General features: G+C 44.0%; 1 protein-coding gene across 1 annotated transcript; it reads right to left on the bottom strand.

Moving 5' to 3' along the window:
- Positions 1-29,766: 29,766 nt before the first annotated feature.
- LOC126426921 (sodium/potassium/calcium exchanger 3) lies at positions 29,767-252,806 on the bottom strand. Its single transcript, XM_050089024.1, has 10 exons — positions 252,645-252,806; positions 144,184-144,372; positions 118,657-118,844; positions 110,836-110,983; positions 103,923-104,021; positions 98,091-98,282; positions 90,826-91,053; positions 55,681-55,782; positions 50,633-50,843; positions 29,767-30,186 (listed from the first exon to the last, which is right to left on the bottom strand). Exons 1-10 carry the CDS (start codon positions 252,676-252,678, stop codon positions 30,063-30,065), a joined length of 1,515 nt encoding a protein of 504 aa, XP_049944981.1. The 5' UTR covers positions 252,679-252,806; the 3' UTR covers positions 29,767-30,062.
- Between the last annotated feature and the right edge of the window lie 3,060 nt (positions 252,807-255,866).

The following is a 255,866-nucleotide window of genomic DNA, read 5'->3' as shown; positions in this document are numbered from 1 at the left end:
CCGAGACGATAGTTAGCATAGCCTTCAGCTACGTCATTTGCTACGACCTAGGAAGGCGCCATTACCAGTTACTATTGATACTGAATCATGTACCGTCAAGAGCGACGTTCACCATTTATGGATTAAAGTTAAGTATTCCACCAGCTACGTCCGTTTTTTCTAAAGTCTAATTTCCTTGTCCTGTTCCAGGCCTCACGCCAGCCTATGTGAGCTAAAACTCGTGTCTTTCGGCTTCCTCTAGTAACACGGTGTTGGCTCTCCTGCCAACCACAACACAACTGATAAGGACGTCTGCAAGATAAGAATCATCTGCTCGAACAGTTCGACGACGTTTGCAGCAGCACGGACTGTCATCTCGGAGACCGTGGCTGCGGTTACCCTTGACGCTGCACCACAGACAGGAGCGCCAGAAATGGTGTACTCAACGACGAACCTGGGTGTACGAATGGCAAAACGTCGCTTTTTCTGGTGAATCCAGGTTCTGTTTACAGCATCATGATGGTCGCATCCGTGTTTGGCGACATCGCGGTGAACGCACATTGGAAGCGTGTATTCGTCATCGGCATACTGGCGTATCACCCGGCGTGATAGTGTGGAGTGCCATTGGTTACACGTCTCGGTCACCTCTTGTTCGCATTGACGGCACGTTGAACATAGAACGTTAAATTTAAGATGTGTTACGACCCGTGGCTCTACCCTTCATTTGTTTCCTGCGAAACCCTATATTTCAGCAGGGTAATGCACGACCGCATGTTGCAGGTCCTGTACGGGCCTTTCTGGATACAGAAAATGTTCGACTGCTGCCCTGGCTAGCACATTCTCCAGATCTCTCACCATTTGAAAACGTCTGGTCAATGGTGGCCGAGCAACTGGCTCGTCACAATGCGCCAGTCACTACTCTTCATGAACTGTGGTATCGTGTTGGAAGCTGCACGGGCAGCTGTACGTGTACACGACATCCGAGCTCTGTTTGACTCAATGCCCAGGCATATCGAGGCCATTATTACGGCCAGAAGTGGTTGTTCTGGGTACTGATTCCTCAGGATCTATGCACCCAAATTGCGTGAAAATGTAATCACATGTCAGTTCTAGTATAATACATTTGTCCAATGAATACCCGTTTACCATCTGCATTTCTTCTTGGTGTAGCAATTTTAATGGCCAGTAATGTAGTTGGTTATGAACGGGCTTTACGTTCCCTAGGCTATTTACAATTTGTACAGAAACCAGATGGCAGTTATAAGAGTCGAGGGGCATGAAAGGGAAGCAGTGGTTGGGAAAGGAGTGAGACAGGGTTGTAGCCTCTCCCCGATGTTATTCAATCTGTATATTGAGCAAGCAGTAAAGGAAACAAAAGAAAAATTCGGAGTAGGTATTAAAATCCATGGAGAGGAAATAAAAACTTTGAGGTTCGCCGATGACATTGTAATTCTGTCAGAGACAGCAAAGGACTTGGAAGAGCAGTTGAGCGGAATGGACAGTATCTTGAAAGGAGGATATATGACGAACATCAACAAAAGAAAAACGAGGATAATGGAATGTAGTCAAATTAAATCGGGTGATGCTGAGGGGATTAGATTAGGAAATGAGACACTTAAAGTAGTAAAGGAGTTTTGCTATTTAGGGAGTAAAATAATTGATGATGGTCGAAGTAATGAGGATATAAAATGTAGACTGGCAATGGCAAGGAAATCGTTTCTGAAGAAGAGAAATTTGTTAACATCGAGTATAGATTTGAGTGTCAGGAAGTCGTTTCTGAAAGTATTTGTATGGAGTGTAGCCATGTATGGAAGTGAAACATGGACAAGAAATAGTTTAGACAAGAAGAGAATAGAAGATTTCGAAATATGGTATTACAGAAGAATGCTGAAGATTAGATGGGTAGATCACATAACTAATGAGGAGGTATTGCATAGAGTTGGGGAGAAGAAGAGTTTGTGGCACAACTTGACTAGAAGAAGGGATCAGTTGGTAGAAAATGTTCTGAGGCATCAAGGGATCACCAATTTCGTACTGGAGGGCAGGGTGGAGGGTAAAAATTGTAGAGGAAGACCAAGAGATGGATACACTACAAAGATTCAGAAGGATGTAGGCTGCAGTAAGTACTCGGAGATGAAGCAGCTTCCACAGGATAGAATGGCATGGAGAGCTGCAGCAAACCAGTCTCAGGACTGAAGACCACAACAACAACAACAGGCCGTCGTCAGATAGTAAACAGATAGCCCACTCAACATCAGCGAAAGATGAGCGACATTTCACGGTTGTACATCGATACAAGAACACAAGCATTACGCAATTCTCTGAGGAGCTCTGAACATATAAATTGGGACGGTCTGCCTCGTAAGGCATGAGCAATTCCGTGCAGGTGCTTCTTCATCGTTCTTTACAGACTTCTATTACGCTGTGATGAACTGAGCGGGGACACACCTTTGAGTAGCCTAGCTGGTGGGCGAGTGCGTCAGTACGACCAACCGAGACGCCCAGTTGTGTAGCGAGGTGTTTGACCGTGGTTCGCCGATCACCTACAATGAGAGTGTCCGCATGTACCAGCATTCCACGAGTCATCGCCGTGTGCGTCCGACCAGCACGAGGGAGATCGGAGAGGTTTGCGCGATCTGAGAGGCGCCTCGCCCAACGACTCACCCTGCTTTTGTTCACTTCCGGCTCTCCCTAGACGTTCTGCAAACGCCTGGGAATGTTTATGATGCTCCCATTTTCCGCCTAAATAAACTCAGTGACAGCTGTCTGCTTGGAACGCACCTCACTACAGACGCCATTTTGAAGCTATGTACAACGCTGCCATGTATCGGAACACCAGGAAACTATAGCGGCTGGAGCTGGAATATTCCACTATGCTCCACAACAGATTCTGCATTTCTTTTTTTTCGACAAAAATTGACCGAGAAAAGGAGTTGTAGTGTAACTTTTTAATGAGCAGTATTTATTTTGCTTTTAAAATTATTTCCGACATTTACGAAGTCAGAGATTCCGTATTACATCCTGTCTTATAGTTTCATCTGTGTGTACTTGTCGTTGTATCTGCTGACGTACAACCTCTGTTTAATTTCGTTAGCTGGCTGGAGTGGCCGAGTGGTTAAAGGCGCTACAGTCTGGAACCGCACGACCGCTACGGTCGCAGGTTCGAATCCTGCCTCGGGCATGGATGTGTGTGATGTCCTTAGGTTAGTTAGGTTTAAGTAGTTCTAAGTTCTAGGGGACTGATGACCACAGCAGTTGAGTCCCATAGTGCTCAGAGCCATTTGAACCATTTTTTTAATTTCGTTAGTCATTTTTAATGTCTAATTCTTTTGTCTAGCGTCCGCTGGTTTTGGTTCTGTTCTGTTCCCGCTCTGATTAGGTACGGATGCATTGTCATGACTCTCTGTATGAATCTATGTTATTAATATTTTATGATTTATGTTTTTGAGACGATCACAGCTGGAAAAGAGGCGCCGACCACCCATTGTTAAAATGCGCGTCATTTACGACGGCGGCCGAGTATAGGTTCGTTCTGCGCATCTGACGTCACAAAACACAGTCAGTCAATGAACAGAGAAAGACGTTGCCAGAGCTCGACTGCAGTGGAGAGCACGGACGAGTGTCTTCAGTTTTAGAAACGTTCAGTCATAAATAAAGTAATTGAGCAAAAGCAATGTCTTGATAGCAGACTTTCTTTTATAGACAGTTTGGAAAAAGCATTCTTTATACCAACTGCTTCATATTCTATTAATTAATTAAACCAAACAAGCAATAAGCCTCCTAATTCAGGCGACAGCAAGGAAAGGTGTTTGTATCATTCTCACGAACCGCTTTATAACAATAAAGAACAGCGGTAATTGTTTATTTCCTATTGTACTTCGACGAAACGTGAATAATTCATAGTCATACCAACAGTGTTTGTCGGCAGTTTGCGTAGTGTTTTAAAGTCCTGTGGGAAATACTTTGAATTATGAGCTGCGTTAGCATAATGGTTAAGGTGTTTCACTGCTAAGCGAAATGTTCTTTGTTCGAACCTTGTTTGGTGCTTAATATTTTGATTATTTAAAAGCAATATCGAAGTGTCTTACTTCATGAATTTTATTCGCTTGGAAGCAATTTTTTGAAATTTCTAGTTCTTTTCCTCTTCATTATAATCATAATGAGTTTTCGGTTTTTCTAATTTTGTCCTCCAATGTTTCTTTTAACAGCAATTAAAAAAATGAAAAGGCACACATACAATATTCATGTTATTTCTTTTGTTTGCATGTCTTCTCTTCCGCAGTCGCTGTTTTACTATTCATATTGAAATATATTCTTTCCGATAGTATTAAAAGGTTAGAGCAGAATTTCGGCTCGTACGTTGCCGAGCTACTTGATTGTCTGACGCAATTCTTTGCTTCGCTGCTTTGGCGACATCATATTCAATGTTTTTGTCAACTGATCTATGTTTTGGCACGTATTTGCTGTCTGTTGCGACAAACACAAATTTTTTGCACATTGCGCCTCACTGACAATATGTTTTAGTTTCTATGTTTTATTACGTCCACAATTCAGTTTTGTGTACTTCGCCAATTTTGATCGGAACTTTTTAGAAAAAAAGCGAAATGACTCTGGTATAAATAAAACTTTTATTACAGTCGCGAAAGACGGAATATTTCTCAATATTATATACGACACCTATCTGGTACTTAAATGAGATATTGTTATACAGTAAATTTTATATGAAATTTTGGTATATTGTCCACATTTCATTCTCAACATTGTGACAACTAAAATCGACCATACGGAAAGCATACGCTGTGGACTTTTACCTCTGCAAACTCTTCATAATTTCGTGCAATGGTTTACTACATCTAATGCTGCACAATAGCTGCGTTGGACATCGAAACAAAATTAACTCATTTATGGGGGGAAGGTATCAGTCAAGAAGATGTGTAAAAATCAAATTTTTGGCGCAAATAGTTTTTGTGAAATCGAATGATAAGTGTGTCAAAGCAGCCGGAACACCGTGTGTCTGCACAGGCGAGCAGTGCAGTGATGACAAAATGCGGGGAGCACGTCTCTGTAGCAGCGAAAGGGTTAATGCGGCCGTGGTGGCTTTACTTCATAAACTTCGCGCTCCCCCCTAAACGTAAGTTTGCGAACTATACTATACCATACTATGGCGCTGCTTCTCTTGTCGTGTGCAAGTGGCAACGCAGCAATCTCCCGCGTCTGGGCGGGCATGCGCGAGCCGCCAAGATAAAAGAATTCAACTATAGTAGACGTATATGGCCGAACACTTCTCGTGTTCAGTCATTAATTTCAAACCGCGTATATCGCTCCACGTCCCTGAGATCGGTGCGCCGATCATTTCATTTGCATCCTGCCGCAGTTTTCACGCGAGTGACGCAAAGAATGATTCGGCCCACCGTTCACTAACAATGACGTCGTTGTGTGACTTACAACAGTCGGACACAGTCGCCGCTTCGTTCTAATTATTGATGGCGGCCCATGTTTTATTTTTTAATTTATACTAGCCGCTTCAAGCCGAACTCGGCACGCAGCGTTGCAATGACATCGCGCCGCGCCTTCCGTATTGCGGGCGACAATACGCGCGCGACCGCCATTTTATGGCACTTTCCTTCCTTTTTTTATTAATTTGGAATGCTAATTTACATTTTTGATTCACCTTTAAGAGTAGGAAACGTGTCAAAGTGTTACATTAGTTACTGAACGACCATCGTATTTTTGTGTAAAGCTGTACCTTCACACACACACACACACACACAAACACACACACACACAAAAGTACAGAACCTTACGGGCAAACCTAGTACATCGATAAACTTAGGTACAAGGTTCTATGGATTAGTCGGCCTGCTCAGGTGTGTGCTAACGTGCTTGCTCCCCATAATGTGGACCAGCGTTCGATTCCCGGCCACATTAGAGATTTTCTCCGCTCGCGGACTGGTTGTTGTGATGTCGTCATCATCATTTCATCCTTATCACCGCCTCGAATGTCGCCCAATGTGGTGTCGACTGAAATAAAACTTGCACTTGCACGGACCTGCACCTACCTGTGAACATTGTCTCAGCAGCTTATCAGTAGGGAAGCCGAGTGTAGCCTACTGTACTTCGACGTGAACCAGGCTGCAATTAAAGTCACTAATCTACGTTTCGGGAGAAACACGAAATGAAAGGTTGGAAATTTTGTCCTCAGTTAATATATTCTGGAACTTAGGTGAACAAGTATCTCTGCCAAGCCCCTGCTAGTATAAACACAGTGACTCACAATCCCTTTCACTCACGTTAGCAAGTTTATGGTGTTGCATTTCCCGTAAACGTAATAGCTACAAAAATACTGCTTCTTTTTTATTGTGAATGCCAAATATTAAGTCTGTCGGTACGAAATGCAATCACAGTTTTTTATCCACCGACCTGCTCAATACGCCACGCGGAATGTATGTCTTTTCTCGTCACAAAATTCACTTAAATGTCCGAAATTTCTACATACCCACCGGAATAATTATGCCGTCACTTTACCACACTTTTGATGTATGGAACACTCCTAGATCCGGCGACTTATCGTTTCCATTGGAACTACTACTACTACAAACTTCCGAACTGTTTCAGGGCTAGAGTCCTTTCTCGAATACTCCAAGTCTTCTCTACCAGCAGAGAAAGGCGCGCGAAGAATATTGCTTTACCGTTGGCCAGTTTACTCAACAGCCAATAGCAAAACAACATTCTCCCGCGTCAATCCGCGCTTTTCACCAATAACCAATCGCAAAATAGTAAACCTAACGACTGCACTTTTTACCGACGTAATTATCTAATATGCTGAAGTTTTGCTTATGCATAAAGTTATTAACTATTGTTATTTATACCTGAATTAACTTTCCCTTTACCATAAACCTACTTTACAACTCTATTCTACAAAAATCCCCTTTGTCCATATCCATACTTCTTCGAAATGTTCCCACAGTAAATCCTACTACATAACTCGTTAAACAATTACCTTCATATTAACCTTAAACCACACTCACGCATCTTTCATACTGCTAAAACACATTTATAACATATTACCTGCACAAAAAGACATAACAACACTTTATGAAAATGGTAGAACAGTTTATGCAAAACATTCTATTACTTTAGTGCACTCTAGTGGGCACAATCGAAACTAAAATCACAGTCCCCCTATCCAATATTGCCCTCTATCGGCTGATACATAAACTACGTGCACGTCCAGTCTCGCGTCACCATCTGTCACTCTCCAGCTCTGACAAGGGAACCTCCCCATCGCACCCCCCTCAGATTTAGTTATAAGTTGGCACAGTGGATAGGCCTTGAGAAACTGAACACAGATCAATCGAGAAAACAGGAAGGAGTTGTGTGGAACTATGAAAAAATAAGCAAAATATACAAACTGAGTAGTCCATTCGCAAAATAAACAATATCAAGGAAAATGTGGGCGCAGGAGCATGTTGGTCCTGTGGTTAGCGTGAGCAGATGCGGAGCGAGAGGTCCTTGGTTCAAATCTTCTCTCGACTGGGAATTTTAATCTTTTGTTTTCAGTTTATGTCACAAACTCTTATGTTTTCATCACTTTTTTCGGAGTGATTTTCACATCCACAAGAAAACCTAAATCGGGAAAGGTAGAAGAATGTTTTCACCCATTCGCCAAGTTTACAAGTTAGGTGGGTCGACAACATATTCCTGTCATGTGGCGCACATGCCGTCACCAGTGTCGTATAGAATATACCAGACGAGTTTTCCTGTGCAGGAATCTGTTGACCTATGACCTTGCAATCAAATGTTTTCGGTTCCCATTGCAGAGCCACGTCCTTTCGTCTACTAATCGCACGGTTTTGCGGTGCGGTCGCAAAATACAGACACTAAACTTATTACAGTGAACAGAGACGTCAGTGAACGAACGGAAAGATCATAACTTTGCGAAAATAAAAAATGTAAATATTTCACTCGACGGAGGACTTGAACCAAGGACCTCTCGTTCCGCAGCTGCTCACGCTGACCACGCGACCACGGCGCTCTTGAATTCAGACTATCCTTGATGTTGCTTATCTTGCACATGGACAACTCAGTTTGTATATTTTCCTTATTTTTTCGTAGTTCCACACAACTTCTTCCTGTTTTCTCGATTGATCTGTGTTCAGTTTTTCAAGGCCTATCCACTGTGCCAACTTATAACTAAATCTGATGGGGGTGCGATGGGGAGGTTCCCTTGTGAGAAACATCTCCCACTTAACCGTGTCCAAGGCAGCATCGGTATACGTCGCTACGCCTCACCTTCATTTCATGTTTATTAGAAATAGATATGAACTTGGGTCAACAGAAGGTGCGCGACTTTGAACCCTAAATGCTACTTTAGTTGCGACCCAACACGTGACTTTCATGGTAGTATCGACGCCCTGAAAAAGATGCCAGTCTTGATGTCACTGGATGACAGCCAGATACTGATAACGCGTTATTGCGGAAACTGGGATTTCCCAGTCACTTGTGACTTGTAATAGCTGCATAATTTCCTGATCATCCCTAAATGCTGCAGCAATTGTGCACAAACTATAGTATTATACAGGGTGTCCCAGCTATCTTGTCCACCCAAAATATCTCTGGAACAATAACAGCTATTGGAAAACGACTTCCACCGGTATCAATGTACATATTTGGAAACATTCTAAGACGAAAGCATATGTGTTTTTTAACACAAACTTATGTTTTTTTAAATGCACCTCCTGTATTTTTTCTTCAGCAATCCATAGCATGACAAAGCACATACACAATGGCGTTGATTGCATCGCAATATTCCCATTACATCCCGAGATATTGAGACGCGAAGTTGACGCTTGAAACACCCGACATGCGCTGCTAGCGCACGTCCTGAGGCTCAGGCGTGAACCCCATGCTGCCCGTAATCGCGATGTGATTGACATGCGTGATCACACTTCCATACTTATGAAGAGGTCCGAAACGAATAACACGGTCTGCTGCCATCCTGCTGCGATTACGGGCAGCATGGGGTTCACGCCTGAGCCTCAGGACGTGCGCTAGCAGCGCATGTCGGGTGTTTCAAGCGTCAACTTCACGTCTCAGTATCTCGGGATGTAATGGGGATATTGCGATGCAATGAACGCCATTGTGAATGTGCTTTGCCATGCTATGGATTGCTCAAGAAAAAATACAGGAGGTCCATTTAAAAAAAACATAAGTTTGTGTTAAAAAACACATATGCTTTCGTTTTAGAATGTTTCTAAATATGTACATTCATGGGCCCCAGCCCTACATTGATACCGGTGAAAGTCGTTTTCCAATAGCTGTTATTGTTCCAGAGATATTTTGGGTGTACAAATAGCTGGGACACGCTGTAGGAGACACGTACAGTACGGAAAGGTCCCAGACGCTACGCATCACAGCTGTGCAAGTCGTGTAGCAGTCCCAGCTGCCAACAAGTAGTTGTCGAGAGCAACAGGAGAAGGGAAATCTAGTGACACAAGTGCTTGCAAGTACTCGCCGCAGCTGACCAATTAACCACCGTGCCGCGGTTCTCGGAATCTGCGTCCGTGGAAGTGGTCGCCAGCTAATGGACGAAATCCTACACCACCATGCTACACCGCCGACTGCCCACGAGACAGTCGACCAGCGTCCGAGACAGAAAAGGGTCGCGAAACTTCCACTAGTTTCCTGCAACTTTGCTAGTGCAGCGCTGACAAGCGGCTAGCCTGAATAAACACTCTGTGGATTAGATTAGGTTAGTACTTGCTCTATAGATCATGAATACGACACTTCGTAATGATGTGGAACGTGCCGGGTTAATAAAAGCTGTCTATACAACATATTACATTACACAAAATATTACATGACACTTAATATTTTTAGTTTTTAATTTTTTTGTGGGGGTTGGGGAAATTACCCACTTACTATATCCAAAAATTCATCTAATGAGTAGGAGTTGCCATTAAGAAATTCTTTTCATTTCCCTTTAAATGCTATATGTCTGTCTGTGAGACTTTTGATGCTACGAGGTGCATTCAAGTTCTAAGGCCTCCGATTTTTTTTCTCCGGACTGGAAAGAGATAGAAACATGCACACTGTTTTAAAATGAGGTTGTGTTCATTGTCAATACGTCCCAGAGAGGGCAGCACCGTACAGCAGATGGAATTTTACCGCCAGCGGCGGGAATGAGAACTCTTTTAAATACTTAAAATGGCGACGTTTTCCTTATTTGAACAGCGTGCAATCATTCATTTTCTGAATTTGCGTTGTATGAAACCAATTGAAATTCATTGACAGTTGAAGGAGACACGTGGTGATGGAGTTAGGGATGTGTCGAAAGTGCGTTTGTGGGTGCGACAGTTTAACGAAGGCAGAACATCGTGTGACAACAAACCGAAACAACCTCGGGCTCGCACAAGCCGGTCTGACGACACGATCGAGAAAGTGCAGAGAATTGTTTTGGGGGATCGCCGAATGACTGTCGAACAGATCGCCTCCAGAGTTGGCATGTCTGTGGGTTCTGTGCACACAATCCTGCACGACGACCTGAAAATGCGAAAAGTGTCATCCAGGTGGGTGCCACGAATGCTGACGGACGACCACACGGCTGCCCGTGTGGCATGTTGCCGAGCAATGTTGACGCGCAACGACAGCACGAATGGGACTTTCTTTTCGTCGGTTGTGACAATGGACGAGACGTGGATGCCATTTTTCAATCCAGAAACAAAGCGCCAGTCAGCTCGATGGAAGCACACGGATTCACCGCCACCAAAAAAATTTTGGGTAACCGCCAGTGCTGAAAAAATGATGGTGTCCATGTTCTGCGACAGCGAGGGCGTAATCCTTACCCATTGCGTTCCAAAGGGCACTACGGTAACAGGTGCATCCTACGAAAATGTTTTGAAGAAAAAATTCCTTCCTGCACTGCAACAAAAACGTCCGGGAAGGGCTGCGCGTGTGCTGTTTCACCGAGACAATGCACCCGCACATCGAGCTAACGTTACGCACCAGTTTCTTCGTGATAACAACTTTGAAGTGATTCCTCGTGCTCCCTACTCACCTGACCTGGCTCCTAGTGACTTTTGGCTTTTTCCAACAATGAAAGACACTCTCTGTGGCCGCACATTCACCAGCCGTGCTGCTATTGCCTCAACGATTTTCCAGTGGTCAAAACAGACTCCTAAAGAAGCCTTCGCCGCTGCCATGGGATCATGGCGTCAGCGTTGTGAAAAATGTGTACGTCTGCAGGGCGATTACGTCGAGAAGTAAAGCCAGTATCATCGATTCGGGGTGAGTACTTCATTAGAAAAAAAATTCAGAGGCCTTAGAACTTGAATGCACTTCGTATTAGATAAGTGACCAAAGACTTTTGTGGCAGCATAACTTACCCCCTTCTGAGCGAAAGTTAGATTTAACCTTGAGTAGTGAAGATCATCCTTTCTGCTAGTGAAAAAGGATGTTCACTACTCAAGGCTGCCCGTTCTGACTAGCGTATTACACTGAAGAGCCAAAGAGACTGTTATACCTGCCTAATATCGTGTAGGGCCCCCGCAAGCACGCAGAAGTGCCGCAACACGACGTGGCGTGGACTCGACTAATGTCTGAAGTAGTGCTGGAGGCAACAGACACCATGAAACCTGCAGGGCTGTCCATAAAACCGTAAGAGTACGAGGGGGTGGAGATCTCTTCTGAACAGCACGTTGCGAGGCATCCCAGATACGCTCAATAATGTTCATTGTGGCGGCGTCGCATTGTCATCATGGAGTTGCCCAACTCCATTGGAATGGACAATGTACGCGAATGGATGCGGGTGATCAGACAGGATGCTTACGTACTTGTCACCTGTCCCAAATCGTACCTAGACGTATCAGGGGTCCCATATCACTCCAACTGCACACGTCCGACACCACTACAGAGCCTCCATCAGCTTGAGCAGTCCCCTGCTGACATGTCAGGCCCATGCATTGATGAGGCTGTCTCCATACCAGTACACGTCCATGCTCTCGATACAATTTGAACAGAGACTCGTCCGAGCAGGCAACATGTTTCCATTCGTCAACAGTCCAATGTCGGCGTTGACGGACCCAGGCGAGGCATAAAGCTTTGTCTCGTGCACTCTTGAAGGGTACACGAGTGGGCGTTCGCCTCCGAAAGCCCATATCGATGATGTTTCGTTGAATGGTTCACACGCTGACACTTGTTGACGGCCCAGCATTCAAATCTGCAGCAGTTTGCGGAAGGGTTGCATTTCTCTCACGCTGAACGATTCTCTTAGTCGTCGTTGGTCCTGTTCTTGCAGGATCTTTTTTCTGTCGCAGCGATGTCGGATATCTGACCTTTTACCGGATTCCTGATATTCATGGTACACTAGTGAAATGATACTGCCGGAAGATGCCCACTTCATCGCTGCTTCGGAGATGCTGCGTCCCATCGCTCGTGCGCAGACTGTAACACCATCTACATCTACATCTACATGACTACTCTGCAATTCACATTTAAGTGCTTGGCAGAGGGTTCGTCGAACCACAATCATACTATATCTCTACCATTCCACTCCAGCTCGTTCAAGGTCACCTGCTTTCGAAAGCGTGAGTGAAGACAGCTATGCATGAACACCCATCCACCTCCCCAGAGGTCGGAACCCCTGCAACCCATACAAGATAAAGATGATTGAGTATGTGAATTAGTGTTTTGGTCTTTTTTAAAAAAAATCTCACGAGATAGAACGAACTGATCACACTTAATTAAATAAATAATATAGAATAAAGTGATCTCAAGTACAAAAAGTACACTGAATAGACCCAGAGATTCCCTGATGTTTTAAGCACCTTCTTGCTCCCCTCTGTTGAAGAGAAATTCGGGGATGGCGATTGCATCTTTCAACACGATAGAGCACCTGTTCATAACGCACGGCCTGTGGCGGAGTGGTTACACGACAATAACATCCCTGTAATGGACTGGCCTGCACAGAGTCCTGACCTGAATCCTACAGAACACCTTTGGGATGTTTTGCAACGCCGACTTCGTGCCAGGCCTCACCGACCGACATCGATACCTCTCCTCAGTGCAGCACTCCTTGAAGAATGGGCTGCCATTCCCCACGAAACCTTGCAGCACCTGACTGAAGACGGCCGAAGTGGCCGAACGGTTCTAGGCGCTACAGTCTGGAACCGCGCGACCGCTACGGTCGCAGGTTCGAATCCTGCCTCGGGTATGGATGTGTGTGATGTCCTTAGGTTAGTTAGGTTTAAGTAGTTCTAAGTTCTAGGGGACTGATGACCTCAGCAGTGAAGTCCCATAGTGCTCACAGCCATTTGAACCATTTGAACCTAACTGAACGTATGCCTATGAGAGCTGAAGCTGTTATCACGGTTAAGGGTGGACCAACACCAAATTGAATTCCAGCATTACCGATGGACAGCACCACGAACTTCCAAGTCATTTTTAGCCAGGTTTCTGGATACTTTTGGTGACACGGTGTATGTAACTCTCTCTCTCTCTCTCACTCACACACACACACACACACACACACACACACACACACACACACACACACACACACAATACAAGAGAAATTATTAAGTGGGACATCACAAGAATGTGATTCGGTGACCACTCTCAGAATAAACTGATAAGCCAAAATATTGTCACAGCCTGTTTAAAACCATGGTGGTGCACCTCTGGAACTCAATATAGCGACGACCCAGGGTGGCATGGATCTGGTGAGTCCTCGGTACGTTTCCGGAGATGCGTGATACCACAAGTCCATGCACAGGTCACAGCAATTCCCCCAAGTTATGGGTGGATGGTTTGTGGCCGCGCATCTGGACCCCAATACTGACGGAGTTGTTTTCCATCATATTCACATCAAGAAATTGTTCAACGTCAATAATACATATATGGAAATCAGAATTTCACAAAAGCATCTACCTAGACAGGAACATTCTTTCAAATAATTTACTATATGCTGATGATGCAGTGATCCTAGCAGATAAGGAAGATGACCTATAGAAACTGGCCGGCCGCTGTGGCCGAGCGGTTCTAGCCGCTTCAGTCTGGCGCCGCACTACCGCTACAGTCGCAGGTTCGAATCCTGCCTCGGGCATGGATGTGTGTGTTGTCCTTAGGTTATTTAGGTTTAAGTAGTTCTAAGTTCTAGGGGATGGATGACCTCAGATGTTAAGTCCCATAGTGCTCAGAGCCATTTGAACCTTTAGAAAGGAATCTACTTGCTAAAACAATTAAGTGCAAAATTTAACATGGAAATTTCAAAAGAAAAATCTAAGACGATGGCCTTCATGGGGAAACAACCAATCAGAATCAAAATAGTGATAGATCAGAAGATTGTAGAGTAACTAAACCATTTCAATTACCTCGGATTTAAAATGACTACAGCAGAGATATTGAAATGAAGCTTAGTAAATTCAGCTAGCTATGTGGAACAATTAACAGAAACCTAAAGAACAAAACAAGGAAAGACACTCAAATTAAATTGTACGATGCTGCTCCCACACTGCTCTATGGAAGTGAGGAATGGATGATTATCAAGAAACAAGAAGCCGGATTCAGGCACAAGAAATGAAATTCCTTAGAGGTGTTAAAGGTTGCGCAAGAGACGACAGACTAAGAAATCAAGATATTAGAGAAGAACTGAAAATCTTAAGCCTCAATGATAAAATTCGAGATTACAGAAGAAAACGGAACGAACAAGTACAAAGATTGGAGGGTGAGAGACTGCCCTTAAAGGCAAGAAATTATAAGTTGCATGGGAGCAGAGACAGACGAAGACCTCCAACAGAGGTGGGTACCGTAACAGGCAATTCCTGCCCAATACCTGAACAGAAGATGAAGATGATGGGATTTTGGTGACCAAGAGGTCAACGTCCTCACATGGCTGTAGGATGATTCTGAAAATGTGATATGGGCAGTTATCATGCTGGAAGATGCCACCACCATCAGCAAATACATCGAGCATGAAGGAGCAGTCGTGGTGTCTTCGATAACTACCTAAGCTCCCATGGAAGCCCACCTGAATTCTTGCATAGTACCAGGTGGTTATAATTAAAGTACAGCTACTCACAGACCTACAATAGCGGCTGTAATTATTGTAGGGCACCAAAACTTGGTAGATATGCTAATGCATTAATGCGGAACTGATGTATGCTGGAAAAACTGGAACCACTTTTGGTAACCAGATGCAGATCTGGCACTGTACACTAATTGTATGATGGTATAACATCTACACTGTCAGTCGACAAACCACAACACTTAATAATACAATCACCATTATGTCTTCCTCACTCGTTTGAACTTCTCTACCCGCGTCCCTTCCCTAATCCTTTACATATGGAAAGATTTCTGTATGTCTTTCTTGCATGCTCAGAGTCAGATTTGCATCTGGTGGTCAGAATTGGAACTAATTTATTTTCCGGTATAATTCGCTTCAGCATCAAGGCATTAACATTCTAAACATGCTGCGTGGTGTCTGTTCTATATCGTGTCTCCCTACCACTTTCGCGCAACGGCGCTCTGAGGGTGTTTTTTAGGGAATTGACTAGTTTGAACCTGGGACCTGTTGCTGGTAAGGAGACGCCAGACCACTCATGACATGTAGAGTTCAGAAGAGTTCAGTGAGACTAGCGATGGTATAATCAAATACTTAATGCGTCAGCTCCACTGTACTCCCTGTAAAAGAATCTTAATACTAACTAAATTTTGTGGAAGGGGTTCAAGGCTTTCCTATTTTTAGTTAGCTGGTAAAATAACGTCGAAAAAGCAGTTAAGTTTACCATTGGAAATTTTATTCTACTCACAAAACATTGTTTATAAATTGCACTATTGATAAAAGGAAATGTTTTAATACAGGATGAAAAAAACCAACTGTGTTCAACAAAAATGTGAACAAATATTCCCTGAATGGGTTTCCAAGTTCTACAGTGGATCGAAGGATGACCTATGCCATATCACATCTATAATCTAGGTTTAAATTAAGTTTCACAAAAGAGAAAACTATCAAAATGGTCTACAGTGACCCTCAATTATCTTTAATTATTTATCTAACTTGTAAATTACAGTGGCTGATGTGGCTTCTCAATAACTATATAACAGAAAAATCATCACGTTTCAGATTTTTACTTCAAGTGGCAAATGTGAACACCATGAGCTTTAATTGACGATCGACACTAGTATTATGTAAAGGGGATGTAACAGATGAGACTTCTGCAGTTCTGAGTGAAGCTTTATGCGCTGTTATGTGGCATCGCGTGCGTTCATTACCATGTCGGTGTTCGTCAGGGGGCGGCGGCCGGCGCAGCTCCGCTCACCTCGCTGTCTTGGAAGCAACTCCCTCCTAACTTCTCCTTACTATAATTTACCGAAGTTGGTTTAAAAGAAACTATCTGGCTGTGTTTTCATCTGACCAATCAGGGTCTCGATGTTAACCTTAAGCTCCGCCTACAAAAATTCTGTCTATCCAATGAGAAACGTTATACTTTTCGTGGTGGGGCAATGTTTTTTAAAGTTTGCAACGTAACAGAGACGCGAAAAAGTCTCACGCTAAAACTTGCAGCTGGTGTGGTCCTTTTAGTGTTATCGTAAGACCTATACTGTTCATCTGAAGGGCTCTATCTTTTGACATGGTCTGGGGGGTGGTCCTGACGTAACAGAGACGCGAAAAAGTCTCACGCTAAAACTTGCGGCTGGGGTGTGGTCCTAGCGGTTAGCTGGCGACGTGGGTGTCCGTCCATCCCTTATCGTAGGGCCTTCTCGCTTAACACGGTTCTGCTCTCGGCTTCTGTTCTCGTTTCTCCCCTCGGAACTGCGTCTGTCTCACGGTGGGAAGGTATGACATGCATTTAGGCATTCTTGTGTTAGTCTGTGGTATTCCATTTGCTCACCCGTTACTAGTATTACTTTGGTTAATTTAATGTCACGATTTATTCGGAGCTATGTGACATACTACTGGATTTGCTTATCATGTCAGGGTTTTCATGGAAGGTGTTGGATTTGCCTGACACCTTACAACATTTATACCAAGTTTTGGAGCCTTATGATAATTCCCACCCACACTAGACGTCTGTGAGGGAAAACTCTGCGTCCAAACAGGCCTCAGAAGGCCCAATGCTACCGACCGACCGCCGTGTCATCCTCAGACGATAGGCATCACCAGATTCAGACGCGGAGCAGGACGTGGTCAGCAGACTGTTCTATCAGCCGTTGTTAGTTTTTGTCGCTGGAGTGGCTACTTTTCTGCAAGTAGCTTCTCAGTTGGGCTCACTAGGGTTGAGTGAACCCTACTTGCCGACAGTGCTCATCAGACTCGGACAGCTACCCGTCCGAGTGCTAACCAAGCATGAGGATGCTTAACTTCACTGGTCTGAGGGGAACCGGTAATACCACTGTGGGAAGGCTGTCGGGCCTCTGTAGTAGCAGCACTTCAATTATAACCATTCAGTATAACACTGCCCCCACTGGCCTCTGTCAATGGCACGGGGACGTTTTGTACAGCAGTTTGCCTGCATGGTGGAGTATCCGCACTTGGTCATCGACCGAGTGTAACAAGAAACGTGGTTCATCCTACCAGGTGACACCTTTCCCATGATCCACGGTCCAATTTTGATGATCCTATGCATTATGGAATCGAAACTGATGATGTCATTGGGTCAACACGGGAAAAACTCAGGATTCACCTGCTGTGGAGCACATGTTCAGCAGTATGCTCTGAATGGTGTGCTCAGAAACACTCGTGCCTGCACTAGCGCTGTACTTTACCATCAGGTCTGCTTTAGATGGTCGTCCGTTTTGTACACAGCAGCAAGCCTCCAACCTCCATCTTCTGCCATTCCTGAAACGCTGGTCCCCAGGCACTGGGTCATAACTGTCTGCCCTTTGTCTGAGTGCCTTACATCAGTGAATTTCACCATTTGCGGCCTATACCGTAGCTAGAATGATTCCCCATTCATCTGTACTCCTCTTACATACTACCTTTAACGCCCCACGTGCCTGCAGTGTTTTACCTGGCAGCATTCAGATTGGTGCTGGGCTCTGATCATGATGTTTCGGATCACCAGAGCATTTTCAAAGCTGATGGGGAAGATAAAGTGAAGAACTATTGGCCCATTTCTAAAACCTGCTGTTTTTCTAATGTATTTCAAATCCACTGAGTTGACAAAAGTCGTGGGACAGAGATATGCAGCCATACAGATGGCGGTAGTGTCGCATACACAAGAGTATACAGGGTGTTACAAAAAGGTACGGCCAAACTTTCAGGAAACATTCCTCACACGCAAAGAAAGAAAATATGTAATGTGGACATGTGTCCGGAAACGCTTACTTTCCATGTTAGAGCTCATTTTATTACTTCTCTTCAAATCACATTAATCATGGAATGGAAACACACAGCAACAGAACGTTCCAGCGTGACTTCAAACACTTTGTTACAGGAAATGTTCAAAATGTCCTCCGTTAGCGAGGATACGTGCATCCACCCTCCGTCGCATTGAATCCCTGATACGCTGATGCAGCCCTGGAGAATTGCGTATTGTATCACAGCCGTCCACATTAGGAGCACGAAGAGTCTCTACATTTGGTACCGCGGTTGCGTAGACGCGAGCGTTCAAATGCCCCCATAAATGAAAGTCAAGAGGGTTGAGGTCAGGAGAGCGTGGAGGCCACGGAATTGGTCCGCCTCCACCAATCCATCGGTCACCGAATCTGTTGTTGAGAAGCGTACGAACACTTCGACTGAAATGTGCAGGAGCTCCATCGTGCATGAACCACATGTTGTGTCGTACTTGTAAAGGCACATGTTCTAGCAGCACAGGTAGAGTATCCCGTATGAAATCATGATAACGTGCTCCATTGAGCGTAGGTGGAAGAACGTGGGGCCCAATCGACACATCACCAACAATGCCTGCCCAAACGTTTGCAGAAAATCTGTGTTGATGACGTGATTGCACAACTGCGTCCGGATTCTCGTCAGCCCACACATGTTGATTGTGAAAATTTACAATTTGATCACGTTGGAATGAAGCCTCATCCGTAAAGAGAACATTTACACTGAAATGAGGATAGACTCATTGTCGGATGAACCATTCGCAGAAGTGTACCCGTGGAGGCCAATCAGCTGCTTATAGTGCCTGCACGCGCTGCACACGGTACGGAAACAACTGGTTCTCCCGTAGCACTCTCCGTACAGTGACGTGGTCAACGTTACCTTGTACAGCAGCAACTTCTCTGACGCTGACATTAGGATTATCGTCAACTGCACGAAGAATCGCCTCGTCCATTGCAGGTGTCCTCGTCGTTCTAGGTCTTCCCCAGTCGCGAGTCATAGGCTGGGATGTTCCGTGCTCCCTGAGACGCCGATAAATTGCTTCCTGTCGGGACACCTTCGTTCTGGAAATCTGTCTCGATACAAACGTACCGCGCCACGGCTATTGCCCCGTGCTAATCCATACATCAAATGGGCATCTGCCAACTCCGCATTTGTAAACATTGCACTGCCTGCAAAACCACGTTCCTGATGAACACTAACCTATTGATGCTACGTACTGATGTGCTTGATGCTAGTACTGTAGAGCAATGAGTCGCATGTCAACACAAGCACCGAAGTCAACATTACCTTCCTTCAATTGGGCCAACTGGCGGTGAATCGAGGAAGTACAGTACATACTGACGAAACTAAAATGAGCTCTAACATGGAAATTAAGCGTTTCCGGACGCATGTCCACATAACATATTTTGTTTATTTGCGTGTGAGGAATGTTTCCTGGAAGTTTGGCAGCACCTTTTTGTAACACCCTGAGAAATTCATCAATGCAGTAGAAGGAGTTGGGCACCAATAAATACTTTAGGCTTCTCTTAAACTGAATTCCATTGGTTGTTAGGCTTTTTATGGGTGCTGGCAAGTTATTGAAAATGGTGGAACTGTCATTTGTACTCAGGGAAGGGATCACGGCGGGATTTATCAGACTTTGAATGCAGAATGGTAATTACAGCTACACGCGTGGGACATTCCATCTCGTAAATCGTTGGGAAATTCAATATTCCGAGATTCAAACTGTCAGGTGTGTGCCGAGAACACCAGATTTCAGACGTTACGTCTCACCACAGACAATGCAGTGGCCGATGGCCTTCATTTACCGACCGAGAGCAGCAGCGTTTGCGTAGGGTTGTCGGTGCTAACAGACAAGCAACACTACGTGAAGTAGCAGCAGAAATCAATGTACTGCGAACGTATCCGTTATGATAGCGCCTCGAAATCTGGCGTTAATGGGCTGTGTCTTTGCTAACAGTAGGACATCGCCTGCAGCGCCTCTCCTGGGCTCGGGAAACTGTGACCTGGTCAGATCAGTCCCGATTTCTGTTGGTAAGAGCTCATGGTAGGGGTCGAGTGGGGTGCAGATCCCACGAAGCCACGGACCCAAGTTGTGAACAAAGCACTGTGCAAGATAGAGGTCGCCCCACAATGGTGTGGGCTGTGTTCACATGGAATGGAATGGTCCCTTTGTTCCAACTGAACCTATAGTTGATCGGATGTGGTTATGTGTGGCTACTTGGATACCATTTGCAGCCATTCATCGACTTCATGGTCTGAGACATCGATGGTATTGTCACCAGGCCACAATTGCTCATGTTTGGTTTGAAGAACATTCTGGACAATTCGAGCGAAAGAACTGGCCGCCCATATTGCTCGACATCAGTCCCATCAAACATTTATTGGACGCAATCGAGGTCAGTTCATGGACAAAATCCTGCACCGTCAACACTTTCGCATCGTTTAAGGGGCACCATTGTTCAGTATTTCTACAGGGGCTTCCAACGACTTATTGAGTCTGTGCCATGTCGAGGTGCTTCATCACCCTGGGCAAAAGTAGATCCGACACAATATTAGGAAGTATCCCATGGCTTTTATTCCCTCTTTGTAATAGCGGACAATATGTTAAAAAGACCATAAACAGAAACACGGTCTCTGAAACAAGAAATCATCTACGCCGTCTAGGCCGCAGTGGTTCCCCATCAGGTGGTCCGCGGACCCTCAGGGGTCCGCGAGATATGCCAGATGGGTCCGCAAGATGCTGTTAGAATAAAAAAGTATATTAAATATATTTCGTATGATAACAGATTTTTTTTTGTTTTGGCCGCTTCCTGCATGAGCTGAGCTTTAGCCAACGCTAACTTCTCCGTCTAGCGTCTTCCTAGAACCAACTGACACTAGCACACTGTAGCGCAAAATTAGAATTAGACAGAGGCAAATACACACCTGGAAATTGAAATAAGAACACCGTGAATTCATTGTCCCAGGAAGGGGAAACTTTATTGACACATTCCTGGGGTCAGATACATCACATGATCACACTGACAGAAGCACAGGCACATAGACACAGGCAACAGAGCATGCACAATGTCGGCACTAGTACAGTGTATATCCACCTTTCGCAGCAGTGCAGGCTGCTATTATGCCATGGAGACGATCGTAGAGATGCTGGATGTAGTCCTGTGGAACGGCTTGCCATGCCATTTCCACCTGGCGCCTCAGTTGGACCAGCGTTCGTGCTGGACGTGCAGACCGCGTGAGACGACGCTTCATCCAGTTCCAAACATGCTCAATGGGGGACAGATCCGGAGATCTTGCTGGCCAGGGTAGTTGACTTACACCTTCTAGAGCACGTTGGGTGGCACGGGATACATGCGGACGTGCATTGTCCTGTTGGTACAGCAAGTTCCCTTGCCGGTCTAGGAATGGTAGAACGATGGGTTCGATGACGGTTTGGATGTACCGTGCACTATTCAGTGTCCCCTCGACGATCACCAGTGGTGTACGGCCAGTGTAGGAGATCGCTCCCCACACCATGATGCCGGGTGTTGGCCCTGTGTGCCTCGGTCGTATGCAGTCCTAATTGTGGCGCTCACCTGCACGGCGCCAAACACGCATACGACCATCATTGGCACCGAGGCAGAAGCTACTCTCATCGCTGAAGACGACATGTCTCCATTCGTCCCTCCATTCACGCCTGTCGCGACACCACTGGAGGCGGGCTGCACGATGTTGGGGCGTGAGCGGAAGACGGCCTAACGGTGTGCGGGACCGTAGCCCAGCTTCATGGAGACGGTTGCGAATGGTCCTCGCAGATAACCCAGGAGCAACAGTGTCCCTAATTTGCTGGGAAGTGGCGGTGTGGTCCCCTACGGCACTGCGTAGGATCCTACGGTCTTGGCGTGCATCCGTGCGTCGCTGCGGTCCGGTCCCAGGTCGACGGGCACGTGCACCTTCCGCCGACCACTGGCGACAACATCGATGTACTGTGGAGACCTCACGCCCCACGTGTTGAGCAATTCGGCGGTACGTCCACCCGGCCTCCCGCATGCCCACTATACGCCCTCGCTCAAAGTCCGTCAACTGCACATACGGTTCACGTCCACGCTGTCACGGCATGCTACCAGTGTTAAAGACTGCGCTGGAGCTCCGTATGCCACGGGAAACTGGCTGACACTGACGGCGGCGGTGCACAAATGCTGCGCAGCTAGCGCCATTCGACGGCCAACACCGCGGTTCCTGGTGTGTCCGCTGTGCCGTGCGTGTGATCATTGCTTGTACAGCCCTCTCGCAGTGTCCGGAGCAAGTATGGTGGGTCTGACACACCGGTGTCAATGTGTTCTTTTTTCCGTTTCCAGGAGTGTAGTTCTGCTGTATGCCGATAGACTGCGCACGCTGCCTCTTTGCAGCTGGCAACTGACAGTCACTTTACACAGAAAATCGCATTTCAGACGACAATCGGCCATTGTTAATTTATTGCCAGTGCTTTCACAGACCGTGTTGTTTACACATTCAATATTCTGTACTAAAACAGTAGTGTTTGTAATGTGTTGTTTTTCGCGGAATCTACAGTTTGTGTAGTTAAAAATGGGCCGTTGGTTAAAAAGTGTTTCGTTAAAACGAGAAAGGCCTATAGATGAAGAGGAAGATACTGCATTTGATGTTCAAGCAAGTAAGTCAGTGACTCTCGAACCAAAGTTGTCAGTATCCATTGAACCTAAATCGTCAGTGTCTCTTGAACCCAACGCTTCCGAGATCAGTGTTAAGCTTATTGGAAAAATTAGAAAATATAAGTCTGATTACTTGGAAATCGGTTTTACATTCACTGGACCTGAACAACAGCCTAAACCTCAATGTGTAGTTTGCTATGAAAGCCTTTCGAATGAATGTATGAAACCAGCAAAACTTCGGCGCCATCTTGAAACAAAGGACCCCAAGTACAAAAGTAAGTCATTGGATTTTTTTCAAAAATAAATTAGGAGAGTTGAAAACATCTCGTAAAACAATTACCAAACACTGTGGTGCAAATGTAAATGAAAATGCAGCCCCTGCGTCTTACGAGGTGGCTCAGCGTGTTGCTAAATGTGGGAAAAACCGCACAATTACTGAGGAACTTATACAGGGTTATTACAAATGATTGAAGCGATTTCACAGCTCTACAATAACTTTATTATTTGAGATATTTTCACAATGCTTTGCACACACATACAAAAACTCAAAAAGTTTTTTAGGCATTCACAAATGTTCGATATGTGCCCCTATAGTGATTCGGCAGACATCAAGCCGATAATCAAGTTCCTCCCACACTCGGCGCAGCATGTCCCCATCAATGAGTTCGAAAGCATCGTTGATGCGAGCTCGCAGTTCTGGCACGTTTCTTGGTAGATGAGGTTTAAACACTGAATCTTTCACATAACCCCACAGAAAGAAATCGCATGGGGTTAAGTCGGGAGAGCGTGGAGGCCATGACATGAATTGCTGATCATGATCTCCACCACGACCGATCCTTCGGTTTTCCAATCTCCTGTTTAAGAAATGCCGAACATCACGATGGAAGTGCGGTGGAGCACCATCCTGTTGAAAGATGAAGTCGGCGCTGTCGGTCTCCAGTTGTGGCACGAGCCAATTTTCCAGCATGTCCAGATACATGTGTCCTGTAACGTTTTTTTCGCAGAAGAAAAAGGGACCGTAAACTTTAAACCGTGAGATTGCACAAAACACGTTAACTTTTGGTGAATTGCGAATTTGCTGCACGAATGCGTGAGGATTCTCTACCGCCCAGATTCGCACATTGTGTCTGTTCACTTCACCATTAAGAAAAAATGTTGCTTCATCACTGAAAACAAGTTTCGCACTGAACGCATCCTCTTCCATGAGCTGTTGCAACCACGCCGAAAATTCAAAGCGTTTGACTTTGTCATCGGGTGTCAGGGCTTCTAGTAATTGTAAACGGTAGGGCTTCTGCTTTAGCCTTTCTCGTAAGATTTTCCAAACCGTCGGCTGTGGTACGTTTAGCTCCCTGCTTGCTTTATTCGTCGACTTCCGCGGGCTACGCGTGAAACTTGCCCGCACGCGTTCAACCGTTTCTTCGCTCACTGCAGGCCGACCCGTCGATTTCCCCTTACAGAGGCATCCAGAAGCTTTAAACTGCGCATACCATCGCCGAATGGAATTAGCAGTTGGTGGATCTCTGTTGAACTTCGTCCTGAAGTGTTGTTGCACTGTTATGACTGACTAATGTGAGTGCATTTCAAGCACGACATACGCTTTCTCGGCTCCTGTCGCCATTTTGTCTCACTGCGCTCTCGAGCGCTCTGACGGCAGAAACCTGAAGTGCGGCTTCAGCCGAACAAAACTTTATGAGTTTTTCTACGTATCTGTAGTGTGTCGTGACCATATGTCAATGAATGGAGCTACAGTGAATTTATGAAATCGCTTTAATCATTTGTAATAGCCCTGTACTGCCATCAGCAATAATACTTTGCAAGAGAATGTTAGGTGGTGCAGCTGCTAAGGTAATAATAACTGTCCCTCTCTCAAATAATACTGTTCAAAGACGAATTAGTGATATGGCAGTCAACATCGAAGGAACATTGCTGGCTAGACTTTGCATGAGTGACATGTATGCTCTACAATTGGATGAAAGCACAGACATATCAAAAAAAGCTATAATGTTGGTTTTTGCACGATTCTTATGGGAGGACCAAGTGTTCGAAGATTCTATTTTTTCATGCGAACTACTGCATACAACAGCAGACGATATTTCTACTGCATTAAATAATTATCTCAATGAACACGATGTCACCTGGAAAAAGTGTGTAGGCTTGTCGACGGATGGAACAGAGTCAATGGCTGGCAAGAAAACAGGACTTCTAGCTCATACCAAAGCAGTATGTGAAATGGACTCACTGTTGTGTCCATCGTGAAGCCTTAGTAGCCAAAAGATTGCCTGAACCTTTGCAAAAGATACTCAATGAAGTAGTTCAAATCATCAACTACATTAAAACTCGACATCTACTATCCAGATTATTTTCTCTGTTGTGTAAAGAGATGGGCAGTGAGCATGAGTAGCTTCTTATTCATACGGAAGTAATATGGCTTTCTCGAGGTAGGATCTTGTCAAGATTTTTTGAACTTAGAGACGATGTTCGCGTCTTTCTTCTTGACACAAAGAACGCGGATTTTCTTCACTAACTTCTCTTGGCTTTGCTCAGTTGCGTACTTAGCTGATGTGTTTGAACACTTGAATGTGTTAAACTCGAGTTTAAAAGGAAAAAATGTAGACATGTTCAAAGTTGAGGATAAGATTAATGTAATGGTCAAAAAGTGCCACATATGGGCGTCAGGGATAGAAAACGAATCACTGACTAACTTTCCTACTTTAAAACAATTCTTGGAGTCATCAGAGGAGAGTTTGCCTGACCAGATCAAGATCAATGTTCAAATGGCTCCGAGCACTATGGGACTTAACTTCTGAGGTCATCAGTCCCCTAGAACTTACAACTACTTAAACCTAACTAACCTAAGGACATCACACACATCCATTCCCGAGGCAGGATTCGAACCTGCGACCGTAGCGGTCACGCAGTTCCAGACTGAAGCGCCTAGAACCGCTCGGCCACACCGGCCAGCCTAACATCAATGTAGCCGAGCATCTACGCAGCCTGGCCACCACTTTTAGAGAGTATTTTCCTGAACCTAACCCTACGAAAGATGGATTCGAAATCCCTTCAGCTGTGAAGAAATAGACAAAATCCAAGGCCTCACTGAAGAAGAGCAAGATCAACTTGTGGATCTGTCCAGCTGTGGTACAATGATAAACATTACAGACTTCTGGGCATCAGCATGCAAGGACTATAAGAAGTTTGGATATAAGGCAATGAAAAAGATCCTTCCATTTGCAACCACATATCGATGTGAGCAAGCATTTTCTTCCATGTGTTTCATGAAAAACAAATATAGGAATCGGCTCGACATGTGTTTGGATTTCAGAGTGAAAGTTTCAAGTTTGGAAACTAATATTTCAGAAATAATGGACTCAAAGGTCAGATTGAACTCATCTCATTAAGAATTGAAAATTAAAACTAACTGTATACTGATAGAGTACTCTGGTTGTAACTGTATTTTTTTTTTCAAATAAATAATACCTTGCATGAAATTAATGTTTTCTTATTTTTCACACATGTCTACTCAATGCAATCTCTAGTACACTTAAAAGACGAATACACTCAGTTTTAATTTTTTCCTGTCACTTTCAGTTCACACTCAATTTTTATTTTTTAAAGGAGTTTGTTATACTAAACACCCAGATTTGAAGCCAAAGATTTTGAGCAATAATTAAAAATTTAACAATAACAATGATGGCCAACCTGAAAAAGTTGTAAGTTCAATATTTTTTCAATAATGAATATGTCAATGTTTTTTCTAAGTACCAAAAATAGAAAACTTATAAAAAGACTTAATATGGGTTTTTTAGGTACTTGATACTGTGATATGACAAGGTACCAATCGTGCTTGATTAAGGGGTCCTTGAGAAAATTTTGTTGGGAACCCCTGGTCTAGAGTATAAGAACTCTTTTGAAAGCAGTGGGATGTCATCTTTTTCCAGTTTGTGTCAACAACCTGCAATCGCACCCTGTCTCACGTAAAACAGCTGTGTCCTAAGAGCACATTATTAGTAGAAGCAACAGATAAGAAAGATATCCAACGTGTAATAAACTCTGTTTCAAATCACCTCAGTAAATGGTCAGCCATAACTTGCCTCATAGTTAACAACAGGGGGAACAAGTGTCAATAAATTTTCATAACTCTTGAAATAACATTTTCCTTTATCCTAATGTCACCATCAACAGTAACCATTTGTAAGTAAAGAGACAACAAATTTGCTAGGTATCTGGTTATCTCTTAAGAGTCCTAATGTGATGCATTAATGAGCAGTCACTAATGAGTACTTGCTGCACATATTTTAATCCACATCTTAAATATCGCCTCGTATTCTGGGGAAATTTCCCAACAACTTTACAGACTTTCAGAATCCAAAATGCTGAGCTATCAGCTGAACAGTGTGACTACTGGCACTTGAAACATGCTTTTCAAATACTGATAATGCAATACATCCCAGCAGGACCTAGGAGAGCTAAGATGACTGTCAAAGAAGTTTTGAATTCCTTAAGTTCTCCTTCTTGTGGTGTCTAAGTAACACATTTTCACTTATGGGATATGGATAAGAATTCAGTACACTTACTATAGCACACATATGATTCGTTACCTTTCCAAGGGAATATGAAAAATCACTTTTGTAGCCAAAATATTTAATTAATAAAATACATTTCACATATATTTCGAAATCATGAAACAAAAATATACATATTTATCTCTCATATGTTTCTCTATTCACAGTTATGTACAAGTTCCAGTACAATGATAAAACTTGTAGCACCTATATCTGAGAATACTTGAAACAGCTGGCTTTTGCCTGCTGCTCTTATACCAAACTAAAAATTCTATTGCAATTATAGAGTGAACTATTTAACTAAGAAACAAAACAAAAAATATACAATAACATTAAAATTAGCTTTTAGAACTATACTGGCAGTCGAACCTAAACTACTCTGTTTTGATTCAAGACTGCCTCATACTTATTATATAATAATGGCAAGTTATATTATGAAGTAATTTAAGTAAATTTTCTTTGTATCAATAAATTTATGTTAAAGCATAGATAATGACATCATTTTTATTTACATGTCTCTAGTTGACAGCTGCTTATTATGAGGAATGATGTATGTAGGAGTAAATCATCAAATGAGAATAAGTTGTGGTAGATCACGATATGTTGTATGAAAATAATTGGAAGCAAATGGTTAATATTATCATAATTTTTAGCAATTATTAAAACAAAATGATTGAAAGTGGCTTTTCTAATGAAATCATATGTGGAATGTGATCAATGGTAAATTGTTATAAATTAAAGACCTACAATATCAAAACAGTAGATAGGAATAACACTAATAACATATGTTTTTAATGAAACATTATTTTAACTTCACAGATTAACAATAATTGAATTTAATAAATCAAACACAAACATAGTATGTCAAAGCTGACATGAAATAATTAACTAACAATACCATCATTTTCAGTATTTCACAGTTCATTCATTCGCACTGAAAAATTGGGTGTCATATAACATTCAGTGTCAGTCTCACTCAGTCACACGAATATCTGATGAATGTCTGAGGTTCCTGTCCATTCAACAACTGCAGCAAATTCACATTATTCAATATTATCTGATCTGTTGTGATAAATTTTCAGTTTATACTTACTGAGACAATTAACTTTCATAAGGCCTGGAGCATGTTTGATTTCATTGTTTTTCTTGGTCTTTTGTGTATTCTTTTTTTCAATATAATACTCCTACCTAAATAAAGAAAGTTTAAATAATCTCTACTAGTATAAATATTTCATTACACAAAATCTCAGAGCACGTGATTCACATGGAATGCAGTATCTTTTATAAGTGTCATATGTGTATAGTATTCAAGATTGGAACAGTACATCAAAATACACAAAAACAAATAAATATTTTAACAGTTCCATTTCAAACACTTAAACTACTTTTATTTGAAAATGAGCAAATGATCATTGAACTATTGAATTAAAAATGGATGAAACTATTAAGTGGATGGAAAATGAACAAGTAAATATTCAATACTAGTGTGACTGTAATAAAATGTGACAAATATTTTGTAATAATGTGAAATCACTGCTTCCTACGATAAACAAAAGAATAAATATGGCACAAACTAACACTCATCGTACCTTGACTGTAAACACTGCAATGCCAAATAAACTCTTGTAACAGTAAAGACTTTTTGTAATTGGTATATCTTCTTATAAAAAATAAAGAGTTTAGGAACTCTGCTAGTTAATTTGTTTGTTTACAGAAAAATATAATAAGTGATGATATATAAAGATTTGGAAGGCACTTGTATGACATGCAACAACTTACAAAAATATTGCTTATCTTACACAGTGCTAAGTTACATAAATACTTATTCAAAATAAGAATTTTATTGGTAGTTATTCTTCTTTCCATTGATATGACTATTTTGTGATACTCTAAATAAAGTACAAGAAGAAAGTAGTATGTGAGGAAGTATGAGTGCAGGAGGCAGCAAATATTAAGGTTCTAACAAAGAGTAATCATTATGAGTCTTTGAGATGGATACGAGCAATTGTAGATAACAAATCTCTTTGTTTGGAGAAAATTTTTTTATTTCATTAATGAAAGTTACTTTTTTGTACTCACTTTGATATTAAGTGTGTGCAGGGGGGGAGCAAGTGTACAGGAGAGTACTTTGATTTGTAATTTTTTTAACTTTTGCAGCAGCAGGAAACAATTGAGTCATTATTCTTATGTTTTGATAATGTGTATGTTTAGTATAAAATTAAGTCATGGCAGAATAGATAAAGTGTGTGTGTGTGTGTGTGTGTGTGTGTGTGTGTGTGTGTGTGTGTGTGTGTGTGTGTGCACATGCAGGTGCACATTTTTGTGAAAGAAAGAGGGAAAGAGAGGAGAAATGGAGAGAAGAGTGTATCATTATCTAGGAAATTTAATAAGTAAAAACTAGAGACCTGATGCTCATTGCAAATTAACATATTTCCCATAGATGCTACCAAGGTGTACTTTCGCGATGTGCCTTGCCCCCTTTATGTAGCTTATGTGACTCCATGAGCTTGAAGGAAAGTTGGCATACTGATGGCGAAGTCATCGGCCACATGTGGGCAGGTTGACCATGAAGAAGACATTGAGTTCAATGAGGGTGGCCAGCACGAGAAACATGGCGTACATGAGCAGGCAGGCCCGACCCACCCGCTTGTCCAGTCGAAATCTGAAATAAAAGTAGAAAATGTGGAAAGAGTAAATAATGAGGAGCACTCTCACTAATGTGTTTTACAGCGTGTAATATCGCAGACCGAGAAACACTTTCATGAACTGATCAATGCCGGGACTGATGAATATCTCGATATAAAGTTTGTGGATAGAATTTACATCTCATAAATCACTGAAAAACACTTTCACACTTAATTTCACTGGAATATGAGAGCCATCACACTTAAAAATGTTTTTGACTGGATTTCCAACTCATAATTTTACATAAAATCTACCTTTAAAGAAAAATCTAGAGTATTGTTTTGACTGTAGTGCTTGAAATCAACCGCCTATGATTTTGTTCCAAAAAAAACAGTTGCATAATGTCAGTAATCAAAGTAAGATTGTATAAATATATTAACAGCAAAAACTATTATTTAGTTAAAAAAGTTAGGAAATTTATTATTCCATTGTTTGATAAGGTCACTAAATTTCGTAACAGCTTGATTTGTACAAAACTTGCCAATACTTTTCTGTAAGTCAAAGTTAGTACTCAAATGTTTGTAGATACATTTATTCAGTTGTGTCAATAATATTTTACAGAATTATAACTGCCATTCTCTATATATATATATATATATATATATATATATATATATATATATGCTCATCTAGACCCACATGCGCACACACACACACACACACACACACACATATATATATATATATATATATATATATATATATATATATATAACCTTTCTGGTTGAAGATAAAAAGCCCTACTTATATTGGTTTTGGATTATTCGCCCATAATGTCATGAAAAATTTCAGAAAAAAATTATGTTCAAAGTTTGTTGGTAGTCACCATATGCCCTCATTATCAAGCCCTGTTTATGACATCATATCTGCTGATCTGTGCATAATATGATGATTTGATGATGTATGGGTGCATGAGCCCACATATATCAGATTTTCTGAACCTGACTCTCATGTGTAATGTTATCTAGTCTCAATTATTTTAATTCAAAATATTACATATGGATGTTCAATATGGAATGAAGACTAAAGAAAATGTGATGTATATTTATTTTAATTACTGTGCACTAGGAACTAACTCCAAATTCTTTAAGGAGTCTTCCATATATAAAACAGCTTTATAAATCAATTAATGTGTGAAATATTTGACATTAAGCCTATAAAACTTGTATGGTTGAAGATACAAGACCCTACTTATGTTGGTTTCGTTGGGTTTGGATTATTCGCACATAATATACTGAAAAAGTTTAGAAAAGATTTGAAATTATGTTCAAAGTTTGTTGGAAGTCGTCAAATGCTCTCATTTTCAAATACTGAAGAGAAAAGTGTGACTCACTTGAACTTTGTTTTAAGAAAAACTTATTTTTCACGCATTTCCGTGTTTATGGCATCACACATTATACGAATATTTAATTTCACAGGCACAATCAGTGATATATGTGGACACCATCTGAAAAATGTGTTGCGAATGCAGGTAGTAGTGAAAAGTACTAAATTAACATGTGAGATAATGTGGATGAAGTCAGAAGTATGATCTGAATATAAGAAGAAAGAAAATGCTATTAAGTGCTGTTATATTTCATGACAGGAATATGCAAAAAAAAAAATGGTTCAAATCGCTCTGAGCACTATGGGACTTAACATCTGTGGTCATCAGTCCCCTAGAACTTAGAACTACTTAAACCTAACTAACCTAAGGACATCACGCACATCCATGCCCGAGGCAGGATTCTAACCTGCGACCGTAGCAGTCGCGCAGTTCCGGACTGAGCGCCTAGAACCGCTAGACCACCGCGGCCGGCAGGAATATGCATTTCACCTCATTCAAGTGCAAAACTAAATCATGTATGAAGACAAGTTACAGCTGATTATGGACCCACAGGGTCCGAAATGATCATTTATTTAATGGAACACGAAAATTGGTGGCTGAAGGCGTTTTTTAATTCATACTCCCAGTGTATGGCATACAGTCACGTTAGCAGCTGCAAAATACGGATAAAATTAAATTAATATGTCATACCTAATGCTTGAGTCTTACTGCACGAATAACGGAAATGTAGTAAGCAATATATCTTTTTCCTTTCATTTTTTGTGTTGGGGGGTAAGCGAGAAGCAGTTTCGTAAAGGTTTCACATTATGTGTAAAGCTTGTTGGAAGACACTAAGTCGTCTGGTTCTCAAATACTGCATGAATATATTCTCGGTAATTTGCAACAAGACAAATATACAATTTGCTTCAAGACAAATATGCAATTTCTAACATTAATACTTATCTTGTGTTTCATGTTCGACATAAGATTATTCCTCTTAATGAGTAGATTATGACACCACTTTAATTTTTTAAATTCGATCAATAATTGTGTGAAATATATGAAGTACTGAAAATCCATTTTTTGTTGCCCCTGGAAGGCGTTAAATAGGCAACCTGCAACTGAAGTTCTGTGAGATGAGCCGAATTACCTGTTTAGTAATATAGGTTCCTGACAACCTACATGCTTCAAGAACCTAGAGTTAAATTAATCTGTAGTGAAGCTAGAATTGTTAATATTCACCCCGACCACGACAAAGGACATAAAGATAAGTGACATTCTACTATAAATGAAACCAGTACTTTGTAGGAATGCTTTGTGAATTAATTAGGAGTCACCTGCATGATTGGTTCACTGGATGAATACTACACAGAATCAATTTGTGGGGAAGGCAGCTTCTGCGAATAATTTGGAAAAAAGTAGATTCTTGTTGACGACGGTTTTTGACAGCACACTTAATTTTCACTGCGCGTCCACCAGATCTGACACTTGAAAATTCATATGTCACACCTAGTGGACACATGGGGAAATTTAACTGTGGAGATGATGTTAGTTTAAGTAGTAATTAAGTAAAGTGCAACATTCTTGTACATAGATAAGAAAGACACCTGCCTCATTATGAATACAGACTAGGTAAACATGGTTAAGACAAGAACAAGCGTCCCCTTAATAGGAACAATTATGGATAGAGGCACTGCCAAGTGAGGTGTCATCTGAAAATGACGCGATAGGCAAAAACTGGGATCGTGAATAAACGAGAGCGTGTGTTGAAAAGAAATGCCTCCAAACTTTTATGCGCAAACCCTTAAAGCATTCTAAATAAAACGAACATTATTCTACATCTACATCTACATACATACACCGCAATCCACCATACGGTGCGTGGCGGAGGGTACCTCGTACCACAACTAGCATCTTCTCTACCTGTTCCACTCCCAAACAGAACGAGCGAAAAATGACTGCCTATATGCCTCTGTACGAGCCCTAATCTCTCTTATCTTATCTTTGTGGTGTTTCCGCGAAATGTAAGTTGGCGGCAGTAAAATTGTACTGCAGTCAGCCTCAAATGCTGGTTCTCTAAATATTCTCAGTAGCGATTCACGAAAAGAACGCCTCCTTTCCTCCAGAGACTCCCACCCGAGTTCCTGAAGCATTTCCGTAACACTCGCGTGATGATCAAACCTACCAGTAACAAATCTAGCAGCCCGCCTCTGAATTGCTTCTATGTCCTCCCTCAATCCGACCTGATAGGGATCCCAAAAGCTCGATCAGTACTCAAGAATAGGTCGTATTAGTGTTTTATAAGCGGTCTCCTTTACAGACGAAGTACATCTTCCCAAAATTCTACCAATGAACCGAAGACGACTATCCGCCTTCCCCACAACTGCCATTACATGCTTGTCCCACTTCATATCGCTCTGCAGTGTTACGCCCAAATATTAAATCGACGTGACTGTGTCAAGCGTTACACTACTAATGGAGTATTCAAACATTACGGGATTCTTTTTCCTATTCGGCTGCATTAATTTACATATATCTATATTTAGAGTTAGCTGCTATTCTTTACACCAATCACAAGTCCTGTCCAAGTCATCTCGTATCCTCCTACAGCCACTCAACGACGACACCTTCCCGTACACCACAGCATCATCAGCAAACAGCCGCACATTGCTATCCACCCTATCCAAAAGATCATTTATGTAGATAGAAAACAACAGCGGACCTACCACACTCCCCTGGGGCACTCCAGATGATACCCTCACCTCCGATGAACACTCACCATCGAGGACAACGTACTGGGTTCTATTACTTATCAAGTCTTCGAGCCACTCCCATACTTGGGAACCAATCCCATATGCTCGTACCTTAGTTAGGAGTCTGCAGTGGGGCACCGAGTCAAACGCTTTCCGGAAGTCAAGGAATATGGCATCCGTCTGATACCCTTCATCCATGGTTCGCAAGATATCATGTGAAAAAAGGGCGAGTTGCGTTTCGCAGGAGCGATGCTTTCTAAAGCCGTGCTGATGCATGGACAGCAACTTCTCTGTCTCAAGGAAATTCATTATATTCAAACTGAGAATATGTTCGAGAATCCTGCAACCAACCGATGTTAAGGATATTGGTCTGTAATTTTGAGGATCCATCCTTCTACCCTTCTTATATACAGGCGTCACCTGCGCTTTTTTCCAGTCGCTCGGGACTTTGCGTTGGGTAAGAGATTCGCAATAAACATACATTATTTTTCATGTCTACATATCGTCCGCCCCAATAGTTGAATGGTCAGCATGGCGGACTGCCGTCCTAAGGGGCCCGGGTTCGATTCCCAGCTGGGTCGGGGATTTTTCTCAGCTCAGGGACTGGTCGTTATGTCGTCTTCAGCCGGCCGTGGTGGTCGAGCGGTTCTAGGCGCTACAGTCTGGAAGCGCGCGACCGCTCGGTCGCAGGTTCGAATCCTGCCTCGGGCATGGATGTGTGTGATGTCCTTAGGTTAGTTAGCTTTAAGTAATTCTAAGTTCTAGGGGACTGATGACCTCAGAAATTAAGTCCCATAGTGTTCATAGCCATTTGAACCGTTTTTCTGTTATCTTCCCGGCGCGCAGGTCGCCCAGTGTGGCGTCGAGTGTAATAAGACCGGCCCCGTAAGGGGTCTCCCGGCCAATGACGCCAAACGCTCATTTCCATGTCTACATATTTATTTCCCAACTTAGTCGCCTCGGCAACGAACACATTTCTCCCTGTGGGATACCAGTTTGTTGATACCGTCACTGTAGAATGTTTTACTTTGTTGACAGAGCCACTACCTCACCTCTGCTTGCATCGCATGACCACTATCAAACTGAAGAATTCGAAGGTGTTCTTTAACTTCTGGGAACAGATGTAAATCTGATGCGCCCAAGTGGGGAGTGCATGGAGGACGATGGATGTCAGTGAACCCAAGGCGTCGGTTGTTGCAAGTGCCGCAGCGCTTGTGTGAGGTGTGGTATTGTCATGCTGAAAGAGAGGATACTCCACATGCGGACTGACTGTTCGAATGCGTGCTTTCACTTTTCTGAGGGTCTCACAGTAGCTTGCAGACTTTGTGATGGTCCTTTAGGTTCAAAAATGGCTCTGAGCACTATGGGACTTAACTTCTGAGGTAATCAGTCCCCTAGAACTTAGAACTACTTAAACCTATCTAACCTAAGGACTTCACATACACCCATGCCCGAGGCAGGATTCGAACCTGCGACCGTAGCGGTCGTGCGGCTCCAGACTGTAGTGCCTAGAACTGGCCACTCCGGGTTTCTTTAGGCACTGATTATAAACACACCATGCCATGAACATCCCAGAACACTGTGAACTTGACTTTGCCTGCTGATAGCACGGTCTTGAACTTTTGTGCCGCCGGTGAGTGCTGTCACACGCGTGACATATGTGATCGTTCTCCTCCGGGCCCTGCTTTCTTAATTTCGAACAGAAACAACCCCCATGTAGTGCATTACTGATGCCGACAGAATCATCACCGTACACACAGCTTTCATTCTTCTGCGGATTTCAATTGGAGGCACGTTCTTCTGTGACTAGAAACTCAACTGTAGACTGTAGCGCATTGGTTCTCACACACTGACATAGGTACGTTACGCACCACTGTGTCACACGCTACAATTCTGCGCCCTCTAGCGGCAGAGGGTTGCAAGTTGCGTCAGCGAAGGGGCAAAGCTGATCAAGTAATATGCATGACTCTGTGATACCTCAACAGGTATCGTGAACGGAATAAATGACTCGAAGACATTACTTTTCAGCATGCTCTCGTACGTTTAGTAGCAGTCCATGCAGAAAATTTTGTTAATTTTGAAGTTGTGTAGAATGGAAATAAAAAAAAAAAAGCAGACGAAATAGCTCATGGATGAACTGCCAAATGTCACTGTCCATAAGGCACAATATTCCGGCGAGCCGCCACCTTGCCATCTTCAGACTGATGGGCAGACTGCCAGGCAGCTGTGTACGGCTATCACAACCTCCCAACTCCTTCTGTTCAGTCCACAGACCACGCCCAGGAGCAGGTGTGTGGCAAGCATCTGCCCTACCTCTCCTCCCCCTCTCTTTCTCCCTCTCATCGCAAGTCTGCAGTTCACCTCCAGACTCACCAGCTGGCGGCGTCTCCATTGTTCTTCCACCTGGTCCCAGTCAATGTCGTCCTGAATGGGGAGACCTCAACAGAAACAAGCATAACTTCACGTGTGCCCCAGGGCACTGTAACAGGTCCGCTCCTTTTTACGATTTACATACATCTACAGCTACATGGATACTCTGCAAATCACATTTAAGTGCCTGGCAGAGGGTTCATCGAACCACCTTCACAATTCTCTATTATTCCAATCTCGTATAGCGCGCGGAAAGAACGAACACCTATATCTTGCCCGCATCTCGTGGTCGTGCGGTAGCGTTCTCGCTTCCCACGCCCGGGTTCCCGGGTTCGATTCCCGGCGGGGTCAGGGATTTTCTCTGCCTCGTGATGGCTGGGTGTTGTGTGATGTCCTTAGGTTAGTTAGGTTTAAGTAGTTCTAAGTTCTAGGGGACTGATGACCATAGATGTTAAGTCCCATAGTGCTCAGAGCCATTTGAACCATTTGAACCTATATCTTTCCGCACGAGCTCTGATAATCTCGTATAGCGCGCGGAAAGAACGAACACCTATATCTTTCCGCACAAGGTCTGATTTCCCTTATTTTATCTTGGTGATCGTTGCTCCCTATGTAAGTCGATGTCAACAAAATATTTTCGCATTCGGAGGAGAAAGTTGGTGATTGGAATTTCGTGAGAAGATTCCATCGCAACGAAAAATGCCTTTCTTTTAATGATGTCCAGCCAAAATCCTGTACCATTTCTGCCACACTCTCTCCCATATTTCGAGATAATACAAAACGTGCCGTCTTTCCTTGAACTCTTTCGACGTACTCCGTCAGTCCTATCTGGTAAGGATCCCACACCATGCATCAGTATTCTAAAAGAGGGCGGACAAGCGTAGTGTAGGCAGTCTCCTTAGTAGGTCTGTTACATTTTCTAAGTGTCCTGCCAATAAAACTCAGTCTTTGATTAGCCTTCCCCACGACATTTTCTACGTGTTTCTTCCAATTTAAGTTGTTCGTAATTGTAATACCTAGGTATTTAGATGAATTTACGGCTTTTAGATTAGACTGATTTATCGTGTAACGGAAGTTTAACGACTTCCTTATAGCATTCATGTGGATCACCTCACACTTTTCGTTATTTAGGGTCAACTGCCAATTTTCGCAACATTCAGATATTTTTTGTAAATCGTTTTGCAGTTTGTTTTGATGTTCTGACGACTTTATTAGTCGATAAACGACAGCGTCATCAACAAACAACGTAAGACGGCTGCTCAGATTGTCTCCAAAATCGTGTATATAAATAAGGAACAGCAAAGGGCCTATAACACTACCTTGGGGAACGCCAGAAATCAGTTCCATATTACTTGATCACTTTCCGTCAATTACTACATAAACGATCTGGTTGATGGTATTGACAGCGGCATTAGACTGTTTGCCGATGATGGTGTAGTCTACAGGAAAGTAGTGTCACACAAAAGTTGTGAACAAAGAAATGAGGATTTCCGGAAAATAAATGCGTGGTGTAATGACTGGCAGTTATCTCTCAATATTAGTAAGTGTAACCTACTGTGTATAACAAAGCGAATATCCCCATTAATGTGCGACTACAAAACAAATGCCCAGTCTTTGGAAGCGGTAACATCCGTCAAGTATCTGGGTGTGACTATTCGAAATGGTCTCAAATGGAACGATCAGATTACACAAGTAATGGATAAGGCGAATTCTAGATTGCGGTTTATTGGTAGAATCCTGAAGAGACGCAGTCCTTCAACAAAGGAAATTGCTTACAATACTTTAGTTCGTCCAGTCTTAGACTATTGTTCGTCTGTATGGGAGCCTTACCAGTTGGGACTGATTCAAGAGATTGAGAAGGTCCAGAGAAGAGTGGCAAGATTCGTGACTGGTACATGTAGCCATCGCGAGAGCGTTACAAATCTCATAGAAAGTTTGAAGTCGGACACACTTGCAGATAGACGACGCGCTAAGCGCGGAGAATGTAGAGCATATATTATTGCCACCACCTTTCATATCGCGCAATGATCACCATTCAAAGATGAGGGAAATTAGAGCTCGTACTGAGGCGTTCAGACAGTGGAACAGAGGGGGGAAAATATGGCGCGAATAGTGCCCTCCGCCACACACCGCCTGCTGGCTAGTGGAGTGTATATGTAGATGTAGATGTAGATGTAGAATTGACTGTGCAAAATATCCTTCCTCTTCTTAATCAGACTACATGCAGGTTCACAGGCCCTACAAAGGATGTAGCCACGATAGTAATCGATCAGTTGTTACCTTAGTCGACTGTTGGTATAACTAGAACGGTGATACAATGAAGGCTTTCACGACCGGATGTTTTAGCTGCTGAGAATTTTCTGGGCTGTATGGTCGTGGTCCATGGAACTCTTCAATCCCTGACTTTTCGTCCATGGCTACATTGGACATCTTCGTAGGTGTTCAGCACAGCCAGGAACATCTTTGAAGACGTCCAGCATAGCCCTGGACGAAACGTCAGGGATTGAAGAGTTCCATAGGCCATGGCCATGCAACTGGAAAAATTCTCAGCAACTATAATGGTGGAAGGGGTGAAAATGACCCCTGTCATATGTTTTTCGTTCACTGTCATACCCGATTAATTTACTTTGTTAATGAAATTATATGACTTTTCCTAATTTTTTCTTCTCTTTCTGAAGAGGTCTTAGTATTTACAAAATCTTTTAATTTTCTGCGCCATTTCGTTCACTACAGGGTGTTACAAAAAGGTACGGCCAAACTTTCGGAAAACGTTCCTCACACACAAAGAAAGAAAATATGTTATGCGGACATCTGTCCGGAAACCCTTAATTTCCATGTTAGAGCTCATTTTACTACTTCTCTTCAAATCACATTAATCATGGACTGGAAACACACAGCAACAGAACGTACCAGCGTGACTTCAAACACTTTGTTACAGGAAATGTTCAAAATGTCCTCCGTTAGCGAGGATACGTGCATCCACCCTCCGTCGCATTGAATCCCTGATGCGCTGATGCAGCCCTGGAGAATGGCGTATTGTATCACAGCCGTCCACAATACGAGCACGAAGAGTCTCAACATTTGGTACCGGGGTTGCGTAGACGAGAGCTTTCAAATGCCCCCATAGATGAAAGTCGAGAGGGTTGAGGTCAGGAGAGCGTGGAGTCCACGGAATTGGTCCGCCTCTACCAATCCGTCGGTCACCGAATCTGTTGTTGAGAAGCGTACGAACACTTCGACTGAAATGTGCAGGAGCTCCATCGTGCACGAACCACATGTTGTGTTGTACTTGTAAAGGCACATGTTCTAGCAGCACGGGTAGAGTATCCCGTATGAAATCGTGATAACGAGCTCCATTGAGCGTAGATGGAAGAACATGGAGCCCAATCGAGCCATCACCAACAATGCCTGCCCAAACGTGTACAGAAAATCTGTGTTGATGACGTGATTGCACAATTGCGTCCGGATTCTCGTCAGCCCACACACGTTGATTGTGAAAGTTCACAATTTGATCACGTCGGAATGAAACCTGATCCGTAAAGAGAACATTTGCACTGAAATGAGAATTGACACATTGTCGGATGAACCATTCGCAGAAGTGTACCCGTGGAGGCCAATCGGCTGCTGACAGTGCCTGCACACGCTGTACACGGTACGGAAACAACTGGGTCTCCCGTAGCACTCTCCATACAGTGACGTGGTCAACGTTACCTTGTACAGCAGCAACTTCTCTGACGCTGACATTAGGATTATCGTCAACTGCACGAAGAATCGCCTCGTCCATTGCAGGTGTCCTCGTCGTTCTAGGTCTTCCCCAGTCGCGAGTCATAGGCTGGAATGTTCCGTGCTCCCTGAGACGCCGATCAATTGCTTCGAACGTCTTCCTGTCGGGACACCTTCGTTCTGGAAATCTGTCTCGATACAAACGTACCGCGCCGCGGCTATTGCCCCGTGCTAATCCATACATCAAATGGGCATCTGCCAACTCCGCATTTGTAAACATTGCACTGACTGCAAAACCACGTTCGTGATGAACACTAACTTGTTGATGCTACGTACTGATGTGCTCGATGCTAGTACTGTAGGGCAATGAGTCGCATGTGAACACAAGCACCGAAGTCAACATTACCTTCCTTCAGTTGGGCCAACTGGCGGTGAATCGAGGAAGTACAGTACATACTGACGAAACTAAAATGAGCTCTAACACGGAAATTAAGCGTTTCCGTACACATGTCCACATAACATCTTTTCTTTATTTGTGTGTGAGGAATGTTTCCTGAAAGTTTGGCCGTACCTTTTTGTAACACCCTGTATACTGTAATTTCTCTTATGAGTATAAGTAAATTATCCAACAGTAGAGTGTCAGCAGTGAGCAGTAACGCAGAGCAATTGCTCCTCATTGTTGCAACTTGGCACGCATACTTTCTAGTCTGCCACAGCTTATGTTGTGTCACTCAGGCAATATTTGTGCGTGAAACACGTTTCCGAACATCTGTCGCCAGTGCGGAATTTCTGATGAAGAAGTGTTACATGTCCTAGAATAGTCCGAAGTTGAATTGGAAATTGACTTCACTAGTGAAGATGAAGATGATGATACCTGACACAAGTAAAGATGAAGACATTGTGAAGGAGTAGCGATTAGTGGAAGAGGATTCAGATGCTGATTACGTCAGTCATCACCTCTTTCACCACTGCAGGTACAGCTGGAAGCGTCTAAAAAGATGATTGCAGGTGATGGAACCGTGCGGGAGACTGGAAATTATTCATCTTCTGCAAGGCGGTCAGCTGTGAATGTTCTGAAGGAGACAGGAGGTCCCACTGCTTATGGTTGCCAATGAGTAGACTGCTGTGTCATCAGTGCCTACCGTCTTATTTTTGATGAAGCAATGCTACGTCTCCTGAAGGAATACACAGAATCAAATGCTCGAAAAGTACTAAAAACAATGACTGGACTGTGTCACGGGAGGAACTGGAGAAACTTGTAGCCATCATGCATGTTCGGGGTGTTTGTGCACAAAAGGTATGTCTGTCGGTGATCTCTGGTCGCTTTATTGGGGGCCTACTTTATTAAGGACATTATTCCATGGGACAGGTTTCAGGAGCTTCTCAGATTTCTACGTTTTGATGAAAAATCAACCTGTGGTAAATGCCTGGCAGCCAACAAATTCGCTCTTGTATTTGAAATTTGGGGAAAGTTGATTGAAAACAGTATTCGTGCTTACTGCCCTGGATAAAATATCACCATTGACGAGCAACTGTTACCGAGTAAAGAAAGATGCAGGTTTACTCAGTTCGTGTCCAACAAACCAGACAAATATGGTCTCAAATTCTGGTTGGCTGTTGATGTAACGTTAAAGCATACATGCAATGCTTTCCCATACCTCGGAAAAGAGAACAGGCGTAGAGAGAAACAACCACTTGGAGAGTACGTTGTTCAGCGTCTCATGGAGCCATTTGTAAATCAAGGAAGGAATTTGACCACAGACAACTTCTTTACGTCTCTTCAACTTGCTAAAAAAAACTCAAAGAAAAAAGAAAACTTCATTAGTTGGTATGACGAACAAGGTCCGCTGTGAAACTCGTGATGAAGTAAGGAAGCTGAATGCTGAAATACACTCCACACCAATACTGCACAATAGTGGTAACACAGACTGCACCTTGACCGTGTACCAAGGAAAAAAGAATAAAAATGTCATTCTTCTGAGTGTGCTGCATGCTGAAGAAGCAATAAGCAAGGAAGGAAAGGAAAAACCTGAAACTGTAACATTCTACAATACAAGAAAGTACAGGGTGGATGAAGTTGATCAAATTACCGGTATATATACTACGAAGGTTGGATGTAGGATATGGGGAATGCATGTCTTCTACAACATACTGGACATGGCGGCAATAAATGCATGGGCCATCTGTAACATAGTAACGAACAAGATAATCGAAAGGAATAAGTTCATACTTCATCTAGCAAATGAACTCAAGGGAACGAAAGAGCAAGAACGTCAGACAAAGGATATGGGGCTGAAATCACATAGAAAGCGGAGGAAGTGCCAAATCAGCCTCTGAAAAGACAACAAGAGCAGCAAAAATTGTGTAAAGTGCCACAAAGCTGTGTGCGGAAAATGTGCTCGTAAAACAAATATTACCTGTGCTAAGTGCGTCTAGCAGCTTAAAATGACTTGAGTGAAAAGTAATACAGAGCTGTTCGTAAAACACATGTGAGAGTAAAATGGACCAAGTATACTAAATGTGCGTAGAAGGTTGTATGAATAGTTAATAAAGTAAAATTTATAGTTAAGAAACTTGTTAGCAGTACCTACAATAAATTTGTATGATACATTGTTGTTCAGATAAATTAGTAATGATTATTTATATGTGATCGGAGGCTTTTCCAGCATATGTGTTGTTTCCAGGGCTCTTGGGTGACCAGCTGGATGCAATCGTTGAAGTGCAACGATATTCCAGTGAATAACCTTTCCGCCATCATCAGGTGGTTCTGATGGAACGGTCTGTCTGCTCGTTGTCGGTGTTATTTATGTCCAACAGAACCACCTGATGGTGGAGGAAAGGTTATTCGCCGAAATATCATGGGACTTCAACGATCGCATCCGAATGGACACCTGGATGGACACCCGAGACCCTTGAAACAATTATTATTTATAACTGTAAATAGTTGTTGTGATTACTAGAAATAAAGTATGAATTAACAAAAACTAAAACAAGTACTTTCTTAATTCAAATATGAAAATATTTTATGTGGGGTCAAAATGACACCTTTCCGCCATTTTAGGAATGGCAGAAACTCCTAGTGTTAATGGCACAGTCCCAGCTGCCTGAACTCTGTGTCAGAACCTTAGTATGATCGTAATCCATTCCGCGTGATTCCATTGTGTGACTGCTGAGTTCCTAGGATTCTTCAGTACATTGTGTCTTAGTGTCCACGGCAGAAATTTTCGGTATCACTTACCATCTGACATACGTATGTCATGCCACTTCGTTACTGTATCTGACAGACCACTGATCTGGCACAGTACAAGGTCGTCCTTCACATTACCAAGCACTCCCCGTGTTTTAGGCGGTGGTCGTAAAACAGTCTTCACTCGGTGTTTCTGGAAATTCATTTTATTGTTCTGGAAGGTTCCTCTTCTGGGGTTGGTTGGGTTGTTTTTGGGGTGGAGACCAGACAGCGAGGTTCATCGGATTAGGGAAGCATGGGGATGGAAATTGTCCATGCTCTTTCGAAGGAACCATCCCAGCATTTGCCTGGGGCGATTCAGGGAGATCATGGAAAACCTAAATCAGAATGGCCGGACGCGGGATTGAACCGTCGTCCTCCCGAATGCGAGTCCAGTGTGGTACCCGCTGCGCCACCTCTCCTGGTTCCTCTTCTGTTTCTGCCGGTAGTACAATTGGTGCAAAACACGAGGCTCTCCGAATTTGCCACTCTGTACATCCGTTCTTCCAGAAAACTGTTCTCCAATGCTCAAGTCCGAGAGGGTGTGAGCTCTATGTAGCAATATTTTGAGCATCCCATTCCCCTGCTCTGGGTGGTGGCAGCTGTCTGAATGTAGGTATAGGTTGTTCGCCTTTTGTAAAGTACGCTGTGGCCCAAAGTGCCGTCCACTCTTGTTTTTTACCAAGACGTCTTCTTCCATGTTAAAACTGGTGTTCTAATATAGAGAATTGAGATGTATGGCAAAATAATTCAGTTTATCTCTACCATGTGGCCATATGACGAAGGTATCGTCAACATGCCAGAAAAAAAGAAGAAGACTTCAATTGGGTTGATTCCAGGGCTCCCTCATCGAAATGACCCATAACTTCTGGGAGAGTGTCATTAAAGAATCTATCAAGATTCGAGTACGGTAACGGCTGGTCAGTTGTGATAGTGGCTACTTACGAGAACGGGATTTTCACTCTGCAGCGGAGTGTGCGCTGATATGAAACTTCCTGGCAGATTAAAACTGTGTGCCCGACCGAGACTCGAACTCGGGACCTTTGCCTTTCGTGGGCAAGTGCTCTACCAGCTGAGCAACCCAAGCACGACTCACGCCCGGTCCTCACAGCATTACTTCTGCCAGTATCTCGTCTCCTACCTTCCAAACTTTACAGAAGCTCTCCTGCGAACTGAGATACTGGCAGAAGTAAAGCTGTGAGGACCGGGCGTGAGTCATGCTTGGGTAGCTGAGATGGTAGAGCACTTGCCCGCGAAAGACAAAGGTCCCGAGTTCGAGTCTCGGTCGGGCACACAGTTTTAATCTGCCAGGAAGTTTCAGTGGCTACTTAGTCTGATTAGGGAGAGAAAGGACATGTGCCACAACACTCTGACTTTGAGGCGGGTTGGAGCAACAGTGCAAACTACAGTAGTATATGTCCCGGGGTTTGAACCGTGGACAGAGTAGGAGGGAGGCACAGAGGACAATCTGGCCACACACCCACTCCTGGATGTAGACCGTGGACTTAGCAGCAGCTCGGATTTTGAGGGGGGGGGAGTGGAAATAAAGGCCCTAAGCCAACTCCTAGGTAGCCAGTTCTTCAACACACCTCACGATGGTAATGTTGTTGCTTGCTGAAATATTGCGCCCCTAGGACACAGACATGTGAACAACCTGGTCATGAGCTACACTGGGAGAAGTTCAAGTATCACAAAAAATAAAAAAAATAGTTTGTCAAGACGTCTGGCTGGAGTGTGCTCCCGCATGGCAGAGACCAAAAGGAAGTGCTGAGAAGCTACTAAACTCAGTTACTAACGCTGACCAGGTGAACAGAAAGAAAATAAAATGTACATGTTAAGAAAGGGATCAATGACCAGTGAAACATCATGGCAACCATTCAAAAGAGGAAAACGGTTTTTTTACATTTATTTAGACACTAAGTGCTTAACAGGCATGTTGAAAGGAAAAATTTCAGGACGAAGGGGAGGCACACAAAATAATCGAATACCTATTGGAAGTAGCAATGTGCCAGTATTAATTACAATTGACAAGGACTGCACAAAATAGAAGGGAATGGTTGCAGCAGCAACTGTAAGATAACAGTAATAATGATGATGATGATGATGATGATGATGATGTAAGCAGATCTTCCCACACACTGGCACTGCACTTTGGACACAAACCTTACTTAGTTGGTTACCACAGTAGTCATTTACAAATAAACACACTGGTTTCCAACTAAGAAGGGGTCTTCACAGGCTGGCCCTCTGCGATAATCTTTATAGCTATAGCATATCGACGTCACTGCTCGGATATCAGTTTCCTTAATGACTACTACACGATTCTTAAAAAAAAACTCCAAAATATCGGCATTAAAGATTATAAGGTTTCCATGCACAGTTAAATATAGAAGTTTTGTTGATTTTCAGTTAACTCTTCGGTAGCTTTTTTAAATTCCGTGTTTGTGGACAAATGGAAATGTTAACTAGCAAATATGGTATCAAAATTTTCTTAATGAAAACAACATTTTAAATTTTTAATTACTGGCCATACGAAAATAAATAGAAATGTGATACATACATGTGAACTGCCTTCTTTTTAAATCAAAAACATAAACATTAATTATACTCTCAAGCTCTAGAAATAAAGACAAACTGATTTTCCATTTGAAGATTCACATTTTTGTATCAATTATTAATTTATAGTAAACATTAGCATTTTCATGCGAGTAGTAATTAAAAATAATATGTTGTTTACTACATGAAATAACTATGGCCTTCTTTTCTTTTCTCCTTTTCTTCTTTCTAGTAGTTCTTCATATTTTCCCCATGTTCTTCTCTTCCGTCCTCTGTCCATACTGTGCTTATCCTTTTTTTGTTTCCTCTTGGAAACTCAAGAAATATTGACTCTTTCTCTGAACTTTTCTGTTTTCTGGTTTCTTCCTCCGTTATTTCTATTTCCATCACTTCTGTTCAAACTTTTATGTTCAATGACACTGGTATTTTTGGATTTCTGTCAAAACAGTTATCAATTATAGGTTTTATCCTTTTACTCAGTCTCTTTACGTGTCCATAGAATAAAATTCTCCTCTTCCTGATACCAAACTGAGTAATTTCCATTTGTTAATATGCAATTTAAAGAAGTACAAATGCATGCTACTAGTGGTGACTCAAACCAGTAAATTTATGGCTACAGTCCATTTATCCTACTCAACGAGCTACTAAGAGCTACTTAATTATCAATAAACATTTAAACTTGACTGCACTCAGAAATCTTTTAATCTTCAAAAAAACTTTTGGGTTGTTTCAAGAGTTTGTAGCACTGCTTTAGGAAAGTGATGTCAAGGCAGTTATCTTCATATCCAGTAATCCAGTCGATAAGTTCCCCATGTTCGCTGGAAACTAACAAGCGTCAAAAGGCCCAATGGTACCAACTGGCTACATGTAATCCTCAACTGGTAGGCTTCACTGGATACATTCTTTTTTATTTTTTAGTCATCAGTCTTCTGACTGGTTTGATGCGGCCCACCAAGAATTCCTCTCCTCTGCTAACCTCTTCATCTCAGAGTAGCACTTCCAACCTACATCCTCAATTATTTGATGGATATATTCCAACCTCTGTCTTCCTCTACCGATGTCCTATCACCATGTCCTTTCTTCTTATCAGTGTATTCCACACATTTCCTTCCTCTCCGATCTGCACAGAACCCCTCATTCCTTATCTCATCAGTCCACCTGGGTTTCAACATTCGTATGTAGCGCCACATCTCAAATGCTTCGATTGTTTTCTGTTGCGGTTTTACCACGGTCCATGTTTCACTACCATACAATACAGGCTCCAAACATACACTTTCAGAAATTTCTTCCTCAAATTAAGGCCTACATTTAATACTAGTACACTTCTCTTGGCCAAGAATGCCCTTTTCGCCAGTAGTCTGCTTTTCATGCCCTTTTTCTCCGTCCTTCATTGGCTGTTTTGCTGCCTATGTAGCAGAATTCCTTAACTTTATCTACTTAATTACCATCAATCATGATGTTAAGTTTCTTGCTGTTCTCATTTCTGCTACTTCTCACTTCTTTCGTCTTTCTTCAATTTACTCTCAATCCATACTCTGTACTCATTAGACTGTTCATTCCAGTCAGCAGATCATGTAATTCTTCTTCACTTTCACTCAGGATAGCAATGTCATCAGCGAATCATATCATTGATATCCTTTCACCTTGAATTTTAATTCCACTCTTGAACCTTTCTTTTATTTCTATCTTGTTTCTTCGATGTACAGATTGAACAGTAGGGGCGAAAGACTACATCCCTGTCTTAGACCCTGTTTAACCCGAGCTTCTCGTTCTTGGTCGTCCACTCTTATTATTCGCTCTTGGCTCTTGTATATGTTCCGAATTACCCGTCTCTACCTGTAGCTTACCCCTACTTTTCTCAGAATTTGAAACACCTTGCACCATTCTACATTGTCGAACTCCTTTTTCCAGGTCAACAAATCCTTTGAACGTATCTTGATTTTTCTTTAGTCTTGCTTCCGTTATCAACGTCAGAATTGTCTCTTGGGCGTCTTCACCTTTTCTAAGGCCAAACTGATCGGTATCTAGGATATCCTCAATTTTCTTTTCCATTCTTCTGTACATTATTCTTGTCAGCAACTTAGGTGCATGATTGTGCGGTAATTCTCGCATTTGTCGGCTCTTGTAATCTTCGTAATTGTGTGGATGATATTTTTCCCAAAGGCAGATGGTATGTCGCGTGGCTCATACATTCTACACATCAACGTGAATAGTCGTTTTGTTGCCACTTCCCCTCATGATTTTAGCAATTATGATAGAATTTTATCTATTCCTTCTGCCTTATTTGATAGTAAGTCCTCCAGAGCTCTCATAAATTCTGATTCTAATATTGGATCTCCCACCTCTTCTAAATCGACTCCTGTTTCTTCTTCTATCACACCAGACAAATCCTCCCCCTCACAGAAGCTTTCAATGTGCTCTTTCCACGTATCAGCTCTATCCTCTGCATTTAACAGTGGAATTATCGTTGCACTCTTCATGTTACCACCCCTGCTTTTAATTTCATCGAAGGTTGTTTTGACTTTCCTATATGCTGAGGCAGTCCTTCTGACAATTATTTCTTTTTCGGTTTCTTTACATTCTTCATGCAGCCATTTCGTCTTACCTTCTCTGCACCTCCTATTTTTTTTCATTCCTTAGCGACTTGCATTTCTGTATTTCTCAATTTCCCTGAACATTTTTATACTTCCTTCTTATGTCGATCAACTGAAGTATATCTTCTGTTGCCCATCGTTTCTTCGCAATTACCTTCTTTGTACCTATTTTTTTCTTTTCAACTTCTGAGATTGCCTTTTTTAGAGATGCCCATTCCTTATTGCTGTATCTATAGGCTTAGACAACTTCAAGCAGATCTCGTCATTCCTTAGTACTTCCATATCCCACTTCTTTGCGTATTGATTCTTCCTGACTGAAGTCTTGAACTTCAGCCTACTCTTCATCACTAGTAGATTGTGATCTGAGTCTGTATCTGCTCCTGGCTACATGTTACAATCCATTATATGATTTCGGAATGTCTGTCTGACCACGATGTAATCTAACTGAAATATTCCCGTACCACCCGGCCTTTTCCAAGTACACCTTCTCCTCTTGTGATACTTGAACAGAGTATCCGGTAGTACTAGCTGAAATTTATTATCCTTGTCCCAAGTCCATATTCTCCTGTAACCATTTCTTCTGCTCCTTTCCCTACAACTGCATTCCAGTCCTCCATGGGTATTAGATTTTCATTTCCCTTTATGGATTGTATTACCTTTTCAACATCTTCATGTAATTTCTCTCTCTCTCTTAATCTTCAGCTTGCGACGTCAGAAGGTATACCTGAATGATCGTTTTCAGTGTTGATTTGCTTTTGATTCTGATAAGAACAACCCTGTCACTGAACTGTTCACAGTAACACACTCTCTGCCCTACCTTCCTATTCATAACGAATCCTACTCCCGTTATACCATTTTCTGCTGCTGTTGATATTACTCAGTGAGACCAGAAATCCATTCCACTTCACTGAACTCCACTATATCTAGATTGAGCCTTTAAATTTCCCTTTTCAGATTTGCTAGCTTCGCCACCACGTCCCAACTCATAGAACATTATCCTTTCGTTGTTTATTCAGTCTTTTTCTCATGGTAAGCCCCTCGGTTGTAGGGGCCAATGGCGAGATCATCACGACACTTTTTCAATTACAGGCCACATGTCCTGTGGATACACATGTGTGGGGGGTCGCAGATCGCCATTGGCAATCACCGTGACCAGAGCCGCTATTTCTCATTCAAACAGCTCCTCAACTGGCTTCACGAGGGCTGAGTGCACCCTGGTTACCAACAGCACTCGCCTGGCCTGGGCAGTCATCCATCCCAGTCGTAGTTTACCCTGGCAGTATTTAACTTTGATGGCCTGACAGGAACCGTTGTTAGCACTACAGCAAGGGTGTTGTCCCCTACCGGAAGTTTCCGTCTTTATGTATAACTGATGAATGTGGTATCCAACTGAATAAGATTTGGGGTGCAGTCTTGAGGTTGCTCAAAGCACAACGCCAGTATGTGGAAATATCCACTCACGTCATTCCAACTGAAGAGACAACAGTGATGTCTGGAGTGTGGGGTGCTCAACTGTACACATTCCCAATCTGTACACAGTCTAATCCAGCCACTTTCACGAATGATGATGGAATGATGCGGATAACACAAATACCCAGTCCCTGAGCACAGAAAATCCCCAACCTGGTAGGTAGCAATGCTAGCCCCTGGACCATAAGCTGTGGACAACTGAGAGGAGAGACCACATCATATAGATACTGTTGGCCCATGAACAACAGCAGAAGAGAGGTCATACAAAAAATTGCATGCAACTGAAAACTCTCACGGATACCACAACGATAATGGCAACAAGTAGGCTCGTCGACAAAATTGCACCACACAGATGACACCACCCAGCTTAATACCGAGAAGAACTGAAAATGAAAAAAGAATTATAGTGCGTGACATTTACTTACTTGTTGAGGGAGAAGGCGGCGTAGAGCATGAAGAGCGTGGAGAGCAGCGAGATGGCCGAGTACTCGAGGCCACGCGAATTGATGCCCACGTAGTGCCGGCCCTCAGTGGTGGGCAGGAAGCTCGCCTTGATGAGCCACGGCAGGCCCAGGCACAGCAGGATGTCGAACGTGTTGGAGCCGATCGAGTTGCTGATGCCCATCGAGCCGTGGCCTGCGAACACCACACAGCACACGTCAGAAGGCCACAGAGGCAGTAACTGCTCCCTGTGTGAGGGGATACAGAGAAACCGCAAGCTGCAGAACAGGCCTTCAAACGCTACCCCAAGGAGCAACGGTGCCCCTAGACATCCCTCATCATGGTAATGGGCAGATGCAGCCATGTAGGCTACCTGCCACATCGCCCTACTGCATGCGTCCCACACAATCATAAGCTGAATGGCAAGCATTGGACCAATGGGATCAGCCAGTGCGGTAGGACTTTTTATGCTACAGCCCAGCTGCAGGCCTGTCTGTGCATCAGCTGTTTGACCACCCTTGCCCGATTGTGCCTGTGCCCACACAGCCACTCCCAGGCCAGGCAATCTAGGGTAAGACTGCCCACACATCAGCTGTTCACACACCCTTGCCAAACTGCCTCTGTGCCCACATGGCCACCCTCAGGGGAGACACACTATGGTAAAACTGCCCACACATCAGCTGTTCGGTCATCCTTGCCCAACTGTCCCTTGACGACATGGGCACCCTCATGGCAGACACACTAGTGTAAGACTGCCCACACCGCACACCCTTGCCCCACTGAGCCTGTCCCTTATGTCAACCCCCAGGACATGTACAGTAAGGAACAGCTTACTGTAGGGGACAGCTGTAAAGTCCACCTTCGTCTTTCATTATTACAAGGGATAGTAAAGTAAAGAGGCAGATTTTTATTTTACTTTTATTCTGATTTCGATTTTATGTCATCTATACACAAATGATCCATCAACACCAGATCATGCTACCCATTTCTTGTATACCGATGATCTGGCTGTTACCAGAGAAATAAAGACCTCAGAGGAACTAGGTGGGGAACAACAAAACTCGTTAAACATCACTGTGAGAGGACCCACAAAAACGTTGCTGCTAGGAACAAAATATTGACGAAAGTAGGTAATAGTAAACGGGGAATCAGACCGACTATATTAAGAACAACCACCCAAGTACTCTTCTTTTCGATGGTGGAATATCCATCTGCCGAAACAGTCAATACAAGCTTAAATAATAAATTATTTGGGAAGATGTATAAGGTCGCCTGATTGTCAGATCCTGAAGAACGGCACGTGAACACACAGAAAAGTTTAAGCAGACTTTCGATGAGCACTATGGCCTACAGAGGATGGATGGAGAGGTTTGTATGGGCCCACGACGGCAAGGTCTTCAGTGTCTATGGCCTACATGTTGCTGCATGCCAACCTGGCAGGCTTAAATCCCACAGGAGATTTCTTAGTATCGAGGTAAATGAGCTCCCCAAAGGACTATCCTGCCTTGAAGGAAAGGCCCAGCAGAACACTAAATTGCACGGGAATGGGTGTGGCGGTAGTCAAAACAAATCTACTTAAACGGGGCGTAAATGACGAAACAGACAAGAAATACGACTGTGGTGAACTCCAGGACATGGAACGTCATCTTTAATATCCGAACTGGCCCACCGTGACGACCCATACCTTGCCAAGAACGAAGCACGGGATGTGGCTCGATATTGGGCTGATACAGTTTAATAAGTCACAGCTGCAAAATACTAACGCGAATTCTTTACAGACGAATGGAAAAACTGATAGAAGCCGACCTCGGCGAAAATCAGTTTGGATTCCGTAGAAATGTTGGAACACGTGAGGCAATGCTAACCTTACGACTTATCTTAGAAGAAAGATTAAGAAAAGGCAAACCTACGTTTCTAGCATTTTTAGACTTAGAGAAAGCTTTTGACAACGTTAACTGGAATACTCTCTTTCAAATTCTGAAGGTGGCAGGGGTAAAATACAGGGAGCGAAAGGCTATTTACAATTTGTACAGAAACCAGATGGCAGTTATAAGAGTCGAGGGGCATGAAAGGGAAGCAGTGGTTGGGAAAGGAGTGAGACAGGGTTGTAGCCTGTCCCCGATGTTATTCAATCTGTATATTGAGCAAGCAGTAAAGGAAACAAAAGAAAAATTCGGAGTAGGTATTAAAATTCATGGAGAAGAAGTAAAAACTTTGAGGTTCGCCGATGACATTGTAATTCTGTCAGAGACAGCAAAGGACTTGGAAGAGCAGTTGAACGGAATGGACAGTGTCTTGAAAGGAGGATATAAGATGAACATCAACAAAAACAAAACGAGGATAATGCAATGTAGTCAAATTAAATCGGGTGATGCTGAGGGGATTAGATTAGGACATGAGACACTTAAAGTAGTAAAGGAGTTTTGCTATTTAGGGAGTAAAATAACTGATGATGGTCGAAGTAGAGAGGATATAAAATGTAGACTGGCAATGGCAAGGAAATCGTTTCTGAAGAAGAGAAATTTGTTAATATCAAGTATAGATTTAAGTGTCAGGAAGCCGTTTCTGAAAGTATTTGTATGGAGTGTAGCCATGTATGGAAGTGAAACATGGACGATAACCAGTTTGGACAAGAAGAGAATAGAAGCTTTCGAAATGTGGTGCTACAGAAGAATGCTGAAGAGAAGGTGGGTAGATCACGTAACTAATGAGGAGGTATTGAATAGGATTGGGGAGAAGAGAAGTTTGTGGCACAACTTGACTAGAAGAAGGGATCGGTTGGTAGGACATGTTTTGAGGCATCAAGGGACCACAAATTTAGCATTGGAGGGCAGCGTGGAGGGTAAAAATCGTAGAGGGAGACCAAGAGATCAATACACTAAGCAGATTAAGAAGCATGTAGGTTGCAGTAGGTACTGGGAGATGAAGAAGCTTGCACAGGATAGAGTAGCATGGAGAGCTGCATCAAACCAGTCTCAGGACTGAAGACCACAACAACAACAACAACAACAACAAACTTCAAAAGAAATTTAGCGGACACGAAAATGTAACGAATGATTGCCCGCATCAATATTGTTCACTTCAACAGCTACACTGGAACTGCTTCCAGTTCTCGAACGACTTCTGGAAGGCTCCTCTTGGAATACCGTCCAGTGTCTGTGAGAAGAGCACAGTAGCATTCACTGTTTGCAATGTGAAAAAATTTTAGAGCACCACAATTAAACCCACCCTGCTATTTTGTTGGCTACAATGAGTATAAGAAAACTTAGGAGACATTCCTTTCGTAAGGAGGAATTTTACTGTCTGTACATGGGGATGCAGAATTAGAATCAGAATTTAGACCTTAGGAGGACTTAAGGTCAAATAAGGCGGAAGGATTTGATAACATTCCACCAGAATTTCTAAAATCATAAGGGGAACTGGCAACAAAACGACTATTCACGTTGGTCTGTAGAATGTATGAGTCTGGCGATATACCATCTGACTTTCGGAAAAGCATCATCCATATAATTCCGAAGATGGCAAGAGCTGACAAGTGCGAGAATTATCGCACAATCAGCTTAACAGCTCATGCGTCCAAGTTGCTTACAAGAATAATATACAGAAGAATGGAAAAGAAAATTGAGAATGCGCTAGGTGACGATCAGTTTGGTTTTAGGAAATGTAAAGGCACGACAGAGGCAGTTCTGACATTGCGTTTAATGATGGAAGCAAGACTAAAGAAAAATCAAGACACGTTCACGGGATTTGTCGACCTGGAAAAAGCGTTCGATAATGTAAAAGGGTGCAATATGTTTGATATTCTGAGAAAAGTAGGGGTAAGCTATAGGGAGAGGGGTAATATACAACATTTAGAAGAACCAAGAGGGAATACTAAGAGTGAAGTGCTGGGATTGAAAATGATGTAAGACAGGTATGTAGTCTTTCGCCCCTATTACTCTGTATATCGAAGAACCAATGATCGAAATAAAAGGAAGGTTCAGAATTAAAATTCAAGGTGAAAGGAAATCAATGATATGATTCACTGACAACATTGGTATCCTGAGTGAAAGTGATGAAGAATTCAATGATCTGCTCAACGGAATGAAGGGTCTAATGAGTACAGACTGAGAGTAAAACGAAGAAAGACGAAGGTAATGAGAAGTAGTAGAAATGAGAACAGCGAGAAACTTAACATCAGGATTGATGGTCACGAAGTAGTTGAAGTTAAGGATTTCTGCTACCTAGGCAGTAAAATACCCAATGACGGACGGAGCAAGGAGGACATCAAAAGCAGACTCGCTATGGCAAAAAGGGCATTTCTGGCCAAGAGAAGTCTACTAATATCAAATACCGGCCTTAATTTGAGGAAGAAATTTCTGAGGATGTACGTCTGGGGTACAACATTGTATGGTAGTGAAACAATGGCTGTGGGAAAACCGGAACAGAAGAGAATCGAAGCATTTGAGATGTGGTGTTGAAGACATATGTTGAAAATTAGGTGGACAGATAAGGTAAGGAATGAGGAGATTCTGCGCAGAATAGGAGAGGAAAGGAATATGTGGAAAACACTGATAAGGAGGACAATATGGTAGGACGTATGTTAAGACATGAGGGAATGACTTCCATGGGACTAGAGGAAGCTGTAGAGAGCAAAAATTGTAGAGGAAGACAGAGATTAGAATACATCCAGTAAATAGTTGAGGACGTAGGTTGCAAGTGCTACTCTGAGATGAAGATGGCACAGGAAAGGTATTAGTGGTGGGTTGCGTCAAATCACTCATAAGACCGATGGCGCAAAAAAAGGGGGTGGGGGCTGGTATAAGAAAAGTAAGAAGACAGTCCTTCTGTAGGGATGAATTTCATTGTCTTTACAGGGCAAAAGAAAAATGTGTTATTTATTTTCGCTTTCCACTTCTTCACAACTTGCTAAGAAGGACTTGCGCTATGTGCACTCCTATCTTTGGATACACCACGTGGAGTCCACATTAGTAATAACAGGAAAATGCAAATTGCAAATTAGATTGCTGAGGAGGAAACGAATGACAAGTACCTTGCTTAGCGACGATCACGCTGGAGACCGCCTCTGGAACGCTGGTTCCAGCCGCCAGGAACGTGATGCCCATCACAGAGTCTGGAATCTTGAGCGTGTCTCCTGCAACAAGTATGGAGGTGTCAAAATGAGCGAAAGCCGTATATCTTGCACAGTACACATGGCCCACCAAGCCAAAACGACACACTCACACACACACACGAGAGAGCGCGCTCGCACACTCATGCACACACACTCACACACACACACACATACACACACACACACACACACACACACACACACACACACACACAGTGAACCAGGACTGGACCCAAAAACATTCAGAGGTCGTAATATGGACTACAACAAGAAGAAAATGTGTAGTAAACATGGGTTCTAAAATATATACCTTAAGAGTTGTGAGCAGATGTCCGTAAGAAGAATGTGTTTTGCACTAACGAAGATGCTTATTGTTCTTAAAGTGAGCACTTTACAGCCCCTTTCTATTGGAAATTTTCTTGTTTTGATCCATACTTTCACCTATCAATATGCAGAACCCAAGAAGAAAAGTGGAAGGAAAGTGTCTCACAGCATCTAAGATTAAGAAATATTCATAGATCTTAAGGTATATAATTTAGAGCTCATGATTGCTAGACTTTTTTGTTTCAAATGATCGTTTCAGTCACACCGCTGAATACTGACCATTCCTCCTGGGATACCCTATAGTATGTACAGAGTGTCCCATAACGACTCTGACAAACGTTGAGGCGCTGTAGGGAGTGTCTCGAGGAACAAAATTGAGGATGGGAACCTGTGTTCAGAAACGTCATCCTACGACGCCACAGAGCGTCGAAGTTACAGGCCCCAGCTCCTACGACTAGGCCACCCCTTCGGCAGGAAACGTGACTATGTATGCTGATGGACCATAGGCGGAACGTCTCGAACTGTTGCTTGTTACTCAATGGTGCACAGAAAGGTCTTTTCTCCTATGAATGCAACGCTCTGTTGCCTTGGCGGATGACGGTTTCGGGCATGGGTTTCCATTCACAATTTATTTCCGAAAATGTGAATAAATATATGGGAGACAAATAAACTGCAAATGTCTGAAACTGTCGTCTTCCATGGTAACGGAGCATCTCATTCACAGAAGACAAAACACATCTACATACATACATCAAAACAGTTTTGCATCACCTCGCTTCCGAGACTTCTGGAACCTGTAGAGAAAATTGGAACAGAGATCACCATAAACAGCATTTCCACCCTTTTATTGCTCATGAAAAAGACACACATTGCATGTTGTACCACCTTACAGCGAGACCTTCATAACAGGTGGTCCCGATGGCTGTACACACCGGTACCTCTAACACCCAGTAGCACGTCCTCTTGCATTGACACATGCCTGTTTCCGTCGTGGAATACCATCCACAAGTTCAGCAAGGCACTGTTGGTCCAGACTGTACCACTCCTCAACGGGGATTCGCCGTAGATACCTCAGAGTGGAACCGCAAGACCGCTACGGTCGCAGGTTCGAATCCTGCCTCGGGCATGGATGTTTGTGATGTCCTTAGGTTAGTTAGGTTTAAGTAGTTCTAAATTCTAGGGGACTAATGACCTCAGCAGTTGAGTCCCATAGTGCTCAGACCTATTTGAACCATTTTTGAACCTCAGAGTGGTTGGTGGGTCACGCCGTCCACAAACAGACCTTTTCAATCCATTCCAGGCATGTTCGATAGGGTTCATGTCTGGAGAACATGCCGACCACTCTAGTTGAACGATGTCGTTATTCTGAAGGAAGTCGTCCACAAGATGTGCACCATGGGGGCGCGAATTGTCGTCCATGAAGACGAGTGCCTCACCAATATGCTGCCGATACGGTTACACTATCGGTCGGAGGATGGCCCCTTCCATGGCCACCAGCGGCGTTCGTCGGCCCCACATAATGCCACCCCGAAACAGCAGGGAACCTCCACCTTGCTGCACTCGCTGGACAGTGTGCCTATGGTGTTCAAACTGACTGGGTTGCCTCCAGATATATGACGATTGTCTGGTTGAAGGCGTATGCGACACTCATCGGTGAAGAGAACGTGATGTCAATCCTGAGCGGTCCATTCGGCATGTTGTTGGACCCACCTGTACCGCGCTGCACAGTGTCGTGGTTGCAAAGATGGACCTCAGCATGGACGTCGGGAGTGGAGTTGCGAATCGTGCAGCCTATTGCGCACAGTTTGAGTCGTAACACGACGTCCTGTGGCTGCACGAAAACCATTATTCAACATGGTGGCGTTGCTGTCAGGGTTCCTCCGAGCCATAATCCGTAGGTAGGGGTCATCCACTGCAGTAGTGGCCCTCGGGCGGCCTGAGCGAGGAATGTCATCGACAGTTCCTGTCTCTCTGTATCTCCTCCGTGTCCGAACAACATCGCTTTGGTTCACTCCGAGACGCATGGACACTTCCCTTGTTGAGAGCCCTTCCTGGAACAAAGTAACGGCGGTATTGACCGTCTAGGCACGGTTGAACTACAGACAACACGAGCCGTGTACCTCCTTCCTGGTGGAATGACTGGAACTGATCGGCTGTCGGACCCCCTCCGTCTAATAGGCGCTGCTCATGCATGGTTGTTTACATCTATGGGCGGGTAAGGTGACATCTCTGAACAGTCAAAGGGCAATATCCACAGTCGACGTCCATCTTCTGGAGTTCTGGGAACTGGGGTGATGCAAAACCTTTTTGATGTGTGTAGCAGCTAGCTCCGTCTTGTCCACTGGCGGTCCTGGCTATCACTCGCGATTACTGAAAACCAAACAACATTGCCAGGTGTTCTGGCTACGGTCCGTCAGCGTACGAAGTCGCCTAGTCGAACGCGCCGGCGCCTATAACTTGAAATAAATGGTTCAAATGGCTCCGAGCACTATGAGACTTAACATCTGAGGTCATCAGTCCCCTAGAACTTAGAACTACTTAAACCTAACTAACCTAAGGACATCACACACACCCATGCCCGAGGCAGGATTCGAATCTGCGACCGTAGCGGTCACGCGGACCCCTAACTTCGACACTCTGTAGTGTCGTTGGATGACGTTTCTGGACGTGGGTTCCTGTCCTCAGTTTCTTCCTCAATACACCCTTTATATTCCCTCATGGTTTGTCAAAATCGAATATAAAGTGGGGGATCAAAAAGTTCTCTGTGAGGGGGTTGTTACAGCTTATATACAACCCAATGCAACTCCAGTGCAGGCATACAGGCACTGAATGTAGGCAAGGTGTCAGTGTAGCATCCATGCGTTTCCAATGAGCATAAACGCGCAATATGGCGACGTTATTGCCGAACGCATTCAAACGGGACCAAAGTACTGTTATTCTATTCTTGGCTGCAGAAGGATAAAAAGCAGTAGACTCCCATCAGACCAATGAAGAACGTGTGTGGGGCAGCATGTCCGTCGAAAACCGTGGTCGTGGAATGGTGCACCAAGTTTTGTGCTGGTCGCGATTTGACACGAGACGCCAGTCAATCACGGAGGCCAGCATCAGCCATTATGGACAATGACAAAAGAGCGGTTGGCGATGCATAACCAAGAATCTTAACACCAGCTACAGTAATTGCAACACATTATCCAGCAGGAGTTACGTCTACTGGCAAGTTTGCAGCCAGACGTTGAATGCCCAACAAAAAGGAAACTGGATAGCTGCTTGCATGAATCGCCTAATGCATGTCAATATTTAAGGCAACACTCTCCTGGAACGGATTATTGTAGCCAATGAAAGCTGGTGTCACCACCGCGAAACGGACTCGAAAGTGTCAACGATGTACTGGTATCATCCATCGTCCCCTTGTTCCACGACATTCTGCTGCAAAGGTATGCTCACCCAGTTCTCTGATTACTGTTTCAAGAACACAGCCAACAAATCTTTGGAGTGTGTGGTGATTTGGTAACCTCCGCCCTGGAATTCCTTCTGCATTCAGACACCTAACTGGTCAATTCTTACATCATTTCTCGTAAACTTCACTTCAGATTGCTATCTAATCACAATATAACACAAACAACAATGTAATTGTTTATTCTGGAATCTAGACAATGCTAGCAGTAATGAAAATTTACCCTCCCTCTCAGAAAGATATTCTCTTCTTCCAAAACAGATTCCAGTATCGACGTTTAGCATAGGAAGCAGCCACACCAATTGCGAATGTTGGACTAGGGAAGTCCAACGTCAAATCCATCATAGACGGTGCACCTATGACATTTATGTTATGCATATCTTTGGAGTGTTCCATAAGGAGCGACCGTCCTGAGCGGTTATGAACTATCTGCCAACTGCTCGGCACTTCTGATAAGGGAATGAAGGGGTGTGAAAACCAGCAGGTAGGAAAGCAGATGTTCCTGACCCATTCTATCAATAGTGGATACTATTGCTTCATATTCGTGCTCTAATGGCAATACACAAAACAAAAAACAGACACCGTCTGAACAGGCGTTGAAGGCTCAACAGCACCGCTTGGATACCATGTCATCCTCAGCTCTTAGGCGTCACTGGATGTGGACACAGAGGGTCACGTGGCCAGCACACTGCTCTCCCGGCCATTGTCAGTTTTCATGACTGGTGACGCTACGTCTCAGTCAAGTACCTCCTCAATTTTCCTCACAAGGGCTGAGGGCACTCCACTTGCTAACAGCACTCGGCAGACCCAGACGGTCACCCAACCAAGTGCTAGCACAGTCCGACAGCGCTTAACTTCGGATATCTGACAAGAGCTGGTGTTACCACCGCAGTAAAGCCATTGGCCAAACCACAGTACAGTCTACAATTCTTCATGGAAGGTATGACTATACACTGTATTGCACTTTTGAGTGCGTCGATAAGTAAAGGTTAATTTCATCACGTTCGCTGTTGTAATGGTGCTTGAATTACGTAACCATTACGGCACCTCACCTCAACCTCTCGATACCAGCAATATTCTACTCTGTTTCTGTAAAATAGTTAACATATTTCTGAGACCCGTGGTCTACGTGTAGCGTCTTTGATTCATAATGAAAACGTCTTCGGTCCCGGGTTCGACCCCCGCCACTGCCTAAATTTTGATAAATTATCAGCATTGGCGGCCGAAGACTTCCGGCATAAGAAGTCAGCCTCATTCTGCCAACGGCCTTGTCAAAGAGGGCGGAGGAGCGGATAGAGGTTCAGGGCACTCTCTTGTCCTAGGGGTGGGAAATTGCCCCTAAAGGCGGAAGAATCAGCAATAATCAACGACATGAGGATGCAGAAGGCAATGGAAACCACTGCATTAAAGACACGTAACGTGTATCCACAGGACATGTGGCCTGTAATTGAAGAAGTGTCATGATGATCTCTCCATTGGCAAAAGATTCCGGAATAGTCCCCCATTCGGATCTCCGGGTGGGGACTGCCAAGAGGGAGGTTACCATGAGAAAAAGATTGAATAATCAACGAAAGGTTAACGTTCTACGAGTCGGGGCGTGGAATGTCAGAAGCTTGAAAGTGGTAGGGAAACTAGAAAATCTGAAAAGGGAAATGCAAAGGCTCAATCTAGATATAGTAGGAGTCAGTCAAGTGAAGTGGAAGGAAGACAAGGATTTCTGGTCAGATGAGTATCGGGTAATATCAACAGCAGCAGAAAATGGTATAACAGGTGTAGGATTCGTTATGAATAGGAAGGTAGGGCAGAGGGTGTGTTACTGTGAACAGTTCAGTGACCGGGTTGTTCTAATCAGAATCGACAGCAGACCAACACCGACAACGATAGTTCAGGTATACATGCCGACGTCGCAAGCTGAAGATGAACAGATAGAGAAAGTGTATGAGGATATTGAAAGGGTAATGCAGTATGTAAAGGGGGACGAAAATCTAATAGTCATGGGTGACTGGAATGCAGTTGTAGGCGAAGGAGTAGAAGAAAAGGTTACAGGAGAATATGGGCTTGAGACAAGGAATGAAAGAGGAGAAAGACTAATTGAGTTCTGTAACAAGTTTCAGCTAGTAATAGCGAATACCCTGTTCAAGAATCACAAGAGGAGGAGGTATACTTGGAAAAGGCCGGGAGATACGGGAAGATTTCAATTAGATTACATCATGGTCAGACAGAGATTCCGAAATCAGATACTGGATTGTAAGGCGTACCCAGGAGCAGATATAGACTCAGATCACAATATAGTAGTGCTGAAGAGTAGGCTGAAGTTCAAGACATTAGTCAGGAAGAATCAATACGCAAAGAAGTGGGATACGGAAGTACTAAGGAATGACGAGATACGTTTGAAGTTCTCTAACGCTATAGATACAGCAATAAGGAATAGCGCAGTAGGCAGTACAGTTGAAGAGGAATGGACATCTCTAAAAAGGGCCATCACAGAAGTTGGGAAGGAAAACATAGGTACAATGAAGGTAGCTGCGAAGGAACCATGTGTAACAGAAGAAATACTTCAGTTGATTGACGAAAGGAGGAAGTACAAACATGTTCCGGGAAAATCAGGAATACAGAAATACAAGTCGCTGAGGAATGAAATGAATAGGAAGTGCAGGGAAGCTAAGACGAAATGGCTGCAGGAAAAACGTGAAGACATCGAAAAAGATATGATTGACGGAAGGACAGACTCAGCATACAGGAAAGTCAAGACAACCTTTGGTGACATTAAAAGCAACGGTGGTAACATTAAGAGTGCAACGGGAATTCCACTGTTAAATGCAGAGGAGAGAGCAGATAGGTGGAAAGAATACATTGAAAGCCTCTATGAGGGTGAAGATTTGTCTGATGTGATAGCAGGAGAAACAGGAGTCGATTTAGAAGAGGTAGGGGATCCAGTATTACAATCGGAATTTAAAAGAGCTTTGGAGGACTTACTGTCAAATAAGGCAGAAGGGATAGATAACATTCCATCAGAATTTCTAAAATCATTGGGGGAAGTGGCAACAAAACGACTATTCACGTTGGTGTGTAGAATATATGAGTCTGGCGATATACCATCCGACTTTCGGAAAAGCATTTGCACCCTATGTAAAATTGGAAATTTGTGGTAACGACTATGGGAGCAAACTGCTGAGGTCATAGGTCCCTAGGCTTATGCACTACTTAATCTAACTTAAACTAACTTACGCTAAGGACAACACATACCCCCATGCCCGAGGGAGGACTCGAACCTCCGACGGGGGAAGCCGCGCGAACTGTGACAACACGCCTCAGACCGCATGGCTACCCCACGTGGCTGCACCCTACGTTCTCAATTATTTGCGTACTCCAACCTCTATGTGCTACTGTTTTTCCCTTTAGTACGACCCTATTTATTCTCAGATGTCTTACCATCCAGTGGCTTCTTCTTGTCTATGTTCTGAACATCTTCCTTAATTTTCAATTTCTGAAAAAGTACCTCGTTCTTATCTTACCTGTCCACCTAATTTTCAACATCCCTCTATAGCAGCACATCTCAAACACTTCGATTCTGAAACTTCCTGTCAGATTAAAACTGTGTGCCGGACCGAGACTCGAACTCTGAACCTTTGCCTTTCGCGGGTAAGTGCTCTACCATCTGAGCTACCGAAGCACGACTCACGCCCGGTACTCACAGCTTTACTTCTGCCAGTACCTCGTCTCCTATCTTGGTAGAGCACTTTCCCGCGAAAGGCAAAAAGGTCCCGAGTTCGAGTCTCGGTCGGGCACACAGTTTTAATCTGCCAGGAAGTTTCATATCAGCGCACACTCCGCTGCAAAGTGAAAATCTCATTCTGGAGACTTCGATTCTCTTTCTTCTCTGCTTCCCCCACAGTCCACGAGTCAATTTTGTATAATGCTATACTCCAAATGTACATTCTCAGAAATTTCTTTGCGAAATTAAGGGTGATGTTTGATACTAACATACTTCTTTTCCCAAGTATGCCCCTTTTGCCTGTGCTAACCTGCTTTGCCTGTGCTTCATCAGTCTCTTTCTTGACCTCGTGTACATTGTGGTCCCCAATTTTGATATTAACTTGATGGCTAATCTTATTTTTTTGGCATGCTTCATTATTTTCGACTTTCTATGAACTGTCCTCAACACGCATTCCGTATTCTTTAGACGGTTCACGCCTCACTTTTAGGAACAAAAGCAATGTCATCAGCGTATCTTACCATTGACATCCTTCCAACCTGAATTTTAATCCGACTCCCGAATCTTTCTTTTATTTACATCATTGCACCGTCGATGTGTAGACTGAACAACAGAGGCCTTTATCCCTGTCTTTCACCTTTTTAATCCGAGCACTTCATTATTGGTCTTTCAGTCTTATTTTCCCCTCTTGATTATTGTATATATTTTACACTATCGCTCTTTCCCTATACACTTACTCCAGTTTTCTCAGAATTTAGAACACTGTGCACCATTTTAGATTGTCGAATGCTTTTTGCGGGAGAACAAATCCTACGAAAATATCTCGATTTTTCTTAAATCTCGCTCCGATTATTGATCACAACGGCAGATCGGCCTCTCTGCTGCATTTACCTTTCCGACAGCCGATGTGATCCTCATCTCATAGATCCTCAATTTTATTCACCACTATTCTCTATCTTATTCTTGTCGGGAGCAGAATGATGATAATAACGATCAGGACCATAACCAGTTCTTATTATTGTATTATTATTATTATTATTATTATTATTATTATTATTATAGCAGTCTTCCTCCGTAACTGAGTGGTTAGTGTGGCTAACTGCCATGTGGCAGTCCTGACTGCGATTCCAGACTGTAGCGGCTAGAACCGCTCAGCCACAACGGCCGGCTACCTCCTACAGCTCCCTCTAGTGCTATAGAAGTTATTTCCTGATGTCTCAAATGTTCTACCAACCCATCCCTCCTCCTTGTTATTGTTTTGCATCTGTTCCTTTCCTCACTGATTTTGCGGAGAACCTCCTCATCCCTTACCTTTTCAGTCCACCTAATTTTCAACATCCTTCTGTGGAACCACATCTCAAATGCTTTAATTCTATTCTTTTTCTGTTTTCCAAGAGTCCAAGTTTCACTCCCGTACAATGCTGTGCTCCTAACATCCATTCTCAGAAAATTCTTCCTAAAATTAAGGTCTATGTTCAATACTAGTAGTCTTCTCATGGCCAGGAATCCCTTACTCAACTACAGATAAAATAGGAGATATGCTACTGCGTGAAGAGTTTGACAGGGCACTGAAAGACCTGTGTCGAAACAAGGCCCTGGAAGTAGACAACATTCCATTAGAATTACTGACAGCCATGGGAGAGCCAGGCCTAAGAAAACTGTACTATCTAGTGAGCAAGATGTATGAGATGTGGATACACACTATGTACCTTTAATGCAGTGGTTTCCATTGCCTTCAATATCCTCATGCCGCATTTAGGCGCACTTGCCACCCCAAGGACAGGAGAGTGCCCTGAACCTCTTTCCACTCCTCCACCGTCTTCGACGTTGGCTGAATGTGAAGTCTTCGGCCGCCATGTTGATAAGATTTTAGAGAAAAGAAAGTAGCCAGAGTGGGAGGCAGTAGAGTAGGATCAGACAGAAAACAGACCTGTGGTCTGGCGCCTTAGCTGGTTGCTCTGACCCACTACTCAATGTCTGGCACTATAGTATTGTCTTCAACAGTCTGGTAAACCACTGAACCTCGGAAAAGCTTAGGAGTGTATCGTACTAGAGCAGCATTTGTTACTCTTAAGTATGTAACTGCAACTGTACAAAACATGAACAGACTGTGTCACCTGTCGGGAAAGTGTTTTCTTCACTTGGCCTTTGCTTAAAACCACTTCAATGCTTCCCTTAATGTGTGGCGCTGCTCAAAAGAAGGCAGCGACAAGTGCCTTACCATAAAATTCTATAACAGCACCCACGCACTTGTCCTTAACCAACGGGGACAGTAATGCTTTCCTCGGTACCAGTGTATCCCCACAAGGACATGGCCAAGAGGTGTTACATTCTCCACTGCACTCCCCATAGCCTTACAACTGCGTTTTGTGTAAGGATACAAGAGGGCATCAGATTCTGTGGGGTACAATTAAAGCCAAGCTTTTTGTTTTGTATGATATTAAACCTTGTAATGTTATGTTGTCTGAAAGTGTACTGGACACGGTCCACTTCTGACTGTATGGGAGGATCAGCACACTATATGAGAAACTAGTAACTGCCGCCCCTCAGGAGAAAACACACTAACACCGTGTAACATCGTCTCCAACATTGATAATGGCCTCAATTCGATATGGCGAGAAAGAGAGTCCACAGGTCTCTGCAGATGTGCTGTATCCAGATGAAAGCTACACTATGTGATCAAAAGTATCCAGACACCTGGCTGACAATGACTTACAAGTTGGTCGCGCCCTCCATGCTGCATTTCAATATGGTGTTGGCCCACCCGTACCCTTCATGACAGCTTCCACTCTCGCAGGCATACGTTCAGTCAGGTGCTGGAAGGTTTCTTGGGGAATTGCAGCCCATTCTTCACGGAGTGCTGCACTGAGGAGAGGTGTCGATCTCGGTCGGTGAGGCCTGGCACGAAGTCGGCGTTCCAAAACATCCCAAAGGTGTTCTGTAGGATTCAGGTCAGGACTCTGTGCAGGCCAGTCCATTACATGGATGTTATTGTCGTGTAACCACTCCGCCACAGGCCGTGCGTTATGAACAGGTGCTCTATCGTGTTGAAAGATGCAATCGCCATCCCAGAATTTCTCTTCAACAATGAGAAGCAAGAAGGTTCTTAAAACACCAATGTGAGCCAGTGCTGTGATAGTGCCACGCAAAACAACAAGGGGTGGGAGCCCCCACCATGCAAAACAGTATATAGAGGGTCTATACAAGGGCTATGTTCTTGAGGACAACATTATAGAAATGGAAGAGAATGTAGATGAAGATAAAATAGGAGATATGCTACTGCGTGAAGAGTTTGACAGGGCACTGAAAGACCTGAGTCGAAACAAGGCCCTGGAAGTAGACAACATTCCATTACAATTACTGACAGCCATGGGAGAGCCAGGCCTAAGAAAACTGTACCATCTAGTGAGCAAGATGTATGAGACAGGCGAAATAGACTTCAAGAAGAATATAATAAATCGAATCCCAAAGAAAGCAGGGGTTGACAGATGTGAAAATTACCAAACTATCAGTTTAATAAGTCACGGCTGCAAAATACTAACGCGAATTCTTTACAGACGAATGGAAAAACTGGTAGAAGCTGACCTCGGGGAAGGTCAGTTTGGATACTGTAGAAATCTTGGAACACGTGAGGCAATATTGACCGAACGACTTATCTTAGATTAAGAAAAGGCAAACCTACGTTTCTAGCATTTGTAGACTTAGACAAAGCTTTTGACAATGTTGACTGGAATACTCTCTTTCACATTCTGCAGGTGGCAGGGGTTAAATACAGGGAGGGAAAGGCTATTTGCAATTTGTACAGAAACCGGATGGCAGTTATAAGAGTCGAGGGGCATGAAAGGGAAGCAGTGGTTGGGAAGGGAGTGAGACAGGGTTGTAGCATATGCCAAATGTTATTCAATCTGTATAATGAGCAAGCAATAGAGGAAACAAAAGAAAAGTTCGGAGTAGGTATTAAAATCCATGGAGAAGAAATAAAAACTTTGAGGTTCGCCGATGACATTGTAATTCTGTCAGAGACAGCAAAGGACCTGGAAGAGCAGCTGAACAGAATGGACAGTGTCTTGAAAGGAGGATAAAAGATGAACATCAGCAAAAGCAAAACGAGGATAATGGAATGTAGTCGAATTAAATCGGGTGATGCTGCGCGAATTAGATTAGGAAATGAGACGCTTAAAGTAGTAAATGAGTTTTGCTATTTGGAGAGCAAAATAACTAATGATGGTCGAAGTAGAGAGGATATAAAATTTAGGCTGGCAATGGCAAGCAAAGCGTTTCCGAAGAAGAGAAATTTGTTAACATTGAGTATAGATTTAAGAGTCAGGAAGTCGTTTCTGAAAGTATTTGTATGGAGTGTAGCGATGTATGGAAGTGAAACGTGGACGGTAAATAGTTTAGACAAGAAGAGAATAGAAGCTTTCGACATGTGGTGCTGCAGAAGAATGCTGAAGATTAGATGGGTAGATCACATAACTAATGAGGAGGTATTGAATAGAATTGGGGAGAAGAGAAGTTTGTGGCACAACTTGACTAGAAGAAGGGATCGGTTGGAAGGACATGTTCTGAGGCATCAAGGGATCACAAGTTTAGCATTGGAGGGCAGCGTGGAGGGTAAGAATCGTAGAGGGAGACCAAGAGACGAATACACTAAGCAGATTCAGAAGGATGTAGATTGCAGTAGGTAGTAGGAGATGAAGAAGCTTGCACAGGATAGAGTAGCATGGAGAGCTGCATCAAACCAATCTCTGGACTGAAGACCACAAAAACGTCAAACAGTGTGGTAACTATGCTTTTAATTAACCCTCAACTACTGTGGATCGTCTTTCAGAACGTGACAAACTTTTTCTATTGTGATATATGAAACGAAATGAGCACGTAGCCTCTCAGCTAAGCAGGCGGACTGTGATGTATGACACAAATGCAAATCGAAGGTGGGCTCTTCCTACTGGGTGTGATGCATTGATGCCAGAGCTCTAGACTATGTGCTGCACTTTTTTCCTTATTAAACGGCGACGCAGACAGAGCGGTGTTACAAGTTTAAAGTGTGTTCCTGTGTGTATGCCAGTGGCATCATAACTTCCAAACTAAAGGTCAGATTTTAAGGCAGTCTGTTTATTTGACAGCTGCCCGACCCTGGTAGCTGAGTGGTCAGCGCGACGAAATGTAATACCTAACGGCCCGGGTTCGATTCCCGGCTGGGTCGGAGATTTTCTCCGCTCACGGACTGGGTGTTGTGCTGTCCTTATCATCATCATTTCATCCCCATCGACGCGCAGGTCGCCGAAGTGGCGTCAAACAGAAAGACTTGTGTGGTGTCACCGCCAGACACCACACTTGCTAGGTGGTAGCTTAAATCGGCCGCGGTCCATTTAGTACATGTCGGACCCGCGTGTCGCCACTGTGTGATCGCAGACCGAGCGCCACCACAAGGCAGGTCTCGAGTTACGGGATAGCACTCGCCCCAGTTGTACGACGACTTTGCTAGCGACTACACTGACGAAGCCTTTCTCTCATTTGCCGAGAGACAGTTAGAATAGCTTTCAGCTAAGTCCATGGCTACGACCTAGCAAGGCGCCATTAACCGTATCTGAAGATAGTCTTATTTGTATTATCAAGAGCGATGTACCACAAGGATAGAATAAAGTTAAGTATTCGAGGAGCTGCATACTTTTCTTATTAGAATTCACTACTTATCCTGTTCCAGAATTCACGCCCGTCTGCGTTAGATAGCTTCCATTTCGGCCTCCTCTTTCTACAAGGTGTTGGCACATTTACCAACACATCAACTTGCACCAGGCGAACGGTCTACCCAACGGAAGGCCCTAGTCACACGGTATTTCCATTTGACAGCTGGTTTAATCAGAATGGTTCTTAGCTATGTTCCATGAAAGTTTGTAGGGCAGTTCAAATTTCGCCACCTAAATTTTAAGTAAAAACGTTTTGCGCCAGCTCCCCTGATAATACGCTATATAATACAATTCATAAGAGCTTCATCAAGTTACGTAGTGCCAGGGTGTACAGCTCAACACGTTGCCCTAAGAGTTATCTCGTACGAGCGAACTGGCCACTGGTGCTAACTGCGAGTTAACTCATAGGAAACGAGTCCCTGCATAAAGCCAGATACGAAAACATTCGTAGCAAATACGTGTGATTTACACGTCTTGGGCGTCACGAACAGGTGTAGTAACTCATCTGGACGCGCACAGAATTTTTATTTTCCCACTTTGAATAAAGTAAGCGAAAAGTGCATACAAAATTTCATACAAATATTTTAGTTTCAGATGAAAAGCGTATTATCATAATTATCTGTTTTATTCACGAAGATATGCAAATATTTTAATATGTTATTCTACAAGAAAAACTAAAGAAAAAAGTTCATATAAACATAGATCTTTAAATGTTTAGTTACGGCTAATAAAAGATTTTGCCTGAAATTAAGCAACTTCGCTAATACGAAGCCATCGCAAAACTGTTCGAGGCTAAAGTAAACCACGATTTCCATTTATTTTGTTGTTATTGATCTGGTGAATCTAATAAAACATGTCACAGACGTGTACCTGCAGTAGTTTTCCAGAACATCCAGAGAAGCAAAGATTCTTGTACAAGTATATTTGTTTACTTTCCATTAATAATGTAGAAACGTTTACGTCATTGTTGGTGACCATTAGTGAGTTGTTTCAGTCGTTTCCTAACCGTGAAACGAGTTACTTTTCTGTATTGTTCAGTGAAAGAACGTAATAAAAACAGGGTATTTAAGTAAAACAACATAGCAACTGTTGTAGTTTGGAGATTATTGATGAAACAGGGATACCTTTCAAATTTACGACACAGGAATACGCCGATATGGTGTTTATTTATCGCAAATGTGATGGTAATGCTACGGCCGCAGTTAGCGAATATCGCATTCGTTATCCAACTCGTAGGATTCCGAATACACGAAACATTAGTGAAGTATTTCGAGTGTTACGGGAGACAGGTTCTCTACCTAGCGTTCATGATCATTACGAGCGCTCGATACGTGAAGACGATAATGAGGATATTATGGATGTTGTTCAACGTAGTCCGGGTACGAGCACACGACGTATCTCTCAACGATTAGGCATTTCACAATCTAAGGAATAGCGTAGACCGAAGTACAATAATCTGTATCCTTACCATAAACAAAAAGTGCTTCATTTACATTCGGGACATCCTGCCCTTCGCTTGCAGTCGTGCAACTGGTTAAATACTGATCGGCAGTTACACAAATACATTTTATTTACTGGTGAGGCACATTTTACTCGACGTGCTGTAAACAATTTACATAACGAGCACGTACGGTCTGAAGCAAACTCACACGCAACAGTGCAACACAATTTCCAGGTGCGATTTAGCATAAATGTGTGGTGTGGTGTAATCACCACACACTTTATCGGACCATTCATTTTCCTAGGACGTCTAACTGGCGAGACGTACTTACAATTCCTGTAAGAAGAAATGCCCCGCTTGCTCGAAGATGTTCCACTTCCTACGCGACTGCAAATGCATTTTCAACATGAGAGAGAGCGTCCACATTTCACCAACGCCGCTACTACACATTTAAATGAACATTTTCCGCAGAAATGGATTGGTCGTGATGCTACACTTCTGTGGCCACCCACATCTGCCGATGTAACAGCAATGGGTTTTTGTGTATGGGGATGGATGAATGACATAGTTCGTGAGGACAAAGTCAATGCACGTCAGGCATTACTTGCTCGCACTATGAATGCAATTGACGAAATTAAGAATAACTCAGTGAAACTGAAACTAGCAACAAAGTCTGTTCATACACGTGCAGCTAAATGCATTGAACTCGGTGGAGACATTTTTCAACATTTATTGTGAATGTATGGTGAAATTGTATGTGCATTGTACAACTTCCTCAACACTGAGCTTTGTTGTTTAATATGAATTCACGTGTACTATGGTATTAATGAAAGCAGATTATCTAACACATTCCTACAGTTTCAGGTACCTTATTAGCATCATCTTTCCAAAATTAAATACTCTCCAACTCCTGTTGAAAACTTTGTGCCATTGTCTGGAATTTAAAAAACAAATAGGGCCAAATTGTTAACAAATTAAAAATTATACGAAATTACTTCTTTGCTTCTCTGGCTGTTCTGAAAAAGTACTGGAGATACACGGCTGGGACATGTTCCTTTAGATTCACCAGACCAATAACAACAGTTGTTGTTGTTGTTGTGGTCTTCAGTCCTCAGACTGGTTTGATGCAGCTCTCCATGCTACTCTATCCTATGCAAGCTTCTTCCAGTACCTACTGCAGCCTACATACTTCTGAATCTACTTAGTGTATTCATCTCTTGCTCTCCCTCTACGATTTTTACCCTCCACGCTGCCCTCCAATACTAAATTGGTGATCAAGGATGCCTCAGAACATGTCCTACCAACCGATCCCTTCTTCTAGTCAAGTTGTGCCACAAGTTCCTCTTCTCCCCAATTTTATTCAATACCTCATCATTAGCTATGTCATCTACCCATCTAATCTTCAGCATTCTTCTGTAGGCAGGCCGCGGTGGTCTCGCGGTTCTAGGCGCGCAGTCCGGAACCGTGCGACTGCTACGGTCGCAGGTTCGAATCCTGCCTCGGGCATGGATGTGTGTGATGTCCTTACTTTAGTTAGGTTTAAGTAGTTCTAAGTTCTAGGGGACTGATGACCACAGCAGTTGAGTCCCATAGTGCTCAGAGCCATTTGAACCAAACCATTCTTCTGTAGCACCACATTTCGAAAGCTTCTATTCTCTTCTTGTCCAAACTATTTATCGTCCACGTTTCACTTCCATACATGGCTACACTCCATACAAATACTTTCCGAAAAGTCTTTCCGACAGTTAAATCTATACTCGATTTTAACAAATTTCTCTTCTTAAGAAACGCTTTCCTTGCCATTGCCAGTCTACATTTTATATCCTCTCTACTTCGACCATCATCAGTTATTTTGCTTCCCAAATAGCAAAACTCCTTTACTACTTTCAGTGTCTCATTTCCTAATCTAATTCCCTCAGCATCACCCGACTTAATTCGACTACATTCCATTATCTTCGTTTTGCTTTTGTTGATGTTCATCTTATACCCTCCTTTCAAGACACTGTCCATTCCGTTCAACTGCTCTTCCAAGTCCTTTGCTGCCTCTGACAGAATTACTGTTAAATATTAATCGATCTTTTTCATACTCACTGTACCAAATTCTATGGATAACACAGCGATGCCGTTAAAATTTGAAAGCAATGATTTCGCTACTTTCCGAGATATAAATTTTCACCTAAAGCACGTAATAGCCGCGCTGGCATGGTGAAACTGAGTTAGGAACTGTAATGTACTCATCTAGAGCATCTATTGAGACTACAAACAAGAGGATAGTTTCATATAATCTAATTTTCTTGAGTTTCATTACCACAAATTTCTGGCATAATTAATAATACAGAGTAAAATTATTATTTCATTGTGTTTTGGTAGTTTGATTGTTTTGCAGAGACTGAGAGAGGTCACTGGAGGACATACGCAGAGTGAGAAGATGGTATTTTATCAAAACTATGCAGCAGCGTGTGTGTTTATCCTTAGGATAATTTAGGTTCAAAGTTTCTGAGCACTATGGGACTTAACATCTGAGGTCATCAGTCTCCTAGACTTAGAACTACTTAAACCTAACTAACCTAAGGACATCACACACATCCATGCCCGAGGCAGGATTCGAACCTGCGACCGTAGCGGTCGCGCGGTTCCAGACTGTAGCGCCTAGAACCGCTCGGACACAACGGCCGGCGATAATTTAGGTTCAGTACTGTGTAAGCTTAGGGACTGGTGACCTTAGCAGTTGAGTCCCATAAGATTTCACACACTTTTGATTTTTTTTTTGGCAGGAGCTGTGTGCGTGAGAAAGCTGTTTTGTAATAGGGGAACTCACGGCGGTGGCAAGGGGGGGGGGGAGGACATGGGGGCTATAGCCCCCCCCCCCCCCCCCCCAATGGAGTGTCATATTACACTGAATGAAATGACTTCATAAATCAGTGAATGTATTACTTGAACAGATTCAATCATTTTTTTATAGTTATGTAGCAATATAGGTTGCGCTGTATTTCAAACTCATTTTAACAAAGGAATAATATCGGCGAACAGCTTTCTATCTAAACCAATAAATATCATTTAACTTAAAATGGGCGTCGTATTGACATCTTCAACTTTTGTAGTCCTGTCTTCCTCAGTTATGTGTAATATCACGGTATATTGATAACTTTTACTTATGGACCGTCTGACAGCAACTGAATAAAACACAATTTTAGTGCCATACGCGTTTCGCCTTTATCTTCTGCAAGGCATCATCAGTGGCAGGTTGCGTGGACAATTTCTTACATATTACGCTCCTGTTGCATTTTTGCTGTTGTTCTTCTTCTTACGAATGCGAATTTGCGTTTTTTTCCCACATTCCACAGCACTATGGACTGAACGCTTGTTTGAAGCGTTCAGTTCAGTTCATAGTGCTGTGGAAAGTGGGGGAAAAAACCGCAACTCGTAAAATTTGGTGTGGCTCAAAGTAGTTTTTTGTAACTGTTTTTGAGTTCAGGGTGTCAAGAGCGGCAAGATACCAAAATCTTGGCGGAAAGCAAAAATTATAGCTATACATAAACCAGGGAAAGACCGGGATGCCCCAAAAGCTATAGGCCAATCTCCCTCCTATGCCACCTGTATAAGGTATTGGAAAGGTTGATCCTCCAAAGAATTACAGATATGATAGAGGCATTACTGATCCCTCAACAGGCAGGATTCAAACAAGGGAAGAGCTGCACAGCACAGGTGTTGAATTTGACACATAGCATATAGAGGACGGCTTCCAATGGCGGCAGATAACAGGAGCGGTATTTATAGATCTTTCAGCCGCCTACGACACTGTCAACCACAGACTCTTGTTGCTGAAGCTATACAACCTCACCAAGGACTACAAAGTAACCTGTCTAATTAGAAATCTTCTGCAGAACCGAAGATATTTTGTGGAATATCAAGGAGAAAGAAGCAGATGGAGGCAGCAGAAAAATGGGCTGCCACAGGGCAGTGTACTGGCACCCACCCTCTTCAATATATACACTAATGACCCGCCGTTACCAGAAGGAACACAAAGCTTCATATATGCAGATGACCGAGCAATCACAGCACAAGATCACAGCTTTGAGAGGGTGGAGCGGAAGCTGACTGATGCTCTGAAAGAATTAACTGCCTATTACAGGGACAATCAATTGAAACCAAATCCTTCTAAGACCCAGACCTGTGCTTTCCACCTCCGAAACAGACAGGCTAGTAGAACCTTGCAGATAGAGTGGGAAGGAACCTCTATAGAACACTGCAAGACTCCAAAATACCTCGGAGTCACTCTGGACCGTGCTCTTACATATAAGAAACACTGCTTAAAAACAAAGCAAAAAGTGGCTGCCAGGAACAATGTGGTTAGGAAGCTGACTGGAACAACATGGGGAGCACAGCCAGACACAGTGCGCACATCCGCATTAGCCCTCTGCTACTCTGCACCTGATTACGCTCGCCCAGTATGGTGCAGATCTACACATACAAAGAAAGTTGATGTTGCTCTGAATGAGACATGTCGTATCACTACGGGTTGTCTAAGAGCCACACCTGTGGAAAAACTGTACTTTTTATCCGGCATAGCCCCCCCCCCCCGGACATCCGAAGAGATACAGCAGCACGGAGTGAAATGAAGAAGGCATTAACATCCGAAGCCCACCCACTACATGGCCACCAACCGGCACAGCAAAGACTTGTGCCTAGAAAGAGCTTCCTTCACAGTACAGAACCACTCGCTGACACTCCACATCAACACCGGGAGAAAAGATGGCAGGTCAGATGCCAGCATCTGGAGGAGTGGCTGATCCCGCAAGAAGTTCTTCCCCCAGGCCACACAGAGAAATGGTCCACATGGAAATCACTCAACCGCCTGCGTTCTTCTGTCATAAGATCCGAGAGTAACCTGGAGAGGTGGGGCTTCCAGGTGGACCCTCTCCAGCGTGACTGCGGAGCTGCCGTGCAGACATCAACACATCTACTACAATGCACATTACCTCCAACTGTGTGCACCATGGAGGACCTCGTAAACGCTACGCAAAGTGCACTGGACGTTGCAAATTTTTGGGCATCCACTGTATAGATTAAAATTACCTTATGTTTGACAACACAATCTGTGTCTAATCATTTATTTCATTCTTGACTAGTTTAATTTATAAACCATAATGTATGTATGTAGTAATGTATCTAATATTGTTTTTAGTTTGCTTCTGACACGATAAATAAATAGTTCAGGGTTAGAAAGACTTATTTTAACAAGGAAGATTTTATACACTACATAAACCATAAAAAAGGTCAACTTACAACAAATAAGTGTTCATTAATTTTACATGAATGTAAAAACTTGAAGTTGACATGAATATAAAAAAAAACAAATTGGCATTCATAAGAAGAAGAACAACACCAAAAAATGCAACAGGAGCGTAATATGTAAGAAATTGTGCACGCAACCTGCCACTGATGATGCCTTGCAGAAAATAAAGGCGAAACGCGTATGGCACTAAAAATGTGTTTTATTCAGTTGCTGTCAGACGGGCCATAAGTAAAAATTATCAATATACCGGGCGTCGTATTATTTATTAATATACGAGGGCAGTTCAATAAGTAATGCAGCACATTTTTTTCTGAAACAGGGGTTGTTTCATTCAGCATTGAAATACACCAGGTTATTCCCCAATCTTTTAGCTACACAACACTATTTTTCAACGTAATCTCCATTCAATGCTACGGCCTTATGCCACCTTGAAATGAGGGCCTGTATGCCTGCACGGTACCATTCCACTGGTCGATGTCGGAGCCAACGTCGTACTGCATCAATAACTTCCTCATCATCCGCGTAGTGCCTCCCACGGATTGCGTCCTTCATTGGGCCAAACATATGGAAATCCGACGGTGCGAGATCGGGGCTGTAGGGTGCATGAGGAAGAACAGTCCACTGAAGTTCTGTGAGCTCCTCTCGGGTGTGAAGACTTGTCTGAGGTCTTGCGTTGTCATGAAGAAGGCGAAGTTCGTTCAAATTTTTGTGCCTACGGACACGCTGAAATCGTTTCTTCAATTTCTGAAGAGTAGCACAATACACTTCAGAGTTGATCGTTTGACCACGAGGAAGGACATCGAATAGAATAACCCCTTCAGCGTCCCAGAAGACTGTAACCGTGACTTTACTGGCTGAGGGTATGGCTTTAAACTTTTTCTTGGTAGGGGAGTGGGTGTGGCGCCGTTTTGTTTCAGGTTCAAAGTGATGAACCCATGTTTCATCGCCTGTAACAATCTTTGACAAGAAATTGCCACCCTCAGCCACATGACGAGCAAGCAATTCCGCACAGATGGTTCTCCTTTGCTCTTTATGGTGTTCGGTTAGACAACGAGGGACCCAGCGGGAACAAACCTTTGAATATCCCAACTGGTGAACAATTGTGACAGCACTACCAACAGAGATGTCAAGTTGAGCACTGAGTTGTTTGATGGTGATCCATCGATCATCTCGAACGAGTGTGTTCGCACGCTCCGCCATTGCAGGAGTCACCGTAGACATTCTGCAAGCGCCTATGAATATCTGAGATGCCCTGGTTTTCCGCCAAAAGAAACTCGATCACTGCCCGTTGTTTGCAACGCACATCCGTTACAGACGCCATTTTAACAGCTCCGTACAGCGCTGCCACCTGTCGGAAGTCAATGAAACTATACGAGACGAAGCGGGAATGTTTGAAAATATCCCACAAGAAATTTCCGGTTTTTTCAACCAAAATTGGCCGAGAAAAAAAATGTGTTGCATTACTTATTGAACTGCCCTCATACATTGGATGTATATTAATGTACCACTTAACAATAATCAGGAAAGCTAAATATTCTCTTGCAAATATCCATCATTGACAAAAAAAATGGTTCAAATGGCTCTGAGCACTATGGGACTTAACATCTGAGGTCATCAGTCCCCTAGAACTTAGAACTACTTAAACCTAACTAACCTAAGGACATCACACACATCCATGCCCGAGGCAGGATTCGAACCTGCGACCGTAGCGGTCGCGCGGTTCCAGACTGAAGCGCCTAGAACCATTCAGCCACTGCAGCCGGCTATCATTCACAGATTCAGTAAAAAGAAACAGAGACGATTGAGCATGATAAATTGGGCAGAATCCGGAAATATCTAGTGAATTCTGCGACAGAATTTTTTTGTCTTCATGTCAAGTTCAAGTTTTTACATTCATGTCATCTCCAGTATCCAGAAAATTAATGAAAAATAATTTGTTGTAAGTTGACCTTTTTTATGGTTTATGTAATTTATAAAATCTTCCTTGTTAAAATAAGTCCTTTTATCCCTGAACTCAAAACAGTTATAAAAAACTATTTTGTGCAACACCAAAGTTTACCAATTTGTCGGTGGAGGACCCCAACTCTCCTTTTGTTAAGCGATATTTCATTCCCCCATTCGCCCACCGCCCTTGACTGACTTCTAGAGTCACCCCTGGGGGAACTCGTGACGAATGTCTGAGTGAGCTTGATTTTGTAAAGGGCAGCCAGAAGGGGCGTTGAGAATGAAATTTATTAGTAATCTATTTTGTGGAAAGAAATCATATTTTGTTCCCATGTACTTTTATTTAATTTTGGATTTACGGAATTTCTAGTCTAAATCACTTACGGTAATTTGATTAGCTTCCATTAGAAATACCACAAGTATAGAAAGTGCTCGAGATGATCTAATTCGCTGCCTAACATATTAACCAAAAGGAATTCCGCGGTTCCTCCGCGTTTGAGGTCTTTGTGCCTCAGATCCGTGAGTCGATAGAGTCGTTCAGGAGCCGGGAGCTGGTAAACACGTATCTTTAAATCGCGCTGATCAAATGTGTACCGAAAAGAAGAAATCTGCGCGTTTGATCGGTTGATGAAAAGCGACCACACTGTGGAATATTTTGAGAAGGTTTGAGCTATGTGAGTGGTTTATTTTAGGAAATATTCGCGTGTAAGCATTTCAAGTCACACATACGCTCCGTGTGGGTGCTTCGCGCAAATTACGACACATTATGGCGAGCACTTCCGCAGGGTGAAAAGTATTTAAACCGATAAACTCTGGGAGGTTGTAGGGGACACCAAAACAAATATTTTTCCCTAATCCCATTTCTTCCTATGAGGAGTATTTAAACCGGTGGAGGAATATTTCTCTGGTGGCAAGTTAATTAAACCAACAAACACTTTTCAATTTTTTTATGACCAAGAGACAACACATTAACACAACCCAATTCCAATTACGGTAGATTTTCAAAAATGCCGAACCATCGGCCCAGGAATCGACGCACATGACGACTGAAATGTACTGGCGCCCCGTCAAGTGGGAACCACATGCGTTGTCTTGTAGGGAGCGGGACGTCTTCCAGCAATTCTGGCAATGCTCTGGCGAGAAAATTGTAATAGTGCCTGCCGTTTAATGGCCTAGGTAGCAGATACGGCTCAGTTAAACAGTCCCCAACAACACCGACCCACACATTAAAGAAGAACCGCACTCGATGAGCGCTAGTAACTGTGGCATGTGGGTTATCCTCACTCCAAACATGCAAATTGTGCATGTTGAAGACTCCATCACGCCCGAACATTGCTTCATCGGTAAACAACACAGAGGATGGAAATGTAGGATGCATTTCACACTGTTCCAGGTACCACTGCGAGAACTGTGCTCTGGGTGGATAATCAACTGGTTCCAGGTTGTGGACACGCTGTATGTGGAATGGACGTAACAATTGCTCTCGAAGGACTGCTCTTACATTCGTCTGATTCGTCCCCATGTTACGTGGAATTCCACGAGTGCTGACTGAAGGATCCCGCTCCACATGTTGCAAGACAGCTTCCTCAAATTGCAGCGTTCTTACCATGCGACGGCGTCCCTGTCCAGGTAATCTGCTAAATGACCCGGTCTCACGCAGACTTTGGTACACAGCAGCAAAGGTCGTACGATGCGGGATACGGCGATTAGGATATTGTTGTTGATAAACCTGCTGTGCAGCTCGTCCGTTGTGGTGCGCTACGTAGTACGCACCAACCATATCAGTGCACTCACTCCAGGTGTATCGCTCCATTAGTAAACAGAGACAATGCACTACTACACTGGTGGACAGCAGTTGCCTACAACTGAAGAGCGTAATACAGCCTCTAACAACTGAAGAGCATAATACCGCCTCCACCGGTTTAAATACTCCTCATAGGAAAAAATGACGTAAGGGAAAAATATTTCTTTTGATGTCCCCTAAAACCTCCCAGAGTTTGTCGGTTTAAATACGTTTTACCCTGTATACAAGAAACCTATAGAACGATTCCTTGTGTGAACTCGCGAGTAGTCGTAGGTCAGTCACTCTTTGGGACGTTTAAAATATCGGGTCGCACCATATACACTCCTGGAAATTGAAATAAGAACACTGTGAATTCATTGTCCCAGGAAGGGGAAACTTTATTGACACATTCCTGAGGTCAGATACATCACATGATCACACTGACAGAACCACAGGCACATAGACACAGGCAACAGAGCATGCACAATGTCGGCACTAGTACAGTGTATATCCACCTTTCGCAGCAATGCAGGCTGCTATTCTCCCATGGAGACGATCGTAGAGATGCTGGATGTAGTCCTGTGGAATGGCTTGCCATGCCATTTCCACCTGGCGCCTCAGTTGGACCAGCGTTCGTGCTGGACGTGTAGACCGCGTGAGACGACGCTTCATCCAGTCCCAAACATGCTCAATGGGGGACAGATCCGGAGATCTTGCTGGCCAGGGTAGTTGACTTACACCTTCTAGAGCACGTTGGGTGGCACGGGATACATGCGGACGTGCATTGTCCTGTTGGAACAGCAAGTTCCCTTGCCGGTCTAGGAATGGTAGAACGATGGGTTCGATGACGGTTTGGATGTACCGTGCACTATTCAGTGTCCCCTCGACGATCACCAGTGGTGTAAGGCCAGTGTAGGAGATCGCTCCCCACACCATGATGCCGGGTGTTGGCCCTGTGTGCCTCGGTCGTATGCAGTCCTGATTGTGGCGCTCACCTGCACGGCGCCAAACACACATACGACCATCATTGGCACCAAGGCAGAAGCGACTCTCATCGCTGAAGACGACACGTCTCCATTCGTCCCTCCATTCACGCCTGTCGCGACACCACTGGAGGCGGGCTGCACGATGTTGGGGCGTGAGCGGAAGACGGCCTAACGGTGTGCGGGACCGTAGCCCAGCTTCATGGAGACGGTTGCGAATGGTCCTCGCCGATACCCCGGGAGCAACAGTGTCCCTAATTTGCTGGGAAGTGGCGGTGCGGTCCCCTACGGCACTGCGTAGGATCCTACGGTCTTGGCGTGCATCCGTGCGTCGCTGCGGTCCGGTCCCAGGTCGACGGGCACGTGCACCTTCCGCCGACCACTGGCGACAACATCGATGTACTGTGGAGACCTCACGCCCCACGTGTTGAGCAATTCGGCGGTACGTCCACCCGGCCTCCCGCATGCCCACTATACGCCCTCGCTCAAAGTCCGTCAACTGCACATACAGTTCACGTCCACGCTGTCGCGGCATGCTACCAGTGTTAAAGACTGCGATGGAGCTCCGTATGCCACGGCAAACTGGCTGACACTGACGGCGGCGGTGCACAAATGCTGCGCAGCTAGCGCCATTCGACGGCCAACACCGCGGTTCCTGGTGTGTCCGCTGTGCCGTGCGTGTGATCATTGCTTGTACAGCCCTCTCGCAGTGTCCGGAGCAAGTATGGTGGGTCTGACACACCAGTGTCAATGTGTTCTTTTTTCCATTTCCAGGAGTGTATATTCTGGCTGCTGTCGGGTGTGTTACAGAGAAGTCAATATCATTCTACGATAGTGTCGGGATATTTCTGTGTTTTAAAGGCAATAAACCAGCTTACAGGAAATTTTAGACATTCTTCAAACCAGCCATGCAAGAATCCCGAACGCCCGACAGTTTAACTAACTTTCAGATTCTGCCCACAGACTGGTGTTATGTGGCCTTTGCGTGACAGGTACTTAGCTGACTTTTGTCGACGCTGCGTTTGGCCCCTAAACCAGAATCTGCCATCGCAGAGTGACGGGACAGACAGCCTGAAACCTGTCCAGGTAGGTGGACTGCCTGTTTAAAGGATAGTGAGAGCGCAAACCACCCCGCCTCACTGTTAAGTCAGTATCTCCTTACGACCACTGTTCTTCTGCCATCTTACATAGCTGTGAGCGGTCCACCTCTCCATCAAGACCTGTTGGACAGTCTGCGTTGATAGGCCAAGAACTCGGGCACCTTCATTCATGGTGTGGTCATTGCCATGTCTGACCAAGATAGCTCGTTCCTGCCCTTTACGTCAACACTTCAACCCCTCTTACTGCGCTGATTCCATACAACACAGCACCAATTATTCACCATGAATGTGTGTGTGGGTGTCTGTGCGTGTGTGTGTCTGTGTCTTCCAGCCTAGCTCTGGCATCCCTGGAACAACTTCAACATATGCATTATACTACTGACCATTAAAATTGCTACACCAAGAAGAAATGCAGATGATAAACGGGTATTCATTGGACAAATATATTATAGTAGAACTGACATGTGATTACATTTTCAAGCCATTTGGGTGCATAGATCCTGAGAAACCAGTACCCAGAACAACCACCTCTGGCCGTAATAACGGCCTCGATACGCCTGGGCATTGAGTCAAACAGAGCTTGGATGGCGTGTACAGGTACAGCTGCCCATGCAGCTTCAACACGATACCACAGTTCATCCAGAGTAGTGACTGGCGTATTGTGACGAGCCAGTTGCTCGGCCACCATTGACCAGACGTTTTCAATTGGTGAGAGATCTGGAGAATGTGCTGGCCAGGGCAGCAATCAAACATTTTCTGTATCCAGAAAGGCCCGTACAGGACCTGCAACATGCGGTCGTGCATTATCCTGCTGAAATGTAGGGTTTCGCAGGGATCGAATGAAGGGTAGAGCCACGGGTTGTAACACATCTGAAATGTAACGTCCACTGTTCAAAGTGCCGTCAATGCGAACAAGAAGTGAGCGAGACGTGTAACCAATGGCACCCCATACCACCACGCCGGGTGATACGCCAGTATGGCGATGACGAATACACGCTTCCAATGTGCGTTCACCGTGATGTCGCAAACACGGGTGTGACCATCACGATGCTGTAAACAGAACCTGGATTCATCGGAAAAAATGACGCTGTACCATTCGTGCACCCAGGTTCGTCGTCGAGTACACCATCGCAGGCGCTCCTGTCTGTGATGCAGCGTCAAGGGTAGCCGCAGCCACGGTCTCCGAGCTGATAGTCAGTGCTGCTGCACACGTCGTCGAACTGTTCGTGCAGATGGTTGTTGTCTTGCAAACGTCCCCATCTGTTGACTCAGGGATCGAGACGTGGCTGCACGATCCGTTACAGCCGTGAGAGTAAAATGCCTGACATCTCGACTGCTAGTGATACGAGGCCGTCGGGATCCAGCACGGCGTTCCGTATTACCCTCCTGAACCCACCGATTCTATATTGTGCTAACAGTCATTGGATCTTGACCAACGCGAGCAGCAATGTCGCGACACGATAAACCGCAATCGCGATAGGCTACAATCCGACCTTTATCAAAGTCGGAAACGTGATGGTACGCATTTCTCCTCCTTAGACGAGGCATCACAACAACGTTTCACCAAGCAACGCCGGTCAACTGCTGTTTGTGTATGAGAAATCGGTTGGAAGCTTTCCTCACGTCAGCACGTTGTAGGTGCCGCCACCGGCGCCAACCTTGTGTGAATGCTGTGAAAAGCTAATCATTTGCATATCACAGCATCTTCTTCCTGTCGGTTGAATTTCACGTCTGTAGCACGTCATCTTCGTGGTGTAGCAATTTTAATGGCCAGTAGTGTAGTACCAGGTGCTAACCCAGCACCTCGATTCACTGATGTGGAAAGGTGCTGACATGTGAGAATAACATCGCAGGAGAGCTTGTGTAAAGTTTGGAAGGTAGGAGACGAGATACTGGCAGAAGTAAAGCTGTGCGGACGGGGCATGAGTCGTGCTCGGATAGCTCAGCTGGTAGAGCACTTACCCGCGAAAGTCAAAGGTCCCAACATCGACCAACAGTTTTAACCTGCCAGGGAGTTCCATATCAGTACACACTCCGCTGCAGAGTGAAAATTTCATTGTGGAAACACCAAAATATCTGGAGAAATTTCATTCTAACTTAGTACACATAGGAGCCTACAGTAAAATACTGGGCAGGTGGAAGTCATTTCTAGCATTGTTAACAATAAGATTTTGGGTCATAAGGTTGTGGCACCTAAGAATAAGGAAGGTGTTGGATATTAGCCTATTGTAGCATCCGCAATTCAGCAGTAGCCAGACTGGCTGATGAGACTAACGATGTGGGGATTTATGTGGGAGAGGTACGAGGAAAGAATAACCGAAAAAATCAAGTATTAGTTGCAAATGTGTGGTATTTGGGTGCCTAGGTTGACTGGTTGCGGACAGCCTTGCCGCAGTGGTAACACCAGTTCCCGTCAGATTACCAAAGTTAAGCGCTCTCGGGCTGGGCTAGTACTTGGATGGGTGACCATCCGGTCTGCCGAGCGCAGTTGGCAAGCGGGGTGCACTCAGCCCTTGTGAGGTAAACTGAGCAGCTACTCGACTGAGGAGTAGCGGCTCCGGTCTCGTAAACTGACACACGGCCTGGACGGCGGTATGCTGACCACATACCTGCATCTGGTGGCGCCTGTGGGCTGAGGATGGCACGGCGGCCGGTCGGTACCGTTCGGCCTTCATGGCCTGTTCGGGGGGAGTTCAGTTTCTTAGGCTGACTAGTGACAGTTCTGATATAACTGAACACTACATGTGGATATAAGGGTGTGACAGGCGCGACGAGAAAATAACCGAAAATATCAAATATCAGTTGCTAATCCACGGTAATTGGGTTGCTAGGTGGATTGGTGACAGCTCTCAGGACAAGTGAATCTTAGAGGCGGGTGTATGGATGGCGCAGGTACGACGACAAATAACCTAAAATACCAAGTATTTGTTGCAGATGCACAGTATTTGGGTTCCTAGGTTGACTGGTGACGATTTTCATGGTAACTGAACGCTATGGGTGGGTGCATGGATGCGAACAGAAATATACGAGATTACATGTAAAACGTAATTATGTATTGAGCAATGAGTGTATCAGTTTCAATAAAAATCATTTTCTATCTGGAAAACACTATGGGTGGGACATGTCTAACACCCCTAGGCAGCGCCATAGATTGGTAAGACTGTGCCCATGGAAAGTAATCAAAAATAACTAATATTATATCTACAGTCTTCAACCTTATTGGTGGTGAGACTTATGTCGAAGTCCAATCGATTCCAACAAAATTCTTTATACGAGGGTCACGCAATAATTAAAGAGACAAAGTAGTATGGAGAATAAAGCATTTATTTTTACAAAACAACACTTTTTCTACTTTTCAACAGAATTCACTTGAACATTTATGCTCTTGTTCCAACAAACTACGAGCTTTTTTATTCCGGCTGCATAGAATCTTCATCTTTATGTTTGAACTAGTTTCCCACAAACTTTTTCACATACTAGTTGTCCTGGAATCTGTTCCCATGTATTGTTACCTTCAGTGCAACAAAGAAATGCAAATCACTGGGTGCTACATCAGGACTGCAGGCACGATGAGGCAGTACTTCCCAGCCCATTTTGTGGATGGTTTCGTGGGTTAGTATTGGTCTCACGTTAAATCAGTAAGTGGCTCGAAACAGCACATCCAGACACTACGGGAGGATGATGGCATTGAAACAGAGAATGACACGCGTAAAGCTGAAATACAAAACACCTTTTCCCAAAGCTGTTTCACAGAGGAAGACCGCACTGCAGTTCCTTCTCTGAATCCTCGCACAAACGAAAACATGACTGACATCGAAATAAGTGTCCAAGGAATAGAAAAGCAACTGGAATCACTCAACAGAGGAAAGTCCACTGGACCTGACGGGATACCAATTCGATTCTACACAGAGCACGCGAAAGAACTTGCCCCCCTTCTAACAGTCGTGTACCTCAAGTCTCTAGAGGAACGGAAGGTACCAAATGATTGGAAAAGAGCACAGGTAGTCCCAGTCTTCAAGAATGGTCGTCGAGCAGATGCGCAAAACTACAGACCTATATCTCTGACGTCGATCTGTTGTCGAATTTTAGAACATGTTTTTTGCTCGCGTATCATGTCGTTTGTGGAAACCCAGAATCTAATCTGTAGGAATCAACATGGATTCCGGAAACAGCGATCGTGTGAGACCCAACTCGCTTTATTTGTTCATGAGGCCCAGAAAATATTAGATACAGGGTCCCAGGTAGATGCTATATTTCTTGACTTCCGGAAGGCGTTCGATACAGTTCCGCACTGTCGCCTGATAAACAAAGTAAGAGCCTACAGAATATCAGACCAGCTGTGTGACTGGATTGAAGAGTTTTTAGCAAACAGAACACAGCATGTTGTTATCAATGGAGAGACGTCTACAGACGTTAAAGTAACCTCTGGCGTGCCACAGGGGAGTGTTATGGGACCATTGCTTTTGACAATATATATAAATGACCTAGTAGATAGTGTCGGAAGTCCCATGCGGCTTTTCGCGGATGATGCTGTAGTATACAGAGAAGTTGCAGCATTAGAAAATTGTAGCGAAATGCAGGAAGATCTGCAGCGGATAGGCACTTGGTGCAGGGAGTGGCAACTGACCCTTAACACAGACAAATGTAATGTATTGCGAATACATAGAAAGAAGGATCCTTTATTGTATGATTATATGATAGCGGAACAAACACTGGTAGCAGTTACTTCTGTAAAATATCTGGGAGTATGCGTACGGAACGATTTGAAGTGGAATGATCATATAAAATTAATAGTTGGTAAGGCGGGTACCAGGTTGAGATTCATTGGGAGAGTGCTTAGAAAATGTAGTCCATCAACAAAGGAGGTGGCTTACAAAACACTCGTTCGACCTATACTTGAGTATTGCTCACCAGTGTGGGATCCGTACCAGGTCGGGTTGACGGAGGAGATAGAGAAGATCCAAAGAAGAGCGGCGCGTTTCGTCACAGGGTTATTTGGTAACCGTGATAGCGTTACGGAGATGTTTAGAAAACTCGAGTGGCAGACTCTGCAACAGAGGCGCTCTGCATCGCGGTGTAGCTTGCTCGCCAGGTTTCGAGAGGGTGCGTTTCTGGATGAGGTATCCAATATATTGCTTCCCCCTACTTATACCTCGGGAGGAGATCTCGAGTGTAAAATTAGAGAGATTCGAGCGCGCACGGAGGCTTTCCGACAGTCCTTCTCCTTGCGAACCATACGCGACTGGAACAGGAAAGGGAGGTGGCTTGCGGAATATAAATGTAGATGTAGATGTAGAGTATGAGGACGTACGTTGTCTTGCTGGACAATCACACCTCTCCTCTGAGATCCACAAAGTCTGCCTTCACCTTGTTTAAAAGCAATTCCGAGTAGTACTGGTTGTTCACTGTACGCTGCTCTTCGAGATAATCACAAAAAACTGGACCTTCAGCATCCCAAAACACCGTCAACAAGACTTCCTACTTTTGCTTGACTTTAGAATTTTTTCTTCACAAGTGAATTGTTGTGCTTCCACTCTGGGCTTTGTATTTTTGATTCTGTTTCATAATAGTGAACTCAGTTTAATCGATACTTAAAATTTTGTTGACAATGTTCTCACCTTCTCTTTCGTAACGCTCCTTTAGCTCTGTGCACAATCTCAACCTGGTTTCCTTGTGTAGCCGTCTCAGCTCCAATGTGACCGACCTTTCACATGTTTTGCTGTACTTCAGCATGTTACAGATAATGTTACGACCTGTACCAGTACTAACTTGAACCTTATCAGCTATCATTTCCACAGTCACACGTCGGTCGCACGAATAATGTCATCAATGCGACTTTCAAGCGAGTGAGTTGAAACTGGAACTGGTCGGCCAGAACGGTGTTCGTCAGTCACTGAGTCGCGACCATTTTTGAACTGCTCTGCCCACTTGTAAAAAATTGCACGATTCATACAACCTTCACCATAAACTTTAGATATTCTACAGAACAGTATACAGGCTGAAAAGTATTTAAACCGACAAACTCTGGGAGGTTGTAGGGGACATCAAAACAAAAATTTTTCCCTAATGTCGTTTTTTCCTATGAGGATTATTTAAACCGGTGGAGGCCGTATTACGCTCTTCAGTTGCAGGCAACTGCTGTCCACCAGTGTAGTAGTGCATTGTCTCTGTTTACTAATGGAGCGATACACCTGGAGCGAGTACACTGATATGGTTGGTGCGTACTACGTAGCGCACCACAACGGACGAGCTGCACAGCGGGTTTATCAACAACAACATCCTAATCGCCGTATCCCGCATCGTACGACCTTTACTGCTGTGTACCAACGTCTGCGTGAGACCGGGGCATTTAGCAGATTACCTGGACAGGGACGCCGTCGCACGGTAAGGACGCTGCAATTTGAGGAAGCTGTCTTGCAGCATTTGGAGCGGGATCCTTCAGTCAGCACTCGTACAATTGCACGTAACGTGGGGACTAATCAGACGAATGTAAGAACTGTCCTTCGAGAGCAGTTTTTACGTCCATTTCACTTACAGCGTGTCCACAACTTGGAACCAGTTGATTATCCACCCAGAGCACAGTTTTCGCAGTGGTACCTGGAACAGTGTGAAATGCATCCTAAATTTCTATCCTTTGTGTTGTTTACCGATGAAGCAACGTTCTGGCGTGATGGAGTCTTCAACATGCACAATTCGCATGTTTGGAGTGAGGATAACCCACATGCCACAGTTACTAGCGCTCATCAAATGCGGTTCTTCGTTAATGTGTGGGTCGGTGTTGTTGGGGACTGTTTAATTGGACCGTATCTGCTACCTAGGCCATTAAATGGCAGCCACTATTACAAATTTCTCGCCAGAGCATTGCCAGAATTGCTGGAAAACCTCCCGCTCCCTACAAGACAACGCATGTGGTTCCAACATGACGGGGCGCCGGCACATTTCAGCCGTCGTGTGCGTATATTCCTGGACCGGCGGTTTCCAGAAACGTGGATTGGCAGAGGTGGTCCTGTACCGTGGCCTGCTTGGTCCCCAGATATGTCCCCTCTGGACTTCATTTTGTGGGGAGAGATGCGCAACCTTGTTTACACAACTCCTGTTGCATCAGAAGAGGATCTGGTTGTCCGGATAGTAGCAGCAGCAGGAACAATTCACGATACTCCTGGGGTTTTTCCCGTGTCAGACAGAATGTGATCCGACGGTGTAACCTTTGTTTACGTGTCAATGGAAGCTTTTTTGAAAATCTACTGTAATTCAAAGTGGGTTGTGTTAATGTGTTGTCTCTTGGTCGTAAATAATGGAAAAGCGTTTGTTGGTTTAATTAATTTGCCGCCAAAGAAATCTTCCTCTACCGGTTTAAATACACCTCATAGTAAAAAAATGGCATTAGGGAAAAAGATTTGATTTGATGTCCCCTACAACCTTCCAGGGCTTGTCGGTTTAAAAACTTTTCACCCTGTATATACACTGGTTTCTCGCGTTCAGCAAGTAAAAAACGAACCACAGAACGTTATTCAACTAATGTGGACGTCTCAAGTGGACTCGCCATCCTGAAATGTATTTTTGAGGTTATAGACAAAACAATATTGATACGTCAGCTGATCAGGGCTCATCCCAGTGACGCCAACTTAAAGTCATAAAAGTACCATACTAACAGCTTTTTCCCCAGACCAGTCTGACGGAATGACCCTTGTAGACATCTGGTAAAATCTTGGAATGAGTATAACTGAGTAGATTCTTCTGGAAATATGCATGCACGTTCTAAATAAAACAAGACTGAAGTAAATAAGAAACTGATAGATGGTAAATGGTCATCTTGCAGCTTCATACACTACTGGCCATTAAAACTGCTACACCACGAAGATGACGTACTACAGACGCGACATTTAACCAACAAGAAGAAGATGCTGTGATATGCTGATTATCAGCTTTGTCAGAGCATTCACACAAGGTTGGCGCCGGTGGTGAAACCTACAACGTGCTGACATGAGGAAAGTTTCCAACCGATTTCTCATACACAAACAGCAGTTCACCGGCGTTGCCCTGTGAAACGTTGTTGTTTTGATGCCTCGTGTATGGAGGAGAAATGCCTTTCATCATGTTTTCGACTTTGATAAAGGTCGGATTGTAGCCTATCGCGATTGCGGTTTATCGTATCGCGACATTGCTGCTCGCGTCGGTCGAGATCCGATGACTGTTAGCAGAACATGGAATCGGTGGGTTCAGGAGGGTAATACGGAACGCCGTGCTGGATCCCAACGGCCTCGTATCACTAGCATTCGAGATGACAGACATCTTATCCGCACGGCTGTAACGGATCGTGCAGCCACGTCTCGATCCCTGAGTCAACAGATGGGGACGTTTGCAAGACGACAACAATCAGTACGAACAGTTCGACGACATTTGCAGCAGCACGGACTATCAGCTCGGTGACCGTAGCTGCGGTTACCCTTGACGCTGCATCACAGACAGGAGCGCCTGCGATGGTGTACTCGACGACGAACCTGGGTGCACGAATGGCAAAACGTGATTTTTCCGGATGAATCCAGGTTCTGTTTACAGCATCACGATGGTCGCATCCGTGTTTGGTGACATCGCGGTGAACGCACATTGGAAGCGTGTATTCGTCATCGCCATACTGGCGTATCACCCGGCGTGATGTTATGGGGTGCCATTGGTTACACGTCTCGGTCACCTCTCGTCCGAATTCGCGGCACTTTGAACAGTGGACGCTACATTTCAGATCTGTTACGACCCGTGGGTGTACCCTTCATTAGATCCCTGCGCAGCACTACATTTCAGCAGGATAATGCACGACCGCATGTTACAGGTCATGTACGGGCCTTTCTGGATACAGAAAATGTTCGACTGCTGCCCTGGCCACATTCTCCACATCTCTCACCAATTGAAAACTTTAATGGTGGCTGAGCAACTGGCTCGTCACAATACGGCAGTCACTACTCTTGATGAACTGTGGTATCGTGTTGAAGCTGCATGGGCAGCTGTACCTGTACACGCCATCCGAGCTCTGTTTGATTCAATGCCGAGGCGTATCGAGGCCGTTATTATGGCCAGAGGTGGTTGTTCTGGGTACTGCTTCCTCAGGATCTATGCACCCAAACTGCGTGAACATGTAATCACATGTCAGTTCTAGTATAATGTATTCGTCCAATGAATACCCGTTTATCACCTGCATTTCTTCTTGGTGTAGCAATTTTAGCGGCCAGTAGTGTGTGTCTGGATACAGACGGCATATTCGTGTGATTCTGTTGAAACCGTGTAGTTTTGTACTGTATCCAACAGGAGTCTGGGTCGGCAAGGCGGTGCGCCTACTCACCTATGATGGTGATCATCCACGCGACGACGTAGGAGAGGCTGCCGATCCAGATGATGCACATGAGAAAGGTGAGCGGGAACCAGCGCTTGAAGCGCGGCTTCTCGCAGTCCGGGATGGTGGCGGTGAAGACCAGGTGGATGGGCCAGACGAGCACCCAGGCCAGCCGGCGGTACCACGTGTGCGGGGGCGAGCCCGGCCAGCGCAGCGCGTCCTCCACCGCCGCCGCCACTGCAACACGTGTCCGCAGCACACACACGTGTGTCACACACCCGGCCAGGCAGCTGTGTCGTGTTGATCGGACTGAAGCAACTACGCCTACCAATCAGGTCTACAGGGCTGCGATTCCGCAGGCAACTTTACTGAGCGCCGTACGGTCTGCCGAGGCGATTCACCGTAGTCCCAAATGGAGCATGTGGCGGTACGTCACACAAATATTGACATTTTTAGCGGTTGTAAATGATAGTTTACGTATTTTATGGATATAATTAGTGTAAAAGATATAGTTAATGTTCTTGAAACACCTGATGTGCAGCGACAGCATCTTTATTTAATGTCTATGAAAATAAAAAAGGACCGAAAGAGACGCGATTGTACGGCCGAGGAGGAAGGACGTATTTTGTGGTACACGCACACTGTTTTGTTTCGCTATACGGAAGGCAGCCATTGAGCGGCTACACATATTTTATGTAACTTATTCCGATAAAAGCAAGAGTACGAGTGAAAGGAAAAAGCATTGAAATCATCCAAGCATGTGCCCCACAGGTGGGGTGTACAAAAAAGTAGAAGGAGGAATTTGAAGATGACATGCAAAAGCAGCTAAATGGAGGTAATCAGATTATAATAGGGGACCTCAATGCACATGTTGGCACAGACAGGAAAGGATTCGAGGAGACAATGGGACCAGAGGGCTGGGGTAACCGAAATAGAGAAGGAAAATTGTTGCTGGAATTCTGCAAGAGGAATGGGCTGGCGATCGCAAATTCCTGGTACAAAAAGAGAAGTAGCCACAAAATAACTTGGTACAGTGGAGACTGGTCCCAAACTTCAGTAGTAGACTATGTACTAGTGGATAGGCAGACGATGAGCAGCCTCACAGATGTTAAGGTCATTCCATCTGAGGCCTTAGACAGTGACCATCGGCTGTTGGTAGCCACCCTGAGAGAGAAAAAAGATAGGAGGGCAACAGACATACAGGAGAAAAGGTTGAAGACATGGATGCTGAAAGAGGATGAACGGAGGACCCAGTACCAGACACTGATCAGGAAGAAGCTGCCAAAGGAAGATCAGAGAACAGTGGAAGAAGAATGGGGAGATTTTAAGAGGGCTCTAGTTGAGGCAGCTGAGACTGTGTGCGGAAGAACTAGCACAAAGAGGAGAAGTAAGGAAACCCCATGGTGGAACAACATATGTAAAGAGGCAGTACTTCGAAAGAACAAAGCCTTCAGAGAATGGTTCCAGACCCGAACAGAGGAAGCTAGGGTAAAATATAAGGAAAGCAAGAAAGCGGCACAGACCGTAGTAAGGGCGGAGAAGAAGAAGTGGATGGAAAAATGGACAAGAATGTTAGAAGAGGACAGTGAAGGGAACAAAAAAGTAGTTTACACCATGGTAAGAAATAAGAGGAACGACAGAAGCGAGTGCCTGAGGATCATGGATAATAATGGAAGAGTTGTGGAGGAAATGCATGAGCTCAAAAAGATTTGGAAGGAGTACTTTGAAGATCTGTTGAATGCCGTCAAGCGGGTAACTAACAGTGATGGAGAGCCTAGGGCAGCAGACGATGATAATAGTGGGGAAATTGATGATCTAACTTGGAATGAAGTGGAAGAAGCCATAAAGAGGATGAAAGGGGGCAAGGCACCAGGTTGGGACGAAGTAACAGTGGATATGATACGAGCAGCAGGAGAAGTAGGAACCCAGTGGCTATACAGAGTGCTGAGGGTGATGTGGAAGGAGAACAGAATTCCTAAGGATTGGAAGAAAGGAATTATAGTCCCGATCTTCAAGAAAGGGGATAAAAGGAGATGTGAGAACTACAGAGGAATCACCCTGCTACGCCACTGTGGAAAAATCTATGAAAAGATCCTGGAGAAGAGAATAAGAAGCAGTGTTGAAAGTAGACTGCAAGAGGGGCAGTATGGTTTCAGACCGGGAAGATCAACAACGGACCTCATATTTGCGGTAAGGCAACTGCAGGAAAGGCACTATGAGCACGGGAAGGACTTAATCATGGCCTTTTTGGATATTGAGAAGGCGTATGACAGTATCTGTAGGGACAAGCTCTGGGATGTGCTGAACGCAAAAGGGATAGATGAAGAGATAACACGAAAAGTCAGAAAAATGTATGAGGGAAGTGAGAGTTGTGTGAAAGTGGGGAGGGAACATACTGCATGGTTCAAGCTGGAAAATGGGCTGCGACAGGGAAGTGCACTTTCGCCTTTATTGTTTATTATTGTTATGGATGAAATCCTACAGCAAGTATCAGATGCAATTGGAGATCATAAAATGAAAGCAGTGCTTTTTGCCGATGACCTGATGTTATGGGGAAATTGCGAGAAGGAGGTGCAAGAGCAGTCAGATGTATGGGAGGCAACGGCAGCACAATATGGAATGCAATTCTCTGCAAAGAAAAGTGAAATAATTGTCACAACAAGGAAGAAGAATAGGCCAAATGTGGATATAACTTGTGGAGGGGAAAAACTACAAGTGGTAGAGAACTTCAAGTACCTGGGAAGCATGATTGAAAGTAAGGGGGGAAACGCAATGGAAATAAATGAAAGGTGCAGAAAAGCAGGGCAGTTCTACAAATGCATTAGGGGGCTTATTTGGAGCAAGGAGGTGCCACAGAAATCCAAGGGAATTATATACCGAACCTACTTTGTCCCCATATTGGCATACGGAAGTGAGACATGGGTAATGCACAAAAGCGACAAAAGTAGAATACAAGCTAGTGAAATGAAGTTCCAGAGGAGCAGGTTGAGTGTAACAAGACGAGACAGATTGCGAAATGTGTATGTGAGGGAAAGACTAAAGGAGGAACCAGTACAGGACAGGATAGAAAAATCAAGACTGCAGTGGTATGGACACATGAAGAGAATGGATGAGGGAAGAATTCCAAAGAGGATGTTTGATCTGCAACTGGAGGGGAAGAGACCCAGGCGAAGACCAAGAGATAGATGGGTGAAGACAGTGAAGGAATGTGTGACGAGAAGAGGAGAGAACTGGACGACGGTGGAAGAGGGGGAATGGTGGAAAGACAGAACACGATGGAGAGGCTTGTGTTCCCGACAGACCCAGCCAGTGGCTGGAAACTGTCCAAGATGATGATGATGATATTGATTCCGATTTCTGCTTAAATAAACTTGTTATTATTATTAGAGGAGGGAGGAGGAGATTAGTGTTTTAACGTCCCGTCGACAACGAGGTCATTAGAGACGGAGCGCAAGCTCGGGTTAGGGAAGGATTGGGAAGGAAATCGGCCGTGCCCTTTCAAAGGAACCATCCCGGCATTTGCCTGAAGCGATTTAGGGAAATCACGGAAAACCTAAATCAGGATGGCCGGAGACTGGACTCAACCGTCGTCCTCCCGAATATTATTATTAGAAAATGAATTTCTTTGTAATAGTTGTCACCTCAAATGCTCGCAGTGGCTAGTGATTTTTAATAAGCATTTTTTCGGAAATTTGCGCTGCCGGAAGCTCATCTTCCGATGCAGCCTCTGGGCGGCCATTACGCGCCGAAGTGTTAATTTATTTATCAAAGTGTTAACAGTAACTGTAAATGCGAGAGATTTCGTTGTACGAACTTTTTAAAATTGCAACAGACAATTAATTTACGTTAAAGTTCATGTTTTTAAACTATACAGACTCCATGAGTTCAGTAACTTTCATCTTGGCCGCAACAACCGAAATTCTCTCAAGCCTTGGAAATTAACAAAATTACATTCAATTCAGTTAATGGCAACTATATATTAGTCATCACGTTCAAAATCTAAAGTTGGTACATGAATAACAGCGGCTCTTCAAGAACCCGTCTCATATTTACTTATGCACGTAAGTAAAAGTGATAAGACAAGACAGTATTCCTGAGAGAAAGAATCATGTTGATAAATAAATAAATAAATAAATAAATATATATATATATATATATATATATATATAAAATATATATGTAATTTCCTTTGTTTGTGACGTAACTTATGCCAACGGACGTCACAAGCATCAGATTTGTCTTGCACCTCTAACCTCAGCTCCAATACTTGTCGATGACCACATTGTATTGCTTGACATACACTATGTGATCGAAAGTATCCACACCCCCACACCCCAAAAAACATACGTTTCTCACATTAGCTGCATTGAGCTGCCACCTACTGCCAGATACTCCATAACAGCGACCCCAGTAGTCATTAGACATCGTGAGAGAGCAGAATGGGGCGCTCTGTGGAACTCATTAACTTCGAACGCGGCCAGGTGATTGGGTGTCACTTGTGTCATACGTCTGAACGCCAGATTTCCACACTACTAAACATTCCTAGGTCCACTGTTTCCGATGTGATAGTGAAGTGGAAACGTGAAGGGACACGTACAGCACAAAAGCGTACAGGCCGACCTCGTCTGTTGATTGACAGAGACCGCCGACAGTTGAAGAGGGTCGTAATGTGTAATAGGCAGACATCTATCCAGACCATCACACAAGAATTCCAAATTGCAAGTACTATGACAGTTAGGCGGGAGGTGAGAAAACTTGGATTTCATGGTCGAGCGGCTGCTCGTAAGCCAAACGACGCTTCGCTTGGTGTAAGGAGCGTAAACATCGAATGATTGAACAGTGCAAAAACGTTGTCTGGAGTGACGAATCACGGTACACAATGTGGCGATCCCATGGCAGGGTGTGGGTATGGCGAATGCCCAGTGAACGTCATCTGCTAGTGTGTGTAGTGCCAACAGAAAAATTCGGAGGCGGTGGTGTTATGGTGTGGTCGTGTTTTTCATGGAGGGGGCTCACACCCCTTGTTGTTTTAAGTGGTACTATCACAGCACAGGTCTACATTGTTGTTTTAAGCACCTTCTTGTATCCCACTTTCGAAGAGCAATTCCTCGATGGCGACTGCATCTTTCAACATGATCGAGCCCCTGTTCATAAGGCACGGCTTGTGACCGAGTAGTTACACGACGATAACACTTCTGTGATATACTGACTTGCACAAAGCCGTGACCTGAATCAAATGGTTCAAATGACTCTGAGCACTATGGGTCTTGACTGCTGAGGTCATCAGTCCCCTAGAACTTAGAACTACTTAAACCTAACCAACCTAAGGACATCACACAGATCCATGCCCGAGGCAGGATTCGAACCTGTGACCGTAGCGTGACCTGAATCCTATAGAACACCTTTGGGATGTTTTGAAACGCAGACTTCGTGCCAGGCCTTACCGACCAATATTGATACCTCTCCTCAGTGCAGCACTCCGTGAAGAACGGGCTGCCATTCCCCAAGAAACCTTCCAGCACCTCATTGAACATATGGCTGGGAGAGTGGAAGCTGACATCAAGGCCAAGGGTGGGCCAACACCACATTGAAGTCCAGCATTACCGACGGAGGGCGCCATGAACTTTAAGTCATTTTCAACCAGGTGTCCAGATACTTTTGATCACATAGTGTATGTCTTTCCTGTATTGACTAGTCGCTGCTGATGGGTATTATGTATTTTTGATACTATAAATTTTTGCTGTGTATCTGCACATGTTACCATCATATAAGAGATTGTGTAATCTACACATAACCTTAGAGATAATAAGGAATCAGGGGTGGACACAATCGCAGATAAGTACCAGCTAACATATATCTGCTCCAATAATTATCAACAACTCAATGTTAGGGGGAGTGCCCTCCGAAAAAAAAAAAAAAAACGCAAATCGCCACCAAGGGGGTCTGAGCACTATAACCCCACTCATTACCACTGCTTATTCTCATACAAGTGATTAGGTAGTCCACAGGTGATTACACCCTGTCGTATATCAAAAGCTTCATCACACCCCAGAAGAATATTGAATTATACAACCTGTTTAGCCCAATACCTGAAACGAATACAGTGGACAGTATAGCACTGGAGAGTAATGATCTAATTCATTGTTGTAGTTGTGGTCTTCAGTCCTGAGACTGTTTTGATGCAGTTCTCCATGCTACTCTATCCTGTGCAAGCTTCTTCATCTCCCAGTACTTACTGCAACCTACATCCTTCTGAAACTGCTTAGTGTGTTCATCTCTTAGTCTTCCTCTACGATTTTTACCCTCCACGCTGCCCTCCAATGCTAAATTTCTGATCCGTTGATGCCTGAGAACATGCCCTACCAACCGGTCCCTTCTTCTAGTCAAGTTGTGCCACAAACTCCTCTTCTCCCCAATTCTATTCAATACCTCCTCATTGGTTATGTGATCTACCCATCTAATCTTCAGCATTCTTCTGTAGCACCACATTTCGAAAGCTTCTATTCTCTTCTTGTCCAAACTATTTACTGCTCATGTTTCACTTCCATACATGGCTACACTCCATACAAGTACTTTCATAAACGACTTCCTGACACTTAAATCTATACTCGATGTTAACAATTTTTTCTTCTTGAGAAACGCTTTCCTTGCCACTGCCAGTCTACATTTCATATCCTCTCTACTTCGACCATCATCAGTTATTTTGCTGCCCAAATAGCAAAAGTCCTTTACTACTTTAAGTGTCTCATTTCCTAATCCAATTCCCTCAGCATCACCCGACTTAATTCGACTACATTTCATTATCCTCGTTTTTCCTTTGTTGATGTTCATCTTATATCCTCCTTTCAAGAGACTGTCCATTCCGTTCAACTGCTCTTCCAAGTCTAATTCATATGATATTGAATTTGGATCTGCTGACAGTGTATACATTTGTGGTACGCTGAGAACTTCGTCCTGTCCCAAAAAGTCTCTTGGATGCTTCAGACCCTACAACTCGTTTAGTCCAACACTTATTAATAGCTACAGCCTAGGCATCACAAGACAAATTGTTTGCTAAAGGCACTTAATGTGGATATTACCAGATCGTCGCAGCAATACAACTCGCGTGATGCACAGTTGAAATTAGCGATCAGATGAACCGTTTATGAACATAGCACAGATGGTCAGGCACAATGACACAAGAAACCTGTAAAAAAATTGATTCTGAAACAGTGCCTCAGTGCCGATTGAGTTCTGAAACACTTTACGTGCGGCAGACGCAGAGCCCGGCTGACCTTCGTTCTCGGTGCAGTCGTTGTCCTGCAGGTCCCCTGGGACATCAGGGTTTCCCTGGCCATCCGCTCCCGCCCCCGCAGCCAGCTTGATGCTGCCGTTGAGCTGTTGCGCAGCCGTCTCGGGCCCCACAGTGGAGGCGTTGGCGTCCGCTGCCGAGGCGTCCTGGAGTGGTAGCCTCGTCTCTCCAGCCTCTGAAAGCACAGGCGCTGCCAAACAATGCCGACGAAACCTCGGATAGCTCAACTGTTAAACATAACCCTCCAGTAGTGCAGCTGCAGTCATAAAGTTTTGATTCCATCCATCCATTATGGTGACCTTTACGGGCCCAATGCCGGATCATGACTGGTATGTCCCTTCTCCAGTTCTGTGGAGAACCTTACCTGCATACAGGGTGAAAAGTATTTCAACCGACAAACTCTGGGAGGTTGTTGGGGACATCAAAACAAATATTTTTCCCGGACGTCATTTTTTCCTATGAGGAGTATTTAAACCAGTGGAGGCGGTATTACGCTCTTCAGGTGTTAGAGGCTGTATTACGATCTTCAGTTGTTATAGGGCGTATTACGCCCTTCAGTTGTAGGCAACTGCCGTCCACCAGTGTAGTAGTGCATTGTCTCTGCTTACTAATGGAGCGATACACCTGCAGTGAGTACACTGATATGGTTGGTGCGTACTACGTAGCGCACCACAACGGACGAGCTGCACAGCGGGTTTATCAACAACAATATCCTAATCGCCGTATCCCGCATCGTACGACCTTTGCTGCTGTGTACCAACGTCTGCGTGAGACCGGGTCATTTAGCAGATTACCTGGACAGGGACGCCGTCGCACGGTAAGAACGCTGCAATTTGAGGAAGCTGTCTTGCAGCATGTGGAGCGGGATCCTTCACTCGTGCAATTTCACGTAACATGGGGACGAATCAGACGAATGTAAGAACAGTCCTTCGAGAGCCGTTGTTACGTCCATTTCACTTACAGCGTGTCCACAACCTGGAACCAGTTGATTATCCACCCAGAGCACAGTTTTCACAGTGGTACCTGGAACAGTGTGAAATGCATCCTACATTTCCATCCTCTGTGTTGTTTACCGATGAAGCAACGTTCGGGCGTGATGGAGTCTTCAACATGGAGTGAGGATAACACAAATGCGACAGTTCCTAGCGCTGATCAAATGTGGTTCTTCGTCAATGTGTGGGTCGGTGCTGTTGGCGACCGTTTAATTGGGCCGTATCTGCTACCTAGGCCATTAAATGGCAGGCACTATTACAATTTTGTCGCCAGAGCATTGCCAGAATTGCTGGAAGACGTCCCGCTCCCTACAAGACAACGCATGTGGTTCCAACATGACGGCACGTTTCAGTCGTCGCGTGCGTCGATTCCTCGACCGACGGTTCCCAGAAATGTGCATTGGCAGAGGTGGTCCTGTACCACGGCCTGCTCGATCCCCAGATATGTCCCCTCTGAATTTTTTGTGTGAGGAGAGATGCCTAACCTAGTTTATGCAACTGCTGTTACATCAGAAGAGGATCTGGTTGCCCAGATAGTAGCAGCAGCAGAAATAATTCACGATACTCCTGGAGTTTTTACTGTAATTGAAATTGGATTGTGTTTACGTGTTGTCTCTTGGTCATAAAAAAGTGGAAAAGTGTTTGTTCGTTTAATTAATTTGCCGCCAGAGAAATCTTCCTCTCCCAGTTTAAACACTCCTCATAGGAAAAAATGGTAGTAGGGAAAAATATTTGTTTTGATGTCGCCTACAACCTCCCAGAGTTTGTCGGTTTAAATACTTTTCACCATGTATGAGCTACTGTTACGATGGGTCACCACTTCCAAAGCCATTTTAAAGCTACTGACAGCTACTGACAGGAATGCACATACCTGCTCTGCGTTTAGTGTACGTTACACAGTCAAATGTCGTATTTCAAAGCGTCTGTGCATCATTGAGGTGGAACCTGAGAACTAGGTCAGTATTTACATACATGTATGTGGAAAATCACCTAAAATCTACGTCTGCGCTGGCTCGCAAACCATCGCCCATTATTAACCCATTAGGGGACAGTGGGCCCCCCTGTCTCCCAGAAATGCGAGGTTTAATGTACTTTGCCATTGGGGTGGGTATAAAGTTTTAATTATCAGGCTAAAATACTTGCATTACATATTGAAGACCCCATGCTACAGTACCAAATCATCCCACTGGGAGAGCTATAAAAATGGCACAGCATATTGATAAGGAAGAGAACTGTGTGATGATTCTCTTTTTGGGTTTCATGGGGAACAACACTGCGTTAGGCCTTGCTGAGTTGCTTCAACTGTGTCAGTGGCTATGCTGAGGTGAATGCACTGGTTCCTATCAGAGTACTGAGGTTGAGCACCGCTGGTCACAGCCAGTAGTTGGATGGGTGAACATCTGTGATTTATTTTTTTTCTTTATTGATTTTCAATTCCCCCCGAAGGGGGCGGGCTGGCAGCAGCTTACTACGCTGCTCTACAGCCTACAGACTTTTTTTTAAAAAAAGGAAGAAGAAAGAAACAAGAAAAAACCGGTGATAAAATGGTGATTTAAAGTGGAAAATGGCGTAAAATGCGGAAAGTTAAAACAGAAAGCAAAAGGGGATGGCAATGTTGATAAAATACACAGGAATCAGACAAGTAACATAGTAGACACACAATTAAAAAACATGGCGACAGTCTGGTTTCTGTTTGCAAGAGATAAAAAGCACACCCAGCGACAGTATGATGGCTGTTTGCTACACTGCCGAAGAGACACAACACGGAGCACGCACTGGAAAAACACACTGTAAAACACTGCACGAAAAAGGCGGCACAAAGATGGCACTCCCGACCCAAGGCAGATGGGGGGGGGGGAACCTGGAGTAGGGGCAAAAACAAGGAGGGAGGAGAGGAAAAAACGAAAAGAGGGGGGAACCAAGGAGGGAGAGAACTTATAAAGATGGGAGAAGGGCAGACGCGAGAGGGAATGAGAGGAGGCAGAGGAGGGAAATGTAAGAGGACGCAGGGGAGAGAAGGGGACAAAGAGAGGGGAGGTGGGGAAGAAAGAGGATGGAAGGGGGGGAGAGGGAGCCCGGGAAAAGGACAGAGGAAAGGAGGGGGAGTGAGGATCAGAGTTGATAGGAGGGATAAATGGAGGGAGGGAGGGCATCATCCGGGAGGGGGAGTTGATGGAAGCCACCTTGGGAAAGGAGATGTAGGGTGTAGAGATGGAGGATAGGGGGGACACAACGGTGAAGACGGGGCAGGGGGCGGGGATTGGAGAGGAGAGGAGCAACCAGGGGCTGAGGGGGTTCAAGACGGCGGGAGGTGTAGAGGATGCGGATATGTTCGAGGAATAGGAGCAGATGGGGGAAAGGAATGAGATCATAGAGGATCTGCGTGGGGGACGGGAGGCGTGTACGGAAGGCGAGGCGGAGTGCATGACGCTCAAGGATGTGGAGGGTAACATCTGTGAGTACCACACACTATTGATAATTTTCTCTTTGCCTTTGCAGCAGAGGGAGTAGTATGGGTGGCAGTGTAAAAATCCCTGATCACCAGTCTTATCGCCAATGCCCTGGATTAAATTCCAAACCTCTCTGCAGTGTTCCATGGCGTGAAGAAATACGACACTGTTGATGGTGATATGTCTGTCAGATGGCGATGTTAAGCTTTGTGGGCTCCTTGTTGCTCTCCAAGAAGAGGAACTATGGTTGGCCCGCTAGATGGCGCTGCCATACGTCAAACGGATATGAACTGCGTTTTGTTTTTAAAATAGGAACCCCCATTTTTATTACATATTCGTGTAGTACGTAAAGAAATATGAATGTTTTAGTTGGACCACTTTTTTCGCTTTCTGATAGATGGCGCTGTAATAGTCGCAAATGTATAAGTACGTGGTATCACGTAACATTCCGCCAGTGCGGACGGTATTTGCTTCGTAATGTATATTACCCCTGTTAAAATGGACCCTTTACCAATCGCGGAAAAGGTCGATATCGTGTTGATGTATGGCTATTGTGATCAAAATGCCCAACGGGCGTGTGCTATGTATGCTGCTCGGTATCCTGGACGACATCATCCAAGTGTCCGGACCGTTCGCCGGATAGTTACGTTATTTAAGGAAACAGGAAGTGTTGTACCACGTGTGAAACGTCAACCACGACCTGCAACAAATGATGCTGCCCAAGTAGGTGTTTTAGCTGCTGTCGCGGTTAATCCGCACATCAGTAGCAGACAAACTGCGCGAGAATCGGGAATCTAAAAACCGCGGTGTTGAGAATGCTACATCAACATCGATTGCACCCGTACAATATTCCTATGCAACAGCAATTGCATGGTGACGACTTTGAACGTCGTGTACAGTTCTGCCACTGGGTACAAGAGAAATTACGGGACGATGAAAGATTTTTTGCACGAGTTCTATTTAGTGATGAAGCGTCATTCACCAACAGCGGTAACGTAAACCGGCATAATATGTACTATTGGGCAACGGAAAACCCCCGATGGCTGCGACAAGTGGAACATCAGCGACCATGGCGGGTTAATGTATGGTGCGGCATTATGGGAGGAAGGATAATTGGCGACCATTTTATCGATTGCCATCACACGGTAAGAACGCTGCAATTTGAGGAAGCTGTCTTGCAGCATGTGAAGGATCCAAATGGTGCAATTTATGCTGATTTACCGATGTTACTACAAGATGTTTCACTGCATGACGGAATGTCGATGTACTTCCAACATAATGGATGTCCGGCACATAGCTCGCGTGCGGTTGAAGCGGTATTGAACAGCATATTTGATGACTGGTGGATTGGCTGTCGAAGCACCATACCGTGGCCCGTACGTTCACCGGATCTGACGTCCCCGATTTCTTTCTGTGGGGAAAGTTGAAGGATATTTGCTATCGTGATCCACCGACAACGCCTGACAACATGCGTCAGCGCATTGTCAGTGCATGTGCGAACATTACGGAAGGCGAACTACTCGCTGTTGAGAGGAATGTTGTTACACGTTTTGCCAAATGCATTGAGGTTAACGGACATCATTTTGAGCATTTATTGCATTAATGTGGTATTTACAGGTAATCACGCTGTAACAGCATGCGTTCTCAGAAATGATAAGTTCACAAAGGTACCTGTATGACATTGGAACAACCGAAATAAAATGTTCAAAAGTACCTACGTTCTGTAATTTAATATAAAAAACCTACCTGTTACCAACTGTTCGTCAAAAATTGTGAGCCATATGTTTGTGGCTATTACAGTGCCATCTATTACAAAGCGAAAAAAATGGTCCAACTAAAACATTCATATTTCTTTACGTACGACATGAATATGTAATATAAAATTGGGGTCCCCATTTTAAAAAATTTAGTTGATATCCGCTTGACCTATGGCAGCGCCATCTAGCGGGCCAACCATAGCGCCATCTGGTTTCCCCCCTCAAGCTAGACAAGTTTCGTTCTTTGCAGTTTTTTCGTTTGATGGTCATTTCGTGAGATATTTGGCCCGGTCAAAATCAACGGACCACCCTGTATATTCACGAAAATATGGTACCGGTATTCAGAATTTCATTAACGCTGCTATCAACTAATTGCTTTGTTACAGACTCACTGTCCATGTCAGTATTACCGACTGACTCACTGTCCACATCCAGTGATATGTCGGCAGGAGCTATTTTGATGCATTTGCTGTGAAAAATCAACTCCATAAGTTGGTCCCCTTACTTAATGTTCTCCTTGCATGTGTCCGTGTACACAGTTGTTGCTCACATTCAACGAATAATGGCTCATACTGCAAACAGTACGTGGTTCATGTAGCTGAAGTGGCTGACTTACCCACATTGTCCACAGAGGCCTTGCGGTTGGAGTTGGCCCGCGATGCCATCCTCTTCTTGCCCCGGGTGCACCGCTGTATCGACTTGTCCCAGTACATCACTGCAGCACCACAGACAAAATCTCATTTAGCGAGCAAATGAAAATGATCCGAATTTCTGTACACATTACATCTAGTTCAATTTCCGACTACTCATGACATGTTGACATGTTCTGCATACTCCCACATATGCCGACAATTTTTAGTAACTGTCCCTCAAATATTAGAAACATACACTACTGGCCATTACAATTGCTACACCACGAAGGAATGCAGATGATAAACGGATATTCAGTGGACAAATGTATTAAACTAGAACTGACATGTGATTACATTTTCACGCAACTTGGGTGCAAAGATCCTGAGAAATCAGTACCCAGAACAAGCACCTCTGGCCGTAATAACGGCCACGATACGCCTGGGCATTGAGTCAAACAGAGCTCGGATGGCGTGTACAGGTACAGCTGCCCATGCAGCTTCAACACGATACCACAGTTCATCAAGAGTAGTGACTGGCTTATTGTGACGAGCCAGTTGCTCGGCCACCATTGACCAGACGTTTTCAGTTGTCGAGAGATCTGGAGAATGTGCTGGCCAGAGCAGCAGTCGAACATTTTCTGTGTCCAGAAAGGTCAGTACAGGACCTGCAACGTGCGGTCGTGCATTATCCTGCTGAAATGTAGGGTTCCACAGGGATTGAATGAAGGTTAGAGCCACGGGTCGTAACACATCTGAAATGTAACGTCCACTGTTCAAAGTGGCGTCAGTCCGAACAAGAGGTGACCGAGACGTGTAACCAATGGCACCCCATACCATCACACCTGATGATACGCCAGTATGGCGATGACGAATACACGCTTCCAATGTGCGTTCACCGCGATGTAGCAAAACACGGGTGCTACCATCATGATGCTGTAAACAGAACCTGGATTCATCCGAAAAAGTGACTTTTTACCATTCGTGCACCCAGGTTCGTCGTTGAGTACACCATCGGAGGCGCTCCTGTCTGTGATGCAGCGTCAAGAGTAACCGCAGCCACGGTCTCCGAGCTGCTGCAAATGCCGTAGAACTGTTCGTGCAGATGGTTGTTGTCTTGCAGACGTCCCCATCTGTTGACTCAGGGATCGAGACGTGGCTGCACGATCCGTTAGAACCATGCGGATAAGATGCCTGTCATCTCGACTGCTAGTGATACGAGATCCAGCACGGCGTTCCGTATTACGCTCCTGAACCCACCGATTCCATATTCTGCTAACAGTCATTGGATCTCGACCAACCGAGCAGCAATGTCGCGATACCATAAACCGAAATCGCGATAGGCTACAATCCGACCTTTATCAAAGTCGGAAGCATGATGGTACGCATTTCTCCTCCTTACGCAAGACATCACAACAACGTTTCACTTGGCAACGCCGGTCAACTGCTGTTTGTGTATGAGAAATCGGTTGGAAACTTTCCTCATGTCAGCACGTAGTAGGTGTCGCCACCGACGCCAACCTTTCCCGTCGATTAAATTTCGCGTCTGTAGCACGTCATCTTCGTGGTGTAGCAATTTTAATGGCCAGTAGTGTACTTTGTGGCCAGTTTCGAAATGCTGTCAACAGTATCAAACTTGTTTATGATCACTGACAAGACTATAGGTCCAAGCATATTACCCTGTGAGACACTGATTGTTATATGCACTTCTAATGATTTTGTATGATCTTCAAAGCCGCACAATAGTCTGCAACTCCAGACTTGTGAAGTAATCTCTCTATAATCAGAGTAATCCTTGCATGTTATAAAAGCAGAGGAATGTACGCGTGCATGTCCCGCATGTCCTCCTAAACCACTGGACAATTTCAACAAAACTTGGTACACAGATCCCTTACTGTCAGGCAACAATCGCTGTAGCGATAATAACCAGCTATCGATCATAGTACAGGAGATGTGACGTCATAAACAATGAAATGCCTGAAAACTACCGCATGATGCTTGGCATTTCAATTTATTGTTGCTTTGCTACTAATTATATTCACAGCACATTTCGCAGAGAGTATGCACATATGCCGCTGAATGTACTTACATAATTACCTCATTTTATAACACACAATACAACAGATGTAAAAAAAATTGCGTACAGTGTCAAATATACCATTGATACAGATGAGAGAAGGTAGTGATGTTGGACACTGGGATTCTGAGTGAAGTCGACTTTCTCACTCATCCGAAAGGAGCTTGTTTAGCTTGGGGCTAGGAATTTGGGCAGGCTAGTCCATTTCAGGAATGTTGTTGTCGACAGACAAGGTGCACTTGTCATGCCGATACAAAACAACTGTCGAAGACACTGAGCCCTCCTTATCGACCCATTCTAGGGTTCCTGCTTCTGAGCTGACAAGACAACGATCCCCTCCAACCACCTACTGTTATACTGATGGGTCCGACCATCGTGACAAGTAGTTGTGGCTTCCCCATTACATAGATATGTCTGCATACTTTTGAACACATAGTGATGTGAAAGAATTTCAATACGTAGCTGAAACATCGTTCCATTTCACTGCACTCACTCTACCTGTTGCAGTTTCCACGACAATAAATGCGATGCAGTAGCTTCGGACTGACATTTGTAGCATACCTTTGAACAAGCTTATCCTTGGGATATAAAAATGGAAATGAGCATACGGCATTGTGGGCCTGGAGTCCCCCATACGGGGAAGTTCGGCCGCCGAGGGCAAGTACTTATATCATTCGACGCCACATTGGGCGACTTGCGCGTCGGAGATGGGGATGAAATGACGATGAGGACAACACACAGCCCCTGAGCGCAGGAAATCTCCTGACCCAGCCGGGAATCGAACCCGGGCCCCTTGGCGTGGCATTCCGCCGCGCTTACCACTCGGCCAACTGGGGCGGACTTGGGAGATACAGAAATGTAGATTACAGAAGCGAAACGGCGTGAATAAGTGTTAATTTTGGTACTGGAAGTTCGTTCTGCATAATATTAGGATTCCAAAAATGTACTGCACCTAACTCAAACCAGTTGAACGCTTGAAACATAAACGCTACCACAGTCATGGACTTCAGGACTTAAGAAGTAAAAAGCTGTGAGGAGTGTGTGCTGGAGAAATGGAATGTTTTCATACTAGTGAGAAAATAAATTAAAAGTACAGGAGGGAGGAGGGGATGGAAAAATCCTGAGTCAAATTATACATAATTCTGATAGTGAGCATTGTCGGTAACGTTGTCGAGAATTAGCTATTTGTTAGAAGGGATATCCAGTTTAAAAGAATGAGTAACAGCTTCTCTTTAACAAAATGTTGACTAAACAGATGAGTAATATTTCAGTTTAGGTAGCACTGGTGATTACGTTTGTCTTGCCACTCAATTCTGAAAGATATTTAATAACTGGACAGATAGGCAGATGGCTTTTGAAGCATGCTGGTTTGGAGTTTGACTGTGAGACCACCCAATAATGTAACGTCATTTGAGCAGAAAAATAACTGGTGAGGACCGAAGTGGAAGGGATGTAAAAAACAGACTGGTAATAGTAAGAAAAGCATTCCTGAAAAAGAAGGATTGTTAACACTGACCGTAAACGTAAGCCTCAGCAAGTCTTTTCTGAAGGCATTTGCCTGGAGTGTAGCCATGTGCGAAACTGGAACGTGAACGATAAGCACTACAGATGTGAAAAGAACTGAAGCTTGCCAAATGTAGTGCTACAGAAGAACGGTGAGACTTAGATTGACAGATGGAACAATTATTGATGAAGTAATATTGTTGCTGTTGTGGTCTTCAGTCTGAAGACTGGTTTGACACAGCTCTCCACGCTATTCTATCCGAGCCTGTTCATCTCCAAATGACTGCTGCAACCTACATCCTTCTGAATCTGCTTAATGTATTCATGTCTTGGTCTCCCTCTACGATCCCCCCCCCCCCCCCCCCCCGCCACTCCTACCCCCCTCACACACAGTTTCCTCCCAGACTATATTGGTCACCCCTTGATATCTAAGAATGTGCCCTATCAATCAATCCCTTCCTTTAGTCAAGTTGTGTCACAAATTTCTTTCCTCCGCAGTTCTATTCAGTATCTCGCGAGTTACGTCATTTACCCACCTACTCTTCCACATTTTTCTGTAATACCACATTTCAAAAGCTTCTATTCACTTCTTGTATGAACTGCTTATCATCCACATGTCTCTTCTGTAGAACTCAAAACTCCATACGAATACCTTCAGAAGAGATTTCTCAGCGATTGAATCTAAATTTAGTGTTAACAAACCAGTTTATTGGTCAAATGGTTCAAATAGCTCTGAGCACTGTGGGACTTAACATCTGAGGTCATCAGTCCCCTAGATCTGAGAACTACTTAAATCTGACTAACCTAAGGACATCACACACATCCATGCCCGAGGCAGGGTTCGAACCTGCGACCGTAGTTTATAGGATCACAAACGTTTTTCATACTTTTGCGTGTCCGCATTTTATGTGATCTCGGCTATGGCCACCATCAGTTACTTTGCTGCCAAAATAGCAGAACTCATCTACTACTTCTAGAGTCTTATTTCCTAATCTAATTCCGTCATCGTCAGTTGACTTTTTCCGACTACATGCCACCAGCCTTGTTTTACTATTGACGACGTTCACCTTACAAGTTCTTTCGAAGACGCTATCCATTCTGCCCAACAGATCTTCCAAGTCCTTTGCTGTTTCAGACAGAATCACAGTGTCATCCACAATCGCTAATTATGAGGTACGAGGTCCGATGAAGAGGTATTGCAACACATTTTTGTCTTGGCCAATTTCGGTTGAATTAATGCGGAATTTGTTGTGGGATATCGTGGAATATTCCTGCTTTAGATCCTATGGTTTCATGAAGCTCCGGTACGCGGCAGCGCTATAGGTAGCCTTCAACATGGCGTCTGTAGGAAGTTGCGTTACAACAAGAGAGCTGTCATTGAGTTCCTTTGTCGGAAAACCACAGTATCGCAGATATTCATAGACACTTGCAGAATGTCTATGCAGACCTGGCAGTGAACAAAAGCACGGTGAGTCGTTGGGCGAGGCGTCTATCATCATGGCAACAGGGTCGCGCAATCCTGTCTGATCTCCCGCATGTGACTCCTGGAATACTGGAATGTGCGGACACTCTCATTCGAGGTGATCGACAGATCACGATAAAACACCTTGATGCTCAACTGGGCTTCTCTGATGGTAGTGCTGACACATTCGTCCACCAGTTGGGTTACCCAAAAGTGTGTCTCTACAGGGTCCCTCGATGCCTCGAGTTGGAATGATCAATGCTGAAGTGCATTGTGCTATCCGCAGGAACCTAAAGAAACGACTTCAGTGTGCTAGTCGTGGCAAAAAGTGAGTCAGTCAGTCAGTCGGAGGCAGTTGGTCAGCCAGGTCAGTCTGTCAGTCTGAGTCGCCGAGTCTGGTTAGCTGGTCAGCCAAGTTAGTCTGGGTCTGTCTCTCGTACGCATTGGTGAGGCGGTTAGTGTCTGTCTGTTGTCCGGAGTGATAGTACGTGTTAGGCCGCCAGTCCGCTCGAGATAGCTCAGGCGATGGGTATTGGTGGTTCGATCGATCGGTTGGTCGGTCGCGCACTGGAACACGAGATGACTTGTGCGGCTGGAGCGTCGGCGCATGTGAGGTCGCCACGTGAGTCCAGTGGGCCGCGCCGTATAGCGAGGGGTAGTGGCTTCGCGGTCGGCACGAAAGCCTCTCCTTCTCGACGACAACGCAATGCCTCACGCAGGCCTGTGCACCTGAGAGGAGCTCACAAAACTACACTGGACCATTCTTCTTCATCCACCATACAGCCCAGATCTCGTACCTTCCAACATCCACCTGTTTGGCCCAGTGAAGAATTCACTATGCAGGAACCAGCATACGGATGATGGAGAGGTTACTGATGCAGCAAGACATTGGCTCTGAGGTCGACCAGTGGAGCGGTACCATGCGGGTGTACTGTCCTTCCCAGTACAGAAGGCATAAGGCCGTCCCATTGAATGGATATTACTTTGAAAAATAGGGTTTTGCAAGCAAAATAATGGGGAATAATAGTGTCTCGGAATCCTGTATAAAGCCAACTTGCTTTCAGAAAGAAAGTATTGCATTATTTAATGGCCCACGTACTTAACCCAACTGGTGAAAAAAGGAATCCTGTAAAACGTAACTAAATGAAGTGATAAGGCGATTGGAAACATCCTCAGATAGCTGGGAAACATCGATACGGTGTCGGAGAGAAGTTCAACTTGTTCAAATGGCTCTGAGCACTATGGAACTTAACATCTATGGTCATCAGTCCCCTAGAACGTAGAACTACTTAAACCTAACTAACCTAAGGACATCACACAAGACCCAGTCATCACGAGGCAGAGAAAATCCCTGACCCCGCCGGGAATCGAACCCGGGCGTGGGAAGCGAGGGTGCTACCGCACGACCACGAGGTGCGGACTCGGAGAGAAGTGCTGAGGGTGAAAACTGTAGAAGGAGACCAAGAGGTGAGTACAGTAAACAGGTTCAAAGGGTCAGGGCTGCAGTAGTTATGCAGAGGTGGGGAGGGCTTACACAGGGTAGAGTAGTGTGGAGAGCTGCATGAAACTGGTCTTCAGACGGGAGACGACAACAACACAAACTCTTGCTCCCAGGGTAATGATTACTGCGTACAACCTGGTGGCGTACTTTATCTGACTTCAAATCACAACATACATTGCTCATCTAACCACCTCATGCCCGAGTTTAATAAATGAGCAAGTCTGTTGGATGTGGCACTTGCTGAGGGAAGTACCAGACAGCTGGTCTGAGGACAGAACCAAATGGAACTCTGGGCCGGAGCTACTGTGAGGGGTACAGGGGAAGGGAGTGGCGATGTCGGATGCCGGATGTGCCGACCTGCGATGTAGACGATGTACAGCAGCACCAGGGTGAGCGCCTCGTACCACTCGACACGCTCGTCGTGGATGATGCAGATCATCAGCGACACGGTCACGCCGTACGCCAGGCAGTCCCTCGTCAGGGGCCACCAGTCCAGAGGCACCACCTGCAACATGAGCCAGCACCAGTACTGTAACCACCAGAACTCTGGCGACCTCAAAACCAATATTTGAGAGGTACGCGCTGTATTTTTCTATTACTATCTTTATGAAATACATATAACAAAAAAGTTTTGCATTATCTCAGTTCAAAGAGTTATGGAACCTGCACAGCAAGTTGGAATAGAGATCAACATAAACATCATTTCCATCCTTTTTATTGCTCACGAAAATCACGCATTGCATGCTGTACCACCATATAGCGAGACCTTCACAGGTGGTGGTCCAGATTGCTGCACACACCAGTACTTCTAATACCCAGTAGCACTTCCTCCTGCATTGACACATGCCTGTATTCGTCGTGCCATGCTATCTACATGTTGATCAAGGCACTGTTGCTCCAGATTGTCACACTCCCCAATGGCGATTCGGCATAGACACCTCGGAGTGGTTGGTGGGTCACATCGTCCAGAAACAGCCCTTATCAATCTATCCCAGGCATCTTCGATAGTGTTCATGTCTGGAGAACATGCTGGCCACTCTAGTCGAGCGATGTAGTTATCCTGAAGGTGCAGATGTGCACGATGGGGGCGCGAATGGTTGTCGTCCATCAAGGTGAATGCTTCGCCAATATGCTGCCAATATGATTGCACTACTGGTCGGAGGATCACATTCACGTATGGAACAGCCATTACGGCGCCTTCCCTGACCACCAGCAGCGTACGTCGACCCTACATAATGCCACCCCTAAACGGCAGGGAACCTCCACCTTGCTACACTCGCTGGACAGTGTGTCTAGGGCATTCAGCCTGACCGGGTTGCCTCCAAACATGTCTCCGACGATTGTCTGGTTGAAGGCATATGCGACACTCATCGGTGAAGAGAACGTGATGCCAGTCCTGTGCAGTCCATTCGGCATGTTGTTGAGCTCATCTGTATCGCACTGCCCAGTGTCGTGGTTGTAAAGATGGACCTCGCCACGGATGTCAGTAGTGAAGTTGCACATCATCCAGCCTATTGCGCACAGTTTGAGTCATAACACGAGGTCGTGTGGTTGCATCATTCAACATGGTGGAGTTGCTGTCAGGGTTCCTCAGAGCCATAATCCATAGGTAGCAGTCATCCACTGCAGTAGTAGCCCTCGGGCGGCTTGAGTGAGGTATGTCATGGACAGTTTGTGTCTCCCTGTATCTCCTCCGTGTCTGAACAACATCGCTCTGCTTCACTCCGAGAAGCCTGGACACTTTCCTTGTTGAGAGCCCTTCCTGGCACAAAGTAACAATGCGGACGCGATCGAACCGCGGTACTGACCGTCTAGGCACAGTTGAACAACAGACAACACGAGCTGTGTACCTGTTTTCTGGTGGAATGACTGGAACTGAACGGCTGTCGGACCCCCTCCGTCTAATAGGCGCTGCTCATGCAAGGTTGTTTACATCATTGGGTGGGTTTATTGATATCTCTGAACAGTCAAAGGGACTGTGTCTGTGATACAATATACACAGTCAACGTCTATCTTCAGGAGTTCTGGGAACCAAGGTGATGCAAAACTTTTTTTAATGTGTGTAATTTTAACGGCTTCAGTTACTTTTTGCTAATATATTCTAAGCAAAGAAAGCGAGACAATACATTGCCCAAAATGGGACGGAAATCGGTAGATGTGATATTCATGTACAGACAAACAAGCGATTACACTTTCAGGAAAAATGGTTTAATCAAGAGAAAGACTTCGCAAACTGGGCAAGTCAATAGTGTTTTAGACCACCGTAGGCCCTCATTCAAGCAGTTATACATCTTGACACTAATTGATAGAGCTGTTGGGTGCCCTTCTGAGGGATATCGAGCCAAATTCTCTCCAGTCAGAGACATTCGAAATGTTCTCAATCTGGCGGAGATCCAGCGACATTACTCGCCAAGGTAGGGTTTGGCAAACACGAGGGCAAGCAATACAAACTCTCACAGTGTGCGGGCGGGCATTATTCTATTGAGCCGTAAGCCCAGGGCGGCTTGCCATGAAGGTCAACAAAACCGGGCGCAGAATATCGTCGACTTGCCGCTGTGGTGCAAGGGTGCCACGGGAGACAATCAAACGGGTCTTGTTATAAAAGTAAAATGGCAACCCAGACCATCACTACTGCTTGTCGGGTCACACGGCAGGCGACAGTCAGGTTGGTATCTTACTGTTATCTGGGGCGTCATCGATTCGGCCAGGGATCTCACTGACTGGAGTGTAATTGTCTTCAGTGATGAACCCCATTTCGAAATCCAACCCCAACCCCAATGACCCATAAAGACATCTCTACAGGCGACTCAGACAGTGGTGCCACACCAACCTGATTGTTGCCTGAATGTAACCCAACAAGTAGGAGTGAATGCTATTGGGTCCTATTCCGTTTTATAGCAGGACCCCTTTGATTGTCATTCACAGTACCCTTACAACACAGCGAAGCTTTGACAAAATTCTACACCCTTCATCACAAGCCATTCTAGGTTTACATTTCAGCAAGATACTTCGCGCCCGCACGTGGCGGAAGTTTCTACTGGTTGTCTTCTTGTTTGTCAGACCACACCTTGGCCAGCAAGGTTGCCGGATCTCCGGATCTCCCCCCCCCCCCCCCCAGTTGAGAACGTTTGGAGAAGTGTGGGCAGGGTCCTTCAACCAGTTCGCGGTTTTGACCATCTAACGCACCAACTGGATAGGATTCCTCATGAGGAGAACCGACAACTCTCTCAATCAGTACTGAGCAGTATAGCTGCTTGCATAAGAGCTGGAGGTGGTCCAACGCGTTATTGACTTGCTCAATTTGTGAAGCTCTTTCTCTTGAAACATTCGCCCATTCTTTCTGAAATTGCAATCATTTCTTTGTCTGTACATGCACATCTCATCTACCGATCTCCGTCCTATTGGGCTAATTCCTTGGTGGTGGTCGTTTGTTGTCTTAGAATGTGTTTATTAGCACAACGTATTTCTGCAATATTCTGCCTTCTGTAGGTGCATTACAGTTACGTGCACATGTGCCTTAATCTAAAGCATGGTTTGTATTACTTGCTAGCTGAGCCAGTGAAACTTACCTGTCGTAATTTATCCCTGAACACAAAGATACATTTATCTTAATGCCTATCTTAAGGGGAATGTACAGTATGTTCAGATCGTTTCATTTGTGTCTTTAGCTACATTTTTGCTGAAAATGGAATTGTCTCTTACAGGTAGCACAGTAATAAACAAACCATCTTCCCTTAACACCTTCTCAGTCAGATGTTTACATCACTGTAGGGACTCTTAACTGCTAAGGCAAACTATTTCAATTTGTGAGATAGTATAAACAATGAACAATGAATGTTTCTTAAAGAAGCATATCGGAGTTAGAATTCTACGATTAGGATTTGTAATGAGTAGGAAGGTAGGACAGAGAGTTAGCTACTGTGAACTGTTCAGTGATAGATTATTCTCACCAGAACCGACAGCAAAACAACACCAACAACAGCAGTTTCGGTATACACGCTTACGTCACAGGCAGAAGACGGACAGATAAAGAAAGTAGGCCTACTTTTGTGTGACATCTGCTGCCTGGTGTAACACGAAAGATCCTTTGGATGGCAAGAAAGTAATCATGGCAGCAAGAGCCACAAATCATATATTTCAAATTCAAATTCGGCGAGGATCGCATAAATTAATTGGTCTAATTTCCATTACCTTTATTTTCCTTAGGTTGAAGTGGATTTTCTTAATCTCGTTTTCAGTCACCATCCGTTCCTCTTAACTGTTCTTCCAGCTCCTCTGCCATCTCTAAGGAAATCAGAGCACTGCCAACACCTCGAACTTTTACTTCTTCTTCTTCAATTTTCATTCCCTTTTCAAATTACTGCAGGGTTCCTTTTATCACTTTCTAATTGTACATGTCAAATAACACGGGGGACACGGTATAATACCTTGTCTCACTCCCTTCTGAACGCTACAATACCTTGTCTCACTCCTTTCTCAACCACTGCTTCCCTTTCACGTTCTTCAACTCTTTACAACTGCAGTCTGGTTTCTGTAGAATTTGTAGACGAACTTTCACTCCGGACATTTTACCACTACTGCCTTTACGGTGGGTACGACGTCAAATGGGCCGACTTGGACATTTTAGTTTCCACTGTCTATACTTTTACAAATAAATTCGTGAAACTTTGTCAGAATGATCAGGAAGGATCTAGAATTTGTAAGGATCTAGAATTTACATTCGTAGCAGTGGAAGCCTAAAAACATAACAAAATAAACTTTTTTACATGTGAAATTTCATCATTTTTTTCACTTACTATTGGTTGCATTTGTTGCTACAGGTACACTTTCCTTCATAAGAAAGAGAGATTCTTCGATGAATTTTGCACAGTATACAAACCATACTTACAGGTGTGTGAGACTCTAGAATTTATTTCATTTATGAAAAAATGAATGAGCTGTTACATTTTTAACGTCATGTTTGGAAAAAACTCAAATTTTATAGTTAATTATCTTAATTTTTACCGCAGTTTTTAATTGATTTGGAAAATTGTAAAGTTTCATACAGCTGTAAATATGGTTTGTATGCTCTGAAAAATTCATCGAAGAATCTCTTACTTATGAAAAAAAGTGTACCTACAGCAACAAATGCAGCCAATAGTAAGTGAAAAAATGATGCAATTTCACATGTAAAAAAATTTGTTTTGTTATGTTTTTGAACTTCCTCTGATACGATTGTGAATCCTGAATCATTCCTAGTCATGCTGACGAAGATTCATGAATTTATATAGACAGTGGAAACTAAAATGTCCTGTGGTGCCTCTCCTGCACCAAGTCAGTTCGTTTGACGTCCTACCCCCCCTTAAGAATTTCAATGAGACTATCTCAGTCACCGTTGTTAACACCTATCTGTAAATACGATAAACATAGGGTCACTTTCAGCCTCCCAAGGGATGTTTCCCGACTTCTACAAGTCTTTCCAATAACGTTCAAGTAAACAAAAAAGAAATTTCGGTCGACTGTCAGCAGTACATGCTGACGAAACTAAAATGAGCTCTAACATGGAAATTAAGCGTTTCCGGACACATGTCCACATAACATCTTTTCTTTATTTGTGTGTGAGGAATGTTTCCTAAAAGTTTGGCCGTACCTTTTTGTAACAGCCTGTGTATCGGCGATACACATTGTGCTGCCTCGCAATGTATTTATTCACTACCAGTTTCGATCATGAACCACGCTCACAGTGAAAAAATATCTGCTGTCACAACTTCACATGTCATACACTCTGTTTAACCAGAAAAGTATACGCCACAGCTGACTTGATAACGTAAGAAACTGCTACTTAACGTCATAATGGAGGCTCGTGTTCGTGCTTGCCAAATGCTACCTCGGCCAGCAATGGCGCCAGATCTGTCCCCTTACACCACAGTGGTACGTCGACGATACTCTAGTCCCCGTTTTGTTGCCGTTCATGGCAAACCATCCTGGACTTATATTTCAGCAGGATAATACCCGCCCGCACACTGCGACTTCTACGGCTTCTCCTCAGGCTCACCAAACCCTAACTTGGCCAGTGAAGACGCCGGATCTCTCCCCAATTGAGCATCAAGGGCAGGACCCTCCAACCATCTCGGGATTTTGCAATCTGACGCGCCAATCGGACAAAATGGGGCACGATAGCCGTCATGGGGACATCAAGAAACTCTGGTCAGGCAGATAATGGACAGAAATTTCTGAGAACAGCATTTTATGGTAGTGAACCATGAACTGTGAGATAACCAGAGACGTGCTACAGAAGAATGGAAAGTTAGGTGGACTGATAACGTGAGGAATGAGAAAGTTCTTAGCAGAATCGGAAGAAATTTTAATTCGTTTCTACAGCTTCCAATATTATCGCCGATACACAGGCTGTTACAAAAAGGTACGGCCAAACTTTTAGGAAACATTCCTCACACACAAATAAAGAAAAGATGTTATGTGGACATGTGTCCGGAAACGCTTAATTTCCATGTTAGAGCTCATTTTAGTTTCGTCAGCATGTACTGTACTTCCTCGATTCACCGCCAGTTGGCCCAATTGAAGGAAGGTAATGCTGACTTCGGTGCTTGTGTTGACATGCGACTCATTGCTCTACAGCATCAACAGGTTAGTGTTCATCACGAACGTGGTTTTGCAGTCAGTGCAATGTTTACAAATGCGGGGTTGGCAGATGCCCATTTGATGTACGGACTACCACGGGGCAATAGCCGTGGCGCGGTACGTTTGTATTAGGACAGATTTCCAGAACGAAGGTGTCACGACAGGAAGACGTTCGAAGCAATTGATCGGCGTCTTAGGGAGCACGGAACATTCCAGCCTACGACTCGCGACTGGGGAAGACCTAGAACGACGAGGACACCTGCAATGGACGAGGCAATTCTTCGTGCAGTTGACGATAACCCTAATGTCACCGTCAGAGAAGTTGCTGCTGTACAAGGTAACGTTGACCACGTCACTGTATGGAGAGAGCGACGGGAGAACCAGTTGTTTCTGTACGGTGTACAGCGTGTGCAGGCACCATCAGCAGCTGATTGGCCTCCACGGGTACACTTCTGCGAATGCTTCATCCGACAATGTGTCAATCCTCATTTCAGTGCTAATGTTCTCTTTACGGATGAGGCTTCATTCCGACGTGATCAAATTGTAAATTTTCACAATCAACATGTGTGGGCTGACGAGAATCCGCACGCATTTGTGCAATCACGTCATCAACACAGATTTTCTGTGAACGTTTGGGCAGGCATTGTTGGTGATGTCTCGATTGGGCCCCACGTTCTTCCACCTACGCTCAGTGGAGCACGTTATCATGATTTCATACGGGATACTCTACCTGTGCTGCTAGAACATGTGCCTTTACAAGTACGACACAACACGTGGTTCGTGCACGATGGAGCTCCTGCACATTTCAGTCGAAGTGTTCGTACGCTTCTCAACAACAGATTCGGTGACCGACAGATTGGTAGAGGCGGGCCAATTCCGTGGCCTCCACGCTCTCCTGACCTCAACCCTCTTGACTTTCATTTATGGGGGCATTTGAAAGCTCTTGTCTACGCAACCCCGGTACCAAATGTAGAGACTCTTCGTGCTCGTATTGTGGACGGCTGTGATACAATACGCCATTCTCAAGGGCTGCATCAGCGCATCAGGGATCCATGCGATGGAGGGTGGATGCATGTATCCTCGCTAACTGAGGACATTTTGAACATTTCCTGTAACAAAGTGTTTGCAGTCACGCTGGTACGTTCTGTTGCTGTGTGTTTCCATTCCACGATTAATGTGATTTGAAGAGAAGTAATGAAATGAGCTCTAACATGGGAAGTAAGCGTTTCCGGACACATGTCCGCATAACATATTTTCTTTCTTTGTGTGTGAGGAATGTTTCCTGAAAGTTTGGCCGTACCTTTTTGTAACACCCTGTATATTACTGGTTAAGTAGCATGTACAACACGTCAAATTGCCACAATAGATATTTTTTCCACTGTGGAGATGGTCCATGACGAGACCTCCTGGTGAAATGATGCCAGTGCCGCCTAGCGGCTGTGCCACATACTGTCACGTGCTGTGTCTACGTGCAGGAAGTAGTGGAGCAAGACAGATCAGAGTTCAGTATAGTATAGTATAGTATAGTACAGTGCAGTACAGTACACTGAGTTTACTCACGATGCCGGCGCCCAGCCCGCAGCAGGCGGCCACAGCGAGGATGTTGAAGACGGCGCTGCCCACGATCGTGCCGACGCCGATGTCGCCCTCCGTGATGAACGTGCCGATCACGTTCACGAACAGCTCTGGCGCCGATGTCGCCGCCGCCATGAACGTGGCGCCCGCCACGTCGTTCGACATGTTCAGTGCTGCGGACAGACAACAAGTAGGTAGACACACACACGTGGTCCCTGACTATGCGACGAAGGTCGCAGATGAACATTGTACATACATCTTCGTGACTGCAGGTCTGGGGAACTTCAGCCAATCACTTACAGGGTGTTTCAAAAATGACCGGTATATTTGAAACGGTAATAAAAACTAAACGAGCAGCGATAGAAATACACCGTTTGTTGCAATATGCTTGGGACAACAGTACATTTTCAGGCAGACAAACTTTCGAAATTACAGTAGTTACAATTGTCAACAATAGATGGCGCTGCGGTCTGGGAAACTCTATAGTACGATATTTTCCACATATCCACCATGCGTAGCAATAATATGGCGTAGTCTCTGAATGAAATTACCCGAAACCTTTGACAACATGTCTGGCGGAATGGCTTCACATGCAGATGAGATGTACTGCTTCAGCTGTTCAATTGTTTCTGGATTCTGGCGGTACACCTGGTCTCTCAAGTGTCCCCACAGAAAGAAGTCACAGGGGTTCATGTCTGGCGAATAGGGAGGCCAATCCACGCCGCCTCCTGTATGTTTCGGATAGCCCAAAGCAATCACACGATCTTCGAAATATTCATTCAGGAAATTAAAGACGTCGGCCGTGCGATGTGACCGGGCACCGTCTTGCATAAACCACGAGGTGTTCGCAGTGTCGTCTAAGGCAGTTTGTACCGCCACAAATTCACGAAGAATGTCCAGATAGCGTGATGCAGTAATCGTTTCGGATCGGAAAAATGCTCCAATGATTCCTTTGGAAGAAATGGCAGCCCAGACCAGTACTTTTTGAGGATGCAGGGACGATGGGACTGCAACATGGGGCTTTTCGGTTCCCCATATGCGCCAGTTCTGTTTATTGACGAAGCCATCTAGGTAAAAATAAGCTTCGTCAGTAAACCAAATGCTGCCCACATGCATATCGCCGTCATCAATCCTGTGCACTATATCGTTAGCGAATGTCTCTAGTGCAGCAATGGTGGCGGCGCTGAGGGGTTACCGTGTTTGAATTTTGTACGGATAGAGGTGTAAACTCTGGCGCACGAGACGATACGTGGCCGTTGGCGTCATTTGGACCGCAGCTGCAACACGGTGAACGGAAACCCGAGGCCGCTGTCGGATCACCTGCTGCACTAGCTGCGCATTGCCCTCTGTGGTTGCCGTACGCGGTCGCCCTACCTTTCCAGCACGTTCATCCATCACGTTCCCAGCCCGTTGAAATTTTTCAAACAGATCCTTTATTGTATCGCTTTTCGGTCCTTTGGTTACATTAAACCTCCGTTGAAAACTTCGTCTTGTTGCAACAACACTGTGTTCTAGGCGGTGGAATTCCAACACCAGAAAAATCCTCTGTTCTAAGGAATAAACCATGTTGTCTACAGCACACTTGCACGTTGTGAACAGCATACGCTTACAGCAGAAAGACGACATACAGAATGGCGCACCCACAGACTGCGTTGTCTTCTATATCTTTCACATCACTTGCAGCGCCATCTGTTCTTGAAAATTGTAACTACTGTAATTTCGAAAGTTTGTCCGCCTGAAAATGTACTGTTGTCCCAAGCATATTGCAACAAACGGTGTATTTCTATCGCTGCTCGTTTAGTTTTTATTGCCGTTTCAAATATACCGGTCATTTTTGAAACACCCTGTATGTAATAAAGTAAAACACCTAAAGTCGTTCTTATGATGTCATTTATTGTATGGCTGCCAGTTTCGGTGCTTCACTGCACCATATGATGCCAAGAGGGTTAACAATGTCCAGATACACAATGCGCCAGTGGCCAACATCTATAACTGGTTTCTGCAGATTACCTCTAACTGATATATTGTCTCTCCAACGATCAACTATCAACACGTTGTACAGGGCAACCACAATCTTGTCTCAACAACCATCAACTATCAATTAGTTGAAGAGAGTAACCAAAATATTGTCTCTCCAACCAACAACTATCAGCGAGTTGATAGTTGACAGTTGGAGAGACAAAGCTGCAGTTTGGTTAGGTTAGAGGTAATTTGCGAAAACCAGTTATAGATGTTGCCCACTGTGTACAGTTAGCATTAACCCTCTCGGCATCAGCTAATTCCTGAAGATGGTGCACTGAACCATCGAAAATGGTATCTGTATACCAGTTAACGAGCATTGCACTCTCATTGGAATATATGGCCCAAAAGAGTCAGCCTTCAGGAATTGTGAAACGAACCCTATCGTCCAGTACTGCGTGCTACAAAGGGCGCAGTTTCACCACGAGATGGGGAAACTCACAGGCGCCTGTTGTCTATTGAGGCCTACGCGCTGTGGTGTGCGAGTGAGACAGCCGAGAACCTACGTCATAAGGAAACCCAGTAGAAGGTGTATGTGGCCGAGGAGACGTAGCAGTGTTAAATATGGCGGATCTAAGATCGGCCATAAAGGGAAACGTTTATGAAAAGTCTTTAATTCTGTAGTAATGCAGGTCATCAAGCCACAGTAATTTTAATCTGCCACCCCGCATAAATTTTCATGGTGATCCCAATAAAACTTGAATACTGATAATGATAAAGTGAAATTCACAAGTTTAGTAACAAAGACCTGAATGCTAAAATGTGATCAATTCTGTAACTTCATTTGTTTAAAAGATATAGTAAATTTAAATTTTCAGTATTTTCAGTTAAGCATCACATCATCATTTCCTCCACACATAACACATTGAACGATGACAGCATGACACCTTATTGAATCATTGGGTAATAGGATATTTATTATAAAGTTTAGTGCATAATAGTTACTTTTGTTCTGTATTTATTTAACAGAAAGCACAATAGTGGAAGGCTATTGACGTGACATTCAAAGTTAAGAAGGAAATTGTATTGATTTTACGTAAAAAAAATTTAACGTTTATAATGTAATGGATATTATTGTTACTTTATTTATATCTACATCTACATCTACATCCATACTCCGCAAGCCACCTGACGGTGTGTGGCGGAGGGTACCCTGAGTACCTCTATCAGTTCTCCCTTCTATTCCAGTCTCGTATTGTTCGTGGAAAGAAGGATTGTCGGTATGCCTCTGTGTGGGCTCTAATCTCTCTGATTTTATCCTCATGGTCTCTTCGCGAGATATACGTAGGAGGGAGCAATATACTGCTTGACTCCTCGGTGAAGGTACGTTCTCGAAACTTCAACAAAAGCCCGCACCGAGCTACTGAGCGTCTCTCCTACAGAGTCTTCCACTGGAATTTATCTGTCATCTCCGTAACGCTTTAGCGATTACTAAACGATCCTGTAACGAAGCGCGCTGCTCGCCGTTGGATCTTCTCTGTCTCTTCTATCAACCCTATCTGGTACGGATCCCACACTGCTGAGCAGTATTCGAGCAGTGGGCGAACAAGTGTACTGTAACCTACTTCCTTTGTTTTCGGATTGCATTTCCTTAGGATTCCTCCAATGAATCTCAGTCTGGCATCTGCTTTACCGACGATCAACTTTATATGATCATTCCATTTTAAATCACTCCTAATGCGTACTCCCAGATAATTTATGGAATTAACTGCTTCCAGTTGCTGACCTGCTATTTTGTAGCTAAATGATAAGGGATCTATCTTTCTATGTATTCGCAGCACATTACACTTGTCTACATTGAGATTCAATTGCCATTCCCTGCACCGTGCGTCAATTCGCTGCAGATCCTTCTGCATTTCAGTACAATTTTCCATTGTTACAACCTCTCGATACACCACAGCATCATCTGCAAAAATCCTCAGTGAACTTCCGATGTCATCCACAAGGTCATTTATGTATATTGTGAATAGCAACGGTCCTACGACACTCCCCTGCGGCACACCTGAAATCACTCTTACTTCGGAAGACTTCTCTCCATTGAGAATGACACGCTGCGTCCTGTTATCTAGGAACTCTTCAATCCAATCACACAATTGGTCTGATAGTCCGTATGCTCTTACTTTGTTCATTAAACGACTGTGGGGAACTGTATCGAACTCCTTGCGGAAGTCAAGAAACACGGCATCTACCTGTGAACCCGTGTCTATGGCCCTCTGAGTCTCGTGGGCGAATAGCGCGAGCTGGGTTTCACACGAGCTTTTCGAAACCCGTGCTGATTCCTACAGAGTAGATTTCTAGTCTCCAGAAAAGTCATTATACTCGAACATAATACGTGTTCCAAAATTCTACAACTGATCGACGTTAGAGATATAGGTCTATAGTTCTCCACATCTGTTCGACGTCCCTTCTTGAAAACGGGGATGACCTGTGCCCTTTTCCAATCCTTTGGAACGCTACGCTCTTCTAGAGACCTACGGTACAGCGCTGCAAGAATGGGGGGCAAGTTCCTTCGCGTACTCTGTGTGAAATCGAACTGGTATCCCATCAGGTCCAGCGGCCTTTCCTCTTTTGAGCGATTTTAATTGTTTCTCTATCCCTCTGTCGTCTATTTCGATATTTACCATTTTGTCATCTGTGCGACAATCTAGAGAAGGAACTACAGTGCAGTCTTACTCTGTGAAACAGCTTTGGAAAAAATTTAGTATTTCGGCCTTTAGTCTGTCATCCTCTGTTTCAGTACCATTTTGGTCACAGAGTGTCTGGACATTTTGTTTTGATCCATCTGTCGCTTTGACATAAGACCAAAATTTCTTAGGGTTTTCTGCCAAGTCAGTACATAGAACTTTACTTTCGAATTCATTGAACGCCTCTCGTATAGCCCTCCTCACACTACATTTCGCTTCGCGTAATTTTTGTTTGTCTGCAAGGCTTTGGCTATGTTTATGTTTGCTGTGAAGTTCCCTTTGCTTCCGCAGCAGTTTCCTAACTCGGTTGTTTTACCTCGGTTGCTCTTTTCCATCTCTTACGATCTTGCTTGGCACATACTCATCTAACGCATAATGTACGATGGTTTTGAACTTTGTCCACTGATCCTCAACACTATCTGTACTTGAGACAAAACTTTTGTGTTGAGCCAACAGGTACTCTGAAATCTGCTTTTTGTCACTTTTTCTAAACAGAAAAATCTTCCTACCCGTTTTAATATTCCTATTTACGGCTGAAATCATCGATGAAGTAACCGCTTTATGATCGCTGATTCCCTGTTCTGCGTTAACTTTTTCAAATAGTTCGGGTCTGTTTGTCACCAGGTGGTCTAATATGTTATCGCCACGAGTCGGTTCTCTGTTTAAGTGCTCAAGGTAGTTTTCAGATAAAGCACTTTAAAAAATTTCACTGGATTCTTTGTCCCTGCCACCCGTTATGAACGTTTGAGCCTCCCAGTCTATATCCGGCAAATTAAAATCTACAGCCAGAACTATAACATGGTGGGGAAATTTACTCGAAATATTTTCCAAATTATCCTTCAGGTGCTCAGCCACAACAGCTGCTGGGCCAGGGGGCCTATAGAGACATCCAATTACCATGTCTGAGCCTGCTTTAACCGTGACCTTCACCCAAATCATTTCACATTTCGAATCTCCGTCAATTTCCTTCGATACTATTGCACTTCTTATCGCTATAAACACGCCTCCCCCTTCACTGTCCAGCCTGTCTCTGCGGTATACATTCCAATCTGAGTTTAGGATTTCATTACTGTTTACGTCTGGTTTCAGCCAACTTTCAGTCCCTGGTACTATATGGGCGCTGTGACGGTTTATTAATGAGAGCAGTTCTGGGACCTTTCTATATACGCTCCTGCAGTTTACTATTAGCACATTAATATTGTTATTCCCTGTTACATTTTGCCTACTCCTACCTTGCAGCGTCTCAGGAGGCGTCTTGTCGGGCCTAGGGAGGGAATTCTCTAACCTAAAAAAACCCCATGTGCACTCCACACGTACTCCGCTACCCTTGTAGCCGCTTCCTGCGTGTAGTGCACGCCTGACCTATTCAGGGGGACCCTACATTTCTCCACCCGATAGCGGAGGTCGAGAAATTTGCACCCCAGACCTCCGCAGAATCGTCAGAGCCTCTGGTTTAAGCCTTCCACTCGGCTCCAAACCAGAGGACCGCGATCGGTTCTGGGAACGATACTACAAATAGTTAGCTCTGATTCCACCCCACGAGCGAGGCTTTCCGCCTTTACCAACTCCGCCAACCGCCTGTACGAACTGAGGACGACCTCTGAACCCAGACGGCAGGAGTCATTGGTGCCGACATGAGCAGCAATTTGCAGTCGGGTGCACCCAGTGCTCTCTATCGCCGCCGGCAGGGTCTCCTTCACATCTCGGGTGAGACCCCCCGGCAAGCAGACAGAGTGAACACTGGCCTTCTTCCCCGACCTTCCCGCTATTTCCCTAAACGTGAAAGTGGTCGAGCTTTGATTATTTAAATATGTTAAAATGTAAAGTAATGTAGAATAAGCTGCAGCCAATCAGATGGACGGGCTCAGGAAACGGAAGTGCCCTAGTCAGTTGAGCGAAGATGTTCGGCGCGCTGGAAAACGTGGCCGGGGATAGGCAGATGGCAGTTCTGATCCAGACACCACAGAGGGCAGTTAGACTGGAGACACCAACCGGTACAGTTCGGACTGAGACGCGAAAGCGGACAGTCTGTCTTTAGGCAGCTAGGAACTGAAACGACTTAGAAAATTTCGCTTTGTGTGGTATCGCGAGACTTAAGTCTCTGAGCGGTGAGCAGACGCGCGCATGGTGTGAACTCTTAACTTTTTGTGTAAATGGCGAGTTGGAGTATTCGACTTCTGTTTCGCGGTGAGACTGTGAACGATCGAACTGTGTCAAATGGACATGCGCTCGAGCGTAATAGTAACTCTAAATACGACCACTTTCGCTATTAGCTTGCTTTCTAAACAAACATTATTTTAACCTTATCGCAACTGTGCGGTCTACATCATTTATGGGTTGTTAATTTAGTACCCGACATTACTGTAACTGTTATTATATGTTATGTTAACTTTGTATTTCACAAACTTGCGATCAGCCAGACAATTTAACCAAAGTGTCTAATTTCGGACATGCGACACGTGCGGTTCAACCCCTAGACGAGTTTGAGCCAAGAGATTTCGAGGAAGAGGAACCGCATGTGAGCCCGAACATCTTCAGAATTTTAGCTTGCACGTACAATAAATGACATCATAAGGACGGCTGTATGTGTTTCATTTTCTTAGATTAAGTCGGGTGATGCTGAGGGAATTAGATTAGGAAATGAGACACTTAAAGTAGTAAAGGAGTTTTGCTATTTAGGGAGTAAAATAACTGATGATGGTCGAAGTAGAGAGGATAGAAAATGTAGACTGGCAATGGCAAGGAAAGCGTTTCTGAAGAAGAGAAATTTGTTAACATCGAGTACAGATTTGTCAGGAAGTCGTTTCTGAAAGTATTTGTATGGAGTGTAGCCATGTATGGAAGTGAAACATGGACGATAAATAGTTTGGACAAGAAGAGAATAGAAGCTTTCGAAATGTGGTGCTACAGAAGAATGCTGAAGATAAGGTGGGTAGATCACGTAACTAATGAGGAGGTACTGAATAGGATTGGGGAGAAGAGAAGTTTGTGGCACAACTTGACTAGAAGAAGGGATCGGTTGGTAGGACATGTTTTGAGGCATCAAGGGATCACAAATTTATCATTGGAGGGCAGCGTGGAGGGTAAAAATCGTAGAGGGAGACCAAGAGATGAATACACTAAGCAGATTCAGAAGGATGTAGGTTGCAGTAGGTACTGGGAGATGAAGAAGCTTGCACAGGATAGAGTAGCATGGAGAGCTGCATCAAACCAGTCTCAGGACTGAAGACCACAACAACAACAGATTGTAGGTACTTACACATGGTTAGTCAAGTATGACATAAAACCCATTTTACTTCGTGAACGGGTCCAGATATCGAAATGAGGTTTTTGGCAACTGATAGTACACTAAGGAGCACATACTTTGTTATGTAATACAGAATCTTGACTCTTGCTGCGATCGAGATGTTGAAGGGAGCATGATTTTTTAAATACAAGGATATAGTTTTGTTAATGGCGTCCAAAATCGCTTGAAAAGACGTGTACAGTAATATAATGTTTGGTAATTTTGAGGTTGAAGGTCTTCACAAAACTACCCGAGAAATATCCGGAAGTTGAAGAGCAAGTCGATCGAAATCGTGTACTCCGTTCTAAACACCCTTATGTGGGGGCTATGTCGTTGTATCTACTTGTCCGCATTGAAGAACTAGCAGCAACTATTTGAATTTTCTCATTATGAGAGTATTGAATAGCGATCTGTTTTAATTGTTAAAATCCATTTAAAAGCCAACATCACACAAAATATTTTTTATTCACGACAAATGGTTTTAACAGTCTTAGGCATCATCTACAGGTCTCAAGAAAAAATTTTTTTGAAGTAAAACTTGTTCATTTTACGCTTAACCTCATGCACAAGATGTCAAGTGGATAAAACTCAGCACATTATAAATGTTTGCCACTGCTAAAATATTCCATAAGGGCATGTTCCTATACATATTGCTCACAGATGCTTGTTAGAAGATGCAAATATGGCATACCATAGCTCATCTGTTTACATATGCTGGTCACATACTAAACACAGTGAATCCACTTTAAATGGCATATAAAGTACAATGCCATTTAAAGTGGATTCACATTGTAGCAAGTACTGACCCAATTTAGAAATTTAAAATTCTGTTATAATCTACTCATAAAGAAGTATGAGGGTTATTCAGAAAGTAAGGAACGATCAGTCGTGAAATGGAAAACACTGTTCACCCGTCGATCCCGTCATGTCGCTCTATTCAGTTGTGAGCTCACAGTGAGAACACAGAGATGGCTATAAATTAGCGTCTCCCGCCTAGTATGAGGTCCTGGCGAGAGATTTCGCCTGAAGCTATGCAATCCGCATAACATAACTGTCGTGCGTTTCGTTCTACACGACAATTCTCGGCCGGACTCTGCAGGGGCAATGGAGATGCTCCTGCAGCGTTTTCGATGGGAAGTGTTTGATCACCCACAGTACAGCCCGTGATTGGCTACCCCTGAGGTTCATCTCTGCTCAAATGAACCGCTGGCTATGAAGATAATATTTTGACACAGACAACGAGCTGCAGTCCAGAGTAGAAAATTGTGGAAAATAACTGGCGGCTGTCTTCTACAACAAGGGAATTGTTCAAATGTGTGTGAAATCTTATGGGACTTAACTGCTAAGGTCATCAGTCCCTAAGCTTACACACTACTTAACCTAAATTATCCTAAGGACAAACACACACACCCATGCCCGAGGGAAGACTCGAACCTCCGCCGGGACCGAGGGAATTGAAAAGTTTGTACAACGCTACGACAGATGTCTAAATCTGAGCGGCGACTGCGTAGAGAAGTAGCTGGAAGCTGTAGCTAACTGTTGCAAATAAAACAGTTTTCATTTTCACTGTGGTTTCCATTTCGCTACCTATCGTTCCTTACTTTCTGAATAGCCCTCATATAATCTTATGTTAAATGTTAAACACAGTAAGTAAATACTACAGTCAGAAGTTTAGGCAGTTTAACTCATTGCATGCGAATTACCCTGATTATATTCGTGTGGTATTTGAGAATCAGAGGACTTGGAAACCTCCAACTAACTTTAAATATACAGTGAGCTCAGAGGTGAAATGGGATAGGAATATGCACATATACACATGCCGGTAGTGATGCGTACACAAGGTATAAGAGGGCAGCGCATTCGTGGAGCTGCCATTTGTAGTCGGGTGCCGAATGTCACACTCCATGGGAACGCGAATACTGGCTTCAGGTGAGGATATGACAGCTTTGTTACACCCTTCCCAGTCCAATCAGCGCACGCATCCAGACCAGAGGCGCTTCAACGTGTTACATATTAAGTGGGCATGTACTACCGAGTTCTTTGTAAATTTAACTCGATTTTTTAATCACTGAAATGAGGCCTCGTATCCTCGCAAACAGTGAAGTTCCACTGCGTTTCGTCCAACCCGTCTGTGTGCTTCACTTTATTATGCAGGCAGTGATTTGCTTGTAAATCAACTCCTGTCAGTAGTCATACAATGAAGTGGTCAAAGTGTTCTTCTGACGAAACGCAGGAATTCTCATGCAAAATATGGACTGAATAAATCCTAATATTTCACGAAAATCAAGACTAAAAATTTTTAGAACAGGTGGAAGAAGATGGTATTTAGGACTATTCTAAGTACATGTGCACATCATTTCCAAAGATGTCACTAAGCTAATATGAAGTTAGCAGCAACACACTGTAGCCCGATCTACTCCCTCTCCTCAGAATTCAGTGCAGAGAATACATACCATATTTCTTATAAATCAAATTAGTGTATGTTGGGCATATCAGGACTGATAGCTAAATAACATCCAGAATAAGATTTTCACTGTGCAGCGGAGTGTGCGCTGATATGAAACTTCCTGGCAGATTAAAACTGTGTGCCGGACCGAGACTCGAACTCGGGACCTTTGCCTTTCGCGGGCAAGTGTTCTACCAACTGAGCTACCCAAGCACGACTCACGCCCGGTACTCACAGCTTTTAATCTGCCAGGAAGTTTCATATCAGCGCACACTCCGCTGCAGAGTGAAAATCTCATTCTGGAAACATCCCCCAGGCTGTGGCTAAGCCATGTCTCCGCAATATCCTTTCTTTCAGGAGTGCTAGTTCTGCAAGGTTCGCAGGAGAGCTTCTGTAAAGTTTGGAAGGTAGGAGACGAGGTACCGGCAGAAGTAAAGCTGTGAGTACCGGGCGTGAGTCGTGCTTTGGTAGCTCAGTTGGTAGAACACTTGCCCGCGAAAGGCAAAGGTCCAGAGTTCGAGTCTCGGTCGGGCACACAGTTTTAATCTGCCAGGAAGTTTCATAGCTAAATAACATGATTATAAACCTACTTTATCTATTGGATTCAAGGGCAACGGCTGACAGGTAGTCAGCTTTATGTGTATGTTCCGACTAGCACAAGACTGATATATCGCACGAAACAACAGATGGGATGAAAATTCCACACAGGCTCAACAAATGTGTTTCGATGAGGATTAGCTTCGAAATATATTCCTTAATGCGTGTGCTAACTTACAGCTATAATATACACATAAAGAAAAAGGAAAACTAAAGGAGTGTGTAGCTGTTGATCATGGAGATTGCTGAAACACACTGCAGAAAAATAAAACAAAAGTACACGCTTGAAGAGGTTTCCAGTTCACTTAAGACTCATTGCTGCAACAGTTCATATGGAGTATATGAAATGATTACATTTAAGGATCAATAGAACAAGCATTTATGATGTAACAGGTATCGATCTGTGCTACCCATCTTAGCACGGACATCGCATTGGTGGAAGTGTCATTTGTACTCGGGTGTTTAAGATGCATGGGACATTCCGTTTTGGAAATCGTTAGGAACTTCAGTATCCCGAGATCTTAAGCGCCAAGTGTGTGCGACAAATACCAAATTTCGGGCGTTACCTGCCACCACGGACAATGCAGTGACCTACGGCCTTCAGTTAACGACCGAGAGCAGCGGCGTTTCTGTAGAGTTGTCGAAACCACATTGTGCAAGCTGGTGGTGGGTCCATAATGGTGTGGGCTGTGTGGAGTGAACTGGGTCCTCTGTTCCAACTGAACCGATCACTGAGCGGAAATGGTTATGTTCGCCTGCTTGGATTCCATCTGCAGCCGTTCATAGACTCCATATTCTCAAACAACGATGTTATGTCACTGAGCCACAGCTGTTCGTGATTAGTTTCAACAACGTTCTGGAGGATTCGAGAGAATCTCTTGGCCACCCAGATCGCCAGATGTGACTCTCGTCGAACATTTATGAGGCATATTGGAGATGCCAGTTCGTGCCCAAAATCCTGCACAGTCAAACTTTCCCAATTATGGACGGCTATTGTTGTGTCTTGCAGTCGGCAGGAGAGAATGAACAGTCAAGTCTGAACACACTTTATTGTACTTTAAAATCAACAGATTCATCTTGATGGGCACAAGCTAATGTCATATTGCAGTAGAACAAGTAAGAAGAAATTGTGAACGGCTATGTCTCCAAAAATTGGAGCTGATCCCCACCCTTCCAGGTTAATGAATATAGTGTTGAACAGATCTTTCAATGCTGTGCCAAAGTGGTGCTCATGAAACACACAAGCTTGTAGTGGTGACAGTTTATGAGCCTCCATAAAGAAGAACCGTAAGTAGCTGGTGCCAGTTTAGTAAGGTTGTGAAGTTAACTGGTGAATCCTGATTGTCTTTGTTTCTGCTTCGTCCCCATGTGTTCCTGAAGGCTGGACCATTCATTAGACACATTACAGGTGACAAGGTAATGCATAATTCCCAGCTCTGGGTCAAAGTAGAGGGTTTGCACATACCCACTGACACAGGCCAGGCCCAGAGAGTGGTGACTACCTAAGCTGTTACCTTCCCAAATGCCAATTGGTCCCTCTGTCAGGAGTTCAGGATGTGTGACCTCAGGTGCGAACAGTCATTTATGGTGGGTGAATCCCCCTCTGAGGGGGGCCCCCATTTGGAAGGAGCATGCCATTGGAGATGTTGGCAATCATGGGGGATTTTCTTTTTTTTTTTTCTTTTTTTGCAGTGACTCAATCACCATCTTAGTGTGTGTCTACCAAATGTAAACAGAATGAGGCTAAAGATTTGAAGGCCTTCGCAGCTGCAAATCAGTTCCTCATGGTACCACGTACTGGAGGGGTCGGTCCTTTGCTACAATTAATGCGTGCATTAATCTGAAAGGCGTTGTTGCAGTTGCAGGTTCTGTCAAGAAGGCGTTTTAAACGCAATAAAAACAAGAAAACCTCACAATTCTTGTGGTAGCAAAACCAGATAAGAATACAATGAAAGTAAATAATGACTAAAATCTACTCTACCAATTACAAGATGCAACGTGCTACTGAATCCTACGGCGAGTGTATACTACGCTACAGCTGACGGAAGTACATCTGCATCCACATGTATACTCTGCAAATCACATTGAAGGGCCTGGCAGAGGGTTCATCGAACCACCTTCACAATTCTCTATTATTCCAATCTCATATAGCGCGCAGAAAGAATGAACACCTATATGTTTCTGTACGAGCTCTGATTTCCCTTATTTTATCGTGGTGATCGTCCCTCCCTATGTAGTTCGGTGTCAAAAGAATATTTTCGGATTCGGATCAGAAAGGTGGTGATTGGAATTTCGTGAAAAGATTCCGTCGCAACGAAAAACGCATTTCTTTTAATGATTTCCAGCCCAAATCCTGTATCATTTCTGCGACACTCTCTCCCATATTTCACGATAATACAAAACGTGCTGCCTTTCTTTGAACTTTTTCGATGTACTCCGTCAGACCTATCTGGTAAGGATCCCACACTGTGAAGCAGTATTCTAAAAGTGGACGGAGAAGTGTAGTGTAGGCAGTCTCCTTAGTCGGTCTGTTACATTTTCTAACTGTCCTGCCAATAAAACGCAGTCTTTGGTTAGCCTTCCCCACAACATTTTCTATGTCTTCCTTCCAGTTTAAATTGTTCGTAATTGTAATACCTAGATATATAGTTGATTTTACAGCTTTTAGATTAGACTGATTTATCGTGTAACCGAAGTTTAACGAATTCCTTTTAGCACTCATGTGGATGACCTCACACTTTTCGTTATTTAGGGTCAACTGGCAATTCTCACACGATTCAGATACCTTTCCAAATTCGTTTTGCACTTTGTTGTGATCATCTGATGACTTTATTAGTCGATAAACGACAGCGTCATCTGCAAACAACCTAAAACGGCTGCTCAGATTGTCTCCCAAATCGTTTATATAGATAAGGAGCAGCAAAGGGCCTATAACACTACCTTGGCGAAAGCCAGAAATCGCTTCTGTTTTACTCCATGAGTTTCCGTCAATTACTACGAATTGTGACCTCTCTGATAGGAAATCACAAATTCAGTCACATATCTGAGACGATATTCCATAAGCACGCAATTTCACTAAGAGCCGCTTATGTGGTACAGTGTCAAAAGCCTTCAGGAAATCCAGAAATACGGAATCGATCTGAAATCCCTTGTCAATAGCACTCAACACTTCATGTGAATAAAGGGTTGGTTGTGTTTCACAGGAACAGTACTCGCCAGAGCTGTTCTAGTGGTATGTAAACACTGTCGGTCCGGGTGTGCTTATAACGCCGAGTTGGCAGAGTGCTACACGAGTCACAAGAGTTCCAATAGTGGAAACATTGTCACATGTCTTCTGACGAAGTAGTTCCGCGTTTATTCAGAAAACCTGTTATTGTTTACATCCACTGGCGATGTTTCGATCTGAGCTCTTGAACGGAGGTCGGCAGCCCATCTTGCTTGTCTGTTGTGCGGGCCCTCTAACTGGTAAGGGGCCTCTACGACAGCTATAGATGCAGCATGGCTCGGTATTTCTGCAGGGGACTTCGAACGATTTGTTCAGTCCATGCCACTTCGCTGGGCCATAGGAGGTCCAGCATGATACTAAGACGTATCCCATCGCATCTGTCGCCTCAGTGTAATTTCAAATCTTATCTAAACCTTTCCTGGATTGCATGCTTAAAGCAAAATGTGTATCGCATTAACTGATTTGTAATCACATGTTTGAAACTGTTTTATAGATGACAATTTAATTTCTTAACGAATCTGAGGTTTAGCATTACTCATTAAATGGAGACATGCTTCTGATATGTGTGTAACATTGTGTAATGCTTGTGGAGGCTACTCATCAGTTTCAACCTCATGGTCATTCCCAAGTATTCGCATATAAGTGGCCATGTCTACTACTTCTAAATCATACACGAATTCAAAAAAATAAAGTAGTATGAAGAATTCAGAATCATGTTCCAAACCTATGTTGTGGAACCTTGGCACACCGATAAGTACTGTTGAACATTAATTGTGCAACTTAGACATCAGTGGAATAGAAAAGCAACTGGAATCACTCAACAGAGGAAAGTCCACTGGACCTGATGGGATACCAATTCGATTCTACACAGAGTACGCGAAAGAACTTGCCCCCCTTCTAACAGCCGTGTACCGCAAGTCTCTAGAGGAACGGAAGGTTCCAAATGATTGGAAAAGAGCACAGGTAGTCCCAGTCCAAGAAGGGTCATCGAGCAGATGCGCAAAACTATAGACCTATATCTCTGACGTTGATCTGTTGTAGAATTTTAGAGCATGTTTTTTGCTCGAGTATCATATCGTTTTTGGAAACCCAGAATCTACTATGTAGGAATCAACATGGATTCCGGAAACAGCGATCGTGTGAGACCCAACTCGCTTTATTTGTTCACGAGACACAGAAAATATTAGATACAGGCTCCCAGGTAGATGCTATTTTTCTTGACTTCCGGAAGGCGCTCGATACAGTTCCGCACTGTCACCTGATAAACAAAGTAAGAGCCTACGGAATATCAGACTAGTTGTATGGCTGGATTGAAGAGTTTCTAGCAAACAGAACACAGCATGTTGTTATCAATGGAGAGACGTCTACAGACGTTAAAGTAACCTCTGGCGTGCCACAGGGGAGTGTTATGGGACCATTGCTTTTCACAATATATATAAATGACCTAGTAGATAGTGTCGGAAGTTCCGTGCGGCTTTTCGCGGAGGATGCTGTAGTATACAGAGAAGTTGCAGCATTAGAAAATTGTAGTGAAATGCAGGAAGATCTGCAGCGGATAGGCACTTGGTGGAGGGAGTGGCAACTGACCCTTAACATAGACAAATGTAATGTATTGCGAATACATAGAAAGAAGGATCCTTTATTGTACGATTATATGATAGCGGAACAAACACTGGTAGCAGTTACTTCTGTAAAGTATCTGGGAGTATGCGTGCGGAGCGATTTGAAGTGGAATGATCATATAAAATTAATTGTTGGTAAGGCGGGTACCAGGTTGAGGTTCATTGGGAGAGTGCTTGGAAAATGTGGTCCATCAACAAAGGATGTGGCTTACAAAACACTCGTTCGACCTACACTTGTGTATTGCTCATCAGTGTGGGATCCGTACCAGGTCGGGTTGACGGAGGAGATAGAGAAGATCCAAAGAAGAGCGGCGCGTTTCGTCACAGGGTTACTTGGTAAGCGTGACAGCGTTACGGAGATGTTTAACAAACTCGAGTGGCAGACTCTGCAAGAGAGGCGCTCTGCATCGCGGTGTAGCTTGCTGTCCACGTTGCGAGAGGGTACGTTTCTGGATGAGGTTTCGAATATACTGCTTCCCGCTACTTATACCTCCCGAGGAGATCACGAATGTAAAATTAGAGAGATTCGAGCGCGCACGGAGGCTTTCCGGCAGTCGTTCTTCCCGCGAACCATACGCGACTGGAACAGGAAAGGGAGGTAATGACAGTGGCACATAAAGTGCCCTCCGCCACACACCGTTGGGTGGCTTGCGGAGTATAAATGTAGATGTAGATGTAGATGTACACCATGGTTCAACAAAGCTAATTGAAACATGCATCGAAATTCTTTCCTACGTTTTATTTTTTGACTTCATGTCTAGGGTTCTCGTATTATTTTTAAACATATTCGTGATATTTTCAAAACAACACACAAAAAAATAAGGAAAAATGAGAAAAAACCAGAACATGAAAGATTTACCCTGAATATAGGCATCATAACTATTTTTGCATAATACCACTGATTATATAACAGTAATTCATATCCAGTATGGATGTCAATATAAATTAAAATTTCCCACATTTTGCATTGAAGATTATGGTAAAGACTAACGGTTACTTGAGTAGTACTCTTCAGGGTTGCATATTTGCTCTAGAAGTTTATTTTCATTAAGTACCAAGTTGCAGAATCCCATATGAGGGTGGCTAACAAATGTAGTAATTATCATTCTCAGAGCTTTTACTGTTTCTAACTTGAGTCTGTCCTTTTTTTTCGTCTAAGCAAAAATCTTTAACTAGTGAAACACTAGTTTGATACATGCATTAGAACCTGGAACAGCTAGTCAAAATTCAGCGAAGCTTCACCAATAAGTAGTAATCAATTTTTGATCCTTAAGAATCCACTTGAAACACAGCTTTCTGTTTATGAGTTACTATGTTGCTGCATCCTCTGTGTCCAATACTGAATTTCGCACCCACAAACTGTACGTTCAGCATTCTCATCGTGTACTTTAACAAAGGGTAATTTTTGCAGTGTGCTGCTGTTCCATTTGACTTACGTTATCCCATGGTTCACAAAGATAATGTTATGAAAAAAATTGTCAAAGTCATTCCCTGAAGAATCGGTAACGTTAAAATACTGTGCAACAGTAGAACACTCCCAAGTCAGAGCACGTGCAATTGCATACAAGATCGTAGTTCCATTGAGTATTCAAAACTATATCGAACTTGAAAATCACTACAGTTTTAAGCCAAACTGACTGTTAATCGACCGTCATTGCTTCAAAAATCTTGTTGGAGTCTTCAGTCCAAAGGCTGATTTGATGCAACTCTCCTGTGGCAGCCTTTTCATCACCCAAAAACTACTCCAACCTACATGATTCTGAATCTGCTTGGTGTATTCATCTCTTGGTCTCCCTCTACGATTTTTACCCTCCACGCTGCCCTCCAATACTAAATTGGTGATCCCTTGATGTCTCAGAATGAGTCCCATCAATCAATCCCTTCTTTTGGTCAAGTTGTGCTACAAATTTCTTTTCTCCTCAGTTCTATTCAGTAACTCCTCATTAGTTGCCTGAGATACCCATCTGAGCTTCTGCATTCATCTGTAACACCACATTTCAAAAGCTTCTATTCTCTTCTTGTCTAAACTGTTTCTTGTCCATGTTTCACATACATCTTTCAGAAAATATTTCTTGACACTTAACATGCTAACATGCTAACAATTCTGTCTTCTTCAGGAACACTTTTCTTGCCATTGCCTGTCTTCTATCCTCTCTACTTCGTCCAAACTCAGTTATTTTGGTGTCCAAATCTACTCATCTACTACTTTAAGCGTTCGTTTCCTAATCTAATTCCGTCAATGGCACCTGATTTAATTCGACTGCATTCCATTACCCTCGTTTTGCTCTTGTCGACGTTCATCTTATTTCCTTCTTTCAAAACACTGTCTATTTCATTCAACTGCTCTTCCAAATCTTTTGCTGTCTCTGACAGAATTACAAACTCACCAGCAAACATCAGAGTTAATTACTTCTTCTCCTTGCACTTCCATTCCTTCTCCAAATTTTTCTTTACTTTCCTGCAGTGCTTGCTCAATATACAGATTGAGTAACAAGGGGATAGGCTACAACCCTGTCTCATTTTGCTGTCAGCCACCAATTCCCTTTCGTGCCCTCGACTCTTACAACTGCTATCTGGTTTCTGTATAAGTTGTAAATAGCCTTTCACGCACTATATTTTACCGCTGCTACCTTCAGAATATCAAGGAGAGTGTTCCAGTCAACATCGTCAAAAGCTTTCTCTAAGTCTACAAACGCTATAAAACTAGGTTTGCCTTCCCTTAACCTATATTTTAAGAAAAGTCGTAGAGTCAGAATATGAAAAGGTTTTTCATAATCCGCTTGCAGTTACAAACTTTGTTGTCATTTAGACTATTTAGTAAAGCAACTCATTTCGAGGTATAAACCATAACTTGAGGCTATGATGGCAATACCAAAACATTTAACAAAACTACCCACTGTAATCAAAGTTGATGTGTAGATTCTTTCCATGTGCTTTGATGTGTTGATTCTTTCCATGTATTGTGGTCATCCTGTTGAAAAATAGAAGGATAACCTTATATGAGGGAAAATTCATGTGATATATAGGTGTGCTGTTCATGTACTTTTTTTTAGTCTTTAATAAAACAATCTTAAATAATCACTCGCTTGAGTAATTATTTAAAATTTTTTTGTGCAAATAGGAGACCAGCATACCAAGTGAATACTCCCTCATAAAATATTATCCTTCCCTTTGTCCACAGGATGTGCCCAGCACGTGGCAAGACTTAGCACAATAACATTAATATATGTGTGTAATTTTGTTAAACACTTGCCATCGTACACACATTATGAGTTTATACCTTCAAACATGTTACCGCATTAAACAATATGAATCCCAACAAATTTTAACTCTAGTAGCACTCTCTGTAAAACCTTTTGAATACTGTTTAATTTTTACGTATGAGTAATCGTAATGCGATCATTCCAAACCTCCAGGCTGACTAAGCTGTGAATCTTTAGAAAAAAAAAAGTCACGCTACATAAGACGAAAATCCAGGACATTCCAGTTTCCACAAAGACGGTTGCGGACATCGGCACATTGTGTTAAAAATCAGGACTGTCCCGAATATATCGGGACAAAAGGGAAGTGAGTTAATGTGTAGTCTAGAAACAGCAGGCGTGTGACGAATTACATGGAAATGTTTGGTACCAGAACTGAGGTTCAGACTGGCTAACAGAAAGTTACAGCCTGAGGGGAAACATATCTTCATTTAGTCAGTCTTTCATTGCACCTACAGAACCCACTTCTATTACACCTAGTTCAAAACTTGGTGTAATACGCAAAGTGCCTCTGTAGACCATCAAACAATTGGTCACATATCGCATCTTTGTCAAATTATTTGGCAATATGCCGCTTTGTTTCATCTGTCTGTTAAACAAAGACAAAGTTTCAAATGTTTGAGAGATATTTTGACCGCCAGACAACTTGACAACCACGTTTGATACTTGTGTTTGTCAAACAACAGCCAGTTGTTTCTCAGTTTTCAAAGACGATTGACCGTATGAATGATGCTCCGGCATGCTTTTTGAATAAAAAAGAATTTTTATAACAGTTTATTTCTTTATATCGTAGTTTATTTCTTTATATCTTTAGTTCCCACAGATCTGGAAACTAAGATCAATTGACCACATCCAAAAAACATTGGAAAATGCAAAGAGAAAATGAAATTTATGCGATAAGCACGACATACAAGTGGGAGTGTAACAAAATAAAATCTGTAGACGATCAAACAATTGGTCACATATTGCATCTTTGTCAAATTATTTGGCAATATGCCGTTTTGTTTCATCTGTCTGTCAAACAAAGACAAAGTTTCAAATGTTTGAGAGATATTTTGACCGCCAGCCAACTTGACAACCACGTTTGATGCTTGTGTTTGTCAAACAACAGCCAGTTGCTTCTCAGTTTTCAAAGACGATTGACCGTATGAATGATCCTCCGGCATGCAGTTTGAATAAAAAAGAATTTTTATAACAGCTTATTTCTTTATATCGCAGTTTATTTCTCTATATCTTTAGTTCCCACAGATCTGGAAACTAAAATCAATTGACCACATCCACATCCAAAAACATTGGAAAATGCAAAGAGAAAATGAAATTTGTACGGTAACCACGACATACATGTGAGAGTGTAACAAAATAAAATCTGTAGACGATCAAACAATTGGTCACATATCGCATCTTTGTCAAATTATTTGGCAATAAGCCGCTTTGTTTCATCTGTCTGTTAAACAAAGACAAAGTTTCAAATGTTTAAGAGATATTTTGACCGCCAGCCAACTTGACAATCACGTTTGATACTTATGTTTGTCAAACAACAGCCAGTTGTTTCTCAGTTTTCAAAGACGATTGACCATATGAATGATCCTCCGGCATGCTTTTTGAATAAAAAAGAATTTTTATAACAGTTTATTTCTTTATATCGTAGTTTATTTCTTTATATCTTTAGTTCCCACAGATCTGGAAACTAAGATCAATTGACCACATCCAAAAAACATTGGAAAATGCAAAGAGAAAATGAAATTTATACGATAAGCACGACATACAAGTGGGAGTGTAACAAAATAAAATCCGTAGACGATCAAACAATTGGTCACATATCGCATCTTTGTCAAATTATTTGGCAATATGCCGCTTTGTTTCATCTGTCTGTCAAACAAAGACAAAGTTTCAAATGTTTGAGAGATATTTTGACCGCCAGCCAACTTGACAACCACGTTTGATACTTGTGTTTGTCAAACAACAGCCAGTTGCTTCTCAGTTTTCAAAGACGATTGACCGTATGAATGGTCCTCCGGCATGCTTTTTGAAAATGAAAAGAATTTTTATTGCAGCTTTTTTCTTTATATCTTTGGTTCCCACAAATGTGGAAACTAATATCAAGGGACCATGTCCACACCCAAAAAACATTGGAAAATGCAAAGAAAAAATGAAATTTATACGACATGCACGACATGCAAGTGGGGGTGTAACAAAATAATATTGTCTTTTAATGATATTGCTGCAAACGTTTCCATGATAAAGTCGCTCAGCCTGCAAGGTGCAGCGTAGAATACAAATTTTCACTCTTTGAAACCTACTCCACTTCCCATATATCTCAAAGTTACAGATAATTTTTGTGAAACTGGAGTATGTTTCTCGCATAAGTGTGTTCTCTTCAGTGTGAGAGTCAAGTAAGTTTAACAACTTATTAAAAGCTTGGTTGTCCATTTCGAGAAACTTGATTCATTCACTAGGGTCTATGTGTAATTTCCCCTTGGAAGTTTCTGACAGATAAATACGTCTCTCAATTTCAACCATTCCAGTGGAGCATTGTCTTGTTACCTTTTCAACCTTCATAGATAATGCTGCATTCAGTAGAAGAAACGTGTGGTCTGAACTGGTAGACATTACTAGTGGTGTGAAAATACAAAGGGCGTTCAAAAAGTTTGCACAGTCGTCTATAGTTTTGCAGGAGGTGAGTGATATTTTTGTGAACATACTTGGAACATTTGGCTATAAGTTGGTATACAAAAGTATTTCTTTTTTTTATTTACAGGTGAGCCATAATGGACCGTGAAGTAGATGTTAGGTTGCGACAACGATCGGTGATGGAGCTCCTCTTCAAGACCGGCGATGACTCTGGCGCATGGTTCACAGGAAGTTGCTCCCTGTTTATGGGGAGGACACAGTGGATCACAGCAGTATCCGGCAAGGGTTGCAAAGGTTTAAAGAAGGTGATTTCTCTATACTGGACAATCTGCGATGCGATAGACCATCGACGGCAGTGAGTGGTGTGAATAAGGAGACCACTGATCAAATCATCCAAAATGACAGACGTGTGACAACACGACAGCTTGCTGAAAAGACTCGTTTGTCATTGGGTAGTGTGGTATCACTGGTACAGTCTCTAGGGTAGAGAAAAATGTATATGACGGTAGTATCTGTTCCCGAAAGAATAGTTACCGTGGATGACCATGCAGCTTTGCTAGAAATGAAATGATAATTAAATGGACACCCCAGCTGCAAACAGGCGTTGATGTACTTCATTGGGGACATGTTGAAAATGTGTGCCCCGACAGGGACTAGAACCAGGGACCTCCTGCTTACATGGCAGACGCTCTATCCATCTGAGCCACCGCGGGCACAGAGGATAGTGCGTCTGCAGGGACTTATCCCTTGCACGCTCCCCATGAGATCCACATTCCCAACATGTCCACACCACTGCATTCGTAGTGCGCCTAATAAATGTTTGCCCATCATACTCATTACTCGTGGCAGATTAATCCACCAAGTCCCGTACGAGTTCGGGCATAGCGTGTGCGTTCGCACAAGAAGGTCAATGGCCGGAAAGCCATATTTTAACTATATATGACGGTAGTACCTGTTCCCGAAAGAACAGTTACCGTGGATGACAATGCAGCTTTGCTAGAAAGAAATGATAATTAAATGGACACCCTAGCTGCAAACAGGCTTTGATGTACTTCATTGGGGACATGTTGACTATCCTCTGTGCCCGCGGAGGCTCAGATGGATATAGCGCCTGCCATGTAAGCAGGAGGTCCCGGGTTCGAGTCCCGGTCGGGGCACACATTTTCAACATGTCCCCAACGATGTATATCAACGCCTGTTTGCAGCTAGGGTGTCCATTTAATTATCATTTCACGTAGAGAAAAATCTGTAACATTGAGTGCCTAGATTATTGACAAGAGAAATTAAAACGATGAGGAAGAATGTGTGCGAGGGTCTCATGAAGACCTTTACTGAAGAGTGGAAACAGTGTTTCGATGGTGTCATTACCTAGGATGAAATATGGTTGTTTTCGTGCGAATGTGAGAGCAAAACCCAATCCGTGGAGTGGCGTCATCCGGGTTCCCCTAGGAAGAAGAAACCAAGACTTTCACGAACATTAGGCCGAAAGGTGATGGTCTCCCCCCTCTGGGAACACTGTGGTGTCATTTTCATTGACTTTTTGGAAACTGGCTCCACAATTAACTGGGACCGTAACCAGAATGACATTTTCACTCTGCAGCGGAGTGTACACTGATATGAAACTTCCTGCCAGATTAAAACTGTGTGCCGCACCAAGACTCGAACTGGGGACCTTTGCCTTTCGCGGGCAATTGCTCTACCAACTGAGCTACCAGAGCAGGACTCATGCCCCGTCGTCACAGCTTTACTTCTGCCAGTACCTCGTCTCCTACCTTCCAAACTTTACAGAAGCTCTCCTGCGAACCTTGCAGAACTAGAACTCCTGAAAGAAAGGATATTGCGGAGACATGGCTTAGCCACAGCCTGGGGGATGTTTCCAGAATGAGATTTTCACTCTGCAACGGAGTGTTCGCTGATATGAAACTTCCTGGCCGATTAAAACTGTGTGCCGGATCGAGACTCGAACTCGGGACCTTTGCCTTTCGAGGGCAAGTGCTCAACCACCGCAGGAGCGCTTCTGTATAGTTTGGAAGGTAGGAGACGAGGTACTGGCAGAAGTAAGGCTGTGAGTGTGGGGCGTGAGTGGTGTTTGGGTAGCTCAGTTGGTAGAACACTTGCTCGCAAAAGGCAAAGGTCCCGAGTTCGAGTCTCGGTCCGGCACACGGTTTTAATGGGACCGTAACTGTTTGTCACTGGACAAGCCGCGACTTGCCATCAAGACCCACAGACCACAGCTTCGGGGTCAGCTCATCAGACTACACCGTGACAATGTGAAACGCCATACAGCCCTTATGACGGAGCAGAAAATCAGGAAAATGGATTGGAAAATTGTTCCTCGTCCTCCCTACAGTCTGGCCTTTGCTCTGTCTGATTTTTACCTCTTTGACTGCCTGAAGGCCCAACTGCGCGGTAAAACATTTGAAAGTGAGAACTTATTTCCTGTGTCAAGTGATGGTGTCAAAAATCAATCCCCAGAATTTTATCAACGTGCATTTACATCGTGGAACGAGCGTTGGCCCAGATGCGTCACACCTGATGGAGGCTAGATCGAACAGTTACAATTAAATCAATACAATGAAATGAATACCCTTAGCTGCATCCAGGCGTTGATATACATCAACGAGGACAGTTGAAAGTGTGCGAGACCTGCTTCAAATCTGCAACTAAGTTTGACAAACGTGATCTGTAAAGCTGTGTACTTGTTTGACAAACATCGAATTTGATGGAAAGTCTGAATGTGCAAGCGACAGGTGTGAGTCTGCGATGTGATATACACAGTGTGAGACCTGCTTCAGCTATGCGGCAAAGTTTGACAAACATCGTTTGTAAATCTGTGTACTTGTTTGACAAACAGCAAATTTGACGAAATGTCTGAATGTGCAAGCGACAGGTGAGTTGGCGACATGATACACACAGTGTGAGACCTGCTTCAGATCTGCGACTAAGTTTGACAAATGTGGTCTGTAAGTCTGTGTACTTGTTTGACAAACATCAAATTTGACGATAAGTCTGAATGTGCAAGCGACAGGTGTGAGTCTGCGATGTGATATACACAGTGTGAGACCTGCTTCAGAACTGCAATTAAGTTTGACAAACGTGGTTTGTAGATCTGTGTACTTGTTTGAAAAAACATCGAATTTGAGGAAAAGTCTGAATGTGCAAGCGACAGGTGTGAGTTGCGATGTGATATACACACTGCAAGACCAGCTACCGATCTGCGACTAAGTTTGACAAATGTGGTTTGTAAGTCTGTGTACTTGTTTGGCAAACATCGAATTTCAGGAAAAGTCTGAATGTGCAAGCGACAGGTGTGAGTTTGCGATGTGATATACACAGTGTGAGACCAGCTTCAAAACTGTGATTAAGTTTGACAAACGTGGTTTGTAAATCTGTGCACTTGTTTGACAAACATCGAATTTGAGGAAAAGCCTGAAAGTGCAAGCGACAAGTGTGAGTTGTGATGTGATATACACAGTGTAAGACCAGCTTCAAAACTGCGATTAGGTTTGACAAACGTGGTTTGTAGATCTGTGTACTTGATGGCAAACAGCGAATTTGACGAAATGTCTGAATGTGCAAGCGACAGGTGTGAGTTTGCGATGTGATATACAGTGTGAGACCAGCTTCAAAACTGCGATTAAGTTTGACAAACGTGGTTTGTACATCTGTGTACTTGTTTGACAAACAGCAAATTTGACGACAAGTTTGAACGCGCAAGCGACAGGTGCGGTGGACACTGACCTTGGCAGATGCGCTCGACGGCGGGCACGAAGTACCTGTCGCAGACGACGGCGAGCGCGACGAACAGGTAGAGTGAGGCGAGCACGTGCAGCACGACGGCGCCCTCCTGGCGCTGCTGCTCCGAGAAGAGGTCGCGCGGGAAGTCGTCGATGGCGGGCGGCGTGCAGTTGGGCAGCCCCTGCGCCGCGCCTGCAACGCAACACGACTTTTGTTGAAGGCGACCGCCAACAGCCGTCAAGTAACGTAGACAGTGCATGTTTCACCAGCAGCTGCTCTCTTTATTAAAAATACAAATGTCGACCACCTTCAGTTGCAGACCGTCTTCATGGATTCTGTCCAGAGATACATTATGTGATCAAAAGTATCCGGACATATAGCTGAAAATGAATTACGCGTTCGTGGCGCCCTCAATCGGTAATGCTACAATTCCAATATCGTGTTGGCCCACCCTTAGCCTTGATGACAGCTTCCACTCTCGCAGGCATACGTTCAATAAGGTGCTCGAAGGTTTCATCTACATCTACATCTACATCTATATGATTACTCTGCAATTCACATTTAAGTGCTTGGCAGAGGGTTCATCGAACCACAATCATACTATCTCTCTACCATTCCACTCCCAAACAGCGCGCGGGAAAAACGAACACCTAAACCTTTCTGTTTGAGCTCTCATTTCTCTTATTTTATTTTGATGATCATTCCTACCTATGTAGGTTGGGCTCAACAAAATATTTTCGCATTTGGAAGAGAAATTTGGTGACTGAAATTTCGTAAATAGATCTCGCCGGGCCGAAAAACGTCTTTCCTTTAATGACTTCCATGCCAACTCACATATGCTATCTGCCACACTCTCTCCCCTATTACGTGATAATACAAAACGAGCTGCCCTTTTTTGCACCGTTTCGATGTCCTCCGTCAATCCCACTTGTTAAGGATCCCACACCGTGCAGCAATATTCCAACAGAGGACGAACGAGTGTAGTGTAAGCTGTCTCTTTAGTGGACTTGTTGCATCTTCTAAGTGTCCTGCCAATGAAACGCAACCTTTGGCTCGCCTTCTCCACAATATTAACTCTGTGGTCTTTCCAACTGAAGTTGTTCGTAATTTTAACACCCAGGTACTTAGTTGAATTGACAGCCTTGAGAACTGAACTATTTATCGAGTAATCGAATTCCAACAGATTCCGTTTGGAACTCATGTGGATCAACTCAAATTTTTCGTTATTTAGCGTCAACTGCCACCTGCCACACCATACAGCACTCTTTTCTAAATCGCTTTGCAACTGATACTGGTCTGCAGATGACCTTACTAGACGGTAAATTGCAGCATCTTGGGGAATGGTAGCCTATTCTTTACAGAGTGCTACACTGAGGAGAGGTATCGATGTGGGTTGGTGAGGCCTGGCACGAAGTCGCCATTCCAAAACATCCATAAGGTGTTCTATAGAATTCAGGTCAGGACTCTGTGCAGGTCAGTCCATTACAGCCTCAGACGGTTCAAATGGCTCTAAGCACAATGGGACTTCACATCTGAGGTCATCACTCACCTAGACACAGAACTAATTAAACCTCACTAACCTAAGGACATCACATACATCCATGCCCGAGGCAGGATTCCAACCTCCGACAGTAGCAGCCGCGTGGTTCTGGACTGAAGCGCCTACTATTGCTCAAGCATAGCGGCCGGCTCCATTACGGGGAAGGACATCACACACATCCATGCCCGAGGCAGGATTGGAACCTCTGACGGTAGAGGTCGCAGGGTTCTGGAGTGAAGCACCTACTATGGCTTGAACACAGCGGTCGGAACCGTTACTGGGATGTATTGCGAATACATAGAAAGAAGAATCCTTTATTCTATGATTATATGATAGTGGAACAAACACTGGTAGCAGTTACTTCTGTAAAATATCTGGGAGTATGCATGCGGAACGATTTGAAGTGGAATGATCATATAAAATTAATTGTTGGTAAGGCGGGTACCAGGTTGAGATTCATTGGGAGAGTGCTTAGAAAATGTAGTCCATCAACAAAGGAGGTGGCTTACAAAACACTCGTTCGACCTATACTTGAGTATTGCTCATCAGTGTGGGATCCGTACCAGATTGGTCTGACGGAGGAGATATAGAAGATCCAAAGAAGAGCGGCGCGTTTCGTCACAGGGTTATTTGGTAACCGTGATAGCGTTACGGAGATGTTTAGCAAACTCGAGTGGCAGACTCTGCAAGAGAGGCGCTCTGCATCGCGCTGTAGCTTGCTCGCCAGGTTTCGAGAGGATGCGTTTCTGGATGAGGTATCGAATATATTGCTTCCCCCTACTTATACCTCCCGAGGAGATCACGAATGTAAAATTAGAGAGATTAGAGCGCGCACGGAGGCTTTCAGACAGTCGTTCTTCCCGCGAACCATATGCGACTGGAACAGGAAAGGGAGGTAATGACAGTGGCACGTAAAGTGCCCTCCGCCACACACCGTTGGGTGGCTTGCGGAGTATAAATGTAGATGTAGATGTAGATGTAGATGTTATTGTCGTGTAAACCCTCCGCCACAGGCCGTGGATTATGAACCAGTCCTCAATTTTGTTGAAAGATGCAATCACCATCCCCGAATTGCTCTTCAACAGTGGGGAGCAAGAAGGTGCTTAAAACATCAATGTAGGCCTGTGCTGCCATAGTACCATGCAAAACAACAAGTGGTGCAAGTGCCCTCCGTGAGAAACAGGACCACACCATAACACCACTGCCTCCCAATTTTGCTGTTGGCACTACACACACTGGCAGATGACATCCACCGGCATTCGCCAAAACCACACTCAGCCACATTGTCTTCCATGATTCGTCACTCCACACAACGTTTTTTCCATTGTTCAATCGTCCTCTGCATATCCTCCTTACACCAAGCGAGGCGTCATTTCGCATTTACCGTCGTGGTGTGTGGTTAATGAGCAGCCACTCGACTATGAAATCCAAGTTTTCTCACCTGCCGCCTAGCTGTCATAGTACTTGCAGCAGATCCTGGTGCACTTTTGGAATTCCTGTGTGACGGTCTGGATAGATGTCTGCCTGTTACACATTACGACCCTCTTCAACTGTCAGTCAACAGACGAGGTCGGCCTGTACTGTTTTGAACTGTTGTAGGTGTCCTTTCACGTTTCCACTCGAGTAACAGATCGGAAACAGTGGACCTAGGGATGTCTGGGGGTGTGGAAATCTCACATACAGACGTATGAAACAAGTGACACCCAATCACCTGACCACGTTCGAAGTCCGTGAGTGCTGCGGAGCGCCCCATTCTGCTCTCTCACGACGTCTAATGACTACTGAGGTCGCTGATATGGAGTACCTGGCAGTAGGTGGCAGCACTATGCACCTGATATGGAAAACGTATGTTTTTGGGGGTGTCCGGATACTTTTGAATACACAGTGTATGTGGCATGCATATTGTCATAGCGATCAAGTAACACAGCTCGAAAAGTGTTTACACGGGCCAAGTTTTACAGCATTATCTGCAATGCTTTTGCCATCAACACTGCTGCGATGTGGCTGCAATACTGACACTATTGCTGACAGAACAGACTGTTGCAGGCTGTTGCCAGATTACTGCTGAGGTGCTTCCCGTGTCATCCACTACAAATTCAGGATACTTCATATGGGTGGGCCATATCTCCCTCTTTCCCTGTGTACATAGAGGCATTCGATTTGTTCGATGTTTGCAGGAATGAAGAAGTGATTGAACGCATAACCATGTATTCTATATCTGTGATGTGTACATCTATGACCAGAATTATGGAACACAAAATAATGTATATAATGGACGGTCAACAAGTTTCGGTTTGCTGTCGGTTCTGCAGCGTGTATGCAGTGTAGTGCGACTCTGATACGGGTATATGAGCACCGACATGTTGGCCAGCGTTTAGTGGTGCACTCACATCCTTCTGACGTGTGTGTGGTAAATGTGGAAATGCCATATCAAATGCATCAACACATACTTTTCTTGGTTGTCACAGGACAAACAACAGCGGGCATCTGTTGGAGAGGGTAGAATGTGTAATGGGGCAGTATGTGTGTCGAAAATCGCCCATGTGGAATGGTGCGCCAAGTTCTGTGTTGTTCGCGATTACGCTGGCTGCGGTGGTCGAGCGGTTCTAGGCACTTCAGTCCAGAACCGCGCAACCGCTATGGTCGCAGGTTAGAATACTGCCTCAAGCATGGATGTGTGTGATGTCCTTAGGTTAGTTAGGTTTAAGTAGTTCTAAGTTCTAGGGGACTGATGACCTCAGATGTTAAGTGCTCAGAGCCATTTGAACCATTTGGTCACTATTCGACATAAGGTGCTGGCCGATCTAGGTCACCCTCACCCATTACGCTCAAGTGCGAGGTGCCCAAGCAACTGCCCTATACTCCTGATCGCTCCCCATGCTATTATCATGCCTTCAGTTCCTTAAAAGAGGCCTTGAAGGGTCGACAATTCCTGGCGGACAAGTATGTGCATCAGCCAGTTATGCACTTCTCCACACAGCAGAACATAGAGTTTTACCAGACGTGCAACGGTGGCATCATTACCTGATTGACATCTCGATTCTATACGGCTCTCAAACAGAACTTTTTGATCGCTCCTTACACAAAGACCTGAATGTGAAAAAGGACATCCTTGCTGGTACCGTCATAGTAGAAGATCTGCAGTGTAAACGGGTCACCCTCCTCTAACACTACCTTTTTTATACAGAAATAGCCGATACTGTGAATACTATTGATTCTTGTATAGGTGAGCATTATATCAGCTGTCTAACTGAATGAACATCATATGATATTGTATGTTTCAGGCTAAAATGTATAAAAAGAAATTATTCATTGCAATCTGTAAGTACAGTTAAGATTCTTCTTCTTTTAAAAATAATTGAAATTACGAAATTTCTGGTACATTTAAAATTCATATTCTTAACTTTACAATCTAATGCTAATCATTAAATTTAATTCTGGACTCATTTATAAAATATGATATAAATTAATAAAGATCATTTTTTGTGAAGAAATTTTGTAAACTATTTTGCTCTGTAAACTCTTTGGAATTTTGTTATTACCACAGAAAGTTGAGAGTGGTTGGCATGCCTCTTATGGAATGAGACATGTATTTGATTGTGTCACTAACTACGTAACTTTTGGTGTGATAGAAGTTAAAACTGTAAAGTCGGCGTGATTTAGAAGAATGGGATAGAATAAAAAGATATTCATTGCAACAGGCAAATCTTCATCAGTTATTTCGGTTTCAGGAACCCTCAACGTTATAAAAATTACAGCATCAAGAATGTACCCCTAGACACAACAAGAATTAGAGGCAACAACAACGAGATAATGAAGATAAGTAAAAAGTTTTTCTTTTACATATTTTACATCTCTCGAAGCTTTGTAAACTTTTTGCAGAGACATAAAACTTTAATGGTCGTGTGTGGGAGCTTAAAATTACAAGTGGTGAATCATAATTTTATTCTATACAAGTTCTTATGACTTATTTTATGTTTCATCACGTGTGTTTTCATGACCAGAAATGTACCAGCTCTGGCCTTAGACGTAACACATTTCTGAAATTAGCAGTCCTGCCACTGTATTGACAAATAAGAAAATATTATCATAACCATTTTAGTGTTACTTCAAAATACTTTAAAGGGACATTGTAGGTGAAATATTGTTGAAATTTGACATTTTTCTACTTCATAATGTACTTTGGACTTTCCTGGACATTTTCGTATATAATACATTGAAATCAGACAATTGTGAGATCTTCAAATAATATTTTGAATGTTGACTTGTGACTCAAATTTCGCAGCTACACATATACTGCCACAATTGAGCAGTCATATCTTGGGAACTACACAGTCTACAAGGCTGTGGATTGCTTTGTTTTGTGCCTACAGCTACGTCTCAGAAGTTGGCATTGCGAATAAACAAATCAGTCCTTTGTTTCTGATAGACGTTTTTGTTGAAAGTAGTGTCATTATCGGCTATTTTTATAGTAAGCCAACTTCTACTACATTTTATACGTAAATAAAAATGACTAAGCTTAAAAGTTACTGTAAGAAACGCAAGTTTATGGGTAATAGATACGTGAGACTTTCTTTCATCGAATATCAACCGATGCAAAGCCATGTCATGCTTTGTATCCACTCGAACAAACACTTGGTGTAAATATAGACAAGCTGAATTTGCTGGCACCATGCATGGATTTACTCAAGACCCAGAATGTGAATGTATCCTTGAATAATGTTGTGTGGCGTTGTGCGCCTAAAAATGTATTTGTTGGCCTTATCACTCTAAAGTTAGCAGTGTCTGATTCTGTAATAACATTTAATGGTGGGAGGTACAAAAGACTTAAGGTTCTGGAGAAGTTAGGGGTAAGATTTGGATAGAACACAGCTAAAGCAATGCGGGAACTGGATGAGCTTCGTGTATGTGAAGCAGAGTTAGCTGCTCAGCAGATGACAAAAGAAACAAGAAAGAAAACGAGGAGGCAAGCACGGGGCTGTTGTGACACTGGAGAAGAGACAGACTGTGGGCCAGGGCAATTCTAGTGCATGAAAGACGCAGAAATGTAGGTCTGTATAAGAATTTGTAATAAAAAAAGTTTTAAACCTCAATATCTGTGAACAAATTTTTTTTTTTTTTTAATTGGTTACTCCACGGATAACTTGATGCCAGTGTCTGAGTTTAATTTGTACAGCACTGAAGATGATCACTATGTGATCGATAGTCGATTATGCTATCAATGAAACATCAACATTACAGCCAATGCTGACCTATCTTTCAATTTTACGTTTTTTTGCAATAAATGAACCATTTTCTAAAAAAGTACTGATGGTACAGACCTGAAATTTTCACAGCATGCCAAGTGTGAGATTCAACACATATGGAACTAGAATAATTAAATATAGAATAATAAAATAATAATTAAATATAAAATAATTAAAATATCATGAGGTGTTTTGTTTTTATGTTCATTTATTTACAAAATTCTGTCAAAATACTGAGTGTGAAAAAAAGAGAACATTCCCCACAATATAATTTTAGTAATAATTCTAGTTCAGTGTATCTAGAAAGGTGCATTCAATAATTATGGTAAATTGTAAGTTGGTGTCTTAAAGAGCTTCCAAGGTAATGGGTCACAAAAGTCGGTAATTTAACATTGGTGGCATAGGACACACGAAGTCCCCTTAACAAATCCCTTCAGTCTTTCCACCAAAGCGATGCAAATGCCTGTTACCAATAAGTACAGTTGCCTGGAAACGATCTACGCTTTCATACTCTGCGTGCCATGTGAGTAATATTAATTTGTCTTCAGCGTTGGGAGCAATTCCCAAAATGGCTCTGAGCACAATGGGACTTAACATCTGAGGTCATCAGTCCCCTAGAACTTAGAACTACTTAAACCTCGCTAACCTAAGGACATCACACACATCCATGCCCGTGGCAGGATTCGAACCTGCGACCGTAGCAGCAGCGCGGTTTCAGACTGAAGCGCCTAGAACCGCTCGGCCACAGAGGCCAGCGGAATAAATTCCATGTCCATAATATCACAAGCACAACATGTTACTGCCAAGTCCTCGCTAATATGTTGCATATTGCTTACAACACTAAAGACAGATTAGTATTATGGGTATGGTGGTCAAAGTGTGAAAGAGATGCGTCAAATGCCTGTCTGAATCAGCAGTGGCCAAAAACCGAAGGGCTGATTTATAGTTTGCTGTCTGTCTTACCAATTCTCGAACTAATTACTCTTAACCGACATACACTGCTGAGCCGAAACATTGACCACATCCACCGTGACGTTGGAAGCTGCCTGGTGGCGTTGCAGCCACGTGACGCGGTAGCAAAAGTATTTAAGCTCAACAAAGACGGACGGTGGAGCGGCCTGTCGAACATATGGCCTGCAAATGGGGAAATCCATAAGCGACTCTGACAAAGTGCAGAGTATTATTACGCACAGCCTGTGAACGAGTATATGAAAAATGGAGAAGCTGGTCGAATGTTCACGTGCTACTGCTGCATCTACATCTACATTTATACTCCGCAAGCCACCCAACGGTGTGTGGCGGAGGGCACTTTACGTGCCACTGTCATTACCTCCCTTTCCTGTTCCACTCGCGTATGGTTCGCGAGAAGAACGACTGCCGGAAAGCTTCCGTGCGCGCTCGAATCTCTCTAATTTTACATTCATGATATCCTCGGGAGGCATAAGTAGGCGGAAGCAATATATTCGATACCTCATCCAGAAACGCACCCTCTCGAAACCTGGGCAGCGAGCTACACCGCGATGCAGAGCGCCTCTCTTGCAGAGTCTGCCACTCGAGTTTGCTAAACATCTCCGTAACGCTATCACTCCTACCAAATAACCCTGTGTCGAAACGCGCCGCTCTTCTTTGGATCTTCTCTATCTCCTCCGTCAACCCGACCTGGTACGGATCCCACACTGATGAGCAATACTCAAGTATAGGTCGAACGAGTGTTTTGTAAGCCACCTCCTTTGTTGATGAACTACATTTTCTAAGGACTCTCCCAATTAATCTCAACCTGGCACCCGCCTTACCAACTATTTATTTTATATGATCATTCCACTTCAAATCGTTCCGTACGCATACTCCCAGATATTTTACAGAAGTAACTGCTACCAGTGTTTGTCCCGCTATCATATAATCGCACAATGAAGGATCCTTCTTTCTATATATTCGCAATACATTACATTTGTCAATGTTAAGGGTCAGTTGCCACTCCCTGCACCAAGTGCATATCCGCTGCAGATCTTCCTGCATTTCGCTGCAATTTTCTAATGCTGCAACTTCTCTGTATACTACATCACCATCCGCGAAAAGCCGCACGGAACTTCAGGCACTATCTACTAGGTCATTTATATACACTCCTGGAAATTGAAATAAGAACACCGTGAATACATTGTCCCTGGAAGGGGAAACTTTATTGACACATTCCTGGGGTCAGATACATCACATGATCACACTGACAGAACCACAGGCACATAGACACAGGCAACAGAGCATGGACAATGTCGGCACTAGTACAGTGTATATCCACCTTTCGCAGCAATGCAGGCTGCTATTCTCCTATGGAGACGATCGTAGAGATGCTGGATGTAGTCCTGTGGAACGGCTTGCCATGCCATTTCCACCTGGCGCCTCAGTTGGACCAGCGTTCGTGCTGGACGTGCAGACCGCGTGAGACGACGCTTCATCCAGTCCCAAACATGCTCAATGGGGGACAGATCCGGAGATCTTGCTGGCCAGGGTAGTTGACTTACACCTTCTAGAGCACGTTGGGTGGCACGGGATACATGTGGACATGCATTGTCCTGCTGGAACAGCAAGTTCCCTTGCCGGTCTAGGAATGGTAGAACGATGGGTTCGATGAAGGTTTGGATGTACCGTGCACTATTCAGTGTCCCCTCGACGATCACCAGTGGTGTACGGCCAGTGTAGGAGATCGCTCCCCACACCATGATGCTGGGTGTTGGCCCTGTGTGCCTCGGTCGTATGCAGTCCTGATTGTGGCGCTCACCTGCACGGCGCCAAACACGCATACGACCATCATTGGCACCAAGGCAGAAGCGACTCTCATCGCTGAAGACGACATGTCTCCATTCGTCCCTCCATTCACGCCTGTCGCGACACCACTGGAGGCGGGCTGCACGATGTTGGGGCGTGAGCGGAAGACAGCATAACGGTGTGCGGGACCGTAGCCCAGCTTCATGGAGACAGTTGCGAATGGTCCTCGCCGATACCCCAGGAGCAACAGTGTCCCTAATTTGCTGGGAAGTGGCGGTGCGGTCCCCTACGGCACTGCGTAGGATCCTACGGTCTTGGCGTGCATCCGTGCGCCGCTGTGGTCCGGTCCCAGGTCGACGGGCACGTGCACCTTCCGCCGACCACTGGCGACAACATCGATGTACTGTGGAAACCTCACGCCCCACGTGTTGAGCAATTCGGCGGTACGTCCACCCGGCCTCCCGCATGCCCACTATACGCCCTCACTCAAAGTCCATCAACTGCACATACGGTTCACGTCCACTCTGTCGCGGCATGCTACCAGTGTTAAAGACTGCGATGGAGCTCCGTATGCCACGGCAAACTGGCTGACACTGACGGCGGCGGTGCACAAATGCTGCGCAGCTAGCGCCATTCGACGGCCAACACCGCGGTTCCTGGTGTGTCCGCTGTGCCGTGCGTGTGATCATTGCTTGCACAGCCCTCTCGCAGTGTCTGGAGCAAGTATGGTGGGTCTGACACACCGGTGTCAATGTGTTCTTTTTTCCATTTCCAGGAGTGTATATTGTGAAAAGCAATGGTCCAATAACACTCCCCTGTGGCACACCAGAGGTTACTTTAACGTCTGTAGACGTCTCTCCATTGAGAACAACATCTGTGTTCTGTTTGCTAAATACTCTTCAATCCAGGCACACAGCTGGTCTGATATTCCGTATGTTTATCAGGCGACAGTGCGGAACTGTATCGAACGCCTTCCGGAAGTCAAGGAAATTGGCATCTACCTGGGAGCGTCTATCTAATATTTTCTGGGTCTCATGAACAAATAAAGCGAGTTGGGTCTCACACGATCGCTGTTTCGGGAATCCATGTTGATGCCTACAGAGTATATTCTGGGTTTCCACAAACGACATGATACGCGAGCAAAAAACATGTTCTAAAATTCTGCAACAGATCGACGTCAGAGATATAGGCCTATAGTTTTGCGCATCTGCTCTACGACCTTCCTTGAAGACTGGAACTACCTGTACTCTTTTCCAATCATTTGGAACCTTCCGTTCTTCTAGAGACTAGCGGTACACGGCTGTTAGAAGGGGGGCAAGTTCTTTCGCGTACTCTGTATAGAATCGAATTGGTATCCCGTCAGGTCCAGTGGACTTTCCTCTGTTGAGTGATTCCAGTTGCTTTTCTATTCCTTGGACACTTATTTCGATGTCAGCCATTTTTTCGTTTGTGCGAGGATTTAGAGAAGGAACTGCAGTGCGGTCTTCCTCTGTGAAACAGCTTTGGAAAAAGGTGTTTAGTATTTCAGCTTTACGCGTGTCATCCTCTGTTTCAACGCCGTCATCATCCCGGAGTGTCTGGATTTTCTGTTTCGAGCCACTTACTGATTTAACGTAAGACCAGAACTTCCTAGGATTTTCTGTCAAGTCGGTACATAGAATTTTACTTTCGAATTCACTGAACGCTTCACGCATAGCCCTCCTTACGCTAACTTTGACATCGTTTAGCTTCTGTTTGTCCGAGAGGTTTTGGCTGCGTTTAAACTTGGAGTGAAGCTCTCTTTGCTTTCGCAGTAGTTTCCTAACTTTGTTGTTGAACCACGGTGGGTTTTGGCCGTCCCTCAGAGTTTTACTCGGCACGTACCTGTGTAAAACGCATTTTACGATTGCGTTGAACTTTTTCCATAAACACCCAACGTACAGTGTGAGCATGTATGGAAAGAGGTAGAGTGACAGTGAAAGTAACGAAACCACTCCTAGGCGCTAAATGGTTGAACGTCCACGACTCTTCAGAGAACGTGGGGTTCGGACTCTTGTCTGCTCTGTCAAGTAGGACAGATACTGATATGTGAGATCTCTGCCGAAAGGAGGACAATGCACAAGTGTTTCGGAGCACACCGTTCATCGTTGACTGTCGAGTATGGAGCTCCATAGAACACCACATTTTGATCGAAGGACATCGTCATATTACGGTGGCAGTGGCCACGGGACCATTAGATTCGACTGTCGATCAATAGAAACGCGTCAGCTTTTTGGGTGAATCACATTTTTTTCTGCACTAGGTCGATGGTCGTCTCCACAGACGCCGTCATGGAGGTGAGCGTCGGCTCGAAACGTGCAGCGCGCCACGGATGCAGGCTGGAGGGAGCAGTGTTAATGAGCTATGTGGAGGCGTTCTCCCGCGTTTGCGTGGGACCTGCGGCAGTAATCGAAGACACGATCATAGCTGCGGCCCCACCTGCATCGCTCCATACGCGATGTCTTCGCCGACGGCGATGTTACACTACTGGCCATTAAAACTGCTACACCACGATGACGCGCTACAGTCGCGAAATTTAACCTACAGGAAGAAGATGCTGTGATATGCAAATAATTAGCTTTTCAGAGCATTCACACAAGATTGGCGCCGGTGGCGACACCTACAACGTGCTGACATGAGGAAAGTTTCCAACCGATTTCTCATACACAAACAGCAGCTGACCGGCATTGCCTGGTGAAACGTTGTTGTGATGCCTCGTGTAAGGAGGAGAAATGCGTACCATCACGTTTCCGACTTTGATAAAGGTCGGATTGTAGCCTATCGCGATTGCGGTTTATCGTATAGCGACATTGCTGCTCGCGTTGGTCGAGATCCAATGAGCGTTAGCAGAATATGGAATCGGTGGCTTCAGGAGGGTAATACGGAACGCCGTGCTGGATCCCAACGGCCTCGTATCACTAGCAGTCGAGATGACACGCATCTTACCAGCATGGCTGTAACGGATCGTGCAGCCACGTCTCGATCCCTGAGTCAACAGATGGGGACGTTTGCAAGACAACAACCATCTGCACGAACGGTTCGACGACGTTTGCAGCAGCACGGACTATCAGCTCGGAGACCGTGGCTGCGGTTACCTTTGACGCTGCATCACAGACAGGATCGCCTGCGATGGTGTACTCAACGACGAACCTGGGTGCACGAATGGCAAAACGTCATTTCTTCGGATGAATCCAGGTTCTGTTTACAGCATCATGATGGTCGCCTCCGTGTTTGGCGACATCTCGGTCAACGCACATCGGGAGCGTGTATTCGTCATCGCCATACTGGCGTATCACCCGGCGTGATGGTATGTGCCATTGGTTACACGTCTCGGTCACCTCTTGTTCGTATTGACGGCACTCTGAACAGTCGACGTTCTACCCTCCATTCGATCCCTGCGAAACCCTACATTTCAGCAAGATAACGCTCGACCGCATGTTACAGCTCCTGTACGGGCTTTTCTGGATACAAAAAATGTTCGACTCCTGTTTTGGACAGCACATTCTCCAGGTCTCTCACCAACTGAAAACGTCTGGTCAATAGTGACCGAGCAACTGGGTCGTCAAAATGGTTCAAATGGCTCTAAGCACTATGGGACTTAACATCTGTGGTCATCAGTCCCCTAGAACTTAGAACTACTTAAACCTAACTAACCTAAGGACATCACACACATCCATGCCCGAGGGAGGATTCGAACCTGCGACCGTAGCGGTCGCGCGGTTCCAGACTGTAGCGCCTTGAACCGCTGGGCCACTCCGGCCGGCCTGGCTCGTCACAATACGCCAGTCACTACTCTCGATGAACTGTGGTATCGTGTTGAAGCTGCACGGGCAGCTGTACCTGTACACGCCATCCGAGCTCTGTTTGACTCAATCCCCAGGCGTATCGAGGCCGCTATTACGGCCAGAGGTGGTTGTTCTGCGTGCTGATTTCTCAGGATCTATGCACCCAAATTGCGTGAAAATGTAATGGCATGTCAGTTCTAGTATAATATATTTGTCCAATGAATACCCGTTTATCATCTGCATTTCTTCTTGGTGTAGCAATTTTAATGGCCAGTGTCGGTGTCTCGGAGTCAGATAGTGCTACAAAGCTTCGAGGAGCACTCTCGTTGAGTCTCGCCGACCAATTTTGCCTGATGCAGATCCTACGAAACCCACATTGAGTCGCTTTCGGGCACCATCACCGCACGCAAATCAGCGGCCCATTATTCACGCGAATTACGTGCCCTGTGGGTAGACACCTGATACCCCCACAAACCTCCCAACAAACCGTCGAATCCTTGATGCGCAGAATCACTGATGTATTTCGTTCCAAAGACGGACAAACCAGGTGGTCACAATGTTTTTGGCTCGTCAGTGTACTGAAAGCAGTGTTTGAGCATTCTGGAGAAAGTACGTAACCGGCATCAGCTCACGAGTTAAAATTTCGTAAGTAGTTCGTTTACACAAAAAAAAGACCACAGCCACAAAATCTGATTCCTCCTTTTTTTGTTGATGTGCATTGCATACGCATGAGAGTTTGCTTTCCCTCACCGTCGCCCGAAAATGTGTTGTTGCACACATTACTGGAAAACTTGTAGTACTGCAAATATTGTAATGGAGCATCTTGCAAATACACACAAACACACAAAAAAATAGTGGCCGGCAATTTTGGGAGTGCCCAACGTTAAGTCCCGAGCGACTGGAAAAAAGCCGCAGGTGACGCCTGTATATAAGAAGGGTAGAAGGACGGATCCTCAAAATTACAGACCAATATCCTTAACATCGGTTTGTTGCAGGATTCTCGAACATATTCTCAGTTCGAATATAATGAATTTCCTTGAGACAGAGAAGTTGCCGTCCATGCATCTGCACGGCTTTAGAAATCATCGCTCCTGCGAAACGCAACTCGCCCTTTTTTCACACGATATCTTGCGAACCATTGATGAAGGGTATCAGACGGATGCCATATTCCTCGACTTCCGGAAAGCGTTTGACTCGGTGACCCACTGCAGACTCCTAACTAAGGTACGAGCATATGGGATTGGTTCCCATGTATGTGAGTGGCTCGAAGACTTGATAAGTAATAGAACCCAGTACGTTGTCCTCGATGGTGAGTGTTCATCGGAGGTGAGGGTATCATCTGGAGTGCCCCAGGGAAGTGTGGTAGGTCCGCTGTTGTTTTCTATCTACATAAATGATCTTTTGGATAGGGTGGATAGCAATGTGCGGCTGTTTGCTGATGATGCTGTGTGTACGGGAAGGTGTGGTCGTTGAGTGACTGTAGGAGGATACGAGATGACTTGGACAGGATTTGTGATTGGTGTAAAGAATGGCAGCTAACTCTAAATATAGATAAATGTAAATTAATGCAGATTAATAGGGAAAAGAATACTGTAATGTTTGAATACTCCATTAGTAGTGCAGCGTTTGACACAGTCACGTCGATTAAATATTTGGGCGTAACATTGCAGAGCGATATGAAGTGGGACAAGCATGTAATGGCAGTTGTGGGGAAGGCGGATAGTCGTCTTCGGTTCATTGGTAGAATTTTGGGAAGATGTGGTTCATCTGTAAAGGAGACCGCTTATAAAACACTAATACGACCTATTCTCGAGTACTGCTCGAGCGTTTGGGATTCCTATCAGGTCGGATTGAGGGAGGACATAGAAGCAACTCAGAGGCGGGCTGCTAGATTTGTTACTGGTAGGTTTGATCGTCACGCGAGTGTTACGGAAATGCTTCAGGAACTCGGGTGGGAGTCTCTAGAGGAAAGAAGGCGTTCTTTTCGTGAATCGCTACTGAGGAAATTTAGAGGACCGGCATTTGAGGCTGACTGCAGTACAATTTTACTGCCGCCAACTTACATTTCGCGGAAAGACCACAAAGATAAGATGAGAGAGATTAGGGCTCGTACAGAGGCATGTAGGCAGTCATTTTCCCCACGTTCTGTTTGGGAGTGGAACAGGGAGAGAAGATGCTAGTTGTGGTACGAGGTACCCTCCACCACGCACGATATGGTGGATTGCGGAGTATGTATGTAGATGTAGATGTATTGCCGGTGATATGAAATTTTCTTGGCCTGTGTAAACATAGCCTTACGATCACCTCTCTCACAATTGGAGACGTTTTCGGGTGTCCTCACTTTTTTATTTGGAACCTAGCGGCTTCTTTTGAAAAATGTTCCCTAGTGTCCCAAAAGCTGTAACTCCACCGTAGGATCGTATTGCGACATGGGGACGTACGATTAGAATGGTGATGTAATATCCGCTCTGTTGTGAAGAGACAGACTTGGTAATTACGGTAAAGGTGCTGCAGAGGAACAAAAAGACGAGGCTTCCAACTGCGTAAAAGCGTAACTCATTAGCATTAAAACTTTCACACTATGGCATCGAAGATAAACCATTAGCCTTGCTGGAATCTTACTTACATTAACAGGAAACAAGAAGTTGCACTGACAGATGCAGCTGAAACGACAGCATCAGAATGTGGAACTGTTAAGTATGGTGTTCCCCAAGGCTCCGTTCTTGGACCACAGATCTAAGTGTACATCAATGACGTACCGACATCACTAACTAACGCTGCAAAATATTGTGATGTTCCCTGATGATACAAGTATCTCGATCTTCGACGTGGATTGCAACTGAAACAATAACATGCCAAGTACTGAAATGGTTTGCAGCAAATACTCTGTTACGAAATCTAATACAGTTTCAGACAGCAAACAACAAGCTCTTGAAACAGATATCAAGGGGCAAAAAAATTAAAGGAACTTCATGTTAATCACCTGTTTAACAAACTAAGGCCTGTGTGCTTCGTACTGAATCCTGTTTCTCTGCGTGTTGATAGGGAAATAATGATCCATATCTGCATCTACATCTACGTGATTACTCTGCTATTAACAATAAAGTGCTTGGCAGAGGGTTCAATGAACCACCTTCAAGCTGTCTCTCTACCGTTCCACTCTCGAACGCCACGCGGTAAGAAGGAGCTAATAAATTTTTCTGGGCGAGTGCTGATTTCTCTAATTTTACCGTGATGATAATTTCTCCCTAGGTAGGTGGGTACCACTAGAATGTTTTCCAAACGAGGGAGAAAACTGGTGACTGAAATTTCATGAGAGGATCCCGTCGCAACGAAAAACGCCTTTGTTTTAACGATTGCCGCTCCACTTCACGTATCATGTCTGTGGCACTATCTCCCCTACCTCCCGATAATACAAAACGAGCTGCCCTTCTTTGTACTTTTTCGATGTCATCCGTCAGTCCCACCTGATGCGGATCCCACACCGCACAGCAATACTCCAGAATAGGGCGGACAAGCATGGTGTAAGCAGTCTCTTTAGCAGACCCGTTGCACCTTCTAAGTGTTTTGCCAATGAATCGCAGTCTTTCGTTTGCTCTACCCACAACATTATATATGTAATCGTTCCAATTTAGGGAATTTGTGATTGTAATCCCTAAGTATTTAGTTCAATTTAGAGCCTTTAGATATTTGTGTGACTCAGCGCGTAATCGAAATTTAGTGGGTTTCGTTTATTACTCGTCTGAATAACTTCACACTTTTGTTTATTCAGGGTCAACTGCCACTTTTCGCACCATACAGATATATTATCTAAATCATTCTGCAATTCGGTTTGATCATCTCATGACTTTACAAGACGGTAAATAACAGCATCATCTGAAAACAAACTAAGACGGCTACTCAGATTGTCTCCCGTTGTCGTTAATATAGATCAGGAACAATTGAGGGTCTATAACACTTACTATTCTACTCAATGACTTTCCGTCTATTACTACTAACTGTGACCTCTCTGACAGGAAATCACGAATCCAGTCGCACAACTGAGGCGACATTTCGTTAGAAGACGCTTGTGAGGAACGGTGTCGAAAGCCTTTTGGAAGTCTAAAAACATGCGATCAATTTGACATCCCCTGTCGATAGTACTCAGTGCTTCAGGAATTGCGTTTCGCAAGAACGATGTTTTCTAAATCCGTGATGACTACGTGTCAATAAATCGTTTTCTTCGAGGTAGTTCCTAATGTTCGAACACAGTATATTTTCCAAAACCCTACTGCAGATCGACGTCAGTGATATGGGCCTGTAAATCAACGGATTACACCTGTTTCCCTTTTTGGGTATTGGTGTGACTTGAGCAACTTTCCAGACTTTGGGTACGGATCTTCCTGTGAGCGAGTGGTTGTATATAAATGCTAAATATGGAGCTATTTTATCAGCATACTCTGAGAGGAACCTGGTTGGTATACAATCTGGACCGGAGGCCTTGCCTTTATTAAGTGATTTAAGCTGCTTTGCGACACCAAGGATATCTATTTCTATGTTTCTCATCTTGGCAGTTGTTGTTGATTGGGATTCAGGAATATTTACTTGGTCTTCTTTGGTGAAGGAGTTCCGGAAAACCGTGTTTAATAACTCTGCTTTAGTGGCACTTTCATCAGTGACTTCACCGTTGTTATCTCGCAGTGAAGGAACTGATTGCGTCTTGCCACTAGTGTACTTTGTGTATGACCAGAATCTCTTTGGGTTTTCTGCCAGATTTCGAGACAGTTTCTTCGTGGAAATTACTAAAAGTATCTCGCATTTAAGTACGCTCTATATTTCGAACTTCTGCAAAAACTTTGTCAATATTGGGGATTTTGAATTCTTTTAAATTAGGCATGCTTTTTTTCGCTGCTTCTGAAACAGCGATCCTATCCCTTTTATGTACCATGGCGGATAAGTACCATTACTTATTAATTTATGTGGTATATATCTCTCAACTGCTGTCGGTACGATCTCCCTGAAATCATTCCACATATTTTCCACGCTTACATGATCGATCGGAAGGAGTGCAGCCTGTCTCTTAAAAAGGCCTTAAGAGCATTTTTATCAGCTTTTTAAAAATAGATTTACTTTGCGTTTCTTTTTGATGGTTGTAGGTGTTACGGTATTCAGCGTAGCAGCAACTACCTTGTGGTCGCTAATCCCTGTATTGTCCAGGATTATTTGTTGCTAAGAGGTCAAGTGTGCTTTCGCAACCATTTACGCTTCGATTGGATTCATGAACTAACTGTTCAAAATAATTTTCTGAGAAAGCGTTCAGTACAATTTCGGATGACGTTTTACGCCTGCTGCCGGCTTTAAACGGATAATTTTTGCAGCATATGGAGGGTAGATTGAAACCACCACCGACTATAATTGTATGAGTGGGATACCTATTTGAAATGATGATATATTTCGAGTATCTTCACTCTGTTACCACGTGTGGTACAATATTCTTGGAAACTGCTGCAAAAGTGCAAAAAGTTTTGAAAACTACCAAAAAAATCAGGCTGTGAGATTGATCTACGGTACGACTAAACTAATCAGACATCCTGTACGCAGCTTTGGAAGACAATTGAGATATTGATACTCAGAAGTCAATGACAATATTTGTAAACAACAACAACAAAAACGTTTTCAAACTATCTGTAGCATTCACAATCATAACCAATAACTTTCTAATCTTCAGCATTCTTCTGTAGCACCAGATTTCGAAAGCTTCTATTCTCTTTTTATCTAAACCATTCATCGTCCACGTTTCACTTCCTTACATAGCTACACTCCATACAAATACTTTCAGAAACGACTTCCTGACACTTAAATCAATACTCGATGTTAACAAATTTCTCTTCTTCAGAAACGCTTTCCTTGCCATTGCCAGCCTACATTTTATATCTTCTCTACTTCGACCATCATCAGTTATTTTGCTCCCCAAACAGCAAAACTCCTTTACGACTTTAAGTGTCTCATTTCCTAATCTACTTCCCTCAGCATCACCAGACTTAATTTGACTACATTCCGTTATTCTCGTTTTGCTTTTGTTGATGTTCATCTTATATCCTCCTTCCAAGACTCTGTCCATTCCGTTCAACTGCTCTTCCCAGTCTTTTGCTGTCTCTGACAGCATTACAATGTCATCGGCAAACATCAAAGTTTTTATTTCTTTTCCATGGATTTTAATACCTACTCCGAATTTTTCTTTTGCTTCCTTTACTGCTTGCTCAATATACAGATAACATCGGGGAGAGGCTACAACCCTGTCTCACTCCCTTCCCAACCACTGCTTCCCTTTCATGCCCCTCGACTCTTATAACTGCCATCTGGTTTCTATACAAATTGTAAATAGCCTTTCGCTCCCTGTATTTTACCCCTGCCTTTTTATTATTATTTGTAATTTTTTCTTTCTTTTTCTTTAAATATTTGTGTCTTTCCTTTTTTCCTATTTTAATTAATTTTTAAATTTCTTATTTTTTGTTGTCAAAAGTGTTATTCTTGCATTTGGGGAAAGATGTACTCTGTCAACATGTCACAGTAAACGTCCCCATTTATTGTTTTTTTGTACAAAAATGGAAGAGCAAATCACATGGTCTCCCATCAAACCGCACCAGACATTAACTTTGGCAGAGTCACCACCATAATGACGTCTAAAATTACGTTGCACTGATATAACGGAATCAGTTTTCACAAGCCAAACAACACACTTTCTGTTGAGGAGTACACATTGTTGCTGAGTTGCTCTGCACTGCACTGTACTCACGTCTGGACTGAACAAGGGGAACAGAGGGAAGAAACAACACTGGTGTCGTCTCAAGGTCAAGCAGGCCTGCCAACTGCAACAGTACTGACTGGCGTATTGTGACGAGCCAGTTACTCGGCCACCATTGACCAGACGTTTTCAATTGGTGAGAGATCTCGAGAACGTGCTGGCCAGGGCAACACTCGAACATTTTCTGTACCCAGAAGGGACCGTACAGGACCTGCAACATGCGGTCGTGGATTATCCTGCTGAAATGTAGGGTTTTGCAGGGATCGAATGAAGGGTAGAGCCACATGTCATAACACATCTGAAATGAAACGTCCACTGTTCAAAGTGCCGTCAGTGCGAACAAGAGGTGACTGAGACGTGTAACCAATGGCACCCCATACCATCATGCCGGGTGATACGCCAGTACGGCGATGACGAATACACGCTTCCAATGTGCGTTCACCGCGATGTCGCCACACAAGGATGCGACATCACGATGCTGTAAACAGCACCTGGATTCATCCGAAAAAACGACGTTTTGCCATTCGTGCGCCCAGGTTCGTCGTCGAGTACACCATCGCAGGCGCTCCTGCCTGTGATGCAGCGTTCATGGGTAACTGCAGCCATCGACTCCGAGCTGATAGTCCATGCTGCTGCAGACGTCGTCGAACTGTTCGTGCAGATGGTTGTTGTCTTGCAAACGTCCCCATATGTTGACTCAGAGATCGAGACGTGGCTGCACGATATGTTACAGCAGTGCGGATAAGATGCCTGTCATCTCGACTGCTAGTGGTACGAGGCCGTTGGGATCCAGCACGGCGTTCCGTATTACCCTCTTGAACCCACCGATTCCATATTCTGCTAACAGCCGTTGGATCTCGACCACCGCGAGCAGCAATGTCGCGATACGATAAACCGCAATCGCGATAGGCTACAATCCGACCTTTATCAAAGTCGGAAACGTGATGGTACGCATTTCTCCTCCTTACACGAGGCATCACAACAACGTTTCACCAGGCAACGCCGGTCAACTGCTGCTTGTGTATGAGAAATCTGTTGGAAACTTTCCTCGTGTCAGCACGTTGAAGGGGTCGCCACCGGCGCCAACCTTGTGTGAATGCTCTGAAAAGCTAATCATTTGCTTATCTCAGGATCCTTTTCCTGTCGGTTAAATTTCGCGTCTGTAGCACGTGATCTTCGTGGTGTAGCAATTTTAATGGCCAGTACTGTATTATAAGCATCAAAACATATCCTCCTTCGTATTGCCGATGACGGTTGAGTCCTGAACAAAGGTATGGTAAAACGTAACCTATAGGGACCAGCTTAAAGGGTTTGCGGAGGGTCTGGAAGCTGCAGAGCTCCATGCTGACTGAAATGCTCCAGTAAAGTAAGAGTTACCTCTTCTACCTCTTCAGACAGAAAGAGAAAAGAAAATTTAGAACTGTGGTGCTACAGGAGGGTGCTGAAAGATGGCTAGATAACATAACTAATGAAGAGGTACAATCCGTTGACAGGAGACATCCTGAGGTAGCTAAGAGTTGCCAGTCTGGTTGGTCGATTTGGAGGTGGTCACCAAACAGAGGTCATCCGTCCCACCAGGCTGTGCAACGATGGGGAAGGAACTCGGTTGTGCCCTTTCAAACCAACCGGCCAGGAATTTGCCTCAAGCGATTTAGGGAAACTACTGAAAAATTAAATCAGGATGACCGGACGTGAGTTTGAACCATCGTCTTCCCGAATGCGAGTCCAGTGTACTAACCCCTGCATCACCTTTTAATATTTTTTTTGGGGGGGGGGGGGGGGGGGGAGGGGGATCTTAAATTTAAAAAACCTCTCTCACACCGGCCTGATTTAGGTTCACTGATCAGCATAGTAAAAAACATGCGTATGTTAAGGGAATTTTCATTCACAAAGCGGGCTTATCACATTCACACAGTTCAATACTGTTCTATCCTGATTAAATTGAGCTTAACTTAAATTCCATAAGGCAGTGAAGGAATTTCGAAGTCTCGGTGCGACGGAAATTGTCAGTCGATATCCTGAAAACATTTTTAATAATTATTAACTTTCGGTGATCACATGGGGAAGACCGGAGATCTGCTGGTAAGACCGTGTTAGGCCATTTATTGAAAGTAATAAACTGGATATCTTGAGCATACAAAACGGCAGGTTCGTCCAGTGTAAATCAGACGTTCCCCACTGATGCTGTGCAACACAGCGTAGTAAGCAGACACTGTCAGTAATAATCAGCTAAATAATACGCGAACACACTTACTTTAGTTTAGTTCATCTGTTAAATTCCTTCTCATACAGAATCTCATCAATATGGCGACTAGCTCCACAATACATACATACACATCCTCCTTCTTTCACGACTAATCGGCAAGAAGTCCTTCATTCTTTTTATAAGAGAAAACATAGATAGCAGAGAAGCTATTCCATGGAGTAAATGGACGCTCCAAGGAATAATTGGGCTTCAAACTACTTTGCATTGATAATCGGTAAGATAAGAAGAGATATTTCGAGATATGTACTGAGTTACATAATTTATAAAATTTCTGAAAATATCGCGGAGAGACCGCTGCAAGAGACATTACAACCTCTCTCGGTGTCAGCCTGGTAATGGAGAGAAGTGTTTCTGATGAAAATTATGGCGGCAGGCCGATAGACGAATACACTGAGGAGCTCCAGGTGGATGTGGGTCACACTTGTTAGATAGAGGTGAAGAAGCTTGCACAAGATTCAGTAGCGTGAAGATTTGCATCAGACGAGTCTTTGGGATGAAGACCCAAAAAAGTATGAAGAGTAATTAGTATGTTTTTAACTACCACCTAGAAATAATAAAGTTACGTGGACAATCTGTACATTGAGCAAGCAGTAAATGAACCAAAAGAAGAACTTGGAGTTGGAATTAAAATCCATGAAGCAAATACATTATGTGATAAAAAGTATCCGAACACCCCCAAAAAGATACCTTTTTCATATTAGGAGCATTGTGCTGCCAGCTACTGCCTGGACTCCATATTAGCGACCTCAGCAGTCATTAGACATCGTGAGAGAGCAGAATGGGGCGCTCCAGACTTCGAACGTGGTCAGGTGATTGGTTGTCACTTGTGTCATACGTCTATAAGCGAGATTTCCACACTCCTAAACATCCCTAGGTCCACTGTTTCCGATGTGATAGAGAAGTGGAAACGTGAAGGGACACGTACAGCACAAAAGCGTACAGGCCGACCTCGTCTGTTGACTGACAGAGACCGCCGACAGTTGAAGAGGGTCGTAATGTGTAATAGGCAGACATCTATCCAGACCATCACACAGGAATTCCGAACTGCATCAGGATCCACTCCAAGTCCTGTGACCGACGGGAGGTGAGAAAACTTGGATTTCGTGGTCCAGCGCTTGCTCAAGAGCCACACATCACGCCAGTAAATGCCAAACGACGCCTCGCTTGGTGTAAGGAGCGTAAACGTTAGACGATTAATCAGCGTAAAAACGTTGTGTGGAGTGACGAATCACGGTACACAATGTGGCGATCCGACGGCAGGGTGTGGGTGTGGCGAATGCCCGGCGAACGTCATCTGCCAGCGTGTGTAGTGCCAACAGGAAAATTCGGAGGCGGTGGTGTTATGGTGCGGTCGTGTTTTTCTTGGAGGGGGCTTGCACCCCTTGTTGTTTTGCGTGGCAATATCACAACACATGCCTAGATTGATGTTTTAAGCACCACAGTTGAAGAACATTCAGGGATGGCAATTGCATCTTTCAACACGATTCATAATTCACGGCCTGTGGCGGAGTTGTTACACGACGATAACGTCCCTGTAATGGACTGGCCTGCACAGAGTCCTGACCTGAACCCTACAGAAGACCTTTGGGATGTTTTGGAACGCCGACTTCGTGCCAGGTCTCACCGACCGACATCGATACCTCTCCTCAGTGCAGCACTCCGTGAGGAATGGGCTGCCATTCCCCAAGAAACCTTCCAGCACCTGACTGAACGTACGTCTGCGAGAGTGGAAGCTGTCATCAAGGCTAAGGGTGAGCCAACACCATACTGAATTCCAGCATTACCGATGGAGGGCGCCACGAACTTGTAAGTCATTTTCAGCCAGGTTTCCGGATACTTTTGATCACATATTGTACTTTAAGGTTCGTCGATGACATTGTGACTCTCTCACAGAGAGCAAAGGACTTGGAAGAGCAGCTGAAAGGAGGATATAAGATGAACGAAACAAAAGTAAAATTAGGATAATGGAGTCTAATCGAGATTAGGAAATGAGACAAAGAAGTAGGTGAGATTTGCTATTTGGGGAGCAAACTGATGGTGGTCGAAATAGAGAGGATATAAAATAACGAGACGCAATGGCGAGAAAAGCGTTTCTGAAGAAGAGAAATTTCTTAACACTGAGAATAGATTTAAGTGTCAGGAAGTCCTTTCTGAAAGTATTTGTATGGTACGAAGCTGTGTATGGCAGTGAAATAATCTAGACAGGAAGAGAATGCAGGCTTTTTAAATGTGGTTCTACAGAACAGTGGCAAACATTAGATGGATAGATGACCTAAATGACGAGGAGGTACTGAACAGAATTGGGGAGAAGAGGAATTTGCGGCACAACTAGAGTAGAAAAAGGGATCAGTTGATAGAATACGTTCTGAGGTATCAAGGGATCACCAATTTAGTGCTGGAGGGAAGCGTGGAGGGTAAAAATTTTAGAGGGATGAGGCGTAGCGACGTATACCGATCCTGTCTTGGAGGCGGTTAAGTGGGAGATGTGTCTCAGAGCTGGAGAGTGACAGATGGTGACGCGAGACTGGACCCGCACGTAGTTTGTGTATCAGCCGATAGAGGACAGTATTGGATAGGGGGACTGTGATTTAGTTTCGATTGTGCACACTAGAGTGCACTAAAGCAATACAATGTTTTTCATAAACTGTTCTAGTATTTTCATAAAGTGCTATTATGTCTTTTTGTGTAGGTAAAATGTTATAAATGTATTTTCCCAGTATGAATTATGCGTGAGTGTGGTTTAAGGTTAATATGAAGATAATTGTTTAACGAGTTGTGTAGTAGGATTTAGTGTGGGGAACATTTCAAAGAAGTATCGATATGAACAAAGGGGATTTTTGTAGAATAGATTTGTAAAGTAAGTTTATGGTAAAGGGAAAGTTAATTCAGGTATAAATAACAATAGTAAATAACTTTATGCATAAGCAAAACTTCGACATATTAGATAATTACGTCGGTAAAAAGTGCAGTCGTTAGGTTTACTATTTTGCGATTGGTTATTGATGAAAAGCGCGGACTGACGCGGGAGAATGTTGTTTTGCTATTGGCTGTTGAGTAAACTGACCAATGGTAAAGCAGTATTCTTCGCGCGCCTTTCTCTGCTGGTAGAGAAGACCGAGAGTATTCTAGAGATGAGTCGGAGACTAGCCATGAAACAGTTCGGACGTGTGTAGTAGTAGTAGTTCCAATGGAAAGAGATAAGTTGCCCGATCTAGCAGTGTTTCATACATCAAAAGTGTGGTAAAGTGACGGCATAATTATTCCAATGTGTGTGTAGAAATTTCGGAATTTTTAAGTGAATTTTGTGACGAGAAAAGAGATATATTCCGCGTGGCGTATTGAGCAGGTCGGTTGCTAAAAAACTGTGACTGCATTTGGTACCGACAGACTTAATTTGGCGAGCATTATCAATCAAAAACAAGCAGTATTTTTGTAGCTATTACGTTTTCGGGAAATGCAACACCATAAACTTACTAACGTGAGTGAAAGGGATTGTGAGTGACTGTGTTGAGACTAGCACGGGTTTGGCAGTGATACTTGTTCAGCTAAGTGTCAGAATATACTAATTGAGGACAAAATTTCCGAACTTTCATTTGTGTGAAAACTTTCTCCCGAAACGTAGGTTAGTGACTTAAATTGCAGCCTGGTTCACGTCTAAGTACAGTAGGTTTCACTCGGCTTCCCTACTGATGATATGCTGAGACAATGTTCACAGGTAGGTGGAGGTCCGTCGTAAAGGGACGGAAAGGACCGAGCCGCCGCAGGGAGACCAGGAGATGAATACACTAAGCAGATTCAGGAGGATGTAGGTTGCAGTGGGTACTGGGAGATGAAGAGGCTTGCACAGGATAGAGTAGCATGGAGAGCTGCATCAAACCAGTTTCTGGACGGAAGATCACAACAACAACAACAACAACAACGTGGACAAGAAGTGCGGCGTTGTGTTTTGGCGTCTCTGGCGTCGTCTAGGCGAACTCGTTTTGTTCCTGCAGCGCAAACTAAAATAAAAAACAACAATTATTACGTAACTTCATATTTTGTAGTGGTAGTTAAAACTTTATGACATACGTCAGTCAAATGATTCATTTCCGCATGGACACTCCACTTTCGTAATTTTGCAGTGCCGCCGTTCAAAATGTCCAACGCCCGATACTGCAATAGCGTATTTTCTAAATACATAGCTTCTCTGCAGTAAAACGAGACCAAGTCTTCAGGTCCACATTGTATACCGATTAGGTTCCTTTCAGATTACGCTGATACAATAACTCCCTACTTAGCAGTCATATACAACCGCTCGCTCACCCATAGCTCTGTACCTACAGATTGGAAAATTGCACAGGTCGCACGAGTGTTTAAGAAGGGTAGTAGGAGTAATCCATCGAACTACAGACCTATATCATTGACGTCGGTTTGCAGTAGGGTTTTGGAACATATACTGTATTCAAACATTATGAATCACCCCGAAGGGAACGATCTATTGATACGTAATCAGCATGGTTTCAGAAAACATCGTTCTTGTGCAACGCAGCTAGCTCTTTATTCGCACGAAGTAATGGCCGCTATCGACAGGGGATCTCAAGTTAATTCCGTATTTCTAGATTTCCGAAAAGCTTTTGACACCGTTCCTCACAAGCGACTTCTAATCAAGCTGCGGGCCTATGGGGTATCGTCTCAGTTGTGCGACTGGATTCGTGATTTTCTGTCAGCGAGGTCGCAGTTCGTAGTAATAGACGGCAAATCGTCGAGTAAAACTGAAGTGATATCAGGTGTTCCCCAGGGAAGCGTCCTGGGACCTCTGCTGTTCCTGATCTATATAAATGACCTGGGTGACAATCTGAGCAGTTCTCTTAGGTTGTTCGCAGATGATGCTGTAATTTACCGTCTAGTAAGGTCATCAGTTGCAAAGCGATTTAGAAAAGATTGCCGTACGGTGTGGCAGGTGGCAGTTGACGCTAAATAACGAAAAGTGTGAGGTGATCCACACGAGTTGCAGAAGAAATCCGTTGGAATTCGATTACTCAATAAATAGTACAATTCTCAAGGCTGTCAATTCAGCTAAGTACCTGGGTGTTAAAATTACGAACAACTTCAGTTGGTTAGACCACACAGATAATCTTGTGGGGAAGGCGAGCCAAAGGTTGCGTTTCATTGGTAGGACACTTGGAAGATGCAACAAGTCCACTAAAGAGACAGCTTACACTACACTCGTTCGTCCTCTGTTAGAATTTTGCTGTGCGGTGTGGTATCCTTACCAGGTGGGATTGACGGAGGGCATCGAAAGGGTGCAAAAAAGGGCAGCTCGTTTTGTATTATCACGTAATAGGGGAGAGAGTGTGACAGATATGATACGCGAGTTGGGATGGAAGTCATTAAAGCAAAGACGTTTTTCGTTGCAGCGAGATCTATTTACGAAATTTCGGTCGCCAACTTTCTCTTCCGAATGCGAAAATATTTTGTTGAGCCCAACCTACATAGGTAGGAATGGTCATCAAAATAAAATAAGAGAAATCAGAGCTCGAACAGAAAGGTTTAGGTGTTCGTTTTTCCCGCGCGCTGTTCGGGAGTGGAATGGTAGAGAGATAGTATGATTGTGGTTCGATGAACCCTCTGCCAAGCACTTAAATGTGAATTGCAGAGTAATCATGTAGATGTAGATGTAGATGATGTCTTAAAAAACGGGATGCAACGAGTACCAATTGTCACGTCGTTACCGTGTTTGCTCACACCTGGTAGCCATATTACAGAGGCGCCTCTTAGGAACCAAGGTTTCTGACGATGTTAATGGCGCCTAATTGAAATCCGGAATGTTGGCGCACTGCCTCAGTTAGAAGCCGTGGACTAATGACACGCTAACAGCGCAATTATCAGTTGACCATGTCGGCTTCTGCCGCTACATACACACTCAGCAAGCCATCGTACGGTGCACAGAGGAGGGTACTTCCAACGACCGGCCGCTGTGACCGAGCAGTTATAGGTGCTTCAGTCCGGAACCGCGCTGCTGCTACGGTCGCAGGTTCGAATCCTGCCTCGGTCATGGATGTGCGTGATGTCCTTAGGTTAGTTAGGTTTAAGTAGCTTTAAGGCTAGGGGACTGATGACCTGAGATGTTAAGTCCCATAGTGCTTACAAAGGAACCTCCCCATCGCACCCCCTTCAGATTTAGTTATAAGTTGTCACAGTGGATAGGCCTTGAAAAACTGAACACAGATCAATCGAGAAAACAGGAAGAAGTTGTGTGGAACTATGAAAAAAATTAGCAAAATATACGAACTGAGTAGTCCATGTGCAATGTAGGCAACATCAAGGATAGTGTGAGCATACGAGCGCCGTGGTCCCGTGGTTAGCGTGAGCAGCTGCGGAGCGATAGGTCCTTGGTTCAAGTCTTTTCCCTCTAGCGAAAAGTTTACTTACTTTATTTTTGCAAAGTTATGATCTGTCCGTTCGTTCATTGACGTCTCTGTTCACTGTAATAAGTTTAGTGTCTGTGTTTTGCGACCGCACCGCAAAACCGTGCGATTAGTAGACGAAAGGACGTGCCTCGCCAATAGGAACCGAAAACATTTGATCGCAATGTCATAGGTCAACCGATTCCTCCACAGTAAAACACGTCTGATATGTTCTATACGATACTGGTGACGGCATGTGCGTCACATGACAGGAATATGTTGTCGACCCACCTAACTTACACACTTGGCGAATGGGTGAAAAGATTCTTCTACTTGCCCGATTTAGGTTTTCTTGTGGATGTGGTAATCACTCCCAAAAAAGTGATGAAAACATAAGATATTGTCACATAAACTGCAACAAATGAATACAACAGTTTCACGGTCGCACAGTTTTCTCTGTCCTCTGTCAAAACATATGTTTTTAACGTTTTCAAATTTTTCCGTGTGTAGACCGTCAAATCCTGCATATGTCCATCGGACGGAGGGACGGACAGATAATAATTGTCTGAAAATAAAAAATTAAACCTTACACTCGAGGGACGACTCGAACCAAGGACCTCTCGCTCCGCGGCTGCTCACGCTGACCACGGGACCATGGCGCTCCTGAGCTCACATTATCCTTGATGTTGCCTGTCTTGCGCATGGACTACTCAGTTTGTATATTTTGCTTATTTTTTTCATAGTTCCACACAACTTCTTCCTGTTTTCTCGATTGATCTGTGTTCAGTTTTTCAAGGCCTATCCACTGTCCCAGTTTATAACTAAATCTGAGGGGGGTGCGAAGGGGAGGTTCCCTTGTTAGAACCATTTGGTAGTTCCAACCACACATTTCTTTCCCTATTCCGCTCGCTGGTAGAGCGAGGTAAAATCGACTATCTACAGGGTGGTGCACGAAATGTGTTACCATTTTGTTTATGAATATAAACTTTATTGTCAGTACAATCTGAAACGAACATATCCTACAATGAAGAGTCGTCCATGGAGATTTGTTCTTACTCTGCACATGCTCAATATGTCCACCATTTCGTTTCCTAACTTCCTTCAAACGAACACTGAAGTTAGTGAGTACCCTACGGCACATGTCTTCCGTAATTTCACTGCAAGCTTGAAGAATAACTCTTCTGAGCTCCATTAAATACCACAGCTTCTTGCTACTGCCTCGCCCTTCGACACGCAGTGGTTCATTCAAGATGGACCAAGGCCACATACTGCAAACACTGTGTTGGTGTTTTTACACGAGCACTTCGACATGTGGATCATTTCACTCAGGTTTCCAGGTCGCTTCAATGACAAACAAAATTGGCCCCCCAGTAGTCCAGACCTCAATCCATGTGACTTTTTTCTTTGGGGTTACCTAAAGGAAAAAATTTTCCCGAAACGTCCACGTGATTTAATGGTGCTCAGAAGACGTATTCTTCAAGCTTGCAGTGAAATTACGGAAGACATGTGCCACAGGGTAATCACTAACTTCAGTGTTCGTTTGAAGGAAGTTAGGAAACGAAATGGTGGACATATTGAGCATGTGCTGAGTTAGAACAAATCTCCATGGACGACTCTTCATTGTAGTATATGTTCAAAAATGGTTCAAATGGGTCTGAGCACTATGGGACTTAACATCTGACGTCATCAGTCCCCTAGAACTTAGAACTACTTAAACCTAACTAACCTAACGACATCACACTCATCCATGCCCGAGGCAGGATTCGAACCTGCGATCGTAGTGGTCCCGCGGTTCCAGACTGTAGCGCCTAGAACCGCTCGGCCACTAGGGCCGGCCCAGTGTATGTTCTTTTGAGATTGTATTGACAGTAAAGTTTATATTCAGAAACAAAATGGTAACAAATTTGGTGCGCCCCCCTGTATATGATTTCTCCTACGTTCTCTTCGCGATCCTCACACGATATTTACGTTCATGGCAGCAGGATCGATCTGGAGTCTGTGACAGATGCCGGTGGTTTATACTATACGAGGTCTACTCAAAATATTCCTGAACTTCGTCCACAAAGTTTATCTACGCTTACCTTATACTTACTGTATATGGTCTCCGAAATGCTCTCCTGCACAGTTGATACACCGCTCCCATCGCCGTTTCCACTTCGGGAAGCAGTCTCGCGAAGCGCCGTCCACGATTTTTCCTTATCACGTTTATCGTTGCAAATTTTCGTCCTTTCAGCTGGTTTTACAGCTTTTGAAATAAAAAAAAATTCGCAGCAGCGACGCCTGGAGAGTCATTTCGTTTTTTGTACAGTAGCCACGCACCAACAGGGATGAACGGGCAGATGCACTGTCGTGATGCGAGAGCGATGAATTGTTCTCGCCACATTTCAAGCCGTTTCATTCTCACATTTTGTCGCGTACGTCGCTACACGTCCCGATAGTATCATCGATTAAGAATTTCCCTGTGCCACCAAGAGGAGTTTTTTTTTTCCCCTCGGCGAACCTCGGGTTTCAACAGCATTACTGGCCCACGTCTCATAACCAAAAGAGTTGGCCAAGCGGTTCTAGGCGCTTCACTCTGGAACCGCACGACTGCTACGGTCGCAGGTTCGAATCCTGCCTCGGGTATGGATGTGCGTGATGTCCTTAGGTTAGCTAAGTTGAGAGGTGGCAGGAGCCCCTCTCATATTTCTATCTTAGTCTGAGTAATTCGATTTTCTCTCTAATTGTCTGCGGTGAAAAATTGCTATTCCTTCACACGCGGACTTCCCACGCAGCGTCTCTCGTCACCCGGGTGGTCCGGTGACAGGCGGGTTCTGCTGATCTCGAAAGGGTTAAGCCGACGGGTGTGAGGGAGTGGAGTGGATGCTTTCCAGAAGCCGACATTGTCATGAGAGCTGGGGCGACATGCCAAAAGGAGCCAGGAGGGGCGGCTGGGTTAGAGATTCCGTTACTTCGCAGAAACTTAGCGAAAGCACTTTCTAGCGGACTACCAGCGAGGTGTGGGAATGACTTGTGCTCCCAGGCAGTCTTGGCGGGCAAATTCCCGCGCTTTCTGCAAAATCGTAACTGTGAAGGCTTGCTCAGGACATACCTCCGTGACGTAGCAAAATCAGCGCAGAAATTGGCGCCAAGAATCTCCATTCGTGGAATGGTAGTGCTCCGGTAATAGAGTGGAATTTTCCGCCGGTTTTCGAGTTGCTGATTGGAACGGTTAACCACGGCCACTGTCGTGGGGGCGGGAATGTTCTGTGTTCGGCTTGTACGGGTGCTCTTGTGGGGGTCGGCTCTCGCCTTTCGGTCGGAGTAGTTTACAAGACTGAGCTCTCGCTGCTCTGGACAGCCTGCCTTCCGTTGGCTGTCTAATTACTTTTATTTGATTGTAACTGTTTGATGAAGTTGCTGAAGTTTCGACTTCAACGTAACTTTCCGAATACAGTTGGCAATTGAGCGTTCTCCATACAAGCGGCCTATATTGTCTGTCTTGGGCAGTTTTGGCTAGAGTTGACTGTACCGGAGTTACTGTGTGACTTCGCTTGTTAATATCAATCACTGTACCGTCAGTGATTCTGTGATGAGCCTTCTTCGTCTCCCTCAGAAGCTAATTTGTGTTGCTAGGAAGTCTTTAGTCTGGAACAACCAGACCAGGACAATTTGTTTCGGGCTATACTCGCGACATTATCACCACCACGACGGGACGTCGAAGCAACCAGCCATCGCCTCCGGTACGCCAGATCGTGTCCTTGCTGTTATGAAGATAGCTTGGTAATGTATGTCCGCAGCATCGACAGACTAGGGAATTTGTTCTGTGATAATCAGAGCTCAGCAGAGCGCGCCTGTTCGTCTTTTCTAGCTTTGTTCTGTCTTTGGTGTTCACTGTCTGAGTTATCACTACTGTAGCAGCAATTAATGTTGAGTTGGCTGGGTGTTTCTCTTAAGATTTGAGTTGCAAGGAATTGGCTCCACATACCACTTCGTCATAAATGTCACAATATAGTTTATGCACAACTTCACCTTCACAGCATTTATTTGAGTATCCAATTTCGTGTATTGTAAATGTTTCACATGTTTTGTTTATTACTTTGAGTTCAGTCATAATAAATCAAATTGTTATTTTGGACAGAACTTTCATTCTGTTAATCGGTAGAGCAACCCTTTCATTTCTCACTACGTTAATGAAACTTTCCTTTATTTAACATATTTATCAAACTAAATTAGTGCAGGTGCCAAACTATTTTCTACTCCACTTGCAGGGACGATTACAGACAGTTTGCATTTCTTCTCAATCCATGGGCAACAGCAAAAGTAGGAGTTAGAAAAGGGGGGGGGGGGGGCGTAGAGCATCATTTCCATATGAAGATTCGAGAAGAATTTAGTGTTAAATACACTGATAGCCCCGGTACCTCGCAAGATTACGAATCGGGCTGATGCTGTGTGAAAATGAACACCTCGACGACTGACAAATTACTTCTGGATTCTGCAGGCTTTCCAGTAACCTCTGAGGAATAATACATCTGTTCTGAACAGTCGTTTGAACATGGCACAGAGTGCTGTATGTATGACATAGCAATAAGCATCCCTGGCGTTGAGAAACACCTGAAAGTCCTGAAAACAAATAAATTACCAGGTCCGGGTGGAATGACAAAAAAAAAAAAAGCACAGGTGATACGGTATATAACAGGGGTAACAGAACGGACCCGAAAAATAACAGACCGGTAACCTTAACATCAGTTTGCTGCGCAACTCTAGAATTCCGTAGAGACCTAAAAGCTCTTGTCCACGTATCACCACGCCTTTAGAAAGCATCGCTCGTGTGAAACTCAGCTTGACCTTTTCTCACACGATGTACTGAGAACTATGGATCAAGGGCAACAGGCAGATCCCACAGTAATACACTACTGGCCATTAAAATTGCTACACCACGAAGATGACGTGATACAGACGCGAAATTTAATCAACAGGAAGAAGATACTGTGATATGGAAATGATTAGCTTTTCAGAGCATTCACACAAGGTTGGCGCCGGTGGCGACAACTACAACGTGCTGACATGAGGAAAGTTTCCAGCCGATTTCTCATACACAAACAGCAGTTGACCGGCGTTGCCTGGTGAAACGTTGCTGTGATGCCTCGTCTACGGAGGAGAAATGCGTACCATCACGTTTCCGACTTTCATAAAGGTCGGATTGTAGCCTATCGCGATTGCGGTTTATCGTTTCGCGACATTGCTGGTCGCGTTGGTCGAGATCCAATGACTGTTAGCAGAATATGGAATCGGTGGGTTCAGGAGGGTAATACGGAACGCCGTGCTGGATCCCAACGGCCTCGTATCACTAGCAGTCGAGATGACAGGTATCTTATCCGCATGGCTGTAACGCATCGTGCAGCCACGTCTCGATCCCTGAGTCAACAGATGGGGACGTTTGCAAGACGACATCCACCTGCACGAACAGTTCGACGACGTTTGCAGCAGCACGGACTATCAGCTCGGAGACCGTGGCTGCGGATACCCTTGACGCTGCATCACGGCCAGGAGCGCCTGCGATGGTGTACTCGACGACGGACCTGGGTGCACGAAAGGCAAAACGTCATTTTTTCGGATGAATACAGGTTCTGTTTACAGCATCGCGATAGTCGCATCCGTGTTTGGTGATATCGCGGTGAACGCACATTGGAAGCGTGTATTCGTCATCGCCATACTGGAGTATCACCCGGCGTAATGGTATGGGCTACCATTCGTTACACATCTCGGTCATCTGTTGTTCACATTGACGGCACTTTGAACACTGCACGTTACATTTCAGATGTGTTACCACCTGTGGCTCTACCCTTCATTCGATCCCTGCGAAACCCTACATTTCAGCAGGATAATGCACGACCGCATGTTGCAGGTCCTGTGCGGGCCTTTCTGGATACAGCAAATGTTCGACTGCTGCCCTGGCCAGCACATTCTCCATATCTGTCACCAATTGAAAACGTCTGGTCAATCGTGGCCGAGTAACTGGCGAGTCACAATACGCCAGTCACTACTCTTGATGAACTGTGGTATCGTGTTGAAGCTGCATGGGCAGTTGTACCTGTACACGCCATCCGAGCTCTGTTTGACTCAATGCCCAGGCGTATCGAGGCCGTTATTACGGCCAGAGGTGGTTGTTCCGGGTACCGATTTCTCTGGATCTATGCACCAATATTGCGTGAAAATGTAATCATATGTCAGTTCTAGTATAATATATTTGTCCAATATGAATACCCATTTATCACCCGCATTTCTTCTTTGTGTACAAATTTTAATGGCCATTAGTGTAATATCAAAATATTAGACCATACTGTATAAAACAGCACAAAACCGACGAGAAATTGGCATTTTAGGATTTCACGTGAAATATGAGAAGAATCACCAGCTACAGTCGCACCAGATGTTACATATAAGTCAGGAGAATTTACACGTACTGAAAATGGAAATCTTCCGAAACAGCTGTCGTAATAATAACTAAATTTGTGAATAATAGATTTCAGCTATCATTTGTCCTTTTTAAATTTTATTAGCAGATCCAGATTTCAGCTAGAAACTAGCCAGTCTCAAAGCACTATCATTTTTTATCAATGCAATTGAATTCACAATGAACTGTGGATGAAGTCCGACCAACAGGCATTACATGCATTGATCAAAAATGGTAGTGCATTGAGAATGGCTAGTTTCTACAGGGTGGCGCATGAAATGTGTTACCATTATGTTTTTGAATATAAACTTTATTGTCAATACAATCTGAAAGGAACGTATACTACAATGAAGAGCCGTCCATGGAGATTTGTTCTAACTCAGCACATGCTCAATGTGTCCACCATTTCGTTTCCTAACTTCCTTCAAACGAACACCGAAGTTAGTGATTACCCTACGGCACATGTCTTCCGTAATTTCACTGCAAGCTTGAAGAATAAGTCTTCTGAGCTCCATTACATCACGTTGACGTTTCGGGAAAATTTTTTCCTTTAGGTACCCCCAAAGAAAAAAGTCACATGGATTGAGGTCTCGACTATTGGGGGGCCAATTTTGTCCGTCATTGAAGCGACCTGGAAACCTGAGTGAAATGATCCGCATGTCGCAATGTTCGTGTAAAAACTCCTCGTCTGATAACCAAATGTTGTTGAGAGTTTCTTCCCTATCCTCCACCCACTGAGCAAACAGTGGTCTCTGCTGCTTGTGTTCTTCAGTGAGCTTCTGTGAACAGGTCATCTTGTATGGGTACATACGGAGGTCACTTTTAAGAATGCGCCGGGGATATTCCCAGTTGCACTGCTGCCTTTCTACACGATTTCCCGGGACTTCTCTCTACAGCAACTAGTACAGCTTCAATATTCTCTGGCGAACAAACAGGCTTAGGCCGAGGTCGCTTCGCTTCCAATACTGTTCCTTCCTGTACAAATTTATCGTACAACCTGTGGATGGTCTTCTCGCAAGGGACCCATCGCGTGTTAAACTGTGGTCGAAAACGCCTCTGAGTGACAGCAAGGCTTTTCCTGTTGTGAAAAAGTAACAATTCCCGATTGTTGCTCTGTCGTCGGTCTTCCATTGTCAGCCATTGCTGCTTACTAAAGTGAGCGTCATTTACGACGGCGGCCGAGTTTAGGTTCGTTCTGCGCATCTGACGTCACAAAACACATTTAGCGAATGGACAGAGAACGACGTTGCCAGATCCCGACTGCAGTGCAGAGCACGGACGAGTGTCTTCAGTTTTAGAAACGTTCAGTCATAAATAAAGTAATAGAACAAAAGCAATGTCTTGATAGCAGACTTTCTTTTATAGAAAGTTTGGAAAAAGCATTCTTTATACCAATTGCTTCATATTCTATTAATTAACTAAACCAAACAAGAAATAAGACTCCTATTTCAGGCGATAGCAAGGAAAGGTGTTTGTATCAATCACACGAACCGCTTTTTCGCAATAAAAACAGTGGTAATTGTTCATTTCCTATTGTACTTCGACGAAGCGTGAGTAATTCATAGTCATACCAACAGCGTTTGTCAGTATTTTGCGTGACATGTTAGAGTCCTCATGGAGGCATGTCACCAGACGAGATGCGGTAGCGCAACAGTAATGTCGTTGGGCTGCTAAGTGAAAGGTTATGAGTTCAAACCTTGTGTGGTGTATAATATTCTCTTTATTTAAAAAACAATAACTAAGTGTCATACTTAACGAATTTTATTCGTTTGAATGCAGTTTTTTGAAATTTCTAGTGTTTTGTCTCTTCATTAACCCTTTCGCTGCTACAGAGACGTGCTCCCCGCATTTTGTCATCACTGCACTGCTCGCCTGTGCAGACACATGGTGTTCCGGCTGCTTTGACACACTTATCATTCGATTTCACAAAAACTATTTGGCCCAAAAATTTGATTTTTACGCATCTTCTTGACTGATACCTTCCCCCCCCCCCCCCCCCATAAATGACTTACTTTTGTTTCGATGTTCAACGCACTTATTATGCAGCATTAAATGTAGTAAACCATTGCACGAAATTTTGAAGAGTTTGCAGAGGTACATAGCGTATACTTTCCGCATGGTCGATTTTAGTTGCCACAATGTTGAGAATGAAATGTCGACAAGATACCTAAATTTCATATAAAATTTACTGTATAACAATATCTCATTTAATTTAAGTACGACATAGGTGTCGTATGTAATATTGAGAAAAATTCCGTCTTTCGCGACTGTAATAAAAGTATTATTTACACCGGACGCGTATGGCTTTATTTTATGCGGGGAGCACGTCTTTGTAGCAGCGAAAGGGTTAATGCGGCCGTGGTGGCTTCACTTCATAAACTGCGCGCTCCCCCCTAAACGTAAGCTTGCGAACTATACTATACTATGGCGCTGCTTCTCTTGGCGCGTGCAACTGGCAACGCAGCAATCTCCCGCGTCTGGGCGGGCATGCGCGAGCCGCCAAGATAAAAGAATTCAACTATAGTAGACTTCTCTTGGCTAGGAAAGCCCGTTTTTGCCGTTGCCAGTCTGATTTTGATGTCCTCCTTGCTCCGTCCGTCATTGATAATTTTGCTGCCGAGGTAGCATAATTACTTAACTTCATCTACCTCCTGACCATAAATCCTAATAAGATTCTCGCTGTTCTCATTTATTCTATCTCTCATTACTTCCGCCTTTCTTCGATTTGATCTCAGTACATGTTCTCTACTCGCCAGACTGTTCATTCCATTCAGCAGCGCCGGCCGCAGTGGCCGAGCGGTTCTAGGCGCTTCACTCTGGAACAGCGCGACCGCTACGGTCGCAGGTTCGAATCCTGCCTCGGGTATGGGTGTGTGTGATGTCCTTAGGTTAGTTAGGTTTAAGTAGTTCCAAGTTCTAGGGGTCTGATAACCTCAGATGTTGAGTCCCATAGTGCTCACAGCCATTTGAACCAAAAGAGTTATGATTCTCTTAAGGAACATCTGTTCTGATCTGCGCGATCCAAAAGCTCTTCACAGATTGGAAAAGGGCACAGGTCATCCCCGTTTTCAAGAAGGTACGTCGAACAGATGTGCACAACTATAGACCTATATCTCTAACGTCGATCAGTTGTAGAATTTTGGAACACGTATAATGTTCGAGTATAATGACTTTTCTGGAGACTAGAAATCTACTCTGTAGGAATCAGCATGGGTTTCGAAAAAGACGGTCGTGTGAAACCCAGCTCGCGCTATTCGTCCACGAGACTCAGAGGGCCATAGACACAGATTCCCAGGTAGATGCCGTGTTTCTTGACTTCCGCAAGGCCTTCGATACAGTTCCCCAAAGTCGTTTAATGAACAAAGTAAGAGCATATGGACTATCAGACCAATTATGTTATTGAATTGAAGACTTCCTCGATAACAGAACGCAGCACGACATTCTCAATGGAGAGAAGTCTTCCGAAGTAAGAGTGATTTCAGGTGTGCCGCAGGGGAGTGTCGTAGGACCGTTGCTATTCACAATATACATAAATGACCTTGTGGATGACATCGCTTCACTGAGGCTTTTTGCAGATGATGCTGTGGTGTATCGAGAGGTTGTAACAATGGAAAATTGTACTGAAATGCAGGAGAATCTGCAGCGAATTGACGCATGGTGCAGGGAATGGCAATTGAATTTCAGTGTAGACAAGTGTAATGTGCTGCGAATACATAGAAAGATAGATTCCTTATAATTTAGCTACAAAATAGCAGGTCAGCAACTGGAAGCAGTTAATACCATAAATTATCTGGGAGTAGGCATTAGGAGTGATTTAAAATGGAATGATCATATAAAGTTGATCGTCGGTAAAGCAGATGCCAGACTCAGATTCATTGGAAGAATCCTAAGGAAATGCAATCCGAAAACAAAGGAAGTAGGTTACAGTACACTTGTTCGCCCACTGCTCGAATACTGCTCAGCAGTGTGGGATCCATACGAGATAGGATCGATAGAAGAGAGAGAGAAGATCCAACGGAGAGCAGCGCGCTTCGTTACAGGATCATTTAGTAATCGCGAAAGCGTTACGGAGATGATAGATAAACTCCAGTGGAACTCTGTGCAGGAGAGACGCTCAGTAGCTCGTTACGGGCTTCTGTTGAAGTTTCGAGAACATACCTTCACCGAAGAGTCAAGCAGTATGTTGCTCCCTCTTACGTATATCTCGCGAAGAGACCGTGAGGATAAAATCAGAGAGACCAGAGCCCACACAGAGGCATACCGACAATCCTTCTTTCCACGAACAATACGAGACTGGAATAGAAGGGAGAACCGATAGAGGTACTTAAGGTACCCTCCGCCACACACCGCCAGGTGGCTTGCGGAGTATGGATGTAGATGTAGATGCAGATGTAGATATAAAAGTGGGGGGTTGGGGGGAGCGGCAGATTTGCCGCCCCTGGTAAAGAGCCGCCCCGTGCGGCCGCATTTCGCACGTGCCTTGCGCCGGCCCTGCAGAGACACACCAGATGTTGCAGGAAGCCTACGGTGACGAGTGCTTAAGCTGTACTCGGTGTTACGAACGGTTCGCACGGTTTAAAAACGACGGGACGGAAGTTGAAGAAGAACCTCGTTCAGGACGCCCTTCGACGTCTGCCGACGCCTCTCGTGTCAGGCGCGTCATCGAAATTGTGCGTGACAGTCGAGGACTGACTGTCTCAGAGACTGCAGCAAAATGTAACGTTTCAGTTGGACCACGTCACGGAATGCTGACACGACATCTCGGACTGCATCGTGTTGCCGCCAAGTTCGTCCCACGCAAGGTTACTAAATAATAAGGTTGGGCAGTAAGGGCTCTGCTCTGCCATTGGCTGGCCTAGAGACGTCAGCGTGGAAGCAAGCGCTCACAAGCAGACGACACGGCACGCGCGTTTACGTCAAGTTTTTGGCGGAAGATTTTGTTTGTACCAGAATTGAGATGTCTAAACTGCTTTTCTGCTGCTAAAATATTACACTTAAAAGTGATGAGTTATATTCTTTCGCAGCTTATGCCTCACACATCGGTAAAATATCAGATCACAACCACACTGACACACACTTGAAATTCGAAACCTCGGCTCACATAAATCAGAAACTATTCATTTAATCGCATTGAAATGAATTTATTTAAGAGCTCGAAGTTGCACACACTTGTTTGTAAGAACAGCATTCCTTCTTTCTAAAGCCGCTATAGTATTCATCAAAGTAACTTTATCTGTGTCTGAAAAAAAAACTGTCATCGGTACATGTGCTCTTATTATGATGTTTCTTATTTGGTGACAGCTTTTCCAGAGTTTCCAGAGATTTCTTATGTAGTTCTCGTTTCTTATACTGTTTGGTTCTGTCTTCTGTTGCGGGTGACACATTGACAGTCGCACTACCGCACGGCAAATTGCGCGAAGGAACTGCATCTGGCTTGAGCATTCTTCTTCGGGGCAAATTAAGCAATTCAGACTGTAAATCCCTTGAGTAATCTGTTTCTGCGAAATGGCGAGAACATATTCGTGCATGCGCAACATTTACACTGTCTTTCCTACAACATTTCGACAACCATAGTTTTTGTAATGTTTCATTACGCGGGAAACTGTGATACATTACGTCAGTTCCCTTTGTGCTCCAGTTGTAGGAAAAAAAGCCTGGCACTGTAAAAATTAATTTTCTCACTCACTTGTAGATTCTCCAATAAGAATTTCACAGGACGAACCATAAACTACAGAGCTGGCGAACACAATGTTGATCCCGCTGTCCACTATCGCTAACTATTTCAGTTCAGAATCAAATATCAGTTACAGCAAAAACCGTTAACACTCCCGGATTCCGAATGTTTCCGCTGTTGACTGAGTACCTCAGAAGAAAGAACTCAATCAAAATACTCCTTCAAACACAAAACAACACAAGAAAAACCATCACACACAATTCGAACTGTGTACTGTTTGGCACAGCTGCTTCCACCGTGACGTCATGCGCACAACTGAGAAAACACGTTGCTTTCTGCGCATCGCTTTCTGCGCCACCCTGGTCCCACGGCTCATTGGTCGAGACCAGATAGACCTTCACCTAGCAATCTGTGGAGAGCTTTTGGATCGCGCAAATGAGAACAGAAGTTCCTTAACAGAATCATAACTGGTGATGAGACATGGGTCTATGGTTATGATCTTGAGACCGAGGTTCAGTCTTCACAATACTACTACTACGTGATCAGGCCCAGTGGACCGCACGCATCTTCAAGTTTCCGCCCCCACTGTATTCTGTCCATTGCTGCTATCCGCCATCCGTCCACATCTATTGACACCTGGTTTAAATCTTCATGGAGTCCATCCCTCCAACGCTTCTCGGGTCTCCCTGGCGGTCTCTTTCCTGTAGGTGTGAAATCCAGGAGCTTCCGAGGCCATCTGTGATCCTCCATTCCCCTGTATCTGCGTCCAGAACCGGACCGAAGATCTTCCGAAGCACTTTTCTCTCAAAAACGAGGAGCTTATGGCAGTCCTGTTTCCGGATACTCCATGCCTCACAGCCACATACAGGGTGTTACAAAAAGGTACGGCCAAACTTTCAGGAAACATTCCTCACACACAGAAAAAGAAAAGACGTTATGTGGACATGTGTGCGGAAACGCTTAATTTCCATGTTAGAGCTCATTTTAGTTTCGTCAGTATGTACTGTACTTCCACGATTCACCGCCAGTTGGCCCGATTGAAGGAAGGTGATGTTGACTTCGGTGCTTGTGTTGACATGTGACTCATTGCTCTACAGTACTAGCATCGAGCACATCAGTACGTAGCATCAGTGCAATGTTTACAAATGCGGAGTTGGCAGATGCCCATTTGATGTACGCATTAGCATGGAGCAATAGCCGTGGCGAGGTACGTTTGTATCGAGACAGATTTCCAGAACGGAGATGTCCCGACAGGAAGACGTTCGAAGCAATTGATCGGCGTCTTAGGGAGCACGGAACATTCCAGCCTATGACTCGCGACTGGGGAAGACCTAGAACGACGAGGACACTTGCAATGGACGAGGCAATTTTTCGTGCAGTTGACGATAACCCTAATGTCAGCGTCAGAGAAGTTGCTGCTGTACAAGGTAACGTTGACCACGTCACTGTATGGAGAGTGCTACGGGAGAACCAGTTGTTTCCGTACCGTGTACAGCTTGTGCAGGAACTATCAGCAGCTGATTGGCCTCCACGGGTACACTTCTGCGAATGGTTCATCCGACAATGTGTCAATCCTCATTTCAGTGCAAATGTTCTCTTTACGGATGAGGCTTCATTCCGACGTGATCAAATTGTAAATTTTCACAGTCGACATGTGTGGGCTGACGAGAATCCGCACGCAATTGTGCAGTCACGTCATCAACTCAGATTTTCTGTGAACGTTTGGGCAGGCATTGTTGGTGATGTCTCGATTGGGCCCCATGTTCTTCCACCTACGCTCAATGGAGCACGTTATCACGATTTCATACGGGATACTCTACCTGTGCTGCTAGAACATGTGCCTTTACAAGTACGACACAACATGTGGTTCATGCACGATGGAGCTCCTGCACATTTCAGTCGAAGTGTTCGTACGCTTCTCAACAACAGATTCGGTGACCGACGGATTGGTAGAGGCGGACCAATTCCGTGGCCTCCACGCTCTCCTGACCTCAACCCTCTCGACTTTCATTTATGGGGGCATTTGGAAGCTCTTGTCTATGCAACCCCGGTACCAAATGTAGAGACTCTTCGTGCTCGTATTGTGGACGGCTGTGATACAATACGCCATTCTCCAGGGCTGCATCAGCGCATCAGGGATTCCGTGCGACGGAGGGTGGATGCGTGTATCCTCGGTAACGGAAGACATTTTGAACATTTCCTGTAACAAAGTGTTTGAAGTCACGCTGGTACGTTCTGCTGCTGTGTGTTTCCATTCCATGATTAATGTGATTTGAAGAGAAGTAATAAAATGAGCTCTAACATGGAAAGTAACCGTTTCCGGACACATGCCCACATAACATATTTTCTTTCTTTGTGTGTGAGGAATGTTTCCTGAAAGTTTGGCCGTACCTTTTTGTAACACCCTGTAGAAAAACAGGCTGGATCAGGTTTTTGTACAGTCGAATCTTGAACTGTCTGGAGAGATATCTGGACCGAAGCAGTTGTGCTAGGCTGTGGTGAGATCGGTTTCCAGCTTGTATTCTGGCATTGATCTCTGCTTCACATGACGAGTTCTCAGTGAAAAGTGCCCCTAGGTATTTGAATTCTTGCTCTCTCTTGTAGGAATGGTCCCCAACCTGCAGTGATTGTAGATGGGTCGGGAAAAGTTCTCCAAGACTCAAAAAGTTCCTCATGTCAGGTCAAATCTAAAGCCATGATGATAGTTTTCTTTGACTTTGAAGGATTATTTCATCATGAATTCGTGACACAGGGACAAACTCTTAATCCATGGTACTATCGGGACGTGTTGCGGCGCCTGCGAGAAAATGTGAGGAGGAGACGTCCTGAAATGTGACGAGACAATTCGAGGCTCGCGCATTACGATAATGCACCCGAACATTCATCCCTGTTGATGCGTGACTGTTGAACAGAATACGTAATCGCTGTGCTGCCTCATCCTTCGTACTCTCCAGACCTGACCCCTGCGGACTTTTTTCTTTTTTAATTCTTAAGTTGAAAATCCCGTTGAAACGACGAAGATTTGCAACGACAGAAGAGATAAAAGAAAATTCTCGGACGGCGCTACGCACGATCCAGCAAGGGGCGTACCGAGACTGCTTCCGGAAGTGGAAACGGCGTTAGGAGCGTTGTATCTATTCTGGAACAGAGTATTTCGAAGGAGACCATGCTCATTAAGTAAAAGCCTAGAAAAGTTCTGTGGACAAAGTTCCAGAATTTACTGAACAGACTTCGTATTCGCCCTCCACACAACTGACCTTAAAGCTGATTTACGCCGGTGCGTTTGCCTTGGAGGCAACGGAACAGAATGGGAGATAACGAGCAACCCCTATTAACGCTGCACTATTGTTCTTTGCCGCAAATTATCTCCACACGGTACTCAACACTGTATGCAGTTAGAGCCACAATCGAAAATTGCGATTTTCACCATAGAGTAAATATCTCTGGAGTGAGCATTCATATGCGCAGAACAGATTTAGTGTTGTCAACATACATTGCCGGCCTGGTCACGTGTTCTCAGGACGTCGTGTGATTGTCCGTATAGCGCCCTGTATATTTAGAATGTCACTACATCCCTAGTACAGACGGATTCTTTTCGAACGAGTCGTGGTTTTATTTGTATATGTTGCGCAGATATTTTAACAGTACCCATTTGATACCGGGAATAAACCAGCTATCAAACTTTTAAGGGCATGCTGCTTCTTAGTGATAGGTGTCACAGTTCAGATTCTACATCTACATCTACATCTATACTCCGCGAGCCACCTTACGGTGTGTGGCGGAGGGTACTTATTGTACCACTATCTGATCCCCCCTTCCCTGTTCCATTCACGAATTGTGCGTGGAAAGAACGACTGCTTGTAAGTCTCCGTATTTGCTCTAATTTCTCGGATCTTTTCGTTGTGATCATTACGCGAGATATATGTGGGCGGTAGTAATATGTTGCCCATCTCTTCCCGGAATGTGCTCTCTCGTAATTTCGATAATAAACCTCTCCGTATTGCGTAACGCCTTTCTTGAAGTGTCCGCCACTGGAGCTTGTTCAGCATCTCCGTAACGCTCTCGCGCTGACTAAATGTCCCCATGACGAATCGCGCTGCTTTTCGCTGGATCATGTCTATCTCTTCTATTAATCCAACCTGGTAAGGGTCCCATACTGATGAGCAATACTCAAGAATCGGACGAACAAGCGTTTTGTAAGCTACTTCTTTCGTCGATGAGTCACATTTTCTTAGAATTCTTCCTATGAATCTCAACCTGGCGCCTGCTTTTCCCACTATTTGTTTTATGTGATCATTCCACTTCAGATCGCTCCGGATAGTAACTCCTAAGTATTTTACGGTCGTTACCGCTTCCAATGATTTACCACCTATGGCATAATCGTACTGGAATGGATTTCTGCCCCTATGTATGCGCATTATATTACATTTATCTACGTTTAGGGAAAGCTGCCAGCTGTCGCACCATGCATTAATCCTCTGCAGGTCCTCCTGGAGTACGTACGAGTCTTCTGATGTTGCTACTTTCTTGTAGACAACCGTGTCATCTGCAAATAGCCTCACGGAGCTACCGATGTTGTCAACTAAGTCATTTATGTATATTGTAAACAATAAAGGTCCTATCACGCTTCCCTGCGGTACTCCCGAAATTACCTCTACATCTTCAGATTTTGAACCGTTAAGAATGACATGTTGTGTTCTTTCTTCTAGGAAATCCTGAATCCAATCACAAACCTGGTCCGATATTCCGTAAGCTCGTATTTTTTTCACTAAACGTAAGTGCGGAACCGTATCAAATGCCTTCCTGAAGTCCAGGAATACGGCATCAATCTGCTCGCCAGTGTCTACGGCACTGTGAATTTCTTGGGCAAATAGGGCGAGCTGAGTTTCACATGATCTCTGTTTGCGAAATCCATGTTGGTTATGATGAAGGAGATTTGTATTTTCTAAGAACGTCATAATACGAGAACACAAAACATGTTCCATTATTCAGATTCACTCGATTTTTGGTAGTTCGGTATGATAAGGCACTTTATAGTATTACAGAGCCTGACGTACATTTTTGCAGTGATAGTCTTGCAAAACGACTCGACAGTACGCTAGTACTTTTGCAAGTGTCCGAAAAACACCGAATTTGCCACAGATTAGTACTTATATCCCTGGTAGTTCGTCCTTTTTTCTGCTATTTCTGGGTATTTATTTTCTCCTTTTTGCGACCTAAAGCACAATTTTTCTTACTGGTGACACTTTGAAGTATTTATTTAACGCATTTTACGTACTTGCTCCTAGTTTATTAAATAAATAGTAGACAGAGTAGTCTATATACATAATCGACAAGTCAAAGATAAATGCATGGAGGATAGTATTTGCTGAAACAACTAACCATTCCCTTTCCTGTTCCATTAGCAAATTTACGAGACGAAGCGATTGTTTGTAAGCTTTTGTAAGAGCCGTAATATCTATTATATAGTCATAAAATCGTAGAAAAATAGGTCTACAGAATCAAGCCTTAATTATAATGCGTCTCGAAATTTTTAAACATATACAGTGTCTCTTACTAATATGATAACTATAATTAGAGCTACATGGTACGAACCCATGAAAAGTTACTATCCCTCGTTTCACATATTTTTCTTTGTATCCGTAGCAACAACAATAATTCAGCATCGCTATTACACCATCAACAAACGGTGAAACACAACAAAAACTCTCGATATTATAAACTTCAAACGCTGCAGAAAGCACACACGCACAGCGAAGTCCCGAAAACACGTGACAATCCTGGTTTAATGTTGACAACATGCGCAGAACGCAATGCTCACTCCAGAGATATTTACTCTATGATTTTCAGAGAGGATTATAGGTTCGTTTATAAATAACTTCTCTGCTACCAGTCGCGATTTTCTTTTATTCGTATTTTACACGACGCGTTTCAGGAAGTGATTCCCATTTTTAAGTAACTTTTCTCTTTGTGCTACGCCAGTTTTACGTAATGTTTTCGATGTGTGAGGTTTTGTTGACTCCATTGCAATATATAAAAGCACGTGCAGTGTTTAGCCAGTAATCGATTTTTATACGTGGTTAATGGCGAAATTTTGGAGAACTTGTACTTACAGTTTTCTTTTTATTTGTGCAGTCTCATGCATTTTAAACATCACACACAACTTTCAGTGCACAGTATACATCAAGAATAACTTACGTAAACAAACAGTTACAAAGACGTTTCGCTATGTAGTTGGCAGAGATATGCTTTGTACAGAAGGTATTTATCTTAAAGATATGTATTATAATTTGCTTACATCTGTTTTACAATTCTGCTTGTTTATTTGTCTTATTACTTTTATTTAAGTACATTGTTGAAGCATGTGAAGAAATATACTTTCAAGTTCTTCCAAATTTCGCCACTAACTACGTATAAAAACTACGTATAAAAATCGATACCTAACCAAGCGACCCTCAGATATCGAAAACATTACGTAAAAATGGCGTAGTACAGTGATCGGAAAATTCATTAGTCAGAAGAGCCAAATATCAACAGTAAAACGATTGAAATGTCTTTTGAGGGCCAAATTTTTTTTAAACTTGAGCTTAATATGTAGGTACGTTGTTACTAACTTAATTAGGGGAGTCCTAAGCAGGGCTTTGCCAACAACGTCTTCAATCTGAGTACAATAAGTTCGCTGAGGCCAAACCCTTCCAAGTCTCCTATCCACAATTGCCTTCTTTCGTGTATTTTCTTTCGTTCATCCTCTCCACATGTCGGAACCATCTCAGTACTCATTTTTCAACACTTGGTACTACACCTTCTGTCATTGCACAACGCTCCGTAAAATTAATTCCATAATCTTTAGTTGAAGATCCAAGTTTTTGTTAATCTTTAGGTAGTACGTTGAATGAAACTTGATTTATTTAATAACGATATTATTTATTGATGTAAATAAACTGTAAAGTACTTATAAAAGTAAATCATGACAATGGATAACAGAAACTAGTCTGAATAACGACCTTTCATCTCCTTGAAAAGTCTGGCGTAAGTCAGATTTGTATGCTGTTTTTAATTTCAAGCACGATTCCAGATTCTTATAAAAAAGTCGAGTTCTAAATTTGGTGGTGAAAAGGTTCATTCTTGAAAATGACTGCTCGCATGTGAATAAAGAAACAACAAGAAACGCTGTTTTTTTTTTTTCAGCTCACTATGAGTCAGGAATACAATTACAGGCGTTAAAAACCACTATTTCTTCTCTTCAATGTACTCGAGACAGAAACAGAAACTTAATACGTAAATACAGAAATACGGAAACCAATCATTTCTGTAAGTATTTTTATTTGTTACTACACAGGCTTATATTTCTTCGTCACTGTCACCGTTTGCTTCTCTTGTTTCCGACTCGGAGTTATTATTATCGCTTTCCAAATGTTCTCTTGCAAGTACATCATTAACGTAATTATGTTCCACGATTGCAGGATTTTCTCCTCCCCCCCCCCCCCGGCCCCCCACCATACACACACACACACACACTTCGCAATGAAGTTCCGCACTCCTCAACGGAATAAATATCCATCCCATTGCTTCATTTTTGACGAAATTCAGCACATTAAAAATTGTCATCTCGTTGAGATTTGGTGTTCCACTGTTGGCCCGGGTCTTCCCAACGAGATATTCAAAAAAATAATATCGCGCGTCCGACTTCGTAGCGTTATTCACCTCCCATTTTCGAAGATATTGTTACAAGCAGCAAACAGTATACGGGTGGCAGAGAATTCCTGTGGTCTGAGCTACCTACCTCGGCGTCTAAATAACGACACTTCTTGAAAAATAAACCGGACCAGTCCGAAAACCGATATCCGCGCATGGGCCAGCAAGTTTGATTCGCACTGTATGCGCGCGTCGGCACACGATGTATTGTCGAAGAGCCACAGCCAGGGGGACGAAGAGCAGTTTGTGGCTCGTGAGCCTTTGTTTTCCGAACAGTGCCACAGTACGAGGCGTGTTTTTCAAGTAAGTACCGTTTTGAAATTAAAAAAAGACTTGCTAAGATATCTCAATAATTTTATTTTTACATGAAAGCCCGCACCTTAATCTACTTTTCTGCATAATTTCTGTCAATATTGAGGCACTTGTCATAAAGTTGTACCAGTTTTTGAATACCCTCCTCACAGAAGTCTCCCGCCTGGCTTGTTAACCACTGCATCACCACTGTTTTTGTTCATCTCGAAGACGCTGACCGCCCAGGTGTTTCTTCAAGTGCGGAACAGATTGTAGTGACTGGGCGCAAGATCGGGGCTGTACGGATGTGATGAGATCTTCGGTCTGATTCGCCACATGCGGACGGGCATTGTCTTGCATCAAAACGATGCCCTTGCTCAACTTCCGTGGACTGTTGCTTTGATTCTGGTGTGACGTAGGCCACCCACGTTTCATCCCCCGTAACAATTTGGCTTAAGAAATCGTCACCGTCGTTGTGGTACCGCTCAAGAAAAGTCAATGCAATGTCTAAACGTTTGGTTTCGTCCACATCAACATTTTCGGTACCCAACGTGCGCACAATTTTCGGTAATTCAAGTGCTCGGTAACAATGCCGTACAAAACACTACGAGAAACATTAGGAAAGTCATCTCGCAAGGAGGAAATCGTAAAGCGTCCGTTTTCTCTCACCTTATCGTCCACTTCCTGCACCAAACTTTCATTAACGATCGAAGGACGCCCACTCCGTTGTTCATCGTGCACATTTGTGCGGCCATCTTTAAATTCTCTCACCCACTTTCTTACCATTCCATCACTCGTAATGTTTTCTCCGTAAACTGCACAGATCTCACGATGAATATAGATCGTTTTTAGGCTTTTAGCACTAAGAAACCTTATAACAGCCCGTACTTCACAGTCGGTGGGACTCACAATTATCGGAGGCATCTTAAACACTCAGTACACAACGTAAACAAGGAAGAATCAGACTGTATTGGCGTCAGTGCGTAGATTAAGGTACAGGCTTTCACGTAAAAATAAAATTATTGAGATATCTTAGCACGTCTTTTTTTAATATCAAAACGGTACTTACTTAAAAAACACACCTTGTACAAAGAGAAAACACACTTGAAAATGGGAATCACTTCCCGAAACGCCTCGTGTAAAATATGAATAAAAGGGAATCGTGACTGGTAGCAGAAAAGACGCTACCATAGTCGCAGGCTCTCTCAAATAAAAAAAATTATAATGAACAATATCAGATTCAGAAACGATTACTTTGCAGCGCACCGTTTTTCATGAAGTACCTTAGACGGCGTAGGAAAGGTACGTAAAAGTGAAATGCCTCGAGGCACTGAACTGCAGCTCCAACTTTCCTTAGCGTTAGTCCGAAACTTTGCACACGTGTTGCCTGGTGCTTCTCATTGCCTTGACGAACAAATATAAACGTAGAAATCTAATTACCGACGACTAATACGTATAACCTAAAGAAAGACAACCATTTTCATTGTCAACGCACTGACACTTAAATCTATACTCGATGTTAACAAATTCCTCTTCTTCAGAAACTCTTTCCTTGCCATTGCTAGTCTACATTTTTCCTCTCTACTTCGACCATCATCAGTTATTTTGCTCCCCAAATAGCAAAACTCCTTTACTACTTGAAGTGTCTCATTTCCTAATCTAATTCCCTCAGCATCACCCGAGTTAATTCGACTACATTCCATTATCCTCGTTTTGCTTTTGTTGATGTTCATCTTATATCCTCCTTTCAAGATACTGTCCATTCCGTTCAACTGCTCTTCCAAGTCCTTTGCTGTCTCTGACAGAATTACAATGTCATCGGCGAACCTCAAAGTTTTTATTTCTTCTCCATGGATTTTAACACCTACTCCGAATTTTTCTCTTGTTTCCTTTACTGCTTGCTCAATATACAGATTGAATAACATCGGGGATAGCCTACCACCCCATCTCACTCCCTTCCCAACCACTGCTTCCCTTTCATGTCCCTCCACTCTTATAACTGCCATCTGCTTTCTGTACAAATTGTAAATAGCCTTTCACTCCTGGTATATTATCCCTGCCACCTTTAGAATTTGAAACAGAGTATTCCCGTCAACATTGTCAAAAGCTTTCTCTAAGTCTACAAATGCTAGAAATGTAGGTTTGCCTCTCCCTAATCTTTCTTCTAAGATAAGGCGTAAGGTCAGTATTGCCTCACGTTTTCCAGCATTTCTACGAAATCCAAACTGATCTTCCCCGAGGTCGGCTTCTACCAGTTTTTGCATTCGTCTGTAAAGAATTCGCGTTAGTATTTTGCAGCTGTGACTTATTAAACTGATAGTTCGGAAATTTTCACATCTGTCAACGTCTGCCTTTTTTTTTTTTTTTTACAAGTTCATAGACCTACTTATTTCTACAGTGGTTTACATCAGTTTACAGCTTGAACATTTATCTATTTTTGACATACTCACAATTTCTGTTGATGCATTTTTGTAGACGCTGTGGCTGTTTTTGTACGCCCATGTCGTACCAGCTCGCCGCCATGCTGGTCAGAAAGTTATGAACCTCTTCTTTCACCTCGTCGTCGTCGGAGCTCAATCGCTTTCCGGCCAGATGTTCTTTTAACCTAGGGAACAGGTGATAGTCACTCGTCGCCAAGTCGGGACTACAGGGTGGGTGGGTGATTATGTTCCACTGGAACTGTTGCAGGAGAGCAACGGTTTGCCGAGCGATGTGTGGGCGAGCGTTATCATGGAGAATGTGTACGCACTTGCTCAATATTCCTCTTCTCCGGTTCTGAATTGCCCGTTTGAGTTTTTTCAGAGTCTCACAGTACCTGTCAGCCTTAATTGTAGTCCCAGGGATTCAGCTCCGACGACGAGGTGAAAGAAGAGATTCATAACTTTCTGAAGAGTATGGCGGCGAGCTGGTATGACATGGGCATACAAAAACGGCCACAGCGTCTACAAAAATGCATCGACAGAAATGGTGATTATGTCGAAAAATAGCTAAATGTGCAAGCTGTAAACTGATGTACAGCATTGTAGAAATAAACAGGTCTATGTGCTTATAAACAAATAGAAGACCTTACTTTTGGGATTACCCTCGTATATCTTATCTGTCTCCAATTTAAGAGCTGTTAAAGACAAGAATATTTTATTCAGCCACTCACTTGGAACATGCCACCGAAGTTTATTGCTAAATCTATTTTCTTTTGCCGGCCACAGTGGCCGAGCGGTTCTAGGCGCTACAGTCTGGAGCCGCGCGACCGTTACGGTCGCAGGTTCGAATCCTGCCTCGGGCATGGATGTGTGTGATGTCCTTAGGTTAGTCAGGTTTAAGCAGTTCTAAGTTCTAGGGGACTGATGACCTCAGCAGTTAAGTCCCATACTGCTCAGAGCCATTTGAACCATTTTTTTAATTTTCTTTTAAGAGTAATTTTTGTAATTTGCTATATAGTTAATGAGATAATGTGTCATATAATTTATCCGTGGAGGTAAAAAAAAGGTAGCCGTCACTATAGACTGTACGCTGCTTTGAAGTCCGAGTGCTGCTATTTTAAATAGCCCAAAACATTAGCTGACTACCATTTACGAGGGCTTCTTGCTCATTATTTCTGTCGTGTGCACGAAACAAGTGTTTCAAATACTAGAAATTGCAGTGCTTACATGAATGAGATAGTGTCGGGGTGGCAGTTTTCTGTAGTTGAATGCGTATTTGCTCAAATACTGAAACATTCCCTTAGAAAAAATTTATAAATGACAGTGCTGGAAAACCTCTACGTTATTTGATTTTCAAAGAGCTGAGCAAAGCTGAACGTACTCAGACATTACTCTCTTTACTTACTCTGATCAACACTAAACTGACACACAATATTTTTAGGGCACGGCAATCTCACTTTCAATAATCCCTACAAAAGAATGGCCCTGATTGAAAATAATCTATATGTTTCATGAATAACTTACCTCACAGAAATCTTCGTTACTCGAACTACTGCAATACTGCAAACGCCAATACTGCCAGCTAAATAAAAGATTCTAACTATTGAAGGCACTCACTACTGATAGGCATAGTTAGCAAATGAAAGATTTTGATAGAGAACAAACAATGTATTTACCTTCATAATGTTCAAAAGTCATTACATATACGAGGGCAGTTCAATAAGTAATGCAACACATTTTTTTTCTGAAACAGGGGTTGTTTTATTCAGCATTGAAATACACCAGGTTATTCCCTAATCTTATAGCTACACTATTTTTCAACGTAATCTCCATTTAATGCTACGGCCGTACGCCACCTTGAAATAAGGGCCTGTATGCCTGCACGGTACCATTCCACTGGTCGATGTCGGAGCCAACGTCGTACTGCATCAATAACTTCTTCATCATCCGCGTAGTGCCTCCCACGGATTGCGTCCTTCATTGGGCCAAACATATGGAAATCCGACGGTGCGAGATCGGGGCTGTAGGGTGCATGAGGAAGAACAGTCCACCGAAGTTTTGTGAGCTCCTCTCGGGTGCGAAGACTTGTGTGAGGTCTTGCGTTGTCATGAAGAAGGAGAAGTTCGTTCAGATTTTTGTGCCTACGAACACGCTGAAGTCGTTTCTTCAATTTCTGAAGAGTAGCACAATACACTTCAGAGTTGATCGTTTGACCATCGGGAAGGACATCGAACAGAATAACCCCTTCAGCGTCCCAGAAGACTGTAACCGTGACTTTACCAGCTGAGGGTATGGCTTTAAACTTTTTCTCGGTAGGGGAGTGGGTGTGGCGCCACTCCATTGATTGCCGTTTTGTTTCAGGTTCGAAGTGATGAACCCATGTTTCATCGCCTGTAACAATCTTTGACAAGAAATTGTCACCCTCAGCCACATGACGAGCAAGCAATTCCGCACAGATGGTTCTCCTTTGCTCTTTCTGGTGTTCGGTTAGACAACGAGGGACCCAGCGGGAACAAACCTTTGAATATCCCAACTGGTGAACAATTGTGACAGCACTACCAACAGAGATGTCAAGTTGAGCACTGAGTTGTTTGATGGTGATCCGTTGATCATCTCGAACGAGTGTGTTCGCACGCTCCGCCATTGCAGGAGTCACAGCTGTGCACGGCCGGCCCGCACGCGGGAGATCAGACAGTCTTGCTTGACCTTGCGGCGATGATGACACACGCTTTGCCCAACGACTCACCGTGCTTTTGTCCACTGCCAGATCACCGTAGACATTCTGCAAGCATCTATGAATATCTGAGATGCCCTGGTTTTCCGCCAAAAGAAACTCGATCACTGCCCGTTGTTTGCAACGCACATCCGTTACAGACGCCATTTTAACAGCTCCGTACAGCGCTGCCACCTGTCGGAAGTCAATGAAACTATACGAGACGAAGCGGGAATGGTTGAAAATATTCCACAAGAAATTTCCGGTTTTTTCAACCAAAATTGGCCGAGAAAAAAAATGTGTTGAATTACTTATTGAACTGCCCGCGTATATATATATATATATATATATATATATATATATATATATATATATATATATATATATATCATTTCATGATATCCAATATTACAAATTTACTCTTTCTGATGGACACACGTCCAGATCATCCGCTCTCAAAACTCCATCTCTCTCCCCACATCCACCACTGCTGGCGGCTCACCTCCAACTGCGCAACGCTACGCGCTGTTCACATCCAACTGCCCAATACTACAATGGCAAATATTCCAACATTTCATATCAGCCACAGTCAGTGATTTTCATACAAAGCGCTACGTGGCGTTACCAACAAAAAACGTAAACAGCCTACTTACAGTACAACGATACATTTGGACTCATCAAAGTAATTTATTTTTTCTTGATATATTTCGAATAATAACCAAGAAGAGAAGGATGTGATGTGAAGAGGATTCATATGTAATCCATGTAATTCCACTTTTACTGTTTACATATCGATAGCAAATGAAGCTGGAACTCCTAAACCAATGCTTATTTACTTATGAGTACTGCTTCTTGTTCGTTACATTTTCAGCGTTCAGCTCGTATGCACAACATGCTTAATGTTCATGTTTGCAAAAAAAAAGAACATACCTAAAGGTTCTCTGTTAGCTTACAAACGTGTGCAATGCGGAAAGAACCGTGTCAACGAAGCAAACGATTGCAGAAATGTCAAAGAAACAGAGCAACATTCAAAACAGAGATTTTTATGAAATAAATATGTCTCCACACGATCAAAGCACCAGATGTTATTCGGGATACGATCACGAAAGTCGATAGTTATTCGTAACGGTGGAAACTGGGATGGGTGCGTCACAGTAACTTCAAATATCAAATGGCTCCAAGCACTATGGGACTTAACATCTGAAGTCACCAGTCCCCTAGACTAACCTAAGGACATCGCACACATTCATGCCCGAGGCAGGATTCGAACCTGCGACCGCAGCAGCAGTGCGGTTTCCGGACTGAAGCGCCTAGAACCGCTCGGTCACAACGGCCGGCACAGTAATTACACGGGGGAGGTATTACCGCGGTGAACATGGAGGTACAAATGACAAATGCGGTGAGCCTAATGTTTTTGGTCTGCGTAAGATGGCGGAATATGCTGAAAGAAGGAATCATTAAAGCAGGACAGCAAAATATAGTATATGTAAAAGGGAAAAGGTCAAAAAAACCATGGGTCACACAAGAAATGATTTCCAAGATGGAGGAGAGAAGAAAATTGAAAAACAAGAACACAGAAGATGCAAGAAAGATATAGCGAAGGTTAAATGACGAACTGCGAAGAGAAACAGAGCAGGCTAGGAAAAAATGGCTAAAAGAGGAATGTGATGAAATTGAAGAACTGGACAGGAAGGGAAGATACGACTTACTATACAACAGAGTAAAGACGATGACATGGGAACAAAACAGAGCAGGAACTGCTACTATGGAAATTTTGAGTAAAGACGAAGAGGTAGTGTACAAAGATCGTGACGATGTCCTCCAGAGATGGGAAGAATATATAAAAGAGCTATATGACACAAATAGCAAGTTCACAACACCTCATATTCTTCTTTGCACTTTGAGAATGGCGTAACAGCCGAAAACCGGTTTGTGAAATAAATAATAAATACTGTAGGATATTACACCAGTGGCGTGTGTGTACTTTCGTTCATAACGCAGAAAATATTCTACCAAGAACCGACGGAGCAGTCAGTCAATGCAACTACCATTTACACTACGCTTATTAGCAAATGGAGACATTGATTCAGTTATTGTTTAGCATTTCAGTAGCAGCTATATCTTAGAAAGTCATTTCTGCAATGATATATACGAAGCACTTCTTAAATTTTGTTAAAGTATGTATAAGGAAGATAATATCAATCAAATATGATTGTATAAATGTGATAAGTAGTCTGACACACTCTTTTCCTCTAGGTTCTAGCTAAAAATGGTCAATTAAAATTGTCGTAGTTTACGAGTATGTGTTAAGTTCGACGAAATGCCTGGAGTGGGTACTTAGCTTTTTGGTTTCGACGATTTTTGTACAATTCCTTGTTAACTGGGAGTGCATAATAGTAATTGCTCCACTGCAGAAATTGCAGGAGTCAGCGTGAAAAGCAGATGATGTTAAGTAATTTACACCAACACATAGTTCGCATTTTGTGTTAATGTTCATATTGTTCCAGAACATTCGTACAAATGAACAGCTCAAAGAAACTGGCTTTGCAAATCACACAGTCGAACTAACTGGAAAAAACTGCCACACTTGAACTCTTAGTCTCACTGCTTATGTAGTTTCTTAACAATACAAGTTCTTTGAAAGCATTGCTCAACTAAGTCACACCTATCGAGTTACAAGTGAAATCGGTTGTTTCCTAAGAAATTACAGTTACAGTCCTGAAGACAACAAATGACTTGAAACTTCCTGGCAGATTAAAACTGTGTGCCCGACCGAGACTCGAACTCGGGACCTTTGCCTATCGCGGGCAAGTGCTCTACCAACTGAGCTACCGAAGCACGACTCACGGCCGGTACTCACAGCTTTACTTCTGCCAGTACCTCGTCTCCTAGCCTCCAAACTTTACAGAAGCTCTCCTGCGAACCCCGAGTTCGAGTCTCGATCGGGCACACACTTTTAATCTGCCAGGAAGTTTCATATCAGCGCACACTCCGCTGCAGAGTGAAAATCTCATTCTGGAAACATCCCCCAGGCTGTGGCTAAGCCATGTCTCAGCAATATCCTTTCTTTCAGGAGTGCTAGTTCTGCAAGGTTCGCAGGAGAGCTTCTGTAAAGTTTGGAGGGTAGGAGACGAGGTACTGGCAGAAGTAAAGCTGTGAGTACCGGGCGTGAGTCGTGCTTCGGTAGCTCAGTTGGTAGAGCACTTGCCCGCGATAGGCAAAGGTCCCGAGTTCGAGTCTCGGTCGGGCACACAGTTTTAATCTGCCAAGAAGTTTCATATCTGCGCACACGCCGCTGCAGAGTGAAAATCTCATTCTGGCAACAAATGACTTATCATAACAAAACTTGTTTTTCAGATCCGGTATCGAAACTCTGCTCGAGAAATGTGACCAACAATACGCGATACAAAACAACGAACATATGGCCAATTACAAGAGAAAATTTTGATGCCGACACATTCTGAGGAGCACTTCAAATAATGCAGAAATATATTTTAAGGTTCAAATTTCATATAACAATCTCGCTTCGATCAAATGATCACCAGCAGCAGCGAGTACTGTTTGTATAAAGCGTTTATTTTGCATTTTGTTTACGACCTTCCACTAAGGAAGGGATTCTATTTGTGTTTATCTGCTCTGCATAGTAACTAACAGTTCTTGATAAAACTTTACGTAGTTTTCGTGTTAGATTTCTTAGTGTTTTCTTGATCGTTTAGAACAGAAAGCGCCCTAAAACCGTCTTTTGTTTGTTTCGCGGCCGTTAGCCACTAGTCACTTGAATCAGCAGTTGTCTTGTGACAGCCAGAGCGAGAGCACCAGCAGCAGCGAGTACTGTTTGTATAAAGCGTTTTTGTACTTATTTGATGCGCTTAGCTTTTAAATAGTTTTTCTGGGAAAACCTAGCGTAGTTTTCGCGTCTCGTATTTCAGTGAGTGTTTCTTGATTATCAGAGTAGCTCATCAGAAGATTATCTTGGGAATTTGTCACCGTATAGAGTAGGGTAAACATAGTCATGTGTAGGGACTGTGGTTGTTGTGAGCGGACGCAAGGAGAATTGGCCACTCTTCGGGGGCAGGTGGAGGCTTTGTCTGTTAGGCTCATCGAGCTCGAGGCGCAGGCGTCGGCTCGTAGTGGCGTTGGGGCAACTGTGGTGAGACCCATGCCTACTTCGGTGGCCTTGGAATCACATGGAACCCCTGATGTCGCTGCGTCTTCCGGCAGTGAGCATCTTACCGGTCAGCCATCACTCCAGGGTGAATGGCGGACAGTGGTGGGCTCGCGCGTGCCTGGCCGAAAGGCGAAGGTGGGATCTGGCCGCGTGGCAGCTGCCTTACCCCTTTCCAACAGGTACGGGGTGCTTCCTAGTGGTGATGACATCGTTTCCGAGCCACCACAGGATGCCTCGCCTGTTGGGCCAGTGGCCGATTCTCCGGCAAGGTCCCGACAGTCACAGAGGGCGGGCCTATTAGTTATAGGGAGCTCCAACGTTAGGCGGGTTATGGAGCCCCTCAGGAAAATAGCGGGTAGGTCGGGGAAGAATGCCAGTGTGCACTCGGTGTGCTTGCCGGGGGGTCTCGTCCGTAATGTGGAGGAGGCCCTTCCGGCAGCTATTGAACGCACTGGGTGTGACCGGCTGCAGATAGTAGCACATGTCGGAACGAATGACGCCTGCCGCTTGGGTTCTGTGGCCACCCTTGGTTCCTTCCGGCGGCTGGCTGATTTGGTGAAGACAACCAGCATCGCACGCGGAGTGCAAGCTGAGCTTAATATCTGCAGCATAGTGCCCAGAGTCGATCGCGGTCCTCTGGTTTGGAGCCGTGTGGAGGGTCTAAACCAGAGGCTCAGACGACTCTGCGACTATAATGGTTGCAAATTCATCGACCTCCGTTATTGGGTGGAGAACTGTAGGGCCCCCCTAGACAGGTCAGGCGTGCACTACACACCGGAAGCAGCTACTAGGGTAGCAGAGTACGTGTGGCGTGCACACGGGGGTTTTTTAGGTTAGAGTGACCCCCCCTTGGGCGAAACGATAAAATACCTGACGGCTTACCAGAGAGGACATTATCATCGTTGATAAAGAACGTCCGTCCTCAGAGACCAAAAACAGGAAAAGTTAACGTAATATTGGTAAACTGCAGGAGTATCCAGGGCAAGGTTCCTGAATTAGTATCTCTTATTGAAGGAAATAGTGCGCATATAGTATTAGGAACGGAAAGTTGGTTAAAACCGGAAGTGAACAGTAACGAAATCCTAGACACAGAATGGAATATATACCGCAAGGATAGGATAAACGCCAATGGTGGAGGAGTATTTATAGCAGTAAAGAATTCAATAATATCCAGTGAAGTTATTAGCGAATGCGAATGTGAAATAATCTGGGTTAAGTTAAGTATCAAAGGTGGGTCAGATATGATAGTCGGATGCTTCTATAGACCACCTGCATCAGCAACCGTAGTAGCTGAGCGCCTCAGAGAGAACCTGCAGAACGTCGTGAAGAAGTTTCGTGATCATACTATTGTAATAGGGGGAGACTTCAATCTACCAGGTATAGAATGGGATAGTCACACAATCAGAACTGGAGCCAGGGACAGAGACTCTTGTGACATTATCCTGACTGCCTTGTCCGAGAATTACTTCGAGCAGATAGTTAGAGAACCAACTCGTGAAGCTAACGTTTTAGACCTCATAGCAACAAATAGACCGGAACTTTTCGACTCCGTGAATGTAGAAGAGGGTATCAGTGATCATAAGTCAGTGGTTGCATCAATGACTACAAGTGTAATAAGAAATGCCAAGAAAGGAAGGAAAATATATTTGCTTAACAAGAGTGATAGGGCACAAATCGCAGAATATCTGAGTGACCACCATCAAACGTTCATTTCTGAGGAAGAGGATGTGGAACAAAAATGGAAAAAATTCAGAAACATCGTCCAGTACGCCTTAGATAAGTTCGTACCGACTAAGGTCCAAAGCGAGGGGAAAGATCCACCGTCGTATAACAATCATGTACGAAAGGTACTACGGAAACAAAGAAAGCTTCATCATAGGTTTAAGAGTAGTCGAATCATAGCTGATAAGGAAAAGCTGAACGAAGCGAAAAAGAGCGTAAAGAGAGCAATGAGAGAAGCATTCAACGAATTCGAACATAAAACATTGGCAAACAATCTAAACAAGAACCCTAAAAAGTTTTGGTCATATGTAAAATCGGTAAGCGGATCTAAATCCCCTATTCAGTCACTCGTTGACCACGATGGCACCGAAACAGAGGACGACCGAAGAAAGGCAGAAATACTGAATTCAGTGTTCCGAAACTGTTTCACTGCGGAAAATCGTAACACGGTCCCTGACTTCAGCCGTCGCACGGACGCCAAAATGGAAAATATTGAAATAAACGATATCGGAATTGAAAAACAACTGCTATCACTTAGTAGCGGAAAAGCATCCGGACCAGACGAGATACCCTTAAGATTCTACAGTGATTATGCTAAAGAACTTGCCCCCTTTCTATCAGCAATTTATCGTAGATCGCTGGAAGAACGTAAAGTACCTAGCGACTGGAAGAAATCGCAGGTCGTTCCCATTTTCAAGAAGGGTCATAAATCAGATGCGAATAATTATAGGCCTATTTCGCTTACGTCAATCTGTTGTAGAATAATGGAACATGTTTTGTGTTCTCGTATTATGACGTTCTTAGATAATACAAATCTCCTTCATCATAACCAACATGGATTCCGCAAACAGAGATCATGTGAAACTCAGCTCGCCCTATTTGCCCAAGAAATTCACAGTGCCGTAGACACTGGCGAGCAGATTGATGCCGTATTCCTGGACTTCAGGAAGGCATTTGATACGGTTCCGCACTTACGTTTAGTGAAAAAAATACGAGCTTACGGAATATCGGACCAGGTTTGTGATTGGATTCAGGATTTCCTAGAAGAAAGAACACAACATGTCATTCTTAACGGTTCAAAATCTGCAGATGTAGAGGTAATTTCGGGAGTACCGCAGGGAAGCGTGATAGGACCTTTATTGTTTACAATATACATAAATGACTTAGTTGACAACATCGGTAGCTCCGTGAGGCTATTTGCAGATGACACGGTTGTTTACAAGAAAGTAGCAACATCAGAAGACTCGTACGTACTCCAGGAGGACCTGCAGAGGATTAATGCATGGTGCGACAGCTGGCAGCTTTCCCTAAACGTAGATAAATGTAATATAATGCGCATACATAGGGGCAGAAATCCATTCCAGTACGATTATGCCATAGGTGGTAAATCATTGGAAGCGGTAACGACCGTAAAATACTTAGGAGTTACTATCCGGAGCGATCTGAAGTGGAATGATCACATAAAACAAATAGTGGGAAAAGCAGGCGCCAGGTTGAGATTCATGGGAAGAATTCTAAGAAAATGTGACTCATCGACGAAAGAAGTAGCTTACAAAACGCTTGTTCGTCCGATTCTTGAGTATTGCTCATCAGTATGGGACCCTTACCAGGTTGGATTAATAGAAGAGATAGACATGATCCAGCGAAAAGCAGCGCGATTCGTCATGGGGACATTTAGTCAGCGCGAGAGCGTTACGGAGATGCTGAACAAGCTCCAGTGGCGGACACTTCAAGAAAGGCGTTACGCAATACGGAGAGGTTTATTATCGAAATTACGAGAGAGCACATTCCGGGAAGAGATGGGCAACATATTACTACCGCCCACATATATCTCGCGTAATGATCACAACGAAAAGATCCGAGAAATTAGAGCAAATACGGAGACTTACAAGCAGTCGTTCTTCCCACGCACAATTCGTGAATGGAACAGGGAAGGGGGGATCAGATAGTGGTACAATAAGTACCCTCCGCCACACACCGTAAGGTGGCTCGCGGAGTATAGATGTAGATGTAGAAATAATAATAACATACTAAAAATGACAGGAAGTTCTTAAACTCGCAATTACAGAACCAGCCACAATGAACAGGATTTGAGTTTTTATAGGAACACAATTTCATGAAAATGAATGTTATTTTCAGTGGATCAGTCAGCCAGAAATCCACCCAAAACACGAACTTTCACGCTTTATGAAATAATCGAATTTTGACAATCTACTTCAGGGACTGAACCGATCTTAACACCAAGATTTCCACGTGACTGCTGTCTGGTCGTTATACAAATGAAATAATTAGTCTTCCTGCAAGTCTCGCAACATTAGTGATTACAGTAAGGTACTCCTCCGCTAACTAAATATTGCCGTTAATTGTATTTAAATGAGCTGTAGTTGACTAAATGGGCGAGTTACACATACATATGTCACGCACAGAGCCAGCTGATACAACACGCAACTCTAGAAGTTGATTTTATCACCCGCCATACTGTGAAATGTGTATCGTAAAATACGTAACAGCACGGTACCGAATACTTCATATGTTGTTGTTGTTGTTGTGGTCTTCAGTCCTGAGATTGGTTTGATGCAGCTCTCCATGATACTCTATCCTATGCAAGCTTCTTCATCTCCCAGTACCCACTGCAACCTACATCCTTCTGAATCTGCATAGTGTATTCATCTCTTGGTCTCCCTCTACGATTTTTATCCTCCACGCTTAACTCCAATATTAAATTGGTGATCCCTTGATACCTCAGAACATGTGCTACCAACCGATCCCTTCTTCTAATCAAGTTGTGCCACAAATTTCTCTTCTCCCCAATCCTATTCAATACCTCCTCATTAGTTATGTGATCTACCCATCTAATCTTCAGCATTCTTCTGTAGCACCACATTTCGAAAGCTTCTATTCTCTTCTTGTCCGAACTATTTATCGTCCATGTTTCACTTCCATACGTGGCTACACTCCATACAAATACTTTCAGAAACGGCTTCCTGACACTTAAATCTATACTCGATGTTAACAAATTTCTCTTCTTCAGAAACGCTTTCCTTGCCATTGCCAGTCTCTACTTCGACCATCATCAGTTATTTTGCCCCCCAAATAGCAAAACTCCTTTACTACTTTAAGTGTCTCATTTTCTAATCTAATTCCCGCAGCATCGCCTGACTTAATTCGACTACATTCCATTATCCTCGTTTTGCTTTTGTTGATGTTCATCTTATACCCTCCTTTCAAGACACTGTCCATTCCGTTCAACTGCTCTTCCAAGTCCTTCGCTGTCTCTGACATAATTACAATGTCATCGGCGAACCTCAAAGTTTTTATTTCTTCTCCATGGATTTTAATACCTCCGCCGAACTTTTCTTTCGTTTCCTTTATTGCTTGCTCAGTATACAGATTGAATACAATCGGGGAGAGGCTACAACCCTGTCTCACTCCCTTCGCAACCACTGCTTCCCTTTCATGTCCCTCGACTCTTATAACTGCCCTCCGGTTTCTGTACAAATTGTAAATAGCCTTTCGTTCCCTGTATTTTACCCCTGCCACCTTCAGAATTTGAAAGAGAGTATTCCAGTCAGCATTGTCAAAAGCTTTCTCTACATTATGGAGTAGAAAACAGAAAATGTCAAATTTCAACGAATTTCACATACAATGTCCCCTTAAGTATACAGACGAGTGTTCATCACATACATGGATATTGTCAGGTGTGCCACAGGGAACTGTGATGGGACCGCTGTTGCTCTGCTGGTGCGAGTTATCATCAGATGTAGACGTAACTTCAGGTGTGGCACAGTGGAAGTATACTGGGACTCTTGCTGTTCTAATGACCTTGCAAACAACACTAATAGTAAAATTGCGCTCTTTGCGGATGATGTAGTTATCTATAATGAATACTATCTCAAAGAAGGTGCATAAATATTCAGTTACGTCTTGGTAAGATTCCAACGTGGTGCAGAGATTGGCAACTTGTGCTAAATGTTCAGAAATGTAGAACTGTGCACTTCACAAAACACAAAAACGTAGTATCGTATGACTATAACATCAATGAGTCACTGTTGGAATCGGGGCCAGCCGAAGTGGCCGTGCGGTTCTAGGCGCTGCAGTCTGGAACCGCGAGACCGCTACGGTCGCAGGTTCGAATCCTGCCTCGGGCACGGATGTGTGTGATGTCCTTAGGTTAGTTAGGTTTAACTAGTTCAAAGTTCTAGGGGACTAATGACCTCAGCAGCTGACTCCCATAGTGCTCAGAGCCAATTTTTTTTGGAATCGGGGAACTCATAAAAGTAACTGTGTGTAACACTTTGTAGGGATATGAATTGGAACGATCATTTCGTTTCAGTCGTGTGTGAAGCAGCTGCTAGACTTCGGTTTACTGGAAGAATACTGGAGAAGTGCACTCAGTCTACAAAGAAGATTGCTCAAAAATCACTTGTGCGACCAGGTCTAGAATATTGCTCAAGTGTGTGGGACACATACCAGATAGAACGCACAGGAAATATTGAACGTATGCAGAGAAAGGCAGCACGAATGGTCACAGTTTTGTTTATTTCGCAGGAGAGTGTCTCACAGATACTGAGGTAACTGAACTGGCTCTCTCTTGAAGATAGACTCAACTATTCCCTGAGAGTCTATTAACAATGTTTCGAGAACCGGCTCTCAATGATTACTCTAGGAATATACTAGAGCCCCCTACGTATCGCTCCTATAGGGATCGTGAGGATAAGATTAGAATCATTACTGCACGCATACAGGCATTCAACCATTCCTCCCGCGCTGCATAGGGGAAAGGAACAGGAAGAAACCGTAATAGCTGGTGCAATGGAATGTACCCTCTGCCCTGCACCTCACGGTTATTTGCAGACTGTAAATGTAGATGGGAACCCTTATATGAAGTGTAAGGTTGTATACATGGAAGAAGCCTCGAGATACTAGAAGGTATCAGATAGATTATATAATGGTAAGACAGAGATTTAGGAACCAGGTTTTAAATTGTAAGACACTTCCAGGTCGCATATGTGGACTCTGATCACAATCTATTGCTTATGAATTGTAGATTAAAACTGAAGAAACTGCAAAAACGTGGGAATTTAAGGAGATGGGATCTGGATAAACTGAAAGAACCAGAGGTTGTACAGAGTTTCAGGGAGAGCGTAAGGGAACAATTGACAGGAATGGGGGAAATAAATACAGTAGAAGAAGAATGGGTAGCTTTGAGGGATGAAGTAGTGAAGGCAGCAGAGGATAAAGTAGGAAAAAAGACAGGGCTGCTAGAAATCCGTGGGTAACAGAAGAAATATTGAACATAATTCATGAAAGGAGAAAATGTAAAAATGCAGTAAATGAACCAGGCAAAAAGGAATACAAACGTCTCAAAAATGAGATCGACAGGAAGTGCAAAATGGCTAAGCAGGGATGGCTAGAGGACAAATGTAAGGATGTAGAGGCTGTACTGCCTACAGGAAAATTAAAGAGACCTTTGGAGAAAAGAGAACCACTTGTATGAATATCAAGAGCTCAGACGGAAACCCAGTTCTAAGCAAAGAAGTGAAAGCAGAAAGGTGGAAGGAGTATGTAGAGGGTCTATACAAGGGCGATGTTCTTGAGGACAATACTATGGAAATGGAAGAGGATGTAGATGAAGATGAAATGGGAGATATGATACTGCGTGAAGAGTTTGACAGAGCACTGAAAGACCTGAGTCGAAACAAGGCCCCGGGAGTAGACAGCATTCCATTAGAACTACTGACGGCCTTGGGAGAGCCAGTCCTGACAAAACTCTACCATCTGGTGAGCAAGATGTATGAGACAGGCGAAATAGCCTTAGACTTCAAGAAGAATACAATAATTCCAATCCCAAAGAAAGCAGGTGTTGACAGATGTGAAAATTACCGAACTATCAGTTTAATAAGTCACGGCTGCAAAATACTAACGCGAATTCTTTACAGACGAATGGAAAACCTAGTAGAAGCTGACCTCGGGGAAGATCAGTTTGGATTCCGTAGAAATGTTGGAACACGTGAGGCAATACTAACCTTACGACTTATCTTATAAGAAAGATTAAGAAAAGGCAAACCTACGTTTCTGGCATTTGTAGACTTCGAGAAAGCTTTTGACAATGTTAACTGGAATACTCTCTTTCAAATTCTGAAGGTGGCAGGGGTAAAATACAAGGAGCGAAAGGCTATTTACAATTTGTACAGAAACCAGATGGCAGTTATAAGAGTCGAGGGGCATGAAAGGGAAGCAGTGGTTGGGAAGGGAGTTAGACAGGGTTGTAGCCTCTCTGCGATGTTATTCAATCTCTATATTGAGCAAGCAGTAAAGGAGACAAAAGAAAAATTCGGAGTAGGTATTAAAATTCATGGAGAAGAAGTAAAAACTTTGAGGTTCGCCGATGACATTGTAATTCTGTCAGAGACAGCAAAGGACTTGGAAGAGTAGTTGAATGGAATGGACAGTGTCTTGAAAGGAGGGTACAAGATGAACATCAAGAAAAGCAAAACGAGGATAATGGAATGTAGTCGAATTAAGTCAGATGATGCTGAGGGAATTAGATCAGGAAATGAGACATTTAAAGTAGTGGATGAGTTTTGCTATTTGGGGAACAAAATAACTGATGATGGTCGAAGTGGATAGGATGTAAAATGTAGACTGGCAACGGCCTTCCTCAGGGCCCTGAGGAAGGCCGATGCAATTCGGCCGAAACGTCGGTTTTAGTTTATTATTGTTTATTATTGTTGATAGTTTTTAGTAATGATGCGGCATAATACCCAGAAGAATTTTAATCACTATGACACCGGCCGCGGAAGCCTACGTTCTTATAACATGTACAAGAGCCAATAGGGAAGAATAACAGTGGATTACCAAGAACGAAGTGCTCGGATTAAAACGGGTGTAAGGCAGGGCTGTAGTCTTTGGCCTCTGCAGTTCAATCCGTATGTCGAAGTAGCAACGATGAAAGCAAAAGAACGTTCGGGAGTGGAATTAAAATTCAAGGTGAAAGGATATCAATCATAAGATTCGCTCATGACATTGCTATCCTGACGCTACGGTCGCAGGTTCGAATCCTGCCTCGGGCATGGATGTGTGTGATGTCCTTAGGTTAGTTAGGTTTAATTAGTTCTAAGTTCAGTAATTGTTAGCGTGTCACAAAATGCTACAGCAGTTGTTCGTGTGTCACAAAATGCTACGGCAATTGTTCGTGTCACAAAATACTACAGTAGTTGTTCATGTGTCACAAAATGCTACGGCAATTGTTCATGTGTCACAAAATGCTACGGCAATTGTTCGTGTGTCACAAAATGCTACGTAATTGTTTGTGTCACAAAACGCTATGGCAATTGTTCATCCGTCACAAAATGCTACAGTAATTGTTTACGCATCACAAAATGCTACAGTAATTGCTTGTGTGTAAAAAAATGCTATGGCAATTGTTTGTGTGTCACAAAATGGTAAGGTAATTGTTCGTGTGTCACAAAATACTACGGCAATTGTTCGTGTGTCACAAAATGCTATGTTAATTGTTCGTGTGTGCCTGGTAAGCGCCTCACTAAATTCATCTATCTTGTTACTAGCCTTCGCGTTTTCTGATGCGTCCTTATACTTTCTTACTAGCTTAACAAAAGTATATGGTGGTCGATACATGTAAATATAAGTGCAGTCTTTGCAAAGAATGCGTTTGTTCGGTTGGTCTAATCTACAAAACAGCTTGCACTATTTACGGTAAGATATTTTGCACTTTCTTCTATATCTACATAGATACTCGGCAAGCCGCCGTAAGGTGAGTGGCGGAGGGTACCCCGTACCAATACCAGTCATTTCCTTTTCTGTTCCACACGCAAATAGAGCGAGCGAAAAACGTCAGATGTGCTATCATCTTGTCCCTTCCCGTTGTCAGTTTTTTACACATATTCCTTTCCTCTCTGAATCTGCACAGAACCCTGCGTCAGTCCACCTAATTTTCAACACTCCACTGCAGCACCACATCTAAAATGCTTCAATTCTCTTCTGTTCCAGCTTTCCCACATTCCATGTTCCACTATCATACAATGCTGTACTCGAGGCGTACATTATTAGATTTTTCTTCCTCAAATTAAAGGTTCAAAAATGGCTTTGAGCACTATGGGACTTAACTTCTGAGATCATCAGTCCCCTTGAACTTAGAACTACTTAAACCTAACTAACCTAAGGACATCACACACATCCATACCAGAGGCACGATTCGAACCTGCGACCGTAGCGGTGGCGCGGGTCCAGACTGTAGCGCCTAGAAGTGCTCGGCCACCCCGGCCGGCTCAAATTAAAGCCTATGTTTGACACTAGTAGACTTCTCTTGGCCAGGAATGCCCTTTTTGCCAGTGCTAGTCCGCTTTCGTTGTCCTCCATACATCATTTGTCATTTTGCAGTCTAGGCAGCAGAATTCCTTAACTTCATGTACTTCGTGACCATCCGTACTAATGTTAAGTTTCTCGCTGTTCTCATTCTTGCTACTTCTCATTACTTTCGTCTATCTTCGATTTACTCTCAATCCATATTCTGTAGTCATTACATTCTTCATTTCCTTCAGCATATCATGTAATTCTTCATCGCCTTCACTGGGGATAGCAATGTCATCAGCCATTCGTACCATTGACAGCCTTTCACCTTGAATTTCAATTCCACTTCTGAACCACACTTTTGTTTCCATTATTGCTTCTTCGATGTACAGATTGAACAGTAGGGGTGCAAGACAACATTGCTGTCTCACACCATTTTTAATGAGAGTGCTTCGTTGACTCTTATTATCCCCTCTTAGCTTTTGTACATACTGTATATTACCCATCTCTACCTACAGATTACCCCTATTTTTCTCGGAATTTAGAACATATTGCGCCATTTTACATTGTCGAACGTTTCTTTGAGGTCGACAAATCCTATGAGCGTGAATGCCGACGGTCTGAAGGCTACAATCTTCCGCGGATCGCTCGGTCCCTCGTCGCTGAAGGACAAAGTTATTGTGTGGTAACGACGCTTCACATATATCATGTACACCCACACAAACGTCCTCGGTGACAAAGTAGTGGGCGTTTTTCTGACGCAGCTTGTGGTTATGCGGGCACGATAACAGGCGACCTTAGAGGGGAACTTCCGTGTCACGGTAGAAGAACGGACAGATAATGCTAAAACTGTGTGCGAACCAGAACGCTGTGAAATGGCGAAAGGAATGTCTCAGCCCGTGTTCCCTCGGCGTACTTCTTCACTGCACAGCACATTCTGACCACCTTGGTTCTGGCGGAGACTCGAGTCCTCCCTCGGGCATGGGTGTCTGTGTGTGTTGTCCTTAGGATAATTTCGGTTAAATAGTGCTTAGCTTAGGGAGTGATGACGTTAGCAGATAGGTCCCATAAGATTTCACACTCACATGAACATTTATTTTTGACCACCTTGTACCGATATAAATCTGTCCAAGCAATAGTAGCAACACCTGGCGATCAATGACAGTCAGACACACGCACGGTGCATGTAGTAGCAGTAGCGTGCTGTCCCTGTATACACCACTGGCCATTAAAATTGCTGCGCCACGAAGACGACGAGCAACAGACGAGAAATTTAACCGACAGCAAGAAGATGCTGTGATATGCAAATGATTAGCTTTTCAGAGCATTCACGCAAGGTTGGGGCCTGTGACGACACCTACAACGTGCTGACACCAGCAAAGTTTCCAACCGATTTCTCACACACAAACAGCAGTTGACTGGCGTTGCCTGGTGAAACGTTGTTGTGATGCCTCGTGTAAGGAGGAGAATTGCGTACCATCACGTTTCCGACTTTGATAAAGGTCGGATTGTAGCCTATCACGATTGTGGCTTATCGTATCGCGACATTGCTGCTCTCGTTGGTTGAGATCCAATGACTGTTAGCAGAATATGGAATCGGTGGGTTCAGGAGGGTAATACGGAACACCGTGCTGCATCCAAAGGACCTCGTATCACTAGCAGTCGAGATGACAGGCATCTTATCCGCACGGCTGTAACGGATCGTGCAGCCACGTTTCGATCCCTGAGTCGACAGATGGGGACGTCTGCAAGACAATAACCATCTGCTCGAACAGTTCTACGACGATTGCAGCAGCACGGACTATCAGCTCGGAGACCGTGGCTGCGGTTACCCTTGACGCTGCATCACAGACAGGAGCGCCTGCGATGGTGAACTCGACGACGAACGTGGGTGCACGAATGAATCCAGGTTCTCTTTGCAGCATCACGACGATCGCATCCTTGTTTGGCGACATCGCGGTGAACGCGCATTGGAAGCGTGTATTTGTCATCGCCAAACTGGCGTATCACCCGACATGATGGTACGGGGTGCCATTGGTTACACGTCTCGGTCACCTCTTGTTCGCATTGACGGCACTTTGAACAGTGGACATTACATTTCAGAAGTGTTACAATCCGTGGTTCTTCCCTTCATTCGATCCCTGCGAAACCCTACATTTCAGCAGGATAATGCACGACCGCATGTTGCAGGTCCTGTACGGGCCTTTCTCGATGCAGAAAATGTTCAACTGCTGCCCTGGCCAGCACATTCTCCAGATCTCTCGGCAACAGAAAACGTCTGGTCAATGGTGGCCGAGCAAGTGGCTCGTCACAATACGCCAGCCAGTACTCTTGATGAACTGTGGTACCGTGTTGAAGCTGCATGGGCAGTTCTACCTGTACACGCCATCTGAGCTCTGTTTGACTCAATGCCCAGCGTATCGATGCCGTTATTATGGCCAGAGGTGGATGTTCTGGGTACTGATTTCTCAGGATCTATGCACCCAAACTGCGTGAAAATGTGATCATATATCAGTTCTAGTATAATATGTTTGTCCAATGAGTGCTTGTTTATCATCTGCATTTCTTCATCGTAAAGCAATTTTAATGGCCAGTAGTGTAGAATGGGGAAGGCGCACGATCTATCTTAGACCGATGGCAGATTGTGATGCGATGGAGGCGCGGCTGGAGCATTTAGAAACTGGACTTGTCGAGTGTTGGAGCTCTGAGCACCATGCGACTTAACATCTGAGGTCATCAGTCCCCTAGAACTTACAACTACTTAAACCTAACTAACCTAAGGACATCACACACATCCATGCCTGAGGTAGGATTCGAACCTGCGACCGTATCAGCAGCGCAGTTCTGGGATGGAGCCCCTGGAACCGCTAGGTCACAGCGGCCGGCTTGAGTGCGCTTAACATGTTGCGAAACCGAGGCGAAACCACGTCCAGACGTTGAGGGGTTGGGTGGCCACCCCTCTTTACAGATGTCGGATGTCGCAGGCTGGGCAGACTGGTCAAACAGAACAGGCGGCCAACTGTGGCGGAACTAACGTCGGTCTTTGATGCTGGTCAGAGTACAGGTGTGGCTGAACACACAGTGCACCGAACACTCCTAACGGTGGGCCACCGCAGCCTATGGACCGCGCGTGTGCCAATTTTAACACTACGGCATTGGCAACTACGACTGAAATGGTCACGTGACCATCGGCACTGGACGTTGACGCAGTGGCAGTGTGTTCCACGGTCTGGTCAATCCCGATACCATCTTCATCGTGTCGATGGGAGGGCGCGAATCCGTCATCTTCCAGGGGAACCTGTACTTCGGGACAGAGACAAGCTCGCAGTGGCTCCATTACGCTCTTGGGAAATTCTCGTGGGCAACCATGGGTCCAATCGAGCTCGTGCAAGGTACCGTGACGGCCGAGGAGTACCGAACGCTGGCTGCAGACCACGTACACCCCTTCATAACGACAGCGTTTCCTGACAGCAGTGGCATTTTTCAGCAAGACAATGCGCCGTATCACAAGTCAAGGAGTGTGATGGAGTGGTTCGAGGCACACAGTGGCGAGTTCCATTTGACGTACTGTTCCTCCACCTCGCCAGATCTGAACCCAGTGGAACACACCTGGGATGTGATCGAATGTGGTGTCAGAGCTCATCACCCCCGCCCCCGCCCCCCCTCCCCGGAATTTACCGGGATTAGGCAACTTACCAAAGCCTCACTGCTTCCGTGCCACGGCGCGTCGCCACTGTTACGGAAGCCAAAGCCAGACATACCGGCTGTTAAGTAGGTGGTCGCAGTGCTATATGGTTGAAGAGTGTTTGTACGTCAGGTTTTGTTTGTGTGTTGTTATCTTTCAGTCACTTCTCAGTATCAAATTTGCAATGTTAGTCATACCTTAATTTGTTTCTACAGTGTGGCCCATTGATCGTGACCGGGCCAAATATCTCACGAAATAAGCATCAAACGAAAAAACTACAAAGTTCGAAACCTGTCTAGCTTCAAGGGGGAAACCAGATGGTGCTATAATTGGCCCGCTAGATGGCGCTGCAACGGGTCAAACGGATATCAACTGCGTTTTTTTTTTTTTTTTTTAAATTGGAATCCCCATTTTTTATTACATATTCGTGTAGTACGTAAAGAAATACGAATGTTTTAGTTGGATCACTTTTTTCGCTTAGTGACAGATGGCAGATGGTATCACGTAACATTCCGCCAGTGCGGACGGTATTTGCTTCGTGATACATTAGCCGTGTTAAAATGCACCGTTTACCAATTGCGGAAAGGTCGATATCGTGTTGATGTATTGCTATTGTGCTCAAATGGTTCAAATGGCTCTGAGCACTATATGACTTAACTGCTGTGGTCATCAGTCCCCTAAAACTTAGAACTACTTAAACCTAACTGACCTAAGGACATCACACAGATCCATGTCCGAGGCAGGATTCGAACCTGCGACCGCAGCGATCGCGTGGTTCCAGACTGTAGCGCCTAGAACCGCTCGGCCACTCGAGCCAGTCCTATTGTGATCGAAATGCCCAACAGGCGTGTGCTATGTATGCTGCTCGGTATCCTGGACGACATCATCCAAGTGTCCGGACCGTTCGCCGGATGGTTACGTTATTTAAGGAAACAGGAAGTGTTCAACCACATCTGAAACGTCAACCACGACCTGCAACAAATGATGCTGCCCAAGTAGGTGTTTTAGCTGCTGTCGCGGCTAATCCGCACATCAGTAGCAGACAAACGGTGCGAAAATCGGGAATCTCAAAAACGTCGGTGTTGAGAATGCTACATCAACATCGATTGCACCCGTACCATTATTTCTATGCACCAGGAATTGCATGGCGACGACTTTGAACGTCGTGTACAGTTCTGCCACTGGGCACAAGAAAAATTACGGAACGACGACAGATTTTTTCAACGCGTTCTATTTGGCGACTAAGCGTCATTCACCAACAGCGGTAAAGTAAACCGGCATAATATGCACTACTGGACAACGGAAAATCCACGATGGCTGCGACAAGTGGAACATCAGCGACCTTGGCGGGTTAATGTATGGCGCGGCATTATGGGAGGAAGGATAATTGGCCTCCATTTTATCGATGGCAATCTAAATGGTGCAATGTATGCCGATTTCCTACGTAATGTTCTACCGATGTTACTGTAAGATGTTTCACTGCATGACAGAAAGGCGATGTACTTTCAACATGATGGATGTCCGGCACATAGCTCACGTGCGGTTGAAGCGATATTGAATAGCATATTTGATGACAGGTGGATTGGTCGTCGAAGCACCATACCGTGGCCCGCACGTTCACCGGATCTGACGTCCCTGGATTTCTTTCTGTGGGGAAAGTTGAAGGATATTTACTGTCGTGATCCACCGACAACGCCTGACAACATGCGTCAGCACATTGTCAATGCACGTGCGAACATTACGGAAGGCGAACTACTCGCTGTTGAGAGGAATATCGTTACACGTATTGCCAAATGCATTGAGACTAATGGACTTCATTTTGAGCATTTATTGCAAGAATGTGGTATTGACAGGTAATCACGCTGTAACAGCATGCGTTATCAGAAATGATAAGTTCAGAAAGGTACATGTATCACATTGTAACAACCGAAATAAAATGTTCAAACGTACCAACGTCCTGTATATTAATTTAAAACATCTGCCTCTTACCAACTGTTCGTCTAAAATTGTGAGCGATATGTTTGTGACTATTACAGCGCCATCTATCACAAAGCGAAAAAAGTGGTCCAACTAAAACATTCATATTTCTTTACGTACTACACGAATATGTAACAAAAATGGGGGTTCCTATTCTTAAAAACGCAGTTGATATCCGTTTGACCTATGGCAGCGGCATCTAGCGGGCCAACCACAGCGCCATCTGCTTTCCCCCTTCAAGCTAGACGAGGTTCGCTCTTTGTAGTTTTTCCGTTTGACGCTTATTTCGTGGGATATTTGGCCCGGTCACGATCTATGGACCAACCTGTATATCTGCTCCAAGAACTCTAGCTGAATCTATCTGTCGTCGTTCCAGGATCTCTGACCTGCATCCAGGCGTTTTCATGATATACGATAGCTGATCAAAAATATCCCCGCACCCGTAGGTAATATGGAGTTTACCGCTGTCTGCAGTGGTGCTCATGGTTTCCCTAAGTCTTGCCCATTGACGTCTCACACGCCGGACAGAGGCACAAATATTGCGAGAAAAGGGACGTGGCAGAAGTTCACGCGTGATCAGTACAGATAATACGATGTCAGAGATGAAACTTGTCGAACTATCGTCTGGCAGCCAGGACACCTCTGAAGATGCCGGGCGCAACTCCCGACGAAACGTCAGGAAAGAAAACGTTTTATTTATCTCCACCGCTGCGATGTTATCAAGCCCATTTCATATCAGGAACCCTTCGATATCGCTCCGTATCGATTACATCAGTTATAAAAAATAACAACTCCCTGCAAATCTATTTCTAGGAAAGCGATATATGTTGTGGATCACTGCTTTCATCTGATAATAACTGAGCAGTTTTGTACTTAATGAACAGAAAAACATACAGATGCTAATTTTATAAAGTTGTTTACAATAAAGTAGCACTGAAAGTCCTGAGTCGAATCAAGGCCCCGGGAGTAGACAACATTCCATTGGAACTACTGACGGCCTTGGGAGAGCCATTCCTGACAAAACTCTACCATCTGGTGAGCAAGATGTATGAGACTGGCGAAATACCCTCAGACTTCAAGAAGAATATAATAATTCCAATTCCAAAGAAAGCAGCTGTTGACATGTGTGAAAATTATCGAACTATCAGTTTAATAAGTCACAGCTGCAAAATACTAACACGAATTCTTTACAGACGAATGGAAAAAACTCGTAGAAGCTGACCTCGGGGAAGATCAGTTTGTATTCCGTAGAAATAATGGAACACTTGAGGCAATACTGACCCAACGACTTATCTTAGAAGATAGATAAACGAATGGTAAACCTACGTTTATAGCATTTGCAGACTTCAAGAAAGCTTTTGACAATGTTGACTGGAACACTCTTTCAAATTCTGAAGGTGGCAGGGGTAAAATACAGGGAGCGAAAGGCTATTTACAATTTGTACAGAAACCAGATGGCAGTTATAAGAGTCGAGAGGCATGAAAGGGATGCAGTGGTTGGGAAGGGAGTGAGACATGGTTGTAGCTTCTCCCCGATGTTATTCAATTTGTATATTGAGCAAGCAGTAAAAGAAACAAATAAAAATTTCGTAGTAGGTATTAAAATCCATGGAGAACAAATAAAAACTTTGAAGTTTGCCGATGACATTGTAATTATGTCAGAGACAGCAAACGACTTGGAAGAGCAGTTGAACGGAATGGACAGTGTCTTGAAAGGAGGATATAAGATGAACATCAACAAAACCAAAACGAAGATAATGGAATGTAGTCGAATTAAGTCTGGTGATGCTGAGGGAGTTAGATTACGAAATGAGACACTTAAAGTAGTAAACGAGTTTTGCAAAATAACTGATGATGGTCGAAGCAGAGAGGATATAAAATGCAGACTGGCAATGGCAAGGAAAGCGTTTCTGAAGAAGAGAAATTTGTTAACATCGCGTATAGATTTAATTGTCAGGAAGTCGTTTCTGAAAGTGTTTGTATGGAGTGTAGCCATGTATGGAAGTGAAACGTGGACGAGAAATAGTTTGGAGAAGAAGAGAATAGAAGTTTTCGAAATGTGGTGCTACAGAAGAATGCTGAAGATTAGATGGGTAGATCACATAGCTAATGAGGAGGTATTGAATAGAATTGGGGAGAAGAGGGGTTTGTGGCACAACTTGTCTAAAAGAAGGGATCGGTTGGTAGGGCATGTTCTGAGGCATCAAGGGATCACCAATTTAGTACTGGAGGGCAGCGTGGACGGTAAAAATCGTAGAGGGAGACCAAGAGATGAATACACTAAACAGATTCAGAAGGATGTAGGTTGCAGTAGATACTGGGAGATGAAGAAGCTTGCACAGGATAGATTAGCATGGAGAGCTGCATCAAACCAGTCTCAGGACTGAAGACCACAACAACAACATACAATATAGTTTTCGCTATATTTTGTAATAAACTTCTATAAACGAAATGTAGATGCTTGGACTCTTCGCTTACAATTCTAGTATCTCTGTTCTGTTACCTCACGCTTGGTGGGAAAAAATGTTTTATTTGGGTTTCATGTGCAACAGAGACTCATCTTTTGACTGTTATTAGACAGAGAGAGATAGAAAGGGACTTATACTTCTGTAAAAGTTGGTTTATCGTTGTGAAGCGCTTTGCTTGTTTAGTATGAAAATATATAGACGACAAAAATGTATGGGAACCCTTACTACCTCCGAGCACGAACTAGATTCATATACCAAATTACACCTTCGAAAGTTATCTGCTAAATTTTATTTCAGTAAAAGTGGGTTTGTTGTGTTAATTGTTTTTTTTATGTTAAACGGTCTGTTAGATGCCAAACTTTGGGCTGCCTGTTTTGCCAAACTTTGGGCTGCCTGTTTTGAATGGTGCGTATTTCTTGGACGTAAGGTTGGTAGCTTGCATAACGCTAATTGTTGCTGATAAAATTCGACTGCTAGAATGTATAGAGAAATCTATCTGCGAGAATTGTAAAAACGTCATGTCCTGTCTAAAACTAATGGTTATTACAAAATTTGACTAAGATCTTTGATGAAAAAATGATTACTTGGAAATTAAAGTTGGTCCTGTGAAATTCAATTAGAGAAAGAATCTGTTTTTTCTACGCTTTCGTTTGCCTGGTTCGCACTGGATAACGCCGTGCTAAATGCTCTCGTAGCTGCAGTACGTCTGGACAGCGGAGGTGCAAAATCTAACTGCTGAGATACAGAAAGGCGCAATGCGTTCTCTACAAACACTGCTGTCATTCTTAGTTCACAATTTTTGATAATAGTTTGAAATAAATTGAAGATAAATTGATTCTTTGATTATGGACACTGATCTGGGTTAAATGAACTCTATAGGAATGTCATATCATTTTGCTTAATAACATTTAATGAAGCTTTAGTAATAGTTAAGCTTTCTCTGAAATCATCTAACTATAATCCAAGAACTACAAAAATTAAACTTCACATCTATAATCTTTCCTTAACTAACATTTCAAAATTTTTCTTATGTCCATTTCTCTCATAATGATCGATAAATCCTTAAAAAATGAAAAGCAAAAAGATTCCTGATGAAGATGTCTGACGAACCAGCAATGTTGCATTATCAATCCGCTGCCGTAAATGAAACAAAGTGAATCTTTACCTGCAGTCCATTCTTCACGAAGAGTATAATCGCACTAATGCAAAAATCAATTCTTTTACTCTTCACAATAAATCTTCCATTGATCCATAACACAATTCCCAAAAATTTCCACTGTTTGCTATTTACTGCTACTAAACCAAACCACGACTGCTCACATCCAACACCGAAGCTGAACGGTTCGTTCGTCTCTTCTCTTCGCGATCGACAGATAAATATGGCGCGCATCCTCGCAGAACAAAGATCACCTCTGACACATCCCTGTGCGGCGTAGCATCTCTGCCGTGGCTGCGCGCGCACTTCCAAACAATTCAAACCTTATGAGCGAGATTCCAGACATCCAAAATAAGAAAAATTCTTATGAAAATTTACACACACATCTTTCAACATCGCAGGTAATTTCTTCGAACTGACGAAGTTTGTGCCAACACTCGAATTCCGAAGAACACTACGAAGTTATGGGGTTGTAGAAAAATATCCGCTTCCAGTCACAATAAAAGGTTGTTTATTCGTCACACCATCGGTTTCGGGCTTGCGCCCATCCTCAGGTGTTTATACATTCATGTACATGTTTATACTGCTGGAGATCACTGTATGAATACAAAAAAAGTATTTGCTGGTTACTACAGAGATACAAGTGGGACAACTGTAAGTGGTAAGGCAGCATTTGACGAAAATGTATCTGCACTTACACAAAAATGAAGCACCATTATTAAAGTTATACTGTGATGGTAGTTTTGCCACTTAGTTACACACTTATGGTCATTTTTACGTCCATATATCAGTTTTACCAAGTATAGCTCCATATTACACTATTATGATGTGCACTCGTGAAATACACTATGTTTACAAACAAACATGTGGGCTGTGGTCAAAGAACTTAGATGTAGCAGATGTAAAGATGTTGCTCACACAGAAACTTGTAGGTTCTGGTCAAAGAACTTAGCCACAGGAAGTGCAAAGGTGTTGCATACATAGAAATTTAAAAAGCTATTATAGACTGCGACGTTTCTTGGCACACATTATGAAATTTTTTTGATTCACATTTTTGACGGAAAGAACAATGTTATATATATGAAATTACTCAAAGCTATTGCAAATTTAAAAAAATGAAAGCTAGAACTGTTTTGAGCCACACTGTTGTCAGAGGACTTAGATCTAGGAGGTACAATAATGTTACACATGTGAAATATTTGAAAGCTATTACACATTATAGAATGCCAGTTACAACTTGTGTTTACAATATGACTATTACAAATTATGATAATGACCTGTGGACTGTTGTATGACTGCTACATCGAATTTCCATAGAATATTACTTTGTTATTATATCAGAGGATAATTATTTTCTGCTTTTGAATATTTCATGAAATATGTGAAGATAGGATTTTTTTGCAAGTTCCATTTGTTCGTTCAGAACAAGGTCTGGTGAGTTAGAGCTGTGGATATAAATTTCTAGCTCTTCCAGCAGATTCATTTTCTTTCCTTTGTTCTCAGTGTGTAGTATTTGTAGGTTTTCTGTAAAGGCTGTGGCTGAGTGACCATGGTCTTTTAGGTGCATTTCAAAGGTGGATTTATCAAAATTATTTAGCCGGAAGGAACACATATGCACACGGTATCTTATAGTGAAACTCCTTCCAGTTTGGCCTATGTAGAACTCTGGGCAATTGTCACATAAAAGTTTGTAAATACCTGATTTGTGGTGGCACTGGTTGTTTGTCTTACTGTTGTGGATGATGTGCTGTTGTAGCTTGTTGTTAGTGCTGAGAGAAATTTGAATACCAGTTTTCCGGAAGAGGTTGGCAATTTGCTATGAAATTTTACCTGTAAATGGTAATAAAAGGCGAATGTGTTTTTCCCTTCTTGTGAATCTGATTTAGTAGGTGTGCAATGTTTCTGTAGTGGACTGGCCAGACAGCCAATCCACTATGACCGGTAGCCGAAAGGCACGCGTTTAAGCTCACGCAGGCTGGCGTGAGGTCTGGAACAGGTCAGAGAAATAAGACTAGCAAAACAGGAGGTAACTGGTAGAATACTTAACTTTAATCCATAATTGGTGTACATCTCTCTTGACTGTACATGCTCCACAAGATAAATATCAATTGAATACGGCGCCTTGCTAGGTCGTAGCAAATGACGTAGCTGAAGGCTATGCTAACTATCGTCTCGGCAAATGAGAGCGTAATTCTCAGTGAACCATGGCTAGCAACGTCGGCTGTACAACTGGGGCGAGTGCTAGGGAGCCTCTCTAGACCTGCCGTGTGGCGGCGCTCGGTCTGCAATCACTGACAGTGGCGACACGCGGGTCCGACGTATACTAACGGACCGCGGCCGATTTAAAGGCTGCCACCTGGCAAGTGTGGTGTCTGGCGGTCACACCACAGTTTCTTTTTGATTTTGTTGTTAAGTTCATCAATTACATCTGGGTTGTATCCATTTCTCCGTGCAATTTCGTTTATAATGTTAATTTCTTTTTGTTCATCATGGAGGCTGAGTGGGATTTTATGTATACGATACGTTTATTGTGACTGGTAGAGGATATTTTTCTACAACCCCATAAAGTAACAGTCACGGAGTTCGACAGCATCCACTATGGATATAATTCAAGTACGAAGGTAACAAAAAACAAGCTGAGAACCATATTTCATGATTCATTAATGTGGGCACACGAGTAACAACTTAACACAAAATGGGAAATTTGTGTAAAGCTGATTCGTAAGTCGATATATAATCCCTACTGAAGGCACATTTCCCAGCACGCAATGAGGGAAATTCACCTGCTGCATTTCAACCGCATAATTACTCTTCTAGGCGCCATAACATCGTTGGGTAATTCAAGCGCGATGACGTGGGTATAGGCTTTTTACTGCTCCACAACGTAACGCTTCGTGCCAGATACTGCCGTCCCACGTCGCAACAGTACTTACAAGGGAACCTCCCTATCGCACCCCCCTCAGATTTAGTTATAAGATGGCACAGTGGATAGGCCTTGGAAAACTGAACACAGATCAGTCGAGAAAACAGGAAGAAGTTGTGTGGAACCATGAAAAGATAAGCAAAATACACAAACTGAGTAGTCCATGTGCAAGATAGACAACATCAAGGATTGTTTGAGCTCAGGAGCGCCGTGGTCCCGTGGTTAGCGTGAGTAGCTACGGAACGAGAAGTCCTTGGTTCAAGTCTTCCCTCAAGTCAAATATTTATTTTCTTTATTTTCGCAAAGTTATGATCCGTCCGTTCGTTCATTCACGTCTCTGTTCACTGTAATAAGTTTAGTGTCTGTGTTTTGCGACCGCACCGCAAAACCGTGCTATTAGCAGAAGAAAGGACGTGCCTCTCCAATGGGAACCGAAAACATTTGATCGCAAGGTCATGGTTCAACCGATTCCTCAAGGAAAACACGTCTGATATGTTCTATACGACACTGGTGACGGCATGTGCGTCACATGACAGGAATATGTTGTCGACCCACCTAACTTGTACACTTGGCGAATGGGTAAAAAGATTCTTCTACCTTGCCCGTTTTAGGTTTTCTTGTGGATGTCATTCAAAATGGTTCAAATGGCTCTGAGCACTATGGGACTTAACTGCTGCGGTCATCAGCCCCCCTTGAACTTAGAACTACTTAAACCTAACTAACCTAAGGACATCACACACATCCATGCCCAAGGTAGGATTCGAACCTGCGACCGTAGCAGTAGCGCGGTTCCGGACTGAGCGCCTAGAACCGCGAGACCACCGCGGCCGGCTGTGGATGTGATAATCACTCCCAAAAAAGTGATGAAAACATAAGAGTCTGTCACATAAACTGCAACAAATGGTCGGCCGGTGTGGCCGTGCGGCTCTAGGCGCTTCAGTCTGGAACCGCGTGACCGCTACGGTCGCAGGTTCGAATCCTGCCTCGGGCATGGATGTGTGTGATGTCCTTAGGTTAGTTAGGTTTAAGTAGTCCTAAGTTCTAGGGGACTGATGACCACAGATGTTAAGTCCCATAGTGCTCAGAGCCATTTGAACCATTTTGCAACAAATGATTGCAACAGTTTCACGGTCGCACGGTTTCCCCTGTGCTCTGTCAAAACATATGTTTTTATTCAAATTTTTCCGTCTGTAGACCGTCAAATCCTGCATATGTCGAGGCAAATCTGAACATGTCCTGGAAGTTTGGAGAGCGAAGTTGATTATACAAAAATTAAAGTTTTCACACAAGGGAGGACATGAACCAAGGACCTCTCATTTTGTTTCGCTAAACACGGGACCAAGGCGTTCCCGGACTGGCGCCTTCCTCGGCGCATGGACTACTCAGTTTCTATATTTTGCTTATTTTTTTCATAGTTCCACACAACTTCTTCCCGTTTTCTCGATTGATCTGTGTTCAGTTTCTCAAGGCCTATCCACTGTGCCAACTTACAACTAAATCTGAGGGGGGTGCGATGGGGAGGTTCCCTTGTTAGCAATCTCTCCCCCCACCCCATTCGATCACTCTGAGTTGTCTCATTACCTAAGGCCTTTGTTTAGCGGTAATTTCCATATCCAAATACCTGAGCAGCATCTGCCAGGCTTAAACTTGTATTCAAGTGGAAACTCTTTGCTGCACATTTCAGAGTAACTAAAAACTGTTCAATAGGTGTGCTGTAAAAGATCACGAAAGCTCCCGCTCAATATTTGCTGACCGCCTAATACCACAGAATCACCGCCGAACGAACGTAGGAAACTGATTTAAAAACTTATACAGAAAGCAACAGCTGGTACCAAAAATTAACAATTGTTGTTGTTGTGGCCTTCAGTCCTGAGACCGGTTTGATGCAGCTCTCCATGCTACTCTATCCTGTGCAAGCTTCTTCATCTCCCAGTACTTACTGCGACCCAAATCCTTTTGAATCTGCTTAGTGTATTCATCTCTTGGTCTCCCTCTACGATTATTACCTTCACCTGACCAAAAGTCTTGTTGCTCATGCCACCCAACTTCACTAATTCCCATTATATGTAACTTTAACCTATCCATTTCCCTTTTTAAATTTTCTAACCCACCTGCCCGATTAAGGGATCTGACATTCCACGCTCCGATCCTTAGAACGCCAGTTTTCTTTCTCCTGATAACGACATCCTCTTGAGTAGTCCCTGCCCAGAGATCCGAATGGGGACTATTTTACCTCCGGAATATTTTACCCAAGAGGACGCCATCATCATTTAACCATACAGTGAAGCTGCATGTCCTCGGGAAAAGTTATGGCTGTAGTTTCCCCTTGCTTTCAGCCGTTCGCAGTACCACAACAGCAAGGCCGTTTTGGTTAGTGTTACAAGGCCAGATCAGTCAATCATCCAGACTGTTGCCCCTGCAACTACTGAAAAGGTTGCTGCTCCTCTTCAGGAACCACGCGTTTGTCTGGCCTCTCAACAGATACCCCTCCGTTGTGGTTGCACCTACGGTACGGCCATCTGTATCGTGGTTCATGGGGGGAAATTAACAGTAAATGATGATAATGAAATGCTAATATCAGTAGCCCAAGAAAAGAAAGAAGGGCAGACTGGAGCGCTTTTCAGACCTTCGGCTCTAGACCACCTCTGTAATAGTTTATCACATCTTCTTCTCCCATTTTTACGCTGAAGAGCCAAGGAAACTGGTACACATGCCTAAGATCGTGTAGCGCCCCCGCGAGCACGCAGAAGTGCCGCAACACGACGTGGCATGGACTCGACTAATGTCTGAAGTATAGTACTGGAGGGAACTGACACCACGAATCCAGCAGGGCTGTCCTTAAATCCGTAAGAGTACGAGGGGGTGGAGATCTCTTCTGAACAGCACGTTGCAAGGCATCCCAGATATGCTCAGTAACGTTCACGTCTGGGGGGGGGGGGGGGGGGGTTGATGGCGAGTGGAAGTGTTTAAACTCAGAAGAGTGTTCCTGGAGCCATTCTACAGCAATTCGGGACGTGTGGGGTGTAGCATTGCCCTGCTTTAATTGCCTACGTCCGTCTGAATGCACAGTGGACACGAATGGATGCAGGTGATCAGGCAGGATGCTTACGTACGTGTCACCTGTCACAGTCGTATCTGGACGTACCAGGGGCCCCACATCACTCCAACTGCACACGCCCCACACCATTACAGAACATCCACCAGCTTGAACAGTCCCCTGCTGACATACAGGGTCCATGGATTCATGAGGTTGTCTCCATACCCGTACACGTCCATCCGCTCGATACAATTTGGAACGAGACTCGTCCGACCAGGCAACATGTTTCCAGTCATCAACAGTCCAATGTCGGTGTTGACGGTCCCAGCCGAGGCATAAAGCTTTGTGTCGTGCAGTCATCGATGGTACACGAACGGGCCTTCAGTTCAGAAAGCTTATATCGACGATGTTTCGTTGAATGGTTCGCACGCTGACTCTTGTTGATCGCGCAGCATTGAAATCTGCAGCAATCTGCGGAAGGGTTGCACTTCTGTCACGTTGAACGATTCTCTTCAGTCGTCGTCGGTCTTGTTCTTGTAGGATCTTTTTCCGGCCGCAGCGATGTCGGAGATTCGATGTTTTACCAGATTCCTGATATTCACTGTACACTCGTGAAACGGTCGTGCGGGGAAGTCCCCACTTCACCGCTACCTCGGAGATGCTGTGTCCCATCGCTCGTGCGCCGTCTTCAACACCACGTTCAAACTCACTTAAATCTTGGTAACCAGCCACTGTAGCAGCAGTGACCGATCTAACAACTGCGCCAGACACTTGCTGTCTCATATAGGCTTTGCCGACCGCAGCGTCGTATTCTGCCTGTTTACATATATCTGTATTTGAGTACGCAAGCCTACACGAGTTCTTCTGGCGCTTCAGTGTATATTATACCATTCGGTTTGTATGTACTGCAGTACTTTTAGCACACGATCCTAGCGTTATAATAAATCCCTTTAGAGAGAAAGCAACATAAGAGTTAGTAAATGATGTTGTTGTTGTGGTCTTCAGTCCTGAGACTGGTCTGATGCAGCTCTCCATGCTACTCTATCCTGTGCAAGCTTCTTCATCTCCCAGTACATACTGCAGCCTACATCCTTCTTAATCTGCTTGGTGTATTCATCTTTTGGTCTCCCTCTACGATTTTTACCCTCCACGCTGCCCTCCAGTACTAAATTGGTGATCCCTTGACGCCTCAGAACATGTCCTACCAACCGATCCCTTCTTCAAGTTGTGCCACAAACTCCTCCCCAGTTCTATTCAATACCTCCTCAAAATGATATTTTGCAAATAATTAATAAGTGCTTCTCTGAAAATCGGCTCTCTGTAAATTTCCAAAAAACACACTACGTTCAGTTCTGTACAACAAATCGAGCCATACCAACAATTGTTGTAGCTATGAGAAGGAGTCATTGAATAGGGGAAAATATTCCAAATTTTCGCCGGCCGCTGTGGCCGAGCGGTTCTAGGCGCTTCATTCCGGAACGCCGCTGCTGCTACGGTCGCAGGTTCGAATCCTACCTTGGGCATGGATGTGTGTGGTGTCCTTAGGTTAGTTAGGTTTAAGTAGTTCTAAGTCTAGGGGACTGATGACCTCAGATGTTAATTCCCATAGTGGTCTGAACCATTTGAACTAGATTCAGATTCACAGGAAGAATCTTCAGGAAATGTAACTCATCCACGAAAGAAGTGGCTTAAAAGGCGCTTGTTCGCCCTATTCTTGACTACTGTTCGTCTATCTGGGATCCCTATCAGGTAGGACTGACAGAGGAGATAGAGAAGATCCAAAGAAGAGCGGCACGTTTCGTCACGGGATCGTTTAGCTGGCGAGAGAGCGTTACGGAGATGATAAACAAACTCCACTGGCAGACGTTACAAGAGAGGCGTTGTGCATCATGGAGAGACAGAGAGATTTACTGCTGAAATTTTGAGAGACGACTTTGCAGGAAGTCCAATAGTGATCGGAGCCATTTGAGCCACTTTTTTTCGAAATTTTCGAGTGTACAATACTGATGAAAACTTGAACTGGAAGAAGCACATTTCTGAGCTTCTAAAACAATTAAGTGCAGCTATTTGTCCTTTTCGTATAAACGCTAGTCTTGGAAACAAACTTATTAACGTCCTGACATATTTTGCATACTTCCACGCAATAATCTGGAACGGGATAATTTCCTGGGTTAACTCATCACTTAGGCTGCAAGTTCTGATGGCGCAAGAGCGAACAATAGGAATAATGCATGGTGTTCAGCCACGGACGTCATGTAGGGACAACTTCATAGATCCAGGCACTTTAACTGCGCCGTCATAGTACATACGTTCGCTAGCGAAATTCGTCACGATCTAAGAAGAACGGTGATGTACGTACGTACAAGAGCACTGGTACAAAGAAAAATGGCTAGTTAAAAGAAACTTGTTTTTAAGCGTAGTTACATGAGTAAGAGTAAAATGGGAATGCGTTCATTAATGCTAACACCAATCATGTATACACATGCTATAAACTGACTTGTTCCACATTATCTCGATAAAAGAATCGTTCAAATGGTCTATGGAACATCTAACTAACTTCTCTGGATTTACAAAAATTACTTCGGAAAAGTGATGTTTCTCAAAATCTGAAAAAGTATTCAAAGGTAAAATATGGTCTTGTACCCAGGAACTCGTATTCTACCGAAATTTAAAAGCGTTACAATCAAAAACAATCTTGTCACTCCTCTATCTGTTGCATTACTACCCTGCTGTTTACCAATAATTATGAAGTGAACGCAAATAAAAAAGAAGTATAACCAAATTCCAGTTACAAGTTAAAAATATTTTGAACCAGAAGTTATTGAAAACTAACAGGAACCTCCATTTTTTACACAGCTAAAATTGTTAAGACGCTACAGAAAATTAGTTCGTCCGCAAATACCACATCTTCCTTGGCGCAAGGTCATCCTCTCTTTCAGGGTACAAGTTGGTGTACGATTGACTAAGTATGGCTTAATCGCCCACATCTTATGTCACTAGTTTCAAAAATGCACACAATTTTGCTCACTATAAAATTATGTTACTGAAAAATTACAAACGCTGCACAAAACAAAACCTCATGTATATCAAGAAGGAAAACTGCATAAAATGGCGTAAACATTTTATGGCGATCCCTAGTTCGCATTTTTTCGTGCCATTCAAAAATCAGCCACTAGACTGAACTATCGACCAGAAAAACAACATGTGCTCCTAGGTACACTATCTTTCCGGTACAACATTGTCCCCTACTAAATAAGTAGACATCATCTGCAATAAAACACAAAATTCCCACATTGCAAAGTACAGGGTGAATCACCTAGAACTTGAACCCACAAACACTGCGGAAATAGAGATTGCTATTGATATGCGGTTTACATACACTCCTGGAAATTGAAATAAGAACACTGTGAATTCATTGTCCCAGGAAGGGGAAACTTTATTGACACATTCCTGGGGTCAGATACATCACATGATCACACTGACAGAACCACAGGCACATAGACACAGGCAACAGAGCATGCACAATGTCGGCACTAGTACAGTGTATATCCACCTTTCGCAGCAATGCAGACTGCTATTCTCCCATGGAGACGATCGTAGAGATGCTGGATGTAGTCCTGTGGAACGGCTTGCCATGCCATTTCCACCTGGCGCCTCAGATGGACCAGCGTTCGTGCTGGACGTGCAGACCGCGTGAGACGACGCTTCATCCAGTCCCAAACATGCTCAATGGGGGACAGATCCGGAGATCTTGCTGGCCAGGGTAGTTGACTTACACCTTCTAGAGCACGTTGGGTGGCACGGGATACATGCGGACGTGCATTGTCCTGTTGGAACAGCAAGTTCCCTTGCCGGTCTAGGAATGGTAGAACGATGGGTTCGATGACGGTTCGGATGTACCGTGCACTATTCAGTGTCCCCTCGACGATCACCAGTGGTGTACGGCCAGTGTAGGAGATCGCTCCCCACACCATGATGCCGGGTGTTGGCCCTGTGTGCCTCGGTCGTATGCAGTCCTGATTGTGGCGCTCACCTGCACGGCGCCAAACACGCATACGACCGTCATTGGCACCAAGGCAGAAGCGACTCTCATCGCTGAAGACGACACGTCTCCATTCGTCCCTCCATTCACGCCTGTCGCGACACCACTGGAGGCGGGCTGCACGATGTTGGGGCGTGAGCGGAAGACGGCCTAACGGTGTGCGGGACCGTAGCCCAGCTTCATGGAGACGGTTGCGAATGGTCCTCGCCGATACCCCAGGAGCAACAGTGTCCCTAATTTGCTGGGAAGTGGCGGTGCGGTCCCCTAGGGCACTGCGTAGGATCCTACGGTCTTGGCGTGCATCCGTGCGTCGCTGCGGTCCGGTCCCAGGTCGACGGGCACGTGCACCTTCCGCCGACCACTGGCGACGACATCGATGTACTGTGGAGACCTCACGCCCCACGTGTTGAGCTATTCGGCGGTACGTCCACCCGGCCTCCCGCATGCCCACTATACGCCCTCGCTCAAAGTCCGTCAACTGCACATACGGTTCACGTCCACGCTGTCGCGGCATGCTACCAGTGTTAAAGACTGCGAAGGAGCTCCGTATGCCACGGCAAACTGGCTGACACTGACGGCGGCGGTGCACAAATGCTGCGCAGCTAGCGCCATTCGACGGCCAACACCGCGGTTCCTGGTGTGTCCGCTGTGCCGTGCGTGTGATCATTGCTTGTACAGCCCTCTCGCAGTGTCCGGAGCAAGTATGGTGGGTCTGACACACCGGTGTCAATGTGTTCTTTTTTCCATTTCCAGGAGTGTAGAATGGATTGGTAGTCAGGGGCACGTATTGTGAGCCATCAGCAGACTGTAACAATAATTAGAAATTGGATTTTTTGTGCAAGCATACATGTTTACAATGGAAGAATGCCTATTGACATTAACAGACTAAAAGTAGGGCAATTTAGAATGTCAGTGGTCTTTGTTGCGGGATTCTAGTGCGAGTCGTTTACGAGATATCGTATTTTTGAGAAGTTCCCACACCGACAGTTTGTGCGACTCAGCCAGTGCAGGTGCTGGCTACGATGCTGTTATGTTTGTTCACAGTGTGCGTGTGTGTTCCTTGAGTGCATTGCGACTTGGTAGTCAGTCAGTGAGTGACTGTCCAACCAGTAGTTCGTGTGTGGGCGATGGGATTTAGCAGTGCAGAAAAAAACCACATGCTCATGGTGTACGAAGAGTGCAGGAAGAATGCAGGTCGTTCTTGTACGGTCTATGCGGCAAGATATCCCAATAGACGTGACCATCTCGTCAGTTATCAACCTCTTCAATCAGTTACGCGAAAGTGGTGGTGTGACGCCTAGACAACGTAACATAAGGACATCGAATGACCAGTTAACGTAACTAACCTAAGGATATCACACACATCTATCTACATACTTACTCCGTAATTCATCATACGGTGCGTGGCGGAGGGTACCTCGTAACACAACTAGCATCTTCTCTCCCTGTTCCACTCCCAAACAGAACGTGGGGAAAACGACTGCCTATATGCCTCTATACGAGCCCTAATCTCTCTTATCTTTTCTGGTCTTACCGCGAAATCTAAGTTGGCGGCAGTAAAATTGTACTGCAGTCAGCCTCAAATGCTGGTTCTCTAAATTTTCTCAGTAGCGATTCACGAAAAGAACGCCTCCTTTCCTCTAGAGACTCCCACCCGAGTTCCTGAAGCATTTCTGTAGCACTCGCGTGATGATCAAACCTACCAGTAACAAATCTAGCAGCCTGCCTCTGAATTGCTTCTATATTCTCCCTCAATCCGACCTGACAGGGATCCCACACGATCGAGCAGTACTCAAGAATAGGTTGTATTAGTGTTTTATAAGCGGTCTCCTTTACAGATGAACCACATCTTCCCAAAATTCTACCAATGAACCGAAGATGACCATCCGCCTTCCCCACAACTGCCATTACATGCTTGTCCCACTTCATATCGCTCTGCAATGTTACGCACAAATATTTAATCGACATGACTGTATCAAGCGCTACACTACTAATGGAGTATTCGAACATTACGGGATTCTTTTTCCTATTCATCTGCATTAATTTACATTTATCTACATTTAGAGTTAGATGCCATTCTTTACACCAATCACAAATCCTGTCCAAGTCATCTTGTATCCTCATACAGTCACTCAACGACGACACCACAGCATCATCAGCAAACAGCCGCACATTGCTATCCACCCTATCCAAAAGATCATTTATGTAGATAGAAAACAACAGCGGACCTACCACACTTCCCCGGGGCACTCCAGATGATTCCCGAGGCAGGATTCAAAACTGCGACTGTAGCAGCTGCGCAGTTCCAGACTTACGCGCCCAAAACCGCTCAGCCACAACGTCCGGCCAGACCAGTCAAGAGTTAGGTTGTTGTGGGGGAGGAGACCAGACAGCGAGGTCATTGGTCTCATCAGATTAGGGAAGGAAGTCGGCCGTGCCCTTTCAGAGGGACCATCCCGGCATTTGCCTGGAGCGATTTAGGGAAATCACGCACAATGGCCGGACACGGGATTGAACCGTCTTCCTCCCGAATTAGGGTCCACTTGGCACGGTAACAGAAGGACACGAGTGACGACAGAAGAGCGTGAAATTAGTGTTTTTGGTGCTGTTTCAGTCGATCCGCATGCTAGTTCCCACGGAATCGCACGAGGAAGTGGCATGAGCTGGGCACGTGTCCCATACGAGGTGCATTCAAGTTCTAAGGCTTCCGATTTTTTTTCTCTGGACTGGAAAGAGATAGAAACATGTGCATTGTTTTAAAATGAGGCCGCGTTCATTGTCAATACGTCCCAGAGATGGCAGCACTGTACGGCAGATGGAATTTTACCACCAGCAGCGAGAATGAGAACTGTTTTAAATACTTAAAATGGCGACGTTTTCCTTACTTGAACAGCGTGTAATCATTCGTTTTCTGAATTTGCGTGGTGTGAAACCAATTGAAATTCATCGACAGTTGAAGGAGACACGTGGTGACGGAGTTACGGATGTGTCGAAAGTGGGTTCGTGGGTACGACAGTTTAATGAAGGCAGAACACCGTGTGACAACAAACTGAAACAACCTCGGGCTCACACGAGCCGGTATGACGACACAATCGAGAAAGTGGAGAGAAATGTTTTGGGGGATCGCCGAATGACTGTCGAACAGATCGCCTCCAGAGTTGGCATTTCTGTGGGTTCTGTGCACACAATCCTGTACGACGACCTGCAAATGCGAAAAATGTCATCCAGGTGGGTGCCACGAATGCTGACGGACGACCACACGGCTGCCCGTGTGGCACGTTGCCAAGCAATGTTGACGCGCAACGACAGCACGAATGGGACTTTCTTTTCGTCGGTTGTGACAATGGATGAGACGTGGATGCCATTCTTCAATCCAGAAACAAAGCGCCAGTCAGCGCAATGGAAGCACACAGATTCACCGCCACCAAAAAAATTTCGGGTAACCGCCAGTGCTGAAAAAATGATGGTGTCCATGTTCTGGGACAGCGAGGGCGTAATACTTACCCATTGCGTTCCAAAGGGCACTACGGTAACAAGTGCATCCTACGAAAATGTTTTGAAGAACAAATTCCTTCCTGCACTGCAACAAAAACGTCCGGGAAGGGCTGCGCGTGTGCTGTTTCACCGAGACAACGCACCCGCACATCGAGCTAACGTTACGCAATAGTTTCTTCGTGATAACAACTTTGAAGTGATTCCTCGTGCTCCCTACTCACCTGACCTGGCTCCTAGTGACTTTTGGCTTTTTCCAACAATGAAAGACACTCTCCGTGACCGCACATTCACCAGCCGTGCTGCTATTGCCTCAGCGATTTTCCAGTGGTCAAAACAGACTCCTAAAGAAGCCTTCGCCGCTGCCATGGAATCGTGGCGTCAGCGTTGTGAAAAATGTGTACGTCTGCAGGGCGATTACGTCGAGAAGTAACGCCAGTTTCATCGATTTCGGGTGAGTAGTTAATTAGAAAAAAAATCGGAGGCCTTAGAACTTGAATGCACCTCGTTCATTCTCCATAGACAGAAGTTCTGTTCCTATCTCATCTCTCTCCACCAAGAGATGCATGGAAACGATTATGAAAATTGTGTCAACTTTTGTTCATGGGCGTTAAGACAGGATGATCCAGGTGTATCTTGTTTAGTGGTGAAGCCACATTTACCAGTGATGACCAGGTAAACCTCAGAAAAATGGACTATTGGTCTGTTGACAATCCCCGTTAGCTTGGTCAGCGTCCGAGGAGCATAAACGTGTGGTGTGCGACAGTGAACCATCAGCTCACGGGCGTGTTTTTCATAGACAGGACACTGAACACAACAACATCTACATCTACGTGATTACTCTGCTATTCACAACAAACTGCCTGGCAGAGGGTTCCAATGAACCACCTTCAAGCTGTCTCTCTACCGTTGCACTCTCGAACGGCATGCGGGAAAAACGAGCACTTAAATTTTTCTGTGCGAGCCCTGATTTCTCTTATTTTATCGTGACGATCATTTCTCCCTATGTAGGGGGGTGCCAACAGAATGTTTCTGCAATCGGAGGAGAAAACTGGTGACTGAAATTTAATGAGAAGATCCCGCCGCAACGAAAAACGCCTTTGTTTTAATAATTGCCACTCCAGTTCACGTATCATGTCTGTGGCACTATCTCCCCCACCTCCCGATAATACAAAACGAGCTGCTCTTCTTTGTACTTTTTCGATGTCATCCGTCAGTCCCACCTGATGCGGATCCCACACGGCACAGCAGTACTCCAGAATAGGGCGGACAAGCATGGTGTAAGCAGTCTCTGTAGTAGGCCTGTTGCACCTTCTAAGTGTTCTGCCAATGAATCGCAGTCTTCGGTTTGCTCTACCCGCAATATTATCCATGTGATCGTTCCAATTTAGCTTATTTGTGATTGTAATCGCTTAGTATTTAGTTGAATTTACAGCCTTCACATTTGTGTGACTTATCGCTGATTTCTTTTCGTACTCATGTGAATAACTTCACACTTTTCATTATTCAGGGTCAATTGCCACTTTTCGCACCATACAGACATCTTATCTAAATCATTTTGCAAGTCGTTTTGATCATCTGATGACTTGACAAGACGTTAAATGACAGCATCATCTGCAAACAATCTAAGACGGCTACTCAGATTGTCTCCTATGTCGTTAATATAGATCAGGAACAATAGAGGGCCTATAACACTTCCTTGGGGAACGCCTGATGTTACTTCTGTTTTACTCGATGACTTTCCGTCTATTACTACGAACTGTGACGTTTCTGACAGGAAATCACGAATCTAGTCGCACAACTAAGGCGATATTCCATAGACACGCAATTTGGTTAGAAGACACTTGCGAGGAACGGTGCCGAAAGCCTTCTGGAAATCTAAAAATATGGACTCAATTTGACACCCCTGTCGATAGCACTCATTACTTCAGGAGTATAAAGAGCTAGTTGTGTTTCACAAGAACGATATTTTCTGACACCGTGTTGACTGTGTGTCAATATGTCGTTTTCTTCGAGGTACGTCATAATGTTCAAATGGACTAAATGTTCCAGAAGCCTACTACAAATCGACGTTAGTGATATAGGCCTGTAATTCAACGGATTACTCTTACTTCTCTTTCTGGGTATTGGTGTGACTTGAGCAATTTTCCAGTCTAGTCCAGTAAGGATCTTTCTGTGAGCGAGTGGTTGTATATAATTGCTAAATATAGAGCTACTTAAAGTAGGAAAGGAGTTTTGCTATTTGGGGAGCACGATAACTGATGTTGGTCGAAGTAGAGAGGACATACAATGTAGACGGGCAATGGCAAGGAAAGCGTTTCTGAAGAAGAGGAATTTGTTAACATCGAGTACAGATTCAAGTGTCAGGAAGCGGTTTCTGAAAGTATTTGTATGGAGTGTAGCCATGTATGGAAGTGAAACATAGACGATACATAGTTTGGACAAGAAGAGAATATAAGCTTTTGAAATGTGGTGCTACAGAAGAATGCTGAAGATTAGATGGGTAGATCACATAAGTAATGAGGAGGTATTGAATAGGATTGGAGAGATGAGACGTTTGTGGCACAACTTGACTAGAAGAAGGGATCGGTTGGGAGGACATGTTCTGAGGCATCAAGGGATCAGCAATTTGGTACTGGAGGGCAGGGTGGAGGGTAAAAATCGTAGAGGGAGACCAAGAGATCAATACACTAAGCAGACTCAGAAGGATGTAGGTTGCAGTAGGTACTGGGAGATGAAGAAGCTTGCACAGGATGGAGTAGCATGGAGAGCTGCATCAAACCAGTCCTAGGACTGAAGACCACAACAACAACAGAGCTATTTTATCAGCATACTCTGAGAGGCACCTAACTGGTATACAATCTGGACCGGAGGCCTTGCCTTTATTAAACGATTTAAGCTGCATCGTTACTCCGAGGATATGTACAGGGCTATTACAAATGATTGAAGCGATTTCATAAATTCACTGTAGCTCCATTCATTGACATATGGTCACGACGCACTACAGATACGTAGAAAAACTCATAAAGTTTCGTTCGGCTGAAGCCGCACTTCAAGTTTCTGCCGCCAGAGCGCTCGATAGCGCAGAGAGACAAAATGGCGACAGGAGCCGAGAAAGCGTATGTCGTGCTTGAAATGCACTCACATCAGTCAGTCATAACAGTGCAACGACACTTCAGGACGAAGTTCAACAAAGATCCACCAACTGCTAACTCCATTCGGCGATGGTATGCGCAGTTTAAAGCTTCTGGATGCCTCTGTAAGGGGAAATCAACGAGTCGGCCTGCAGTGAGCGAAGAAACGGTTGAACGCGTGCGGGCAAGTTTCATGTGTGTATCTGGACATGCTGGAAAATTGGCTCATGCCACAACTGGAGACCGACAGCGCCGACTTCATCTTTCAACAGGATGGTGCTCCACCGCACTTCCATCGTGATGTTCGGCATTTCTTAAACAGGAGATTGGAAAACTGATGGATCGGTCGTGGTGGAGATCAAGATCAGCAATTCGTGTCATGGCCTCCACGCTCTCCCGACTTAACCCCATGCGATTTCTTTCTGTGGGGTTATGTGAAAGATTCAGTGCTCATACCTCCTCTACCAAGAAACGTGCCAGAACTGCGAGCTCGCATCGACGATGCTTTCGAACTCATTGATGGGGACATGCTGCGCCGAGTGTGGGAGGAACTTTATTATCGACTTGATGTCTGCCGAATCACTAAAGGGGCACATATCGAACATTTGTGAATGCCTAAAAAAACTTTTTGAGTTTTTGTATGTGTGTGCAAAGCATTGTGAAAATATCTCAAATAATAAAGTTATTGTAGAGCTGTGAAATCGCTTCAATCATTTGTAATAACCCTGTACTTCTATGTTTGTCAATTTGGCAGTTCTTCTTGATTGGTCCAAATGGTTCAAATGGCTCTGAGTACTATGGGACTTAGCAGCTGAGGTCATCAGTCCGCTAGATCTTAAAACTACTTAAACCTAACTAACCTAAGGACATCACACACTTTCATGCCCAAGGCAGGATTCGAACCTGCGACCGTGGCGGTCGCGCGGTTCCAGACTGAAGCGCCTAGAACCGCCCGGCCTTCTTGATTGGGTTCAGGAATATTTACCTCGTCTTCTTTGGTGAAGGAGTTTCGGAAAACGGTGTTTAATAACTCTGCTTTAGTGGCACTGTCATCAGTGACTTCACCGTTGTTATTGTGCAGTGAAGGTACTGATTGCGTCTTGCTGGCTGAAGTGGCCGAGCGGTTCTAGGCCCTACAGTCTGGAACCGCGCGACCGCTGCGGTCGCAGGTTCGAATCCTGCCTCGGGCATGGGTGTGTGTGATGTCCTTAGGTTAGTTAGGTTTAATTAGTTCTAAGTTCTAGGCGACTGATGACATGAGAAGTTAAGTCCCATAGTGCTCAGAGCCATTTGAACCATCTGATTGCGTCTTGCCACTAGTGTACTTTGTGTATGACCAGAATCTCTTTGGGTTTTCTGCCAGATTTCGAGACAGAATTTCGCTGTGGAAATTATTAAAAGCATCTCGCATTGAAGTACGCGCCATATCTCGAACATATGTAAAACTTTGCCAATCTTCGGGAATTTACGTTCTTTTAAGTTTGGGATCCTCCTAACAGACCATCTTCCACGGATGCCGGAATACGTTCCTCTGCAGACTGGAAGGAAGCTGTGGTACCGACTTGATGGGGCTGCCCAACCCATAGTCCACGAAGTACTACAGCTTGTCTTCACGAATTAATTCCAAATCGTTGGATTGGACAGATAGGACCTGTAGCTTGCCGGTCCATTCCCCGGATTTGACGCCTGTAGACTTCTTTTTTTCTGCGAGGGAATGTGAAAGACGGTGTCTGCAAGCACATACCAACTACACGACGTATTACTGCAGTCTGCGCGGACATCTCCGCTGAAATGCTAGTAAGCGTAAAGCAGTCGTTCCAGACCAGATTCGAAGCGTGTACCGGCGCTGCCGGTGCTCATTTGGAACACAACCTGTGACGGTCAGTTGTCTCGTTACTGGCCACAGGCCACACAACTGATGTACGCACATCTGTTGTTCTTTAGTGAGTGCTAGCAGAGCCACTATACAAGTGTCGTGGCAAAGCTTCAGCAAACAATACCTCATAAACGACTCGCACTAGAATGCCGCAACAAACACCACAACCTGCTTTTAGCTTGTTAATGTCTATAGGCATTGTTTGATTTAAAGAATTGTATATTCGCAGAAAAAATACAATTTTTAAGAATAATTACAGTCTGTTGATTGGCTAACAAAATGGTTCAAATGGCTCTAAGCACTATGGGACTTAACATCTGAGGTCATCAGTCCCCTACAACTTAGAACTACACTACTAAAACAAGAAGAAATGAAGATGATAAAGGGATATTCATTGGACAACTATATTATACTAGAACTGAGATGTGATTACATTTTCACGCTATTTGGGTCCATAGATCCTGAGAAATCAGTACCCAGAACAACCACCTCTGGCCGTAATAGCGGCCTTGATACGCCTGGGCATTGAGTCAAACAGAGCTCGGATGGCGTGTACAGGTACAGCTGCCCATGCAACTTCAACACGATACCACAGTTCATCAAGAGTAGTGACTGGCGTATTGTGACGAGCCAGTTGCTCGGCCACCATTGACCAGACGTTTTCAGTTGATGAGAGATCTGGAGAATGTGCTGGACAGGGCAGCAGTCGAACATTTTCTGTATCCAGAAAGGCCCGTGCAGGACCTGCAACATGCGGTCGTGCATTATCCTGCTGAAATGTAGGGCTTCGCAGGGATCGAATGAAGGGTAGAGCCACGGGTCGTAACACATCTGAAATGTAACGTCCACTGTTCAAAGTGCCGTCAATACGAACAAGAGGTGACCGAGACGTGTAACCAATGGCACCCCATACCGTCACGCCGGGTGATACGCCAGTATGGCGATGACGAATACACGCGTCCAATGTGCGTTCACCCCAATGTCGCCAAACACGGATGCGATCGTCGTGATGCTGTAAACAGAACCTGGATTCATCCGAAAAAATGACATTTTGCCATTCGTGCACCCAGGTTCGTCGTCGAGCACACCGTCGCAGGCGCTCCTGTCTGTGATGCAGCGTCAAGGGTAACCGCAGCCACGGTCTCCGAGCTGATAGTCAGTGCTGCTGCAGACGTCGTCGAACTGTTCGTGCAGATGGTTGTCGTCTTGCAAACGTCCCCATTGTTGACTCAGGGATCTTGGAACTCTTCCATTTGGTCCGTTTTTGCACAGAAAAGCATTAATATCAGAAATTGAGTCCGCCTTGGCGCAAAACACCTTGTTATTCGTTTATTTCTTTATTTTCCCAAACTAGTTTCGGCGACAAATATCACCATCATCAGTGGGGTTTTTTAATTTAAAACACGCAGAAAATAGCATGGTTGTACGCACACAGTAGCACATTATTACATTTTTTACTGTTCGTTTTTCTTTAAATATAGTTTCCGATGGATTCTTTAATACTACCTTATTTATTGTATGTTATTGCGACATATTTTCTGTGCGCTTTTTTTTCTGTTGCCGTTTTTTACTTAGCGAATATCATGTCATCTGCAACCATGTGAGCGGCTATTAGTAAACAAAATACTAAAAGTTGAATTTGGCATGTCAGCAATATATACTTCCGGTTGTGGTGTGTAATAAACGAAACACAACACACTCTTTACTGTTCTAAGAGAACTGACCAAGGACACAGAACAGAAAGCACACACACGAGAAAGAACCACTTCCCCATCACACACATAAATAATGAACAGCAGTCATCGTAAATCGCGCTACAGTTTTTCATAGCCTTTCTCGCCACATGCGATACACTTCTCGCGACACACGCGAACAGCAAGATGGCGCGATATTCTGGATCAGAAACAAAGTGCGAAAGTTTTATTTTTCTGTGCATGAAAACAGCTACATACCATCCAACGAACGTGAGTACACGAATAGCTAAGTAACAGCTCAGTACACACGAAATAACTAGTTTCCACAACACTACCACAACCCCAAGTATATATTGCTGAGATGCGAAGTTCACCTTTCAGTATTTGGTTTACTAACAGCCGCTCACATGGTTGCAGATTACATGATGTTCGCTAAGTAAAAAATGGCAACAGAAAAAAAGTGCACAGAAAATACTGGGTGATCAAAAAGTCAGTATAAATTTGAAAACTGAATAAATCGCATAATAATGTAGATAGAGAGGTACAAACTGACGCACATGCTTGGAATGACATGGGGTTTTATTAGAACCAAAAAAATACAAACGCTCAAAAAATGTCCGACAGATGGCGCTTCATCTGATCAGAATAGCAATAACTAGCATAACAAAGTAAGACAAAGCAAAGATGGTGTTCTTTACAGGAAATGCTCAATATGTCCGCCATCATTCCTCAACAATAGCTGTAGTCGAGGAATAATGTTGTGAACAGTACTGTAAAGCATGTCCGGAGTTATGGTGAGGCATTGGCGTCGGATGTTGTCTTTCAGCATCCCTAGAGATGTCGGTCGATCACGATACACTTGCGACTTTAGCTAACCCCAAAGCCAATAATCGCACGGACTGAGGTCTGGGGACCTATGAGGCCAAGCATGACGAAAGTGGCGGCTGAGCACACGATCATCACCAAACGACGCGCACAAGAGATCTTTCACGTGTCTAGCAATATGGAGTGTTTTCTTTTTCGTTCTAATAACACCCCATGTCATTCCAAGCATGTGTGTTAATTTTTACCTCTCTATCTACATTATTCCGTGGTTTATTAAGTTTTCAAATTTATACTGACTTTTTGATCACCCGGTATGTCGCAAACAGCGACAATAATTGCTTAAAACATGATGTAACATACAATAAATAAGGTAGTATGACAGTATCCATGGTAAACTATATTTAAAAAAAAACGAACAGTGAAAAATGCAATAATGTGCTACTGTGTGTGTATAACCATGCTGTTTTCTGCATGTTTTAGATTAAAAAACCCCGCTGATGATGGTGATATTTGTCGCAGAAATTAGTCTGAGAGAATAAACAAATAAACGAATAACAAGGTGTTTTGCAACAATGCGGACTCAGTTTCTGATATTACTGTGAAATCTCACGATCCGCAACAGCGTTCATGAATTTGCTCTTCAGTTTTCAGCATGGATCGAAATTGAAGACATGTGGCCGGGCAATATTCTATGGAGTGACAAGGCACATTTTCGCACCACAGGGTGCTGTGAATTCAGAGAATTGCCGAATTTGGGGCATTGTTAAACCCCGTATTGTCCGCAAGGGCCCCTTACACTTGTCGTATGTGACTGTGTGATGTGGATTCACAACCACCTTGATACGCCGACCGTTCTTTCAAGACGGTTACAGTAAATTCTTTGACCAGTGACAAAAATTCACGAAAATTGATGCAAGCAAAAAAAAAAAAAAAAAAAAAAAAAAAAGAGGACGGGTCTCCCTTAAATCTGTTGGGAGGTGAAAAGTGGACAGCTTATTTCGTATCACATAACAATGAAGAAATTCATTCGGAATTATTGAAATTGGGAGAATATTATTTTGCTGGCCATAATGCAGATGTCGAAAGGGTGTTCTCTTCGAAAAAAGCCCATTTATAATAAGCTTGCCATAAACACTTTTGTTGGCTGAGACCCAGCAACCTTATACGTTATTTAGTTACAGGATGTATGTATAGCTACCTCGTTTGCAGTAAATTATTCTCAAGTTGACGATGGTTTTGACTGCACTAAAGCCCGGTCCACACGCAACGATCTGTCTGCGCAGACATTGGTGCTCATGTCTGTACATGCAAAAGATCGCTGCAAATGTGGTGTGTTCACACAACACAAACCACAATCTACTGCTCGCCCGCAATCTGTCGGTGTAGAAAAGAAATATCGGTGGCAAGCGACTACGCTCCCTGTAAACGTCAAAAACTTAATTCAGTTATTTTGAAATATAGAAATGGAGGAAGTTCTGTTGTGGTCTGTCCTCGCAACTTGTGTTGCAAAAAAAATTCAGACCAACCGCAGGAAACAGAGAAGGCGGTCAAAATGGTGTAGTCGGTGGCTGCTAAAGCGAAAGCAGTTTTCTCACGTACATGTACTGCGAGAGTTGCAGGACGAAACTGTTTTGTTTTACATTACCTCGTGTTCCATTTCCTGGCACATCGGCACTCCAATTTCATCTTCAATTGTACTCCTGCTTCGTCTTGGCGTTTCTTGATCACTAAGAAAGTCAAGCAGATCAAAATACCATAACGTTGGTTGGTATACCTGATCTACTCTTACACCAGATCTAGATTTCTGACCTTTGGATAACTCTTTTCGGTAAACAGTTCGCTGACAGCCTTTATTTACTTGACTTGCCTTCATGAACCCATCCTTCAGGACAGCGTAAATAGCTTCACATGTGTTGGGTATTATTTTACTCAACGCTTGTTTCGATACTGCAGTTGAAAATACCAAATCCTTGTAGCTCCTTCCTGTTGCTAGGAATCTTAATGTTACGCCAGCCGTTTAAGAGGAGAAATTGCCCTCCTCATACAAGTATTTTTTTCTCATAATATGAGGGGCTACAAGCTTTAAGACAAAATTATAAGTTTCGACATCCATCTGAAAATAATTTCGCCAGTTCGGAACGATTTTTTTATTACCGTTTCTCTGTTTGCCGAGGCGTCAACTGCCCGCAATTTTTCAATTAGAGCATTGTATGCTGCTGTCTTTTTGTCTCGGGTCACTATATTCTTTACTTTTAATCTTCCACAAACATGGATGGTTTCTATACGAGGTGCATTCAAGTTCTAACGCCTCCGATTTTTTTTCTCCGGACTGAAAAGAGATAGAAACATGTGCATTGTTTTAAAATGAGGCCGCGTTCATTGTCAATACGTCCCAGAGATGGCAGCACCGTACGGCAGATGGAATTTTACCGCCAGCGGCGAGAATGAGAACTGTTTTAAATAATTAAAATGGCGACGTTTTCCTTACTTGAACAGTGTGTAATCATTTGTTTTCTGAATTTGCGTGGTGTGAAACCAATTGAAATTCATTGACAGTTGAAGGAGGCATGTGGTGACGGAGTTATGGATGTGTCGAAAGTGCGTTCGTGGGTGCGACAGTTTAATGAAGGCAGAACATCGTGTGACAACAAACCGAAACAACCTCGGGCTCGCACAAGCCGGTCTGACAACACGATCGAGAAAGTGGAGAGAATTGTTTTGGGGGATCGCCTAATGACTGTTGAACAGATCGCCTCCAGAGTTGGCATTTCTGTGGGTTCTAAGCACACAATCCTGCATGACGACCTGAAAATGCGAAAAGTGTCATCCAGGTGGGTGCCACGAATGCTGACGGATGACCACACGGCTGCCCGTGTGGCTGCCCGTGTGGCGCGTTGCCGAGCAATGTCGACGCGCAACAACAGCACGAATGGGACTTTCTTTCCGTCGGTTGTGACAATGGATGAGACGTGGATGCCATTTTTCAATCCAGAAACAAAGCGCCAGTCAGCTCAATGGAAGCACACAGATTCACCGCCACCAACAAAATTTCGGGTAACCGCCAGTGCTGAAAAAATGATGGTGTCCATGTTCTGGGACAGCGAGGGCGTAATCCTTACCCATTGCGTTCCAAAGGGCACTACGGTAACAGGTCCATCCTACGAAAATGTTTTGAAGAACAAATTCCTTCCTGCACTGCAACAAAAACGTCCGGGAAGGGCTGTGCATGTGCTGTTTCACCGAGACAACACACCCGCACATCGAGCTAACGTTACGCAACAGTTTCTTCGTGATAACAACTTTGAAGTGATTCCTCATGCTCCCTACTCACCTGACCTGGCTCCTAGTGACTTTTGGCTTTTTCCAACAATGAAAGACACTCTCCGTGGCCGCACATTCACCAGCCGTGCTGCTATTGCCTCAGCGATTTTCCAGTGGTCAAAACAGACTCCTACAGAAGCCTTCGCCGCTGCCATGGAATCGTGGCGTCAGCGTTGTGAAAAATGTGTACGTCTGCAGGGCGATTACGTCGAGAAGTAACGCCAGTTTCATCGATTTTGGGTGAGTAGTTAATTAGGAAAAAAATCGGAGGCCCTAGAACTTGAATGCACCTCGTATATTTCAATGAATTCACTTACAAACTCTGAAGAACACTGACGAATATCAGCCATTTTAACGCCCTGTGCGCACAAATACAAACACTAGACTGAGCAAACAGCTGTTTCGCGCAATATTTGCGGCGATTTCCTGTCCACACGCTCCAATTTGTCTGTGCAGATGTGGTTGATTGAACCCACAGATTTGAGAGGTTTCGCTCAAACCTCCAACTCCAACTTCCCAACTTCCAGGTTTGCACACTCCTCAGGTTGGTGCATATCTTCTCTCCACATGCAAAGATCTGTCTGCGCAGATGTGATGTGCGCAGACATTTGCGCAGGCACATCGTAGCGTGTGGGCGGGCCTTAAGACAGTCTTCATCAGAATAAAAAATTACATACGATTACCTAGAATGTATAATGACATGGCTTGAAATACAATATACTTGATACGATTACTTCCATAAATTGTACAAACAGAGTGTGCTTTCATGTAATCACACCGCATGTGAAAAACGTCTGAGCAGAAGTGCTCTCCTCAAATAGAAAATTTTTAGATTTTTACATTTTAGTTTTTATTCTTGTGACATTTTCTATTTGACGAGAGCGCTTTTGCTCAGACGTTTTTCACACACGGTGTGATTAAATGTAAGCACACTCTGTTTGTACAGTTTATGGAAGTTATCCTATTAAGTATATTGCATTTCAGGCCATGTCATTATGCTTTATAGGTAATCCTACGTAGTTTTTTATTCTGATGAAGACAGCCTTAGTGCTGTCGAAACCGCGGTCAGTTTGACAGTAATTTAATGCAAACAAGGTAGCTATACATACATACTGTAATCTTGCCACAATTTCACGAAATGGAATCGAAGGAAAACAACGTTCGCCATAAAGTGGTTTCCAATGAGAACTGTTCATATTTAACTACAGATTAATGTTAGTCCTTTACAAAAGTAATTGAAAGGAACACAGCTTCCACCCCAGAAGAATAGATGATTGCTTATTTTGTTTAATGAATAACTTTTACTTTATTTTGACATAAGATTATCTAATGAAGAAGAATGTGTGCTAGGTCGCTATCATAACTGCCATATTATAAGGCTGTTTAGTGATTCTTTTAATGCAGGGTTATTCACGAAGATATGCAAATATTGTAATATGTTATTCTACAAGATTTAAGTGTCAGGAAGTCGTTTCTGAAAGTATTTGTATGGAGTGTAGCCATGTATGGAAGTGAAACATGGACGATAAATAGTTTGGACAAGAAGAGAATCGAAGCTTTCGAAATGTGGTGCTACAGAAGAATGCTGGAGATTAGATGGGTAGATCACATAACTAATGATGAAGTATTGAATAGAATTGGGGAGAAGAGGAGTATGTGGCACAACTTGACAAAAAGAAGGGACCGGTTGGTAGGACATATCGCGAGGCATCACGGGATCACAACTTTAGCATTGGAGGGCAGCGTGGAGGGTAAAAATCGTAGAGGGAGACCAAGAGATGAATACACTATGCAGATTCGGAAGGATGTAGGTTGCAGTAGGTACCGGGAGATGAAGAAGCTTGCACAGTATAGAAGAGCATGGAGAGCTGCATCAAACCAGTCTCTGAACTGAAGACCACAACAACAAACAATTGTACAAGTAAAACTAAAGAAAAAAGTGCAGATAAACATAGGTCTGCAAATGTTTAGTTACGGAGTTACGGGTAATCAACGATTTCGCCTGAAATTTAGGAAATTTGCTAATATGAAGCTATCGCAAAACTGTGAGAGGTTAAAGTAAAGAACGACTTTCATTTGTTATTGGTCTGGTGAATCTAATAAAACATGTCCCAGACGTGTATCTGCTGTAGTTTTCCAGAACATTCAGAGAAGCAAAGATTATTATAGAAGCAAATTTGTTTAATTTTCATCAACAATGCAGCAACGTTTATGTCATTGTTGGCAACAGTTAGTGCATAAACTCGGTGGAGGCATATCTGAACATTTATTGTGAATGTATTGTGAAATTGTATGTACACTGTACAACTTCCGTAACACTGAGCTTTGTTTTCTCCAGTTTAACACGAATTCACGTGTGCTATGGTATTAATTAATGTAGATTATCTGACACATTCATACAGCTTCACTTAACGCTATTACCATCATTTTTCCAAAATTAAATTCTCTAGATCTTCTGTTGAAAACTTCATGCAGTTGCCTGGAATTTAAAAAAACAAATTTGGGGCAAGTAGTTAATAAATTAAAAACTTTACGAAATTACGTCTTTGCTTCTCTGGATGTTCTGGAAAACAACTGCAGACACACGTCTGGGACATGTTTTATTGGGTTCACCAGATCAATAACAACAAAATAAATGGAAATCGTGCTTTACTTTAACCTAGTACAGTTTTGCGATGGCTTCGTATTAGCGAAGTTGCTAAATTACAGGCAAAATCTTTTATTACCCTCTTAGCAACAAATAATCCTGAGTTCATAACGAGGATTAGGGATTAGTGAACACAGGGTTGTCGTAGCGAGATTGGATCTTCGAAAAGTAAGCGAAAAATATACCTATTCAAAAAAGAAGATAAAAATTCACTTGACGCCTTCCTGAGAGACAATCTCCACTCATTCCAAATTAATAATACAATTGTAAACCAGATGTGGCTTGAATTCAAAGAAACAGTATCGGCAGCAATCGAGAGATTTGTTATACCAAATAAATTAACAAACGACGGAGCTGATCCTCCTTGGTACACAAAACGGGTTAGATCACTGGTGCAGAAACAGCGAAACAAACACGCCAAATTTAAAAAGACGCAAAATCCACAAGACTGGCGACCTTTTACAGAAGCTCCAAATTTAGAGCGGACTTCAATGCGAGAAGCCTACAACAGTTTCCACAACGAAACTTTGTCTCAAAACTTGGCAGAAAATCCAAAGAGATTCTGGTCGTATGTGAAGTATGTTAGCGTCAAGAAACAATCAATGCCTTCTCTGCGCGATAGCAATGGAGATACTATCGAAGACAGTGCTGCCAAAGCAGAGTTACTAAACACAGCCTTCCGAAATGCCATCACAAAAGAAGACGAAGTAAATACTCAGGAATTCGAATCGATAACAGCTGCCAACATGAGTAACGTAGAAGTAAATATTCTCGGAGTAGTGAAGTAACTGAAATCACTTAATATAAGCAAGTCTTCTGGTCCAGACTGTATACCAATTAGGTTCCTTTCGGAGTATGCTGATGTATTAGCTCCATACTTAACAATCATATACAACCGTTCACTCGACGAAAGATCCGTACCCAAAGACTGGAAACTTGCACAGGTCACACCAATATTCAGGAAAGGTAGTGGGAGTAATCCACTAAATTACAGGCCCATATCGTTAACGTTGATATGCAGCAGGATTTTAGAACATATATTGTGTTCGAACATTACGAATTATCTCGAAGAAAACTGTCTATTGACAGACAGTCAACATGGGTTTAAAAAACATCGTTCCTGTGAAACACAACTACCTCTTTATTCACATGAAGTGCTGAGTGCTATTGACAAGGGATTACAGATCGATTCAGTATTTCTAGATTTCCGGAAGGCTTTTGACACTGTACCACATAAGCGGCTCGTAGTGAAATTGCGTGCTTACGGAATATCGTCTCAGTTATGTGACTGGATTTGCGATTTCCTGTCAGAGGGGTCACAGTTCGTAGTAACTGACGAAAATTCATCGAGTAAAGCGGAAGTGATTTCTGGCGCTCCCCAAGGTAGTGTTATAGGCCCTTTGTTGTTCCTTATCTATATGGGCGATTTGGGAGACAATCTATGCAGCCGTCTTAGGTTGTTTGCAGATGACGCTGTCGTTTATCGACTAATAAAGTCATCAGAAGATCAAAACAAACTGCAAAACAATTTAGAAAAAATATCTGAATGGTGCGAAAAGTGGCAGTTGACCCTAAATAACAAAAAGTGTGAGGTCATCCACATGAGTGGTAAAAGGAACTCGATAAACATCGGTTACACGATAAATCAATCAAATCTAAAAACCGTAAATTCAAGGAAATACCTATAAATTACAGTTACGAACAACTTAAATTGGAAGCAATACATAGAAATCGTTGTGGGGAAGGCTGACCAAAGACTGCGTTTTATTGGCAGGACACTTAGAAAATGTAACAGACCTACTGAGGAGACTGCCTACACTACGCTTGTCCGTCCTCTGTTAGAATACTGCTGCGCGGTGTGGGATCCTTACCAGATAGGACTGACGGAGTACATCGAAAGTTCAAAGAAGGGCAGCACATTTTGTATTATCGCGAAATACGGGAGAGAGTGTCACAGAAATGATACAGGATTTGGGTAGGAAAGTTCAAAGAAAGGCAGTACGGTTTGTACTATCGCGAAATATGGGGGAGAGTGTCACAGAAATGGTACAGGATTTGGGCTGGACATCATTAAAGGGAAAGGCGTTTTTCAGTGCGACGGAATCTTCCCACGAAATTCCGATCACCAACTTTCTCCTCCGAATGCGAAAATATTTTGTTGACACCAACCTACATAGGGAGGAACGATCACCACGATAAAATAAGAGAAATCAGAGCTCGAACGGAAAGATATAGGTGTTCATTCTTTCCGCGCGCTATACGAGATTGGAAAAATAGAGAATTGTGAAGTTGGTTCGATGAACCCTCTGCCAGGCACTTGAATGTGATTTGCAGAGTATCTATGTAGATGTAGATGTAGAACTCCGTAACTTATACGAACTTTTTTCTTTAGTTTTACTAGAAGAATAACATACTAAAATGTGAAACCTTAACTTTTCCCAGGCGAATTGAGTGTTCAAATAACTTACGGGTTTGCTGCCGGTCGAACACCGCCGATATTTCGACAGGAGCACACTCTGCCATTCTCGAGGCACAAATGCAAGGAAGAAGAAACGTGCAAGTAAATTTAATACCTCGATTCACAGAGAAGAAACAAGGAAGACACCACACACAGAACAAGTGTCAACACAAAGATAACGAACATCAGAAATATCGATAGTTACTATTAATCGACAGGTGAGGTAGCACTAATTCTGTCCGTCTGTTTTTTGATGAGAGGCAGAGCCGGATTCCAATTACCATTTAAACAAAATCCACCATCTCTGTTAATAAGGTTGCTTGATAGTCTGATTTCAACAGCTTCCTCAATAACACTATCGCAATAGCTGGACGTGCAAGCCAGAATCTCCGTGTTGTTGTATTCCATAGGACGACCGGTGTCAAGGCAGTGTTCCGCAATAGCGGATTTGCTCGGCTGTTGTGGGCGTGTGTGACGCTTATGTTCAATACACCGGTCTTCCACAGCCCTGATTGTCTGACCAATATATGACATGCCACAACTGCAAGGAATACGATAGACCCCAGCCATACGCAAACCGAGATCATCTTTTACGGACGCCAACACGGCCTTAATCTTAGAAGGTGGTCGAAAAACACATTTCACATCATATTTCCGCAAAATACGACCAATCCTGTTGGAAATGCTTCCTGCGTAAGGCAAAAATGCCGTAGACTTGGGTGCCACTTGCTGCTATCGTCACTCACCCGTTGCACAGAAGGCTGATGGCGCAACGCACGTTTGATCTGCCTCTCACTGTAACCAGGGCTGTGGAAGACCGGTGTATTGGACATAAGCGTCAAACAGCCGAGCAAGGCCGCCATTGCAGAACATTGCCTTGACACCGGTCATCCTATGGAATACAACAACACGGAGATTCTGGCTTGTACGTCAAACTATTGGGATAGTGTTATTAAGGAAGCTGTTGAAATCAGACTATCAAACAACCTTATTAACAGAGATGGTGGATTTTGTTTAAATGCTGCTTGGAATCCGGCTCTGTCTCTCATCGAAAAATAGAGGGACAGAATTAGTGCTACCTCACCTGTCGATTAATGTTTCTGATGTTGGTTATTTTTCTGTGTGTGGTATCATCCTTGTTTCTCCTCTGTGAACCGAGGTATTTAATTTGCTGGCACATTTCTTCTTCCTTGCATTTGTGCCTTGAGAGCGGCAGGGTGTGCTCCTGTCAAAATATCGGCGGTGTTCGACCGGCAGCAAACCCGTAAGTTATTTGAACAACACACTAAAATATTTGCCTATATTCGCGAATCATTCTGTATAAGCACTTTTACGGCTGTCTTGCAAAAACTGACAGCAGTTGATTATTAATGACTGAAAACATGCAAAAGTCTGTAGCTAAGTTTAACGCCGAGTTCGGTCTTTTAAGGTTTTGGGTCTGGCGACAGTGCGGAAGAAGCGACGAAAGGACGGAGTATCCGCCGCGATGCCGTGTGAGGGCCGTAGCGTACTCACCAGACCCCCGCAATGTGTCGTTTGGCGCCTCCATCGCCGTCACCGCAGCCCAGCCGCACTGCAGGACGCACCCATTCCGTCGGCCTTTAGGAGTCAGTGACCCCCGCTAGCGAATCGCTACCTTCCTTCAGTCGCCCGACACACACGCCCATCTGGCGCCTTGCCTAGCTACCGACTGCCCTGCATAGAGGCGCAACAAGTGTCCGCGGAGAAGCGGTTCTTCCCCTCCGCCACGTGACCCACTCCCGCTACCCCCACCACTCGGCCGGCTCATGCGAGGTGCGCGATAGCCGACTCTCGCCGACTGAACTAGCGCTCAACTGCTCCAGCTAGGAAAGTCAGCCTAAGCGGATATTTCTATGCAGTACATCGTCCCCGGATCTACGATACTTCCGAATCGGGGCAAAAAATTGATAGTGGCACCTCCCCACCCCCCCCCCACCCCCTATCTAGCGTTTGAGACAGGACGTCAAAAATTTTTAAAAAATCGATTCCTCAAAAATATAGCACTGAAAGACCTGAGTCGAAACAAGGCCCTGAGGGTAGACAACATTCCATTAGAACTACTGACAGCCTTGGGAGAGCCAGCCCTGACAAAACTCTACCATCTGGTGAGCAAGATCTATGAGACAGGCGAAATACCCTCAGACTTCAAGAAGAATATAATAATTCCAATCCCAAAGAAAGCAGGTGTTGACAGATGCGAAAATTACCGAACTATCAGTTTAATGAGTCACGGCTGCAAAATACTAACGCGAATTCCTTACAGACGAATGGAAAAACTAGTAGAAGCAGACCTCAGGGAAGATCAGTTTGGATTCCGTAGAAATATTGAAACACGTGAGGCAATACTGACCTTACGACTTATCTTAGAAGCTACATTAAGGAAAGGCAAACCTACCTTTCTAGCATTTGTAGACTTAGCTTTTGACAATGTAGACTGGAATACTCTAATTTCAAATTCTGAGGGTGGTATGGAAAAAATACAGGGAGCGAAAGGCTATTTACAATTTGTACAGAAAGCAGATGGCAGTTATAAGAGTAGAGGGACACAAAAGGGAAGCAGTGGTTGGGAAGGGAGTGAGACAGGGTTGTAGCCTCTCTGCGACGTTATTCAATCTGTATATTGAGCAAGCAGTGAAAGAAACAAAAGAAAAATTCCGAGTAGGTATTAAAATCCATGGAGAACAAATAAAAACTTTGAGGTTCGCCGATGACATTGTAATTCTGTCAGAGATAGCAAAGGACTTGGAAGAGCAGTTGAATGGAATGGACAGTGTCTTGAAGGGAGGATATAAGATGAACATCAACAAAAGCAAAACGAGGATAATGGAATGTAGTCGAATTAAGTCGGGTGATGCTGAGGGAATTAGATTAGGTAATGAGACACTCAAAGTAGTAAAGGAGTTTTGCTATTTGGGGAGCAAAATAACTGATGATGGTCGAAGTAGAGAGGATATAAAATGTAGACTGGCAATGGCAAAGAAAGCGTTTCTGAAGAAGAGAAATTTGTTAACATCGAGTATAGATTTAAGTGTCAGGAAGTCGTTTCTGAAAGTATTTATACGGAGTGTAGCCATGTATGGAAGTGAAACATGGACGATAAACAGTTTAGACAAGAAAAGAATAGAAGATTTTGAAATGTGGTGCTACAGAAGAACGCTGAAGATAAGGTGAGTACATCACGTAACTAATGAGGAGGTATTGAATAGGATTGGGGAGAGGAGAAGTTTGTGGCACAACTTGACTGAAAGAAGGGATCGGTTGGTAGGACATGTTCTGAGGCATCAAGGGATCACCAGTTTAGTATTGGAGGGCAGCGTGGAGGGTAAAAACCGTAGAGGGAGACCAAGAGATGAATACACTAAGCAGATTCAGAATGATGTAGGCTGCAGTAGGTACTGGGAGATGAAGAAGCTTGCACAGGATAGAGTAGCATGGAGAGCTGCATCAAACCAGTCTCAGGACTGAAGACCACAACAACAACAACAATCTTACTGAACAGTTTGATATGCAAAACGTATATAAAAAAAACTAAACTCCTCTCGCACAGGCCATGAAGGACCAAAGGTACCGACCGGCCGCCGTGTCATCCTCAGTCCCACAGGCATCACTGGATGCGGATACGGAGGGTCATGTGGTCAGCACACCGCTCTCCGGCTGTTTGTCAGTTTCCGAGACCGGGGCCGCTACTTCTCAGTCAAGTAGCTCCTCAGTTTGCCTCACAACGGCTGAGTTCACCCCGCTTGTCGACAGCGCTCGGCAGACCGGATGGTCACCCATCCAATAGCAAGCCCAGCCCGACAGCGCTTAACTTCTGTGATCTGACGGGAACCGGTGTTACCACCGCGGTAAGGCCGTTGGCTGCAAAACGTATATGCTGGAGGAAGTGTAAGAGATGTTATTTGGTCGTAAGTGTGCCAAAGGCCAAAAAGCAGTGACACGCCTCCTTACATAGCATTCTTCTATCGCACATCTCTATATTTCACTGTGTGGAATTCAAACTTGTATATTTTGTAATGGAAGCCATCAGACCTATATTTAGGCCACTGGAAATTAAAATATCCAGTGGTGCCCCTCCTGCTCCCAATTGGGTAGTGTGACATTCCACCCCCTTAAAAAAAAATCACAATTAATACTAGGTGGGATTATTTGTGATCAGGAGAAAAGTACTATTCAGAAAATTTTCACTCTTTATTGCCTATTAGCTAGTAACTTTTTCTTTATTAAGCCATAGAATTAAATATATTGTTGCTGCTATTGTGGTCTCCAGTCCAGACTCTGGTTTGATGCAGCTCTCCATGCTACTCTATCCTGTGCAAGCCTCTTCATCTCCAAGTACCTACTGCAACCTACATCCTACTGGATCTGTTTAGTGTACTCATCTCATGGTTTCCCTCTACGATTTTAACCTTCCACGCTTCCCTCCAATACTAAATTGGTTATCCTTTGATGCCTCAGAACGTGTCCTACAAATCGAACCCTTTTTCTAGTCGAGTAGTGCCGCAAATTCCTCTTCTCCGCAATTCTATTCAGTACCTCTTCTTTCGTTACGTGATCTACCCATCTAATCTTCAGTATTCTGTGTAGCACCACATTTCGAAAGCTTCTATTCTCTTCTTGTCTAAACCGTTTATCGTCCATGTTTCACTTCCATACATGGCTACCATCCTTGCAAATACTTTCAGAAAAGACTTCCTGACACTTAAATCTACACTCGAT

The sequence above is a fragment of the Schistocerca serialis genome, chromosome 11, assembly GCF_023864345.2.
Source record: "Schistocerca serialis cubense isolate TAMUIC-IGC-003099 chromosome 11, iqSchSeri2.2, whole genome shotgun sequence".
Taxonomy (NCBI): Eukaryota; Metazoa; Arthropoda; class Insecta; order Orthoptera; family Acrididae; genus Schistocerca; species Schistocerca serialis.
The sequence above is the reverse complement of the archived record's forward strand: the minus strand, read 5'-3'. Positions and strand labels throughout refer to the sequence as shown.

Bases quoted from the DNA above. Each gene is read 5' to 3' on its own strand.
- LOC126426921 (XM_050089024.1), bottom strand. From the start codon at position 252,678: ATGGAGGCGCCAAACGACACATTGCGGGGGTCTG. The intron at 110,984-118,656 runs GTGAGTAAACTC...CTCATGTTGCAG, and splicing joins GCGGGCTGGGCGCCGGCATC to GTGGTGCCTCTGGACTGGTG. The intron at 30,187-50,632 runs GTAAGTAAATGT...CTTTTATTTCAG, and splicing joins GCCGCCTTCTCCCTCAACAA to ATTTCGACTGGACAAGCGGG.